Source organism: Megalops cyprinoides, chromosome 15 (assembly GCF_013368585.1).
Source record: "Megalops cyprinoides isolate fMegCyp1 chromosome 15, fMegCyp1.pri, whole genome shotgun sequence".
Classification (NCBI taxonomy): domain Eukaryota; kingdom Metazoa; phylum Chordata; class Actinopteri; order Elopiformes; family Megalopidae; genus Megalops; species Megalops cyprinoides.
The window spans coordinates 19655001-19870000 of NC_050597.1; the positions used below are offsets into that span (position 1 = coordinate 19655001).

A 215000-nucleotide genomic window follows, 5' to 3' on the forward strand; every position below is an offset into this window, starting at 1 on the left:
CAGACGCAGACACACAGGCATATGCAGGGATCAGCAGCACTGCGCAGACGCAGACACACAGGCATACGCAGGGATCAGCAGCACTGCGCAGACGCACTCACACAGACACACAGGCATACACAGGGATCAGCAGCACTGCGCAGACGCAGACACACAGGCATACACAGGGATCAGCAGCACTGCGCAGACGCAGACACACAGGCATATGCAGGGATCAGCAGCACTGCGCAGACGCACTCACACAGACACACAGGCATACGCAGGGATCAGCAGCACTGCGCAGACGCAGACACACAGGCATATGCAGGGATCAGCAGCACTGCGCAGACGCACTCACACAGACACACAGGCATACGCAGGGATCAGCAGCACTGCGCAGACGCACTCACACAGACACACAGGCATATGCAGGGATCAGCAGCACTGCGCAGACGCACTCTGGCACATGCCCAGAGGCGGACAGCGGGGCAGTAAGGATGTACACATGAGCCCAGTGATGCTCACGCAGCCACACGCGCACACACGTGTGTAGCGATGTGTGGGCGCTAGCACGCACAGGCACAGAGACGCAGGGTCATTGCTAAAACTGTCACTTACTCTCACAAGGCCTCTTACAGCGAGGCAGCCTCACGCACACAAACTCATCCTCACACACGCACACACTTCCCGGGCTAATGAATAAGGCATTTGCAAAGGAGGCTTAGAGAGCTCTTCACATCAGTGTGTTCACGCACAAGATTGCAGTGTTTTCAGTTCTGCACTAATCCACACACACACACACACATACTGTATATACACACACACATTACCCCATTGCTCGCCCACTAGCTGCAGTAGGAAGTCATTTCTCACCGACCTGAGGTGACAGGGATGTGGGAGGCTGGGCGAAGACGGATGGTCTGGGTGTCGGCCGCAGCCCATGTGCTCTCCTAAAGGTCTGATGGGCGAGGGGGACAGACAGCACCTCCTGCAGGCAGAGAGAAGGAAACACTTAAGGACAGTCACGGATATGGACGGCCACACAAACACAGATGTTCACACCACTCACGGGTGTGGACTGATCGTTAGGCCTGCAACTTGTGTCTTGCTTTGGAATCACTCTGAGGATTTTGCCTCCGTTCAGATCTCCACGTTACAAATGCATGTGCCAACGTTCGAGAAAACCAGAGAGGGTTACGCCAAAGTCTATCCCGTTTCACACACAACGACCCACAACGGGTCACATGACAGAGCAGTTGTTCTAACATCTGGCCTGTGAATCACCTTCACAGATGTTAGCACTGGAATGAATACAGAGAGAGCTAGCGTTGTGTCAGCAAAGGACAGTACCAAAATGAAACCCTAGAGTGAAACATGCCTATCCAAGAGAAAAAATACAGGCTATATACTGATAATGTCAAGTCAGGAGATTCTTTTAAAGCTTTCATAATAATTCTGCACTGCGGGACTAAAGACACACTGGAGCAGGTCTTAGCGTTCCACTCACTTTAAGAGCCTGATGGTGCAGCGCAATAAAAAAGTGAGAGAGAGGCCAATAACATTTCTGAATGAGGGGTCTATGTGCCAAAACTCCCAGAGTAACTGAGCTACAACCACGCTGGTTTGTGCAGGGAAGAACATCAAGCTGACAATCCCCGACACAGGGTTTGTCAGAACCTGACATCTCAACTGGAATCAAACAGGAGACAAAGGGAGCTGCCTTGTCACAACACTCTCCATGTAGAGTCCTGAACACTTACTAAAATGTTCATACTCGATTCAACAACGAGTCTGCCTGAGACCTTAATGCAAACACATCTCAACTCCAGCTAAAATGGTTCTCCGCAAGACAAGGGGAATTTTTGCTGCCATGATGTGAGAACTTCCATCCTTGGTTCTGTGTTCTCTCACGTCCCACACAACACTTTCATCCTCAATCTCAACGTCAGGAACACTGGAAACTGTGCCACACTCATCATGAATCCACCAGCAGAACTGCACTCTGTTACTGCCACCGTCAGAATTCCACTCGGTTACAGTATCCACCAATAAAATCGTCTGCCAAAGCTGCAGTCACCAATAGAAAGAGACCATGTAATCACCAAAGGCACCAGGCTTTCACTCCAGACACCAAGACACTGTCTGTCCTGGGTGTCCCAGTGTGTGGCCTGCTAAGAGGAGGTACGACCTGTGTGGCGAAGCAGACTTTGGAATTAGGCTGAAACAGCAAAAGAGGAGGGTAAATTCTCCTGTTCTTGTCCCGCTGTCAAGTAAGAACCTGCAGCTGTTTCATATCCAAGAACCAATTAAGTCCTCTCATCCTCACAGTCTCTTAATTACCCTTCAACTTCACAAACATCAAAGTTTCTGAGCCCCTTCAGACGGATTGTGCGTGTGTCTGTGTGTGAGCACATGAGTGTCCGCATGCCTGGGGAAGGAGCTATCTTCAAAGTCCATTTAAGGAGCAGGCAGTGAGAGCAGAGATACAATTTGCGCATAGATCTGGGGATACACTGCCTCGGCAGGAAGAGAAAGAGGGAAAAGAGACAGAGCGAGAGAGAGATGGTAGAGAGATACAAGGCATGCCAACAATCAGCTGCTGGCGTGAGAGAGCATGTGGAAATATAGGCCATAAGTGTGGTGACAGGGAGAGAGGTTGGAGATTAGATAACCTGCTAGTGCGGTCCAGCAACAGACCGGAGCGTTCAGCTTGTCAACAGAGCTGGAGTCACCATGTCGACAGTCACCATGTCGACAGGCCACTTTTGGTCACCGCACTTAAGGCACTCAACCTTGAAATGGCAATTAAGCGGCGCTTTGTTGAGTGGCCCCTGGACGCCCTCCCTCCACACCGACACGCTCCAGACCCCCCCTGCAAACCCGCTCCGTGTCTCCCTCCATCGTCGATGACGTTGCTACCATCTCCCTGGCACAGTGACCTCGCAAAAAAATACAACACCAACAGCTGAACGACATTCAAACAGCCCTACAGTGACACCTCACTGATGAGCTCTGTACTGTATTCTCACACAGACAACTCCACTACCATGCAAACAACACTGAAATGATGTTCAGTTCAGTTGATGTTCAGTTCTATCCCTTGTCCCCCCCCCCCCCCCCCCCCCCACACCATAGGTCATCTCTCTGAAACACCCTGGCCCATAAATCTCCCACCAGTGTTCGCCCAGTACTACAACCTCCACATGCATTATTTGCAACCAGCAGCATGTGTCAGTCTGCTTTCCAAAAAGGAACCACATCCTTTCATTTGAAAGCCTGCATTACTTAGACCAGTCCTTGCTTTGTTAGATTACGCCTTTGACTGCGCAATTAAACTCTTATGCTGAGCTTCTTATTTCTTAAACCCTACTGCTGATCTTATATCGCCCTTCCTTGTCCACTACGGCAACATGATCCTCTGGTGGTGAAAGTGGTTCTCTAACCTCTACCTCACACGGCAGCTCAAAAACGCTACTTCCTCTGAGTATACTGTAAAGGGAGGAGTTAGTTACCCAATTCCTCTTCACAACATGAGAATTGTGTAGGTCAGTCACAGCCAACACGGAAACACACAGGCAGGAAGACAGTGTCCCGCAGAGTCAGGGCGAAGAGCTTCTGACAATGAAATCAAGCCGGCCTCAGCCTGTGTTCTGTATAAACGTCCTTGTTGACACACTCAGACACTGACTGAATTCCACTATCTGTACATCTGATGAAGATGGCAAGACTGCATGACCCAGGATTACATAAACATGTTCACTTCCTAAATTACTGGTATTTATTACTCCATATATACTAATGTTAAAAGTTTTGTCTTGGCCATCTGCTTTCCTCACAAGCCTCACAACGGACACACACAGTTCTAATGCAATGACTTCTGTCCACAGTTCTGTGCAACCTGTTTTGACATGACTGATGGCAAACTTTGGCACTGCGGGTCCACCTAAAACCTTGATTACACTCTTCATTTAATCTGACAGTAACGGTGTTACAATGGGTTTCATGTTACTTCATGTCGTCCTCCTTTAGCAAGGAAGTGTAAACTCACACGGTGTGTTGCCTATTGGACACGATTTTCTTCTAATGCTAAGCTTCTGGTGACAAGAATTCGTGACCGGGCGACAGCCGTGTATTCGTCCTTAACCTCTGCAATGTGTATCAGTGATCGCTGGGAGAGGAAAAAAATGAGCAGGAGGTAAATTTATGATTGAGATAAAGGCAGTTTTCGCAGTTTACGGCATCTCTGTGCTGGTATTTCATTTCTGTGTTTGATTATTTTCGCTCATAACTCTGCCCCACTGAGTGAACCCCACTGGACTAAACATAGCCTAGAGCAAAGAGATTTCCTTCTGTCCTCTTGCGAGTTCAGAGAAAGTGGATTCAATCAGAAGCGGCGACCGCAAGGTACAGTGGTGTAGTTTTGGTTTACTTATACTTGCGTGTAACGTTTCTCTTTCTCTGTCTCTCTTCTTCTCAAAAAAAAAAAAAAGTCCTGCGTCCACATTGAAGCCTACACAAGGATGTGCATTCTCTCCTCTTCTGGAGTAAATGCTAAAATCACAAGGCGATACGAACCGATTTCAAAATTCCAAAATTTCAGGAGGACACACTGCCTCTCAAAGTAAGCCGTCTTCTTTTTCCGAAAAGTACAATAACTGATCCCCTTTGAATTAAACACTCGTTTGAAGAATTTTACGTCATTGCAGCTTTGTTGGATATTGCCCGCTCCCTGCTGTTTCATGTCGGTCTACAAAGTGATCTTTTGGCCGTATCGATTCAATGCGTGGGCGCGTATTTCACACATTTTTAACTCACGTTTTGAGGCAACAAATATTATGCTGTGAGGTCAGCTACGGGTGAGTCATAGTGAGAAAGAATATCTAAAAGACATAAATGAATACAATCTCGCACATTTATCTATTAAAATTCCGTTAAAAAGCTTAGCATAAGTAGCAATTTCAGAATACGTTGCTAAACCGTAAGGCAATGAGCTAATACAACTCCGCTCAGAATTAAATACTCATTTGGAAATGCAATGCGCAATGCATTTTGTTAAGGGTAGTGATTGTGGAAAAATACACAGGTGTCTTGGGACGGTTTAGTAATACTAAAAAGTTGTCACTTCTGGCAGAAGTTTTCAAGTTACTTCATCTACTCATTTCCTCAATAATGCTTTTATGCGAAGTGACAAGCTGTTTGGAGGAACAATAGGCTACACATAAAGGGAAAGCAAATCTTAATTTACAGACAAGCTAACTACATCCAGAAATACTAGAGATTCGTGACATTTAGCTGATAGAGAATAGCCTACCAAAGTGCAGTTAGTTCACTTTTTCACATTCCAAAATTATGCAACATACCAACATCTCACACCGCCTTCAGTTATCGAAGTCTAAATTGTGACTGGCGGTAGCCACATTCACTCTTAAAGGGACAATTATGTAACGTTTTCCCTCCATTTGCTATCAGGCCTTCCTCAGAGCCGGCCCAGAAGGGGACACCCAGTCTATTTGCGCTGATCAGCTGTCACGCTGAAAAGACAGCGACTCTCCGGCGATTATAGCAGTGGCACTGTCACAGTCTCCTCGGCAACACGTCAATACGGCTGTGCTGGAAGGGTTCTGGTTCTGCGCAGTGCATGGGCGGCCTGTCTGAATTCTGGTTATCATCAGGCACGATAGATGGACCACCTGGTACTTTCATTCACACAAACGTATGAGAAATTAATTTGTGACACTTAACTGCGCTCTGCAAAAAAAACTGTGCCTCAAAAACTTGCATAGGCCTGTAAGTGGTTTTTCTCAGCAAATTTTTTCTTGAAACAAAAGGAAACATTAGTGGGGAGTGCTGCACACCAGTTTTTTTGTTTTTGTTGCTTTTGGCAGGGCATACTAGTGCTGGCACGAATACGAGGTAATGCAGGGAACTCTTCACCAGAGCGATGCTCCAGCTCCATCAATCGCACGCACATGCGCTCATATTCTCAGCTCGCTTTTACAAAATCACCTGCTTCGGTGCAACCAGTGGGACTCATGACACAGATGTGCTTCACGCCCCACGTCAATACAATGCATGACGAATTAGCCATAGGGACAAAGATATATTGATCTATTGACCGAGTTGATGAAAGCCTGGCAGTTCGGACTCCCTGGACCTTGCAACGCGCAGTGATGTAAGTCTGATCCGTCCAGCCTCCTCATGTTCACGCTCGCCCTCACCTTAAAAGCCGCTAAACTGTACTGTTTGACACGGCAGCTGTATTTGATCCGGCAGGTCGCATTACCACGACAGTTTAAGGCATCTGTGACCTGACACCAGTGCCGACTGCCTTGAATGCCTCTTGCCGCTCTCCAGGTGCGCTCACCCAAGGGCGGAACACGCTTTGGTAAAATTCCAATGTGAACATTCGTCCGTTTTACGTCAGTTTAATGTTACACCAGGGCAGGTCTGTTTTACACAAGACTCAGAGCCAATGGACAGAAGAGGGCTGAGTCCAGCTGTATCAATGGATAAAACTGTCACCTATGTAAGTCGCTCTGGATACAACCATCTGCTAAATTACAATAATGTAATGTAATGCAATGAGTAAGCGTTTTACGACAAAAAACTTCAAACGATTCGCCCTAAAATGAATTTAATATTTATGCATTTATTATATATATTTATTTATAAACCAAGGTGGGAAATGTACATTTTGTACTATTGTACTACTTAAGATTTCTGTTATGAACAACATACAGTACTTTCACCTGGGAGTCATACCAGGTATTCCTTCAATACCAACACAGTGGATTTGGTCTGATTAAAGTGTGTGTTTGTGTATCACCAGCACATACAGCCCAATAGTGAAAGTATCATTCTATATATGAACCTGAATCGGAAGATCACAAGTGAGGTCCTGTTACACTTGTGAAAATACACATTCCAGACAACACAATGGCACTTAGAGTAGCACAGGGCTGTTTTTTTTCCTTCTCAACGGCACACAGGGAACACAGTGATCAGCAGACCTCATGCAAACGCAGAGCAGGCTGAAGAGACTGTAGATCTCCCGCAGAGACACATTCAGGGGATGACACTGACCGATGAGGGCGACAGCACTGGGAGCGCCTCAGGGTGGAGCGAATGACGCCGCCGTGTTTAAAAAAAGGGGGTGTGAGGTCGTGGGAGGTCAGATAGCAGCTGGGTCCCTTGACCCCCTGATCCCTGAGCCTCCCAGAGAGCTGGTGGCTCGTTTGCCGGGAGTGGGGCAGCGGACACTTGTTCGCCTGAGTAAATGTGCTACACCTGCATTGCTTCATCTGGGGTTCTGATCAGCTATGTACAGGAGAGCATAGTATGTGCAGGGGGAATGCAAGTTTACCTATGGGACGTTTGCTCACACATTCAGCAGTACTATTTAACTGTGTTAAAAAGGTGTACACTGAGGGTGTAACAGTCTACCCCCAACAGAAAAGGTGCACTACAGTGTGACTGTGGGGGAACATTGCGGCAATGAGGGTGAACTCTGACACGGGACACCCAGCAGCTCACACAGGACTGTGACTGTGGGGGAACAAACGCCCTTCACAAGGCCCAGAGTCCCCACCGAATTATTCTGCACGGCCTTCTGCGTGACAGAAGAGGGGAAAGAAGCCAGAGGCCCGGAGAAAAGGAAATCTATTAGCAGCAGTCATTAGTACCCGTCACACCTTGCACATTTGAATAAATGATGGCTAAAAGCAAAGTCTGCTGATAGAATGAGGCCCGTGGCCATCTGCCGCTCCTGCAGATGCAGCCATTGTTCCCACGCTTCCCGGGGGTCTCTGCTCCGCCTCGCCTCCTGTTCTGGACACCGCGTCACTGTGGAACTGTGACCTTTAGCGGCAGGCGAAGGAGAGGGGGACCAACGGGCACCGCTTGGATGTGCCCGCTGACCCGGCGGCCAGAGAACGTCCAGCCAGTGTCCATGGGTGAGGAGCCCGGTCACTACACCTGTCAGCTGTCCTACAGTGCACCAGGTTGCGCACACCTGCAGTTCTGCTGGTCCAAGACGGACAGCCCGTGCCCGTATCTGCCAAGGAGACGCTTTCTGGCAAACACACCTGTCCCTGTGCTGTGCTACAGCGCTGCTCTTTTCCCCGTTTCTCTAGTCCCCCCTCCCGACTGTAACATTCTTCCTTATTCCAATCTGGCCAACAAATCTCCCATGGTGCACCTCTTCCGCAGCACAAAGGAAAAAAGGCCTGCCTTCACCGGGAGACAGGATCCATTACGCGCTCGCTGTCGGCACTCAGGAAACACTCGCTGTGCAAGGTTAGGGAGTGGGTACACCCTCCCTGCAACAAGAAAGCAGTCCTGCGGACCAGCAGACAACTGACCCCCCCTCACCGATCATTCTCTCTCTCTCTCTCTCTCTCTATTCCTCTGATCTCTATCTCTCTCTAGTATGATTACTCACTCGCTTAGCAGGCACTCTCGGCTATGGTGACACGCTGTACATATAAGTACATACTCGACATTTTTTAACAGCCTGTAGGGACAGTAAGATATACAATTGCTGTCAACATGGAACATGGTTTGAAGATTCAGGCGTAAACATTTGCATTCAATCCTGTACTCTCCCCTTCTCTATGTAGAGGCCCTTATTTATATTACAACACCTTTATCTCTGTCACATCATGTAGAAGGTACGATAAAGAAACAACACACTGAACACAGTGACTGCATAGCCATCGGAATATAGATTCCTCCATTCAAAGGTCCATGTCAAACAGTCAGTGGCTATCCCACATTCATAATGCCTACATAGAAATTGTTTAAAACAAAATACTTCATGAACATGATCACATATGATAACAACAAACATTAAAAATTTAATAAGATAAATACACAAAGCTTAATCTTATAAGTATGTAAAAGCAATGTCCAGACAGCCTACCTTGTGTGTCACTGTAACCCACAATTTTGGCCAAACATGTTGATAGCTTGTATTAAGCTAACATGTGCTCCAGAGAACTGTTACTCTAAATGTGCAGGTGAATCAGCCATTGCAGCATAATCGTCGCCTAAATGTCATCATGAGACTCCTCGTGGTTACCCTCCCATATAAATACAAGGAAACCTTGGTCACCCAGTCAGCAGACTTCTATTGGCATCTCCTTTTTCCTGTCACCAGGGTCTCATTAAGATGGTATTTCTGAGGTAAATCTCAGATTTTTTTTTGTTGTTAACATCTTTATTAGGGTTTTTAAATACTTGGCAAACACCTCCAAAAGCTGTATGATGCTTGATTACATTTCTGGTTAGAGAACTGTCTAACTTACAATTTGTTTTAAAGTTGAATATCTTTAACATTAAAGTTGATCTCAACAGGGGAGTTAAATTAGGAAATTATCACTGTAACTGCCATCTTTAACGATAATTGTAAACTATTTAATATTGTTTATGATGTCCAAGGCCAAAAAGGCTTATTTTGACTTTTGTATGGTTTGTAACCAGAGTACCAATAATTGTAAGGGTTAAAGCCAAATCTCACTGAATTCAGCTGCAAGATGTTGTTATCCTCAAAAGCTTTTCATGACTTAATTCTATTTGCCTGACAAGCTGGATGTTTACTGAGGCAATTCAGGTTACATATCTTTCTCAAGCATAAAATATTGCCTTGCTGGGGTTTTGAATCTGCAACCATCTGGTCCCAAGACTAGTTCTCTTTCTGCTGTGGTGCACTGCTACCAAGCTTCTCTCCCCCCGGTTTCTGAGTGCTCTCATCACACTCTAACAGAACAGTTGTCTGCCCTTAAGGAGCAGGAGGCTGGGGGGGGGTTTCGTGATCTACTCCACCTCTTAGCACAGAGAGAAAAGGGGGAAAGGGAGAGAGTGCAAAATGAAATTTCCACCACATTAAGCAGGTCGTGTTACACAATGGCACCGTTGTGGATCCTCATGTCCGCCCACCCCGCGGCCATAGCTACTGTCTGCCGGGCACTTCCACCTGCTTGGGGGGGCAACACCCTCAAAAGTATCACTTCAGCTGCATTAAATACACTGAAAGGGACACGCACACGCAAACGGTGATCCAGGCGTGCGCTGTCACACACACTCACACAGGCTCTCCACAGCGGGAGCAGGCCTGGGAATGCCTCATGCAGTCGCTGCATGTAGCAGTGGAGATGAATGAACCTGCTGTAAAGTGACTCCATTCATTATGAAAGAACTAGGAGATGCAGCACCATCCCCAGACTGTACCGAACACTACACGCATACACAAACACCCACGCATAATCACTACTACACACACACACATATGCACACAGACACACACCCACACAGAACCACTTCACACACAACAAATATGTACCTAAATAAAGCTGAGTGGGGGGGGGGGGGGACAGAGAAACAGCACATAAATAACAGGGACAAGAAGCGAGTGGATCGAGCGCGGGCCTAACTGTGTCAGGAGACAAACACGCACACTTTAGCCTGCCTGAAACCAGACACATCCCTTTTCTTTTTTCACTTGTTTGTTCTCTCTGTCTCCCTCCCAGTGAGGGAGTTGGGGATGCAGGGAAGGGAGAGAGAGGGAGGGAAGGTGCCGGGGTGGGAGGGTAAAGAAGAGCTGTGAGCGACAGAAGCCGAGGAGGAGAGGAAATGGAGGGAGAGAGAATGAGGAAGGAGAGGAGCGTGCAGCCCAGTGATATGTTAGCGGTGCCTGGGAGATGAAAACACAGAGAATATAGCCTTACACACATACACATTTTTGGAGGCATGTGAACATGCACACAATTGTATACACACACGCACACACACACACAAATGCTAAGAGGTATGTGGAGACAAAAGCAATAAATTAGGAGTGCTGAGCTGTGGACCTGAGGGGGAGACAGAGACAAAAGTAGAACACGAACACACACACACACACACACACATACACAGACAATCACACACAGACACACACACACATATAGACAGACACACACACACACACACAGCACAGCACCTGTAACAGAAACAAGCAGTGCTTTTAGTCTCTGTCTCTCACACCTGTGCAGTGATGTACGAGAGAACAAAGCCACTGCACTGACCCCCAGATCCACAATCAGTGCTCAACGGTCCATTCAGCCTCAAACAGAACCAAACAAAGAGACATTTAAATGTGTACATACGCAAAGCTATGTGAGAACACCGAGACAAGAGATTATCAGGCAAATGAATGTGGTTCTTTGGCACCTGCAGGGACACCAGACTGCGGTCCGAGAGACAAACCTGCACTGTCAGTGGGTCTGCACATCCTCAAGGTCCAGACAAACGGTGTCAGTTTACCGAGGGACCTGATTACATTAAAGCTCCTCAGAGCGTTACACTTTTCTGTCCTCAAGCACTGCGCTTGTGCAACCCAGCCTAATGCCAGAGTCTGTGTAAGGCAATGAACTGAACCGGACGTGCTTGGGACAGCTCTTCCCTGCGCAGCCTTCAAGGCAGGCTCCAAGTCCACTTCTGTCCTCCTTACATTAAACATGTATAGTGAAGTGTTTTCAAGTCCCCACAAAAACCAATCAGAGCTGTCTATCACAGCTTGTAAAGAGACAGACTGGGGCGGAGAAAGAGAGAGAGAGAGAGAGAGAGAGAGACAGGAACTCTCCTAACCTCAGTGGTGGGGGTGGGGTTGGGGAGGAGCTGAAGGAATGTTGCTGAGAGAACAGGGAGGCGTCCTCTGTTTAAATAACTTTATTGGGACATCAAAGAACAAGACAGGCCAGCACATGTGTCCTCAGTCTCAAACATGAGTAATCATCTCTCTCTCTCTCTCTCCCTCTCTTTCACACACACACACGCGCACCCAATCCTGTTCAAAACCACAGAGAGTCTATATCTGTGCGTGTATGTGTGTGTCTTTGAATGTAAGCATGTGTGTCAGTAGGTTTGTGCGTATGTGTGCGGGCGTGTGCGAACATGCTTGTAAGTAGGTTTGTGTGACCGTGCTCTCTTGCTCGGTGACCGCATGCCTTAACTATGTGCTTCTGAGCGAGCGGCAATCTGTCTGACAGCTCCGTGCACATACGCAACGACGCAGGAGAGAGGTGGCCTCTCTGAGCGGAGAGAGGGATGACGGACAGAGAGCGAGAATGTACGTCCTACAGCAGAAACACGCCGACCCGTGGAAAAACCTTTCGCTCGCAATCCGACTGTTACCACAGCAACCCCACCAACTCACTCATTCTGTATCATCACAAAAAGGTCAAAATAATTATTAATACCTCCGTAAAGCACCATTATGTCTGCACTCTAAGGCAGAGATGAGAGGAGCACACAGAGGGACAGAGACTCTGTTGTGAGAAGATGCCCTTAAATGGAATTTGGGGAATGTTAGCCTTACCAAAAATATGCGTCTAAACGTGAAAAACAGCTGCAGGCCCGAAAAACCAGAATGCAGAGGAAGGGCAAACCCGTTATGTTTCTCTTCTGTCAAAAAACTACTCTCAGTCACCCCTCTCTATACATCTCCCTCACTCACTGTCTCCTGCCAGAGGGGGAAATCCCCTGGGTCTTCCCTTGTGTGACTCAGAGACGGAGCCCTGTCAGACACGGTGATGTTTTCTAAACATTATTTCTCGCCTCTCTCCATTTCTTTTCCCTCTCTTCCTCCCCTATCTCTCTGTGAGCTCAGTGCCACATACACAGACACACACACACACAAACACAGGTTTCCTCAGCCAGGGCTGGGATCAGGTTACCACCAGCTGATAAATAGCAGACTAATCCTGGAGCAGTGGAGCCGGTCTGCCCATGTCAGAGCGGGGGTGAGGCCCTGCCCAGCTGTCCCTGCTCAGCTCGAGGTTAAGGTCCTGCCAAGCCAACAAGTTTTCATGAATAAAAAAAAAAAAAATGTAATGGAATTCTCGACCTTCAAGTCGTCACAGTCAAATTCTGTGCATTTTTATATAAAAAAAGAAAAACTTCTGAAATTTTTCTCTGACACGTTATCCAAGCATAAATCAAAACATGTAAACATCCAACGCATAGTTCTGTTGTTACTTTGAGCAGAGCCGTGAATGGGTGAGTGAGTGAGCAAGTGGCTGAGTGAATGAGCGAATGAGCGAATGACCACCTTGTCCAACACTGCCAGAGAGACTCCAAAGAATGACAGTCCTGAGTATGTGGCAATGAATCAGAACATCTGTCCCTGGGACTGAATGTGTGTGAGTTTGTGAGAGTGTGAGGGACTGAGTGTGTGTGTGTGTGTGTTTGTGTTTGCGTGTGAATAAAATGGATTAATAGAGCTGGCGAGTGCGAGAGTGTGTGCGAGCTCTTCCAAGGGAGCCGTATTTCGTGGCTGATTGGCAGCTGGAGGGAGAGCCAGGCTGCATATCCTCCCGCTCCTTTGATGGGTCTGACAGCACCATTCGCCTGCTCCTCGTCCTGCTCCTCCCTCAGAGACCGGAGAAACAAACAATGTAAAACAGCGCTCATTACCTCCCCAAAATGAGAGCGGCAGACATCTGGCCCCCACGCCTCTCAAACGGGACTAACACCCTGCCATCTACCTGCCTGCTCCTGCCACCGGCCTCGTCACCATGGAAATGGCTTAAGGCCGCGGCAATTTCTTGCATCTTAAACTTCCTATTTTTAGTGTACGCATTAGGTAACATAAAGGCACCACATGACCACAAACCTGCACTGTTTTTTAATTCATCCTCCATCACATCTGCGTACCTGAGATGTGCTCTCGTGTATGTGACACGAAGTGGGCACGACAGCTCACTGATATCACACACGCACCCACACGCAGGCACACAGGGAGTGACATGCACACCAAGGCGCACACACACACATGAACTCGCCTAGGGATACACAGAGACAAACAGACATGTAAGCAGAGAAATGCACGCAAACACAGACTCATGAAAAGATGCGTATACACACACACAATCACATACACACCCCCACACACACACCCACACACACACACATACACACACACACAGACTCTCCTGAAGATTAAAGTAATGGAATATTAGCTATCTAAACTCATCTATATAACTCTCTGCCCTTGAAGCCTAGAACTCAGCAGCATATTCAGACCGTGTGCTGAATCAGTACGAGAAGCCTGCATGCTTTCTCAGAATCGGTGGCTTCTTTCTCTCTCAGACAGTTTCTCTCCCTCTCACTATCTCTCCCGTCATGAACTCAGATCCACCATTCTCACACATCAGCTTCCTCCCTGCAGTCACCTTTCTCCCTCCTCCTCCGCCCTCTTTGTCACTATGTAAATGGGAGGCCCTCTTATCCACTTCCTTCCTCTTTCCATCACAAATCTCCCACAGGCTGCCACTCTCTTTCTCCCTCACTTCCTACAGCACAGTGCCTGTAAGCTAAACACGGCTTTGAAACAGGGTTTCCGCTGGGCCAGTTCTACTGGAGCACCTCGCTCACATGGACAGCAGCAGCCTGGCCACCCCTACGATGCTTAAACCCAAAGCCCTCGGCGTAGCCAGTCCCCTGCCGGCATGCCATTGGTTGGCAGCCCGGCTGTGACGTAAAGCCCAGCAAGTGTGACGGGCACACTCAAGGCCAGGCTGTGGGTGGAGCTGGTCCTCGGTCAGACACTTAAACATCAGAGACTGGGGCAACACCCAGTGATCGAGGCAATGCTGGCACGTGTCCTGGAGGCGTCCACCCCCTTCCCAGCATATGGAGGGAGCACACTCAACGAAGATTGTTACGCCTCCATATAGCCCCACTGAAAGTGGAGCTCAGCCTTAGGATTAATTGTTCAAATTAGGCTCCCTGGTCGAGCATTAAAGTAATTACACTGGGGCTGGCTCATCTGTGATTGACAGCTATAATTATTGCACTCAAGCCGCATTTACAGATCTGTTTTACCGCTTATAAAATGTCGTCCGCCAACACATCCTTGTCACCACCATCAAGCCAAACGTCAGCGAAACCGTCCTCCCCGGTGTCCACTTATTGAAGCCGTTGATTTGAACTGGCTCCTGCGTGTGTTCGTTGGCGGTGCACTGGCTTTCGTGATGGGAGCGGAGGTTACAAGACACCAAAATGAAGAGACTTACAGCATGTTATCAAATTAAACTATAGGCTCAGTGAACAGACTTCAATGAAGCTCACTTTCTGTGCGAGTCACATTCAAAATGAACTACATTCTGCAACGGACACTCACCACTGGCATTGTTGCTGGAGGGATTTGAACCTATGACCTTCAGATACAGACTTGAGTGCCCTCAATGCTGTGCTGCTGAGCCAGCAAGGCACCCCCCTCCAGCCCCCCCCCCCATTTCAGCACAGCTCTATGAACCGATTAGTTCATGTGTGAATTATCTATTGATTTCCTGCTCCGATATGGGAGCTAATTAAATCAGACTGGGTTCTCAGCGTAGCGTCCCCCCCTCCCCATTTCCTTTTAAAAAGTCTTAACTGTTCGTCAGAGGAAGGCATGCGTTTCCGTTAAAGCAGTGCAGCAGCAGAGGGGCTCCCATCAGAACCTGGACATGCCGGCCAACGGGCCAGCAGGGGGCCAACAGGAGCCGACAGGAGGCCAGCAAGAAGCCAACGGGAAGTCAACAAGCCCGCAACGGACGTCTGAGTGCGTGGGGAACGGCGGGCGGAAGAACGGAGCTACTTGTCTGAACATGCAGTCAAATGAGACGAGCCCATTTGTTTCAGGTAACAAAGGGAAACAAAAGCCGAGGGCTGGGCAGGTTGTGTTGCGCTACAGCTGCAAGAGGGGGAGGGCAGGGGCGATCGAAACGTGGACGCCGGCGCATGTTTGTTGACACAGAGCTTCTCCAGGGTGAGTCCACTGCAGTTAATGACAGTGCAAACACAGAGGGGGCTCTTGTCAGTGCCTTTGACAGGGAAACACTTTCCCCCGAAACATGCTCTGATCATATGTAGTGAAAAAGCAGAAAAATACAGTCCTGTGTTTGACTGGTTCCTCTCCCTCTCTATAAGAAAAGGCGAGATCTCCGACACTGTCTAAAAAGAGCTGAAGTCATGCCATTGACAAAATGATCTCTGGCTCTAGCATGCTGCAGACGGCCTCACGAAAAACATAACTTACCCTAATTATCAATAAGCTCCCTCCAATGGTACAATCTCCAGGGCTACTGTAGCTCCTCTAGGCTAGCATCAAAAAGGATCGCGTTCCATATTGATACATTTGTCATTAAACATGACAGATTTCCATTTACGAGGAAATAAAACTACAGTGTGATTGACGGCTGCTTTGGGTGATAAAGGTTAATGAAAAACTCTTCTTGCTTTGTGAATAATGGTTATAAATCAAGATTTTCTTTCTAGAAGACAGAACCCGCTGGATCATAAAACAAAGCTAGAACTATTTGACGCTATTCCCTGGAACAGCTGCTGCGGCCCCAGTGGAGACAACCGTGTCACATGACAGTGGCCGTGGGGGAGGGCTGTGGTACACCTGCCCCATGCTAGGCCACCCGCCCTCCTGCTATCTGACTGCGGGATACACACATTTCACATCATTACCTGGATGTGTAATCACATTCACAGAAACCACACAAACACAAACACAAACACAAACACACACAGAGTTTGACACACACCCAGCCCAGCTACGGTGCACGGCAACAGTCACCAAGCCCTGTCACCTACAATGCCGCAGAAGACTGAGCTGCTTTTGATAGGGAAGCCAAACCTGAGGATTATTCACACACCTGTCCTCTGCAAACTGTACACGTCGACTATTAGCTGCCTGCATGTTTAGCTGGCTAAGTCTTCTGCTGTTCAGCTCCCATGCTGGCCCAGTGATTAGCAGAAACTGTTCAAAGGATACACAGTAGAACAATCTAACTTTAGAAGATTTCTTTACCATCAGCTGACATTTGGAATGCAAGTCTGCTGCACCACCTCCCCTAGGTAGGCAGTGGGAGTAGACTTGCCTGTGGAGGGTAAATTATGCTAGCTAGCAACACTTAGCTATTGTGGCTAGCAAGCCGTTGATGAAGTATTCAACCACTACATTTCAACCGCTTTCAAAATGTTCAAAGAAAATTTTTACTACCCCCAATCTGTAAGATTAAAGTTCAGTTGGCCTAGTGGTGTAAAATGTTTAAGTCCCTGTTAAGTTTATGGAAATGACCTCTTTACAAATTCTTCTTTCTGGCACCTGAAATGTATCCCACAATGCTGCAGAGCTCCCACCCAGAGGCTCTCCAGCTGGACACCAGAACACACAGCTGTGTGGTTCATTGCTCTCGCGCCTCATTCCCATATCTCCCTTGTTTGGCTGGGGGTGTCTGCTTTTTTGCTTACTGCCGCGGGATTGGCTGAAGCCTTTATGGATTTTCAGTGGCTCTTAAAATGATGAACTGCCCAGAATCGAACCTGTCAGATTTCATTTATTGTTTTCAATTAAATAAACCTGAGAAATGAGGATCAATATGACAGGGGTAGTATGGAGATAGGGACAGGAACAACTAATGTGTGTGGGGGGGTTGTGGGGGGGGGGTGTGGGTGAGGTGAGGGGTTGAGTGGAGGCAATACTCTCAAAGCTCCATTGACACATTTATTTGAGTTCCCCAGTTTGGAAAACCCAACACAAACATCACGCAGAAGGACACACTGAAATTCAGATGTTTTTCAAAGTCAACATTCTGGCTCCTCTGTACTCCATTGTACAGCACAAATTTGAAAAGGTAATTCGTTTGGACACAAAATTAAAAGTCATTTCATTCTCTATCGAGAACATTAATTCAGATGAATCATTAGGATCTGAGGTGGAGAGGGAAAGCAGAACGTTCGCAGCCTGGAGGGATCAGGATCGGGTGCCCATTCTATGTTCTCTGCAGATGACGGACACAGCCAAGAGGTACTCCGCGAATCTGAACATTACACCCATTCACAGATGCCTCTGTCCGGGGTGACTTACAGCATTTAGCATTCCTATTCCTTACCCACTACCAAAGCTATACAGCTGGGAATTTCACTGAAGTGAGGCATGCTGTTTAATGCATGACAGGCCTAACTCTAACCTTCAGGATTCAAACCCATTACCTTCAGGTACAGGCATTGCAAGGCACCATTTTACACTGCTGCCCTGCAGAACTGTGATTGCTTTGATCGGAAAGCCTCAGCTGATATCCCTTCCTGCCTGGCTTTGTGCAATCCATGCAACCTCTCTTTTCAGGCTGCGGGCTCATCCATCTCCCCGTTTATCAGGCTCCTCTGGGTGCCTTTCTGAGGGGAAGCAGTTCAGCGTCGCACAGACTCGAGTGCCAGTCTGCAGCGGGCACGCCTGGCTCAGTCCCTAGCGCAACCCCATCAACAGCCCTCTTCCTGTCCAACAGCTGTCAAAGCGTGAGGGGGAGAGCAAGAGCCAAGCAGGCGGCGGGAGGAGGAGAGACTGAGTGACGCTAAGGAGAGAGGACGGGTAGCGATGGCGGCATGAGGGTATGGAGTCCTGAGAAGAAGGGCGCAGGCCAGAGAGAGCAGCGCACCGCCAGACACCAGGCCCGCAACCTGAGAGCCGTCGCCATCCAGGAGTCGGACCCACGGACGGGGGGCGGCGCGAGGAACGACCCCTCTCGCCCCCAGGGATCTTGGGCGACTATTATGCAAACGTTTGCAAAAGAACTCCTGGCATCGGCAGAGCACGATTTTAAAGTCAAATCATCTGAATTGCACAATCAATGGAGTTCTGGATCACCGGCCAGCCTGTGATAAGACAGTCGGTAAAGGTCAAACAAGCTCCCTCACACATCTATCCGCATATTCACTCTGCCACCTGTCCATTTGATATTAAAATACACAGAAAAACGCTATTCAATATAAAGTCAGCTATTACACATTACCATAACAACTCAGCAGAACCACGTGGCCTGAATTTCCACCAGCAAAGAGCCATAATAGTGAATGGGTCCGTCGTTCTCACTAGCTGTTACTGTCACATTACATTACTTTACTTTAAATTTATCAGAGCCTAAACAGCAACGCATGCCCTAATTTAGATGAACCACTGCGAGATTCAGAAGAGTAAATAAGAGGTTGTGTATAAATAATTAAGAGTCTGAAATTTTCCATTACTTATCAGGCTATCAGAAGAAAACAGCCATTTGATGTGTACATCATTTAGATTTCTGCACAGATTTCTGCTTTTCGTTTGCGGGGCGATGAGTCACAGACAGTTGATTTACTTCCTCTACAGTAGTAAATTCACAGCAGCAGCCACTCAGATTGTCATTAAGGGAAACTTGGATTCCCCGATAAATGACTACACCCCCCCCCTCCCCCCCCCCCCCCCCCCTCAAAAAAGCAGGCAGGCAGGCATGGGGAAGATGAATGAGCTGACACTGGGCATTCAGCTGAGGCCACACACCACTCCCCCATCCCCCCACCCCATCTCGGCGCGAATGCCCCACCCCCACTGCACACCTTCATCTCTCATCATCGTCAAAGCACGGGACATTACGCCCTACACACACACAGCGGCCCTGCGTCTCTGCTCAGTCAGCCACTCCGGCGTTCATCCTCCAGGCGCGTGGAACCCTGTGTTCTGCACGCCAAAAACCGCTGCTCCTTCCACACTAACCCCCACCCCCCATTCCACTGTGTGTCACACCGCATGCAGAGTGTACAAGGTTGGTGGCCAATCAGACCCACCACCTGGTGTTCTGGGCACACAGAGTTCAGAATGTGCCCACAGTGTGCCTCGCTTCATAATCATTTTTAAGTGATCCTTTTGAATTTCAAATCTGGTGTCACAACAAATCAATTCTAAATTGCAAAATAAATGTATCTATTTTCTTGACCCTTGAGCTTGAAGCTAACACCACTACACACATATTTTTATGCACAGGCTCAATTCCAACCACGCAATTCTAAACCATGCCAAAAGAACAAAGATGCCAGTCTGATGAGCATTGCATAAATACAATTGCACCTTTGTCAAAAATCCAAAAGCAGCTGGTGTCATGACTATTCTTGATTCTCATACAGCTTTTGGCATCTATCCAAGGAATGGTTGGTAAAAAAGTAAACAGGGGTGCTGGAAGCAAAAAGTCAGCATCTGTAACACTGGTCCCTAACGTATTTTTAGCAGTACTTTCATCTAAGCATTCAACGCCCCCCCCCCCACGAGCTAAAGGGTGGGGCTGAAGTGGAATAAAACATGTCCGCTGACCCATTATCTGACAACCCTCCTAAATGTGAGCCAGGAACCACAGATGCTTATTTTGGGAAAGCGCTAGTCATTATGAGCTGAATGAGGTGCTAGACATGAAGGTAGAGTTGAGCCTAGGGTGATTTTACTACAAGGTTAATATCTCACCTCGTTAATTTTTTTGCTAGGTCATAACTTGAAGGGTTTTATTCTAAATAGCTACAAATTCTAAGCACAGCATGTCAAAAAATATTCTGATTAATTTGTTTTAGGAGAACCTGAGACAGATGGGCTATCTATTAGTGTTATACCATTGGCATGGAATGGCCCAAACAAATTAATTTGTCTACACTGCTGGGGAAAATATGACCAGTCCACTGCCAGAGCACATTCTGTATATAATATGTATGAAGAGGACAGAAAATAATAAAGGGATATATACAATATTAACATAAAAAACAAAAAAATGAGGGAATTCTGTCTTTCCTGGAATTTAGAGAACCTGACCCATAGGGATCTATGTGCATCACAAAAATCCTGTAAATCCTATTTGACTACTTCATCATCTTATTCTCCAGGACCCAGACAACAGAAAATACACTCATCCGGTACGTCTCAAATCAGCCACTAATTGCACTGCAATTACTTACATCGCTAATTACGCTCAGAACATGCAGCCAAAAATTGCTTTCACTATGGTATCCACAAGACCAGTTATTCATTGACCAAATCAAACACTAGAACTAAATTGCAATGTGAAGAGACTCATCAAATATGCCTTGTCTGAAAACTGCACTGAATGTGAATGCCCCATTGATCAGAAATTTTAAACATCAATCAATCTCACAGAACAACCATCTGACTTAATGTTTTAAATGCTCCTTTGACTAGAAATAACATATCGATCATTAAAAATCACAAATCACATTCAGGTTCATTTTTTACCATATTACATCATCAGCTGCCTTTGTAGGGAGTTCCTTAATCACACAAAGGGTGCAAACTGACATCTTAAACATTCAGTGGGATTTATGAGTAACTTAAATATCTGTCCCTAACACTGTAATTATATTAACAGGGGCCAGTACACGGGCCTATATAGGCCGCAATCAGTTGACACCATTCTTATCATAAACCACCTGCTTAAATAAATGTAAATGTAAATGTAAATCAATCAGACAGCTCTCAGGGTCGGTAGTACGAGGCAGTCAGTCATTCAGTCAGCTCAAACGAAACTGACAGCCCCTTATCCAGCTACTCCGGATTACTGAAGCGATCCTCGGCTCCCGCATCAATTAAGACGGCAGGGGTTAATTAAGTAATAACAATCCTGATTGGATTAAAGCGCTGAGTGACCCCCGCGCGTTGGCCCGGATTTCCAGAGCACACATCGTTGGGTGGGGACAGGGAGGGGGGAGCGGCCCCAACCCGCTGGACTGTGTGGAAACGCTGCGACGGACGAACACGAGGAACAGAGGCGGAAATTCTGCATTCATGTGGACCAAAGCAAGCAGTGCTCTCACAGCGCGATTCTTTGCCTTCTTTATGCATTCTGTTTATATGCTCAGCAGATCCTGTTAATAAAATGAGTCTGCACTTTCCCTCACTTATCTGCATTGGACACTTTTATTTGACAGGCAGGTCAATACTGAAGTTATTGCATGTGAGCACCCCCCCCCCCCATCCCCCCCTTCCCCCCCGAGGAAAAAACATCAGTCTTGCACTGGAGACTTGACTCCATGATCCTCTAGTCATGACTCTAGAGATCACTTGGTCATACTCACTGCACACATCTGAGCAATGCCCCCTAGTCAATAACCCCCCTCAGAGAGAAAACTGGTGCACAGCAGTGGACAGTTCACTTGTGCTGCAGCCACAGGTGTAGATCTAGGTAGGGATGGTAGGGATGTGTCTCTACCAGAGGTGGAAAACCCTGGCTTTAAAAAGTAAAAGTCCTACCATGTATTTGTTCTAGCCATTCACTAAACAAGGTGATTTCACTAATTAGCTCCTGTACCTGGCGCTGAGTTGCGCTAATTAAATTCAGCTGGTGTAGTGCATGGGTGGAACAAATACGTGGGAGGACTTTTACTTTCTGAAGCCGGGGTTTTCCACCTCTGGCAGGGACACGTCCCTACCAACCCTACCTAAATCTACGCCTATGGCTGCAGCAATGGGCTTCCTGGGCTAAAGGCCATGACAGCGTTGCAGCCAGGTGTTTTTGGACAGAGTCCACGTCATCTACAGTGTCAGATTTGCATACAGCTGTGACGGCCTCACTGTCACTGTAATACCACACACTCAATGGGCTGTGCAACTGCACAATGACAGCAGTGCACTGCTGGCCCGGGAGAGGGACAAATATAACTTCAGTTAAGCCGGAATGACAGATTTTCGAAACTCAACTGACTTTATGTACAGAGCTGCCCGCATGCTCAGCTAGAGGCTTAAGTGTATTTGTCCTGCCACTAACATCAGGGTTACATACTGTCCCACTGCAGAGAGGAAACACAGTTACACAGCAAGGACCCCCTCAGACCTCCATTCACAGCATTTCTCCCCATTATGCTTATGACTGCAGACATACTGCTTTGCCCAGTGGACCAGGGACAGAGGAGATCCTATAGCTTTGAGATGGCCCTTCGCAGTAGGGTCCAAAAGCCTCAGGGTTGCTGCATTGGAGAACCAGTTGGCGAGAGTGAGGGTAACACCAGCAGCGATAAGAGAACCCATCTAATCCGCTGAACCAGCAGGCACAAGTTTGCCATTATTCTCTGAATCATCTGGGCCTATGGACCACTGCTCACTACTCCCCTCACCCATCCTTAAGGCCCAGTCCAACAGTTATGGGTGGCCCTGTCTTATTCTGGAGTCATCAAACAAACATCAGGTTTCCCCTGGCAAGCTTCTTTCTCCACAGGAAAGGGAGAATTTCTATTACAGCAGGGAAAGCTGCTGGCTGGTCCAGGCGGCCAGGGAATGCACTGCAATAATTTTTCTTCCTCATTCCTTCCTTTCTATTTTTTTCCCTCCTCCTTCCATTTTTTTCCTATGGCTAGCTGGCAGATATTGAAGGGGCTCGGCGTTACGCTAGCGGCCGTTGTCGCTGGCGAGGCTGGGGGATGTAATTATTGCTCTGTTGAGAGATATCGACAGAAGCATGCAAACACAATTACGATTCTGCGAGTGTTTGGAGCGGTAGGCTAGAACAGAACAGGCGGGCAGAGCGCACTCGCGGAGTTTCTCCCAGGCCCTGCGAAGGTGCGGGAAATCCTGGAGCTCCCCGCTTATAGGGGAAACACGTTCCGAGAGGGAGGGGGCGAGGGGTTGGGTAAAACGTCTGACATAATCATAAATGTGGAACAGAAGTGTTTCCTGCGCTGGCTGGCTTTTCCTGCCTGTAGTACCCTATATGCCTATTTGGAGGCGCGCGGCTCAGACTGTACGTACACACGCTGTGGAGTTAGCTACTGCCGCACTGACACACACACACACATTGCAGAGGCAGAGCACGGCTCGGCAATGCACTTTGGGTGGGTGGGGGGCACACAGTCTTAATAGATTAGCAAGTATATTGGGGGGGTCAACACGCGACAGAGATGGTGCGAGGCATACCGTGCACCGCTTTCTCGGCCACGGAGCAAGTTAATTTCCCGCAAGCGCCGCTCCTGCGTCTGAAGTACTAGATGAAGTACAGATCTATTTATATTAGCTAGTAAGCTGGCTAGCCACTGTACCGCGCATGCAATCGCAACATTAAACTTGGTACACCAGGGTTACATCCAAGGTGATTCTGTGACAAGATCCCAAACACTGCAATCACAAATGCATAACATTAGCTATCTGACTGAGTAACTTAAGCGATCGAACGAAATGGAAAAGATAAAACAATCATACAAACATTGAGCAATAGCTACCAGTGCAGTGGTGCGCTACAGCAAGGGTTCCTTGAATCTGCACTGTACCGTCAGTCTGCTTTCAGGGAGCGGGTACGCGCCTATGGACGTGGTGACTGTACAGCACACGATTATAGCAGCTAGTTAGCTTACCTACAAACTACAAATAGTAGCCATACGTTAAATTAGCTAGATCTAGTGCACAGCTATATCACATCGCCAAACCGCAGCAGGCAAGCGCCAGCAGCTATCTCAAGAAGATCGAAAATCTACTTCCGTAGCAATCTAGCCCATCTTACACGAATACCCTTCTCCGGTAGTAACCCACCACCCCCTCATATCCTTCGCCGCCCCTTCCCACTCTACTTCTCCAGCGACACCAGCTCTTATTCGCGTTACGGTCCGAGGACTCACCGGTTTTATGTGCTGGTGGTGTCGATGTGAGGAGACAACCAGTGCGGGGAAGCCGGCTGCCACCGCTCCGCTGCTCCGGGACAAGAGAAGTATCGACCTGCACACTTTCGCAGCCATCTCTGAAGTGAAACCTGTCCAACAAGGCGAGTGCTGCAGGCGAGTCGAGTGAGCGAGCTGGAAAAGGAGGGGAGGGAGGCGGGTTGTTGGGTTGGGCTATCGTTTCGTACACAAGCGCACCCCGGCCAATAGTTTCGGGACTGAGTCGAGGTTGCACCACTTCTGTTCGCCCAGCCAGTACTTTTGCTTATAGCTGGAGAACTGCTTAGTGAATTTTTTACACATCAGCTTTTAACTTTCACAACTCAGTGTGACACTGCAGGGAGGCTTCTACCGCGTATTTGCCCAACAAAGCGGCCACAATTTCAGAAATTCCTGGAGAAATAACATTTAGAGTAAATCGGAAAGTTGCTCTCTGATTGGAAGCGCGGATACCTTGGTGGGCGTATCTCCTCACTTGTCACCCAATGAGGATGGCAAAAGTGGCCTGCATGCTTCAGCATAAACGGTCCAGATGACGCCAATTACAGTGGGTTGGCCAATCATAACAGACGGGACGAGCTCCTCGAGCAACGGCGACTCCTCGCAGATCTGGGGAGGGTGAAAAGACTAGTCGCTTTGACCGGCCACACCTTCCACCTCGCTGTACCTGGGAGGGGACCGGCTGCAACGCTAACTGCTGCGGAAATGGTTGTACTCTAGTCGAGAGGGAAATAGCCCCATATCACCGACTTATACTTTTACACTTTAGTTATATTACTTACGTTTAGTTCATTGCAGAAATTTACTTAGTGTGAGGTTTACCTATGGCACTGGTTTTTGTTGCAAGACGCATTGACAGTTTCACATCAGTTGTGGTCTGTGGTCTTCTTTATGCGCTCTTGTTCTGTAGATTTACAGTATCCACTCATGTATAATTCTTTGTAACTATGGCAAATTAATAAGTGTAAATGAAACATACATACACATCAAACAAATGCTATAGAGAAAATGATTTAAAACACAAGCAACGCAGTGGGGACAATACTCAAATCTTCAGTAATTTTGTGACAATGGCCTGTCTGTCTGCTATTCTTTCTCCCTCTTGCACATACCCTCTTAATCTCTCAGATGGCAATCAGTGTCTTACTGATACTGAGAGCTGTTGCTTACAGTCCATCAGTCATTTGGCTAATCATTTCTCTTATCCAAAGCATTATTTACTGCTCATACAGACCATGTTGAAAGTACAAAAGGGTTGCCACACCCAGGATTACATGCCATATACACTCACAGTGCCGTAAGCACAACTCTACACTGTTGACTGTAGCAGAATGACACACTGCATCCTGTATGGAAAAGAAAAACACTTCCCCAAGTGGAACGGACTCAGGTCAGCTTGTGGAGTCCCTCACAGGCTTGTTGCCCCGGAGGAACAGTACCATTCCATCCACACAAAAATTGCTGGCTTGGAGGGAAATTACAACACAGGACACAAAAAAGGACATCCATGTTCATTGCACATGTATATAGCCCCCAATGCTACAATTTACTTCTGATTAACTGGAAGTGACAGAGCAGAGAATCATTGGCTCAGTGTTCAGAGGTGTTTGATCAGGTAGAAAAAAATGTGTCTTTTATAATCAAATTACCTCGCAGCTAGTGGCAACAGCTAACACAGCCATGCCTCTGGACACTTCAGACCACAACATGTGCCTGAAAGCACCGTTACCAAATCAACATCTTTCTCAGTAGGATGTGATTTAGATGTAATTTGAAGTGAATGTTGAATAACAGGTTTCAGTCTCGCTTGTTTGATGCTCAAAGGCTCTTTACTGCTGCTTCAGTGGTGAATAAAACCAAACTAATCAGCATGTCAGTTTATAATCAGACTACTCCTCAGTATTGCTTCAGCGGTGACTAAAAAGTATTCCCCATGCTCTCCACATGCTAATATTAGTTATCTGTGGCAAGGATTATGGCTAATCACTGGAATGATGGCTGTTGATTGAAGGCATCTGTACTGCACCCAATTGTTTACTCTTGTAAGAAGTTCCCTGCACCTCTACCTGCACACCTGCAGCACCCCTGTCCCCCACCCCCGCCACCACCACCACCACCACTACTATCCCTCCCCAGGTGCAGCGTGGCACACAGTTTGGGTGATGCAATATAAATGCTAATGTGGTGTCAGGGGACTTAGGTGACGCGTTGCAGCCCTCTTCAGCAAACGCTGCTCCCTAAAGTGAGATATCACACACTGAGCGGCCCCATGCCCAGCTGCACATAGAATCACTGCCAGTCATACAGAATCACTTAAAAGTCAGCACTCAAATGTTTGGAAAATTGCACATTTTCATGCTTATTCAACCTGTCAGCACAAATTAACTTATCTTCACATCTTTAACATGTCCAGGTTGTTGCCACAGAGAAAAAAAATGAACCTGACCACATACATCTAATCAGTAGATGTATGCAAATAGTGTACAATTTTTTAAAATAAATAAAATAAATGCTACTACAGGGTACAGTTAAGACAAATGGAATTAGGTGTAGACTTGAAAGGATTAGTCAAGTAATTAATTGTTTGATTGGACTAGTAACACAAATGAGAACAGGTTAGGAGAAATGATAAGTTTAGCTGTGAAATTTCTGATTCCTCTATTTTTAAGTCAGGAGCAGCCATGCACGCTATGCACAGAAAGGTTCTTATCATATCCTGACTGTACAAGAGACTGTCATAGCACACAGAGTGCAGCAGGAAATGACACATTCAAACATAGAGCGATGCACAGGGTAAGTAAATGACTGCATATACAGTGACTCCCCTTGCACACTCACTGCACGCACAGTAAATCCGTGTGCACTGAATGGAGTTACAATGTTATGGATGGAGCTATAGTCACAGTGACCAGGGGTGACCTCTTGGTTGTGATGCTGTAGTTGCACTTTAAACCAGCACACCTGATGACTAGAATACCTTTCCTCGCCCCAGACAAGTATGTGCAGCACCCGTAGACACATTAGAGCTTCTCAGATGTCACATCTGATAATGAGTGTTGGGAACAGAGGTTGTGTTGCCAGGTATTTAAGTAGGTGTGAGCAACAGTGTTACACTTGTCTCTTAATGTGAGCCACACGGGATGGTGATGCAAGGTGGTTTCAATGGCACCAGTAAAGAATGTCACTGCATAAATCACTGGTCACAGACCCACGCAGGGTGCCAGGATTATAAGTCACCTGTGATAGGGAAATAATGTGGTCATGCAAATGTGATGGGCAGGTGCTTCATCTCAGTCACATTCTACACGTATGTGGTTCAACCGGACAGGCTGGCATGTGACTAAATATCAACGCAGTAAGTGTTATAGGTTTATATTATCAATGAGTCCTTTGTCAAAACGAGCATGTTCTACAAAGACCTCACAGTACAGTTGTTTATAGTATGTATCTGGCAAGTTGCTATGGTAACAGAAATGTTCCTTTCCATGTGTGCCTGTGTGTATATTTTTGGGTGTGTATCTGTGTCTGTATGTGTACGTGAATAAAAGGTATGGAACTATTTGGTTGTTGTCCATCTGGACTCCATTATCTTTTGAAACAAACAGCCAAGGGCTATTTTTTCCACTTTCATAGAACAGAGTTCTTATTGACACCTGTTGCTGAGTCACAGACCCCTCCCCCACACACTCAATGCTGTTAAAATGGAAGGGCAAAATGCAGAGAACAGCCTGGTGCAGCTTTGCACCAATCATAGCAGCAGTGCGGTTGTCAAGGGTGATGAACATCAAATGTGTTTGACTGCTGGAGGTCTATTCATGGTTACAGCGCTAAATATCTCCTTTCTTTAGACAATAGTTAATGCTCTCTTTGAAGACATTCTATCTGTTGGTTATTATGCACAGGTGTCTGTGGTGTCTGAGCTCTGAACTTTTAACTTTGATCTGTGAACCATACTGGCACTGTAATATTACAGGGTCTCAGGCTCTCAGCAAAGTCAGTTGAAGAAGGACAGTCTATCACTCCGTGATAAACACATTTCCCTATCTCTAGTTAGACTGCTGCTCATCTGTGCCTGTGCACCACACCCACACACACTCATGAACACAAAGACGGACAGACAGACACACACACACACACACACACACAGGCTGGCACAGGCATATATGTCAAATGGCTTTAATGAAAGCTGAAAGAGTCAGAAGGAGCGGGGAGAGAGAGGCTTCCCTGGTCAGGAACGCTGCACTCAGTGCCTGGCTCTCAAGGTCAGGCTTGGGTACTGCGGTAAACTCCACAGCGGTGGCACTGTTAACAAAAGCACCGACTGTCATCGTCTGATGAATGAGCACAGAACTCCACCAAACACGCACAAACACACACACACACACACACACACACTCTGCCCATCACCCAGGAATTAGGGCGCTGGTGTTTGTACCTGAAAAGGGAGAAACAGATTCTGCTCCTGCCAAATTCACATGAAATTTTCATGGAAGTTGAACTCACAATGGGGAGCGTTTCTGCACACATTAGACATGGTTGTCGACACAATACACAAATGCACTGAAAGACGAGGGGGTAGGAAAGTCCAAACTGTCTATCACCAGCCTCCCCAACATACACATATGAATGCAACAAGTTCACGGATGGATAGACACAAAAAGGGCAGAGTGGGCTGTAACCTCAGTACACACCTTTTTTTTCATTCACTCACACACACACATACACACACACACACACACACACACACAAACACAGATAGTCATAGCAACAAATGTGTGTAAATGTGAGCTATGAGGTGGGGTTCGGTTGTTCTCTGTGTGACGACCTTTGCACATTAAGACACAATGTTTTTGCCTCTCTAGCAGTAAAAAGTGCTCTAGGCGTGCCTTGGAGAGCACTCCCAACATGCTGACAACAGAGTGGATATGCATACAGATCAAATAATACGTCAACATTACACAGCCTCAGACACTCAATGGCTCAATGGCTTTTACAGGCCTGTCTTATCTCTCGTTACACAAGTTAAACTTCTGCAAATGGACGGATGATATTGAGGAGTCCCCTCTGCCTGGGCTTGGACAGTGTTGGTGGTTGTTGGGCCTGTGGCTGGAAAAAGGTGTGTGTGGGACATGGGACATCATAGGACAGAAGCAGATGGAGGAGAAACAGCAGACCAGTTTAAGCTCGCATGTGTAATGCTGTAAACACACCTTTTCCACCACAACTCAGTGCTGCTGGTATTGGCAGAGGAGCAACAGTGGGTTTTCTATCAGCTTCCTCTGGAGACCTTCATGGGTCAGGATATGCGACCAAATTAAATGCATTCATAAGCTTACCGAGAGTCAGTAACAATCACAGACGAATCATGTGGCATAAATTAGCTATGAAACACTGCCCTGCGATAAACAGTGAACCCTTCCCTGTTTTTGTCTGGGCGTGACCAAGGAGACCTTCCGCTACAGTCTAAATGCTAGCTAGCTGTAATTAATCTCATTAAAAATTCCTCATGCTGGAATCAGCCCTAGTGACCACTCAGGTGAGTGTTACTGCTGAGCTGGTCGGGTGCTGAGAAGTTTCTAATGCGTTTGTACCTAAGCGGACCCTTGAGCCGAACAGTAAAAAAAACCCTTTGCTGCTGATACCATCGGCCAAGTGGCTGAACAGGACTGGCGATCGACCAAGTCCTAAACTGATGTGAAATTAGTGGAGGGCATCTGGTGGCTTCCAGACACCTGTCAGTCTGGCTCGTCACGCTGCTGGGAGGACGCTCAAGGACATGACACAGCGCGTGTCGCCGAAGTGTCACCGATCCTCACGTTCCGCTTATTTACCCACCTGGGGACACAAAAGTGTCTGGGTGTCACAGATTTCTGATCACTGCTGTTTCCTTATGAAGAATTGTGTATTGGTCTGTGTGCACGCATATGTGCATGGGTTAAAAGTATACGGGTGTGTAAGTGCATCAGCGAGAGCATATGCATTTGGCCATGTATGTGTTTGTGTGTGTGTGTGCATGGGAGAGAGTTAGAGAGAGAGAGAGACAGAGAGAACATATGTAGTTGTAGCTGACAGAATAGGGGGGAGGTCCTGATGAAGGACCATAAGGCCAACACATAATTTTGTTGCTGAATTCTATGAGAACACATTTAGACTTTGAGAGCCTATCAAATATGAGGGATCTGGGGAACCATTACATCTTCAGGTGTATCGGGCTATGTTGGCACGGAAAGCAAGCCGCTGTGATGGAGATGATTTGGATAAAAGGAGCATAAAAATAGAGAGCAGGAGGCTTCAGAGTGGCTTGGACAGTAAAGATGCAGGTTGATCTCTACGATCGGGGTTTGAAACCACCCATGTCCTCTGCTGAAAATGAGTGGGGGCACACAGTGATGGAATAAATTGGCTTTGTTTCCCCAGGCAGGGTAATCACGTCTCACCACTGGAATCCCTGGCAACTTGCTTAGGAGCCTGTGAGTTACTCATTGTCGCATCAAGGGGATACATCTATCCTCCATTCAGTGTCTGCCTTGTGGTGCACTGTGGGACTTGCAGTGTGAGAAGTAGTCACATTGGCTTGGACCTTGCCCGGCAATCCTTCTCAGGTGCAATAGTTGTTACAATTGGGCAAGGCTGGTGTTTAATTAGTGTTGGGCAGTTGGAGAGAAAAGGGGGAGAAACATAGAGGGCAGAGACAAATTGTGCGTAATAGTAGTCTCTTTGAGACTGTAGGCAATGTGGAATGAATTCCCATTACTGTATTCAATATTGGGTATGGATTGGGTAAAGTCTAAGCCTCGAAGCATTATGGATAGACAGGAGTGGTGGATGAGAGGGAAGAGTTCAGAGACAGAGAGTAGAGGCTAGAATAGAATGGAGAGAAAGAGGGATGAATGATAACAGGGTGAGCCAGTCTCATATACACAGTGTTACTGAGGAGGCAAACACTGTGAGCTAGAGGCTCTGTAAGTTATTCATTAGCAGCTCTGTGATAGGCTCATTAATGGATGGACTCTGCTCTCACAGTTGACAGGTCACATTATGGCACACACAGGTCACATGACACTGCACATCAATAGACAATCCTTCATGCACACAGTCACTGAGAGACTCCCAAATTAACACACACACACACACACACACACACTCACACATACACACAAACACACAAATGCAGGAATGCACAGGTACACACAGAAGCACGCACATCTGTTATAGGTGGGAGGGTACATGCATCAGTAGATGAATCAGTATGGTTTTAAATGGTGTAACTGGTCCAAGCAAGGACAATGGGTTTGCTTTAGCTTCATGGCACTCCCTGTTACCACAGTGACCAAGCTTGTCTGGGTGTGGACACATTGCCGTTTCACTCACGTGGGGTGTCGGAGCAGAGAGCAAAGATATGGTTGGCATGGTGTCCTCACTGCTCTGAATATGAAACAACCAGGGCTGCGCTCACAGCTACATAGCATATCTGCTCCAGTAAAAGGCTTTCACCTAGTATGCCAAAAGACTCAGGTCTCTGCCACTCTGAGCCTGAAGCCTTTATTGGCAGTGCACTCAAGAGGACATAGTGATATCCCGGTCTAGAAGAGGCTTGTTAATGTGATTACTAAGTGGTACATAGAAACACTATCTGCAGCTTCAGGCACTGATTGTGTGAGGTCCAGCAGGTTTTACAGGTCCTCCCTGACATCTCACACAAACTGCAATATCCTTTGGCAATGGTGACAGTCCTCTCTGGTGAACATGACCATCCTAAAGGACATTTTAATGAGGATTGGAGCATCCCTCTATTCCTACTGCCCTGGTGTTTTTAGTTTGCACACTTCTTGTTTAAGGTGTGGGATGTATTTAGGCATTTCTCATACAGCAACAAACAGTTTCAGATATCAACTATATAGTACATTGGATTAAAAACTATATCCACCCTGTTTTGGTCCTGAGCACAGCTAAATTTGACACTTGAGTCATGGAGCAGCACTTTTTTCTGGGCTTAATCAGATTTCACGTTTACATGAGTGGGCAGTTTTTATGACCCAGAAGGAAATTTGCCAAAGATGTTGTATATTCCTGGTACATGCAGTGACAAAACAAGACAAATTACATTCTAAAGACACAGACACTGAAGCAGAAAGAGAAAGAAGCACACAAGGAGCCAGAGAGACAGACATTTGACTTTAAAAGGTCCTTTATTAACTTAAACAAAAAATGGGCAAAGTACCGTATACATATAAAAGCAAAAACAGAAATCATGAAATTACAAAAATGTGAAACAAAACCTGTTTCTGAAGTTTCACTTAACATGTTATGACAAGGTGGCTTCATCTCCTTATTGCCTACTTGCTGCAGAGGTCAAAAAGACACTCGGTTTATTATGATCAAACTGGAGCTTTACCTGAGAAATTACCGTTTGTCTTATTACTGCTGCATGGCCTTGGAAGTTTTTGGTCAGCTTTGCAGGTTTTATGAATTTAGCTTTACTAAAAATGTCATTGATCAGCACATATCAATGTTCTTTTTCTTTTGTGTACTTTACCCCAAACAGAAATTTTGAGGAAAAATAAACCTGACCTTGATGTCCAATCATTTGAAACACACTTTCTGTGTAAAAAAATAGCTGTTGTCTGCATGCAAGCATATTGATGAATTGCATTCATTTTTGCTTTAGGGACTCTGCAGAACTGCTGTGAGATGAGCCTAACGTTAGCCTGGAATTAAAAAGAAAACAGAGTTGCATAAAGGGGAAGGCCATACAGGAAATCCAGCACTGGGAAATAGCTCTTGTCCCCTTACATTTGTCCACTTTCAAAAAAACTGCCTTTAGAACATACTGGAAAATGACTTTTTAAACCATTCCAAAATGGCCTTATTGTGCAAGCAGAATACCTCCCAACATGTCCAGCCAGTTTGAGCTCACTGCCATGTTTGAATGATTATTAATTTCTATCAATCTGTTTTTTCTGAGAAAGACATCCTTAAAACTGACATTGATAGGTCAGTTGTGTATGTGTGCATGTGCGGTTAATGTATCATGCTGTAGAACACTAGGCTCAATACCTAATGCTCATGTGTTCCTGGTAATACAGGCTTATGGTTATGGCCTTGAAACTGCACATTTCTATCACCCATGAAAAAAGAAGAAACTCAGTTAAGTCCAACACCAAAACAGAAAAAAACAAGGAAGAACTGGAATGAAAAAAAGGCCAAGAAAATCATGCACAGCTGATCATTTCTTCTGGGTTGTGCATTCATATCAAAGTCAATGACTGTTTCTCAGCTTGTGCAGATGAGTATGTAAGACAGGACTTAGAGGGGAGGAGTGCATGTGTGTGTGTATGGACTGAATCTCAAGACTGAGCAAGAGGGTTAAACTAATCCAATTAAACAGGCCATTGATCCTATCAGGTGGCTGTGGACTCGAGTGATGCTTCCGTGAGCCCTCTAGGACTGGAGTCCCCCTCCCCCCCAGGCTGAGGGGGCCCTAACTCTGGCTCTGAACTCACATTTCTCCATCTGCCCTCTAGCCTCATGTGAAAACCCACCTACTATCCATATGGCCCCCTGTCAACAGTGCAGAAATTAGGCTTCTCTGCTGTCTTTAATGCAGTATCATTCATGCAGGAATAATTATATGTGAAACAAGGGCCCTGTGAGGTTGGCATGTCAAAATCAACCATTTAGCTGAAATAAATGCAAACATCCTGCCAGGGCAGGTGATAGCCAGAGCCCATTAGAATATCGTTATATGCATGGATGCACACACACACACACACACACACACACACACACACACACACACACACACAGTAAATTCATCAATTGTCAGCAAAAGAGAGAGAGAGAGAGAGAGAGAGAGAGAGAGAGAGAGGGATAGCCCTGCAGCAATGGTTGCATTAGCTGAATGGGTCTGGATGTCAACAGGCCCTTACATATCACCTGCCACTTTGTTCATGTAGTGGGCAGCTTCCTCACATGTCTGCCAGCCTAGGCACTGTGACTGTGCAGCTTTTGTGCCAAAGGATGTGCTACTGTAATGAATGTCACCAAGGAGGTGCTACGCTATATATAGTTTGGTTAAAAAAGCTAATCTATTTAGGCTATTCTATGTCTGTATTAATATTTACTCAACTAAACAAAATTACAAGTATACAGACAAGTATACAATTAGAAACAATTACAATTACAAAGCTGTTATTCAATGAAACTGGTTGACATGAGCTCAGTTATTGACAAGGTTGAAAATTGAAAGATAAGATCCTTAAACGCATTTCTACAAGTACATGATCAATGATTTAACGAAACATAATCAGATTTTGGGACAGGTGAGGGGACTCCATCACAGCTAATTAAGGAAACGCAAGTCGTTGCAAAGAGAGGCGTGTCTGTACTTTTTACATTGTTTGAACATTACGCGTGATCCACGCCCATCTATCACGCCCAATCCAATATTTACAAACACGGCTGCACCGCAGTGGGTGGAGTCATGGTTTTATTTGAATAGCCCCGCCTCATTTGTGGTGACGTCAGCTAAAGGGTGTGTGTGCGGCCTGTATGGAAGCGGAACTTGCGGAAAGGGTTGGCGAGACACAGGCGAGTGTCAGGCTCAGGGAGAAGTAACAGACGATTTTGGAAAGTTTTAGTGTCTGTAAATACACGAAACGGCAAAAGTCATTTGCTCAGCTTCCCAGGACTGCTGTGGTCGCTCAAGGAACCGGAGTAAGTGAGCGTGTGGTGGTTGCTCGTTGCAGGGTTTGTTGTTGCGTGTATTGGCAGGCTCAATGCTCGCTAGCTGGGTATGTGTATTCTCAAACCGACATAGCGTAAGTGGTGCTGCGTGTGTGTATATTTGCTGACGGTTTTTACGCAGACAGGCGGGAGTGTACTGGGCACGGTAGATACGCAAGTCAAGAAATGGTTACGAACAGCCGACTTTAACAATCTTTGTAACGTTATTGTACAAACGCACCTTGTTAGCGATGTTTTCTAATTCCACGTAGCTGCTAGCTAGGCTAGCTGACTGTAGGACGTTAGCTTTCCTAACCTGCATTCAGGACTGCCAATAAACACAGCTATTAGATAGGTAGCCGCGTTAATTTTCAATACATTAACTGTATTAAAAGCGATTTTGCATAGCTGCAAGACTCGGGGGTAGGTGGCACAATAAGGAGATGCGTGGTACTAGGTAATACAAGAGGACGTGTTTGGAGGTCTCTCAAAGGAAGCGTTGTTGATTTGAATCTTTAGCTACATTACATTCAGCGGACACTGATATCCATACCGAATTGCCCTGCTTACAACTTTTACATGCTTATTGCTGGATATTTACTCAAGCGATGCGGGTTTATTACCTTGTGGAAAGGTACAACGGCAGTGGCCCACCGGCTGTCGCATCAGAATTTGTTCCTCCCCCCAGGGGTTAAGGTTAGGGTTAAGATTAGGGGTTGAGTGACCCCTTTGGAGACAGTACAACACACCTCACGTGGGACGGCGCGTAAAGAAGCATCCCAATATGCCGAAATCTGAAGGTAAAAAAAAAAAAAAATCGGACAGGGGGAACCAAATCTGATGCAACCCCGGGCACCTTTTGGGTACAAGCCTGCTCCTTACCATTAGACTAACCACACTGCAACCTACCGCTGCCCGTCCAGCTGTGAACCTGAATGGGATTCGAGTCCACATTGTTACTGTATTAATGAACCTACCAAAATGACATTACAGCCGTAGGTAATTTTAATATAGTTTTGTCAACCTAATAAATGGAGCTGTCAGGTCGTTATCTTACAAGTACGGATAGGTGGCTACTTGTTATTGAAATTTTGAAAGTGTGAATGCAGCTGTCATAAGTTTACTTGCTGGAGAAGGTGATGCCATCCCGTGGGTCGGTCAGTCAGTCAGTGTCAGTTGCTGCAGAATTCCTGAGCTGGATGATTATTTTTATGACATGCTTAAATAGAAGAACATAGTAAGTTGTGTCACCTACATGCTAAGACCAGCAGTTGGGAAGCATTACATGGGACAGCAAACTGGGACTGCAGGCATATGCCCTCAGTGTGTAGTGCTGTTTTGGTCTGCCCCATGTTTAAGGCCTAGCCACATGCCAAAGGGAGTCTGGACATGTTTAGGAATGAAACTTGTTTCTGTCTGTACCTTGTGAGGATAAAACGTGTTTTCTTCTGTGCTTCGCTCTGCCAACCATGTTTCCCTGTCGGCATGACCCGTTTATTGGTTAAATGATCCTTCAGATCAGCAGCAGTGGTTGCTTGCAGTAGCTTCCCCTCATCTTCCTTGTCTAGTTTTCCCTCGTTCTGTATCTATCAGTCTGATTTTCACCTCTCCTTTCTCTTCTATCCCCTGCTGTCTCCCTCACTCTCTGGTCCTCAACAAACTGTACTCTTTTGCAGTTGGTTTTTTATGATTGCCAAAATGCAAATTCAGATTTTTTCAAGTTGGAAATGATTGTTAAAAGGCCTCACAATCATTCTCGTGCTGTAGTTTGCCTCACACACTCCTCTACCTGCTTAATGGCTACCTGGCTAACACCAGGTGACAGTGTCACATTTCGGATGTGGCAATGCCATGTTGTGACTTTATGAAAGTGAAGTGCCAGTGATTTTGTGATGGCGGTGATGCAACATTGCAACACCTTGGTTTAACAACATTATGTGTTATGGCTAATATGTTGTGGAGCAACATTGCAACAGAACATAGGTACAGAATATTTCAACATTAGTGGCATGTGGAAGTTGACATTGTGGTCACATCTTAGTGGCAAAGATATTTTTGCAGTGGCCACAATAGCATAATTTCAGTCTTGAGGTGATATAGTTAAGACTTTAAAATGAATTTTAGTATACCACATTGCTTTACTTTGGCATTCCAAGTCTAAAAACTTTAATTGCACTAATGAAAATGTTATTTACAGTATGCTAATATTACTATGCGAGTATTAAATGTATACTATTCAAAATATCTTTAGAAGTTTACAAAAATGTATTTAGAAAATGAAACAAAATAATCTAAGACAGAGAAACAAATAATTAAAACTCATAATTTACTCACAGAATAATATTTTTATGAAATGCTACAAGTTGGTTTTTATATTTTTGATTAAATTTTTATATTCTGGCTTTGATCAGGTCTCCATGTTGATGTCTTCTGCAATCGAGGTAAAGTTCCACTGACATAAGTCCATTTAGTCCCCTCTGTTTGATATGGTTCCGTTGAATGGTCCTTACCCTGCAGACAGTGGCATTTACACATGGCATGACTGGCAGCAAGGCCCTTTCAAGCTGGAACTTACTGGCTGAGCATAGAAGCCCCCAGAAGTCGCTGCAAAACCTGACCAAAAGGGTGTTTTATCTTTTGATCTTGATATATACAATCTTCTCTGAAGCTCAGCCATTATGCTGATGTTGTCCTGTTTCAGACTACAAGTTATGAAAACAAAACAATTTTTTTAATGAAGAGTGCTGAAAAATTAATTTGGCTCCTGATTACTCAGTGGCCCATTGAAGTATGGTACACAGAGGAGCTGGTGTGCATGGCAGTCATCTGATTGCAGTTTGTGGAAATGGGGTATTGGGCTGGCAGGCACTCTTGGAATTGAATGAATCAGAAAGAGAATTTAGTGCATTAATAAACCTAGTTTTGGATAAAACGCTAACAACATACTTATTATGCCTCTTTTCCGATGGTATCCACTGCACACTAAAAGGCAGTTTGAACTCGCAGCTGATTGGAAGCAGGTCAACCCAGGTACAGCTGGCTACCCAGTACTGGATATGGCCATGGCACACTGCATTGGGCAGAATTAGATGTTTATTGAGCGATTGAAGGAGGAAATAGCCCTGTAGCATCAAGTAAATTGTACAGTCTCCTACAAATTGGAACTGTTTTTTTTAAGTGAAGAAGGAAAGGAGAAATAGATGTAGTTTCTTGTTAAATCACTCTGGGGCCTTTTGTGCACATGCTAACTCCTGACTACCTAGCTACATGTGGGGTGAAGACAGCAAAACAAGGGAAAAGATAACTAGCTATTGATTTTGAATGGTACGGCCCATTCAAAGGATGGAAAACAATATTAAAACATGTCAAGGTGGATGTTTTTTTCCATTTTGGAAGCTACCTGTGGTAAATGAGTGAGTGGAGAAGGAGTTAACGTGTGACATCCTTTTGTTGCTAAATGCCCTCCAGGTAACAAGAGGAAGTTGTCTTTATGTTTCAGGCTGACCCCTGTCCACCGGGGGCATTGATTTACAGACTAAAGTGGCTAACGTAAATAAACCTTCTGCGTGCACCAACCAAAACCATAACGTTCCTGAAATGTTGTGACTACATAGTGTGTTAGCTGGGTGTTACATTGTTTTTTTTTTTTTTTTTTTTTTTCCCGGTGGATCGCTGCGGTAGCTAGTGGTCATTATGAAAGTGGAAAGGAAAGGAAAAATCCAAAGTCAATGCATTAGTTCTTTCTTAAATTTGAAAGAAAGCCCTCTAAAGTGGAGATGCTGTGGAGGAGTTGCCATATCAGTGCTGTGAGACTAATGGAAATTGGGGTGGTGGTGATGGCGGAACAGTTTATTAGATACTTGTTGCAGAGGGGAAGGTTTTGGGATTACCCAATATGTTCTGCTGTGCTCGCTTTAAAGAAAACCCAGCCCTGGCAGATGGGTAAACGGGAAAAAGGCCCTTGTGTGATGTAGCCATTTTTAAAAAAATCTCCACAATACTGTGCTGAGCTCCCAGCTGGGTTTTGTCCAGATCAAGTTTAAAGCTCACTCTAAAAGATTAATTTCCACTAAGCAGACATGTTTTGAATGCCCAGGTGTGCTTTTCTTACTCAGAAAGCATCGGGTGTAGCTGGAGTTTAGAGCAACATTGCAGCATATTTCTATGTGTGAGTGTCTGTTTATTTGTTTTCTGCCTGCTGGGTCTTCTCTCAGTTTTTGAAGGTAATTAAGCTCCATATATCAGTAAGCCGGCCCAGTGTTTTCTCTCTGGGCCGACAGGGGCATTGTACTCAGCAAATGTGACTCACGTAGGGCGGGGTGGAATTTTTCTGTAGTGTTTTGTAATGATAATAGCCATGTTTTAAACAACAACACAGCAAGATCAAGGGTTGTGCTTAAGAAGCTGACCAGTTTCCTTCATCCCTAAAGCCAGCTCAATTATGTGTAGGCGTCTCAGTACTGTGTCATGGGACAAATTAAGTGATGATAATTTTCCTGTTCAGCTGTGTCCAGGAGGACATGGTTTAGGTTCTGTAGATGAGCCACTCAAAGGTTCATTCAAACACAGAGGTTCATAACGCTTTACAGTGCTTTCACATACGCCGTCCTCATTCCACTGCACCTCTATTTGTGCTCAGAATTTGAGTGCTGGTGCTAGGTTGAATCTGAGCATCCAAGTTGTAACCCTCTCACAGACAGATGGATGGGCAGGCAAACACTGTAGCAAAAGTGTTCTGGACAGGAATTACTGCAGTCCACCTTCCTCATGGAAAGTGGTGAATTATTTTTTTGGTTCTCCAATAAATTGGCTTAAGAACATAAGTACTAAATACGCTTGTCCACGTGCGATTTCCCGAGCACTGATTCGTTACTGTAAAAACGCTTGTGCTGGAAACACAGGGAGGCTAAATTCCAGAATTCGCTAAAATAGCCTAATATGTAGTATTTAGGGATGAAAACTCACGGTACGATAATGCCATGATAAAAAGTCCATGATATGATATTTATCGTGATATTAAAAAACAAAGAAAATGGTGTCTTGAAAAAATGTCCTTTATTAAATAATGAATCAGCTTTTTTTATTCGTATAAAATTTGTTTTTCCTTGTGACTTAAAGTGCTTCTGCTTTCCTTCTTTAGTAAAATAAAATAAAAGTAGCCAGCCATGACCTAAGCATGTGCAAAGCATGAGGAAGGTGGACTGGCATGAATTGTCTTTGGCAATGACTGATTGAACTATGTATGTACAATACAATTGCAATACAAAAGTACAATTTTCAACAAGGAGAGATAGTAGAACGCAGCTATACTAGTGATATTAACCATGTAATATCCTGGCAGATTTCGTCACAGTCCCACGACGGTATCAAGACATTTTTTTATCGCGATATCGCAAAATTCGATATATCTATACCTCCCTAGCTAGTATTTGTATGTTATTGAGTGATTTAAAAAGGGTGCAAGGATATTTGTAACTGCACACTAATAAGCTAAAAGCCCAGATAATAGCACTGGCAGCTTGGGGTTATGACATGACCTAACGATATTGCAGCAGTCAACATGAATGAAAGGGAGCACGCACAGAGCGATTTCTTTTTTTTGTGGTTGTGGTGGTCCGTCTTTTCAACCGGGCAAGCAAGCATACTTATTCTGAGTGGTGTGTTGGCTTGTCAGGAACTGTAGCTCGGAAAGGAAACTATGTGTATCTCGGGGGCAGATGGCATTCAACCAGTGTCAGTTGAGGAGGCAGATTTCTCGTACCTCTTTCCCCCAATCAAAGCGATTCATCAGAAGGCAGTAGGCTGTAGAATCCCATACATGAGAGATCTCGTAGTGAAGGGTCCAGTGCGAATCCCTTTCTGAAAATAATTAAATCAAATGGGCCTCTCACAGGGGACTTCGTCCTCTTCCCTGTCGGACACAGCGTAATGAGTGTGGGCTGACCTGTGACTGGCCTTAGTGTAATGTTTCCTGAATGAGCACTTGTGCTGTTTGGGATCATCACCTTGCGGTTAGCAGTTGGTACTGGTATACTGGTTGGGAGGTGGGGGGTTTGCATTTGGGGGAGTGACAGCTGTCACTTCAGATTATGACTAAATTGTTATATAACCGAGGCCAGAGTAACCTGACAATTTAGAACAATGACTCTCAGCTAGTGCAACTAGGACACTAAGTAATGACAGGTCACTGTTTACTGTATATAGGCTAGTGAAAAATATATTTCGGCTATATATATGTGAGAATATGAAATTAAATATAAATGTTAAATATCCGTTGTGTATGCTGTGAGAGTTCTTTTTTTAAGAACTTGACCAGCTTTGCTTTACACTCAGATAAACACACTTTTACCTGCTGTCCTTTCTCATTAGTGCGCTGCTTCTCCATCCTTTTACGGTAAATGGTAAAGTGTCTGTTTTGTGTCCTTGGATCATTGACAGTGTTTGCTTTTGGGTGTCCAGTGTGTAAGCTGACAGACATTCCATGGTTATGTAGCTCAGATTTGGATTACATAGGCCTGAGGTTTGTGTCCTAGATGTGTGTAGGCCTGTTTAAAGCCAGTTTTTGACTAATGGATGAGTAAGGGAATATTTGTTACTTTTTAACCATATTTAGGTGGGTATGCCTGCTAGCTTTTGGCAGATTTGCCTGGTGTGTTTCCAGTACTGATTCCGTTTACTCAGATCCCTAGATGAGCATTTTAGCCTTCAGTTGTCAGATAGTAAATGTTTTTAGCTAGAAGGTGTCAACTGAATAGTGACAGTGTGATGCCACACACCTCTTTTGGTAAGTTCAAGCGGATATCAACTGTCTCTGTCATTAATTCAAACAACTTCAACATTATTAGCGGAGCTCAATGTGTCTGCTCAGCAGAAACCTTACCTTTGACTTATTATGACACCTAATTTTGCATTCTGTAACCCGTCTGTGGAACTGGGGTATGCACTGCAACAACCGATCTAATGCACCCATGCCAAACTACAGTGTCCCTCCTGGGATTCGAACCCACGGCCCTAAGGTGCTGTGTTCACTCTGCGTGCTCCCACAGCCCCCAGAGAGACAGCCCGCAGTCCCCATCGTCATGAGTTACCACCCCGATAAGGACTTCCTGCTCAATCGGTGTCGTGAACAGGTGATTGTGTGTCGGCAGGTGGCAGATCTAAAGCCCGGTGTACACATTTCACTCTGTCCTGGCCTGCGACGGGGGAGTGTGGTGGCTGGGTACAGAACCACCGTCTTCATTGTTAATTATCGTTCCACAGCGTGCAGTATTTCCTTTTAAATGTTTCAAATTAAACGTGTCACTTTAAAATGGAGTTTGGAGATTAGCGCTGCTGCAGAAGTGGACTCTTACCACTTTGTTCTTTTTTTTCCTCATGTATTCATTAGAACTGTAATCAGTCTGGGGCTGTTTTATTGGGTTTTTGGGTGGTGCGAATATTACGGATGTATCCCAGCAGCAAAACAGTGGATTTTTTAAAGTGTTTCTTTCTTCGTTTTTGTTAATTAGCTATTGGAGGAAATGATCTCAGGCTTCACCCAGGGGTGCTGGGGGGAGAAGTGCCGCAGTGCCAGCGTCTTTGGCAGCTCACCCAACCCTCAGTGCAGTCCTCCTTAAAGACCTCTTAATTTCAGGCAGTATCTCACTGTAATGCCTGATTTCAGACTCTTATGGTCCTTTCAGATGGAGTATGTTTGTGTGTCTGCGTGTGTGTGTGCGCGTGTGTGTGTGCGCGTGTGTGTGTGCGTGTGTGTGCACGCGTGTGCAGTACTGTGTGACAGCATGAGCTGTAAAGCTGCAAACCGATTTAAGCCTGCAGGATCGAAAAGCAGAAGATTTGCGAACTGCTACTGATGGCATTATATTTTTTTTCCCTAAATACTGACAGAGACTACAGAACTGCCATTTCTGTAGTCCAGCTAGTGTGTGAAGTTGTCATGACTTTGCCATAACCTTGCAGCAGTGTAGAAACCATGTTAGAATCTTATTTCCCTGAGTAGTACCAAAATCACGCACTACTGTTTGTGCTGGGTTTATGAGTCATTTGTTTGTCGTCTTCTTAAGGTTTAAATGTTGTCCTTTGAATTGTGACATCTGTTACCTGGATACACATGAGGGATCTAATCGTCTCCCCCCCAACCGCAGCATGTTCCGCTTGCGGCTGTTGTCAGCGGCTACCGTGGGGCTGGCGCAGTTGTCAAGGCGATACCATGGCAATGCCGCGAGGGGAGCCGGCCGAAGGAGACTCATGCTAGCAGCTCTGGTGGGCGTGACCGGAGCTTCGGCCAGTGCGGGGTTGCTGTGGACAAGGTAAGGACTTCCTGGAAGTAGGGAGGAGTGGAGGGCCTGCACTGAACTCTGACCCCTCTCAATCCCATAAACTTCCCCCTTATGCCCCCTTACCTTTTTCTCTTGATACATTTGATATTTACATGTCTGTAGCTCAATGGCTTTTTGGCCCTGACAAAAGGATGTAGACATAGAAACAGTGGTGTCACACACTGACTCAGTGACTGACCTAATGACTGTCTGCCTGAGTGGCTCCCCAAGAAACTAACGGCAGTAACAACCAGTGACCTCCAGGGCAAAAAAAGGCCATCAAATTAGCCAGAGCAATATTTGCTCTGATCTATACGTTTAAGCGCTAGGAGGAAATATTCCGATTTTGGGAGTTGTTTGGAGAGGCGAATAACGTGGCATTTAAAGGCGGTATGGGGAAGACAGGGCCGTGGGATTGAGTTCTGGTTTCGGAGCTTAGTGTCGCGGGGCAGCTGTGCGCTCACACTGGCATCTTTAAACCAGTCGGCTCTGACCTGGACCAGCCTCTCTGTGCCAGCCAATCTGAAATGTGTGCATGATGTCTGAGGCCTGGTGGGGATAGCAGGGCCTCAGTGCAGCTACTTTTGCCCTGACCATTTAACCCTGGTGTGGGCGAGGCAGTGAGCTGTCTGAGGGGATCTGCCAGTAATATGGTGCTGTAATGGATGGGCTTCAGCTTGTGGGGCTGTCAAGGTGAGACTGTTCTGAACCCTTACACTGAGCTCAATCTCTCTGTGTCTTATTAAACTCAATTATTCAGACAACCTTCAGGCACAGAGCCACAATTTATTATTAATGTTATTATTGTTATTATTATTATTTGGACTATTTTCAAGATGCCGTGAAATAGCAGTTTGCCCTCCTTTCTTCCAAGACACACACTCACACACTCATACACACATACACATGAAGGCATTATTTATTTTCCCAACATCAGTTTGAAATAGCCTGTTAACAGTCTTTTATGGTTATAAATGGTTTGGAATGGTAAGTTTGGAATTTTGCAATTATCCTTCACAGCTTTCCCCCATTAATTTACTCATTGGTGTTGAAGACGCGGCTTAGAAGATCACTGTCTTTAGCTGTCACTGAAGCTATTCCTGTATGCTGATTGGCAGGGCGAATGCAGAGGCGGGGTCATCAGTGAGACACGAGGATCGGCCGGACCCTGACCAGGCGGGGCCCGCGAAGGAGGCGGAGTCAGAGGTGGAATCAGAGGGCTCTGTGGAGCCCAGCAGCGGCGAAGAGGAGGAGGAGGCAGGCGCTGAAGGGAAAAAAAAGAAACCGCGATCCGGTTTCCGTGACCGCAAGGTAATCAATACCGTAAACAACAGAAAACTGCCAGTCAATGTGTCTGCCAAATTGCAGGACTGTGTGATCAATAGCTCAGTAATCAATGGACCAAGGCTGGTCTTTCCCCAACATGCATGATTACACATATACACATATTTAAAAAAATCCATTCACAAACATGCATTTACTGCATCTCAGTTTCATGCAAATTGTAATTTGGTATTTGGTGGAGAAAGCTTTATTGTACCAGTCTGTAGCCAGCCAGTCTGAAAAAGGAGACAGCATGCTGCCTTTTACCAAGGTTAAACTCCACTGCAATTTTCTGAGGAATTATTTGGGATAAGCAGGGTAATGTCAATGGGTAACAGTAGACACACAAAACATAATGGAAGGGGTGCAGGGAGAACAAATGGACACATTTATCCAGCAGGAGTGAGGGAGAGCCAGAATGGGAGAGTGAAAGGAGAGAATTATATGTGCAGCGGCAGCAGCGCTCTCTAAACTCAATACAGTGGAGGAGTGGTGCGTGTCCCTGGCGGACAGTAGATGGAGTTTCTCACTGTGATTGTGTTTGCGGCACACTGGCGCAGGTGGGGAAGGGGGGGGGGGGGGGGGGTTCAGGCAATCGCTGTGGAGAGATGAAGGGAATTTAGCACTATGAATTCAGGTGTCTGTCTGACTCAGTGGGAAATGGTGTTTTCAGGGCAAGGCTGGAGGTGTGTGTGTGTGTGTGTGTGTGTGTGAGTGAGTGTGTGAGAGAGAGAGCCACTGCCTTTCTCGTGGGTGATGGTGTGATCAATACTGAGGAGAAGAGGGTTTTGTGGGGATGACAAAGCTTCCCTGCTTGCCCATTGCTCATACCAGCCTGGAGCAGCCACCCCCAGCTGTTTTATTTATTAATATGAAAGATTCATGGAGGGGGGAGACCTGTAACTCCCCCCACTGGTGGGCAGAGACAGCACTGCCATGGTGACAGGAGGGTCCTCTAGGTACACAGAGACACAGACACTCAGACACTCGCACCAAAGCTCCTTAAGGCCCATGCTGGTATGTGATAGAGCAGCAGTGCTGGCCCCACCCAGGAGGCTGAATTAAGAGCACAGGGAGCTGGCTCTGCTGGAATGTGGGAGAGCCGAGACAAATCGAGTCATCCCTAAATAGTACTTAAATGAACAAGCATGCAAAATCGGCTCTGGGAGATTCGCTGGCAGGACCCAGCTGTCATCCTTATAAATGTTCAGCGTGTGTGTGTTGTTAATGTAAATCAGGAAAAAAAAAGCGTAATGCTAATGAATTTGGGGGGAGGAAAAAGCTCTCTAAAGCCAGGGCAAAAGTGGAAAAAGTAGGAAAAAAGTAGAACAGTTCTAGTGTGCTTCCTGATTTGCTCTCTTGCCCTTCAGCAACAGCCAATAGGAACCCTTTCCACCAGCCAATAGGAAGCCTTCCCACCAGCCACAGCCCCCTGGCTTCCTCTATGTGTAGTGGGAGACTGATTTGTTCAAGGTCCAATCACAATTTTGCAAAGTGTCTGTATTAAATGGTCTACATGCAAATGACCTTCAGCGTATTTATGGATCTATTTATGTGAAAGGAATTGCATGTTGACCTGTACTGTACTGCAACTGAAACACCTGAAAGGACACAGTTAAAGTGTACATGTCAGCATGAAAATAATTAAGTTTGACGGAAACAGCTGTTAAAGCAGACATCACCTCTTTATGAGTGGCGGATGCCAAATCAATGGCAGATGCCTTTAGGGTCATTCACGCAGGCTATGGAAGTGTTCAGAGTCTCATAGGGAGGTATGCCGAGGGCTTGACTCAACGGCTGTCGATATTTAAGGTGTAAGCCTAATGTACAGCTTTTTATGTGAATCCCTTTTTGTTAAATCCTTTTAAGCCTGGTCCATTAACCTATTGTAAAACATTTTTGAAACCTCTGGCAGTTTGTCAGGTCTACAGGGTTTTTTAGTAGAGAGTCTGCTGCCTTCTGTCCTCCTCCCCAAAACCTTTTCCATGGACGTGTCATTTCCTGAAGTTATTTTGGGCTTTGGGGAGCGCAGAGCTGTCATCCGGAAGGTGCGTTGTCCTGCCTCCTTTGCCCTGGGCTTCTCACTCGACACTGATGCAAGACCCCGCTGGTGCTGGGGGGGGGGTTGGTGGAACCCCGCCTCTCTTTAATGGTCACGTCACGTCTGTCACCTGTGGACGCCCCGCCGTCCCTCTCTTCTTATCATTGTCTTCCATGCGGCACCTTAAGATACTCTTTATTTCAGTTTTCTTTATCAGCTCATGATGGAATCTGGAGTGAGGAAATTAATATCCTCTTTGGCCATGACTGGAAGGAGTTCATTTCCTCTCACATTCGTTATTTCTCTCTTACTGACTTGACAGGGATGCTCAGATGCTGTGTATGAGGCTATATGAACACTTTCATTCTCCTAGAATGTAATGCTTTTTGTACTAGATAGGGAAAATGTAATAGAGTAAGGTATCTACATGTGCAATTCATTTGTAAAGTTATGGCCTATGACAATTTTAACACGCATCTTCCTAAATGTAGATCACGTATGCTTTGAAATATAAACAAACCCTGGTCGCTGAGGAGCAGAATCCTAGTCCAGTTAAATGAAAAATTGAAGGGTTGTAGTCTGACATAGCTCTTACGGCTTTTATTCAGAAAACGTTAAGTTCCCAGGTGAGGCACTGCCATTGCAGTTTTGCCCAAAGTAGTCAATCTGAAAAACTGTAGTAAATATCCAGCCTGAAAGAGTGAGTGATGTTTTTAAAAAAGTAAAAAGAGCCTTCAGAATCACCCCAGATAAAGTCCCTTGCTTAAAAATGAGTAACATAAGTAAATGGAGTTGAAGGAGACTCTTGTTGCTCCAGAAAGCATTATTGCATTTGTATGTTGCTACACTAACAGAGCCCTGTGGCTGCCAGTGTTACTCCCCCAGATGACAGCTCAACTCATCTGAGTTTTTAGTCATTCATACGATTGGCTCACTTGGAGGTCTATCCCCACTGTCCTCGCCCAGTGGCGTGTCCTTAATGACATGTTTCTGCAGTCACAGAGGATTCTTGAGTATAATGTGGTGCGACTGCTTTGACATTGAAAATGTGTTGTTTTTCTGATGATCTACAGCTGTTATCCCTGTGTCCTCGGGAGAACTGAAGCACCCCCTTGTTAATATTACGTAGCTCATGGCTTCGGTTTCTCTCAGAAGCAGTAATGCGGCAATGGGTGTGATGACTGCAAGGTACACTGTGTCAGATTCCAGCTCTCTCAAACACTGTCGTGTTACATGGAACCTCTATGACCTGGGCTGTGCCTATTAGAAACCCTCATTAGCATTGCATTAATGTGAACATTAACAGCATAATATTCTCTTTCTCTTGTCCTCTGTTTCTCTCTTTCTCTCTCTCTCATTCCACCACTTCCCCTGGGCCAGGTGATGGAGTATGAGAACAGGATCCGAGCGTACTCCACCCCAGACAAGATCTTCCGTTACTTTGCCACTCTGAAGATCATAAATGAGCACGGCGATCCTGAGGTGTACATGACACCGCAGGACTTTGTGCGCTCCATCACCCCCAACGAGAAGCAGCCCGAGAGTGAGTATCTCTCCTGTGCCTGCCTGTCTGTATGCCGCTGCCTTCTGGACAGTAACTGCCTCTCTGCTTAGCCGCGTTACTCCTGCCTCCCTGTACACTGCAGCTGTCTGGAAAGTAACTGCCTCTGTCCTTAGTCATGTTTCTCTCCTGCTTATGTCTGTCTGTACTTTGTAGCTGTCTGGATGGTAACTGCCTCTTTCCTTGACTGAACCCCACAGCCTGCAGCCTAAAAGAGGGTCGGATGTCCTGGAGTAGTTTGGAGTTCCGGTTATAAGTGTAGAAGGCTACATTCGACTTCTGCCTCCGGTCTCTGATCCCATCGTTGCCCCCCCCCCCCTGCCCTTGGCTTTGGGGTTGCGTGTTGTAGGGGGGTGTTTGGTGCACTGTCAGTTGTACAGAGGGGAGGGGTCGTAATTCACTGTTGAGATTCCCGTCGGATTAAACCGTCCCCTGCTGCCCTGATTTCAGAGGAGAGTCATTTCCTGCATGGACTCACCCACATGGGTGAGAGTGGGCAGAACGCCGTCTCTCCGTGACGGCGTCAGACGGGCGACAGGCGATGATTTGAGGCAGATGCTTGTATTTTTACACCTTACATCATGATTGCAGGCATGCTGCGGAGGAGGGGCTGCCAGGATTTAGCTGACTGTCTGGCTGTGCCCTGGAGCTCAGGAATAGGGGCACGTTGCACCTGTGCATTTGGTACATTCATTAGCTGCTCGGGCTGAAAAACCCCGTCAGTCACGCAGCGAGCAGGGTGCTGGAGGAAGAGCTGCGTTGTGACTGGGGGAGGGGAATGGAAGTGAGCCTAGGGCTGCCTGGCCTTTTTATCGCTATTGAGCGCTCCAGAGCTCCAAAATGGCCACTTGGGAATGCCTGTGTGGCCATACCAGAACGGACCCTGCATGACCACAGAGCCCACGTGACCACTGCACAGCGGTGGAAATGACTGCTTCCCACAGAGAGCACTTGCCAGGTGCAGGCTCTGAAGGGATTGTGCGAGCATGCGTGTGAAGGGCACCCCCAGCGCTCCCCATCCTTCAGCACCGTGCTGCTGGGAGCAGAGCTCTCCTGCCCGCCACCCACGCTAACAAGGCCTGATGCCGACGTTGTCACCGCGCATGGACTGCACGACTCAGCAGTTCCCCGGTCTGGGCTGTGTTCAAGGCATGACACAGCATGCATTAGTCTCCTTTTAGATCCATGCTTCCCTCCCTCTCTCTGTCTCCACACTGAGCTTGTTAAAGTAATAATGCCAGCAAGGAATGGGATGACAGGAGAGAGAGAGAGAGAGAGAGAGAGAGAGACTGTGTGAGAGGATGAGAGTCTAACACATGATAATTCACATCTCTTGCACCCTTTATTAAGTCTGGTTATTAAGTGTGGAATGCTGCCCGCACAAGTCTCTGCATGTCCTGTTGGTTATAATAAGAATTTAAGGGCTGACTGCTGACTGATGAAATGATTTCTGTCATTTTCTGGATGGGCAGCCCCAAGTCATGAGAGAATGAATAAATGATGAAGTGTTTTTTAAACCGGCTTCATTTCTGTAGGGTTTTGTGTTTGGATGCTTGCTGCTGGAATGCCCTCCTGCGGTGCCTTCGTGCTGCATGAATATTGCATGGCCTCCTCCTCCACTGTTGTTTAGTCAATAGTGCTTGGTTGGTTAGGTTAAAGGCTGTTGATCTATTGATGAATCATGATAGATTCACTCCCCTGATCGCATCCCTATAGCATGATCCATATAGCCCCTGTGAGCCTGAAATGAGATTCTCCTGGGCCTGTTTGTCAAGGCATGTTATTTTTTGCAAGGGGACTGAGCAGATGGTCTTGTATTGATTGGATTAAGCATGTTATCCATTTCAGGGGTAATTTAGTTGGACATACTGGGTGTCTGCATAAAATTGAGATGTGTTTTTTTTTTTTTCTGGCCGTTTGGACACAGCGCCCTAGTTTAAGGTTTGAGGCCGGATCATATGATGTGATCTAGGAGGCCTTTTTGCCTTTTGGGTGACATGAGGCCTGTATCACAGAGGCTCTGTCGCAGGTGTGACAGGCACAATGTGCCATTACTGATGCTGGCTTAGCAGAACTGACTGTGTTCTTGGAAGTCTGAGCTTTGAACTCTTCTGAATTCTTTGAGATACTGCCCTGAGACTTTTTTTTTGGAAAGTTTTTCAGTTTTAATTTTTTCAAACCTCAGCCTTGCACTCACCCCTCCCCCCGGGAGGCACACATGCAGCTTGGTGTCCTCTCACCATGAATAACTGAATAAATAACCCAGTGAACTGAAGAGGAGAGGGCTGGGGGGGCGCTCTCAGCTTTTTGCGTTTAATTTTGAAAGCACAGTCTTAAGAGCCCTTAATCCGCCGTTTGATGTGAGTGCGAGGAGTGGGTCCGGCACAGCGTGGTGCGGCACGGCACTCCTCCTGCTGGCTGCCCCGAGTGGGAGCGATGTCACAGGGGGCACGCCGTGGGTGTGATGTGAGAGACGTGAGACCAGGCGGCATCAGGATGACCCCAGCACCTCTCTTTCTCTCTCTCTCTCTCTCGCTCCCTCTCTCCGTTCCAGCTGAGAGAGAATGGTATAATGCAGGCATCATTCATTCCCTATCAACCCGTTATTATTCTCTCCAGTCTCTGAAAGTTTAGGATTTCAATTAACGTACATGAGTACACAATGTGGACCTTCACAATATCAAATTCACGGTTTAGTTCGGTGCTGCTGAAGTGCCAGCGTTGACACTGGAGTGAGTGATGGGCGTAACAACTGGGTTTGAACCTTCGCCTTTCTGATGTCACATGTCACAGGGCCTAACCTCCCTATCTCCAGACCTACTCCATTTGGAAAACCGTATGCTTACCCAACGAGGTGGCCTCACAGAATTAATTATATTTAACAAATATTAGAAAATGCCATAGTCAAGGATACAACAGCGGTGCCTCACCCTGGGATTCAAACCCACAGCCCACAGTCGTCTTTGCCTGATGGGGGCAGAATCGCATGCTTGTCAGCATTTGACTGCTTCTGTTTAGGTGGATGTTATGGCCCTGAGGGATACAGCCACAGCACCTTGCATCACTCACAATTGCAAGTTTGATGTGTCTGTGAACAGCGGGACGCTCTGGCAGTCCCCCTCATTCAGAGATCCAAGGGCACAGAGCTCTCGTTATGTTCTCCGTGGAAAAGAAGCCTGTTACCAGACGTCAAGCACACGCTGTGAGGCGTCAAAGAAAGAGGCTGTTCCCCCATTATGTGCTGGCCGCAGCCCTCTGTCGAAGCCAAGGTTACAGACACCTCCTCCATTTCCCTTTGAATGGGGGGAGACCTCAGGGCCAGCACATGTACTGCACAGCTTTTTCGTTCCAGTGATTAATGTACAAAGGAGTCAATGTTGAATGATGTTGAAGTTAATTTGAGAGCATTCAAATATGGAAACCGGTTGTTAATGGATGTTATTAATCACTGGCAAATGTCAGTAATTACCACAGATGCAATAATGACACTCTGTAAATGCCGTGAAAATTCAGGAGGCTGCAAACCTGCTTTGCATCCGATATAAACGTGTGCCTTATGGTCTCAGTCTCTGTCTCCAGCTTGTACCAATTATGTATTGTATTCCTCTCCCTCCCTTTCTCTCCACCTAACTCTTCTTCTCATCCTCCTCTCTCTCTCCCTCTCTCTTTCTCTGATTTCCTCTGTCTCTCTATTCATCTGTCTCTGTCTCCTCTGTCAGATTTGGGTCTGGATCAGTTCCTGGTGAAGCGGTATGATGGAAAGGTAAGCAGTGTGTGTGTGTGTATTTGTGTGTTTATGTGTGTGTTTTGGGGGGATGTAACCCAGACTATTGCACATGCCTATTGAGTAACACCTGTGTATCTTTCAGTCACTTTAATGAACCTGTATGTCTCTTCCTCAGACCATACTTGGCCCAGGCTTTCTGTTTCTGTCTGGTCTTCTGACCATATCTAATTTTTTTTGCAGCCTTACAGAGGTTGTCTGTCTATGCATTGGTAATATAAAAGGAATAGCTAGACCCATAAAAGACCTCAGCTGACTGTAAGGGCCAATTATTGTTTCATGTATTTGATTGATGCCTCATTTCCCAGTTGGGTGGAGTTTCACAGTCTGCTAACCCTGCCCACCATGATGCTGACTCTGTGATGCTAAGTGGGAATGGGAGTGGGTAATGACACAACTTGTTGAAAACCTCTTGATTATTTAATTACCTCAGCCTCCCACCGGCTGTGTGTTCAAAGCGTTTTGTGGCTGTGTGATCTTGAAGAGACCTTTCAGAAAGAGACTCTTGCATAAGCAAGGAGAATCGCAGATAATCCCCTTTAATCCGTCGCATATCACACACTTTCCCTCAGACGTTTCTATCGCGCCCTCCCGGGGCACTGCCGGCTCCTCCTTCTTTGAGCCAGTGCGGCAAAGACATTTACAATCCGGGCGACCAATTAGGATGATCCCAATCAAGCGTTAATAGATGTGGATGTTGCCAGAAGCACGCGTCGCTCCTACCTGTCCTAACGGCAGGGCGGGATCTTAAAGAGAAACGCACTGCCGTACAGTCAGCCAAAATCGCCTTTTTATGTGAACTCTGCTGCTGCAGGTTTTTTTTAATCAAATTATAAAGCCAGGGGTGGCTGTCGTTACATTACATTACAGTCATTTAGCAGATACTCTTTTCCAGAGCGTCTGCTTATCCTATAAAAACAATTTTACTCAGCAAAGTGCTCAGAGCACCTGGTGAAAAATTTTGTTCCAATAAAGTCAGAATGAATGAATCAATCAGTTGTTAGGGGGTGAGAATGAATTGAATTATTGGTTAACTGAGTGAGGGGGTGAGCGTGATTTGAATAATAGGTTAAGTGAGTGAGGGGGTGAGAGTGGATTGAATATTCAGCTCAGCGATTGAAGGAGATGAGGGTGGTTCCAGGACAAGGTGCGGTCTCCCGAGCTGCTGGATATGCTCACATCTGGCTTTTTGTTCACTTCAGCAGTCCCTGTCCCGGTCCTCAAACCCTGAACCGGTTTTTGTTCTAGCTCAGGGCTGCTCCCTTGAGCCCTGTGTTTAGCTCCGTTTAGCTGAACGAGTCTCGTACATCACTGTAGAGTGCAGAGCTTCAGGTCCCCCCGACGCTATCCCTCAGGGTGAGGATCCTTAGGGCATTGATAACAAAGCCAGTTTTTAGTTATTATTACCCTCGTTAGTTCCAAGGTGGAGAACATGAATAATCACCCAGCTTTGCCTGTCTGTTTTCGAAAAGCAAATGCACAACTACAGCTGCTTTTCCAAGCAGAGACCATTCAGTGTGCCTCACTCGTCACCACTGAGTGCTCCTTCCTCTCTCCTCTCTCTTGTCATCTTTCTCTCCGTCTACGTCTTTCTGTATGACACACTTACATTTCAAATTTTAGTGATAAATGTCTGTCCGTGGCAGCTGGCCCATTTTGAGTGCACCTTCTTAATCTGTTAATCTTTGGTGAATATCGGACATGAATGGAAGGTCTCTCTGGAGCGTCTAGCTATCGCTAGGTATCGCCGTATTGCCACTGCAGAACGAGACTGATGAACATGAGCGTGTACAGGAGACAGCAGGGCAGTATGTATTTAACCATTGGTCGAGTGACTTTGTCTGACACCCTATGTGTTTGTGTGCGCACATACTGAAGTGGTTTATCGTATCACGGCCTCTGCACCACATTGGGGGGATGGCCCTACGGATCGCATCACAATTTACAGGATTTACATTGCACATCTTATGTACCGTGGCTTCAGAAAGTCTTCAGACGCCTTCACTTTTTACACTTTGCACGCTAAATCTAAAATTGATTTAATGCATACTTTTGCCTGTCAGTCTACACACAATAACCCATCATGACAAAGCAAAAACATTTTTTCAGTAATTGTTTTGCAAATTTATTAAAAATAGAAATATGTTATTTACATAAGATTTTATTGACTTTCAGAGGCAACTGTAAATCTGTCCCCGACGTCTCTACGGTTTGTTGCGTTATTTCTGAGCATGTTGTCATGCACGCCGGTTTTGTGGATATATTGCTCTCGTGTCCCAGGGGATTGACAGCGGTTGCACATTCGCGAGGGGCCGCTCCATGCCTTATCTTCCCCGGCTCTGATTTGTTTTATGCGGCTCTTCCAGCTCGCCGAGGAAACAAGGCTCAATTTTGTATCAGTTCTTAACCCCAAGGCCATTAATTCCACTCCACATAATAAAATTGTTGTAATGAATTCCAGAAGCAGTTCCTGGATTTCAGAGGAAGTGGGGCGTGCTTTATTGGCCACGCATGCTAATCAAGGTTTTGGCACGACCTGGGGGGGGTGGGGGAGGACATCGGGGGTGTTTGAGAAATACACGCAACCCCACCCCCTCATGTATCTGTGCTGGTGGAAATGAATTACAGTGTCGTGATGCTGCTTTGTGTGTGCGTGTGTGCGTGCGTGCGTGCGTGCAGGCACGGGCGCGTGTATGCGTGTATTTATTTGAATTTGTGTGTCCACGTGTGCAAGTGTACGGTTGCCTCATCCCCTGACCTTTTACTGACCTTTTACTAGGTGTGTCACCCAGGTGTGTTATTGTGTAACCAGTCATAGAAACTTGTCTCTGAATTCCCTGTGTTTTCTCCTCTTTGGTTCCTCTGCTTTTGCTCTCTATAATCTTTTCCCTGCTTTTCTGCATCCCTCCTCTCTCTCCTTCTCCCTCTGTCACAGTGTCACATTCACACACAGTTGTTGACGTCGTAATGTTGTGATGCCCTTGTTTTCATTGATTATTGTTTACTCTCTTGTGCTGTTGCGCGCTCTTTTTTCTCTCCACGTAACCAATGAATCCCTCCATTCTCTCCCCTGCCCCGCCCCTGTACCCACCCCTCTGCAGGACTTCTGGCAGGTATGGGGCGTGTTGCCTAGCAGCATGCGTATGCGTGAGCCTGACTGACAACTGCACTCAAACTGACTATGCTCTCTCTCTCCCTCCCTACCTCCCTACCTCCCTCTCTCCCCCCTCTCCTGGCCCTCCGGGTGTGAAAGCCCTTTCAGAGTTGCTTGAGCAGGCGACCAGTGGCAGAACCATTTTTTTTTCCCTTTGCTCGAGTGATCACATTGAGCAGAAGTCATGGCCCCAATTACGCCCACATCCTCACAGCACCGGACACCGGCCAAACAACACATTAAAAGAGTATACCATTTGATTAAAAATCATTAGATCAGTAATAAAATACACCTCAGAATTTATATTATCCTGCTACTAAAGAGCATAACTTTTTTTTTGCACTCAGCAGAAATGGGGTTTTTGAGTTGCGGTTTTAAAGCCGAGGGGGCGCAAAGTGCTGACGGGGCATATTTCCTTGGCTCTGCGGGGGGCCGAAGGTGCGGTCTGAGGCTTCTCTGCAAATGTGTGTTATGCCACTCTTGGTCTGGGTCAGACAGGGTCAGCAATCAGAGGTTTGCTGCACAGGCCTTCCTTTCACTGAGGTTTCCCATGCCGTGGTGTACACGTTGCTTAATGAATACTGTACAACGTGGAACTGGAGTGAGAAAAGGGAAGTTGCAGAATGCTTTTAGCACCAGTTTCCTTGCATATGAAATAACGTTCAGATGAATAGATTATGGTTCTGTATTTTTGAGCGTACATCAAACAGGGTGAGTGTAACTGTGCGGCATGAGGAACAGAGGAGAATATGACTTGTGCAGTGTAGAAAGGCCCCTCTGGCTCAGATTCAGTCAGGTTTTCCAGGTCATTTAGCGTGGATAGGAGACCCCCTAGCTGTAGGGCGAGGACTGAGAAGGCCAGGGAAGCCCTGACACATACCTAGAGAGGGTGCAGCATGACCAGGCAGGTTAGAGTTGGGGGATGGGGCTTTGTTCCAGCAAGCCACACACCCACACACTCACACTCACACATACACACACAGCCTGTGAATGCAGGGCTTTGTTCCTAATCATGTACAAACTACACGCGAATAAAAAGGCCTGGGGGAAGGAGGCTGAGGTCCTTCAGGGACATGTATTACATCCTGTTCTCTTAGCGCGCCACGAACAGGTACACGTACCCACTCCCGTGTGCATTGGTGCTTCTGCACTCTATTGTGCAGACCGTGTCCAGGAACAATGAGGGACTGTGTGGGCTGTACTGCTACCCCCTGTTAAATAATTGAACCTGGAGAGTTCCCCTTTGTGTTCTTAGGGGAACCACGCAAAACGAGAACAAAGCCCCGGCCTCGGCGCTGAATTATTCAGAGCAGGAGGCAGGAGGAGCTCTGTCCATCGCCACGCTTCACTCCTCTCTGAGAGCTCATGGTTTTGGGGGGCTTGAAGTCCTGTTCTCATTTTAACAACACACTAAGCAACACTAGAAAACCCGTTCCTCTCACTCACTCACTCTCTCACTCTTTAACTGAATGGGTGTCTGCCGCTCCCCCCCCACCCAAGGGGCTAAAGATGGTGATTAATCCAGCTTGCTTTGCTGCTGTAAACCTTCCTCTGGCAACTCTGAAAGACAGCAGCTCTGCCACCCTCCATCCCCTCCTCCTGCTCCTCCTCCTGCCTCAACTATGGCTCCCCCCCCATGCTTTGGCACTGAAGCTCCTTCCTAGCATGCGTTGCTCAATGCCTGTACTTCCAGGAGAGAATGTAGCCGTGGGCATGGTGATAGGTGACATGGCGCCCCCTCTCTGTCCATGTTGGCATGGCACCTCAGGGCAGCCCAGAAACGAGAAGTGCATCAAACAGAAAGGCAACGTCCAATTAGCTTGGTTGTCCTTGCTTCTTGTAAACATAAATGTACGTATAAGACATGGAAAATTTTTAAGAAACCTCTGCCTCTTGAGCTTTAAAAAATAAACTGGTTGGGACTGTCAGCACTTTGGATCATATTCATTGGTTAAATTGGCTATGTAAATAAGAAAAAACCAAAAACTTGTGGACCCTTGGGCCACTAACATTATGTCACTGTTGTGTCATTGTGTACATTGGGGAATGGCTCTTGGTGTCATGTTACACTGCCTGAGAGGGGAGCCCTTCTCTTATCACCAAATGGAATGCAGAAGAAATCGCTGCCATGGAAACCAGCCTGTTGCCTTGTTGCTTGAATTGTTGTATCAATGACCCTTTTGACCCCCTTGAGTTTCAGGAGGAACCTGCCGAGGACAGCAGTGCAGACACAAACGCACACACACACACACACCACACTGGCAGGGGAATGTGTCTGATTTTTTGCCTCCCTTCCCACGAGCAGCTGTCACTCTTTGGAAGCTGGGATTGCTTATTGATCACTGCACACAGTGTGTTGACACACTAGACCAAAATGCGGCTCTGCTTTGAGTCTCACCTTATTGCTCCGATATCTGTCGCTGCTCAGGGCAGTTCACAGTATTTTTGCAGAGGTGTTGGCTCAGAGGACTGGGTGACCAGGTTATCCTGGCCCACCCCCTCGGGCAATTCCAGCTTTTTCTCACACACACACGTTCAGTTATTTGCACACAAGTCATCTGACCTCAACAAGGGACAGCAATGGATATACAGTACCTTTGTGGGTGGGAAATACAAGCCTCTCTCTCTCTCTATCTCTCTCTCACACACACACACACACACACACACACACACACACACACACATACACTCATGCACAGTCTTCTTACAAAGCAGTGGACTACTGCTCTTAACACACATCATATTCAATCTCTTTGACCTTGACTACAGCAACATCATAAGTCAATTCAAGCTCACTTCCTGGTGGGCCAGTGTGTCTACTGGTTTGTGTTCCAACTAACAAGTCATTGACCCCTAGTTTTTCCAAAATTATTTTATTACCTGTATTCACACTGTAACACATGCTGTTTTATACAGCACAGATCTTCAGTGTTATTTGTGTCCTTGTAAGAAAATGTATTGATCCAAGCATTGTAACTCCTGAATGCACAACAGTGTGTGCATTTGAAACACCAGACCAGGTTAATGTTGGGGTTAATGAATCATTTCTAGCTGTGGTTGGGTTAGTGATGTTACTGCTAACATGATTGGGTTTATTAAGTCATTAATAGCTATGGTTGGCATTAGTAGCTGTCGCTCTAACAAAAACCAGCAAAAGAACCTTGCCTCCAGGGAGTGAGTTTGACCCCCTTTGTATGTGTTAACACTGGTCTGTATTGTGATTACACTCAGAATACATCTTCGTTCAGCACTTGTAAATGAGTGAAGAACCATTCTTTAGCTTTCTTTAGTATGTATGTATTTATATATGTGATTTTGTATGTATAAACTCTGATATACATTATGTATGATGAAATGTGAAAAGATGTATTTATTTTATAGAGCGAGTGAGAGTCGTAGGGAAGGGGGAGTGTGAGAGTGTGTGGGTAGCTGCTTTTTTTAATTCATTAGAAGGGTCTTATTGTGTTGACGCTCATGAATCTGCTCCAGACTGCCGGCTGCCTGTTGGCTGTCCGTCAGCGAGCCACAGGCTCTCACCACAGCAGCGCTGTTTCTCTAGCATCACATGGAAGTGTCAAACGTCCATCCTTTCAAACAGAATTGGCTTCCGTTCCGGTCGCATCCTGCTGCCAGTACTGGCAGACCTGGGCCTTGGCGTCAGTGGTGCCGCTGCAGGATCCCATGGGCTCCGTTTCCAGTGACACCGGATGGTTTTCACTCAGTGGCTGTGGATAGGATCAGTTGCGTGGGGAGATCATGTGTGCTTCGTTCTCATTAGCCCCCTCAGCTGTATGTGTGCCATTGTAACACACACGCCAGTAAGGTTTGCATTTCAGGTCTCGCCTGCTACTCAGGTTCTGCTAACCCCAGAACATACGCAGAGTTTAACTGTGTTGGCGCTGCTTACGCCCTCCAGTGTTATGCTGGTTTGTTATGACATGAGGGAAACAAATGTGTGCATTTGCTTGCTGGGTTAAAATGGAGGTGTGGTATTTTTGGTATTTCAAACTGAGTAAACATGCCTGCTCCTGTCTGCCTCACCTGAGCTCCAGGCCCGTCTGTTTTTATATCGGTAAGCAGGAGCAAAGAGCAGTCGGTATGGATCACGATGCTCTGGGGAATTTTTAGGTATAGCAGACCTAGAGTCAAAAGGGGGTCAGTGGGAATGCCCCTGGCTTGCCTCAGGTATAGCTGGCCTACAGTTAAGGTGGGTTACTGGCAGCATAGTGAATAAACCAAGCAAAGAGCTCAGAGTGTGACTTTGAGTGAGACCTGCTCCTCAGCGGAGTGGAGAGCAGTCAGGAATACACAGTGGGCAGGTCCTCTCTCAGCACAGCCATAGGCAGGCTCCTTTAGCATCTGTGAAAAAAGGCAACCACATAGATCAAAGATATTTCTCTGTGTCAGAGATGGGCAAGGGAACTCTAGAAAAAGGTACATACTGACCTTTAAAATAAGTTAAGGGGGTTAAAATGGTTGCAGGCAGAAGCGCATCTCTCGCGCTGCACTTCTCTGTCTCAGTGGAGGAATCTGGTGCAGGGCCGTGATTATCTCCTTACATCTTCTCAGAGCGGCAGCTATTTATCCTCTCTTTTTATTGCTCCTCCAAAAAGGGGCCAGTTTCAGAGCTCAGTCTCAGCTGGGCAGAGCTGCGGGCTGCAGAAACGCAGGCTGTTTGCCTGTGATGTTTGCTTGTGACTGCTGCCAACGCGGCTGTCCTGGGTGGTAAAGACTCTTGGGCGGGGTGGGTGGGTTGGCCATCCTGGGCCCAAGAGAATGAAGAAAGGCAGGGTATGTGTCTGTAGGGATGGGAGAGAGAGATGAAGGGGTCCAGCTGCCACCATGCCATTCTTGGCTCTGTTCCTCCACTCTCCACAGTGACTGCTGAATTTAACACGAGCACTGAATCTCTCTCTCACTCAATCATCACCACTTCATTACGGCTCAGTTTTCAATTTCGAGGTGCAATGGGCATAACACACTGCCCCCAGAGCAGAAGTCAGCAACTACAGACAAATAATAAAGATGAAGGTTGATCAATACAGATGAAAGTCTGATGCAACAAAGTGAGAAAGCCAGAACTGGGAAAATGATTTTTAATCACTGTTTGCTGGGGAACTTCATTCATTGCATTCATAATACGTGACAGCAGTAATTAATTAGAGTGATATGGATAAGAATGATCTCGCACATACACACACATTGATCTATGCTCTCAACCAGTCTAATCCCCTTCTGTTGTCTCCGTTCAGACAGCTGATAATCATTTGAGAAGTCATTATATCACATTAGTCCATAGCAGTGTATTAGGGGACACACTGTTAAACCATGAAGCAGACATGAGGAGTGACGTTTGAGGAGCTCTGCGACATGGGTACAATCTACAATGAGTATTGAAAAGGCAAAAATAACTCTCCTCTAATAAAGTAAAAAAGCTGCTGCCCTCTTTGTTTTTCTTATGACTTACAGCACTAATTACTTTTGGGGAAAGTGGTGTTGGTGAGCCGGTGGTTGGTGGCTTTGCCTGCTGGACGTAGTAAATCTAATGTCCCAGTGCACTGTGCTGTGTGAGATGTCTTTTGGATGAGATGTTGAAGCGAGCTCTGGACACACTGTGATCATTAAAAATCCCATGTCAAAGAAAAGACATGCTAACCCTGCTGTTTTGGTCAAATTCCCAGACTGGCTCTTGCAACCTAATTATCTCCCCTACAGTTACCAGATTCCCCCCTGTGCTATTCCACTACCCATCTTGTTTCCTCAGATCGTCACTGTGGAAGAATAACATTAGTTCTCAGACAACCCTGATTAAATAAAGGTTAAATTAATAAAGGGAATGGGCATTAGTTGTGAAATGGCTCCCCCTGGAGTCCCTGACTGTGTGTGTGTGTGTGTGGGGGGGTGTGGGTGTGGGTGTGTGTGTGTGTGTGTGTGTGGGGGCATTTTATCAGAATGCACAGAGGGTTCTCTCTCCTCTTTAATTCAAGAATGCTTGTACAGCATTGCCAGTCTATTTTAAATTGATGTGAATTGACCATGAATGTGATTTGGCGGTTTCACCATAATATAATCTCAAGATGACTGTGCTGATGTGTTCAAAGACCCAAACTGTACAATCTGGTTACATTGTATTCAAACGTGGGCCAAATGTATGGTGGCATTAGTTGTCATCTTCACTGGAAACTGGATACTGGTTTCTAGGCAGTGAGTGTTTACCCTGCCTAAATCTAAAGGAGTGCACAGCAAGGCCCTGATGGTCTTTCTCTGTGCATGTGGCTTTGCGCGTCTGATACCCTCGAGGTCTACAGCGTCTCTGGTTCTTCTTTTGGCCTGAGATCCCAGCGGGCTGAAGGGAGTGTACAGCTGGCCGTGCCCCTCGGGCCTGTGTGGAGCATGAGTCAGATCACAATGCTCCCAGCATGCAGCTGTCTAAACATAGCCACGGTGGTAGGAAAATGGCTACTTCATCAAAGCACCAAGGGTTTCCCCTTTGGAAAAACACTAAGGCCATGTACTCTTGGGTGCATTGGCTTTGTATGCGCAAGCCAACTTTCCCAGGTCTGTGTTTCTAACATAGAAGAGCTCCAAATGGAACATCAGTATAAAACACTTTAAGTTGGGAGTGCCAGCACTCATTTGTCGGCAGAAAGCCCTGGAAGCACTGCAATTGAAGTGGAACTAAAATGGGTAATGCTGCAGTACTGACTACTTCAGTGTGGAGCAGGTGTGTAATGTGGAGCAATTGTGTAATTTTGTGTAATAGAGATTTGAATGGTCCCCCCGCAGTGACAGGTTTGCCAGTGTGCCACAGTCTCCACAGTGTTGGCTGTGACTGCTTCCTGAAGGGCATCCAGAGCACGGGAGTCAGTGAGACTGCGTGTGCTGTGTGTGCTCTGATAGATAAACCTCTGGGAATAGCTCTTTTGCTGAGATTTTCTTGTAAAACAGGCTGAGCTTTGCATGTTTACTCTCCAAATAAAATATTACCCTCGGTTATTAAATTGAGCTTAGCGGCTTGCTATAATATTTCTTGTGCCTTTTTCATTATTGTGCAACCGCAGCTACTAGTCAAGTGCGATTCAGCTGTGATTCTTGATTCACATACATATTCTAGCATACTAGCGGGACTGACAACTGCTGTCTCTGCCTTCTTCCAGCAGGACTGACAACTCCATGCTTTTACATGGGCTTTGCGTGACCTTGACTGCATTAGGAGGGGGGCTGTTAAAAGGAGGAATGGCAGCTGTTGTTAGGTGTGGGAATGAGCCCTGGGAGAGGCGGGTGTGATGTGTTCAGCAGCGTGTTGGGTACTCTGTGGGGAGAGGCGGGTGTGATGTGTTCAGCAGCGTGTTGGGTACTCTGTGGGGAGAGGCGGGTGTGATGTGTTCAGCAGTGTGTTGGGTACTCTGTGGGGAGAGTCGGGTGCAGGTCCTCTGACCGAGGCAGAGCAGCCGCCGCAGTCTCTGCAGCACACGCTCTCCGGGCGATAAAGCCGCGGCTCCTGGCCGACCTCCCACGGATGCTTCAGAGAGACCCACGTCAACCTGTTCCTCTGTCACTGAGCAGATTGGGCCCTGCCCTGTGAGCATTTGTGTGTGTGTGTGTGTGTCTGTAAGTAGAATTAAAATTTTGTCAGTATTGAAAGTGCTTTTCCACTCATGCTTGGTCAGCATTGCTTGGAGTTCTTTTCAGTAGTTATTAGTTTTATGTTGACCGTTTGATTTTCTCTGGTTCATGGTCTTGTTATGGATTTTCATTTTTTAAATGCAGGACAAATGGCTTATGCTGTTTATCAGCTAATGTGTTTAATTATGTACTTGGATGTCCTGAACAGGGATATGTGCAGGCTACAAGAGTGACAGGTTCTGCTTAAAGCTAACTAGGCTGTTCCTCAACCACCCCCTCCCCACACCCCCCACCACGGGCCAATCTGGCTCTTAACCTCTACAGTCTCCTACTTCCCACATCCCACCCCCAGATGGCTGTGCTCACACCCCCACCTCCCCCTGCATTACCAGCTGGCTGTCCTGTCACCCACCAACACTTATTTCTTTCCAGCATCAGTTCTAAAAATAAACCTGCCTCTCTCCACCCAGACAGAACACTAGATACCACGGAGGCGATCATCAATAATGAATGTTAAGGGAAATCTCATTTTCTATATTTATCCCAGTGACACACAAACCAGGACAAATGTTTATTGGTTGTCCATCAGCAGTGCAGTGTGTGCTGCAGTCTGGTCAGTCTGTGTGTGTGTGTATGTATGTATGTGCGCACATTTGTGTGTGTGTGGGCTTGTAAGTGTCCAGTAGTGGCATTAAAATGAGTGTTTTAACTCCCCCTCTCTCCTTCTCCTCCTCTCTGATTGGACTCACTGCAGACCGAGGTAACCCTGTTGGGTAGTGCCCAAATCTGGGCCCAGGCATGCTCTGTGTCTGTGTCTGTGTATTTGTTCATTGTTTTTCAGACACTGAGGTCACGTGTGGGCATGTGATGAAACACGGTGCTCACCTGTTGAGTCACAGTACTTTTGCAAGTGTAATGTGTGTATGTGTTTGTGTTGAGACAGTGTATATGTGTGTATGTATTTAGTCACTTAGAGTGTAAAGACACCTCTAATTCACTTTTTGTGTGTTTGTGATTAGAGACACCGCGTAGCCACGTGTTTGTGTTTGTAGTTAGAGACACTACATATTCACGTGTGTGTGTTTGTGCTGAGACGCTGTTTCTCGGTAATATGTATGACCTGTTTACTGCGTGCTCCCCTGCCTGTTCAGCCTGCTGTGTGTGTATGCAGCACCTGCATGCCTGTAGTTTGTTGTGCTTCCATTAACGGTCTTGTGTGTGGACATGCGAGTGGTAGGGGGGTAGTCCCTCAGACTGTGTATCCCCCCCCCCCCCCCCCCCCCCCCAGGGGCCTCTGCAGCCTGGGTCTGACACAGTGCTGGGAGCCTCCTTACCCATTCCATGACACTCTCTCTCTCTCTCTCTCTCTCTCTTTCTCTCTCTGTCTCTCTCTGTGTCTCTCTTTCTCTCTTTCTCTGTGTGTCTTTCTCTCTCTCTGTCCTTTTGTAATGGACAACCTGTGGTAACAGAAAATTGCACAGGAACGGGAAAAGTTTGCAGACGAAGATAGCATCTTCTACAAGCTGGGCGAGTGTGGACTCATCTCCTTCTCCGACTACATCTTCCTCACCACCGTCCTCTCCAGTGAGTCTGTGTCTGTGTCTGTCTTCCTGTATGTAAAATACACCGGGCCCCCATATTATTGATAGCCCTGATTAGATGGTAACAAAAACATGGTTTTGCATAATTGTTTCTGTTAATTTTTTTCCCAAATGTTATACTTCAATCTTAATACCATTGCTCAGAACAAATTCTTATAGTACGCAAATAAAAAAGGGTCATATTTATTCACCTTCATGTAATCTTTTAAATAAAATCCAAAAAAAATCTATACAAATATTCTGCTTTTTGTAAGTTCAGTAGAAACGTCTGTAATTTAAGCCTTTGCACTTACTTACTAAGTAAATTAAAATGGCAAGGCTGGGGAAAAGAGAACTCTGTCCACTGTGTAATGGTACAGAATGATATAGAAGGATATTAAATCTGTAAAGTTTGACCAGTGTTCCCCCAAGCTGGCTGTCTTGCTGTGTGTAAGTGGACAGCAGATAGATTTGTAGCTTGCTGTGGATGATGGCTGTGTTAGTGAAAGACGCTGGTGGGAGGGAGTGCACATCAGATGTCCCTCTGTAGCATACTGCACATCCAGGTAATAAAAGAAAAGGCTCTTTATTTTTTAGACAGGCCCGTGTCTGCAGGGGCCATTGACCCACAGGCCAGCATGGCTGGTGGTATAAAATCAATAGCTGAGTGCAGAGGTTCTCCCTAAACCCCAGTATGAGTGGAGCTGTTTTGTATTATTAGTGGCTCACTTATCTGAACCATTCATTGTATTTTGCTATGAAGAGCCTTTTTATTGGTTCATACTAGTCAGTGATTGACAGCATATTGACAGCTTCATTCATTATGGGCTTTGTAAAATCTCACTCTCACATCGCTGCATAGTCACAAAGGCACAGCCAGATAGGCCCAGTCCGACCCAGTCCAGCCCAGGCCAGTTCCCCTGGGCGCCATACCTTACAGCAGGCAGTTAGGTTTTATTCTCCTCCTTAACTGAGTGTTTGGTGCAGTAAAAGTTTTATTCTCTCTCAGGCTGAATCGCTGGGGGGCTTTTTCAGTTTTAATGCACGCAGTGGGTGGGTGGAGCTCTTCATGGTTGGTTACAACCCATTAGGCACCGCCTTCCTCCTCGTTCGGGAGGATTAGCACTGAGTAGGCGTTGCTGGGATGTGTCTGCACGCTGACAGGCCGGAAGGCAGAAGCGGCAGCGATACTGAGGGGAACGGACTGGCTCAGTCCCTGCACCTTACTCTGTTGCTGTATTTTTGGTGTCAGTCACACTTCTGCACTGCTGATGTTTTATAGCTCCCCAAAGGAACTTTGAAATTGCCTTCAAGATGTTTGATCTGAACGGAGATGGAGAAGTGGACATGGAAGAGTTTGAGCAGGTCAGTACGCAAGCAAGGATGTGTTATCACAGTTTAGTGATCAATCCATCACATTGACCCTTAAAAATAAGCGTCAGGTCTTTGTTTTATTCTCTTAATTACACTTAATGAGATAAGTTATTAGGCGTCATTAGTCCAAATGGCCATTGTACTAGGTGTTCTTGAAATGTGATGAACTTCTGTTCGTTCTCAATTCAAGACTGTTCCAGCCACAGTAAATGAACAATAACCACACAGAAAGCACTCATATTTTCCACAGCATATACCCAGCAAACAGCACAACTCTCCATGTCCTCCTTGTGTCTCCTCTGGCGCCCCCTGCAGGTGCAGAGTATAATCCGCTCTCAGACCAGCATGGGCATGCGGCATCGAGACCGCTCCACCACAGGGAACACGCTGAAGACGGGCGGCTGCAGCTCCGCCCTCACTACCTACTTCTTCGGTGCCGACCTGCGGGGGAAGCTGACCATCGGCAGCTTCCTGGAGTTCCAGAGGAAACTACAGCACGACGTGCTCAAACTGGAGGTGCCTCGTCCTTCTTCAGCTTGTGACTGGGTCACATTTCATCAGAGGGTGCTATCGCACTTAGAGCAGCCCACCCCAAAACATTTTTTTCAGAATGTTTTGTGCTCCCCCCCCCCCCCCGTTTCCCTTCCTCTGCAGTTTGAGCGGAATGACCCTGCGGATGGGCGGATCACGGAGAGGCAGTTCGGGGGAATGCTGCTGGCATACAGCGGGGTTCAGTCCCGCAAACTCAAAGTCATGCAGAAAGGGCTGAAGAAGATGTTTAAGGATGGCCAGGTACGCACATAAAAAGGCAGATTCACCCACAGACACAAATGTGCTGTGTAAGCACGACCTGGACTGGTACCAGTGCCCATAAAACCATACACACACAGACGCACACACACATATACACACGCACACACACACACACAGATACACTTGGCAACTGTTTTCCACCTTCCATCACATCCACCAGTGTACGTCAGTGTGCCTGCATGTATGCGTGTGCAAATTTGCACACGGGTGCATTTGTGAGTGTATTTGCATTCGTGGGAGTGTGTCAGTGTGTATGACAGGCAACAGGGTGCCTTCCTCTCTCTCTCTCTCTCTCTCTCTCTCCCCCTCTCTCACCGCCCCCCCCCTCTCTCTCTCTCTCTCTCTCTCTCTCTCTCTCTCTCTCTCTCTCTCCCCCTCTCTCGCTCTCTGTCTCTCTGTCAGCCTCACCACACTCAGCCACATACAGTTCTCTGTCTGTGTATAAGGTATGCCTTTCCTCTGGGAGACAGAGCAGCGAGAGGAGGACTGGTATGAGGTGCACTCCCCCGCACTGCAAAGAAAATCCCCACACTAAGCACTTATTATTTGGAAAGGAAGAGCACCTTTCCTCCTCATTTGATACAGATGAATGAATATCAGTCTGACTGAGGAAGACATGTGCTGTACCACTGCAGTGCACTGCCCACTCCTCTCATCCTGTGGACATTCAGTCAAAGCGCAACATGCAGCAGTGTTGGACCAGCTGGTCTTCATGCAGTATTCAAATCAAACAAGAAAATCAGTGTTCTAGGCCATGACACACCCACTACCCTCCTTCCCTCTCTCTCTCTCTCTCTCTCTCTCTCTCTCTCTCTCTCTCTCTGTTTCTCTTGTTCTATTGGCAGTTATCTGAGGGAATGTTAGTAGAAGGTATACTGATACTGTGTTTCATGTGTTTCAGATTTGACCTTATAAAAGGAGCTTAAATATGGCTCTATGTCTCCCCCACTCTTTCTCTAGGGTATTACCTTTGAAGAGGTGGAGAATTTCTTCACCTTCCTGAAGAACGTGAATGACGTGGACACAGCTCTTAGTTTTTACCACATGGCAGGTGCATCAATTGACAAAGGTATCCAGCACTCTGCTTTTTTTTTGCTGTATTTCTTCCTATTACCCTTCCTTACATCCGTCTCTCTATCTTTCTTTCTAAATGGTACCTCTCTTCTACTCCCTGTTTAAAACGTCTCTTCATCACTCTCTCCATCTGCTCCCTCTTTTCACAGTTTGGACATCGTTCCTGCTCTGTGTCCCTCTCTCCATCATTCACCCAGCCACATTTTCTCTTTGTGTTTCTCGGTCTTCCTGTCGCTCCCCTGCCCTTCTCTCCTCCCCCTCCTCTCTGCTGACGGCCTGTTTAACACGCAGCCTGCCGGAGCTTGCACGTCTCGCTGCACCTGGAACAGTTCCCAGCTCCACTCTACACTTTCTCATTTATTTATTCTTTTCCCTTTTACGCCATCTCCCTCACCAGGATGGAGCGGAGTGTCAGTAACACACTGCCCCCTGCTGGTCAGTGTAGACAGCTGCATCAGCGTGATCAGAACCCTCAAAGACTTCCATCTAAATCTGGAAGGAAATCACAACTTTGATAGAAACCCCCCCATCAAAAACTATGCGTGATAATAATAGTGTGTAAGCTGAGAGGTAATGATAGCAGTATAACAAATATCAGGTGCCTGTGCAGTCTGAGCTCTGGCTGCACGCTCCATTCTCTTCTTGCATTGTCAGCGCTGTGTGTCTCCGCAGTTGGAACGTCTCCAGGTAATGGCTGTTCCTTACAGTCTGACAGCAGGAGGGATGTGCATTCAGTCTCATTAGAGTCAGGATCAAAACCCACAGTGGAGCTTTGCTCCTGAGCCTCTCTCCCTCACTCCCTCCCTCAGCTTCAAAACGCTTAACTGGCATCATTTCCACGTGTCGATTTCTGCCGTAGTATTCCGTGCCAGATTTCCGCTGACCCTGCCTTTCAAATGTGAGCCAATATGGCAGTTTGCATTTCAATTCATCGGGTCTCACCCGTCGCTCAAGTGCTGCCGACCCCCGCCGTCATTAGAGTTTAACTTCTCTTTTTCCTCCTACACACGCCCACGTTGCATGCGTTTTTGAAATAAATGAGTGCAGCCGCAAGTGAAATGTGCATTAGCTTGCGAGGTTACGATGAAAAAACTGGTGCATTTGTTAGTGTAATTCTGCCATGAAGAAAGTATGAAAAATGTGTTTTCAGTTACATGTGTGTGCAGTATATAGTACCTCAGATTTTTCAAATATAACAGCTGTTACATAAGAATAAGTGTTTGTTTTGGCATTTGCTCTTGATTATGTTTGAAAACCACGCTACCTTGCTTGGAATAAACTGTCCATTAAATGGAGAATTGTACAGGTTTTGCCTTTATTTGTGCTTGTTGCGTTTGAGAAGCTCTTTGTTACCCCTTTTCAGTAGTTTAAAAATTTTCTCACAGCAATCATCCCCATTCACGGTCTGATGCTTTGGCATAAATCTTTGAAAGTCTGAGCGCTTTCCCAGCCATTGTAAGCTGGGTTGCTCAGCCTAAATGTTTCTAAGTGCTGTCACTTTGGGCTCCTCTCAAGGAAGTGTGCCCTTGTTTGCTTTGCAGGTAGCTCATTGCTATAGTAACAAGTAAGAGTTCCTTTATTCACTGGTTTGTGAAATGAGTTGTGTTTTATATAGCGTTGGCAGGTGGATGCTAATGCCATAATGACAGTGTAAGATGAGCATGTCGACTTCTGCCTTCATCACCTGAGCAGTGGGCCAACCCGCTGTGGTATCTGGGGGTTTGCCCGCCTACCGTTTGCTCAGAATTGATTGCTATAGAAATGCATGCACCCTAAGGTGGGTCACCAGCAGCCATATCATTTTGCAACAGTCTTTTGTCTGTTGGCTGAAGCTACATACGAGGGACATGCTTTTTACTTGGATGGGGGATGTCTTAGGAGAAGCCAGGTTGCTGCAGGAAGTGATGTTTTTAGGCCTGTAGGGGGCAGGCATCCCTATGGACATAAAAGCAGCGCTGTGACTGAGACGCTGTGCTGTAGGAGACATCTGTCAGATGAGATATTAAATCCGAGGTCTTGACTCACTGTGGTCATTCGTGATTCCATGACACTTACTGAAAGTGTAGGGATGTTAACTCTGATGTCCTGGTCAGTTTCTCTCTAAAAAAAAATAGCCCTATACATTTGGCCACCTAACCCCTCTGCTGCTGAACCCCTCACTGCCCAATCGCTTGCATTCCCTTCCCAGCTTGCATCCCAGTGTCATCACTGTAAATAAGAAATGCGTTCTCAGTTGACCTCAGGGGATAAATAATGGCTAAATTAATAAATAGAATTGTCTCCGACCTAACTGTGGGAACCAGCCGTGTGTGTACGTCACTCTTGTATGCCTGGTAATTGAGGTTAACGGACTGGTCACGGGTGTCAGTGGAAACATGCCTCAGCTTATTAATCCACCATTGCACAATTTCCAAATAAAGTTGTTGTTTGTAGTAGTTTTTAAATGTTGTCTGTACTACTGTTGGGATGATAAGTAAAAGATCTGATTGTGTATGAATCCATTCTCTCTCCCCCTGTAAATTCTTGAGTTCATTGGATTGAGTCTCCTTATCAGTGCCTGAAAGCTGTTTCATCACCCCTGTCATCTTTTTATGAACATTTTATGTGCAGCCCATCTCAGGAGCTCCTTAGTTCACCTCTCCTGTCTCTCACCTGATGTGTTTTAATGGGCTGAGGGGTGGGGGGGGGGGGGGGGGGGGGGCGTTCATCTCGTTATCTCTACACCTCAGTGATGTATCTCTTCCTTTCACCAGGGAAATCATACGCTATTGATCTGCACAGACTGTGCTGTTCTTCTCTGTTTTGTAGCCTCTCCTGTAAGTCTGTGAAAAAAAAATGTGCCCAAGACACATTTACTACTGTTGAGAATCAACATCCATTTCACCGCTTTATCTCTGTTTATGCACCTTTCCTTCTCCTTTCTCCCTTTCCTTGTCACTCTCTTCCCTCTTTTTCCCCTTTTGTAACGAAATTGACTGGTTGGCTGTGTGTCAGATTCCAGATTTGACGGTTATGCACTGTTACGCCCTGCATTGATAAGAGTTTTTAAAAGTCACATTATCTCTCTCTCTGTCAGCAACCATGAAGCAGGTGGCTCGCACGGTGGCCAAGGTGGAGCTGTCGGACCACGTGTGCGACGTCGTGTTCGCGCTCTTTGACTGTGATGGTAAGTGTGTGTGTTATGTGTGTGTTAGTATCCCTAATCTGTAATGGTTCTGTGTTCATACTTCAGCTCTGATGTGACCTTGTGACTGTGCTTCTGTTCCTGTGTGTGGATGACCACATGTGTGAGCTCTAGATGCTGTTGTCTCTGTTTTAGATCTGTCTCTGGTTGGTTGTTTGCTTCACACGTGTGTGCCTTTACCCCTTCCCTCTCTCCCTCCCTCCCTCCCTCTCTCCCTCCCTCCCTCTCTCCCTCCCTCTCTCCCTCCCTCTCTCCCTCCCTCCCTCTCAGGTAATGGGGAGCTCAGTAATAAGGAGTTCATTGCCATCATGAAGCAGCGCTTGATGAGGGGGCTGGAGAAGCCCAAGGACATGGGCTTCACCCGGCTGGTGCGCGCTATGTGGAAGTGCGCCCAGGACACCGCCTGGGACTTTGCCATGCCCAAGCAGCAGTAGGGTGTGGCGGGGGGAGCGAGAGAGGGGTGGGGTGAGAGGACTGTAGGTCGACAACCAAAGGATAACTAATCTCCACCACGCAGCATCTTTGACAAAAAAAAAAAACATTAATGAAATGAAACCATTAATACGGTCATTTTGGTAAGAACATTGGATCATGCAAGCGTAGCGTTGTGGCCATCAATCTCCCACACTAACTGGAGCACAATGCTGTGGTACAGGCTGTCCCACAGTGCTTTCTGGAGCTCCTTCTGTACTAAAGGCAATATGGGAAATGGGAAATTGTAATCATATATATTTTTGGGCTGAAGGGTGGGAGGGCTGGATTGGTGGTGGTTGCTGAATATCCCATGTGGTAACTTGTCCCGTGGAGGTAGCAATCTGTATGTGTCAGGATCATTGTCAATATCAATATGCACTCTGAAATTTACCCAGAATTCTTCACATTGTTATTTTACAGGAATGTGTGTCATTGAAACTGAATGCGTTTGTAAAAAGGCTCTATTAAATTGCTTTTTTCAAGACTGTGCAGCAGGGATTGTGCATGTGTACTCAGTCCGCCCACTTGTATGTTGCACCTTTTGGTGCCGAATTGTCTTCTCTTGTTTGAGTTGAGCCTTGTTTGTGAATTCACTTATTAAATTCCATACGTCTTGCCGAAAGCTTGTGGTTGATCAGAGATTCTGCTTGTACTGCAAACAGGTTGCAACAGGATTAGGCTGGCTCATCTCGCTCGCATTTATTTAAGAACTCAGTTTGAGGGGACACAGCAGGTGTGCGACTGCATGGAATGGGAAAGTGTATAACAGAAAAGCAGAGGCCAGAGTGTCTGTGCGTGAGAGAAAATGAGAGAAAGATGTACTACACTGATAGCATAAGAGTGGGAGAGTGGGTGGAGAGGAGGAAAATGTATTAGAGGTGGGGGGGGGGGTTGTGTGTGTGTGTGTGTGCGTGCGTGCGTGCGTGTGTTTAGAGAGAGTGGAGCAGGGGTGAGGAGAGAGTGGGGGCAGCAGTAGTCAGCACTTCTCTCTAATTGAAATGGACAGGAGAGGCATGCCTCGGCCTCTATCTCTCTGCATTAAACGTGCAGTTCTGTCTCACACACTTTCTCTACCTCCTCTCTCTCAGACACACACACACACACACAAAGCAACCCAGTTCTCATATATACACACATTTCCCCATAGCCTCTCTAATATACTGCACACGCACACACACAGGTGAAGTGGTGCTCGGTGTGTTGCTGGAGATGAAATTCACGTTCATCAGTATTCCCTGCCTGGTGCAGCTACAGCGTCATTGCGTGGCCCAGCCCTAGGTCACAAACAGGACAGACATTCAATGTCTCTTTAGCACTAACCTGAAAAGGACGTTCTAAAGAGGTTCGGCCAGAAAATGTCAAAAAAGAACAAAGGCAATCACATGACTGAGCCAAATCCTGTTACCAAGTTTTCACATCTGCTGGTCCCTTTTTATCTGTCCTGTTCTGGCATTTTCACATCACATATGGAACAGAGTAGTCACTGGTTGACCCAATGATAACCACAACTGTTACTGTTGTAGAGACAGTCCTTGCACTTGTTTCAGTTCCACAGCGTGATCTGCTCCATTATGAAAGACCTGTGGGGAAGGCTCACTTTCACCATGTGGGATAGTACCACTCATTTCCTTAGTCAAATGTCACAAGACTGTCACAAGGTCTGATGTATTTTCTGTTCTGCTCACCTTTTCATTCAGTTCTACAAAATATGCCGCCCAAAATATGTGTGTGTACAGTTTCACAGCTCCCTCATATCATTTGCTCCTATTCACCAATATGAGGTATTTGCTAGATTTTTTTAGGCTGGTCCACATGTCCCCAGCACACACCTGCATGTCCCCAAAATGGGTCACAGCCCTTGCACGACGGCTGGCCGGGAGGCGCACAGGCGCGGGATGGAGACGACAATCTCAGCTGAGAGCCCTGCAGTGAAGCCTTGCTTTGAGACAACAGTGCTTTCGTGCTAGGCTGGGGAGAGAGTGTACAGAGTGATGGATTGAGGGCATAAGGGAAACCTCTCTATTGGTTTCAGAATGGGAGGGCACCACGCCAAAAAGCTGCTGATAGCTGTACTACTGCCACTCAGTGGTTATTTTAGTGCACTGCACACAGGGCCCTGCTCAAGTTTATTTGTACCATTTACATTTTAACAGCAATTTCAAAGCCTATTCTTTAGTACCATGATCCCAGTCCTAATCCTGATCTCCCATTCCAGTATTTTAATGCACTCCATCAAGATACAAAGAGCGTTTTCACCTCAAGCAATGAGTGCATCAGATTTCTCAGAAAGGCACAGCAGGTAGAAGAGGGAATTGGGCTTTAAACTGCCATACGGAGTGGACTTACATGATAATGAACGGGAATTACCAGGGGTGTTTCCATGTTCTCAGTATCTGAGTAGCACTAATTAAAAGATGTTTTTGTTCACAACTGGAGGAAGCTGCCCTCAAAAAACTTCCTTCCTCCCTCCCTCTCTCCCACCAAGCTGTCGGTAGTAACCATGTTTTTACCAGCAGAAAACAAGGCGGTCAGCAAAAGCACGCGTGGCTGTCTGCTCCCTTCTTGCGCATAAACAAGACAAGAGTGTGAAGCACTGCGGCACAGAGAGATACAGGCCTCAGGAGCCCACCTGAGCCTAATTATCGCACCACACTAGCCTGCCAGGGGTGCGACAGCAGTGCCTTCAGCACCTGCACAGCCGCGGGTGGAGGGGACGCCTCCCCGGAGGACAACCGGAGGTGTCAAGTGAGGTCGGCAGGAAGATTCGGCAGAGAATCCTAATGGTCAGTCTGGAGGAGTCAAACAAGGACATTCTCCCACACGCAAGCACAACCACCCGCACGCGGAGACTTCAGCTGTCAGGTCTTTAATCACAGTAATAACGTTTCCATCTTACTAGACAGAGAAAAATACCCAAAAGGACAAGAAACACAAATTTTTATAATGAATATAATTTTGAACAGAATTTAAAAAAAGGGGGGGGGCTGGTGAGTGGTGCATGAATGTGGTGTCACATACCCCTGGAGACAGCAGGTGAATCACAACACCGGCTGTCATCTTGGTGCAGAGAAACGGATACCAAGCAGTCTAACCACCAGGGGGTCCCCACTGTTGCCTATTCCAGTATAGAACAGCCTCACCATCCATCACAGTTACATTTACAGACAATATGGCTTCTGAGCAAAGTGAAACGGTAAGGTCCTCCTCTCAAGATGGTCTAAATTTATAAACCTTTGTAAAACATGAAAGCGTTTGTAAAATTATGACTAGGAGGGGGGTGGTTGAATGAACCATGACAAATAGCTAAATAATGCCTCTAATGGGCCAGGTTACTGTCTGCAAATGACAATCCCCAACTTCTCCAAGAAACTAAAGGGAAAAAGTCAGACCTTGAGCACGCTACATATAGCTTATTAGCATTAGCTGCTGTCAACTCAGACATAAAATCAACATGGATATACAACTGAAGCCAATTTCAAATCGACCACGAAAAAAATTGATGAGGACAATTTAAGTTGATCCTAAAATTTTTAGAAGGGCTAGAGCAAAGGGGGAAAAAAACTTTTTCATATCAGTAAATAAACAGAACTCTGAACGGAATTCTCTCAACAGCACCACCTGCTGACTCCAGGCTGTAAGTGCAGCCTTGCAACAGGCAATGTGGGACATTTGGGGCATTTGATTGGGAACAGGGGGTTGGGGGGTGTGCAGTGAAGTGGAGAGGAAATTTCAGTCTTTTCTGCTTCGGTTACATCTCCAGGCCATTTCACACAACCAAAAACAGCCCCTTGATTCATTAACAAAATGAACTGCCAGGTTTGACTAAAGTTCAAGTATGTCCTGCAAGATTGTTTTTTTGGGGGTGTTGAGGGTACACATTAGACAGGTCCAGGTAGGGAGGGTGAGCAAGTCTGGGGTTTCAGTCACTGTCGAATTTGATGGAATTGACACCGGTGGAGATGGCGCCGCCGCGGTAACTGCCCCTCTTCTTCTTGGTCTTTTCGTGACGGAAGGACTTGCCCTTGGTGAAACGGAGCACGTCGTTGGCCTTCTGGCCCCAGTCTCCGTTGGACCCCAGCTGGGAGAGAGGAAAAAGCAGAGGTGGGGAGTGAGGCGGGATTCACTACAGGGACCAACTTCGGCATGCTGTGCCAGCACATTACGAGTGTTTATGAGCCTGCACCATCGCTGTATTACTGAATCGGGTAATGAGGCGGCATTGCGCTCTCAGTTGGGGCGCTACTGAAGCAAAGCTTCCCAATGTTCTTTATAAAAAGAGCGGAAATATGCAGTCAGAGAGAAATGCTGGGGCCACTAAATGTCCATCATCACTGTTACAGAATGACGATAAAACGAGTGCTTCGCACTGCAACAATGCAATGTGCTAGCACAAAATAAACGCATCGTAAATATGCCTAACCATGCCCATATCTGAGCCCACAGAGTGCTAGATCACAGTAGCATCTGCTGTGCAGTGGTGTGGCAGGTGTCAAGAACGGGGGGGGGGGGGGGGGTGAGAGAATACACAGACCACGTCTTCAACTGGCATCTGGCGGACTCACCTTGGCGTTGAAGGAGTTGTCAGCGAGCCGAGGATCCACCTCGACCTCCTCCTCTCTTATTCTACGGAAAGGAGCATTGGATTGCTTGACAGAAAAGAGGCAGGAGACATTGTTTTACTGGTCCGTGCTCCCAACACTGTGCCCAGAATGCACCTGTGCTCCGTGGTATGCGGCTACTCCCCAAGCCCAAATTCCCCGTGAAAACTTTCACTTGTCAACATCAGAGGTGTTCAGGATGCGCATTATAAATACATTAACCACAATGCTTATGTATGCATTACGCTCTATGTATGCTGGGATAAAAACAAAAAACATCAATATTCTTAGTTAGAATATTTCACCAGTTTCAACACCTTAAACAGTTTCTAAAAGACAAGCGCATCAGACCTGACCCTGGGCCAAAGCCTCCTTGCAGGAGAATTACAGCACCGAGCCAGAAGCCCTCAGCGCGTGAGAGTGCTCTACCTTCTGCTTGGCCTTGGGGAAGGAGTGTGGGGTGACCGCTGTCGCTTTCTGGCCTTTGGGCGTTTTCTTCTCCGCTTCAGCCTCCTCCTCACTTTCTGATGAAGACTCTGCGTCCCTTTTCCTCTTGCCGTTTGTGCCTGTCGTCCAGGAGAGAGCATGCTGGGGTGAGAACACATCTGAAGGATAAGGTCAGACTAATATGGAGGTCTGATAAAGTACCATCTCATAAAGGACTGTAATAATCGGTGTACAAGTTCACCGAATGCACCCCATACACAGAAGAAACTTATGCATGCACGCGCGCACACGCACGCATGCACACACGCACACACGCACACACACACACACAACAGATTACAGGTAAGCCTAAGACGCCCATATGCATAATACTCCACACATTAATGTTGACACGTGACTTAATATTCAATGTCTGAACAAAGTAAGATACCATCAACATGGGAAAAGCAAGAAAGCCAGCGTTAGAGTTATATCTACAGCTATATTCATTGAGAACATCAGAAAAAAGTCCAAGGCTGGGTGAGAGTAAAATTAATGACTTTCAAGCTGGAGCATAAAACAAATGTGACCTTCTAAGTAAGTCTCTCTCTAAAGAGGTCGTAAGCATTTGAAGGCCAGACAACTGATATAAATAGTCTTTCAGTGAGACACTAAAGCAGAACAATATGATGGATGAAGGCTGTGGAACTTGTTTCACATCAAAAATTACTGCCTACTATCCCAAATAAAACGAGTGTTGCATTGATGCGGAAATCGAGTGAGAATGCAATTTGGATGGTAAGAAAAACAAAGATATCTGAATATGAAACTGTCACTAAAATGGCTCATATGCCTTTATCTTAAGCCTTACCGTTGACTGTGGGTGTGGTGACCGCCGTTGCTGGCTCTGCCTCCTCCTCCTCCTCTTCTGACGAACTGTCAGAGGAGCTGCTGTCCCCCTTGGTCGTGGCAGAAGGGGCTGGAGTGGACGTTTTTGTGACTGCGGGTGCAGGGGTGGACGTCTTCACTGCCTTCGGACTCTCCTTCTCATCCTCAGAGCTGCTGTCGCTGGAGGATGAAGACTCCGCTGCCTTCTTTGCAGGTGCCTTAGTTGCAGAGGCGGGCGTCTTGGGCGTGGCTGCCTTCCCGTTGGCCACCGCGGGTTTGGCGGGCGTTGTCTTTGATTCCGTCTCTGACTCAGAGTCTGAGCTGCCGGAGGAGTCCGAGCTGCTGCTGTCTTCCTGTTTCTGAGCTGGTGTGGTTTTAGCAGGTGTGGATTTAGCAGGTGTGGCTTTTGCGGGCGTGGTTTTAGCAGGGGTAGCTGCTGTACCGTTGGCCACTTTGGGCTTGGCGGGTGTTTTCTTTGACTCTGTCTCTGACTCCGAGTCTGAGCTGTCAGAGGAATCTGAGCTGCTACTGTCATCCTGTTTCTGAGCAGGTGTGGCTTTAGCAGGCGTGGCTTTAGCGGGCGTGGCTTTAGCGGGCGTGGCTTTAGCGGGCGTGGCTTTAGCGGGCGTGGCTTTTGAGGGAGTGGGTTTAGCAGGGGTAGCTGCCGTACTGTTGGCCACTGCGGGCTTGGCCGGTGTTTTCTTTGACTCTGTCTCTGACTCTGAGTCTGAGCTGTCAGAGGAATCTGAGCTGCTGCTGTCTTCCTCTTTCTGAGCGGGTGTGGCCTTAGCGGGCGTGGCTTTAGCAGGCGTGGCTGCCTTCGCTGCAGTCTGTTTGGGGGTTGCTACTGCCTTTTTACCCTTCTCCTCTTCCTCTTCCTCGCTGGAGCTGTCTGACTCGCTGCTACTGGACTCAGCTGCTGGAGGTGCGGCCTTGGCAGGGGGCGTGGCCTTGGCAGGGGTGCTCTTAGCCACAGGTTTTGCTGCCTTGGCGCTGGCGGCCTCATCCTCAGAGTCGGAGCTGTCACTGTCTGAGTCGGAGCTGCTCTCAGCCGCCGCGGCCGGCTTGATCACCGGGGTGGCGGGTTTGGCCGCTGCCTTGGCTGGGGTGACTGCAGGCTTGGCTGGAGTCGGCTTTTTTTGGGGTGGTCCCTCATCTTCGTCTGATGAAGAGCTGTCTGAGTCAGAGCTGCTGGAGGATGCCTTGGCTGTAGAGGTTTTGGGAGCAGCGGGAGTGGAGGCAGGGGTGGGGGCGGGTTTAGCAGGAGTTTCGTCCTCTGAGCTGTCAGAATCTGGGGTGAGAAAAGCATAGAATCCATTTATGCACGGTAGAGACACTGAGTCACACGGACAAGACAAACCACTGTAGTCCACAGCCTTCAACTCTTCAACTGACACTGTGAACTGTTCCCAGATGGACTAATCACAGGATGGATGGTAACCCTAATCTAAGCCTGGGCACAATAAACATGAACCAATGACAAATTCCTTGCAAACTTCTGGGAAAAAGGGGCTACAGATTTTGATCACCATGAACCTTCAAAGTGGCCTGCCAAGCAGACAGATATGCAGTATTGGACAGTGCCCTGTCCAAGTGAACCAGTCCAAGGACTTGGTTTATTCTCTGTCCAGCTTCAGCCCTGGCTATGTAGCCCAGTACACAGAACATTGCTATAATCACATTGTGTTCAGATGAAAGGACTTGAGGGCCAACTCACTGTAGAAGAACAGATATTATGCAAGAATTGAGGAAAGACTGGACAGCATTCGTTTGTAGCGGTACGACTCTAGTGTGTGGGGTAGTGTGGGTAAAGTGGCTAGTTGAGATGGTTTCATACTAATACCAAAACTTTGCGGAGCCACTTTTGCAAATGTGTACTGACTGATGATTTGAACTCACTTGGAATTTTCTGTCCCCTGAAAGCATTTCTATCATATGAACTTTTCATTCACTATGTCAGCTTGCGCACACACAACAATATTGCGCAGGACAACCAGACAGAGGTGAGTTTGGCTTGGGGCTGCAAACACCACGCCATTCCAGCCACACTCCAGTGCTGACTCTCACCTGAGCTGGATGAAGAGTCGCCACCTTTCTTGACAGGTGCGGCCTTGGCGGGGGGTGTCTTCTTTGCGGCCGCAGTTGCCTTTGCTGCCGCAGTTGCCTTTGCTGCTGGCTCCTCCTCCTCCTCTTCCTCTGAGCTGGAGTCTGGCAAAAGAAAAGGAGCACATTACAGGTGCCTTCAGCATGAGCCTCTGTTACAGTGCACAAGACGAATGAAACTACACGTGCAGGCCAAATGACAATGACAATAAGTTTCATTTACACAGAGCTTTTTAAGACTCTAAAAGTACTTACAGTTTGCAGTACAAGAGTTATCAGAAAGCAAGATTTAGATTTAGCGGTTATATTGGGAACTTAACCAGGACAAGTGCAGTGGAAAGTTGTAGAAGTTTTGTGTTCATACCAGAGCTGTCAGAACTGGACTCGGCCTTTTTGGCTACAGGTTTGAGGGTGGCAGGTTTGGCTGGGGCAGCTTTGACTGGGGCAGGCTTAGCTGTGAAAGGGAGGGGGTACAGACAGCATACGATTTAAGAAAGAGCCAGACAGATCAAAAGGAAAATAAAAGGGAAGGGCAAGGGCAGACACAACACTCACCAGCCACCTTCTTTTCATCCTCATCTTCATCTTCACTGCTGTCCGAGGAATCACTGCTCTCTGCTTTGCTGACCTTTGCTGGAACGGAAGCCTTCTGCACTGCGGGTGGGGGTGGAACCGCACTGTATGGCCCTGAAACGGCGCCAAGTCATCAGCCAATCGGCAAACTCACAGGCAATGCTGCAGCCTACAGTTATAGGATGATATTTCTAATCTGCAACTGCTCAGCCATCTCTAACTTAATTGCGCTGCAACATAAGCAGAATTGCAAACCATTTCAGCCTAGAGCGCACACAGAATACTTTATCCTTGAAATACCCACGAAGATAGCAGTTATACAAGATTGCATGTCTTAAATTTTAACAATAATTGCAGCAAGCAGAAGTCTTACACCAGTGTAAATATTTCAGTTTGGTATGTGCTTAAGAGCTACAGAAATTGTTTCAGTGCATATATCAGTTGAGAGCAGGTAAAACCATCTGTGCAGGTATTGCTTGTCAGGTTTGTGAGGGGAGCTGAAAAGATGGACTACCACCAACCACTGAGATTTTATCATGCAACAATGTTAGGTTCAGCAGCTATTAGTTACACCATTCGTGACTTGTTTTCTGCATATGCATGCACCAAGACAAACATACTTGGGCGACAGAACTACAACATGAACTTGTTGAGCTAAGGGTGGTGTTAATTGTGTCATGTGGGTAAAGGGAGGAGTTACCCGGTTTGGGCTTCTTGGTGGGAGGGGCCTCCTCTTCTTCCTCTGACGAAGAGTCATCATCACTGCTGGATTCTGCTGCTGCTGCCGCCTTGGCAGGGGGGGTCTTGACTGGGGCGGACGGTTTAACTGGTTTCTGCAAAGGGGAGACATTGTGTGCATGCCATGTTAACACCACGGCACACGCAAACACTCCCAGACCACTCCAACTGCAGTATGTCCCTGACTGTGATATAGCTGTGTCTGGCCACCGTGACAGGCATCTCCAGAGCATTAAGCACAGCATCTAGAGCTTAGTACAGGAAGTGACATCACCTTGGCTGGCTCCTCGTCCTCTGAGTCACTTGAGCTGTCGCTGCTGCTGCTGCTTTCCTGCTTCTTCTGGGGGGCGGCGGCTTTCGGGGCAGCGGCTTTCGGGGCAGCCTTCACAGCTGCAGACACAGGGGCAAAGGGAAACGCTCTGTGAGTCAGTGTTACCATGACAACAGCTAAAACACAACTCAGGTGGTGGGGTGTGGGAGTGGAGTGAGGGCGGCATCTGAATGCCAAGGTGAAACCCATTACAGAAACCCCAAACTGCCAGCCCAGACACAAATGCAACTCAGATTACCTAGAATCTGACTGTATTACAAACAAAGATGGTAAGCAAAAACAGGCATTAGAGTCTGGGGAGGATGGGCTATGGTAGGTCAGGGGTCTGACTGACCTGCAGCAGGGGTCTTCGCTGCCCCCTCATCTTCGGAATCAGACTCTTCGCTGCTGGAGCTGGTGTCGTCCTTCCTGGCCGCTGCAGCGGGCTTTGCTGGAGCCTTAGCAGGGAGACAAAACGAAAAGGGTCAGTGGGGGGGAAAGAGTCAGGAAACCTGGAGTGTCAATGAATCACAACAAAGATGTTGTACCCAAGGAGACAGAGCGAGTTACGTGTTTATAGTGAGGAAACAAAAGACTTTGGGCACTGAGAGGTCCATAAACAAGGCCTGCAAACTGAGTGAGAACGTCATACACCCACTTATGAGACCATATCTGTGTTTCCTCTCTTCCATTGCTCCCTTGGAGTCATAATTTACCATCATCTTCAGCCTCACCTTTGCTGGGGTCTTGCTTGCAGCCTCATCTTCAGAGTCACTCGAGTCCTCACTGCTGCTGCTGGACTCCTGCTTGGCAGCAGGTTTCTTAGCTGGAGCTGGAGCTTTGGGAACTGGCAAAGCAGAGAGACACAGACATTCAATGGTCACTGCTGGGGCTGCCTACTCCTCTCCAAAAGGGCTATTCAGAAGGGGGCCTTTTCACTGTCCATCACCAATATCGCACGTTTGGGCTGTCCTTAAATATCTGGATTACATCTTCAATGGTCAAAGCTCTCATAGCTGGAGCAAACACGGAGTGCAATCCTTCAAAACAACTTATCAGCATCAGTCAGGAAATGGCACAGCTGGAGCAAACTGACGGTATGACTACTAGTCATACCTAGAGATATTGATCCAAGCACCGATGAACAAATGAGCCCCTATAATGCAGCCCTTCAGGAGCGCTGCAGCAGTGTGTCCTGCCCCCTACTGGTAGCTGTCGTACCTGCAGGTGCGGTTTTAACAGCCGGCTCTGCCTCCTCCTCACTGCTGGAACTCTCTTCTTCCTTCCTGGCCTTTTTGGCAGAGGGGCCATTGGCTGCTGGTGTTTTAGTCTGCGCCTTGCGCTTCTTTGCTTCGGGAGACCTGAGGAAGGAAAAAACAAACAAAACAAACCAATACAGAATAATTGGAATGGACCTGTGCTGCAGCTGACATGATAGCTGGTCCTTCTAACCCAATTTTTTGTGTGGTTACATCTATTACACCAGCTTTCATGGTAAAACAGACTGACCCTACCAATACGTACACTGCAAAGTTAACCTCCAATGGGAATATACTGATTCCTCACTAGCCTGGCGGCCAAGAACAAAACTGTTGAATACCAAGACACTGTGAAAAAATATATTCCCATACCCAGCATTGTCACATGATGGGCATGTATGCTTGTAGCACTGTACCCTATTGTTAAATTTCCACAGGAGGTTATGCATCAAGGGAAATTCAAGTGCATAACAGAAAAAAATGATGTATCCATATGCAGCACAGGGACAAAATACAACTCTGAATGGTTTCTATGACTTCTTCTCGACTTATCTGGGTTCTCTAATGCTAAAACTAAAAGCGGGAATGACAAGCAAGTGTCAATGACATTTGATTCAAAGTACTGAAATTCAATCACAGGAACTGAACTTACTTCACCCAGAAATTGAAGATATCCAAGAGACTCTGCTCATTCTGGTCCACGGCCGTCTGTAAACCAGGACGAGAAGGATAACACACAATATAGAACAGCTGGTGGTACAGACTACATTAATCTGAAGCAACTTTACCGGACATTTGGAGGGTTGTGTCGCTAAAATCTTGACTTTTTTGATCGATATGACGCACTTGAAGTTCTGTTAAAGCTCTAGATGGTAGCGCTATACAGTGGCAGCCGCCAGAACAAGTGCATAACAATGATTCATCGCCATACCCCTGATGAACCGGTGGAAATGTAACTGCTCGGGATTTCATACTCTCTGAAACACAGTTGCAATATCCACAAACACCGTCACTGGAGATGTCAAATACTGGGTACAGTAGCGAGATCTAATTCAATAGCTTCAGCATGGCGTTGGACTTCAACCACACGGTTTGAGATCGAGTCACAGGTGGTACACATGCATTTACCTAGCCAGTATCCATGGGTACTCAGCAAACTTGAAGCATTTGCTAAACAGCTAGGTAATTAACTAGTCAATATGATAAATCATCATGAAAAAATTGTCAAATAACATTAATATTTATGCTAGCTCGCTAAAACCACCGTAATGCTTTTATTCCACATAACTAGCAAGCAAACTTAACGTCTGGCATACTTTCTTATTCACATTAAGTAAAAATTTCTGAAGGGTGTTAGGTACATAATTCTAAAACAGAACGGCCACGTCTGAAAAGCATTTAATCTATTCGGCGATTTCTTGAGGCACACGTGTTCTCAATGCTGCGTCTCACGGCGTCACGTTTCCCTGAACTTTCGAGCCGGTAAAGAGAAAGACTTCTTTAATAACACATAACCATTCGCAGCGTCCCCCCACGTATTGTCGCTGCGTGCTTACCACTTTGGCCTTCTTTGAAAACTGCTCCGCGGCCTTCGTAAAATTGTTCTCCAAGAGAAACGAGTAAACATGTTGGTACAGATCGCTTGGAACCGTGCTTTGCTCCGCCATCTTCGCTGGCTATAGTAGAAGGAAGTGAGGTTGATGGAGCAGTCACATTGGCCACTATAGCAGCGACGCACAATAAATACGTCATCCTACAATTAAAACGAAAGATAAACGTCTGCAATTGCTTTTCATGTTCTATTGGTAGTGCTAAAATGGGATAATCAAGCGATGATCTCATTTAAGATCACAAAGGCATTGTGGGAAACCGGTATTTAGGGCTTTTTAGATAGGCTTGAAAGAACAAACAACTTCTGTGAAGCATTTAAGTTGACGCACAAATTCTGCGTCAATTGACCTATTCCTGCAATTCACCCATCGACTGCGTGGGGGCAGTAATGCGCATTTGACGAGCGTCTTCTTCTGTTGATTTCAGCAGAAGAAGAATTCTTGTTACGTCATTAATATGGCTACCTGACATGGTGCTTGATGGTGGTACGGCAGTGTTTTCGTGACATAATTTAACACGTTCTTTGAAATTAAAATTTGAAGAAACAGCTCAGCTTTACCCAACCACCTGCCCAGTCATGCCTAGATACGAGCTATCCCTGATCCTGAAGGTGATGCAGAGACCGGAGACCGCGGCAGTCCTGCGCCGTACAGTCGAGACCTTGATGGAGCGAGGAGCTGTGGTACGTGGGTTGGAGAACTTGGGCGAGAGAACGCTTCCCTATAAGATCTCCAAGCATAACTTACGCCATACGCGAGGCGGATACTTCCTAGTCGATTTTCACGCTGCACCGAGCATCCTCCCTGGATTGCTGGATCACCTGGAACGGGACGTGGACGTGGTGCGGCCCACAGTGTTGAAGAAAGAGACTCAAGCCATACGAGCGAATTGCTGCGGCCCACCCCCTGCAGAAGTCAAGGGCACCACAGCACATCCCAAATAAGAGTGAGAATAACCATGGTACTGTTTAGGTCTCTGTTGTATACATGTTTTATATGTAAACCTGGACTGTATCAACTGTCGCAAAGTTGGCGAAGGTGATGATTAATCTGCGAAATGAGATACAAGTCCATCTTTGGCTGGTATGTTTTATTTGTAACTTGTAAATTGTAGACATGGAAAACTCCAGTCCTCAAAAGCAGAAATACTTGTATGTGTTTATTCTACCCATACACTGCACAAACTGATTTCACAAATTAGTGCTTTTCCCCTTCTGTCCGAAGAGTTGTTAGAAAATCTAAGTCATTTAAACAAATGTTAGGAGTACTTCTATTTTATACACTCTCATATTTCTAACTGTGTTAGATTGTATCATGTCAAAATTACACATTAGCCAGCGACTTATTTTAACGACGGCGTTGTCTGCCTTCCTGTCTAAATGTGTGTCACGTCTTTCTTTTCCAGATCCGTCACAAACCGACTGGAGGGGTGTCCTCTTTGATGACCTCAGTTTTTCATGTTCTTTTTGTAAATATGCAAAAATATAAATAAACTGTCATTTTTGTAAATAATGACTTGAGTAATTGTCTGAGTAGCTATCGCATCCAAATGAGGACTACAACAACTTCAGACTGGAGGCTTCTGGAAATGGGATATGTATTTGAAGTAAGATGTCATTCGGTAGCATAGTTTGCCATATATATTTGGGACCATGCCTAAGGATTTTTACTGTTGCAGTTTACATGAGAGATTCCACACCCAGTATGCGGTGTACTATAATTAATGCATGTTTTGGTTGCAAGCAACTGGGACAATTATTCCAAACAAAGAATACAAGAAAAAATTGAGTGTCACCTCTGTCATTCAAGATTAAATATTCTTAATTAGAAGATTTATATGTACATGAAGATTTATATGTACACGAATCAGCTGTGCTGGAGCAGGGAGAGATCTAAAACATGCAGGACAAGTGGCCCTCCAGGAGAGGTTTGGACACCCCTGGTCTAAGGGAAAACAGGTGCTTTGGCTGCATGGCCACTGATCATCAGAAGAAAGACTGCACAAAAGCCAAACCACATCCAGTGCAATCAGACATTTGCATACACAACCCGGGAAACTCAGCCACTCACATGTAGGGGGGGAGCATGTGAGTGCAGTGAGTCAGCCCCTCAAACTGGAAGCTGATGCGGCTGCTGTTTATGAAGGTTGCAGATCCACTGAAGCTGCAAGTGTAATCATTTATCAGATGGTACATCTATCAGATGGTACAAGTTAGCAGAAGCTGAGTTTATTTTATACAGATGTGTTGGTGAATGATCATGTTACGCAGCAAGCCTTACTCTAAAGTGGATCAATGGCATACACCATGAAAGAAGCTGCAGAAGAGGAACTTTGTTGGGCAGGGTTATTGCCAGGGAGCACTCAGACATCCTCTGACATCATGCTTATGGGTTGTGGTGGTGTGCAAGTACGGCCCAAGCGTATCTATCAGTTGCAAATAACTGTTCATGGTCAAAAGATGGATGTCCCCACATAAGTTGTGCTGGGCCAATCTGACCAACTGATTTTTGGCGCTAATGTAATACAACACCTTCTGCGAGAAATCAAGGAAAACCCCAGTGTGATGAGTAAGTCTGATCCCTCTGGCAAGAGGGGCACTGAGCCATTTCTCCATTTCTAGGCATTCTTTCTGGTATAACGGTGACAGAATTCCAGGCACAATAGGAACTGCAAAATTGACCAGTGCAGTGACACTGTTACCCATGTGTGAGCACATTGTTTGGGCTAGGCTTCCTGCCAATGTACCTGTCTCTGGGAAAAAGTGTTATTATAATAGAACCTTCCAAATCTCAGTTTCACATGAATGCCATCATGGTTGGAAGAGTCATGACATCCATGAATAGTGACAGGTGGGTGCCTGTGAAGGTTGTGAACAGGACTGACAAGACTGTCAAACCTCGGAAGCGCTCAAAACTGGCTGATGTGTCACCCTACATGGCATTATAAGACTTTGACATTAACACAGACTATGCTGTTAGCTGACAGGTTAAGTCCCACGATCAGGTCATGTCACATAATGCAACTGAGAGCTGTAGCACCTCTTCACCTGTTACTCTGCAATAAAAGTTGAATCGATGGATTGGGTGATATTGATATCAACTCATGTGAAATGTCACCCTACTGGAAGGGCCAACTAGTTGGACTCATACAAAAGTTATGAACATGTGTTTTCCAGGAATAAACTAGATTGCGGCAAGGCCAAGGACTTTGCCCATTTTATTCATCTGACGTTTTTCAGATGTTTTGTATTTTATATTTTAAAACACAAATAACACAAATAGATATTAGATATTTATTATCGTTGATTATGAGTTTATTTTTCTTGAAAGACATCAAAAATACCCCGTCAGGTAAGCCATCCAATTAAAACAACGTAAAACAAAGTCACATGAGTGAGATGTGTCAAAGTTTTCGAAATTGGGTAAAAGTCATTTCCGTCACCACAAAGATGTGTGACTTACAATCGTCACTCAGTAGGATAAAGGACACTGTACTTTGTTGTGTTGAAAGCTTACATACACCTTGCATTCCCTCGCAAAGTAACAAAGAAGGAGTATACAGATAAGCACCTGCGTCCTCTTCGGAGTTACATAAACCTCTACTGATGATTCTAAGCCCACAACCACAATGCAGCTATAGAGAGGAAGCTTCATATTGTACCTCATTTTAAAACGGGTGGAGTAAATTTAATCGCGGTTTACAGATACAGTCAAAAGAACACTTCCTCCCTCCAGCTTATTGGTTTGAAAAATCAAATCGAAAACGGGAAATTGGATATACTTAAATTTCCGTTTTACTGTACAAAATGGGAGCAAAGGTGGGTAAGGTTAACATTTTTTTCTACCCTTGTGAGTGAACAGCTGAGCTGTCAGTCACGCGAAACAGTAAGCATTTTACTCTTCCGGTCGTTTGGGGGCGCCAGTGAGCACACTGTTGAGAATACACACGCCCATTTCAAGTCTCCTCACTCTACGCTCTCGAGTCACCTGACAGCAGTCGTGATATAAGAGTCAGCTGACCAGCCGCTCCGCATTGCAGCAACAGCGTTAACAGGGACATCGCGTACTCCCGAAACAGAGAAAACCAAGCGGCACCAAATTGTGGCGACATCATGTTTCTCACGCTTCTTTTAGTTTCCACAGGTAATCTATGAAATATTCTAACCCCTTTATGGCTGGAGGTAGGCTTCTGTGTTATCAATTTTAATTACGAGGAGGCTCGTTTAAAAATCACGCCTCGAGCTACGCCGTTCAATTGCAAGGCGGAAGAACGGCTTGGTAAACAAGTCAAGCGCAGCCATTGTTGTTAGACAGTAGGCTAACATTAACATTACTCAGCGCTTTCTGAAGCGAGCGCTGTTTCTCTCGTATCTTTCTTGATACCTCCATCGAGGCTAACTATGCAACACCATATGGTGATGATATTCTTGTGTACATGTACACTGCTTTCGTACATTAAATTAGAAACTCCGTCGATAGTTCCATCTTTGATAGTCAGCAAGCGTAGTCGTCCTACCTGGATGTCACTCGTTGAAGTCATCGAAATATAACTATTTACAAGGAGACCGTGAGCTAACGAAAATAACCCACGTCGTCGGAACCAGCACTGAACACGGTTGTTGATTTCACATAACTATGGCGGTTATAGATCGTTACGTTATCCTTTATAATAGCTGGACGAAACAGCTACACAGGTAACTGTTGATAGTTATCCGCCTTGCAACGGTTAAGTGTTTTGTTCTGCAATTGACAACTCATCTAAGACCTAAGCTTGTTAGCCTGTGAAGATAATTTTGCTCCATTTTGAAACACGATCATTTTGTTTTTTTAAACGGAGCGCCTACACCTTGTTGGCCCACTGTGTGGTAGTCCTTTGTAAACTTTTGGTCGACACCCTTTGCCGGGATGCATGCATAGCCAGCATATTGTATACTTGGTAGCTAGATGGTTTTGCATGCAAAGTAGTCAGGCCACATGTGTATCGAAGTTTTTGATTGTACAGACCCGGTATATACGGTGTATACAGTCAGCTGTACATTGTTTATGTTTAAGTGACTTTGATCGTTCTAACTTTATAACTTCTTGGTCTTAAGGTTCCGAGGTTGACACTTACGCCTATTTCTCAGTTAAATTAGTTAGGATTTGTTTCTAAGTGGTAGATGGGAAGTTGAAATGCTGTTCAAATTCAGAATTTACTTCCCTACACTAACCTAGTTTTGTATTAACCGTACTCTCCACAGTGGAAGTGGTGTGTGTTTCTCAGGGTCTGTTTGCTGACACTACCTGCAGATTATCGCTGTGAATCCCGCCCGGCCTGCTGTCTCATGACTCTGCGCGTGATGAGGCAGTTGCACCTGTGCATGCAATCTTTAACTGCACGCTTGAATTCACCCCCTCCCCGTTTGGGTAGATGTGCAATACAGCAGACTCCGTACAGCGTTTCTGGCGTTTCTTGAAATTATGGTTGCTTTATCTGCTGTCACACAAAAATGGATTTTTTAAAAACAAATTGGCTGCAGTTACATGTAGTGTGCCCCTGGACACTCATGAGCTGTAGCTGATCTGTCAGTTTAATTTGCTGTTCAGTTTGTTCTGGGACAGGGATTTGCTCTTTGAAGGTGTGACACTTGCTAGACTGTTTTTGTTATAAGTGGGTGATAAACTCCAGATACATTAACATCAAAGTTCATGGTTGCTTAGCAGTACCCTGTATCAGGGTGTTGACATCCCATGTGAACTTCCCCTTTAATGTTCTGTTTCTGTTTTTAAAGGTTAAGCTGTGGTGCTTCAATTGGCCCAACTAGTTTCAGTTCATCTTTTGAGGCCCCATAGCTCTGCTCCCACCCATAGCCAAGACTATCCACTGTCCACTTGTGTCCCTTTATCACAAAGGCCTTATCTTCATAAGGCTGTGTTTGATGAGTCTGGGACTTTTTTACCCTCATGACTTTTTTTCCCCCAAACAAGTCTCATCTATGTTATAGACTGCAGTAAAGTACAGCAAGTCCTGTGCAATAAAACCACTTATTGGCAATAACAAATTGCTGTCACGGTGTCCTCTCTGATCGTTGTGAAATGTGCGGAGGTGTTAGCAAGGTGGTAGGGTTGTGAAACTGGCCATCCTGTCTGAGATGCCTTTGTTTGCTGATGTCTGTGGTCAGCTGTGATTGGGGATGATGGGGAAGATTTATCTGGGCTTGTGCTGACATGGTGGTTTTGAATCCTCTTTTAATCAGTGTTCTTTCAGTTCCTTGTGGCTGGATATTTATTCAGCAGTTAAGTTCGTTTGCTAAAGAAGAGATTCCATTAGAAGGACAATATTGTCCTCCCTGTTGTTGGACTTTGTAAGGTGTTGCAAAGCTCCCTCTTGATTGGGGGGGTGGAGTGTACGCTTTTTAAAGAAAATGTAGTAGCCTGCCTCTAATACAGGGCTTGATATGAGAATTGTTTGCCCTGTCATTAGGGAATTGGTGGCATGCTGTATAGGCTACATTACTAACAGACTATTAATAGCTTTGTTGTCCTGGTTTTGTATTTAGGAATTTTGGATCCGTGTCACAAGCCAGCTGGGCATTCTGGAAGAGGGAATCTGAGAGGTTCAGGTGCATGGTTTAGGGTAGCAAACAATGGCTTGGCTCTCTGATCGTATGCCAGGTCCTAACCTTTTAGATTTTTTTTTTTTTTTTTAAGCTTTCAGTAAAGGTACTATTAAACTTTTGCACAAAGGCCATTGCTCATGACTCAAATTGGGAGCATGGCATTTCCCCAATGTTTGTCTTCTATCATCACATTCATGCTGGAATACAAATGAAAGAAATGACAAAACAAGTATTTATTATACTGCAGAAGGTATTGTTAAATAAGGGTCTGTACCCCTCTGGCCCCCACTTATATAACCTCCTTTGAGTTTAATCCCAAACACTAATATTACACAGGTGTCATTTTGAGGTTCAGCTTCTCAGGTTAATAGATGATTGCAGATGGAGTCTGTACAGTTGTGTGGTGTTGGTCAGCATCCCACAGTGTTGAACTCCAGGTACTTTCTGTGTAATGTAGCAGTTGGTGAAAATGGCCCAGTGCCAATAACACTGCTGAGAATAACATGCCCTTTAAAGTTTGGAGGTCTTTGTGGGGAAGCTTCTGTAGTGAAACCTTGTCACAGCACAGTTTTAACAACCAGTTTTATATCTTGAATACATCAGATTTACATCCAAACTACCATAATATTACAGGTTAAACATTCTCATTTTATCTACAGAAGTGGGTCACTGACAAGTCAATCTTTGACCCTATGTCTGATTCTTTGTTTCAGAGGCTATACTCATTCAGAAGAGCTTATGCACCAGTTTCCTGCTTGAGTTCAGCTGCATTCAGCCAGCTGTAGCCGTTTGGCATCTCTGTCTTTAAGTCCAGCAGTTAATCTCTGCTGGAAAGTCATTTAGTTTGTTTGAACTGCAGTTATAAAATGACTACAAATGCAAGGATTGGACTGATGCAGTCTAGGTAGCATCCGGGCTTCCAGTATATCCCCAGACAGCCCACCAAGCCTATTGTGGTCAGGGCTGAAATGCCTCAGTGGTATGTTTGGTTTCTGCATTGGTTTGTTGTTGTATTGTGGTAAAGGACCCATACAGACACCGTACATTGAAAGATGGCAGAAATGTGCAGCATTGGTTTTTGACCTAAGCCATTGCGCTATGTTTGTACTTCTCCATCGAAAATGGTCTCAGCAGCCGCCTTTCTCACTGTTCCTGTTAGCCTGCGGGCTCCAAGCTGAGCTTCCTGTGTAATGCGGTCACACCCTCATGTAGTTTTGGTTTTTGGCTTTGAGGATTTTTGTGTCGGTGAATGTGTGATTCGCTCTTGAGGAAATGAGAGAAGCTGTTTCTCTTTTGTGTTCCAGTTTCCATACGCTGACACATGGTCGCCGCGTGATGTTGACTCACACACTGCACAGAAGCTCCCACCCACGACACTCTGTATAACAGCCGTGACTGAAGGCCCAGCCTTGTCTTAAACCCAAAACCACGGTCGTAGAGGAATTGTTTGAACAGTGTCGTTTTTGTACCTTGTTCAGAAACCAATTTTCCCAGCTTGGAATTCAGTCCTGGGACTTCCTTCTCATAACTGTTTGCTTAGAATTGCCCCCAGTACGAACTCGGTCTCAAGAGGAAAAAGGAGCAATTTGATTGGCAGTGAGACAAGTGATAAGCTGAATTACACAATTACCCATTTCTTTTGTTTCTGTAGCTGGTCATGTGGTGAGCACTGTTCAGACAGGTTCAGACCTGAGGAAGTACTAATAAAAGGGTGTGATATGGTGAGGGGGGGCCTTCGAGACTGCCTCCAGCAGCATTTTTTGGAGCTTACATCAGCGGATGACTCGAATGTTGCTTTCACTGCGACTTTTGGCAGCATGTGAGGTTGACTGCATGACAGCAGATGAGCGAATGTGTCTTGCAGCGTCATGGTCTCATGTCTGCGGCACTGTCCTTTGCTTTAATTGTTTGCCATTACATCAGAAGTCAGAACTGATGGAGATCTGATGCCCTTGTCACATAGTGGCATAGTTTCTTCACAACAAATCTGCTCACATATCTTTTGATGTGGGTGTTGCTCCAGAAATTTCCACTGTTGCATGCTGCCTAGCTGGCCCACGTATCCATCCCACGCATCACCTTTACCCGTCTTTGTTTTAAAGAGAGCTATATACATCAGAATGATGTTATTGAGGAGGTCCTGCTTTGAACTGGGCTCAGATGAGGTATGTCTCAGTGTTAATGTCAGCTTAATGCCTAAAGGGGACTGTAGTTACATTTTAAATGCATTTAAAAAGCCCAAAAGCAGATGTTGATGGGAGAATCCCATTCAGAAAAAGCGGGCAGTGAAGTCGCTGGATATGAAATTACTTGCATTTTATCAGTCTGCTTCCCTTCTCCGTGCTTTTTGTTGTGCATTGGTATTTGCAAGTCATGCTTTCATCATTGCCTTTCACCTGTATAGTCTGGAATGAGGAAGGGGAATTCTTTTAAATGTGACTTGCACAGGTCATAACCATATGAAAGGAGTCTGCACCACTGCATTCTTGACAGGCAGTCCAGCGTATCAGACAGAGCTACCAGCAAGGTCTCACTTCCATTGCTGTCCCAGCCACAAGTGTCTGATTCTGACCACAACTTCTCCCTGCAGGCAGGTCCCTGTGCTACCCTCAGTGGAAGTGAGAAAGCACAGTCCCTGTGGAATGCTCCCCCTCTGGTAACTTTTGGAAATCCCCTTTCGCTGCTGACTGATGGCTCTGACGCTCTCGGCTGTGTTATTTTGTTTCCTGGTGACTTCTAACAACACCAATTACATTCAGTGATCAACGTACAGTAATTATTTGGAGATCATGTGGGTCTAAATGATCAGTCCTCTGAATCTTTCTGACTCGCAGTTGTGTTTATCTTTGAGATCTGATCTGCACTGGTGCAAGACCTCTTCACCTCAGCATGGGTCAGGCTTGCCAGATTTCATAGCCAATCCCAGTCAAGAGCTGAAGAGCCTGCAGAGTTTCATACTAACTAATAAGCCACTGATTTACCCCAGACACACAAGACTCATTTTCTCAATATTCCAACCAAAAGCTTGAGCTGGGATGAGATCCAGCTGATCCTGTAGTCCTTTGAAGCACAGTTGACAAGCCCTGGAATTGGTTGTTGCCCTCTTAGGTAGGTAGCATGTTTGGGGATTTGCACATGTGCAAAAGTTGTTGGCATATTTGTGGATTTCTGAGCTCTGTGCTGTGGAGATCAAGGAATTAGAACTCACCAGGATGGGTGTGGCTTCCAGTGTGTTCTTGGTAGATAAACAAATGAACACCCCTCTGTATTGAATGAAGTTGTGGGGCTGTCTATCCTGTGGTGGTGCTAGGCATGCATGTGTGTGCAGTGTCCACAGATCTGGGAAAAGGCATTCAAAGCCCAACACTCATGCCCATAACTGGGACTTTTCCCCTACAGTTCTGGATTGTGTGGTTTAGTTTGTTAGCTAATCCGATTGGGAGGGTCGGTGAAAGTGACCTATAGGGATTTATGGGGCTTTAGGGGGCTCCTGAGGATGGGCGAAAGGGTCTCAGTTCACAATTGTTTGCTCAGCCCTGCCCACCCCTTCCAGCTCTTTCTAATCTGTTTTATTTGTGGTAAACATGGGTACAGACATGTACTGCGGCGTGCTTTCCAGGGTTCTGCATGTCAGAGGTCCTGCCTACCTCTGCTGTATTGTGGCTTATAATGGGGGGAAGTTTGGCTGTGCTCATTGCGGCTTCCTGTGGGTTTTTAATATTTTTTTTTTTTTTTTTGCTAATGTTGATGAGTAAATTCAGTTTAGCTAGGAAGTGTAATGGGCCTAATGTGACTGACTGGAGTCATTTCAGTCTGGGATAAACCCTGTTTTAGACCCTCAGCAAAGTGTGTGTGTGTGTGTGTGTATGTGTTCTGCATGTTGTGAAATGAGTAGCGGAGAGGCAATCACATGATTCCCAGTGTTGGCAGCTCAGACACTGACTGTGCATTAGGTTCTGCTTTTGCCTTTGGTCTGTGGGGGAAGTGAGAGAAACAAGTTTCCCCCTATTCTGTGGGCACTGCTTGTGACCTTGTCTGACTCATCATGGTGGTATTTCATTCACCACCCCCTGGCCTTCTCCATACTAATTCTGTGTTAGGTTTAAGCTACTTGTCTCCAGGCACATACTGGTCCTTAAACCATCTCATTTGCTTACATTTCATTTACTTGTAAGATGTCTTGCCGTGTTCTCCAACACCATTAATAGTGGATTTTTGCAGATGCAATTTCAGTACCTTGCTCAAGGGTGCAATTGAGGTAGCCCATGTGGGACTCAAACCCATCAGCTGTAGGTCTGTAAGGTTTGTGCAATGAAACAGCTCTCCTCTATGTGAACTTTAGCTCCCATAGTTGAGGAATGTACCACCCAACCACAGCTTGAGAGCAGTGTCTTGATTCACTTCTCTCCAGCTCCGCTTTATTAAATCAGGACCTTCATTAGTGGTTACTTGGCTAATGTGTCACTCGGTGTGGCCCGACATTTCATTGAGGGAAGGACTTCAGCTGGGCCTATTGGGTGCAGTCTGCAGCGGTGTGACTGTAATGCGTTCTGTCTCCCTCGTCTAGCTGTGGCAACTCCCCTGCTGGGCACAGAGCAGTGTGCTCGCGGCCCCCCCTACTGGTGCAAGAATGTGAAGACGGCCTCTCAGTGCGGCGCCGTGGCTCACTGCCAGCAGAACGTCTGGAACAAGCCTCAGATGGTGAGTGTGGTGCTCTCTGCACGTGATGCCGATTGTGCTCTTCGGAGGTGGAAGGTGTGGCTAGAGGCCACTGCTCTGCATAGGCCCAGATTGAAGCGACACCCTACCTGACCATCCATCTGTTGGTGGCTCTCTAGTGTCTAGATGCAGCATGATGTGCTGCGCTCACTTTCACAGCAGAGTCCTGTACAGTCTGTAAAAGGCATGGCAGCACCATCTCTTGAGTTTGATAGTCAAAGTACAGAATAAGGAGTGTTCAAACCCCTCTCCCTAGTCCATTTTCAACTGTAATTAACTAAGTAACTAAGTTTCATTGTAATCTCTTTCCTGTTTGATGCAGAAATCTGTGCCATGTGACCTGTGCAAGGAGGTGCTGACTGTGGTGGACCAGCTGCTGAAGGACAATTCAACTGAGGTAAGATGAGGGACAACACCTTTCAGCTCTACTGGAGGATGTCACAGAATGGGGGGTGGGGTGCCTGTTCAGTCAGACCTACTGGCCCTGTGGTTTAATTAGTAAATAGTGTGATTGTAAAATCTCCTTTGGGCTTTGGTGATGAAGACTGAGGTGGCCGTGAGCTGTATCAAGTAATAATGAAAACCCCCTTGCTACAGTCTTCCTGTTTTCGTTTCCGCTAAACAGCCCGGGTTATTGGACCTTTGTTTTGTGCAGATGCTTCCTTTTCTCAGGTTCCTTTTTAGAAGTTATTTTTCATGTGAATTCATCCACATCAATGTAATAAATGTTGTAAATGGGGGGGGGGGGTCATTCTCTTGTGTTATGAACTGTTTCACATTCTGTGCGTTTCTTCAGTCTGAGATCCTGGGCTACCTGGAGAAGGCCTGCCAGCTGATCCCGGATGAGGGCCTGTCCTCGGAGTGCAAGGAGATGGTGGACAGCTATTACCCCATCCTGATGGGCATCATCACTGGGGAGCTGGTGAGTGCGTGGAGCAGGGCAGGGGAAGCTTGTAATGCACTTCCCGTTTCACCTCTGCGCCCACAAATAAATGTGTACCCACTTCTTTGCACACCATTAGAGGCACATTTTGAGTTTTTCACCTGTTACAAGCTTGAGTTTGCCTCCAGCTTTCTTGTCAGCGATTAGATTTCACACGTGATGAATGTATTTGATCTCTGCAAACCCCCATCCCAATAAGTAGCTTTATGTATTAATCCTGTACCAGTATAACAATTATACTGTACAACAAAATGCGGAAAACCTACGGCTATGTCACATTAGCATAATGTTGCTGAACATTTTCCTGATGTGGATGTGTTTGCTGCAGTGTTTTGCTGCTCAGCCTTGTTTAGTCCACCAGTCTCTTATCAGGAGCCAAAATAAAGGTCCATCCATTCCCTCTTATCCTGCAAACTGGCTGTAATGGGAGAGTTAGTGCGGTGAATGGACTGCATTGAGGAGAACGGGCGTGGTGCCAGGGGGGTGGGGCTGAGTGCCGGGAGAGACGGCCCTTTGTGTGGCTCTCTTGGATGGGGCTCCTGTTTGCTGTGCAGATGCAGCTGACAGACTTCACAGCCTTTAGCCTTATTGTCTTAGCAGAAAATGATCTGTTTACTCACACACTAAAGAGCTGGCAGTGGAACCGCTAACAAAGTTTAAAAACCAAGCGGTAACATTCCCCCTGCTTTACAAGGGAGGACAAAGGGCGCGCTTACTTCCCTGTCTGATTTTCAGCTGTGGCCTGACGCTTGGATTCGGTTCTTCTGTGTGGTGGTCAGGTTTCTTGTGCAAGATTTAAGTTTCATAATTGAAGTTTAAGATTGGACTGCATCCCAGATAAGAATTGAGAAACTGGAGCCAGTTTTGGCAACAAGTTTCTGCTTGGTTGCATGGCTGTCAACTGTAATGAGAAGCCAGGGGTAAGTGGTGAGGATGACCATGTTAATGTGACAAGGTGATAACCCTCCCAATCCCAAATTTGCAGGATGATCCCAGCATCGTGTGTGGAGCCATGGGGCTGTGCGAGTCCCAGCAGAAAGTGTTGGCAGAAGGGCAGCTCCTCTCCAATGAGATTCCACAAGTGGACCTGGCCCAGAGTGTCTCCCCTTTCCTCCTCAACGTCCCACAGCTGCTCTACCCACAGGAGACCCCCAAGGTGGAGTCCCCCAAGAAGGAGACCCCCAAACAGGTAAGAGTAATGGGACAATAAGCAGGTGTGATTTGTGCAGTTCCTGTAGGTGAAGATTTCCTTCACATTTTTGGAGCATGTGGATCATCTCTTAAGGGTCTCAGTGAATAGGATCTGGATTATATAAAGGCTGGCCTTTCTGCAACACGTAGCCCCTAAAACTCATGAGCTCCTCAGAATAGATACCTTTATCACACTTATGCTTTTGGGGACCTGATTTTTAGCATCTTTGGTATCCATAGAAATACCCCTCTTTGTCCCTGATGTTGAATTAATAGAATGATTTAAAAACCTATTTGAAACTCTGGTTCATTGGCATAGCCATCATTCTTTTGCATTTTCAAGTATGATATTTGGTATACAATATGTTCATATGTGAGTGAGAGGAGCTTAGTGCTGGGGTTTTCCCTGGATATCCCCAAGCTCACGGGGATCTATTAAACCCTCTCTTGAAAGCTGGCCTTTGGCTCTTTTACCAGCCATGTGCTGCATGTGTATTGGACTTGCTGCACCAGATTAGAGGCTGAAAGATGCCCTGCGTAAATTTGAAACTGGTGTCCAAACGCACACTAGCAGCATTTGGGTGCAAGAAACCCTGCTATCACTTTTCACATCTCATCACTTGACTCAGATCTGGTTTGTAACATTTGGCAGTTTTTTTTCAAATCTTTGAGCATCTGCAAACTTAGGATAACATGGCTATGGTATTTCTTGTATCCTGAAGGATAGCCTTTTGCCATTGCATGGTCCCTCATAGGGCTTCACATGAGTGTGTTATTGGTCTAGTGTCTCTTGAAATTCAAGTGCAGTAGTGGAAACACCAGGGCCTTCAATTTGTTTCACAGAGCTGTAGTAGAATTGGAAAAGGCTAGTGTTCTGTTGCTTAAAAAAATGACAGTAACGGTGAGTGTTGTAATATGCATTCATAACCTTTTCTTCCCCCTCAGGAGAATGGTGATGTGTGCAAGGACTGTGTGCAGTTTCTCACCGATGCCCAGGAGGAGGCCAAGTCCAACGCCTCCTTCATCAACGCCCTCATCAGCCAGATCGAGAATCAGTGTGACCTGCTGGGGCCTGGCCTTTCTGACATGGTGAGAGAAGGGTGTGGCCTCTGACGCTGGGTTAGGGAGGGGCGTGGGTCTGCGCAAGAACTGTTTAGCCTTTGACAGCTGCTCCTGGATCGGAATCGGCTTTGAATTGAATGGATGGGGTTTGCAGGTCTTAGATCAGTTGTAAATGGTAGAACGTACCTGGGAAGTGTTGTGTGAAGAGAGCTGTTTGGTCACATCTCCCCGCCTCTGTCTCCATCTGTTTCAGTGCAAGCAGTACGTCAGCCAGTATGCCCCTGTGGTCATCCAGCAGCTGATGTCCATGGTGAGTCTCCCGGGGGAGTGATATCCTGCATGTGGCTGTTATCAGTTCTCTCCTCAATGAAGAAACTGCAGACATACAACATCCTTCTCTCTCTCTCCCTTGTGACAAAGACCTCAATACTGCCAGGGCGAAGTATAGCTAAAATGGGCATTTCCATCTTTTTTCCATACTAAATGTATTCACTACACGGGTTGTGAGAGCGTACGCTATGTAGAGGGATGGCTCGGTATGTGGATAGCTAAAGTGTGACCCCTTTTATAGTTTAATTTCTGATTAATTTGTATTTAATTCAAATGACATGCTCTGTCATGCCTTTGCCAGGTTTCTCATTGGTCCTTTGACTGTCTGCTGGTCTCACCCACATTTCTAATCACTTGTTTTTTTATCCTTTCTTTCCTCTCATTTGCCCTCATGCTCTGTCCTTCCTCTCTGGGTTGCTCTCGTTATCTTTGGCCCACAGGATCAGGTAGGTGCTGTGAGCTCCGCCTCTGTAGTTTCACCCCTAGTTTCCTCTCTGGCCCTTGCATGTGTAGCTGCTTACCTGTGCTGTACTGTCCACGTAGCTACTCACCTGTAGTAATGTGTTGATACTCACCTTGTGCACCTAATACCAGACTGTGGAAGAGTGATGGGTACTTCGTCAATTCAACATTTTGCAGAAGTGGTTAGGTTTTTTTAAATTGGTTGGACTTTGTATTCATTCACATGGCTGGGAGGGGAAGAAGGGTGTAACTGCAGACTGTTGGGTTTAGCATGGGGTTCCATGCCTGTAGGCATGGATCACTGGGGTATCAGAAGTGGCATGGACAGTGTGTAGGCTTTGTAAGAATGATTAGGGAGAGGGGACTGCATGACCTTGGAGTAACCCTGCATGGCTCCATTCCTCAGAATGCAATCTCCCATGAGTACATGTTTGTGTGTGGGTGTCCATGTCGGCCCTCCTTTGCAGTGCATGCTGGAAGAAAGGGGTTTGTGGTGGGTTCCCCCCCCCCCCCCCTTGTACAGCTGCTCACTCCCTGTGTTCTGTGCCTCTCCAGAAAGCTGAGGACATCTGTGCTCGCGCTGGGTTCTGCCAGAGTCTCCCCCACTCTGTGCCCATGGAGAAGCTGGTGGCAGCCAAGGTCTTCCCCGCAGCCAAGCTCTTTCCCGCAGAGATGAAGGAGAAGCCAGTGGAGATGAAGCCTGTCGCACTGAAACCTGCGAAGGTAACCAGTACAACCAGCTTTCTGAAGCATTCACCAGGTTACACTGAAACAATGTGCACTACGCTTCCCAACACCTTACAAATGCCTTTCTGTAAAATCCAGTAAGGGATTTTATACTGTTAGAAAAGCCCCCCATAAGGGATCAGGTCACTGCCCTGTCACTGCAAAATGCACCATGTGTTTGTGACCATTTGGGTTCATTTTTTTGTCTCCCCACTGCACAGAAAATGGTGCGTGCCCGCGAGTCTCCCCAGTGCGCCATCTGTGAGTTTGTGATGAAGGAGGTGGAGAGCATGCTGCAAGAGGAGAAGACTGAGGTACGACACCCCGCTGCCCCTGGATTAATGCCTCCTCAGGGTCGACATGGCCTTTGAGTATCGCCTTATGGCTTAAGTCCACCTTCGTTCCCTATTCCAAAAAGAGGAAGGATGTTGCAATGTTAGCCAAATGCTACAGTTTAACTGTGAGTTGCCTAAGGCAGAACTGCAGTGTCTCACGGCCCTGTTTTAACCCCTGGCTCTCTCTCCCAGGAGAACGTGGTACACGCTGTGGAGAAGGTGTGCAAAGTGCTGCCCTCCACCCTCTCTGCTCAGTGCAAGGACCTGATTGAGGCCTACGGCCAGGCCATCATCGAGCTCCTGGTGCAGGAGGCTGACCCCGCCACCATTTGCACCTTGCTGGGGCTGTGCAAGGATGCCAGCCGCACCTATATCCGTACGTCTGCCATGTCTGTGTGTGTGACATCAGAGGGTTGTAGGTTTTAAATCCTCTGTGTGGGGCAGTTGCTGTACCTACCAGTGTAGTCCTGAAATACAGCAGGTTTTCCCCCCAGGATAATTTACTACATATTTTGACCACCATCTCCCTGGTCCCCTTCTACCTGTAATTTGTGCAGTTGAGTGCTGATGATAGAATGTGTGGAGGTTATTTTTTTACTTATGAAGTTGCAGCCTTGGGCATCAGTTTGTATTGGGTTTGTGGTGCAGCCTCTGCAGTTAATGGTGTCAGGAAAGGGTACGAGGATCAGTTCTGCATAAGCTGTGGCTCTGTACTCACAGCCGCCTCTCCCACAGCTGTGATGGACAAGGCCAGGTTTGAGGAGGGTGGCTTCTGTGACGTGTGCAAGATGGCGGTGCGCTACATTGATGGCATCCTGGAGCAGAATGCCACCGAGGAAGAGATTGAGGACGCCGTGAGGAAGGTCTGCAACTTCTTGCCAGAGGCCGTCAGAACAGAGGTAAGTACAGGCTGGTGGACGAAAGTCACTGGCTCTGTGTAGTGACGTGTTGACTTAATCGCCAGTCTCTGTCTTGTTAGACTCATGCCAGCTTGCACTGGCAGGAAAACTCTGCCTCTAGCAACCAAATAGTATTGTCAAATTAAGTTAATCTGGACTTAAAGCCAAAAATGGCTGAAACTGAGGGGGCACTTTCACCCGTAACTAAGTTCAGGCTAATGTTGCTGTCACGGTGGGGTGTCGGTGAGAACACAGGAATCAGGTTCTGGGTTTAGAATTTTATTGAGGATTTCGTGGGTTCTGTGTGGAATGTGCGTTTGTGTGTGTGGTTTCTTTGGCACAGACGCACACAACAACACAATACTCTGTGTCCAGGGCTCGGTCTCCTCAGTGATTCCCCCCACAGGTATTGGTGCATTGCTGAGGTGGGGGAAGTCACCACTACTTTATATTGTCCCGTATCCTTGGCCCTATTGAGGTTCTTATTGGTGGACAAAGGATGGGGACAAGTCAGAGGGCAAGTGGTGACCTGGGGGCCGTCCTTGGGTGTGCGTCTGTGCCTCGGGTTACCTGCGGGGGTCCTGCTGATAAGAGGAGCAGCAGGACCGGTTTGGGCAGGTTTCAACTGGGTTGTAAATGAAGTGCCTGTGAGAGGTGGGGGTGGTGCGCAAACAAAGACAAAGACATGTGGCCCTTTTCTACAATGGCACTGGTTATTTCCATGCTTTGCGGCCCTCTAGATGGCCAATTTTGACATCTCAATTCATCAGAATGGATGATGGGTCCTTACCCTGAAGATGTCCACCCTCAGTTGAACTAGTGGCTGATTGGTTTGCCTGCCCTCTCTTTGCAGTGTGATCAGCTGATCCAGCAATACGAGCCCCTCCTTGTCCAGCTGCTGCTGCAGATGCTGGATCCTGACTTCGTCTGCATGGTTAGTACTGCCCGCATTATACATGTGCCTGCGAATCAGTCTTCCCTTTCTACTATAGAAGCAGTTAACCACGCAGCTGAAGAAACCTTTGCTGCTGCCATATTTTATGTGGAGAAATGTGGATTGGTCATTGTATACTTGCATATATGTTTATAATGGAAGGGTAGAAGCAACTTGTAAGGGATTCCACATTTACAGCATTACCATTTGGTATATCTAGCTAGCGCACAAATGACATCTGTTGACACATATGCTGGCTTAAATGGCAGTGGTGCACACCTACCATGTAATCTTCATCCTGGCAGTTGCAGTGTTGCTTGGGTGGGCAGGATGACTCTGACAGTGTCTGGTTTCCCCACCTCCCCTGTAGAAAGTGGGGGCCTGCCCAGGGGGTTTGGTGAAACTCTTGGGAACCGAACAGTGCAGCTGGGGGCCTGGCTTCTGGTGCAAGAACATGGAGACGGCCACACGTTGCAATGTGAGTTCCCATGCCCCCTTGTGGGCTGTTGCAAGTTCAAATTCAACATGGCGAACAGGTTGTATACCCATGAATGTGAATTTTGTACAGTACCACCCTCTTGTGGAGGGTAGGACTAAATGAATGATGCCCTCCTCACTGTTTCTCTTCTGTTCATTTTTTTGAAGGCTGTGGATCACTGCAGACGTCATGTGTGGAACTAGGAGGAGGAGGACCACAGTCTGACCTGAAAACTAGGGAGAAATGTAGCGCTGCTTTCCTGTTTTAAATTTGGTCCTTTTCTTTTAAAAAAAACAGTAGATTTAAGAACTGCAATTTGATTTTTGGTGTTGATTTAACAAGCAGGTCTGTTAAGTGGAAAGACCAGTGGCAAGTGTTTTTTGGGAGGTGGGGAGGGGGTGTTGGACAATGGGGGATGGATGGCATTGGAGGTGTTGGGGGGGGTTATTAACTGAATTTTTTTCTGCTTTTGAGGGCAGAATAGGAGGAACTTTCCACTATATAGTGATTAATATTCTATGTCACTCACTGGTGTACAGTAGGAGTGGTTGGTCTAATGTGTGTTTCAGTCAGCTGTAAGCTTGAGGAGTAGCTGGACAGCTGACACCTTAAATGAAAGGAAGAGCTCAAAGGTCTCTGCATTCAATAAACAAACTTCAAACGGGTGGCCTGGCTGGTTGCCTAAAGTAACCTTTCTCCCCCCGCCATAACGTCAGCAAAATATCTGTTCGGCCTGTGTCTGGGTGGATATAGGTGTTTAGTTTTAACTTGAAGCCTGGTCATAATATGCGGTGATCTTTTTGTTGTAACAGCGTAATTTTGTGTGATTGTTTTTAATGAGCTGAAGCCCTGAAGCGTGAAATGCTGAGCAGCATGTCTGCCCGTCACTTTCCCCACTCACCTAATGTGCTCAATTCTTCATTAATTGATTTCTAGTTTCGAGACCTTGTTTTTGTGCTCAATCAGCTTCACTGTTGTCGGCTTGAGCAACTGTCAGGTGAAATTTTTTTTTTTTTTGTGGAGGTTTGGAGGGACGGGGGGGGGGGGGAAGAGTCTGATTTTTAACAAAATTGAAATAAAGACAAAACTTCTAAATCCACATGGTGTTCAGTGTGTTTGGGTGGGAAGCTGGGTTTGACTTGGGTGGTAGGTGGGTCTAAGGCTACATTCAGACAGCAGGGCTTAATGCTCAATTCTGAATTCAGTTTTTTTTTCCTTTCATTTTTGAAACTGAATGGTCCTGAAATGTCCCCCATGCACATGTTTTTTGTGTGGTCATGCAGAATTATAACAAGGGTAACAGAGCAGAGTGACACAATCACTTGGGCCATGTTAAACATGCTCAATACTGATTTTAATGGCAACACAGGTCGCATGAAAGTTGCATGGCTAGATATCCGATTTATGTCCACATTCATGAGACCCAAATCAGCACTGAAAAAGTGACACACTCTCTTCACGCTGTTGTAAAAACCGGGCCACACTTATGGGGAAACGTGGAAACTTGACCATCTTTTAGCCGCATAGCGTGAGTGCAAATGGCAACGTTGCATGTCATATTGCACATACTTTGGCAAGAAGGTTTTCATTCCAGTCACTGCCTTTTCATAATAAGACGGCTGGATTGAAAAGCTTATTCAAGTGTCCACTATAAAGACGGCATCTGATCTGGAGGTACATGTGAACAGGTGAGGTGATGTCCTTGCTCTAATGAATGTCAGAGGAAGATCATTCAGGTTGTTCCTGGTACTGGGTTTATGGAACTATGCATTTAATTCCCACTACAATAAATGCTAATTGAAATTTTGTAAAATGGATTAGATGTCCAGGTCAACTGGCAATGTTGTTGTAGGCCAGGTTGATTGGATGAGATGTATCTGGAAACTGACAAATACTGCCATGCTTTACTGAAAAGTCAAAATGGCCTACCAACTGTATCATTCAGTGGAGTAAAGAATTAAACCACTGAATTCAATGTTATGATGGACTTTGACATATACACATTTGACATATTTCCCATTTTCCTTCCTGGGGAAGAAGTGCATTAACAGCTGATAGTGCACTGATTCAGCCATAGGTGTGAAAGATATTGTTTGCGACTCATGTCTGTGTGCCAAAATGGTCCCTTGATCTTATTAGAATACAGTTGATGAACAGTAGCATAACAACCAGGAGTAAGGTCAGCCACTACTCAAGACATGCTAATTCAATCACCACTGGACAGCCAATACAATACTGGTGACCTGATGAATTCATAGGTGATCACGTCACCACATCCTGGGTCTTTGCCTTATTCTAAAAGTCAATGTAAAGGCTCATGCCTTTGAGGTTCACAGTGACTCTGCTGAATCTGCTCCCCAGAGTACTTGTCAGATCCTTGTTCTTGCAGCTGACAGAACAATGATGTTGCTGCATGTTTCTTCCAGCACAGAAACCAACACAATGTTGCTTCAGCTAAAGGTATATTTTATTTTTCTCTTACTGGTCTCTACCTGTGTGAATTGCTACACAGGGCTGAGGTGAACATGAGTTTAAGTCTTAAATCTTGTTAACATTAAATAAAGATTATAGAGAGACTGTTAATGAGATAGGAATCTGATTTCTACAACTGAAACCACTGGAAAATTGGTTGCCAAGACAATTTCATTGGAAGTGCACAAAAATAACAGTACCACATTGGCTCCAATCAAAACCACTATTTATAGAGGGATTAACTGTTCCAGAGAAAAGCAGTTTCATGCTGATTATTAAAAATGTTCCCTGGCTTCTCCATGTCACATTATTTATACATTTGATCAACACAAATCACTGTACAAATCACAATGACAAACAAAAATACAAGTTTTGCAGTTTTTTTCCCCCCCAATTCATTTAGAACGATGACTCCATAAACACAGCACCTTGCTGAATGTCAGGTCTGCCTTCTGGGACTGGAATGACCATCCTGAATTTCCCCCAACCTGACCTCAACAGGGCAGCCCTGAAAGTGTATAGCGTTCATGACCAGACCCCCACCCCTTCCAGCGTGGGCATCTGAATTAACCAGCCACCTGCCTGTAAGTGCTGGTGGACACTCACAGCATGTGACCACAGGACCAGGAATCTTTGAAGGCCTTCTGAGGGTTACACTATCTCTGTCACATCCAGGTGACTTAGTAACAGGAAAGCCCTGACTTTTGCAGATCACCCTGAAGGGTCAGAGTGACCCAAATCCAGGCTGAACTGGAGCAGAGTCGGAGCAGGCATCCCCCCCCCACCCCCGGCTTCAGATAGAGTCCTTCCAGGCAAAGCTCCACCTACCACAGTCAGGGTGCTACCTTAAATAGGCCAGTGTTTTGGAGGTTTTGTCTGAAACCTCCTTATCAAGCTTATTTAAAAAAAAAAAAACACACATCCAAAAAACTCAGATTTAACAAAGGACTGAGCCACATTCTCTTTCACTCACACACACACACACACACAGACTAGGAGATTGGGGCCCACTCTACAGGAGGCCCGCAGTGTCCATCAGCACACCCCCCCCCCCTCACTTCCACCGGTTGATCCTGCGCAGCTGGATGTAGGTGAGGAGCAGACACACGCACATGATGCAGCCCAGAGCCACCTGGTTCTGCCAGAAACCCCACGTGCTGTAGTCAATCTCCTGCTCCTCCATGTACATCTCACCTGTCAGTCTGAGAGCCAGAGAGGGATTCACTCTTAGGACAAAGCAGTATAGGAAGCTCAACAGCCAGATGTCACAGGTGAACACACAACACACATAAGCTGTTACAGGGCACATAGCTATTCTTCAGCCTCTGCCAGAATTAAGTAGCATGCTTGAATAGGGTTTGCCCATCTGGGATTAATGTTTACATCAGTACATACCTGTATTTAATTCTATTACTCTTAAACAATTAATGGGAAGGAATATAGTACAAAGTGTGTGTCCTATTATATGTACATATGATTTCTCCCACTAGAGGCAGAGCAAGGATTAACACTCACACGGTGTAGTTGCTGGTGAAGACCTGTCCCTTCATTTCATTGATTGTCAGGGCCTAGAATGTGGAGAGAAAAGGGGGTTCAGCAAAAAAGCTCTGGAACACCACAAACTTATGAGGACAGAATAAAAGAATACACAATTTAGAGAAGAAGGTAGCAATTATATCTGTCATACCAGATATGCCGTTTTGACCTCCAAAATAATGCATGTCTATAACTGAAATCTACACATACAAAGGTTGCATGCTTTGGGTGCTGTGATTCAAGGGAATGTTCCCCCCTACAGCACCCTCCAGCAGAACTGACCTCCAGTCCATAGCGGAAAATGCTGACCCATTTTAGCCAGGACATCCAGCTCAGCATGGAGTTCAGATTTACCAGAAAGCCACCAAAAACCTGGGGACAGAGAGCCAGGACATTTGAACACAAACACAACATCACAAAACCACATGTAAAATTTAGTTCTTCCATCAGAGAGAGAAAACTCTCACTCAAAACACTACTCAACCTGACCCTGAATGAAGTTCTCTCTGGCTGTTTTTGAGGGTCCTGTGTTAGACACACTATGCACATACTAAGTGAATTTTAACTAATCTGGATGAATATTCCACTGACTATGCCAGCTAGTTCTCATTCCAAAAACAACAGTCAACCTTCATAACATGGCTTCACCAAACAAGACCTGCAGACAACTCACTGGACTATGACTGGACCAAAGGTCCCATGAAGGTATGAGCCAACTGAATTGAGTAAATAAATCAGAGTTGAGGGTGTTGAGTAAAGGGACCAAAAGGCAAACCGTACACTGTCACTCCCACAAAGCCTAAATGCAGGGCTCCAGAGCTACCTCATCATCGTTATCTTCCTCACAGCTGATTCACTCACCATCATGAAGACGAAAGGCAAAGCAATGAGAGCATTGGCCATGGCAAAGGAGCCCACGCTGGCACTGACCAGGAAGGCCAGGCTGACTGCTGACAGGCTCACCAGACTCATGGTCAGACAGTAGAGGAAGAACGTGTCCACCTCTGGTTTCAGGCCTGTGGGGTAGGGAGGGAGAGAGAGATAGAGGTAGAAAGAAGGCTGGACATTCAGACAAGCTGCACTGTTGTAATGCTGACCCAATGGCTATGAATTTCTTCTCATTACTTTCTAAACAGTTCAAAGCTAAATAAATGTTACTAATATGATTTCATTTTTTTCTGTGAAATCTCATGATCTGCAATATCTACTAAATATATAAACCCACTTGTACTTCATCTGTAACAGTAGGATTTAGGGATAGAGTAAAAAGTATAAAAAGTAGTAGTGATAGAGGCAGTTCTGAAGCAGGGGCAAGGGTGATCAGACTCACCCATCATGAAGTAAGGGATGCCAGAGAAGACAAGGACAGGGAGGATACGGTTGGGGACGAGGTCAGCAAACACCTTGGACAGGAAGAAGACCGACGTTCGGTAATAACCACTGGAGTTCTCATGGCTGGAGGCAAAGGGAAACATGAGATCAGCTACAAAACACAACACCTTAGAGTGCGTCTACATCTTCACCACGACTCTTCAGAGCATCAGTACACAGAGACACAGACGGAGTCTCACATGAAGAGAGCTCTCTCGCTGATGAAGAGCTCGACAGCAGACAGGTTTCCGAACACCATGTTGATAACGAGGAAGAAGAACGCTCCCGTCCTGCAGGAAAAAGGGGCACGTGTCATGCACTTATTGCCATGGAAACATAGTGCTGATTAAAAGGTGAAAGGAGTGCTCTAATGTCAACAAATATAGTAGTTTGTGCTCCAACTGATAGAGCCTCACCTACAGTGTATGATGTTGATTATTTGCTGATACAGCACACAGCTGCAGGTAAAAAATTTGTTTTCTGGGATCAGCCATCAATGACATGTGAACATGCCAAGTACTGAAAAAGACATTATGGCCATGATCCCTTGCAGAGGATAAGCATGGCTACTTCTGCTGAATTTGTCTTGGCTCCAGACCATGCTGTTGTCATAACTGCATAGAGGGCCAATTTCTCTGGGTTTAAATCCAACTTCTGCTCTTAGCTGCTTAACTATGCAGGCCATTTGTTTGATCTAGAATGTTGGACAAAAATTTAAGATAAGCTTGTATCTTTAGTGGAAAAGACAACATTTTACTGTGGTCTTATACAAAGAAATGCAGTATAGGTATATACAGCCAATTAGCAAAGAAAGCTAGACACCAGACTAGCATACACATACACTGGCCCTCCAAGAACCAAGTTGGGCACCTCTGTACCATCATATCTGGGGCTAGCCACCTTCCAGTCAGCCCAGGTCAGTTTGCTGTGAAAGCATCTCAGGTTCACAGCTGAGCAAGAGGTAAGGTGAACAGCACTTCACTCATGGTCTGTGATAAGCCAGAGATCTTGGCACTGACTAACCTTTATCAGACTAACATTCTCCAAAGGTTCTTAATGCATTTGCATGAGCATGCAGTAATGAGGTTGTCTGACAGCTCACCTGTTTTGAAGGGCCTCGGGCAGGGTGTGTGGGATCTGGTAGTAGATGAGCCCCACCAGAATGCCGAAGAAGATGTTGAGGGCCAGCTGGGCATAGGAGGTCTGAGGGTTTCGCACAATGTTTCTCACTGTGCGTCCACACACCACCATAAGCTGAGGAGGAAAACCACGTGCACACACAAATATTCAGTAAAAACACATGCGTGGTAGCACAGCCGCACACTGATAACACCCATACACACAATATAATAATCAACTGTGCACACATCACAATGTTAAACTGTATGCCCAAACGGTTAGCCAACTACAGGAGTCATGAACTCCAGCAGCACTGTGCAAGTGTCTTTATACCTGGTAGTAGAAGGGTGTGGCATAGGAGGGCTTCTCTCCACCCCCTTTTTCACAGGTCTCCGCTGACTCTGTCATCTTCTTCAGCTGCTCCGTCACCTGGCTGTGGAGGTGCGACCGCCGGTACTGCAGGGCCAGTGGGTTGTCGTGTCCCGCAGGGGCTGCGGAGCTGCGCTGCGTCTGCGCATCTGGACACAGAGAGGGAGAGAGGTGTGTGAAACAGCAAAGAGCAGAGGGGAGTCCATCATCTGTACAGTGTTCAAACTGTGTGTAGTATACTATAGCACCCACACAAAACCAAGATAGAAGAGATCTCATCAATGCATGAACTTGGACACAGATACTCCAGAAACCTAAGGCATCTTTAACTCTTCATTTCTATATCTGACTGTCTGCAGTCACCACAGATATGCATTTGCCTACATCAGGAGTAGGCCTTTGACAAAAATAAGACTGAGAAAATGGCATCTGAAGTGCAGACCTGCACCAGGAGAGTCCGGTTTGGGGCTGATGTCTCCATTTATAATGTCCAGGAAGAAATCAGCAGGGTTATTAAACGTCTCACACTTGTACCCTGCGTGTCAAAAAAAAAAAAAATAAAAAAAACAAAAAAACATCAGCTTGAAAACAGTGTGATCCATTCCTTACAATAAAGTTGCCTATGAAAACAGCATGAATTGAAGGATTATTAATAGGAATGCAACAGTTCGCAGTTTGGATTGATACGCAATACTGGGATCATGGTTTGACACCATCATGATATTCTAAACAGAACCTGAAGGGAAACAAATTATGACTCAACAACATTCCCTTTTTATTCCCGAGATATAAAATGTGCAAAGCAGTGTTTAACAATTTCTTGTTAAATCTGTAAACATAATGTATTATTTAAGTGCAAATTATGAAGTCTCTTCCCATAAGGATTTCTAAAATAAATGACAAGTCAGCTTTCTGAATTTTAAACTGTGCTTTCCACTGCAAGCCATAAAGTATGGCTACACAAGATTGAATACCTTGTTTATTGCACCCTCTGCTGTTCATACAATGTAATTAAAACCAAGACTGCATTTCAAATGTATTCTGTAAAGATCAGCAACATAAATATAAGACACAGAGTGCAGCTGGTATTGTGCATCATTCTTCAGCTCCATGATGCGTACCGTCATGTTTCTGTGCCCCAATATATGGTTGCACAATATCTGCACGATACAGTTGCATGTTATTTTATTTCATCCGCTGGTCTCTTTAAATATTCACAGCAGAGTTGACAGACAAAGCAGATTGATAGAACAGAAATTCAGCCCCTGGTGGCTGTGAGCATATACATACAGTACTCCCCATTGAGCTGACAGGGGAGGGACACTCTTCAGTATGCGATAGGAGAGAGCTGGGCTCCTAAAATGCTTTGTAATACAGTCATAGGCACAGAGAGATTCCTCAAGTGTAACTTAGCACTTGAACCCATGCCCAAATGGAAACCCATCCTAAAATGCTATAGTGGCCAAGTGCTGGAGAAGGATTTGTCATGGCTGTGTCAAGCCTTAAGGGTACACACTGTGAGCGGATTCAGCTCCTTTGTTGTGTCCAGACTCAATGCATTTTTTTCAACATTTTTCATGCGTTTCACCATCTCTGTCTCACCCAGTTCCTGGAAGTAGTCCACAGCCCTGTTGGCAGCCCCGGCGTAGGTGATCTCTCCCTTGTTCATGAGGGTGAGGTGGTCAAACTGGCGGAAGATGGAGAACCGGGGCTGGTGGATGGAGAAGATGATGGTCTTCTCTTTCCTGGACAGCCTGTAGGGAGAAAGCAGGAAGACAAGCTTTGTAAGAGAACAGCGTGACCTGATGCTGTGTGCTAGGCAGAGTGGTGGTTACAAGTGCCTACTGGCGTGTAGGAGAGCACAGTAAACACAGTCACCCAGCCATCCCAGTCACCTGGAAAAGAGAAGCCAAGACTAGATCTTTACCCAGGTGGGTCTGAAACTGTCACGTGGGTCAGGTTCATCTCATGCACAGTGCTCAAACTTCACTGACAGGCAGCCAGACTCATACAAAAGCATGCAGGCAGGTACTGTACACAGTACACAAGCAAACATTTGAGTAGAAATATACACAGGTATCTGCCTTCAGAAAAGGGTAATAATGAAGTTTAGTATAGGAAATACACTGAACATTAAAGTGTGTTTGGGTCCAGTAAGCAAAGACAGGTGACTGCAGACAGGTATGTATAGGGAATGGTATGTAATGAGAGATACAAAGAGACAGGTGTGTCACCTCATGAAAACAGACAGATAAATGCGGTTACCTCTTCAGCAGTTTGATGATGGAGTTGGCGGTGTTGGCATCCAGCCCTGTGGTGGGCTCGTCCAGGAAGAGGAGGGAGGGGGAGGTTATGAGCTCCATGCCGATGCTACACCTCTTCTTCTCTCCCCCTGACACACCCCGCAGAAACTCTGTCCCAATCTGCTCAGAAGAAAACAGGATATAACAGATCAGTGTGTGGTAAAGTGTATGAGAGTGAGAGTGAGAGTGTGTGTCTGTGTGGCACCTTGGTATCTGCACAGTCCTTGAGCCCAAGCTCTCGGATGACCTCGTTGACCCTCATTGTCTTGTCCGAGGAGGAGTAGACCTGGCGAGACAGACGCAGGTTGGCAGAGAAGGCCAGGTTCTCCCTCACTGTCAGAGTGCCCATCAGAACATCATCCTGTCAGGTGCGGAGAGAAAGACCGTCAAAGAGGGAGGGAGAGAGTTGGCAGCCATTTGCACACTTTCAGTGAGTTATACACTGAAAATGCTTAGAGAGATAATCATGTAAAACTGTACTCAAAGTCTGCTTGAAAAACAGAAAGCTGGCACACATCCTGTATAAATACTATATACAAATACACATTTTTCTGAATATTACAGAGTTGTAAACTTCAGAGCCTCTATGGTCCCACAGAGAAAAGCCGATGTGGAATCCTGGCATCCCTACATCACAACACCCCTCTCACCTGGACCACATAGGCAGAGCTGAGTTTGAGGTCAGAGGTCACCACCACGTTGTCCACCATCACCTGACCCGAGCGCAAACCATTAGGATTCTTCCGACCGGCAATGACATCCAGCAGCCTGCAGGGGGAGACAGAAGAGGCATGGTTTCTGTAGAGCAGGCATGGAAACAGACAAGTGCTGTAGGACAGAGGAAACTATGTTTTGGCAACACCAATTGGCTCTTGTGTCAATGTGGACACTTCCATGGACAGGCCAGAATATTTCGCAAGAACAAATAACCACCATCAACCACTCATATTAAAGTTTGCACACTGATTTGAGGTGACTGAGGGAAGCTGAGAGAGAGAGAGAGAGAGAGAGAGAGAAACAGTGAAAGAGCATGAGAGCAGTGATAAAGTGAAGTCTTTAATGATCTTCTGTGTTCTGCAGCACAAAAAAATCATTCAATCTGGGATAAAATGACTGCAGCTGATCTGAATGTGTATGGATGTGAAGGGGGGTGGGGGTGGAAAAGAAGTGACTATACTGAAGAGGAGGGCGGGGGAGGAGCAGGTCCATTCTGTTTTAAGGATTTGGGGGAGGGGGAGGGAAGTGGTTAAGATCTGTAGGGGTGAGCCTGATAACACTGTCAAAATGTGCATGCATATTTACTAATCAATATGATCCCGGGGGTCACGCCGACCTAACGCTGGTCAATGACCATGAGCTGGAGTGGAGGGTAGGGGTTGGGGTTACATCTTGTTTGCCGAGAATAAGTGCAATTCAGGACAAAGGTCGAGGTCAAAATGATTGTGCGACACCGTGTGTACCGTTCTTATCTGACAGCAGGCCTCCTGCAAGGCCACGGCTACAGTGCTGCACAGCAACAGCAGCATCTGTATGACCACATCACCACGACAACGATGACCCCAAGGGTCGGCACCGGTTTAAACTCACGAGGTCTTCCCGCTTCCCGTGGGGCCCATGATGGCGTTCATTCCGGGCCTCATGATCCCGCTGGAAAAGGAGAGCAGCCACACTTACAACCAATCACAGGGCTGAAACTCAACCTCCCATATATATATTTGAGGGAGACTGTGGGTCCACGATTCCTGCACTAACCAGGAATCTGAGGTTATTCGGAACCAATTACCATTGTGTACAGTTCAAGATATGGCAGGGGACAGGGTCCAGGGGAAGTCTAAGTTTCAGTCGTACTTCAATGACTTAAAATATTGGTGAGCTTATGAAATAATGGAATTTAGCTCACATTTGCTCCCCCTCATTTTTGGACAGTGCTCAGTCAAAATGCTGCCACTATAGCATTTACTTCATGCAGAATGATCAAATGATCCTCAAGCTGTGCTCTCTGGTTGCCTAAGCAGTATAAAGATGGTTTCCAACAGTATCCTTAACGCTAACGTTTTAACGACCCCCAATCTACACCCAGCCCCATTCAACTTTAGCGAAGTAAACCTAATCACACCAAGTACCCCTTCAACATATAAATTTTGAGAGCAAATTTAATGACAGCACCCCCAGGGGGTTTCCAGTCCCTTTCATAGCCCTTTCACAACTATGCAAGCCCCTGTCGAAGCACATGCATTAACAGAAGTAACAACTGTGACAACTGGACAATTACACAACAGAAAAATGCGTATAGCTGGATAACACATAAAATTTGTAAGCTATGCATGTTGCTCTGGAAAAGAAATCCGGCTAAGCAATGTAATCATAATCATATACTGATTTTTTTTAAAAAGGCAAGCTGAAAAAGGTCAAAGGTCTCACCTGACACCCTTAAGGATCTCCTTCTCGCCCACCTTCCTGTGGAGTGGGCCCTTGGTCTCAGGGACGCAGTACGTCAGCTTCTGGAAGGTGAGGGTGGGGCCCGGCATGTTGAAGCACGAAATGGCATCATCGGAGTCAGAGAGGGGCTGGTCCACCCCGACGCCCTCATCAAACGTAACCTCTTCTTCCGGCAGCATCATGGAGGTGACAGGAAGCTAGGGATGACACTAGGAGGGAAGGACAGGCTCCAGATGTCAGGAAGAGCGTGTGTGTGTGGGAGTAGGGATCTTGTGAAGGCAGGTCATTGCTGAACTGGGGGGGGGGACAACCTCTTTTTGAAACATGGAGAAAACACTGGTTCTTCCAAAAAACATTTGTAGACAACCACCAGCAGATACTGATGTGGAAAATCAGACTGTGTGTGAGCAAAAGTTCTGTTTGTGCGTGCTATTATGAAGCAGGGGAGAAAGAGGAGACATCTGCACAAAAAATAACACTCTACAATGCATAGCCTAACAAATACCCTGCAGTTCATATCAACATAAGCAACAACTCATTCGACACCCATTAGAATGGGATGTGGGCTGAGGGCATACACCTAGCCCCTGAACTGAAAGAATACAAAAGACCTCCATTAGGAAAACCAGCGTTTCCAGAAGGAATTCCTCCCATAAAACCAGCAACTGCCTAATCCCCCACTTTCTCGCGGGCGCGCGCGCGCACACACACAACTTTTTGAGAACTCTTAAAGTTTACAGTATCTTCTGCCAAACACTGGCTTCACTTATATGGTTTCCCTGCCCAGTTTAAGAAATAGTTTCACAATTTGTTTACTTTCTGTCACGATTACGGTCGTATACAAGATTGAGTTTAGCCAACAATGTTGATGCAACGGTCATGCGTGATGACCTAACTTCTAACATCACTTCATTTCACTGTTCAGCTCCTTTTAAACGCCGTTTGTTTTGGTGGCCTAAAGGCAGTCTGCACAAAGTAAAAACAACGAAAGAGAAAAATACCGCTTGAGCATTAACAGCATTTGTTTTATTCTCTTTCACTGTTAAGGCTGAACATTATTAATCATTTCAGCCTATGGTACGGACTTTTTTCTTCTGAAGAACTACCATTTCTATACTAGTGCATCGAGAAAAAACGGCAAAACATGAACAGCTAAATAGTAAACACTGGCCAATTCAACACAAATGGGCAACCACACGCTCACCGTTAACAAGCCCGACGCTCAGACGAACAAAAAAAAAGAAGAAAGTCTGAAATAAAAGGAGTAGCTCCAAACAGTTACTGTCCGCTTATTTCGTACACATTATAGCCTACAGCGCAATAATATTATTATTAGACTACAATTTCATGTTCAGAACATTAGATGTACTTTCACCGCCTTTTTTCTAAGTAAGATACGTGGCTGCGTGTAATGCACTTACAATTAGACGTCACTTCATTGACACAATAACCTACATCGTTGCATTAAAGGCACGGCAACATCTGCTAACATGCAAAATTATTCTCGGTGATAAGAACTTCCGTATCCACCTGATGCTGGAGCAGCATCTATGTCCGAACCGTTTGGATCTGTTTCATTTGATCATACGTCGTATGTTAATATACTGACCTGGACGCCTATGCCTGAGGACGAAGCAATGACTGCTTAAGAGCGAACCCGCAACACAAGTGTTTGTTATTTCCAACGCCACACTTTTAAATTGAGCTCGGAGCTGGGCAGACATAAATAGTTGAGTTGGGGGAGGAGGAAAATTGGCTAAGGCAAACAGGCGTGGTGCTCCAAAAAAAAAAAAAAAAGGGGGGGGGGGGGGGGGGGGGCATGAAGAGGTAATTCCGTACCAATCAAAAGCGTGCAGACTTTTTAAAATACCGGTTCCGTCCGTTGTTTGTTATAAATATAAAAAAAATTGTACGTTCCATGACAAATTTATTGCACAGATTAAATAGCATTCTATATTTAAACTAATCTATTTTAAATTCGTTATTAGAAACTGTTTCCTTCTATTTATATTGGGAGGAGGGGGGCGAACACTTTATGTTCTAAAGGTTTCTGGGTTTTTATCATTAGGATGGTCTCATGGTAGACAAACATCAAATCGTAGAATCTAAAAGAAAAAGAACGGCGAATACGCTCACCGACTGATGTAGTGATGTCCGTAAACAAGCAGTCTAGTTTAAGAGCGGAATACAGAGGCAATCTGTTGAATTCAAATAAATGGGGGTCGGATTGCTTTCATCCGATCTCTAAAAATCACCTGAGAAAGAGAGTTCCAATAATCATTGGGCCCCGTTTTACCCGCACAAATAAAAGACACGACAACAACTTAAAAGAAACGTGGTTTTATTGTAAACAATGTGAAAGAAATCTATTGCAGTAAAGGAATGGGTAGAATTAACAAAAACATAGAAAAACTGACCAGACAAGCGGGAACACTACCCGGGGGAGTCGAGTGGTGATGTTAGATAGAAGGAGAGAAGGGAAAACGGGACAAAAAGTGGTGAAATTATAAAGCCAAGGTGAAAGGTTTAGAGGGCAATCCAACAGAGGTTTCTACAGGGTATCATTTTGCGTGTATCCAACCTGGATATAGATATAGATTTTGTAGGTGAGTGCCTTTGCAGACAATACAAAACAAAAATATGCAGAGTGTCGTGTGATTTCAAGAAACCTGCATGATCAGCCTCTTGTAGTGATTTGAATAGTTGGTTCCAAACAGGACGCCACATACATTGTCTGGCATTTCAATAAAAAGGTGGTGTTAATGGCAAGTGATGCCAGGACTAGACTCGTCCTTCTTGATGAACTTATCTGTGTGCTGTTGTACCCACAAATTAGCACAGCAAAACTAGTAACCATTAAGAAACGAAGAAGACAACAACAATGACAGAAAATGTATTTATCTTAAAACTGAGTTGCATCCTAACAATGTAACGGTCTGTTCTTTTTATAGCTACTCAAACACCTACTTATCTGGAAAAGAGACAAAAGTAAAAGTAATCTTTTTCATTCCTATTCAATTTTTATTCTGGAAACCTGAAAGACTGCAGTACAATACTGGTAAAGAAATACTGATTGTCAGACAATTCATTTATCAGCTTCACTACCTGATAAAAAAGTTAAAAGGGTGGACTTTATTCCCATAGCATAGCTAAACCTGGCCCACTGGCACAACCATCACAAAATGACCAAATCTTATTAAAATCAATAAAACATCTATTAAAGACACTATAAAATAGTTGGTGGTAAGTCCTACTGTGAGTGGCAGTCAAGCAGTCAGGTAAAGTGCATGATGGGAATGAATACCTGCCCACTGACTGCCCATGCTGTAAATACTGGGCTGTGCAAGTGCACTGACCTCTATAGCTACCTCTCCACTTTTATAGAGGATCACTGCACCATCAACAAACAGATCAGTGGTTCTGGCTGCACACTGCATGATGGAGAACTGGCACTCCACTCCACTCCAAGTTGCAGTCTGGAGAGCCCTGCACATGCAGACACAGTCATATCAACACAGGGACTGTCCCTTCTTGGGTGCTCTGTGTACAGAGTGCATTCGCTGGGCCTGGTGTCCAGGGCTGGAGAGTCCGGCGGTCCCCCCTCTTCCTCTGGTCAGATACAGTGGACGATGAGCACCGAAAAGGCCGACCCTGCGGCCAGGCCCAGTGTGAGGAAGAAGGACATGATGACGCCGGTGGGCTCGGCCAGTTCCCGCGGCACCACCTTCGGCCCGTATATCATGGGCAGGGTGCCCAGGTAGCCGTTGGTGAGGCCCAGCAGGGACACGAACACCACCGGGAAGAGGTCGTGGTGGAAGAGGACAGTGTGCAGGTGGTCCCGGGGCTGGTAGTTGCAGAACATGAAGAGCGGGACCAGGACGGTGCGTGAGAGTACCAGCGCAGGCAGGGCCCGGCTGGTGGGGCCGGGGATGTGGAGCCAGGCCGTGGCCTGCCGCCCGCAGAAGTCTGCAGCGTTGTACAGAAAGAAGCTGGTGAGCGGAACAAAATAGGTGGTTGTCCAGGGGCTGCCCGAGTCCTTCTGCACAGACTCGATCCCTGAGGACACGGCTGGGAAGATGATGATGGAGATGAAGAACACATAGAAGACGCACAGCCCCAGCACCCACGTCTTCCTCAGAATGGGCTTGAGGGGCGGGATGGTGACCGCGCCCGATGCCCCGCCCGATCTCCCGTGCCCCTCCGCTTCTCTGCATGGGGACGGCCCCTCAGACAGAACGCCACTGCTGCTACAGGTCGCTGCCAGCATGTAGTGCCTGAGAAAGAGAGAGAAAGAGACAGAGACAGGGAGAGAAGGAGGGAGAGGGATGCAGAGTGAGGGATAAACAGAAAGAGGGAGGGAGGGAAGGAAAGCTATGAAAAATGGGTTACGGACAATGAATGTGTTTCCAGTTCGTGAAGATGACAGGGATAACGGGTTCGCAGTCCATCTCAGAAGCACAGACCTTACTTGACTGCTGGCCACAGGGCCTGGTTTCTCTTGGTATGAACACAAGGTATGTGAAGAATTTGCCAAAAAAGCCTGCAAGGTTTTAGCCACTGTGTCAGAGAGCACTAAACCTAGAGATGGTAAATGGCAGGAAGCAGCCTCTGTGTGACTGTAATTACCAAAATGAACTGAAATATGACCCAGAAGGAACTCGGTCCATGAACAACATATAAAACGTGAACATGCTTTGGTGTATTTAGCACGTCACACCCAGCTGTCTAAGTGGAGAATCACCCTGTTGGTTATCATCTTCATAATACGGCAAAGGGCAGAATAACACTTTAGTCTTTAGGATTATGCAAAATAGGTTGTGTGAGTGATAAAAGGCTTTACTCTTGAAACAGCACTGTGGTGCTAGACCGAAACAAAACAAATGACCATGAATAAATACTGTACCTAAATAACAGAATAAAATAAAGCTTTATTGTTTCTCTGAAAAGAAGTCAATAAAAAACACGATTGAAACCTAAAAGCCTATTATACCTACCACCACATGTGTAATTCATATGTAATTATGTTTTGCCCAACTGCAGAGGCTTGGCCTGTAAATCCAAACAACAGGATTACTTTTTTGTGGTGCATTTCTTACGATAATTTCATTGTGGCTAAATGTGGTTACTCTTGAAACCCCACTGTGAACAAATACTTTGACTGACTGAGTGCAGTGCAAGGAAAGACAATTGATTGCATCTGATAAAGGAGGGGTCTTACTGGCTAGACACTGAGGGACAAGCACTATCAAGTTGTTTTCCTGCTGCACTGACTGGACTGATGTCAGCTGACATCATTATATCAACGTGTCAATACCTTGTTTGGCAGACTGTCTCCACTGTATGACTGCTCTGATTTGTTTCCCAAAGAGGAGAAACAAAATTAGGAAATAAAAGCTCTACATGAGAAAACAGCCTTGCCAAGTACAAAAGCAATCACAGCTGCTCCTCTGCTGCCTCCATGTGGTGATTAGGAGAACTGCAACCTGCTCTTTTTCTCGCTTAGCTATGAAAATCCTTGAACCCATTAAAACATCTCCTTATGGAGACAGGCGCACGCACACACACCCTTGGATACAAACAAACACAAAGAGGGAGACGAACAAGCTCCACAAGCAATTTATGTGCACACCTGTCAATAATTCCTGTATGCTGCTGGTACAGCTGAGAACCCCACTCACTTCTAACCCTTGGCACACTTCCCTATTGGTAGGTGTAGGGTTTTTCTTGACAACAGTACATTTCATTCCTTAAAAAAAAAAAAACTACCAGTGGTATGGAACAGAAAATGCATTAATCAAACTGAAGGAGGTGACTGGCTTCGATAGCCAGTGAGTTTCACTTAACTGTGGTTTTCCTGACCACTGTGGATGAGACTCTGCTGGTCTCTCAACCTTCTGCTCTCATTTCTCTTTTTCACACTCTCTGCCAGCTGACTGTGCTCAGCCAATAACACACGGGAACAAACGGACAGAGACAGACAGTGTTTGTAGCTGGAGTAGAAGGTAATAAAAGTACCCCCGTTATTACAGCACTGTTTGACTGAGAGTTTGGCAGTCAGTAGTTCTAACAACATTAGTACAGCACTGACTGAGAGTATGAGAGACTCTGGGCAGCAGTGACCGAGAGAAATAGGAAGTCTGGGCAGCACTGACCAAGAGTATGAGGCAGTCTGGGCAGCACTGATTCAGAGTATGAGGGAGTCTGGGCAGCACTGACCTTGAATATGCCAGTTTAGGCAGCAGCAAATACATGATGATGCAAAGCAGGATGAAGAAGTCAGCAGTCAGGAAGTAGGTCAGAGCGCTGTTTGTTACATCGCTGGCGGCCGCAAGATCAACCACTGCGGCCACTGCACTGAGAGTGCCCCCCATCGCCTGACCTGGGTCAGAGAGGAGAGGGAGAGAGAGAGAGAGACAGATGGAGGAATATGGAGAGAGGGGAAAAGAGAAAGAGATAAAGGGGACACACAGAGTGAACGGGAGAAATGGGGAGGGAGGAAGAGACAGGAGAATAGACAGAATGGAAAGGAGAGAAAAAGAAATATTTCTAGCCTGACAAACAGTGCATTTGGACAGTTCTACAACAACTGCATGCTGCTCTGGCTGGTCTGTGTACCTGATATGAGTGCCTGAGAGATCCTCATGGGGAAGTGTCCGCTGATGCCAAAGATGCTGCCAGAAAAGAGGTTAGAGGCCCCACTGACCAGAGCCACACTGGCCAGTGTCCCTGCAAAGAACTGGGTCCTGCACCCGGAAACGTCCACCTTGACTAGCACCGTGGTGACGGCGAACACGGCCAGGATCATGAAGAGCGAGGTGAGGATCCGGACCGAGGGCGACAGCCTGCGAACAAAAATGCCATCATGCATTTCTCTGCAATGCTGCCCCCTGCAGGCAAATGGAGGAACATCCAAAAGAGACTTCCAATGTGTATTTGCCATTGCTCACTTATTGATACTAATGATATACTAACGAATACTTGGCTTTGTAAGCAGTTCTGGATAGGAGAGTGAGCCAAATGGCTGACTGTAAGTGCACTTTAATGGCACTGTTGCTTGGGAACATGGCTTGTATGACTGCAGGTTCCATTCTCTGGAAGGCTGTGGTACTTAACCCGAACTAGCTTCAGAAACTACCCAGGCGAATAATGTAAAATTTAACTTCAGTAATTTTCCCTTGATAAAGGCAACTGCCAAGCAATTGAATAAATAATAAGCACATTATTATTTATTATAACAAACAACAACACAACAACACAGGATACATACATTATAATTATATATGCAGCCCATAAAATGTGTGTGGGAAAGGACTGAATTTCTCAGTGACAGTACAACAAATTAAATAGACTGGTCTCCAGATACAGCATCATTTCAAATGTTAGGGAGGATTCCGTGCTATATTTACACAAAGTTTACTCACCAGAATCTTATTCTGGATATCATTCACGCCACTGTTGTGGCAGAAGCCTAGCCTAAGCACACCCGAAACAAGCTGCCTTTTTCTTGTTTTTATCACAGTGTTAATGTGAAGCGAGTGCTTTCCAGTTAAATCCAATTGAACTCACAGCCATGAAACAGACAGAGATGGGGAAGGGTGACACGATGGTGTTCGGGTCTAACACTTTAACCAGCAGCAGAGTAAAAGAACATTTTGTTTTGACATGGCAGGACAATTAGACCATGACTATTCCATATTAGGCGACGAAGAACTGATTTTGAATTTGTATACCATGCCTACCAATGAAAGAGAGTTTCCTACAAATGGCTGAATTGCACAGCAGAGACACAAGAGCCTTTCAGAACTCGTACCCGATGCATTCACAGCCCATAAACAGTGAGGAGACTGGCCAAGAGCCTGATTCACAGTGTATGTAAATATTCTCCTTAATTCTTGCATTAGTATATATAATTTTCTCTCAGTATTTCAAAAAAAAAATCTCTGACCTTGTTGCTACATGCATTATCTTGTCAAGACTTAACTAGTATTTAAAACTTTAACTCAAACTCATTTTCACAGATCTGAATCAGCTGGTAATCCATGGCTAAAAGACCTACTGTACTCATGATCTTTCTGAGAGAAATCTCTTTACAGTTGGAATTCACTAAAACCACCTCCACAGAGTACCATGCACAGACCAGTAACCTTGATTAGTAAGCTGATGATCTCATTATTGTACAATATCAGGATATCAGCAAAGGTTGGCATAGTATCTCATGTCTGTGTATTTGGGGATATAGCACTGATAATGACTCCATAAAGGTAGATAGCTCATTTCATCATGTGACTCTAAACTTTCGAGAGGCAAAAATGTGAAAAGGCCAGAAATCTTAAGGTTCATCAGCTAATTCTGTCCTAGGTTCCAAAATTAGGTCTACTGACCCACTGTATCTATTTATTGTAGAGTTCTTGTTCTTTGTGAGAGGAATGTTTGGGTCAGGGTGGTCATGTAAGGCCAGGTAATGGTGACTGGGTGGGGATAGGCGACATACCTGTTGACGAGGAGGTAGTTGAGTACCAGACAGAGAACTGAGGGCACAGTGGAGGCGATGGCCAGGTAACTCTCAAAATAGTCCTGAAACACAAGCAAAACAGAAAAAGACAGTTAGGAACCCAATGCATGGCTCTCTCACAGTTATCCTGAAACACTGCAGACAGACTGAAGTCCTGTCCGGACTGAAAGAGGCATATATGTGGGCATCTTGCATTTTGCAAGGGTTCTGACTAACACAGCAGGCCACGATCATTTAATTTTTTTAACGCAAAAAGCACCTCCTGCCAGAGTGGCTAGTGTACCAGGAACTTTAACCCACCAAAGACAAAATTCACCTGAATTTGCAGCTGGCCGGTGTTACTTTCGGACCCTGAATTGGTATGTACTTTTTTGCCTGGCATAAAACAATGACAGCTGCAGGCATCTTTGAGCTCAGAGTTGTAACTGGGTTTGTTTTTTGTCATCAAAGAATATAAAACGATTAGTTTAAAAACCGGTATCTTGGGCTCCTGAGTGGCTCACATGGCAAGGCACTCTGGGAGTGCATGCTGAGCCCTATGGCCCTGGTTCTGCACCGGCCGTGTCATGCGCTGACAGCGGCAGGGAGTTCACAGCGGCGGAACAGACTGGCTCGGTTCCGCCAGGCACAGGGGTGGGCGGGTCAGCCAGGGTCTCCTTGTGTCACCACTCTCCGTCACAGTGCGATTTATGATATCCTCCAATGAGCACCCAGTTCACTCTGGTGCACTGTGTTACTTGTGGTTCGAAAAACAGCAATCGGCTGTGAGCGAGTACATGTGAGCAACGTGTTTGCTTTAGCACTCCTACACAAGTGTAGAAGTTGTTGTGGTGAGAAAGAAAAAGGGCATCAGTGGCCACTCCAAGCAGAGTTATATAAAGGGGAAAAACCTTGCCCTAATATTTTGTTTCTAACTTTTCTGTCAGTCCTGTACAATGGAGGGACACAGTCACAGATGTCTATGAACAAAGACTTCTTAACTTCCTGATATAGGAGGCTTCTGTAGAGGAAACCTTTGGAAGAGGAGGTGGGCTGGGGGACTTCCATGGGGGTTACTGCACTAATAAGCTTTAAAGGTCTGTGTAGGTATCACAACTATCATCTGTGTTTTTTAAGCATATGTGCGTCATGCACGATCTATGAACAACAGACTTCTTTGTGGTAAAGCCGTAATTCAACGTGAAATCAGAAATCTTTCAACTTCTTGACCTTTTTTCTTACCCTACTATTGAGAGTCCCCCATTCTGCGTTTAAAAGCAATTTTTCACAAAGCTCTGAAGGGAACAATGCAGAATGCAGGTGATAAAATGAATAAGGAGTAAGAGAAAGAAATGAACGATGACCTATTAGTGAAACGCAAGGCTGGAGAAAACTATAATAAACATGATGTGAGCACACACACATCCTTCTCAAGCCTCTCTTCTTCCTCTTTTCCCCTTACGAGAGGGGGAGAAAAAAAGGAAGTTCGCTCTTGAATCTAGTAGTGTGACGGAAACAGAAGGATGACAGCCAGAGCTAAAAAAATACGCAGTAGTGACAGATTTCAGAGTTCGTTTCAACTCTGCGTGGCACCTGCGCAGTCACGGGTCTGTCACCCTTGGCCTGCTCTGTTTTAGGACTGCCGTGCTGACCAGTGGCAACAAGAGAGTGTGGGGGTGTGGGGATCCTCCCAAAACATCGAGACAAACTGGAGCAAAACAGGCCACTGAGAATACTAACAAAGGAGTTGAAAATCACTGTTGTAACTCTGGGACTCCACATGCTGCAGTCTTTGAGTTTCAGGGCTTCAGTTACTTCCAGGAGAAAGACTACAGAGATGTTGAACTTATTGGAGAGAAAGGCTCTCCATGTTAAAGTCCCCCTGCTCCAATGGTGTGTGACTCGAAATGGTGACCTGAATTCACTTGCATGCTTTTTGATGCCCTTTGCGACAGCTGAAACATTTCCCAAGACCAGGGCACTGAGAGGCAGATGATCTGATTAGTGAGCAGGGAAACCAAAACAACATCTCTCCGTATCTTTCTAATCAGTACACAGTTTACTGGCAACAGAGAATCAGACAAACTTCGCAAAAGCTTCTATTCCTGCTTCATTTACCTGTTGTTATGTTAAAGGCCGACAAAAACATTTCCCCCCAACTCTGCCTTGCTATTTGTTCCTCTGGCTCCTTCCCTCTCTCTCTCTCTCTCTCTCGCAGTGGAACTGGAATGACAGGGACCTGTCTTAAGGGGCTTGTGTCTGTGATCTGAAAGGAGCCTCAGTGCTGTGCTCGTGTCATGGGACTGTCCTGGCTCAAGCCTGACTCACGTACGTGTATCACATCTCCCTGCACTGTGACCCTGGAGTCCCCCCCCCCCCCCTCCTTCCGTGCCCATCTGAAAATGACTGCCCTGAGCTCTTTCATTAAACTGACACTTCAGCTTTGTCTGGGAGCTTTGAAAATGTGTTTATCTGAGCAGAGTTTGACAAGTGTTTTTAAGTCCTGGAGGTAAGGGCCCAATTACAGGGGGGGGTGGTGGGGAGTGTGTGTGTGTGTGTGTGTGCGCGCGTGGTGAATAAGGATAAGTGCAGCAGGAAATCAAACAGGTGAGAAAGACAGCTCATTCCAGAAATAGAGCTGAGGACAACAGTTGATAGGTCAGAGGTGAGAGGTCAGCCCCAACCCTCCATACTTACACTGAGGTCAGAACGAGGAACCTCCTTCCCCCTGGGGTCAGAGCTGTTGCTCAGCTTGAACAACCAGTAGTGTTTAGCGGTGATGAAGAAATTCCAGGGCAGCAGGGAGCCAATGCCCAGGATGAAGAAGATAAAATAAACCATGCAGTAGGTGTCTTCCGGGTGGTGTCGGGTGGCTAGCGGCCCGGCTGGGTGCTCTCCTGGCAGCAGAGGGGTCCCATCGCCCACCTCACCCCCACTCTCCACCTCGTCTTCCTCATGCATGGAGGACTGAGTGGTGGCCACGTAGGAGGAATTTACACTGGCCTGCAAGGACTCCTTACCATCCATCCTCCCTGAGAAAGACAGAGAGAGGGAGGGAGGGAGGGAGGGACAGAGACTGGGGGACAGAGGGGGCAATGGAGGAGAGGGAGAGGAAAGGAGAGGGTGAGAGGGAAAGAAGTAAAAAGAGGCAGGGGAACTTCAAGCAGCCAATCCACACGGTCCTGCAAAAAGACACAAAGCATTATCCATACACTGTATAACCCATGAGCACAGCACAAGCCATAAACACATGGCACAATATCAACTCATGACTTGTTATAAATGGACCGTGCACTAAAACATGGCTGCACTGCTACTAAAATAAAATACAACATGCATCATATGCAAGTCATATGATGATTACATGCAATACACTGCAGGGCATTCAGGACGCACTCCACACTCCGTAACTACTCTGGAAAACTACTTTTGCTCCCTTAATCCATGATATATTTGCACAAATGACCTGATCCAGGGGCAATCTACCCAGATTACATCTTTATATATTATTCATTTGCAGACCTAGACATTCACTGAAGCTGTTTTGGTTAGGTACCTTGCTAAAGGATACAACAACAGCGCCACACCTGAACTTGCAAAATTCAGATTTCAAATCCAGTCTCCCAATCACCATGACACACTGCCAGTAAGTATCATGTGATCCCCCACACTTTCACTTACCTGAAAATGGAATCTGCTGCTCCTGTGCTGCTCAGGGGGCCAGCGAGTAACACCCTCCCCCTCAGTGAGACATTTTGGGAGACGATTCTTCGAAGCCTCTGTCAGGAGCAGGCCCTGAGGAGCAGGGACTGAACACCAGAGACAGAAAGCGTACAAGTGAGCGAAATGGCCCGAAACGAGTATTATCACCAGCTCATTTCCCTCTCCAATGCTGTCGGGCAACGCAAGCAAAGAATATAACGTACTAGAAAGGAATGCATGGAAAATCATGCCAGATACGTTCACTGTGGAGACCGCAAATGGCATTGCCACTGACGTGACACATCTTGCACAGCAGTTACGAAATGTACATGTGATCAGCGGATGGCCTCCGTATTACAATGAGGGGGATTCGAAAAAGAGGTACATGAGGAGAGCCAAGTGCACAAACAGCTGACATGTCTGCTCTTCAGCACCACAGAAGAAAAAAAAAAGAACTGCTGAGGAGAAGTTAGAGGAGCAGTAAACAATTTAACAGTAGGACTCTGTGCAGCATGATGGGTCTGGAATGTGGACACAACCCCCTCTCTACTTCTAACATAGGGCCCATGTGCTTTGTCCGGTGTCTGAGAACAATAGGACAGGACATGGACATGAAAAGACTCATCTCAGGCAAATCCTCACACACACACAATGGGGGTGGGGGTGGGGGGGGGGGGGTGAGAGAGAGAGAGAGAGAGAGAGAGAGAGAGAGAGATGGGGGGACAAGACCAGAGAAGGCTGAATGTGGAAAGTTTTACATTGGGTGTCAGTGTTGCCAGCAGTGCCGTGAATGCCTGACCAATCGGGTCACATCAGGAGCCACAAGTAGTGACAAACAAATCTGTAGGCCTGCCACAGGGCTAGTCACAGTGGGTCTTGACCTTAGCAGTAGCGATGGGACGCTTCATGAACCCGTGTACTCGTGGCACCGTGGCACTGTGTACTATTACGGTAACTTGCTGACTTGAACTAATCAGAGTTTTGCTACGGAGAGTCAAGTCTACTGTCTTCATCGATTTTGCAGCAGTCAGTCACTGGCAGCACTCGGTAGATCCACCTATTATAGCGTTCATGAAGCCTCTCTCCCATCACTACTTAACAGGGGTACAGTTTAGACTAGAGCCATTTCAGTTATAATACTGGTGAATGGTCTAAAGGATTAAACCCATTCTAAGCTTATTTATGGTGCAATGAAATAGCCGTTGCTTCAAGCACTCTCAAACAAGACACACAAGCATAGTTTACCCAGAAACACCATGAAAAGCTATGCTTAATTTTGACAATTGTCCCTTGAGTCATTCACACAGTTGTGTGGCTACAACTCTAGGCTTGTGGTTAGCAAGGGTGTCTCGAAGAGAGATACAAATTAACCCTGAAGCTACCAATGAGGCAGCCCGGAACGCGTCTTGGCGTCCAACTACAGCGAGGTGTTATTCTGAAATTTGGTCGAGCTCCGTTTTGATCAGTTTGTCATCCGCCTGGTTGTGTTTGTGGCAGAATGTCAATGTCCCCTGCAATAAGGATTAGGAGCTGCCGTCACATGATCAGACTCGCCTCGATGATTCAACCGAAGGCAAAATTGTATAGGACTGGCACAGACGCCAAGCAACAGCAATAAAAGAAAATTATTAGATACATATTGTTTGTCTTATAAATTACATTCGCTGTCACTAGTGCACGTAGGCTACTTAATCTGTGACTACAAGATCAAGGGAGACTGTAAGGGAAAACGAATAGCTAAACGAAGTTTCCCATTGCAGCCGTGGTAAGCTATTTGCTGGCTTGATCACCAGACCTGAAGTTTTGCGGCAAAGAGTGAGACGCCCTCGACAAACCATATGGCTTATAAAACATGTCAATAACCCATCAGTGCACGAACCAAAATAAACACAGTGCAGCTAGCCCAAGGCTAAATGCGGTTACAGATAACCAATGTATCAAAATGTATGAAAATGAAAACACTCACCTGGCGAACTTAAGTCTGTATCGTGCCCTTCCAGTTACTCCATATCTCTACCGATGAACGGCGTTTGATATAAATGACTAAATCTGACTTATTCTGAAACTACTTTAAAATGCAAGTGCAGGACCTGCTGTGCATTGGACTTCTTCTCACTGCCATACACTCGTCACTTTTCCATCTTCCTGACTGCCCCTAGGCCAGACCAAAGCTGTCAAGCACAGATCCAATCGTTCTCGCAGACTGAGGCGAGGAATCTGCGTATAGATGAGCACAGTTCGTATCGCTGACGCTATGGTTAAATCCCAAGTGATTTACACCGTCTGAAGGCACACGCGTAATCTGTGTCCGTTTAGCTGGTGAAGTGGATAACGTTACATTCATGCCCATCATCTTATTGGTGAGGTAACGGTGACTATAAGCTATATCGTACTCATTTATTTAAATTAAATTGAACGTTTCCATTTATTATAAAAGTCTCAAAGTCTCCATTGTTACCAAAAAGGTTAAATGATATTTCTGAAAAATTCTCCATTTTAAGTGGCAAATGTCACGGTGTATTGGCGATGCCACTTTGTTGATGCGCTAGCTATGTGAACTGTAACGCTATCTAATGTTATTACAATGTTGCCGTTATGTTGTAAATGGAATCTTCAGTAAAATTGAATGAGATTGCGTATTCATTTCGAACGGTGATAAGGCCACTTTCACTTGAACTACTTCATAGCCGTGCATTATTACCGTGCATTTACAGGGAAATAATGCACACCCCTCCAGCCAATCAGAAACGGGTATCTAACCAAGCCGTGGTATACCTGTTTAAATAAAGCCATTTGAACCTGTAATTGTTTGTCCCGTCTCTAACAGACAAGTTCGCAAAATCTAACGTTCGAGGGCTTTTATCATCATCTTTTATGCATGGAAAAATACAGCTATCAAAAGGAAGCCTCTACCTGGCCCCATCTCAGTGCTCACAAGGCCCCTGTCCCACAGAATGGCAAGGAGCAGGAAGATGTGTGTGCAACAAAGGACAGGGAGGACAGTGTGGCATAATGGATAAGATGCAACAAGATGCACTGTAATATTTAATGCTTTAGCATAGGTTGGGGTGTGTATAAATGAATACACATCTGGACAGGGATAAATGAGAATGTGTGATATTTAAAATAAGAAGCATGGCCACCATGCATACAAATCTCTTTTCTCCGTTATACTTTTAAAGACTCCAACTAGAGTTGTACATATGCATTTATAACTGAGTATCTGAGCCCCAGTTATGCAGTTCCTCGGAAGGATGTTGCAGATGGATTTAAGGGGAAACGTGCTCTGAGTCTGTTGGTATGATGGCCTCTAGTGTGCAGCAGCTGTCAAAACTAGTGCATTCAAGCGTTCTGCAGCAGCGTATCTTCTGAGAGTGAGTCAAATTAATATATTCAGCTATCTGCCAAAATAAAGGAAATGCTTGCGTAAACAAGGGATACAAAGTGTATTGAAAGCAGATGCTTCCACGCAGGTGTGGTATGCGTGTGTATGTTAATTAAGCAAATAACATCCCATCATGCTTAGGGTAATAAATAGAAATGCTGGGGAGGCCCAGCTGCCCATTACTTTGACTACCCTTGCTACAGGGAGAGATCCCAGTGATTTTGAAAGAGGGGTCATTGTTTGGGTCTGTTTGGCAGGAGCTTCAGTGACAAATTTTATTATGCTGTTACTATCTGCACTTGGTCACGTTACCACATTTTAGAATTTAGAAATTACGTTACAATTTATGTTTAGAGTTTAAAATGAATGTTAAGAGTGTTACTGCAGGAGTGAGTGGGGAGTAAGAATTCCATTGTACTTGTTACACATGAAAGAATCACATAAAGAATCTTGAATCTTGAATCTTGAAAGACATGCTCAACTTTTTTGATGTTTCACAAGGAGCTGTGGCTAAGGTGATGCTGGCAAGGAAGTCTGAGGGAAAGACATCACCAACTAGGGGCAACGGTTGTTGAAAGCACATACTCTTTGACCATGATGTTTGTGCTCTGGTTCGAGATGCAGGGCAAAACGACGAGCAACTCTGAATCAGCTGGGTGGAAATATCAATCTGGGGCATGAGCAGGCAGTTGCATTAAGGGGCCATGGTAAACTTCACAGAGAAGGATGCAATGGTTGGGCTGCAGTGCATAAACCCCTTATTACACCTAAAATTTCATGATTGCAACTAAAGTGGTGCAAAGAACACAGGCAAGCGGTCTACTGAATAGTGGATTTTAAAAAATCATATGGTCAGATGAGTCACCCTATTCTCAACAAACTAACAAGTGTATGTGTGGTGCACAGATAGAGTGATAACCTATCTATGGTGAGGCATTTTTATCCTGATGGGAGTGGTCCAATGCCCCCATCCACACAGCATGAGTGGTCACTGCATAGTTTGATGAGCATGAAAACAATGTATTCTATATGCCATGGCCATCTCAGTCACCAGATCTCAACTCAATTGAACACTTGGAAGGGATTCTGGAATGGCGCCTGAAACAGAGTTTTCCACCACCATCAATAAAATGCCAAATGATGGATTTTTTTTTTTTGTGGAAGAATGGTATTGCATCAATCTAAACACTTGCAGAATCTGTGCCAAGGTGCAACAAAGCTGTTCTGCTGGCTTGTTGTGGCCCAATACCGTGTTAATACACTTTATGTTTGCATTCCTTCATTTTGGCATTTTACTGCATACGCTTTCTTCTTCATCTGTTGATGGGTTCAAAGAGAGTGTTGGCTTGAATTTCAGGGACCATATTGGCTGACTGTAAGATATGTAGGGCAGATTTATCTGCACATTTGTCTGATTTATTTCTTAGCTGACACCCTTACCCAGCAGAGCTTACATTTTTACACCTAATTCATTTATACTGCTGGATATTTTCTGGAGCATTACAAAATCCATGTCAGTACCTGACTGAAGGGTACAACAACAGCTGGCCCATTTGAGAATCGCACTTGTAGCTTTTAGGTTATAATCCTATCTTTTTATCCAAAGCACAGCATTACCACATAGGAAGGTGTAAAATGCATAGTTAGCGCTAGTTAGAATTTTGGTGAAAAGTCCTTATCGTGTTCCATTTGTGTATGCAGGCTATGTAGGCAAGTAGCTGCCCAAAGTTATTTGTCTGTTGTAGGAAGAGGTTCACTGGGGGCAAAAGTGAGAAAACATTTGTGGTAAACTTCATGATCTTCATTTCATGTAGAAACAGACTTTGGACATTTTCCTGATCTATGTTTCCAATGCAACATGACAAAATCGCCTTCCTGGCATATTGCTGTTGATGCACTTTAACAGACGGTATTTACTGTTCGTAAATAAGTAATAACTTTTTTAGCAGTTAATCGCACACTAATAATGGACATCACACAGATCAAAAACTTATAGTAGGGAAATGTAATGAATTATATACTCGATAATGGAGATATATTGACTGACTGCATAAATAGACAGTATTTGATAAATGTGACATGGTAGCTAATATAAAGATGGCATATTTCGCTGTCATTGCCCTGGGTTTATAGATTTTGAGCAGAAATGATAAAAAGTATGCCTTGATTAAAACTGAGATGAATTCCAGTAGATTATGTGCTTTCTTCTTGACCTGAGTACCTCATTTTGTTCCCTGTCATGTACAACATGTTCTGGAATGACAATAAAAAACATCCTTATCCTATCCTTATTGTTGAGGCTGTTATTAAAGGAGTGCACCAGCTCTCTTTCCCCAGCAGAGGGCGATATGGTATACCACTCTGAACAGATACACCTGGAGAGAAGTACAGAATTAAAGTCCATCTTGAACAACAACAACAACCAAAAGCTTGGGAAAAATGTGAAAAAAATATGTTACATCAGTTTTATTCGAGTGTTTCTAAGAGCTTCTCCGAGCACATAAGCAGCGAAAAGAAATACAAGAAGCCATGGAAGAGGGCTGTATTAGATTACATGCCTTTTAAACCGTTATTAAAACAGCGTTTTGTACTGAGCCATTGTGTTCACAGCACTCAGCAGAGAGAGGCTCCTGCTTGGAGTCTGTCCCTGGGCGCCATTTGAGTGGAAGATCACATTTCACCAGTTATGACCCCAGATGCACAAATACACCTCCTCGCCTCTCTCTAGAACATAATTGAGTCTTTCGAAGAGGAAATAAATATTAAAAAAACATCCTTCTTTCCTTTCTGCTTTAAAGGCAATAAAGAGGAGGGCTGAGAGTCTTATTGTCTGCATGGAGTCCAGTAAATCACTGAAAGTGCTCTTCTGAAACCTTATTACTTTTGTGAGCGGGACAGTTTTTTGGAGCTATAAAGAAAGATGCTTCCTTTGCAAATGCTACCTGCGTCTGGAGCAGAGGGCAGGATATGAGAAATGCATTTCCTCTGTTATTTTACCATCTACTCAATGGTAACATTATTTGCATGTTACCACCGTGCCTAACGAATGGCTTTGGTTTCCAGCATTTAAAGTATGAGAAAGTCAAAATGCAAATCAGTATTAATACACTGTAATTCAACACAGTAAACAGTCAACTTGGTGCAAAAGCCTCCCGGGATCCTGGATAAGTTGTTTTTTTATGACAATAGGTTTGACTGCCTATTTGTCCATAAAAATTTACTTCCCCACAACCTGAGAAAATGAATGCACACAGCAGCTCTTATTAAACTAGGAAATATAATTTATTGCATAAAAATTATTTTTAGTTACAAGTAAGAAGACTAAACATTTATTTACAATTGGTAGTTTACAGAGTTAAAGGAAAAAAATTCTCTCTGAATCAGTTTTTCGTTCATTTAAAAAAAAGAGGCATTGACATATCTAAGCAGGAGTCTTTTTTTCTGACCATGGTCCAGAGCCGTTTGGGACTGTGCTCACCTCCTAGGCATCTCCAACAGGCCCAGGGGAGCCAGCCTGCAGATGCACTTCTGATCTGAATCACCTTCATCTGTACCACTCACATAATGCAGTATTACACACACAGAGATCAAAGGTTCCCTGTTGGGAAGAGAGGGCACGGCAGGATAGATAGTCCCCGGTGTAAGGTGTTCGGGACTGTAGTCTCTGTGGGATGGAAACTCCACCTCCTCCCTCTCTTCCTCTTCCTCCTCTTCCTCATCATCATCATCATCATCACCCCTCCATTTACCTTCTCTGGGTACACATTTCGACGTCTGAAACGCCACATCGCCGGCTGTGATTGGTCGTCTTTGCGTGATGTCTGTATAAACCAGTGCAGCTGTGAACGTCCGCATCAGTTTGATGCATGGCTTTCCCAGAGAGAAGTACGACCTGAACGGCCACCTGTGTAGCCCTTGTGGTTTGCTGTAGGTTCTGTTGCCGAGGGGCGAGAAAATGTCCACGAGTACAGCCAACCCGCTTTCAGTGCACGGTCGCGACTCAACTCTGACATCCATCTGCTCTCTACTGTAAAAATATACATTTTCCACTCTGTACAGGGAACGAATCAAGTCCTAAAATGAGTTTTTTTTGTACTTGCATAGTACTTACACAGAGAAATGATATAAAACAAAGCATGAAGCAAACATTCATGCACTCACACACTCACCATCCACACAGAACCAGTTATTTTGTTCACTGCTTGAAAGAAAATGGAAAGATACTGCTTGCGTTTTGGTTTTTCTGTTTCCAAGTTTTGAACACTTTTTTTTTGTTTTCAGCAGTAACAGTAGCATCCGTACATGACCTATAATGACACAAATTATGATGACAGTATGTAATAATCGCATTAACAATGCTGTTCTATAATAATGATAATACATTGACAATAACAAAACAATAACAATTTGTAATGTGAGAGGCCCCTGACTATAGCAGCTGATTGAGCAAAGGTAATTCATAATCAATAATCAAGATGAGAGAGGAAGACAGAGAGGTCAAGAGAGAATTAGAGAGTGACAACTAGGACCATGTCCAAGACATGTTACAAAAAAATACCCAAAACTGAGGATGACACTGCAACCAATCAGAGTCCCAAAGTCAGCTTTGCTGCAGTCACCACAGCCAATCAGAATCAAGGCCTGGTTGTTCTATATGTTTGAAATCCAGAAGAATTTATCCAGCAAGTTGGAAATCAATTTCACAATGCATTAATTTTCCATAAAGTCATGTATGTTCGAAGTAGATATATTTAAAACAATTAAACTTTTAAACATTTGCACTATTACAATTGAAGGATAGCCTTGAGGTTGATTTTATCTCAGTGACAGTGTGTCTCATTGCATTTTTTCCTCCCACCCCAAAACACACTCCTACCACCCTATGTGAAATTTCTCCCTCCTCACAATACATTCTTCAACTTTGCCTAAGAGATATCACTCAAGAGGCCTGTTCTGAAGAAAACAAAATATCTGACTTAAGAAAAGATATTTCTACCTAATATAAGGGCAACAATAATGTCAAATAGAACAGCGGGGGGAAAACACGCACAAAACAATCCAAAAATATGGACAATACCTTAAAAATGGCGTTCCCTATAGGAAACTCATAATGGTTTACCAAGAGCTCTTCTGTAGCTTAACCTGCAGTCAGAGAGAATGATTTAAAGAGGCAGATAGACGAAAGGGGCTCCACATCACCAGCACAAACATATCACTGTGCTCCCTCTGCTGGCCATAAATGCACATTGCAGCCCGCGCCAAAGAGGATGTGAGGACCCAACTGATCCTGATAAGCTTGGCATTCAGTCAGTCAGTAATGATGAGACACCTATGGGCAAGTCATTGTGAGTCATTGTGACCCTCTGGGCATGTCTATTGGCTTGTTACTATAAACGGATTGTGATCCATCAGCGATTTACCACACCAAGCTGTCCATCACCAGGAAACCCACACCTGCCATCAGGTGGATGAATCTCTTGCGGTGTCTGGTTAATGCTGTGTGTGTGTGTGTGTGTGTGTGTGTGTGTGTATGTGTGTGAGAGAGAGACAGAGAAAAAGAGAGAGGGAGAGAGAGCCAGAGAGTATGTGTGTGTGTGTGAGAGAGAGAGAGAGAGAGAGAGAGAGAGAGAGGCAGCCCTCGACTGATTGTCTCGGACCGTTTTGTTTTGTGTGACTATGTAAATATATATGTGCTAAAAGTCTCAATAAGATTTGAGTAAAGAAACAAATAAAAAAACATAATAATATGCATTTCACATCCCTAATCTGAGATCACATTGTATATGAGCAAATGACTCAGAAATCACAATGCGGCATTGTCTTATCAGAAGGCTCGGACGTGGGATCCAAAAGATCAGCCTGGGGAACAGGCTACCAACCGTGAGGTGGTTCTGAGCGGGAGTGAAAGCCGTTGGGGGGCCTGTGTGGAGGCTGAGGTAAAGCAGGTGTGATGGAGAACAGCATGGGCTTCGTGTGGTGCTTGGGGTTAAGGTGTGACAGCTGTGCTCATGTCCACAGGTATGTATCGGTGGGATTTTTTTTTTTTTTGTCGGTTGCCTCTCTGCCTGGACCAATCAGCAATCCCCGTCGGTCGTCATGACAACAAGCACTTCGCTCTTGCCCATCTCTTCGAGTGCAGTCGCCAGGGACACCAGGTCTGCGTCACCTTGGTGACAGGCTTCCCATAGGTCCAGCAGCACACCTGTGGGGCTGGGTTTTGTTGCAAAGTAATTCAGATACCTATGAGAGAAGGAGACATGACACATACACAGAGAAAGAGCAATGTTTATAGGCATGCTGTTTATTTCAATTTTCATTGTATCAATAAGACTGTTCATTGTATTTTGATTATATCAATAGTGTACAAGCTTTGGCAATATATAGAAACATACAGTACCAGTCAAAAGGTTGGACATCTGGTTGGACTTTTCTTTCTTTATTTTCACTATTTTACAGATTTTAGAATAATAGTAAAGACATCAAAACTATGAAATAACACAATTTGAATTATGCAGTGACCAAAAATTGTTATGATCAAAAAACTATTTTATATTTTAGATTCTTCAAAATAGCAAAATATTCTTCAAAATATTTAATTTAAAAATTAAATTTTTTGGGAAAGAAATTCATGCATAGGCATCCAATTCACTATTTACATTTGTCAAAGAAAAAAAATTCAAGCATTTAAGCATAAGTCTTTAGAGCAAAAGGTCTTTGGATGCATGTTTCCCATTATCTTAATCAGGTGTGTCTAAACATTTTGACTGGTACTGTTATTGAGTTAAAACTTTTCAGTGAGAATTTTGGGGAGCACACCTGCGCACACACAGATACACGCAGACACACACGTGTCCTCACGAAGGGACACGGACACAGATGCTCACACGGTACCTGACCCTGTAACAGTGACCCTGCCCACCTGTCGAAGCCCAGGCTGTGTGCGAGAAGTCTCCAGTCACAGCCGCGCGCGCTAGGGGCATCCAGGCTGGCACAGATCTTCATGCGGATGGAGGCAGGCAGCCGGAAGGCGTAGGGCCCCACCTGGGAGGAGGGCACGCAGGTACCTCCGGACGGGAGGGGGGAGTGAGGCGCCTGTGTCTGTGGGGAGGGAAAGCGGGGGGGGGGTCACACCGAATTTAGAGTTTATAGCGTGTTTATCACACTACCTGAGCAAATCTGCGCCTGCAACTATGTTCCTCTGCCTTTGATGTTCATCCTCGGCCGTCTATGATTGCGCGTATCAGAAATATGCGGCCCCTGGCCCCCGCTGGCCCCACTGTCCCCGCACGCCGTCAGTACCTCCTGGATGTCGGTGTGGAGCTGGAATATCTGCCCTTCCCCCTCCACCTGGCGGACGCAGATCTTGCAGGTGAGCTGGGAGACGGCCATGCTGCCGCGCTCTAAGCTGAAGGTGCAGTGTAGCGGCCGCTGGCTGCCGCTCCAGATGTGATAGAATGGGATCTCCTGCAGGGAGATACCTTACATTACTTAGATATAATTTCATTACATTATTGGCGTTTAGCAGACACTCTTATCCAGAGCAACTTACATCAGTTTACAGTTTTTTTTTATAATGTTATCCATTTATACAGCTGGATATTTACTGAGGCAATTGTGGGTTAAGTACCTTGCCCAAAGGTACAGCAGCAGTGCCCCAGTGGGGAATCGAACCAATGAGTATGAGTCCTGCTCTTTAACCACTATGCCATACTGCCACCCCACGCGTGGCATTCCGAGGTTAGCACCTCACCATGCTTAGCAGTGATTTTAAAGAGACAAGACACTAACAGCAGCTGTGTCGTCCACCTTCTCTCTGGGCCAACACAGCGATGCTGCCCAATAGTGCGGACAATAAGAGACCCGAGGGACTTATATCAACATTTTACTACAAGTAAGCAATGAAACATTGCATTAAGGAAAGAAAGCTCCACAGTAATAAAGTTACCATCTTGTTGACAATCTTTGGCCCAAAGGAAAATATTTACATTAATGACTTACATTAGTATACCAAAGTCACTGTCTATACGCATTAAACATTAATAAGCATTCTATATTTAGTGGGGGGAGGGGACAACACTACTCAATGCTGCCTCTGACCTGGTACTTGGCCAGAAGTTTGCTCCTCCAATGGGAATGCGGGATGTCGTGGATTGACAGGCGCAGGTTGTGGTAGCTGTCCTTGAAGAGGAGGGGCTTGGGGTCCTCCAGCAGCACCCCGCCCAGACTGCGCTCCAGCTCCAAAACCTCCTGTAGAGAGGGGGGGGGGCAGCGAAGACGGACGAGAAAACGAGAGAAGATGACACAGGGTGGTTAGAGGCTGCCAAAATATTTCAGACAGAGCAGTACAGTATATTAATATTTTATTCTGTGCTTATTTGGCAGACGCTCTTATCCAGACTGACTTGCAAAGCCATCATGGCAAAATACATGAGTAAGCGTAAGTGCGGAGAGCAAGAGCAACACAAACAAGAAAACAGGCACGGATCGCCTGTGTACTTACTTACACATAGAGCTTAAATTGATCATAAAAGCAAGATTACTTTAAATAATAACATAGCACCAAAGTACCAACCAATAATTCAAAAGAGCATCATCACCTAGTATTATACTAATGTGCATGTAGTTATTCATATTATAAAATATTAAGAGTAATGGGAAAAAACTTTCACGACAAAGTACATTTAGTGCCTTTAGTTGGGTGCAATTTCCCCTGCCCCTCTCTTTGAATGTGATTGGATGACAGAGGAAGCCTGAAGCGGACCTTAAGGGCATGGGGCGTGTCCTGGATGCAGTATACGCGCAGGCTGTAGTCCAGGGAGAGGCAGGGGGCCCGCGGGGCGAAGAGCGCCAACTGCAGGCGCTTGCAGGCAGGCTGCGGGGGGATGGACTGCCCCACCAGGCTGTAGGTGCCCAGCTGCTCCATCAGGACGTGGCAGTTCTGTTCCTCCAGCTGCAGGTAGCAGGGTGACGACAGGGTCTCCTCCCCGACCGTCAGCACCTCCTGCAGGCAGGGCATGGTATTGCAAGCATGTATAGATTAATTCAAAGTACGTATGCACACACATTTTTTGTTATTGTATATGCAATTGGACATGTAGAGCGACACCCTCACATGTGCTGACTGACATTTTCTTTTCTTTTATCCATGTGTCCTTCTACATTTGCTTTTATCTCTTTATCTGTGTATTCCCTCTTTCTCTCCGTTTTTCTACATCTGTTTCTCCTTACTATTTCCAACCTGTGATTTCTTCCCATCTGGTCTCACAATCACTTCCCTTCATCCCTCTCTCCCCCCTTCTTCCGCCCATCTTTCTTTCTCCCTGCCCCAATCCCCCCCCCCCCCCACCTCTCTCTCTCTCTTGCTATCTCACCTCCCAGCCTCCTTGGTGAGTCTGTGTTTTGAGGGTGAGGGTCCAGTCGGGCGGGTCCAGCTGGGCACAGTGGGGGAGGGTGAGCACGACGGGGCGGCTGAGGAGCATGCCCGAGGGTCCGCAGCACACCACCGGGCTTAGCGCCGTCTGACTGCCCTCCGACGGCAACCTGCCAGCCACAGGACCAGGGACAGGGTTCACACTCAGCCCAGAATTCAGCTCCCACCTCAAAGCGTTAGATGTGGCGGCACTGATATGTTTTGGTTGGAGACCTGATCTCCTCTCACAGGCATGGTTAACCAGAGAGGGTGGGATAACACTTGTCACTCACGTGGTTTTCTCCCACTTGTTGATGATAAGGTACATCTCATAGAACTTCCCCTGTGGAATCGCACCCGGGGGCACCAGCAGACTCACACCTGAGGGAGAGCAAGAGAGGGTTAGGGTTAGGGGGAGGCAACGTATGTGATGTGATGTTTCTGTGCCTGGGTCAGAGAGAATGGTATTTGTGTGAATGGCACAGTGTGTAACTGTAGTTAAGTACGTGTGTGTTTACGGGTGTGTGGTACAGACTGTGTGAGGGTGTGAGAAGCACAGTGTGTATCTGTGGTCAAGTATGTGTGTGTTTATGGGTGTGTGTGAATGGATTGGTTTATGTGGTGTGTGTGAATGGATTGGTAGGTGCATGGTACGATGCATATGTGTGTGAGTGAGCAGTAAAGTGTGCTGTGTTGTGTGGTTCAGCATGTGCGGTACCTGTGTTGGGGATGGTGAGTCTTCCTCCCAGGCAGCCCAGGGTGGCGCTGGCGCTGTGCCCTGGCTCCCGGGGAAGGGTGTGGCCGTGGGGGTCGCGAGGGCCGGAGCCCACGGTCTTCAGGCTGAGGATCTCTCCGTCCACAGAGCTCCCCCCGGTGGGCAGCTCCAGCGACGACAGCGTGGACGAGTTGTACACCTTGATCTTCAGGCTGGGCAGCGGGTCCAGCAGGGGCGAGGTCGTCATGGGGATCTTGTGGTGGGCGTCGGCCGCGCCCTGCTGCAGGGAGAAGAGGGGCCCCCGGAGTGAGCCGGCCGTGGCCGTCAGGTCGGGAGGGGCGGATGCGTGCAGCAGGTGGGGGTTATCTGGAGACAGGAGAGAGAAGACTCGTGGTAAAAATGATTACAATCGATTTTTGGGTACTTCAGTGTTACTGACCATTATAGGGCCTAATGAAGAGAGAGAGAAGTGGGGATTGAGGATCTGTGATAGACAGGGGCGGGAGGGAGAGGGAAAGGAAAGGAAGGACGAGGAGTAGGGGGAGGGAGGAGAGCCAATGGAAACACATATTCATGGTGTTCCAGGCAGTGGCTCACCCTGTCTTGGGGGCTTGTAGTTGCCGGGGTGGAAGGCAGCGGTGAGGGCGGACGAGGAGTCTGTGATGTCGCCGTGGAGATGTCGACAGCTGCGTCGGTACGCCAACACGCCCACACACAGCACCAGCACCACACAGAGCAGCAGCGCCCCCACCAGGCCTGCGTACACCGCTACGCCTGCCCCTGGGTCCAGAGCTGGCGGGCAGACAGGAGGGAGGGTTAGACACTCGCACAGATCCCACACAAACTAGACTACCGGCACATGCTCAGACAGGACAGAGACACACAAGGGGCTAGAACCAGACCTCACGGATCCATGGAACACAGAACATTCTTTGCACCAAAGGCATTATTATAAATTTAGAGCATGGATGTCGCAGTGATCTATCTTAATATTTTATACTTAAATTCAGCCACACCCATTGACATCCCATATTTCTTCCTATGCTCTGGGTTGAGTTTCCAACATGGACTGAAACTGAGACTGTTTCAAATCAAACTGAGCCCAAAGCATGCTGTGAGAGCTAGTGCACCACATTTCTATTGTTCAATATTGCTCTTAGCTCTTTGTAATTAACGTATAAATAATGTAAAAGAAACATTAGTTTTAAAAGCTTAATCCTTCATAAATAACGGCCACTGACTGGGCCTCTCAGCAATGAAAACCATGATAATGAAGATTACTCTCAGACAGTATGCTGTTTCACAGTGCATTTTCAGACAGGCGGATTAAATATCCAGTAAAGTAAACAATGAATTAATCTACTAAATACAGGAAACCATCTAATTTTTAAACAGCTATGTATGTATTATTTCATTAACTGAATGTATACTTACATTATACATAGATTAAGCTAAATATTTATTGAAAATGCTTTATATGGTTAATGTACTTTATTCATTGATTTGCGTTTATATAACATCACTGTACTTTCTTTAAAAATCAATCATTTATTTACTAGCTTCATTTATTACCTATATGCTATAGAACTTTATTATCGGTAATTGTATTATTTTGTCAACACCTGCAATACCCAGTTAATCCAACAAAGCCTGTCTGGAGTTTAAAGACTATCACAGAGGAGCAGAAATTTATAAATAAAGCTCTGCTGCTTGCCTCTTGAGGTTAGCCAGCCTCTCTGGTCCCACTTGTCCTCATCCTCTGCACGTCAGTGTCAAACACTACCTCCTCACCACTAGGGGGAGCCATTCTCTACTGCTACTGCCCTTTGCTGAGGCAACCACCGAGCTGTAACCTCACCTGCTCCTGGCACCTAATTCCTGCTCTGTGATCATTTTTCACCCTCTTGATTATGTGTCTGCCTGCACGCGACACCAGCAAAGGTGCTGTGCTTCCACGTGAGCACCGGGAGGGGGGCAGGCTGGGGGGGCGCGGGGTGGGGGAGGTGCGGACAGGAAGAAAGGAGGTGAGGTGAAGAGGAAAAGCAGAAGGGTGGAAAATCAGGGGAGAGGAGGAGGATCGGGAGTGGAGGGCGCGAGCAAAGCTCGGGAGGCTGGCAAGCCGGAACGTTCCAGCAAGGAGACACAACAGAGGCTGACAGCCGTCCCTGCTGATCTCAAATCAGGTGACTCCCTTTCCCAGCATGCAACGGCGGAAGCCTGCGGATGTCACACCGATCTGGGGGTGGTGCCATTTCTCATCTGTCGACTACTTTACTGACCTTTTAATGTCAGACCCAACCATGCTAATTCTCATCATCTTTAGCGTGTTTAAAAGAGAACCCACTGCGTGATAGAATAGATTCCTAATATTTGTAACTTCTTAATATTTATGACTATAAATAATCCTGCTGGTAATAGGTAGGGTTTATTATTTAGTCCAAGGAAATATTTGTAATGCTTTTTCAGAGTGCATAGCACCCTTTTTATCTTACATTTATAAATGAGCTAGGACACAGACTGGTATAGAGGAATGGTGGAAAACTTATGTGGTGATGTATCATGGTCACGGAATGCCCTTATCCAGAAAGGTTTTGCATGATCAGCTGTTTGCAGCTCATATCAGAGGAAACGGCCAAACACAGACGCAGACTGCCAGAGATGATCACATCTATAACAAGACTGGACAAGAGGGCAAGGTATGCCTTTAAAAATGACCTTGATTTAGACCAGCGTACTGACAAACACACACACACACACACACACGCACGCACGCACGCACACACACAGGGTGGGCTGTAAGTACAAGGAACACAAAAAGGTCATGAAAAGGTGAACTTACGATGACTTGCATGTTCAATAGAAACCTTTTTATCTGTTAGAAATGAAAAGCAAAACAAAAAAAGAGGAAAAAAGGAAGAAAAAAGAATGTAAAACGGATGGATCAGTCATGCAAATGGGAGAAATATTAAAATGGGAGTAAATAAATGGGAGTTTAGCAAATATACAGCAAATCACCTTTAATAAACAAGAAATTAAATTTTTATCGCATAACTGTACAACTGATTAAACAAATAATGAAAGCAAAACACAGCAATAACCCACAGTGCTGTGAGAGAATGGTGTGTATATCCATGTGTCAATTCATGTCTGTGTGTTACTCTTGCAGTCAAACAGCTCCCTGCCCTACTACTTGCCTCACTGCAAGCTTATTTTAAACAGGTCTGGGTGTGTGTGTGTGTAAATGTATGTATTTGCAGGGATGTGTGTGTGTGTGTGTGTGTGTGTGTGTGTTCTAATGAATGTATCAGCTGGGGTGAGTGTGTTTTAATGTATGTGTCTGCAGGGATGTGTGTGTACGTGTGAGTGCCTGTGTGTTGGGCCACACGTGTCAGTGTGGGTGTGTGTCTGAGACTAATGTGCTGTCAGCCATGCTCAGGTCGCTCATCTCAAGTTGCACACTATGTGTCAGTGAGAATATGACTCACTCTCATATGCTGCTCTTTGTTAATTTCTCCACTTTGTCGTGACATGAACTCTTGACTAAACCCTGGTCTTCTTAGACCCTTGTCTCCCCACCCTGCAGCTCTCACAGTGAACTGTTCCCTGAGACTACAGCCATCTCTGTCAAATATCCCTCATGACTGTCTAATGCCCTAAACCCCTGACTGTTCCCCCTTGTGGCAATGAGTTGCCACTATACCTTCCTTTTTAACCATTTTCTGAACACCCTGATAACCCAGCCCCTCCTTTCCCTGCCATTATCTGTTTCAGTGGCCACATTCTCATGAAGATTAATGCACGCAAAGGCCATACTTATGCCTCCTTGTTTGAATGAAATTCTAATAGTGAGCTTGGTATCCACGACTTCATCTCCATTGACTAGCCATGTCCCCTTCCATATCCTACAGCCAAAGTAAGCACTGCTTAGCCCCATCAAACCCCTGGTGTGAGCATGTGATTCACCGTATGCACACAGTCCCCTCCCCCTGGTTTGATCATGTGACTCACTGCATACATAAAGCCCCTCCCTTTCGGTTTGATCACGTGACTCGCTGCATGCGCACAACCCCTCCCCCTCGGTGTGGTCATGTGACTCACTGCGCGTGCACAGCCCCTCGGTGCAGTTCTTGCTCTCCATCATGCTCCCGCTGCAGTGCCTCCCGCCGTTCCTGGGCGGGGGCGCCTGGCACTCTCGGCTGCGCCAGTGAGTGCACTCCGTCCCGCAGGCAGACCACTTAGCCCACTCCGTCCAGCCGCCGTCCACTGCGAGGGGTCAGAGGCAGCGCATTACGCTTACATTTACAGTCAGTCATTTGGCAGACGCTTTTAACCTGAGCAACTTACAGAAGTGCATTAAATGGGGTTATCACTTTTATCACCACACATATCTCTCCTTGTTCGCTTATGCTTGTTATCTGACAGGACATGTCACGTCCAATAGAAACCCAGAAACTAGAGCCTTTGAGCATGACACATCAGATCTGTGTAAAACACAGCCCGCTCCAGAAATATCTCTATGTGACTATGCTAAACACGTACATCAATATTTAAAAATGTGTGAGGAACATCTGAACTGTACAGGTGTGCTGACCTGGGCACAGAGTAGTGCAAGTGACCCTCTGGAAAGGTGGTCCTTCACAGAAAGCCCCTCCATTGAGCGGTGCGGGATTGGTGCAGCTGCGTGTTCGTCGCTGCCAGCCCCGCCCACAGCGTGCGTTGCACTCAGACCACTCTGTCCAGGATGACCAACCGCCGCTCACTGGGAGGGGTCATAGAGACACACACAGCGTTAGCACAGCATTGTGGCATCCTCCTCATCCCTCAAGCAAACATTTACTTTAAAGTCTATAAATTTCACTTTCTTTTTAGTCTCAAAGTGTGTGGACATACACTCAGGCACAACTGACCGCATTTGTGTCTCTCAGGCCGAAACTGCAGTTCCTACTCTGGCCTCTAGGGGCTCTCTGATCCAGTCTGCTCTAATGGGCCTTTCAGACTCACCATAGACGATGAGAGTGGCGGTGCTGCTCCGCCTCTTAGCCACCACATTGCGAGCCACACAGGTGTAGTTGGCCGTGTCAGACAGGCGCGCCTGCTTAATGATGAGGTCGTGGTCGATCGTTATCAGGAAGTTGGAGTCCTGGCCCGGGTCGATGGTGTCCTCATTCTTCAGCCAGTCCACCTTTAAAGTGTGCAAAAACGTGGTGAGACAGACAGGTACTCACACAGATGCAGAAAGAGGGACAGTCAGACAGACAGACAGACTTTTCCCTATGACAGCATGCAGGCAGCTTTGTATTGACGAATGCATGAATGGTGAATGAAATGAAAGTACCTCTGCCGGGGGTATTCCCTCCGGGGGACGACACTGCAGTAGAACTTCCTGATCCAGACGCACCTCTCTGCCCAGCGGCTCCTGCTCGAAGTTCTTTCGTAAGTCTGCAGGGGGCGACAGAGGGCGGAGGGGAGTCAGTGCATTCAGTACATTACATTCAACAGTAACAACAGACTTCAAGAGACCGACACGCTTTCTTATACCATTAGCTTTGAGTTAGAGGTTTCAAGCACATGGAGTTGTAAACACTTCCATGGTTCCACACAAAAACATGCACGCGCGCGCGGCGTGACTCACATGCGATGCGGACGTATGCGCGGCGACTCTTGGTGGTTCCGGCGGAGCTCCAGGCGACACACTGACACCAGTAATCCTCCAGGCCAAAGAGCTCTTCTACCTGCGTTCTAGAGACGGAGATATCCACCTCCCTCACCACCAGCCCTGAGAGAGAGGGAGCAAGAGAGGGTACAAACAGTGAAGCCAAGTGTGTCAGTTTATTTGTGCACTTGCAGAAAGTGTACAAACAATGAGAACGAGGACAGGAAGTTCAGTTTTGTGTTAATACAGTCCTATATTGCTTTGTAGGTCTGCTTGTGTGTGCATGTGCGTGTATGTGTGTGTAAATGTAAATGAATGTATGAATGTAGAGGGATGTGTAAGCACCTGTGATTTGGTCCAGGCTCTCTCGGGTCACATGGTCATTCTGGTTGACCCATTCCCCATTGCACTTGAAGTAGATCTGCGTGGCGGGTGCAGCTCGGCACCGAAGCTGAACCGGCCGGTTCTTCACAATGAAGGCGTCCTCGGGCTCCAGCTGGAACTCTGGGAGTGGTTCTGCTGCCGCTGACGGGAAGGAGTCCGGCAGAACCTCGCTGTAGTCACTGCTGTCTGCGGATAGACAGGAGAGACAGAGAGGAGCAAAGACACTCTGGTCAATTACCTTGCTGAAACCCCATTTGGAATTCAAATCCATCACCTGCTGGCCATCTGTTCAGTGCCTTAAACACTCAGAGGTGTGCCACACGGTAGAAAACAACAGAGAGGGAGAAAGGGCCACAGTGTTTGTATGTTTGTGTGTGTGTGTGTGTGTGTGTGTGTGTGTGTGTGAAAGGGAGATAGAATGAGTGAGGGGGGGAGATAGAGAGAGAAAGAGAGCGTGTGTGTGTGTGTGTGTGTGTGTGTGTGAGTGCTTGTGTGAACATCTGTGAGATATTGTGTGAGTGTGCCTGGGGAGAGAGAGACGGTGAGAAAGGGAGGGAGAGAGTGTGTGCGCATCTGTGACAGAATATGTGTATGTGTTTTTGTGTGTATGAGAGACAGAAAAGTGGAGGAAGAGATTGTGTGTATGTGTGTGAAAGTGTGTGTGGGTGCATATGTATGTGTGAGCGAGACAGAGAGACAGTGAGAGAGAGAGAGAGTCATGTGGGACTCCCTTTAAATTGTCAGCAGCACAGATTTCTCTTCTGCTGTCACTCTGGGGTGGTTCTGTTTTGCATGGCTTGGGACAGCGTGTTCTGGTGTTTCTGGACCCAGATCCATCCGGCCACGCAGCCCAAAGAGCGCCTGGGTCCCCAGGTCAGAGCGAGAGAGGTGACCTTGCTGGGACAGGCTCTTCACACATCATCCACTGACATTTTCCCATGATGGATCTCTCCTCAGATTTGAATAGAAAGGCCCTTCAGGGAGCCTGCGACTTTCTCCTGTCTCCTCACAAAAAAAACAACCCCACAAATGCCGTCACAGCTTTGTTAGCTGGCCCCGCCTTCAACGTCACCGCCGGAGACACGCACGACAGCTGACGATTACTGCGGTGAAACAGGCTTTTGATGTACTAACACGGTGAAGCAGAACAACCAGATCAGTGCTCTCTGGACAGCGCTGATACCCGGTTCTCTCTCAGACACAAACTGATGACAGACCAGTACACAGATGCAACCCACGCTAACCTCCCTCTAACTCACAGTGAACACAGATTATTAGAGGCATCTAAATAATATCACAAGAAGCAGCAAAAATGAAATGACCCCACCCCACCACCCAAAGACGCATGCAGACAAAGCAAAACAGCAGTGTCACCATGCTCATAAAACCGTTTCCCCAAAGACACCCTGTATACAAGTACACAGTGGGTGATAATCAAGTCAAATGCGCTGCAAAATAAAAACTCAGTGAACAGGCTGTGGAAAACAAGCGCAAGGAAATAGAGGGCACATACTTCAATGGAGTTCTCCACATTGTTTAGAAAAATAACCCGACACCCTGGGGGGGTATGCAGCACTGGCAACCCAGACTGAAACTTCTGCCACGAAGTGACAAGCGCCTCTGTTTTGTTATGGTAATCGTGCGCCGCACACGTTCTGGCAAAGCCCACGTAGCTGTTCCTGTCACGCTGATAACGTGTCGTGGAGTCATTCAGACTGAACAGTGCATAAAGGAGCAGGGGAAAAAAAGGGGATAGAGAGAGAGCTTGTGTAAACATCCACGGCTGTCGTATGGAATCTGAGGCGGCGGTGAAGGCCTCTTTGCAAGGGAAGTGGGCCGGCAGTAAAAATCTGTGCTGTTTTCGGCTGAGCTCATCCTGTGCGGCTGCTCTTTCGCAGACAGCGGGGTAGCGGTGTGGACCGGGGGACCTGATGTGACTGGGACGCAGTGCCACTCCTCCCCCTCTGCGGCTTCGTGGTGGGAGTGGACCTGCGTGACAGCACATTCCATCTGTATCTCCAGGAACCAGGCTCCCTGCTCTGTGTGCTTCACCTCCATCAGGGGCAAAGCTCCCCAGATTATTCCCCTCTCCTGGAGCCGGAGCGCAGAGGCCATGAGACTCAGCTCGATCCCGGACCTGCTACAGCCAGCCGGCGCTGCGGGCGTCCACCCCTCGCTGACCTCATCTCTCACAGACCGGAGGCTTAGCCCTTTGGACATTGCGCCTCACTGCTGAGGTGCTAAGAGACTCGAATGGCTGGAGCCTCATAAGGCTATGCAGGGAGGCGCCCTGAATGTGTCCAGACCTGAGCTTTGACCGTGGCCAAAGAGAGCCCCAGCCCTCACTCTGCAGAACCGGGAAACACATCTTTACGTGCTGATCATACGGTACAACTCCATGAATCCCAGAACAGGTGGAGTTACGATTTGCATCAATGGCTCAATGCTTTAAACCAATCATGGTGTTTTGCTGCGGAGAATCAAGTCCTTTGACTAGAGGCAGTGACTGACAGCACAGGACAGGCCCACCAATTATAAGGGCTAATGATGTCTCACTTTTCTAACACTACCTACAGCTAATGAGCAATCAGGAGTGGAGGTGGAGGTACAGGTGGTTGCTTGTTAGAGGGGTTATAAATGGCTCTCACTTATACAGGATCTGATGCTCTGTTCTGTTCTTGTTAATATGCTTAAAATTAAAACTGCAGTCAGAAACTTTATATTTCCAGTATTTTTTGGTGGCACCAAGAGTTTTTCAGGATTTTTGTTAGCATAATATTAAAAATGCATGAAACATTGGTGACCACCTCCGCCCTCGTTCTCTCTCCTTCGAAACACAGCACACACTCTCCTGCTGATTACAACCTCAACACGCCTAACTGTTCCACAGTCTGCAATAGATCGGAAATGTGTTTGATGTATGTGTGGTGTATTTGCTACTTTAATGCTGTTTCCTTTTGTTATTGTCTATATTATTAACTGTTCGTTATTATGCACACACAAACTCACCATTAATTCCCCGCTCTTATTTTCAGTAGAAACACAAAAAAGCAATCCAGCCAACCTGGACGGGCGCCTACTGCAACGGAGGGAGCTGTGTCACCCCACTAATGACGCTCGGGGACACTTGAATGAGCAGAGGGGTTCAGACCGACGCCCCTGACAGCTCAGAGTTCAGCGTTAATGTTCGCCCAGGCAGGGAGGGACGAGGAGGCAGCAGCTGTGCTTCCGAGGCCCCCGTTCACAGGTAGGGTGGAGCTGCCAGCCTACATCTCTCTCACGCCGGGGAATCTGACAGACAGATGAACACGCTCTTTCTCTGTTCCGTCGAGCAACGACAGCAGACAGACAGAGGGAAGGAGCTAGGGGTGCAACAAGCGCCCCCACGCACACACGGTAATCGCAACACAATGGCGTCTGCCTGACACAGACGGACATCAGGGTAAATCCACTCCAATACTCCCTCCTTCTCTCTCCTAAATGCTTCGCTCCCTCTCTCTCTCACCCCTGCCCCTAACCCCCTCTCCCTTTCTTTCTCTACCCCCCCCCCCCACACACACACATCTTCACTGCTTTCTTTTACTCAGCTGTCTTCATGCCTCTTTCTGACTTTGTCTTTTCTGTCAATAAGCAATCGCGTTTCTCTTTTTCTCTGGGAAAAGCGATCGATGGCTTCCTCACGAACGCACCCTGAGACCACGGTCTGCAGCTCGGGAAGACGGGGGAGGACGGGCGGAGATAGAGAGAGCTGGAGAGAGACGGAGGGAAGGGATGAGCTGGGAGAGACATACAGCGCCGGTCACCCCGGGCTGAGTCAGAGTCAACATAACGGCACGTCACTTGAGTCCAGGCAGAATGCGAGGTCAGACGCGTTTAATGAGAGAGAGAAAAAAAAACTGGGTTAAAAAAGGAAAAAAAACCAAGTCTGAGCTGCGCACCGACGGGCCCAGATCTCAGACTTGTATTGGAACCTGTGTTTTCTACAGAGACACAAACATCCATCAGAGCTAAACAGCCAGCAATTTCTCTGGAATGCTCAACCCTTAAAAGAAGAGTGCTCTTAAGAGCCCTTTACTGCAACTCTTTTATTACAGTAATGACAGACAGCAGTCAGCCAGGGAACACAGGGGCCTCTGAGTATAAACTCCTCTGAAATACACACAAACACACACACACACACACACACACACACACACATACAGACCTGCACATGCACACACAGACAGGCACATACAGTCACAGTCAGACAGTATAATTTAATCATTTAATCAGTTCCAGGCCTGTCATTGCTGTCCCTTAAATTGCATATACCCATACATACATACTCATGTACATGCATATACACACACACACACAAACACCCACACACACAAACACACACACACACACACACACACACACACACGCACACACACACACACACACACATGCACACACACACACACACACACACACACACACACACAGGGCCTTTTTCTATCTTGATTAATCAGATCTGGGGGAAAAAAAACACAAAGCATAAGAAAAGTTCCTGTTTTCTCAGCTCTTGCTCCAACACGCTTCTGTTCCCTGCCTGACAGATCTGCTTGCTGAACCCAGAACACAAACAGAAACTCCAGGTCAACTTCAAATTACATTACACAGCATGCACACAGAGATATCGAGCACAGATGCTGGCGCCTTGAGCTAGCTACCCTGTATGCAGAACCATATGACCCAAATAGGTAACAGCCAGAATCACCATAATAATGATCGCAAATATGAAGGCCACCTACGGTCACTGCTGCCATCCTGGCACCTATTGCTATTTTAATCATCCTCCTCCTCCTCAGAGCTGCTAGCACTGCACAACTGGAAACAGAGATATAGAGAGAGGGAGAGGGAGAATGGAAAGAGATGGAAGCAGTGTCTGTTGAGAGAGAGACATATGCCAATCTTGTGCTTCGGGAGGACAATTATCTGCGAGTGACTGCTGTTGACAGTGATCCCACCTTCAATACCAAGTCACCAGCTCACCGGACATTGCCACACGGTGAAAGGGGGAGAGGAGAAGGAGGACAGAAGGACTCCAGGGGAGAAAAACGGTAGAGACAGAGAAGGAGAGGGGCGACCCTGAGGAAGGGGTGGAAGGAGGGGAGAGTGACAGAGCGGGGGGGGGGGGGGGGGGGGGCAGGGGTAAAGAGAGAGGAGACGGTTGGATGTGCATTGTGCTCTTGTTGTGACTCAGTGCGCGCTGGCTTGTTGTGTCGCATTTGCCGAAAACACGGCAAAACGAGTCGGGCGTCTCACGCTCTGCTTCGCCCGTCGATAGACGCAGGCTGAGCAGACATGACCGCAGCGTTTGGCCGCCTGACCGCTCTGACAGAGGTCACTACACCCTCACAGAGGCACACACACACACACACACACACAAACACTCAGTATTCACTGAATAAGAGAGCAGAGAAATCTCAGTGAATTCGAGAGACAGAGAAGCTTTTTTTTCCTTACTTTTAATACCCTGCGTTATTAATAAATCAGTCCAGGGCAGATGTCATTGATCATCATGTCTGAAAGCTGTCACATGCTGCTATCTCATGGAGATGTTACATAAGGGGGGGAACAAAAAAAAGCTGAATAAAAAAAATAAAACAATGCTCCACTCCGACAGATTCAGCAGCAGCTCTCTTTCAAACGCAGAACAGAGCTCATCACTCATCCCGCAGCCAATTTCAGAGATTAGTGGGTTATTTATTATGCAAACTTCATTTTCATCTTGGAAATGATAAGAATTGTTTGCTTCGTTGTTGCATCTGTCAGACAAGTGTTGTTAATTCTATGCTTTCTTGTATTCCATATGGCCCCTTTAGCCAGGGACATACTTCACATTCTGTATAAACATGACTATCTCAAACAACAGCGGGGGTGCCAATAAATCACACAGAAATGGAAAGAGAGGCTCCAGCCTGTGGCACAGAGGCATCACTAAAGTCTAATGCTGAACAGAGAGGAGCAGATTGAGGAGTAGTAGAAGCAAACACAGGCAAATAGGGGAAAAGAACATATTCTTGTTTAATTCTACAGGCTACATATGGCTATAATTTGTAATACCCGTACTATGCTCTCATTTAACTCCGATTACTATGAGAAAAAACGGCAGGAATAAAATTTGCAGATGACCGCACAGAAGTGTGGCCCTCTCTGTCTCCGGGTTTAATTAAATGAGATTTTCTGCCATGACCTCCCCCCCATGTCTTTCTCCCCTCTGTCAATTCAGTATTACCATGGTATGACTAATTCTAAAAGCTGACAGCAACACATCCTTAATTAATGTTGTTCTCACCTCCCAACTCTCTCTGTCTCTGTCACAGACGCACACGCGCACACACACACACACACACACACACACACACACGCTCACACACACCGTGAGGTGAGGACGTGCGAACGCGGTCTGGAGAATCGTCTCCGTGGTGGAAATGTCACGCCTTTGATTGGCTCCGGAATGCCAATGAGAGCGCGTGTCATGGAGATATTTTGGCAGTGCGAGGTGCTGCGTCTGCACCCCTTTTCCATAAGGTGGGTAGGTAGGTGGGTGGGGGCAGGGGCACAGGGTGACGGGGGTAGGGGAAAAGGCTCGGAAGGGTGACAAAGATTAAGAGTGACAGAAATGCTTCACTCATCTGTCTGGAGTGACCCAGCAGCAGAGAGAGCCTCAGGTCAAACACACACAAGCAAATGTACAAGCATACATAAACATATGCACACACACACGTACACACACGTACACACATACACACACACACACACACACACACATAGTGTGCAGACACATACACCCACAGTTGTCGAATATATGAGGATTTTGAATTAAGATGGCCCCTTTCTTCAAGTTTGTTATTTTGTGCTGGAAGATTTGATGATTGTCCCAAAATTAGCCTTAATCTGTCCCCCTCCTTTCCTTCCTCGCTGACACACCCACACTCTACAGCTCTGTAATCACCCCCTCCCTCCTCTAAGAGGCCTACAGGCCATGAAGTTACACCCACAAACACAAAAGCTCTCATTAAGACAAAGTCCTCTAATCCAGTCAGACAGCATCCCAGACTGCCCTTTCCATTCAACTCACTCTTTAAAGAGTGTGTTTGTGGGTGTGTGAGCAACTGTAACTGCGTGTATGTGTGGATGAGGGAGTGACGGTGAGTGTAACAGTGTATGTGTGCATTGGTGTGAGTGATGGTGTACTTATGTGATCATGCACGAGATGTCAGTAGTAAGTGTGACTGTGTGCCTGCATGCGTGCGTGGCGGTATGTGATGCGATTGCCAAGGCGTGTGTGTGTGTGTGTGTGTGTGTGTGTGAGTATTTATGTCTGTGCGTTTATGTGAATGTGACTGAGCTGCATGTGGGTAAATAAGTATGCTTCTTTGCTGTCCAGTCTTTAGCTGATTCTGCCCTCCTCCACAGCTAGGGGGCACCACCCCCCACTGAGGCCATTAATCACACACCATCAATAACCACCCTGCTGCTGCCAGCCGCAGGGGTGCGAGTGCCGCCCCTCTGCCCCCTGACCGCCAACTGCATGGGAACAGAGTGTCAGACCTGCACTGTGATCAATCACCTCCATGGAGCAGATGTCATAGAATGGGTGAGACAGGAGAGAGAGGGAGAAACAGAAAGAGAGAGAGAGAGAGAGAGAGAGAGGAGAGGGAGAGGGAATGGTACTCCCATAAAATCTCTGCAACAATGAATTGGTTTCCACATCAACCAGATTCAGAAAAAAACCATGAAACACATTTGGGTGAAGAGGCTAACACGACTGAGCTGGCAGTCCAGTATGTCTTTGCCTGCCCTAATTTGACAGAGCGGACAGAATAAATACAGTAGACCCATAACGTCTGAGTTAACTGGTAATTCTGTGACTGAGATTTGTTATTGCTATGCGAAGTCTTTTTTGGGGAGAGGTGGGGGGTAGTCATTGCATACCTCTTTATTGTTTATTTTCTACTCTTATTCTCTTGTCTTTCGTCATTTACGTAGATGCTATGTACAGGCTTTTGCAACACCAGTTCTTTTGTCATGAAAATAGCACTAGTTTAAATTTGAGGGTGATAATAACAGAGGGGCAGATAGAGACAGGCAGTGAGAGAGTGTGAGGGAATGTTTTTTAGCCCAGGCACTAGGAGTCTGACATTAGCGCTGATGTACAACACAAAACCACAAAAGACCTTGAGTCAACCAGCAGCAGGCAGAGCAAACCCTCAACTCAGCCTCAACTCAACCGCAACGCTGTGAGCAGAGCTACGCGAGGAAAGAGGTATAAATAGCACACAGTTCCGCTAAGTAGAGAGAAGCCAGAGGGATTGTGTTTGAGTTTGAGTTTCTTGCGTCTGGTGTCGCACCAGCAGCCAGCCGGGCGCTCACAGCGCGGCTCTGAGAGTCGCTGCGGAGCTCTGCGCAGTACCGCCAGTTGCTATGACGCTCGCTAAGTCTCGGCCTCTGCGGAGCCGCAAGCCCCCTGTGTGCTGCCCACTCCTCCTCCTCAGCCTTTCACCGCCACTGTCTCTCTCTCTCTCTCTCTCTCTCTCTCTCTCTCTCTCACTCTCTGTCTCTTCCTCTTCCTCTTCTCAAGTCCCACCCTCCCTTCCTCCCTCCTTCCTTTTCTGTCTGTCTCTGATTATTCCCTCCCTCCCTCCTCCACCTCCTCCTCCTCCTCTCCTTCTGCTCCGAGCCGAGCCTCACAATGCAGCGAGTGTTTGGAGCCGGAGCCTTTTAAACGGCTGTAATTATATCACGAGATGAGCAGCATTCCTTCCTGAGGGCTGAGTAATTACAGGCTTCTGTCGGCCCTCCCTGTAATTACCCTGCGTCTCCTGCCTGCGCTGCCCCCACCCGGGCACCAGGGCCGCGCTCTCTCCCCCTCCACCACATCATCTCATTACGGGGACAGGAGATGGGAGCTTCACACGGCATGGAAGAAACACACACACACACACACACAGTCTGTGCTCTGGCAGAGAACAAACAGGGGACAGCTCACACAGACACAAAACACACACCACTGACAGAGAAGTGCAAGACATCCTGCCCCTTACTAGACTCCCCTCAACACACACACACACACACACACAAATAACATCAGCAGTGTCCAGAAGATCCCCAGTGTGTCACACAGGACAGTTGTGGTTCACTTCACCCCTCTGACCTCTAACCCACACAACAACCCCCCCTTCACACAAAGCAAAGTGACACCGCCCCCCCACCCCACACACACAAACATACACACTGTGTGCAAGGTGACCCTGTGGCCCCGTCCCATCGGCGCCTAACCCGCCCGGGACACCCCGCCCAGAGAGGAGCCGATCTGACAGCTCCTGCCCTCCAGGTGATTTTTGGACGGCCCCCCCGCAAACTCCCAATTCATCCAAACCGGTTAATCCACAATGGTAAGAAAGACTGGAGAGAGGAGAGACACGGGCAGGTTAACATACCCTCTATGGCATGTCTCTCCCTACCTGGGCACCCCACACTGATAGCCTTTAGCATTACATACACCAGCTAAATACACACTATCGCTGACAAACCTGAGGCATGGCATTTTGTAAATTACTGCCACAGTTCTGCTTCCCAAACACATTCCTGTTATCCTCCCGTTGTCGTAACCAAATGCATATATATTTAATTTCATATGCAAAGACCCAGAAACAGTCTCATTTAATTTGCACTGTAGGGCTAACGAAATGTATGCTTTCAGAACCAATATAATCACACATGACAACAAGTACTAATCAGATTAACAGCTGTGTTAACACCACCGAGGTCAAACGTGGTGTAAAATGCGTGCCCGCTTACTGAAAAATGGGTATTTTTAACTAAAACCGTTCCCATGACATGTGACACGTGCCCACCAGGGGATGGTTGTTATTGTGCTCGTTACAAATGAACAGTGAGTTAACAACGGAAGGGCTTAGGTGACAGAGTCTGTGTGCATGTGCCATTGCATCATGATATCTGTGTTTGTGTGTGTGTCAGGGAGAGAGAGTGAGAGAAAGAGAGAGAGAGAGAGTGAGTGAGAGAGAGAAAGAGAGAGAGAGAGATGGAAACTGTGCCCATATGCGAGTGCTGTCTGCATGCCTATTTGGGCAATATTTACAGAATGTATTTCATGCCAATAAAGCATATTGAATTAAGCTGAAAGGAAATGATTTGAGAAAATGGAAAAATGAGAGAGGGACAGAAGTGTGTGTATGACATAACTGTGTTTCTGTGTGAGAGGTATGCGGGTGAGTGTGTTTGTGAGAGGGAAGGGGTGTGGGTTTGTGAGAAGGAAGGGACATTACAAAAAATGTAATGTAAAATGTACGTGGGTGTGAGTGCATGCATGTCTGTGTGCCTGTATCTGTGTGTGCATGTGCATGTTTGTGTAAGGGTGTGTGTGTGCATGTGTGTGCGTGCCAGTGATTGTGTTTACAGTAAACTGCAGCTCTTTAATCCAGGGAGAGAGAGGGAGAGAGAGAGAGAGGAAGAGGGAGAGGTAGAGAGAGAGAGAGAGAGAGAGATAGAGAGAGAGAGAGAGAGAGAGAGAAAGACAGAGAGCAAGTCGACTCAAGCTTCCTGCAAAAATTACATCAGAAACAATGTCCAGGTAACCGACAGAGTGAGAGGGAGGGAGGGAGGGAAGGAGGGGAAGAACAGGGGATGGAGAGATAAGAGGAGCACAGTGTCCAGGTAACCATGGGAGGGAGAGGCGGAGGAATCCCACACGGCTCTCTAAAACAGCTCCTTGTGACTTGTGCCGTTGTTGCCATCGGTGTTAGCACCCTCTTTAATTTCATTCAGGTAATCAGATTTGACAGGGACTGACTCTTGTGACTAATGGCTTTGGCAGGAGTGCTCATCTGTCATTAAAATGAAGCGGTTGAAACAAAACAAATTGATGGATCAGACACACATACACAAACACATGCTGGCACACACACATGCACACACAGAAACACATATACATAGACACACACACACACACACACACGCACGCACAGATACAGGGATTGCCCTAACTCTGCACTCTCATTGCGTCTCCTTGCATCAGAGGTGCTCCCCAGGTAAGAAAAAAAAATAGATAGCAGTTACACAGCTACAAAACCAGTGACAGACAGAGACATAGATTACAGAGTGAAATAATGAGAGGGCATGAAGAGGATAGAGGGAGGTGTAGATGGAGATTTGAGCCCCAGACACAGAAAGAGGAAGGGGTTCTGAGAGAGGGATACAGATTGTGAAAGACAGAGAGAGGGAGAGAGAGTGAGGAGGGAAGTAGATTGATTCCCGAAGGCCACTGAGTCTCAGGGTCTTGCGAGGGAATGAGCTCCATGTTCTAATTAATTAGAGCTAATGCTGGCTTTATCCTTCCTGCACCCCCCTCCCACTACATGACCTGCTCCACTGCCCCACACTCAGCTCGTGCAACACTTCACCCTTCACCTTTCACCTTTCACCTTTCACCTTTTCGACTTCATCTGAGGTCACTGAATGGTGTGGCACAGCCAACGCCACCCTCTCAAGCTCCAGAGCACCAGCATGCAGCTACTACCTTAGTCACAAAAAAAACCAAACCAAACCTTAACAGTAAACATTGTTTTTTAAAAGCTTCTGGCAAGGTTTGTGGCTGTTTTTATAAGATACTGAGTACGTTGTCAAAATGCAGTTTTCAGTAAATAATGAAACGCTGGAGTACCAGGCCTAAGTAAGCCAGAGTAAAAGGTGTGACTATAGTGGCTCTACCGCATGCTTTCCTGAACTGGTGCTGGGTTAGCTGTTACTGACCAGCATGAGGGATATCCATTAAATAGCCCTGTCAGAAGCCTTATGAGTCAACACGCAGCATAAGTCACCTTTCTCTCTGTGTACAGGCTGCGTGGTTGGTGTGTAGTCTCACTGTGAACAGTGTTTGGGGTGTGTGGATGGTGTTCAGGTTCTATGGATTGTGTTCAGTCTCAGAGTGGACGGTGTTCGGTCTCAGAGTGAACGGTGTTCAGGCTCAGAGTGGACGGTGTTCGGTCTCAGAGTGAATGGTGTTCAGGCTGAGTGTGGATGGTGTTCAGGCTGGGTGTGGACGGTGTTCAGGCTGAGTGTGGACGGTGTTCGGTCTCAGAGTGAACGATGCTCAGGCTCAGAGTGGACGGTGTTCGGTCTCAGACTGAACAATGTTCAGGCTCAGAGTGGACGGTGTTCGGTCTCAGAGTGAATGGTGTTCAGGCTGAGTGTGGATGGTGTTCAGGCTCAGAGTAGACGGTGTTTGGTCTCAGAGCGGACGGTGTTCAGGCTGAGTGTGGACGGTGTTCAGGCTGAGTGTGGACGGTGTTCAGGCTGAGTGTAGATGGTGTTCAGGCTGAGTGTGGACGTCGTTCGGTCTCAGAGTAGACGGTGTTCAGGCTGATGTGGACGGTGTTCAGGCTCAGAGTGGACGGTGTTCGGTCTCAGAGCGGATGATGTTCAGTCTCAGAGTGAATGGTGTTCAGGCTGAGTGTGGACAGTGTTCAGGCTGAGTGTGGACCGTGTTCAGGCTCAGAGTGGACGGTGTTCAGGCTGAGTGTGGACGTCGTTCGGTCTCAGAGTGAACGGTGTTCAGGCTCAGAGTGGACAGTGTTCGGTCTCAGAGCGGACGGTGTTCAGGCTGAGTGTGGACGGTGTTCAGGCTCAGGGACCCCCCGTGCTGCAGCACTGGCCGAGCCGGGGTGAGCCCGCGCTCCTTGTTTAAGAGGTTTGCGCTTCCCATTAGGATGATAAAGAGGCCTTTCATCACTCCTCTGCCTCCGGCCAAACGCTGACACAAGATTTACTGCGACAAGAGCTTCTCATACATGCTCAACATGAGGTGACAAACAGCTCCACACACACTGGGACGGACCGAAAGAGGGAGGACGGGAGAGGCGGAGAGAGGTAGGGAGGGACCAGACATCGGAGCAGGGAGAGAAAGAAGGAAAGAGAGAGATAAAGAGGGAGAAGGAGAAGAAGAAATAGTGAGAGGCAGAGGGAGGGAGAGAGAGACAGAGAAAGACACTCCCTATGCTGACCTGGATACAGGGGTATTGATTGAAAAACAAAGCCTTGCAGCAATCTTCAAATCAAACAATTTACTCTCTAAAAAGCAGGGTAAATGGGTCAGACAATCTGGGGAGGTTTTCTGAACAATAGGGTAAAGGCTGAATCTTCACCTGAGTAACTCAAGACAAAGTATGTTTGGCCGCAAGGGTGTCTTTGATCGACAAATCTGCATTTATTGAAATCTGTGTCCTCTGTTGTGACAGCAGGCACAACCAATGCACCAAACCTTTCGGTACACTTAAATATCATCTGTGGGAGCAGCAAGCATATGGAGGAGATATGATTATGGTACATGCTATTTGCATTGGTTCTATGGGATGGGCTGGACCTTCATAGTCACTTCTCCCCATAGACCCCTTCGATTGGTAACCTAGATTACTCCAGTTGGAACAGCTTAACCTCGGACGCTCGACCATAATCGGTTTGTGAGACCAGAGCTAATGCAACGTCAATAAGGAGAAGATGACAAATGGTGCTTGATGACACCACTTCGAACTCCTTTAAAACATGCACACACGCATGCTCATGCACTCACACACACACACAAGCGTGTGCACATACCCTCAGACACACAAATATACATACGAGCACACACACACACACACACAAAAACTGAAAACCGGTCTGTTGTCCAGGGACTACTTCTCTCGTTTGAAGCTCTGTGATTCGTGCTTCATCGAAAGCGGGGCCTTTTTTTGTCTAACAGACGGTAAAGAGAAATCCGGCAGTATGCTTTGTGGAGTATCTCTAGAGCCCTGTGTGAGCCGGCTTCAGCTGCCCCAGTTCCCTCTCTGATGTTCTGCTGATCAGACTCTTCCCAGAATGCCTTGCAACATCCTACTCAACCGTGTGAGCGGGACCTCATCTAGACAGGGCACAACGACGTCGAGACTACATTGTCGGAACAAAACGACCACATCAGCACTCAAAAGCTTGGCGAGAGAGGCCAAGTGTAAAGGCTAACAGCGAGGATGACTCCATACCCTTTTTCTTCTGGTCTACACATATGCTATTGAACGTGTACATAGTGCTGTCTGTCTGGTGATTTGCTCACAGACCTGTTAACACACCTCTGCAGAATAGTTACATCACACAATCATATGGTAATATTTGTCAACAGTAAACGGAAAAACCGCCACTTCTTTTAAACTCCATTACTGATTACCAGCATTCCATTAATAACGGCTCCCTACTGGAATCCTTACGCAGTGCTCCAAATTGACTCTGATACACTGATCCATTTAGATGTCCACACCAGAAGTACTTAGAGTGAGATTTCATCCATAAATAATGCGATGCCATCCGAGAGCACGTGTGCAAAGAGAAATGCATATGCACACATGTGCAAACGCAACACGTACGTGTGCACACATGCACATATGCACACGTGTGTGCAAACACGCATGTGCTTAAGCCCAAATGCACATGTTCACATACATACACGGTATACGTGTAGACATATATGGGAGTAGGACGTGTGGGCTCAGAGCTTGCCCTCTTAGCTGTGGGGTGACAGAGAGAGCCTGAGACAATATCAGCTCAGCCGCGGTGCTGACACCTCCACAATGCTGCGAAGGATGCTGTTCACAGCTGATTAGAAATGAATGCAATTTATGATGTTTCCTCTCCAACAGAGGACTGGGGCCTCAGAAACAGTTCCTGAAATATTTTCAAACGTCTCTTATTTCAAACACCTCCCTTCAACTACTACTGCTGTAAACACATCTGAAAGCCCGGCATTTCTCAGACTGCCGTTCGTGAGCGGTAGTCAGTTGGTCCACAGAGGGACATAGAATTATAAAAATAAATTAATAAAAAAAAACACAATAATACTTCATGCTCCGCTTTTGATGAACTTAGTGGAATTAGAATAAATATTTATGAAGTGATATATCTCCCGCCATCTCCTGCTAGCGAAAAATATAACAAGAATAAAAAAAAAACATCCGCAGAGATATTGAGTTGTGCCCTAATGTTAGTTTTTGTTTGTTTTCTTACTGTAGGTTCTGTAGTCTGTCGAGGACTGATGTCTCTCTATATTAAAAGGCGCGCTGCATGAAAACAGGAATACACCCTTCCCGCCCCAGGCGCTTCCATAATACACACGCAGTCCTCATCTCAACCTCCATAATTTAACTTAATTGAAAAAAATAACCAAGTGGGAACAACAGGGGAATGGGAGCTCGCTAAGCGTACTCTCACACAGTGCTGAGAGAATCGTACAGTGAGCAGGGGTTGGGGGGGGGGTGAGGGGTGCTATGAGGGGGTGATGAGATTAGGGCGGTGGGAGGGGGGGGGGTTGGGGGGTGGTGAAGAGGACATGAAGGGTCTGAGATCCTTGTTCCTCCTGACTTCACTGGCAATGCCTCAGAGCACCACCACCACCTGCACCACCCAGCATACGCACTAATGCACACCCTCACCAGGGAGGAAGGCACTGCTCATCCACTCATTCTCAAAGCCCAGCTCGTACTGAAACGCGGCCTCTATTAAAAACGTAGCAGGGGTCTCCAGACAGCAGCATCACATAGATTACACGGAATTGGCAGAACGGCACTGATAGTGTGGGACATACATGACATCATGGGACATGTGACACGCCACAACCAACCATTCCATTTGCTCCCCTCTCTCTCTCTCTCTCCAATACAATAATACATATATTAAAAAAACGATGTATTCATTCTCCTCGAACTCCCCCATGCTTAGAATCTGGGGCAGCAGTTGGGATTTTAATCAATTTTACAGAGAGAGCAGTGCAGCAGGGACCCAAGTAGTCAGGCGAACAGGGAACAGGCACAATAAAAAAAAATAATCTGAATTACATTCTAAAGAGATTAGAGATATAATCCAAAGAATAAACATTAAAAAAAGGAAAAATCCTGGCCGTGTCAGAGCTGAGGTAGGGTCAGTGCGTGTGTGTATATTATGCATGTTTGGTGGGTAGCATATGGGCACTCCTGTCTGTATTACAAACATATGAATCATTCCCCCCAAATTTAAATAATTAAAACTACATCAAATCCTCCAGCGAAAATAAGGTTTCTGGCTGAGGGGCGTGTTGCTGTTTCACAGCGGCCATCACTGAGAGCAGTTATTCCAGACAGGGAGTGGGAGAGAAGGACGGACAGAGGGACAAGGAGAGAGGAAGAGAGAGGGGGGAAAACACAGGAGAGAAAAAGACAGAGCACGAGAGAGATCCTCCTCCTCAATTTTCCTTCAAAGCCCTCCTTCGGCCTTGCCCTGGCCAATGCGAGAGGTCATAGTGCGTGTGTGGACGAGCCCGGTCGGGAGCCACGGTTCACTCGCTGCCTTTGTGCTGTGAGAGCAGCATTGTCCAGAGGCAACACAGGGCCAAGGGCTCAGGGCCCTTCAGTGTACAGCTTGCAGCTTCGCCCAGCCCCTAATTGTCCTCTGTCTGCATGAGTTGGAAACTAATCTGGGTTTCTCACTATGTTTTCCAGCATCAAGATCAAATATTGTTTTCCCTGCATTACTGAATATACCAAATATATTCAACCAGTAACAGTCCTTCCCTAAAATAAAAAACATTTTTCCATTGTTCATTGGGGGTTGGTATAAAAACACCAAATGGTGGACACACACACACGCGCGCACACACACACACACACACACACGTGCACAGGTATGGTATGTACCAAGTGCACCCTGTAACCACAAGAGTATGTGGGGTGAACTATGGCCCCTTGAGTATCTCTGGTCCTTGTCAGCCCCTCCCACTCAATTATGCATTCATTCACATCCACACACTCACAAACAAACAGAAAGACAGAAAGACCACATACACACATACACACACACACACACACACAGAGCGAGCAGCCACTCCTTCCAGATCCTTGAGTGACATCAGCACTTCTGGGAAGTGAGACACTGCATCATGATGCAACATTTCTCCACAACGAGGCAAGATTACCACCTCTTAATCCATTCAGAGTCATCAGATATCAGATATCTGATGATCACTATCTCCCACAATGCACTAGGCCTTCATCTATGGCCCCTGGATCAGAGAACAAGGAATGAGGGATGGAGGTGGGAATCCAGTTGCAAGGGGATAGGGGCCATCCCTTAGACCTCCCAGCCAGGAGGGTGTTGTGGTACTCATAGGGCAGTATCTCGGGACAGGGGACTGTCTCATGCTCATAACCACCACATTTTGCAACAGTTCAGCATGCCAAAACTAAATAAGATCCTCAGTGAGTAATACTAGTTATTTATCTGGGAAGACCCTCTTATCCGGAGTGACATGGTAATATTTAATGATATTCAGGGACAATGAAATGAGCCATTATCTCATGCATGCCCTTTACCATGTGTCATTTACCGCGGGCCCAGACGCAGTGTACAAACGAACGCAGCCGGAATGGCAAACTGGCTGAATACCTCACAGTTATTACTGTGTCAACTAGCCTTTAGTGCAAGCACAGTTAGAAGCTTTTTCTAGATTTATTGCACAATATCCCTGGAATGTTGCCACGCATTCGTTGATCTGTCGCTGCGATTGAGATGAGCATGAATAACAGTTATTAGAGCAATAATGACAGGCAGAAACACGGGCACATGGATGCATCAAACAAGTAAAACTGGGCCTTTTATCTCGTCCCATCTGAGGCATTTAGGTAGAGACAGACAGCCGTGTGCAGGATGACTGTGTGTAATTATATGCCAGAAGACATTCATTTTGGTGTCGCTCAGAAAATCAGATGAAAGACCTACAAGACAGGAGTGTGTAATTGACCTGCTCATTGTGAGGGAGAAAAAGAGGGCCCGTCGTAAACTTCCTGCATATCCTGTTTACCAAGGCGGCACCCCTCCCCCGCCCCACCCCCCCGTGTGTCTCCAGTCGATTGTCGGTTCATTATCCCTGAGTTGTCGGGGCCCTGTGCCTCCAGGACAGATGCGGAAATTGTTGTGCTAATGCACAGGCTCACTGTGGAGTCCTTTAGAGGGAGATTTACACACTCCAGACCTCTATATTACTGTCACTCACACACACACACACACACACTCACTCACAAGCACACACACATTCACACACTCACAGGCACGTGCACACACACACACACACACACTCACAAGCACATGCACACACACATTCACACACTCACAGGCACGCACACACACACACACAGGCACGCGCACACACACACACATGCACACACTCGCAAATGCTCACACAGACTTTATGTAGCCCACAGAACACAGGTGTGTCTTATCAGTGACTAATGTATTACACACCACATTACCAACCCAATGATTCAACCCACTTTGGCCATTTCATATTTAATCCTAGTTTGTCTGTCCGTCATCCAGCCTCTCTTTTTCAAACACCACTGCCTTTATGTCTGTCTAACCCACATAAATGAGCATGCTGTCTGTCTTAACATCCATATGTCTGTCTGCTTCACCCATCTGTTTTGTCACAGCACTAAAAATCATGCTTTCCAAAAACCTGTCTGTCAGACTGTCCTTTCCAGCTTAAGTCCCATGTCCCATACTTCTCTGCTCTGACCTCTCCGCACTCACCCATGAGTCTCCCAGGGTGTCCACCTGTCCACCATGCAGCCAGAGCACTGACCCCAACTCCCTGCTGACAGTGGGGTGAGCTCCGACAGCCTCAGGAGTGCTTGTTCCTGGGTAGTTCATCTGCTGTCTGTCTGTGGGTCCGTCTGTCTGTCTGACCTCTGTGCCTACCTGGATCTCAGTCAAGACATGGCTCTCTTTTACTTGTTTGTGGCCCTCTGACTCACTATGTTTGAACTCCTTGTCATTGTCATTTTAACCCAACCTAGAGCAGTTCTATTCCAGGCCAGACCAGCTCCATCCAATTCATACCCATTGTGTTCAAGGCTACAATACCTGCGCAAGTCTGATCACTTCTATATCTGAAATTCAATTCAAATCACATATGCCACAATCCAGTCTGTGAAAAAGACAAGACAAACCGTGCTTGATGATTACACCAATCAATCAGGACCCTGCCACAGGTCAACAGCATTAAAATGTTTTTCCTCTCCTTGCAGCAGGACAGAGGGAGTTCCAGTGGCTCAGCCTGTGCAGCAGAGCAGAGGAAAGCCGAGGCGCTGAGTTTGAGTGAAGACGCTGGGAGTTAATGAACCCTCACCAGCCAGCATGTCCACCCATCTGCTTTCATAATCCATACGAACACCAGCCGCAGGGTGCTGCTGTGCTCGCCGCGGCACATCCACACTGGGGTGCGGACACATTTAAGAAAAAAAAAGGGGTGGTGACCCGTTTATTCTCCATCTGAGGGAGAAACACGAGAGGACCTGTGTGTTGCTGTTCCTGCACGGCCGGCTGGGTGTTTGTCTGTACCTGCCTGCCGCTTTCCCGGAGTCGGCCCTGAGCCCGGCTCACCTGCTAATCCACGCAGAGCGGCGGTGTGGAGGGGGTGAGACCGAGGTCGGCCGCGTCGCCCATCTGTCTGTCAGCAGGTAAGAGGCTTGGAGAAGCGGGCGCACGCTCACACACACATGCGGGCGCACACAACTAAACACACACTGGCAAACGTGCGCATGTGCATGCACACACACACACACACACACACACACACACACACACACACACACACATTCAAGCATGCACTCTCATACATACATACACAAACACTCACACACTATTGCATATATACAATAACATACGCATGACACATCATGTGCCAACACCCCCCCCCCCACTGAGTGAATCTGAATCTCATCCAACTGCATGAACATACTCACTAATACATAAGGGTACAAAATGTAACTTCTTTATACAGTGAACTGTGAACAAAATTGAGGGGAAAAAAAACTGGGAAGAAAGTGGCCGTTTTAAAAGCAAACAGTGGCAGTGGCCGTTTTAAAAGCAGTGCAGGCCCACACTCGACCTTTAGACTGGACTCCGCTACGTTTCCTCCAGCCCAGCTCTGAGCACATCACACACGTTGCCTGCGGCCGGATCGCGCTCCGCCATCCCCAGATTAAGAGCGGGGAACGGGTGAGAGAAGAATCTAAACTCTCCTGCGAGACGGCGACTGAAAAGCTGGAGGAATAAAAGCAAGACTAAAATCCTCAGAGCAGGAGAGACTGGGACTGCATCACATCCTCTGAGTCTTTATGTTACATTATTTATCTGCTTAGCGAGACACCCTTATCCGCCATGACATGCAGGGTCCATTTTTTCCACAGATTACCGCTTTATAGAGCCGGATTTGTTACAGGAGCAGTTCAGGTTAATCACTCCACTTTAAGAGCGTGATAACAGTCTCCCACCTGAGACAGACACCTGCGACTTCCTCTTTATGTGGCGGAGTGGTTAAAGAGCAAGGCTCAGAACCATTAAGTTGTAAGTTTAATTCCCAGGTAGGCAAGTGAGCTTTGTGATGCATAGCACGGATAGAGTAAGTATGTAAAACAACTGGAATAATGGCAGATGAAAATACGATGTGAATTCGTCCCCCAACCTGTTTGTGGGACTGGTGCTTTGACCACTTTTTAACCAACCGTGACACACACACACATACACACACAGACGCGCGCACACGCACACACACACTCATACGCACACACACATTCTGACATACTGTCACAACCTGACACATACTGCCAAATTCTCTCACTGAAATGCAGCGAGTGCAACTTTCCCCCAGATCTGAAACGACAGAAATGGCAACACTGCTGTTTGAAAGTGTGTTATATCTTGTATAGCTCCCCCGTGATGGTGCAAATCAAACTGCTATTGTGATGTGTCACATTTTCATCACGATGAAGTTCTTTACTCAACACACAAATAAATGCACGCACACACACACACACACACACACACTCCCAGGAGGTCTCCCTCCCATTCCCCTACACTGGCAGCAGCTGCTCTGTGGTGTTAAGAAGAAACCCCCTCTGTGGCACTGATGCCCCTGCAGGACAACAATAAACCCTCTCTCACCCCCCCCCTGCACAAACCCCACACCCCCAAACACCTCCACTCGCCCCCCTGCCCTGGGCAGATGGGATCCTAATAAGCGTTTAACTGAGAGAAATGTGATTTTCCCCACCGCCTTCTAAAGAGCAGCTCTCAAACTCTGCTGGAGGCCTGTGCAAGGAAAGAAAGACAGAGAAAGAGAGAGGATGTGGGGGCAGCAGGAAGACTCAAATAAAGCAGGTAAAGTAAAACTCAAAAGTGAAGAAGAGTATGAGTATGTAAAAGAGAGGTAGAATGGGAAGGGGGGGGGTGAGGGGATTGGAACTGGAAAGAGGTCAGAAACTAATAGTATCAGAAAACGCACACAAACAAGCTTTAGTTACCCTCTCAAGTACACACCCAAAACAACAATCCTCTGAAACACACACACACACACACACACACACACACACACGCATTAGCTGGCTTCCATGAGCCACACAAACACAAATGCACGCAGATTGGCCGTGCCCTAATCTCTCTGCATGGACCCAGCTGAACTACCCTTTGAAGACAAAAAGCCTGCCTAAGAAGATGAGGAGAATCTCCCTGCCCTCAAAACTCCTTCTTTTCAGCCTGGGAATGACCCACAGGACAGCCAATCACGTGTCCCAGTTCTGCAACTCTCTTCCCACACAGAGAGAACAGTGCAGCCGTCACACTCTGAAGTGGCCATAAGTTTGGGCCCATTATGCTGCCAGCTCCGTTAAACAGCCAAACCGCCAGGACTGCGAGATATCATAATCCATCCCACAATGCACCAGGGCTCACATCTTCATGTCCAACTCATCCACTCTTGCTGCCACATAGAAAACATCTTGAGGATATGCCCTTACTACGGGATTTGATCCACAGGGATTTGTGTATTTAGAAACCCATTCATACTTGTCTGTTTAGCTTTTCGATTCTTCCTTGAAGGGGCAGCAGCCAAGCAATTTCTCCTCCAACAGATTAAAGGCCTTGTTTTCATTTGTGAGACAGCAGTGTGTGAGTGTGTGTGTGTGTTTGTGTGAGTGTGAGAGAGAGAGAGAGTGAGAGAGAGAGAGAGAGAGAGAGAGAGAGAGAGAGAGAGAGAGAGAGAGAGAGAAAGAATGTGTGTGAGTGGCTGCTAACAGGTTGCACACAGACTGTAAAATCAGTGCAGACAGGTGAACTCCCAATGTTCTCAGTAGACTGTTCTGAAGTGGAAAGGAACTCTCCAGACCTTAACAATATCCTGTACTTGAAAAAGTAAAAAAAAAGTGTAAAAGAAAGTAAAAAAAAAAGTAAAAGAAAGTGTGTCTGTGTATGTCTTTTCATGGTACACTTTACACACACAGACACACACACACAGACAAAAATCCAAACACTGGCAGACCCGTGCTTGTGGAAATGTTTATCTTTTAGTTATAAACAGCAGTCTGTTTCCCTTTGTAATCATCACAGAACAAAAATGAGGACGGCATGAAGAACAGACAAAACAAACACAGGGACACACACACCAGCTCGTACCCCGAGTCCATCTCGGGCGGGCGACCTCCCCCCAACACCCCACACGCAGTCACAGGAAACGCCCCCTTTTCTTTCGGCGGCTCAGCCCTCCCTTTCAGGCAGGGCACAAAGGAACCCCACGGAGTCATTCTCCCCCTCTCTGTCCACCCCACCCCATCTGGCCCCACAGGGAGGACCAGAGGGGCAGCCCTCCGACTCCCATCTGCTGGGGGGGGGGGCGGCGTGGAGGGTCTCTTCCTGCCTCTGTCTCCTCTCCTCCCTCCTCATCTATCCATCTCTCTCTCTCAGCCTCTCATTCAGGTCGTGGCTGATTTATGACCCTGACCAATGCACGCAGTATTGGCAAAGCATTAAACATGTCTGTTGTTAATACCCCAAGCTCGCTCCATCGATAAGTACGTTAATAAAAACATCTCTCCTTCGGAATTCCTCCATCCCCCCCCAGTCGCTCTCTGTATCTCTCTTCCTTCTCTCTCTGTCTCTGTCTCCCTCTCTCAGTGCCTGAGGCTTAATGGTGCTTGAATGCCACGACTCCGGGCTTTTCCTTCTTTTTTTAATAAAGGATATTTAAAAGTCAATCTCGAGTCCATTTATCTCAATATGTCTTCCTTTTCGAGGGTTGATTCCTTTCTTCCCCATCTCTTACCCTTACATGACCCTCTCTGGCCTGCTCCTGACTCAGCTCTTATCAGAAAGATAAGAGAAAGATTCACCACATTCAGTCCTCAAAGCAGATTATCACCCTCAGCTCTGATGATAAGGTGTGGGTGATCTGGACCCCCGCTAAGAACGATGTTAAGACTTTGGAGCCCGATGCTCTGCCCGGATTTGGCGCCCTGGTTCCCTGAGCCCGGCGGACTCCATCAGACAAGTGTTCTGCCGCTCTAAAGGCACGGGCCCTCCTCCACGAATCCCTGCGCCACGTCAGGGATCTGGGCATCATAAACGCGCTTAAAATATTAACGAGGGCCACTTTGCAGTGATGAATAATACAGAGCCAGCGATCTGCTCCCTGCTGACGCCACTCTCTGTCCGCAGCTGTAAAACTAATGCACTGCTGGGCTCGGGCCTGGATGGCGGAGCCAGAACTCAGCACAGCATGGCCTGGCCGTTAGTCTATAGACACCTCTGTCTGTCTGTTAGTCTATAGACAGCTCTGTCTGTCTGTTAATCTATACACTGCACTGCCTGTCTGCTAGTTAATACACAGCTCTGTCTGTCTGTTAGTCTATAGACAGCTCTTTCTGTCTGTTAAACTATACACTGCACTGCTCCTCGAACTGACTGACAACAGCCTCTTTTTCCTAGCCTCTCAGAGGTCTGTCTCTTTTGGTTTCACCGTGTGAAATCACACAGACCCTTACATGACCCAGTCTGGATCAGTCAAGTGCGTGACATAGACTCAGCCACGGAATGGAGTTTTACCAACTCACAGTTCCAACTTCCTTTAAAGTTGCCACATGTTTCTCCTACCGAAAGTTACAAAGAGCCACTGAAGTATAATTTCACATGGACATGTTCAGTCATGACATGCAACGTTCCCTTAATAACCTCACACTACCCAAATGTCCAAATTCAAGGACACCCGAGAGGGCGACGCAAAAATCCAGTTGTTTCACGCAGAGCTCAGTCCCTAATATCCATGAACAGACTACAATCTGTGTCCTGACGCTTATCCTGCAGTTTGCAAAACTATCTATTCCCACATTTCAATGCTGCAGACTTCACCAACTGCTGAGTCCTGAGAAACATGTTCTTGACTTATTTCATATCTTTTTAAAGGGCAAACTACTGCTGAATTCTTGACTGCTGCTCTGGGGAACCAGTGTCTCAACACATCGCCAATGTACCCTCTGAATAGGAATTCTGACAAGAGGTGACGACCCCCACAGACCCTAATTGTGCCTGTAGTCCTGGGCCCATCACTGGGCTTTTTCTGTGCCCTGTGACCTGCCCTTATCTACAGTAGAATCAAAACAGTCACGCATACGCTTGCCCTCTCTCTCTCTCTGACACAGCCCTAAGGTGATTACACAGAAAAAAGCCTTTCATCTGAGCTTTCAGCATCCAATCCTAAGCCCCCAAACACTGTGTTTAAACCTGGGACCCCCCTGAGGACCCCCAGCCCCCACCCAGAGGTGGAGATGGAGGCAAACGTAGGTGGAGGTGGTCGTGGAGAGGCCGATAGGGAGGCAGGATGCGGTGACTCTCTGTGGTATTCAGCGGTAATTAATATGTACATCAACACAGGGCAGAGGGCTACAATACAGGAAACCTGAGCTCAGCTGGGAGACAGCCAGAGAGAGGGAGATGAGGGTGGAGAGCTGGGGGAGAGAGGGGCAAACAGAGACAGATAGACACAGAGGGAGAGGAGGGTGGAGAAATGGAGAGTAAAAAGGAAAGAGAGGGGCAGAGAGGACAAATATAAATAGAGAGAGGGAAAACAATTTTCTGGATATTGTTGTTTGTCTGTTGAACTAAATGCTTTTGCAAGACAATTTGTATATTGTCATGCCAATAGAGCTAAATCTGAACTGAATTCAAGACAGACGGACAGGCACAGTGGGATGGAGAGTGGGAGGCAGGGAAGGAAAGAGGAGAACTGAGATGAAGGGAGGAGTGGAGAGATAGTACAAACATATATATTGGCGCATTTCCATTATACTTCTCCCAAATCAAAGAAATGACTGATGAAGAAAAACTTCAGCCTTCAGTCTCAGCCTTCCTGGGGCAGGGACATGCAACAGTATTTTCTGCCTCGTAAGTGTGGGCTGTAGTCTGAGAGACGGTGTATCACATCACCCTAGAATAAATGTTACCTTTACCGTTATTATTAGTCTTGTACTACTGTTGTAACTCAATCATTATTATCACCATTATTATTTTTAATCTTGATTTTTCTACTCCTGTGATTAATTGTGTGGCTTCCAGAGACAGAGAGAGGGTACAGCTATATATGAAAATATGTTGCTTTTTAGCAAAACTGTACTTTTTATGCTGCTTATAAAAGTGCAACTAACTCCATGCTGGAGGAAAAGCAAGACAAACGCAATCACGAAGAAGCACAGAAGCACAATATTTTACCAAAAGTGTGACCACGTGATAGCTGCACTTTAGGTAGTACGTTAGTAAGGTACGCTTAGAGTAAGTATACCCCTTCTCCCCTTGGAGAGAGGTTTCCTAAGGAGTACCAGGAATTCTGAATTCTTTTTATGATGTACTATTCACTATTTTCTATTTTTCCTGCAAGGATTTCAGATGCGCCCCTTTTTAATAACCATAAGCAGCTTTACTAGGATGTCTGTCCGGGGACTAAAGACCGACTGAGGAAAGAAATGAGCGGGGAAGGGAGAGGAGCAGTCCACAACTTCGGGAAACTACAGAGAGAAGCAGTCAGTCCGCTGGCTGAACAGTTAGAACGGGAACTCGTGTGACTGGAAATGCGGTTTGGTTTCTGCCGTCGCGTTTGGGACACCTCTGATCGTATCGTTTGGAGCGGTGCGTTTTCCATCCCCCACTAGTCTCCCCTGGCAATTCTGCACCGTCTTTGTTCTTTCTGAACAGAAAACGTAATCCATTAAACCTTCAGAATGCTCTCTTCTATGTCAATCTGATTACGAGACGCGGGGCGCTCACACACTCTCTAGCGCAATGCCCCTCCTCTCTCCGCTTCATACTCGGGTCAAGCAATCCGGCACCCTGGACCAAAGTTGCGTTTGAAAGTTTTAAATAATTTCACCTAAAACATTGCGCCCACATGTCACAAAAGAAAGACCGATTGCCCCCCCCCCCCCCCCCCTCCAAATAATAATGCGTTGTATATATGATTAGACAGATGCGACGGCTGTTAGTTTTAATGTTGACTTGAGAGAAAACGTCTATTAGTAGGTGTAATGTCGTCACGCCTTTCAGTATACATCTGTAATTTTGCTGAAGTTTCAGTAGTAACCAGAAACTCAGCACAAATGAGAAAATAACATTGTGACATCTCCCGCTATTTCCAGACATATAGCGTCTGAGATTTACCTGCCCTGTTGAACGAAACGGGAACTGAAACACGTGTAAAAAGAAGAGGCGATATATCCATCATTTACCTGACACTTTAACGAGCTCATATTATGTTAATATTGGAGCTTGACCGGTGGATATCCGTGGCGAACAAGGAAGCGCAGAGGTGATTTTTTTCTCCTTTTTGGACTAACACCACATTGACTGCCCACTGGCCGTGATCGAAACCCTACCAAAATAAGTCAATGGCAACTCGGATGAGCACTCGCGTCTGCCTACATCTCCGGGTTACCAACCGACTGTATTGACAAGCATTGAGCACAGCACTTCTTGTTTGGAGATTAAACCGTGAAAACCACTACTTTGCATATTTTCATTAGCAATAAATTCGTTGAGGTTCCAACACTTGTTGACAGTGCTGAAATCCGAAGTGGATGAATAAAATCTCGTGTAATCACAATTATTGTCAAAATTGTACAGAAATTGATCCTTCCTAACGGCTACGTACGTGTGTTATGATAATAAAACAATCTGTGGTTTATATAATAATATAATGTTGCATATAATAAAAGTTTATATAATATTGTATTGCAACTTGTAATTATTAAACAAACAAAACGACGACAAGGACAAACGCCACCAAAGAAGAACTACCTAAATGTGGAATTAACTCTCGAGCGCATCGGACATCATTCTCCCTGCGGCTTTGAGCCTTTCAGAGTTTTTCCCCCCTCTTCTTTTTACGATGCTGTTCTTTTTTTCTTCCTCTTCTCAGAGGCCAGGAAGGCACCAAGCGAAACCTTAATTACTCCCCGCTCATCGGGGGGCTCTTTTTCTGCTTCTTTCAAAAAAAGGCCGACAGAGGAGCTCTCAGGTTCTCATAGTTTGTTCTCTGTGTGAAGCTTCGACGCCGAGTCAGTCAGCCCGCCGTTCCCTACGGCCAAAGCCCCTCTGACCCGCGCAAGCCACCGTCTTTCCCGCACGGTCTGGCCTGGCCAGTCTCCCTTCCCAATTTAACAAATTTTACCCTCTGGAAAGAGGAATGGAAATAAAACCAAATTCTCTGACCTGCAAATTGTAGGCCCAAGGCTTGGTTCATAAATCGAACGTGAATACAGCGTTTTACTCATAACTTGTATCATGATGCGTTTATCGTGTGTTCTTAGACATTTAAATTATTTTAATTTATATACTATTAAATTATGAAGGCTTAACGATAAACAAGTTTGTTTAGACTCGGATGTTGCAAAATCAAATGAGTTAGCTGTACTATGATAGGCTAAAATATTTTTCTATTTAGCCTACAATACGCTGCTTTGTGACATGAAAGTGAATATTTACTGGCGGGAAAAAATGTTAAACTTCTGGAAAAAAAAAATGAAATATTTAACCTGCTTAATTTACTTCAGTAACTAGAACATTGCCAAAGTGTCAAGCAAAACGTCTTATCATCAGTTAGATTCTTGCATGGATATACAGTGTTTATTAGTGACCTTGTTTTGTGCAACTAGTTGAATAACCATTATCAAGGAATTTGTTTTTGCAAAGCCGCATAGGTTGTGGTGAAATATTAACCTCATTGGAGGTTACAAACCGTTTGCCGGTTGAGAGGATAACTTGAACCTTAGTCTACCCTTCGCCCTTCGATTCAAACAGAACTTCTTCCCTTTAACTTTGAAGACTCCGTTAAAATACCCTAAACTAAATACACTAAAGGCTTCATAAAGGACAGGCGTCTCTTACCAACACTCTCTTCGTCAAATGATTGGAATTACTACGACTGAGATTACGATTTGGGAAAAGAAGCGTGAAGGACATCAATCACATAAACAGAAACCCCATTTCATCACGCGCTGTGCGAGGGCCAGCTCCGGGTTAGTGGCATCTGACATCGCAGGTAGTTCATGTCCAACACAAACAAATCAACCTGGTTATATAAGCTCTCTTTTCCTTGGTTCGTATCAAAGACTCATGTGCTGCGTGTGAATGCATTTTTAGATCAAGGCAATCTGCAGGTAATGGCGTGGGAAAGATAAATGTGAGTGCGCGCGCTGTGTATCTAGTTCACACACCTTGACTTCTTGCAGGCGACAGTTAATGAACTGACAAGAATATAGGACACACATCGTCTCGCCACTGAAACACCAAAAATGCATTAACTCTTGAGACTGACCTTTACACTTTCCGTCATTTTGGGTCGTTATTCATCAGTTTCTTCTTGTTCTCTCCCCAACACTCATCGATACTGTACACTTTCTAGTGAGTTGTCTTTACAGCGATCTTACCTGCTTCGGCGACGGAAGAACCGCAGAGCAGGAGCAGCACCACCAGAGGACCGAGACCCTCGCCGCGACGTATCCATAGAGAGAGCATCTTTCCCCGGTCACGCCAATGAGAAATGACACCAGGTGCTCTCGGAAAGCCGACGTAGCCCTTGGACTCTCCGATGCTTCTAATTTTAGTCCGCGGTTCTTTATTACAAGCAATCTCGTTCAACATAAACTTGTCAAACAATGTGCCTGATAAAGCAAGAGTTGATATTTGTAACTAAATTTCTTACGATAAAAGCGCAAATACAACAAATCACATAAAATCAAAATGATGATTAGGACGAATAGCTACTCTTCATGTTTAAAAATACTAACAAATGTTCAGATTTATAAATTCCACGATAAGGTCAGCAATCTGAAAGACAAACGCTCAGCAATGGCAAATACAATAAACGAGACCAACTTTCTGAGGCGAGCTGCGATATGATCTTTTCTGCCAACTCCACCCGCGCCTGGGTCAACAGCAAACCGAGGAAGCAACAAAATCGAAAGTTTTGGTTTGTCAGAGCACCATATCCACGAATAGTCCTTTACGAGAAAGAAAATAACAAAGACTACAACTTGCATGTGTAGAAAACAAAACTAAATTCGGTACACAGAGCAGTCCCCCTTTTCGACAGACAGGAAACAAGGAAGCGTCCTCTACTCTCCAGTGTCGAGGTGCTTATCTCTCCGCTCTCGCCAGCTGCTATCTCCGAGCCCTCCTCATCCTCTCGCTCGCCCCTCCACACGGTAATGCTTGAGGTGTAAACACGGACACGGGGATGAGCACCGCACAGAAACGCCAGCCTCCGGACTCCCATGCCCTGACCAGCCAATCATCAACCATCACCCTCCGAGCAGGAAGGATAAAGGACTGAACGAAAGGAGAGAGAGGACAGGGCGAGAGAGAGAGAGAGGGGGGGGGGGGGGGGGGGGGGGGGGGGGGGTAGTTGGGAATCGGAAAGCCAGGAGCCGGAGTTTTAGCAAGTCAAGGAGGTGGAGTTAGTCGCACTTTAACAAGTTAATCGTCTGACATGTAACACATTGGAGACCGAGATGACCTTGTTTCAATAATCACCGAATATTTTTTGCCATCTAGATATCTGATTTTGGAATATATCTTTAATCTCCGTCTACCTTTTTTTTTTTTTTAACCCGGAATCATGCGTATAGCAACACGTTTGTTTAGCAATAATAGACACAAGGGTGCATTAGAAGAAAGTGTAGAAAAGCAGTAAAAAAGCAAGTTACCTAACAGAATTCATACTGGTAATGACGCAATGTAACCTTTCAGGAGAAATCGTAAAACAAATAATGTAATGTTGTATGTAATGGTTGCTGGTGGTCGATGGCGTAGGTGTAATGGCTTTAGTGTTAATTAACCGGCTTATCATTAACGCCGTTGGTCAAGTCCGTCGTTATTGAAGATTCCCTCCGATGCAGTGACCCACGGCGTCTGTGGAAGTTCAGCCAGAGCGGTCAAGGGAAGGTTCATCGTATTTTTACTGCTGCACTATGTCTTTGTTTTATAGTGTATATTTTTCTAATGGCATAGCCTAATAATGTATACAACGATATTGTATTGTGATTGTTCCCCCCCCCGATTTTAGAAATGTGTCGGTTATGTATGTATGTATGTCATCTGCTATAACTCGCCAGGGATAATAACAACAAAAACAATAAATCACATGTGGGGGGTTGATGGAATTGATACGATTTCCGTAATCCGTGAATTCATCGCAATTTATTTTCTTTAGTCTGGTCACATTTACTTATCCTCTTTATTTTTTCACGTGACCATTCAGCTAAACCTGTTCGCAAACAGTATCAAGCGTGTTAAAGAAAACCAAACGTATCCCCATGGGTTCACGTCCACGCGTCTCCAAAGTCAACTATTTCTTTCTGAAGGCTTCGTCAACGTAAAACTGCGTTAACGATAAAATGATGAAATGTATGAATGGGTAGAGGAGCACGTGCGACCGCAGACATTCTTTTGAAGGGGTGTGTGTGAGACTTGCATCTGTCCTTTTACAAACGTGACACTCCGACACACACATCATTAGTTTTCTCTTTCTCTCTTCTTTATTTCACTTACGGCCTCTTCATCAAAAGTCATTGTTTACATTGGCTACAGCAGAAGATTTTGTTAATATCTTGAGAAATAAACCCAATACTGACACAATACTCATACCCGAACTCACAATGTGCTTGTCGTCCTCACCACAGGGGGGCGACATGTCATCTGCTTTCTTTTTCACCGAAGGGCCAGGCAAATTGAACTATAAAGATAACTACCTTTAGTGGGGTCCTTGCATGTAATCATAACATTTTAATGCACAGCTTCTGTAAACAATTGAGTCATACCAAATACTGAAATTCTGCAAGCACTTTGATTTTATAACACTGATTGGCAATAGGACCCCTCTCCCAACTTGACTGACAGCTTGTTCAGGGGGCACACAAATATGTCAAAGTGCTTCATAACCCATAAGTATGGATAATCTTCGTCAGACACATTTGTTTGAACCGATGGTTTAAATGACTAGGGCACTTTTGTTTTCAGGTGTTTTTAAAATGCAGGTTAGCAGGTGCAAAGCTGACAGAGCAGGGAATCATATGAATGACTGTAAGTATGTGTAAGTCAGTGAGTGTCATGTGATGAGTGTATGAGCATACAGCCCTGCATGTGTGTGTGTGTGTGTGTGTGTTTCTGCATACCTGCAGTGTAGCCCACGGTGTGACTCTAAGCCAGACTTGAGTTCGAGTCATTACTGTGTCTGACACAAAGGTTTTAAATCCTGCTTCAAAGACCAAATCCTTTAGGACAAGTGATATAACATTGACAATTATCCCACTTCCTGGGGCACATGAACTGCACGTAAACAGCAAACTGTTTTTATTTATTTATTTCTTCATTTTATATTGTCATGCAGAGAGAGAGAAAGAGAATGGTTTGTGTTACCGCTTTGAAAGAGGGGGGTAAGAATGGTCTGTGTAACCACTGGGAGAAAGAGGAGCATTTCCTTCTTTCCAGCCCCAAAAACCTCTCCATTCAGAATTTTTTTCCTCTACATCCTCTTACTGCTTCAACCAGTTTTTACTTCGGTCCAACACTGAGAGGATAAAAAGACTACGAGGCACTAAAACTGTGCCGATTGCAGCTCAGTTTGCTGATTCCCCACATAGCATGAAAGAGGAGAATAACAAATAGTTAACTACTCCGGTGTCTTTGGGATGGAGTGAGGGATGCATCTCAGTTTCAGTTTCACTTCAGATGTTATGTCATGCTGTGGCTGTGGCATCATTGGTCATAGGCTCTCACAGGACTGTAGAGAATTTGTGCAGAGGAGATGGTGGTGTGACTCCACCCTTGCTCTGCCTCTGAAAGCCTCACTCTGGGCTCTATTACACACAGCGTTCGCTCAGACATAAAAAATTAAGAAAGTGCACCAGGGCACTTGACTTGTCACTAGACTAGAGGATTGTGGCTTGGAATCCCAAGCTGGACTTTGTTGTTTTAACCTTGAGCAAAGTTCTGAATCACTCTAGTTCTGAATCTGATTGCAGAAAACGGTTTTGCAGAAAATGCCAGATCGAAAAAGAAGATATCTTTTGGTATCACAGCAGCGTGGAATGGAGTCTATAAATAGAGCTAGTGCTCTGAAAGTTGTGAAGAAGATAATTGAATATTATTTCCAGGAATAATTAAATTGACCCACCCAGCAATCTGATTATTCCTGGCAGACCAGAGGGAATGGTGTATAATAGATTTTAATAGCAATGAATGACGAATATGTGGAATCTTCTGGACTGGCCAGGGATAAACTTTGGAAAAAATTTCTGTCTTCCAAAATGAAATATATGTGCGTGTCCAAGAGAGCATTGTATTAATGTCTGGGCCAGTGTGTCATAAAGCCTGTTTTGTAATATTTTTGTGCAATTAAATTTGAGCGTGTGCGTGTGTATGTGTGTGCGTGTGTCCCCCCAGGGGGTTTTGACCTTTCCTAGTGGAAATGTCAGGGTGCTGTGCAGGGCAAGAGCTGACCAATCAACACTTATTTACGTCTTCAGTGTGTGTGTGTGTGACAGAGTGTGTGTGTGAGGTTTAGCCATGTGCCGTGTGTCTCTCTGTCCCTATGTGTCACTCTTTGTTCACCTGTCCTCCATACCCATAATCCCCTGATACCTGGGCCACGGGCTTTTAGCTGATTGAATTGCTGACAATTACAGCAATTGTTGTTACAGAAACGCTGCTCTCTGTGCTTCCTGGAAAAAACATGAAAGAAAAGGAAAGGCGAGACACCAATGGTGCAAAAAAAAAACTTGTCCAGACTCATAAAACGATCATCAGACTGAATATATTTACAGCATTACTTTTGCTACATTTTTTGAAAAAGGATCATAAGATGAGAATATGGCTGCTTGCTGAGCCAGGTGGGTCTGAGCAGTGCTCCTGCTCCTCTACTGGTGCGGGGAGCCCCGAGAGCCCTGCTTTATTTAGGCTTCAATGTGTGTGAGATGCAGAACAGAGCTGCCAAAGGTGTGACGAAACCTATAAATATTGGCTGTTGATGTCTTACAGTGTGTGTGTGAAAGTTTGTGTATGTGTTTGTGTATATGTGTGTATGTGGATGTGTATGTGGAAGATAGAGTGTGTGTATGTGTGTGTGTATGGGAGAGAGAAAATGTGTGTGTGTTTGTGTGGGACAGAGAGAGAAAGAGAACGAGAGAGAGAGAGAGTGTATGTGTGTGGGTGTGTGGTTGCACATGTGATTGTATGTGTCTGTGCATGTTGGTGTGTAAGTCAGTTTCTTTGTCTCTCTTACATGTTAATCAATATCTTTTGCCTGCCCTTCTTTTCCTCTGAAACATAATGAGTGAGTGGAACGGGTTGCCATTCAAAGGAAATTATTTGCTGTGTTGTGTTGAAGGGCAGTTTTTAAGCAGTATTGGAGCCATGTGAGAGCAGAATCTCTGGACAGCCCCCTTCAAAAGGATCAACAGGATCCAACATGCCCCTGTCGAATTCAGTCAGAGGGGAGAGATGAGCGAGGGAAGAAGAGCAGGGCAAAGGAGATGGAGCTGAGATGAAGGTTAGGGCCACATGCAGCACAAGCACACACATTCACACACACACACACACATACACACACACGGTTGCGGTTGCAGCTGTGGACGCAGCGGGCGCGGCTACATTGCCAGTGAACCCCGGGAACCGTGCGTGTGTGAGAGGGGTACGTGGAAGCGAAGCGTCTAATGACAGGGTGCCGTGGCAGTAAAGAGATGAATCAGGAAAAAGGGGGGGGGGGGGCGACGCTAATTAAACACAACATCTGTTTGTGGAAGGGCTGCGATGCAGGGGACCTGTCTCCGTACAAAGCCACCTCTCACTTTAAAAGTTCAGATGGGACCAATTTGCCGTGAACATCACTGATGTTGTATATCAGATCATTCTCAGCCGTCTAGGCATAAAGATAATCGTTGTCATAATCTTAAATTGAATCACCATAATACATGCAATCCCGAGAGTTTTTTTTTTATTAAGATGGAATTCTCAAACTCATGAATAATGATATTTATCACTAATATTTGAACTCTGCTTAAAGTGGAGCTGGAAAAAGCTTGGGGGAATGAATTGGCGGGAACATCCAGAACAGGGACAACATGCTGACATTATGGATGTGTGCATGCATGCATGTGTGTGCATGAATGCATGAATGCATGTGTGTGTACATGCATGCATGCATGTGCACTTGAAGTTTGCGCCCCATTCATTGCCTCACCATGTCTCCTGTTTCCGCCTCTCTGTCCTTCCCTTCCTTCACTCACGTATATTTATTGATACATGCAGTTATAACGTAGTGATTGCACTGTCACATTAAAAGAGTAAGCTTGTTACCTGAATTGTTTCACCTTAGTTTTGTTATGGCACTGTGGCAATATACTCCACCTAATTACCTCAGTGTGAGCATCACCACAATGACCTATGCCCATAAAAAGTGCATCCATCAACAGCGCCTCCTCATCTATGCATGTGTGCTTATGTACATGTATGTTTGTGCCCTGATGTCGTCAACAGAGCGATCATTAGCCTGGTGAAAAAGAAAGGGAAACGCCTCCAGGAGGACCCACTTCTGTCCTCTTTTCCTCCCCCAATCCCTCCCTCCTGCTCACCTGTGCCACCGCACTAATGATCGCTCAGTGACTGTGTGTCTGCCATGCGTCATTTACCGTGGGCTCCACAGGGAGTGGGAGAGAGAGAGAGAGAGAGAGAGAGAGAGAGAGAGAGAGAGAGAGACAGAGAGAGAGAGAGAGCAAGAGAGAGGAAGGGAGGAAGAAGAGTAGGAAAGAGAGAGTTGGATAGAAAGGGAGAGGGAGTTACAGAGAGGGAGGTAGACAGAATGAGAGAGAGCAAGAAGTAGTAAAGTGACAAAATGAGTGGGAGACAGGAAAGAGCTCAGAAAAGGAGGGAAGGAATGACAGACTGTCATTCATGCAAATCAGCAAGACTCCTCAGGATGGTTTACTTGCAGCATGTGACACAGGGAGATGGGAGATGGGAGAGAGGGGGAAAGAGACGGGTAGGAAGAAGGGGTGGGTGTGGAGAGAACTGAGAGAGAGGTTAGTGAGCGCAGTTTTGGTGACTGAGAGTCACCCGACTGTTATTCTCGCATGGATAACACTCACATTTATTGGGTGAAGGAGGGACGGACTGAGAACTGACAGGAGGAGGTCGATGGAATGGTTCCATTAAAAACAACAACAAAACAAACGAATAAAAAAACAACGACAAAACACAAAAACAGAACAGCCCAAGCCGTTAACAAAAGAGGAGACGATTATCCCCTAGACATCTGTTCCGTGTTCTGTCCTGCTTTGTTCTGCGCTTGGCCCAGAACATAAGAAGCAAAACAAAGCTCTCAAATTGAAAAAGCCACATCATCTTGTTTCGGTGTTGTAAAGAGGCCCTAACATGGTCGTGCATGGTTTGCTCAAACATGCTCCCACATCACACCAATTTCCCTCGTTTGTGGGAGGTGGGAGTTATCCAGCAGATAGAGGGGAGGGAAAATAGGACATGGTCAACCAGAGGGAAGAACTGTGATATTCTCTACTTACTTTTCAGAAAGATCACTTACCTGTAAAAAAAAAATCACCCATTTGTTCCTCTGAACCGCAGCGTCATTGGCCAGATTAATAGTGACTTAAAACCCTTTAAATGATCGAGGTGTCTATTGTTTGCTGCAGATTGAAGAAGGGAGCTTCGCCGGACACGTCTTTTTTTTAAATGCAAATTTTATTTGCGGCATTTTTCCTTTTCACCTCCCAGTCACGGTCTGAATGGCTGGGGTGGTTATTAGTCACGGGATGCAGATTCTTGTTATTCAAATAAAAACCAAATCACATTTCAGGTCGCATTATTCTCACACACGAAGTCAAGGGCAACCTCGTTTATTGCCCTCCCTGTCGAAAAGGTCACATATATGTGATTAAATTAAATTTACATTAAAGCAGCACATTTGTAAATAAGAAAAGAAAATCTTTGCTTCGAGACACTGACTAATGCATCGTCTTTCATTACCCTCATCACCATTTCCTTCCATTTCTCTCTTTTGTACTGTCGGAAATAAATTTCAGTTCTATGTGTTTGAACGACGACACTGATTTGAGACCTGATAATTCTGTCTTAAAGGTGAGAGAGGAGAACTGAGAGAGCAAGAGAGTGAGGGAAATAGGGAGACGGTGTGGAGAAAGAGATTTCTGCCAGGGTGTTGCTACTTTGCCCGCTGTCATGAAAAGAGACACACTTAGATGCTCACAGACAGGGTGGCGGGAAGGTGCTAAATTAAACCTAAAGTTGCACCTGATTCCATCTCTTGTCCTGTCTCCTGTAGTGTAGACAGGTGCTCTCCACACCCACACACACACACAAATAGACAATGGCACATGCATGCACGTAGAAGCATGCACACCCAGGCAGTTCATATGCACATACATTTATGCAGACACACAGATACTCACGCATAGACACAAATTTTCCCCACTGAAAATCCAGAGTCCATGTCATTTTTCAGATTGATTTACAAATATATATCATTTACAAATGATATGTCATTGTGAAACTTTGTAATTTGAAATAAATCCAATTTTACCTGTTTGTAAATATCTTCAACATATTACATTATTGCTTTCATACACATTCACTGTTACCTCTTGATATGGTAGCAGCAATGTGAAGTAATGTGTCTGGGGCTGGACATGCTGGTGAGATCTGAACTCAGAATATCGGTTCTATTTCTGTCAAGTTGCAGAGATCCTTTCTTTAAAGGAAGGCACTTCAGTGGGAATAGAGAAACCAAAGGAACACTTCCAAAGACAACACTCTGGGCGAAAACACCCAGAGTTCCCAGAGGAGTGCCAGAACCTTTATTCCGTCTGCTTTGGGTCTTGCATCTTTGTTTTATGTCCCTTTTCTCCAAGTCAGAGTTCAGTGTGGAGGAACTTCAAAGTGCTGGATGCTGCTGTCTCCATGGTTTCGATTAAAGCCAGGATGTTAAACCACCTTTCGCAGCGCTACTGCTGTTTGTTATCCACTCAGCTCAGTCGGTCCCTGGTCTTTCCTTCTCTTTTCCCCTCCAAATCATCTGTGTTTAGAAACAGACTGACATGAAAGCAATTTATTGTTATGCAATACTACATCGATAGCTTCCATGCAGACAGGAATTATAGGATAGGTTTTGCAATATATATTATTTAGCAATATGTTATATATTTGCTAATATTTGTTGTGGATTTTAACATATTCTTTACTTTGTGTGGTTATTTTTATATGTGTACACACTAACAAAAATATTTTTGCTAGTGTATACAGACTTACACAAAATTATTACAAAACAGATGTAATGTACAGTACAATATAGTAAGGTCACACTGCAGTTGTGAAGGTTCTACAATAGTGCATGGATGGAATACCTAATATACAGGTATCCTGTATAAATCTGCCTCTGTCTCTACTGCGTCATATGGCATGCGCAATATACAGCAGGAACAAAAAATCAATTGGAAAAAAAAACCATGAAAAATAAATACATGAAAAGAAGGAAGCAACATCTGGATCAATAGGCTCCCAGGTGGAAGAACAGAAGTGTGTGTGTGTGTGTGTGTGTGTTGTGGTGTGTGTGTGTGTGTTGTGGTGTGTGTGTGTGTGTGTGTGTGTGTGTGTGTGTGCGCGCGTGTGTGTGTGTGTGTGTGTGTGTGTGTGTGTGAGTTTGTGTGTGTGTGTTGTGGTGTGTGTGTCTGTGTGTGTGTGTGTGTGTGTGTGTGTGTGTGTGTGTGTGAGTGTGTGTGTGTGTGTGTTTGCGAAGACTGCAGACTGGCTTTCACGTGGCATTTCCTGTGGCTGCTGCTCTTGGTATCATATCGACTCCTTCTGTGAGCATGTTACAGGAAATCCCTGCAGCAGTTGCTAGGGCCCAACACTCAGCCTTCTAACTGGAGCACTTAACATGAGCCAGAGCAGGGCATTTTTATCTGTTTCAGTTACAACACATGACAGAGAGTGGGAAAGAAAAGAAGGGAATGCAAAGAACATCAGACAGAAAGCAGACCGCAGGAAAGAGAGTATGGACAGAAAAAATAGCTGGTCACGGAAAAGAAAGCAAGAACCAACTACAATAATTATGAAAAGAAAAAAGAGAGAGCAGGAGTATGACACTGCAGCAAAGGAGCGAAATGCGGAGAAAAGAAGTCAAGCCTGAAAAATTAGCTTAAAGTTTTAGCCTGGCACAAATATCTGTGTTGATGTCTTACACATGACTAATATCCATAATTATTTGATCAATAGTTCATTAATTTTACACTTCCACCTCAATCGCATGCTTGTACAAATACAATTATATGGATTGGATAAGGAAGCGTAATCTATTCCCTCATCCTCATTGCTATGGCGATTAATCCTCTCTGATTGCCTGATTTTAATTAACGGAATGAGAAATGAGTACAATAAAGGGTACTATCCCCCCTTTCCAGGGTTCCACCCTCTCCCCCGAGGTGGGTGGGTTTGCTGGGGGGGTGAGGAGAATGGGTGTAGGAGCATTTGGGGTGTTGTGTGTGTGTGGGGGGGAAGTAACTGTGGACCTTGACAGCTGGCGATGGAGCAGAGGTGGAAGAAATTAGATTACATAATCACAAATGTCCCAATCGCAGCTCATGAATATTTCATCACAAAGAATCGCACCTCGCTCACTTCCTCGCTCAGCGATAATTGGTTAATTAATGTCCCGCCATCTTCTCGCTTTTTCGGGATGGGTTACCGCTAATCCCCCGAGCCCCCTCCGGCTTGAGGATACGAGCCGGACACCGCAGGTATCCTGTGGCTGTAATCGATGTTGGACAAATAAAAAGACACTTTAATAATGAGGTGACGTGTTCCTGTCGTCAAAGCGACTGTTACCATGGATGTAATCCTTCTGTTTGTGGTGTTTTTTTCCCTCTGTTCCTTTCCTTGGTAATCTGCACCATCCAATAAAGTTCTCAGCTGGGGCTTTCGGACAAAGGAAGGCTTCAATCCTGATATGAGCATTTTACTCAACATGTCTTGGGTGTAGACTCAATGTTTACAAAGCTTCCAACACATTTCTAAGACTGATGAAAAAGCTGGTTTGCAACTACTTGAAACGCATAGGATGAACATGGCAGATGTGTAGAACTAGCAGAAGATGCATATGTGTTGTCCCCTATAGAGCACAGCCATATCATCACAGAGCAATCTAACATGGTCTAATGTGAAAGAATAATGACACTACCACTGTGTGGCTGGCTGTAATAGGGTGAGCTGTGCATGCAACTGAGTTCGAGTGACCCCTTTGTTGGAGCGGCCACTTAATTGTTGATTAATGATTACGCACAAATCTAGCAAGACTCAGGCCCTGCCCTCATAAGAGTGCTGCCCTTGTGCCATCAGCAAATTACACATTTGTATTAAATGGGCACTCATATTCGACAGAGGCTCTTATACTCATTGCAGAAAAAAAAGAAACACCACTGAGCATTGGATGGTAATTAACAATTCACTGTTGAGTAAAAGTGTTTGATTTTTGCACTCAAGTATGAATTATGCATCCACGGAGTATTGAAGTTACAAAACATACCACCAAGTATCATAGCACTTAATTGCGGGCCACCTGCCTGCACTGTGTGCTGTAAATACCCACTCGGGCAACCTCCAGTGACTGCGAACCATGAGCACAGCGACGACACATTCTTGCACGGCATAATCAATCAATTAGCCCGCTTTCGGCGGAATTCACGTTACTAATTACCCAATCGGCAGCAAGCGGCCCTCCTGGCCGGCCGCACGAGGCCCTCCAGACCCTATGGGGCCCCGAACTGTCTCTTCCCCTCATTAACTTCTCTCCCCATCTCTCCTTGTCCGAGCACTCCCAGGAGGAGCAGGGGGTTCTGGGTAATTCAGTTCCCCCTCTCCTAGGTGACCCCCTGCCTCAGGGCTGACGAAGCAAAGGACGACTCTCTCCAACCTCCACACCCCCCCCCCCCAATCCCGCAAGCGGACAAAACGAAGACAGGGCTGAGCTGTTGGGCTCTCTCTCTCTTTCTCTCTGACTCTCTCCACACTTCTGTGCCGAGGACGGTGGGAAAGGACAATGACTCCTCTTGTTCATATTCCAGGTCTTTATGACCCTGGACATCACTTATCAGAGCTGGAGTGGTGCGGTGAACTTACAATCGTCCCTTTGAGATTACATGGCAGGGTTCACGGCCCAGTTTATAGGCTAACCCATATAAAAATTACCGCAAATAATTTCAAGACACAGTCGAACAAACAACCGAAAAGCCATTTTGTATGTGTTGGCATCGCACCTGAATTTATGTTTTTGGAGACCGGGTTGGGGCAGGGGAGAGGGATGGGCATTGCTTCCTTAAGTCTTTCCAGTTGCTTCATGACGTCATGTTGGTTTCCGGCTCACATTCATTCGCTCTTGGGAATACCAGCCCCGCATTCAAATGCATTGTGGTTACATTCAAACGACAGGATTTGGAACAGAGAATTTCCCCCCTATAAACCACTTCCCTCAGTTCCCTCAGTTCCGCTCTGCTTCTGTGGGAGCTCAGACCCTGACGCTTGACTCATCTATGGCACACGGCGTTTGTTGTGTGTGAAGAGAGGTGCAGGGAGTCACTCCAGATGAGGAAACTAAAAGCCAACAGACTAGTACGGGACAGAGAATGACATCACACGTTCCCTTTTAATCTATTGGGTTGAGTAATGGGGTATTTATCACCGGTAACAAATGAAGGACCTATTTCAGGCAGCAGACAGCTGCTGGGCTATTGATGAGAGGTGTATGATGAGTTCAGGAATAAGCAGCTTTTATTCTCAGAGATTTATTCTCTCTCTTACTCTCTCTCCTCTCTGCCTCTCTCTGTCCTGTTGTGTGTGTGTGATGGAAATACATTAATATGGACGTGAGATAATCCCCTGTTTTGAGCCTGGAGTTTACAGGCCAGAATGAAAATAGGAGCAACAGCCGCGCTAGCGTCAAAAACAACAGGCCCGGCTTTCATAAGTGCAAACCGCACCAGTCTTCCTCTTCAGTGGCAACAGATTATGCGATTACATGATTATCACATTTATATAATTGCTGCAAAGCTATGCGGTGCTATCTGGTGATTCTGGTTTGCTGAGAGACGCATTTTGATTGGCATAATCATATGAGCGAGTCGCTAGATCTTTTCAGGCCCCTGTCACGTTCAGCACTGACGTCCGCACTTCTTTGGTTTCTGAATTTATTTTGTTGTCTCGCTGTGAGCACGCCACACACACGCGCACGACAGGTGTGCCACGACTCAGTGAGCTGCTCAGGAGACTAATGCCTTGTGACAGGTGAACCCTTCTAAGATGACGGCTGTCACTCTCCATCCCTTGGGGACACCCCCCGAGCCCCCCCCCCCTCCCGAAACCCCCGCCACAGACACATACACTCCTGATTGTTATCCAGCTGCTTTGGGGGAACAGTTCCACTCGCATCCCAAGAGAAAGGAGCCGCCAGTTTGCCAAGTGAGATCCAAAAGAGAGGGAGCCAGTCCTCAAAGTCCCGCTCCCAGATTCGGCCTGCAGCCCCTCAGGGTGCGGTTAATGACTTCTCTTTCAATGCTGTTTTTTTTTGGGAGGGGGGTTCAGAGCTGAAAAGGACAGGAAGGATTAACATATCTGAACTGGAGATTAACGCTGATGGTGTGTGCGTGTGTTAGGGACAAGGGTGGAGATGGGGAGTGGATCACAGAATGAGGGTGAATAATGAAATACCCCCCCCCCCACACACACACACCCTTACCCCACCCTGCTGGCTGAAGGAATAAAAATTGTTTTGTCATTCTGATAGAAGGGAATTGTAACCTGCTTTTCGGTAATGGTTGCAATTGCTTTTGCTGGAGAGTTCTTGCATACTTTGAACAAAAGAACAGGATGCTGAAAATGAGGGCGGGGGCTCCGAATTAGAGGGCAGTGGTTTGCAGAGGAGGGTCAAAAGTCAAGGGTTAGATTGATAAGCTCTATTCAACACAGCTCCCTGCTTCAGAGAGGGTGTAGGGTAGAAAAAGAGAGTATGTTTGTGTAAGCTGGGCATTGTATTTTTTGTGTCGATTGCTGCTCTGTTGTCCCTACTGTGTGTGTGTGTGTGTGTGTGTGTGTGTGTGTGTGTGTGTGTGTGTGTGTGTGTGTGTGTGTGTGTGTGTGTGTTTGTGTGGTCGTGTGGTCGTGTGTGTGTGTGTGGTCATGAGTTTAAATGTGCATTTGTTGTGGTCCTGTTGAAGTTGAAGGACAATGCAGCCACAGAACACAGGACTCCACTGGCATAACGCCCAACTGTACAATGTCCAAGTGGCCTGGTTTTATGTTCATATTGACCCCTGACCTTTGGCCCCTCTGGCCTGTGCCCACAAATGCTCAGATGCCAGTCACTGTGTTCCCAACGCTAGCTCTGCCCTGTTCTCTGCTGCAGGGCCAAAGAGCTCCTCACCCCCATAGATTTTTAATTTGTGGCTCTCTTGAAATCAATGCGCTGTTTTTTCTGCCTAGACAGGAACGTGTATCAGCAGTTTTTTTTGTCTCTTGTTGAGTTTTTTCCCTTTCTGTGTTTTCACTAACCTTTCCGACGCTGTCTGCCCTGAGAAAACCACACGCCCACGTCCAGCATCTCTTCATCAATCCCCTTCTCTTTCGCTCTTTCGCCTCGCTCCTTCTCTCACTGTCCCTGAGACTCTCCCTCTTTTCCCTCCGATACCAATGATTATGAACCGCTAAGTTAGATCAGAATGCCCAGGAATAAATTAAAGCAGTCCAATGTATCCCAAACCATCCTGCCTCTGACCTTGGCTGACCCCCACACAGCATATATTCCATCCATGCATGTATATATAGTGTATGTGTACATCCCAGAGTGAGTCACAGCTCCGGCCCTCTCTGACTCTTGGCCCATTTCAGAGGCTCGGCAGACCCGAGCTGAGGGAATAACAGAGAATTAAAAAAGACCTGCTGATTCCAGACACAAAAAAAGGCCAAAGAAACTGGGGCACAGTGCCCAGTTTTCTGTCGACAGAGGGCTAGAGAACTTGATCTGTTCTTCAATCCTCCAAAACAGACATTCCCATTCCCCCAGTCCCGTTCATGATTTGGGGTCAACAGGGACTGGTTGTGTGTTATTACAACAATCCAAGTCTTAAGCAATTTTTTTAGGGTAGATATTGGAAGCCAAGCTTTCACTGTTTAAAACTGCTTTATGAAAAGTACAGGCCACTTCAACATTCTTCTCTCACAGTAAAATCCTCCCTAGAATTTAAGGCAGTAACTGGACAATGTTTTCCCCAGACATTTGGCCAGTTGCTCCTCTTAAAAGTCAGACTGGCCTGAGAAGCTGGTTGGAGGAAAGAGGCAAACACAGTTGACAAGCTGAGCCACAAGTTGAGCTGGATCCAAAGCCAACAAGCGACAGGCCACGGGCATGGGAGAGTTTAGATCCCTCCTCTCTGCATTCTGTGGATAATGCTGATTGGAACTGATGCAGCACGGGAGTTTTCAGGATCTCCCATGGGAATCTGTGCCACGCTTTATCTCTGCACTGTGATGAATACCATGGAAATTAAAATCCTCCACTTACAGTAATTACAGACCGATTGGGAGGAAGGATGGCAATATATACAGAGAGAGTGAGAGAGAGAGAGAGAGAGAGAGAGAGAGGGAGAGAGAGAGAGAGAGAGGAAGAGACTGTATTTATTTTATTTTTTTCCTGTCTTCCTGCTGTCTCCACATAGGGGGAGGGGAGTATTGTTCTCATGTGTGCACATCCTTAAATGCTTTGGAAACACTGGATAATTTCTTGTCATGCTAATGCTGCCAGATTGGATCCCTGAATCCTTAGCGGGAAGGGGGTGAAAGGCACTCGGGAGAGCAGGAATAAATCTAAAACTAAAGCAGACATCTCAGTGGGATGTCCATTTCATTAAACGTTTCATCCTGCACGTCTCTCTTGATGTCCACGGTCAGCACATTCCCTCGTTCTGTTAATTTGCCTCTGGAAGCGGGGGGCAGTGGGGGGGGCGTACCAGGCTGACAGTGATGTGAAATAGTTGCTGATGACACTGCTGATACAAGCTGATGACAAGCAATGCTTTAAAATGGCTTTTGATGCAGTTAACAGCTTTTATTTTCGAGTGTCAGAAATGTCTGGGTTACAGAGAAAGCCAGTCTCACCGCTCTTTCAATGCTCTCTTTCACAGCTGCTCAGTTTTTTCAGTACTGTGGCTTAGAGACAGATGGAAGGTAGGGTCGGGGAGGAGGGGGTATCGCCTGGACACAGGTAGTGCGAACTTCTACCACCGCAATACCGCACCCCTCCGACAGTTAGCTGGCAGTATATCATCATTTCCCTTGTGGTTTGATAGGGACTGAGTGCATCTACCCAAGGGGATAAACCCGGGTGCCTCACATCACTGGCAAGCTTGCTACCATCACATTTTCATAAAGGCCAGATGCCTTGCCGAAACAGTGGAGGCTGCAGAACAGCTCGGACACGACAGATTGCCGCTCAGCTTCATGAATGAGCACATCGCAAGAAAAGAAGTTTGGAATTTCAGCAACATCTGTTCCCAATTACGATTTATCATTCCCGACATACAGTTTGCCCACTTACAGATTCCAAAAAAGGCGACCGCTCCCTCTGTGTTGTTGTATTTTTTCGGACATCGCTGTGGTTACAGCGACACAAGTATTTATGCCTTCGTTTATTTCTATGGCCTATCCCAGGCGACTTACAGAGCAATAGATGCTACAGTGCAGAATGCAAATGGCAAAAAAGAGGTGAGTAAAATATAACCTGTTTTGTACAAGTGTGTGCATAAATGTGACAGGGAGCTGTGATGGAAAAGATCCCTTTCGCTGCAGAGAGTGAGCCAGGCTGCGGGAGCCGAGGGGGGCGCTGAGTGCTGGCAGAGGTTCCCTGGGCCCGCTGCTCTGCCCATTAATAAAACTCTCCCTCACAAAACCAGGGTGCAATAAAAACACAGCCCCTGAGAGCAGAGGGGAAGAGAGGAGGAATCATTACGCACAATTTATAAACCATTAAGCGCCATAAACCCGCAATCTAATTCACAGAGGTGCACAATTGGCAGTGAAGTTGAGGGGGAGACTGAGTTAATTTTGGGAATAAGTTTGGCTCGCAACTGTAGGTGTAGTTAAAGGGGCTCAGGGTCACCTCTATATTACCGGGGCCCGTGGAACTGCAGGCTAGCCCAGAGGGAGGGGTGGGGTGGGGGTTATGGGATGAGAGGCCACCGTCGAGGGAGGAGAGAAGCACACTGACACTCAGATGGAGTGGGACTTTCCTAGCTCGTTCTGCTATCTTTCTACTACATGAAATGCAGATGTGGGAGTGAGCCTGTCCCCTCTCTGCAGGTCGGACGCAGGCAGGCCATCATCACCTGACAGGAAGCCTCTGTCACCATCCCCTGTGTTCACTACAGTCTCACATCACAAAAGACGTGCTCGAGTCAGGAACTGAACCATTTCAACGTTGCGTCAAATGTTAATCAAATGTTGCATCAAACATATGCAGGGACATATAATATGCAACATACTCTGACCTGAAATCAGACTTAAATTGATGTCAGTTTACATATGTCAGACTTTTAACAGTTACTTTTGCATCTCATGTTATTTCCTGTTCATTATTAATGCCTTTATTTCTCACATGGATACATAGGTAGATACAGTAGATAGATGGATAGACAGATAGATAGAAATTTTAGGAACTATTAAGATCACGCTGTGAAGTGGCAAGGGAGGCCAGGTATCGAGTTCTCTGGGCGGATACAGTTCTAGCCCTCCCAGACGGAAGGTCACCAGGGTCAATGATTGCGGTGCAGAGACCGTCAGATTGGAGCCCTGGGCCGAACCCTGCAATATCACAACAATACCATAGTCAATACGCTCAAAACTGAGCCCTCATCGAGAAGGCCGGACCGGGAAAAGAAATCAATAATCTTAAAAAGGTTACATGTCAAACTATTAAACACAATATCGATCAGCGCAGCAATCTCTAATACCATAGCGAATTTACGGAAGATTTTCCGGAGTAAAACCAAGATAGGAGTTGGGGCGGGAGGGAGTGGGGGAAGGCATGAGGGGGGTAGTGGGGTTCTGGGCAAACAAAAACAAAACAAAACAAGCAAAGAAGTGAAAAAAAAAACACCTACAGGAAAAAATCTCAGTTTTCATTCTTACTGAATGTCAGTGAAAAAATGGGTTCTCAAAATACGCTCTTCAGATTTTAGATCAGTAATGCCAAAATACCTCAATATTTAAGAGGTGCATTTCTCAAGGTCTGGCACCCGGGGGTATTTTTAGAGCTTTTCAGAAAATAACCTGAATATTCTCTCTCTGCCCTATTCATCTTGTTTTTGCATTGCTGTCACTGTTTGGACCTCAATGAAACTTTTGCCTGGAGGAAAAGCCAGCAGCCATAACCACAGGATTGAGTACCACAGAGTACCACAGTACCATACCAACATCCAAACAATATTCTTACAACATCATTCAGCACGTCAGTTTCCTGTTCATCAAACATTCATTCATCCATTACTACTCAAGCTATACATACAGAGCCAAAATATTTCATTATGATTCTGAAATGGGTGCACGACTTGTCTACAATGTCCCTAAACGTGGTCAAGTTACTCTTCTCCTCACCTTGCTTCACTGGCTTTCTGTCATCACTTGCATCAAGTTCAAAACCTTGGTGCTGACACACAGGACAGTGAATAGGACAGCCCCCTCATACCTACAGCCGCTCTTCAAACCCTATGTTCCCTCAAGATTGCTGCGCTCTGCATCTACAGAGCAACTGACTGTCCCAACCTGACGGGGTTGCTTTTCTAAAACACGATCCCTGTCTGTTACTGGTCCTTTAGTGGTGGAATGAACTCCCCACAGAGGTTAGGACAGCTGAATCACTGGCCATACCCCAATGCAGACCAAAGACCCACCTCTTCAGACTCCATCTTGGTCCTGCTTCAATCCCCATCCTTTAACACCTGCTACCGTCACTATTTCATTTTATATTTAATATTGTGATGTATTTTCATGATGTGTTCTAGTGACTGTTGTGTCATAGTATACTTGGCTTCACAAGTTAACTTGTGGAGGGCTTGAATAGTGTTATGATCACACTCACTGGTCTGGGGGTGTCGGTTAGCCTGGTCTGACACTTGAATAAATTGAATGGATACACTTATGTTCTATTGTGATGGAAGTCGCTCCGGATAAGAGCGTCTGCTAAAGTCATGTAATGTAATGTAATGTAAAACTACAGCTGAATCATTGGGTTTAAGGCCCAACATGTCATGATGCAGCATTACACTGGACATACTGTAGGTACAGTTTATTGTGGCTGCACGCTTTCCGAGTCAGATCCTATCAATGAGAAGGTGGAAGAAAAGAGAAAGGAAAAGGGAAGGAGGGAGACTGAGAGAGAAAGAAAATGGAGATTAAAGGAGAGAGAGCGAGAGACAGAGAGGTGAGGAGCAGTGATAGACAAAGTGTGAGAGAGACAGTGACGCTAAAAGAGGAGGCTGAGTGAGAGACAGAAAACCCAAACGGGGACAGTTGAGGGTGTCTGGTGAGTCTGGTGAGCCTAGTGTTATTTGTGGGAGCAGAGGAGAGGAGAGAGGGAGAAGCGGGGGGGGGGGGGGGGGGGGCAGCTAGAAGGTGAAAGAGAGGGATAGAGCAATGAAGGAAAGAGGGAAACGAAACAGTGAGCAAGGAAGGGGATTTGTGACAGTTATGGATGGATGGACATTACAGAGAGCAGGAGGGGAAAGGGAGCGTGGAAAAGAGAGAGAGAGAGAGATAGAAAGAAGGAGGACAGGAGAGAAAGAGAGAATTTAAAAGGTAGAGGGGAGCCGGGCCCTTGGCAGTTATGGATGTGCGGTCAATAAGCCTCTATTACAGGGAGCAGAAGGGGGGAGAGAACGATGGAAGAGAAAAAGAGGGGGAGGAGAGCTAAAGGAGAAAAAAAGGAAGAGACAGACTGAGAGAAAGAGAAAGAGAGAATGAAGGATGTTGGCAGTTATGGATGTCTGGAGCATGAGCTGTTATTGCAGGAAGCAGGAGACAAACAGCTCCTTTTACAGGGGAATAAAGATGCCCATCAATTTAAATCTGTGAGGGTCCCAGCTTCGTTTCCTCCTGTGGGCTGCAGGTGGGGAGGTGGGGGTGTACCCAGAGCTAGCGCTCTTCTATATAGACCAACCATTCATCACTGGTGAAGTAGCCTTTGGCCACCCCCCTGCCTCCTCCTTCCCCACCCTTTCCCCACCCTTTCCCGGGGCACCATGGGTAATCTTGCGTGGACGGAAATGCAGCGGCGGGGACCGGATGGCCGCGCACTCCTTTCTTATTTACTGCTCACTTAGCCCCTCCGCACCCCGACACACACACAATTTATGATGACAATCCCCAGGCCTATTCTGCTCCAGTGGAGCATTCCATCTGATGGATGGAACAGGGGAACGAGGGAGAAAGAAAACATGTGTGTGCGAGCTTCTGTGTGTGTGTGTGTGTGTGTGTGTGTGTGTGTGTGTGTGTGTGTGTGGTGGTAACGGGGGATTGAATGGGGGTACAGCTGAGAATGGAAGTAGGGGAATTTTTCTTCATGACTCACTCAAAAACGTCCTGATCATAAACTGGTTCCATGCTTTTATTTTGCAGGGGACAAAGCAGATGCCATAGCAGCATTTACCTGAATTCAGAGCTGAAGGTGATAAAGAGAGATCGGGCTGCACTAAGTTGTTATGAGGGATGTGTGTTAGCTGGTGTGACCTCTGCAAGTATCGTGTCTGTCTGTATGCATATGTGTGCACTTATGTGACATTGAGATAGTGTGTGTATGTGTGTGCGTGTGCTTGTGTGTGTGTATGTGTGTGTGCGTGCGTGTGTGCGTGCATGCGTGCGTGCATGCGTGTGTGTGTGTGTGTATGTGTGTGCATGTGGTGTGGGGGGTGGTGGTAGTGTGAGCGCTGGTGTGACACTCTGATGACACTCATGTGAACTGTAGCTCTATCCCATATGTCTTGCAAAATGCCAGTGTCACACCAAATGTCACTGGAATGTGACTTGTTCCACTGTCTTTATTTTTGTTTCTCATTCCAGAATGGGTGACACTGCAACACCACACCCCTTGTCCCTGACCCCCTCCCTCGTCATTTCTGTGTCTCCCTTTGTCTGTCGTCTTCAGCTAGCACCCTGTTCTGGAGTCTATTTATGCTTAAACAGAAGCAGGAACAACATGATCATCTGGTCATGACAATCAATTATAATAATCACCATTAATGCCTCCCATCATTATCATAAGGACGCAGAGAGAATGGGCTTTAGCTTGATAAGCTTAACCCCATTTATATGCCTTTATTCTGCTCTGTAAATCAGCGCTGCAGTAATCATGGTTCAAGAGCGCTGTGGAGGTTTTTTTTTTTGGTCTTTTTTGTTGAATAGGCATTCTATCAACATAGTACTCTATCAGGAACCACCGATGCCGCTGTCATATACATTTTCACAACGTTTCTATACTGTCATAGCAATGTCATTGCAATGTAATAGCATTATGGCAGCACGTTGCATCGGCTGAGTGATCTGATGGGCTTTAGTCCTCCGGTGTAGGTCTTAGGGGAGGATCTCCCTCCCTGAGCAGTGCTGAAGCCAGAGAGAATCACGCACACCAGGCATGTGAAGGCCAAACACGGGAGACCGAACTCCTGGGAGGGAGGGGAAAAAAGCGGAGAGAGGAGAAAACAGTAAGATGGGGCCGTGTCTGTGTCTATGTGGAGAGAGAGACGGAGTTTCACTCCATTTAGTCTGACATGAAAAAAGAGAACAAAACGTGTTGCCAAAGCACTTCAACAGACACACACTGAGTCAGCTATTATTATAAACAGTGGACCCTTCCCCACCACCACCAATACATTTTCAGTAGACTATGAACAACACAAACACCTCTAATTCAGGAAAAAAGTGCTGACATATATCAGTTTAAACACTCTCTCTGATAATGTGAGGGGTCGCAGCATACTGGGCTTCCATCTCTCCTTTTTTCTTTCTCTCCCTAGGATTCAAACTGGCTTTATTAATTTTATGATGGGAGTTGTCCTGTGTTGCCATAGCATTTTATAAAATGAAAATGTAAGACCGAGCCCTCCCATCCCTCCTGCTTTCAGAATAAAAGCAAGACAGCATAAACAGGCAAAACAAGAAAGCGACCTCTCTGCGTCCCTCCTCCTGTTTCTCCTCGCGGTGTGAAAGGATATTTCCTAATGAAGCGTTCCGCCCCGAGCCGTTCCTGCCTGGCTCTGTCGGGGCGCGGCCCTCGCCGAGCCGGCGTGCAGCGGGGTCAATCTGAAACGTGTCGTGGGCGTCGGAGCGCAAAGCCTCCCTCGAAGCCCCACCATCCGTTACGCTCTGCACGGACGGCCACACCGGCTGCCCGCGGGGTACAGAGGCAGGGGAGCTGGGACACGCCGTCCCCGCGGCCAGCACACACTGACGCGGGGACACAGCCGCATCACCCTGCTGCTCTCCACAGCATTCACTGCAAGGTGCCGTACAGGTGTAAACATATCATATCTTTACAGAAGATAGACCAACCATTCTATTTACATACAGATGATTAGAGATGGATTTGTTCTCTGTATTTTTTCTTCCTTTGCCTATGGCACACATGTGGAGAAAAAAGGAGAATGCTCCATTCACACACTGTGTGTGCGTGTGTGTGTGCATATGTGTGTTGAGGGAAGAGTGAAGGGCACTGAAAAACACACACACAACACCATCACTCTCACAATCAAACAACACAAAAATCACCCTCCTGCACATTAATACAAGTACTCACATGCAGACCACATATATGTATACCACACACAGAAACATACACTACAGGCACACACACACACACGCACACACACACACGCACGCACACACACACACACACACACACACTCACTTGCTCACACATGCAAGGGAGTATCACATCAATTCGTGCTTAGAGGACATATGGACGACAACTGGTTGCTTAATCATTTCCCAGTCTGGCTTAATTAATTAATTAGCACTCTGAGCTGATGATCAGCACATCTTTAACACATCGCCAGATGCACCTGCCATTGATGAAGTGGTGGGGCCCGGTACAGGGTGATGATCAATCCCAGGACAGGCTGGTGGGTGTGGCTCTCAGAGAACATGGAAGAACAATGGAGAGGCTGATCCTCTTAAAGAGGTAACGCTGACAGAGCCAACTTGAGTGGCAGTGGCACGGCACCCCCATTCATCAGCGAGCACCGCGGGGTAATTAAAGACGTGGAGGCCGCAATTAAGACGTCTGCAGCCACCAAAACAGACGCGTGTTGTTTACTGTCTTAATTACTGTTTTGCATGTGCCTGTAGTGTCACAGAGGGAGTGCTTCTCTCTACAAAAAAAGAGGACAAAACTGTGTACCCTGTCTGCCTTTATCAAAAGACATGCGTGTCTGCTTATCGCAAGGGTATCTGTGCTTGAACACTGTCAGACAGCTGTATTGGTAAATGCTGCAAGTGGTGATGTTTTAGCTCTTTGTTGGGGCACTGTTACTGTGTGCTTTTGGCAAGGTTCTTCATCTGAATTTCTCTGGTAGAACTTGTGTTGTGCCTAATGAAGTTTAATGGAATTACTGGAAATGGTTAAAGCAACCCTTTGTGCGAACAGAAAATTGCCCTCAACAAGGGGCTTGCAAAGCGAGTGATTAATATAGTGCTGACGATTCTCTCCATTTTGCGTAACAAAGCATATGTTGAGAGTGATGTAATCCATTCTTCCTACCCAGATGTCATAAATTCCTAATATCCATTTCTATGAAAACATCCTTACGCCATGAAAAAGTATGATACTCATTGTGTCAAAAATTTATTTTTGGTCCTCTTGGGTAACACCTGACACTGAAGCATTAACACTTACATGTAATTCTGAAAGACACCCAGGTTTTTTCAACCAAACAGAGTGGGAGTTTATGACTTTGTCATCCTGTGTATTAGAGGTTACCCACTGAGCATGGATCATGATGAGCAAATTCTAGGCTTAAGCATATGGTTACTCTACCCAATGTTACTCTAATGTCACAGGGTCTTTGCCTTTTCTGAGGCATTGTACCGCTTTGCTCTTGTTCTGGACAGAGAGCGTAAAGGTAAAGAGCCAAAGTGCACACATTTTATGACTGAACAAAGCAGGGGTTTTACAGCTGGCCTTATTGATTTAGATATAAATAAAGGCTGACAATACTTATTTATAGGTATGTCTGTTAATTAATTACGCTGATTGATTACACCCGGGCTGCTTCCACTGCTAAAAGCTTCTCTGGATACGGTGTAGGTAAATGTGATTAACTTGGAGAAGAAGCCAGCGCTCTCCCGTTAGTGCAGTTATGACATGTGTGATCCCTGTGTGGTGCAGTCTGGTTCTGGGCTTCCTGAGAGTGAGTCTCATTTTAGCCAGGTACCTCACCTGAAGACCCTCCAGTAAAAGTCAAAGTGTATACTGTAACAGGTGGGAGAAATACCTGTTATGCCTTGTACTCGCTGGCATACTGAGCTTTGAAACCAATGGTAACTGCTGTGTGTTTAATGTCTTTCCGTGCTCTTTTACACACACACACGCACACACAGACAAACACACACACACACACACACACACACACACACACACACCTGGGGGCTGCAGGTTTTCAAGGCACTTCCCTGAACAGACTTAAATCTGAAAAAGCACAACGTGTCAAACTGTGTTCTGGTAAACGCTTCCAACGGGTGTGGATTAAATCGAATTTGAACTGCGTGTAAGAAGAGACAGAACAATTTTAAAGAATAAAAAGGTGTGGAAAAGTGTTTCAGATCAGCATGAAATGCAAATGCGCGCAAAGACTCATTCACCCCGGCTTATGAGCTCAGCTGACAGTAGGTAATAATATAGTGTAAAACATGTAAAAATTGAGAGGAAAAATCAGTCCAAGTCCTTTAGTGGGGCATTTCTTTGTGCTATGATGAGCTGGAGTCAGATGTGCTGAGTGTGCAGACTCCCTCTCTCGCTCTGGGTCTCTCTCTCTCACTCCCTTCATCTCTCTTTCCTCCAGTCCCCTCCCTTGCTTTCTTGGCTGCAAATGGGACAGCGACCAAGGGGTCTGTATTACATGCAGCAGATTAAAGGATTACCATTAATTAGATGCCAGGGACAGAAAAGGGCTTTGCCTGTCTTGGCTATGATACAATATCTTTTAATCTGCTGTGCTCCTGGATAAAAGAAAATCAGTCAATCGACAGAAAAAAAAAAAAATAGCGAATGAATAAGAATGAGTTAAGGGAGGGAGGGGAGCTGAGGATGTATGGAATGGGTAGAGAGAGGAAGAGAGATAGAATAATAGAGGGAGAGGGGGATAAAGAGAGAAGGGGGTATGGAGAAAAAAGCATCGTGCCAGGAACATAAAAAATACAATACAGGGTATCCTAAAGATTTTCATGTCATCTTAAATTTGAATTGAGCAACTTCCATGGATACAGAGGGGCCAGAGAGCAAATGGAACAGTGGATGACAGAGGGAAAGAGGGAACAAGGGAAAAAGAGTTGAGAAGATGTAAGATAATAGAGATAAGAAAGAAGAGAGAAAAGGGGTGAAGTGGTAGTGTGGGGGGAGAAACAATAGCCAACAAAGACTGTAATGGAACCCAATTGAGATACATGTATATAAAGCTGATGGGCTCTAGTGCAGTCTCTGAGATGTGAAATGTATTGCTCTCCCTTTTTCTCTCTAAAATGTCAGCCCATTCTCTTTATTTATGCCCAGGAGATCTTTGTTTAGTTCTGAAAACTACAATATTGTAGGATTTCTACTGCTTTCAATTTGTTTGAATGTTGCGCCCTTGAAACCTTGTTCCATCGCATGTCCATGTTCACGTGTTTGGTGTGAACATTATGAACAATCAAACCTTTCTTTTTAAAAGCATTCTGGAACTTTCCAAGAGCCCAAATTGGCACCCTTGTGGGAAATCAACAAAAACTCATACTTGGAGCTATATGCTTCACACAAAAAGCAAACGTGAGAAGCTAGTAGAAAGTCTCTTTACCCCCTCTTTCTTTTGAGCAAATAAGCACCTTTGTGTGTTCTTACAAGCATCAGGGACAGGAATGTGAACCAATGTCAACATGACTCATAAAACCATTTGCTTTAGGCAGTCTTCTTGTTCTACAACAGACCCTCGAGAAACCTCAACGACCCCCAGTGCTGAGAGGTTTGGTCATTTTACCTCTGAACAGGAGGAGATTTGAATGAATAATGAGTTTAACGAGTTAACCTTACAAATTTTCCTTATTTTGTGGCTTTTGCCAACATTGAACTGAAACGTAAAAAATAAGTTTTTGTTAATAACTTTTTAATCAAGTAAAATTATCTTTAAAAAGTAAAATTATTGTTTTCAAAAGCCTATAAACCAGAGACTCAGACTAATTTTGTTTTCCTTACAATAATATCAAGCAGACTTTGCAATAATTTTACTGTATATTCTCAGCCGTATATGCACATGCTAAAGTCACTCATGAAGCTGTTCCCTGAACAGCAAAATAAAAAAAAACTGCATCACTTAAAAGAGTCAATGACTGGCCTCACTGTTGAAGGTAATAAAAAATAGCCCACCTTGCCTTTTCTGTGCATGTGAGGAGAGTCCAGTGTCATAAATTCAGCACTCAAAGGAGTTGAGCCTCGTTTTTTTGACTTGTGATCTGGAGCCAGGGAAATTAATCTTCTCTCTGGCAGGTACATTGAGCTCTCCCTGCTGTTTGATCTCTCTGATTATTTTTCTTATTGGTTTCTTAGTTTCTGACCTCTTCTGTCCAATACAATAAGCTAAAAACTCCCTATTACCCCAGCTTCCTAGTTATGAATATGTCTCTGTATTGATATTGACCATTCACGATTTTCTATAAAATTTTGAAATGAACTCCCTTTAACAATGCACTATTAATGTCATGAGATGAGATCATTATTATCATTAATAATACAATAAATTCTGATTATTTTCATATACTATTAACTATATTTATATTTTCATATGTAACCTATTTAACACACTTTCATAGTATATCCAAGCCTTTTACACACCTCACATGCAAAATGCCTGCATTCATTTGCAACGTGAATCTGTCCTGATTGACAGGCATGTCATGAAATTGGCAGATGGGTCATATGATTGACTGGAGACTGGTCAGACTGATAAGATATGACTCTGAGGCCTAATTGATGTCCTGACCCCACCTCCAGAAACAAGGAGGGGGAGTTAGAACTATAGGGGTGATGGATGTGGTGATGGTGGCTGGGGAGTCAGGGCCAATGAGGGGAAACTTTCTTTCCTCATTTCTGCATTTAAAGGGCACTGCAGTGTGCTGGGGCATGGGGGACCTACCTCACGGCAACCTCTCTCTCACTGCCAAAGCTTTGCCTTGCCACATGATAACCTTTTTGACCCGCACAGACAACCGCACAGCAGGACAGATCTTACCAGTATAGAGCACTGCGGAGTGACATATGCTATCTGTGCTGACAGTCTCAGAGTGACACGTCTCAGCAGTGCAGCATGCGACGGAATGACAGACAGCTGTGTAAAGTTCAACTGCACACTGTTCAACCGTGCAGAGCGCTGCAGAGTTGCTTTCCAGAGCCGCGTTCTGCGCAGAGAGGCGTATCTTAACCGCACAGAGTCAGGTTGGTGAAACCTGAGACATTCAAAACAAATGAACACACAACGAGGTCAGCAAAGAAATAACAAATATCATATTGCATGCCTATGTAGAATATATGCAGAATGTCCAAGGGAATATGAAAAGCATCACAAACAATCATTCATGAATGATAACAAATGCATTAGCACAGAATATAAACTGTTTTATTACAGTACACTCTGCTTATAAGGATAACATCCAACCAGCATGATTTGATTTTTAAGAATCAGTGGCTGATTCTTGAAAGCAGAGTTCTAAGTAAATGGATAAAATTGGTGTTTGATGTAACTTGAGAACTTGATGTAACTTGTGCTTAGCTAAATTCTTCAAAAACAGAGCAAAGACTTGAATGTACAGTGTTTTATACAGTCCTTGTTAAAAATTACAACATGGCTCACATTAATTATTTGAAATGCTGGCACTGTGTGCTACAGGCCTGTGGTATGCTCAATGCCCCTAGACTAACTCCAACATCAAATAATAATTTGACTCAGGCTTATTATTAATGAGTGTCTCAGGGATAACTGGCACCATGTTTGCAACAAACGTGCCTCACTTGATCACATTTGCTTTCATGATGGCACATCTCCTTTGTTTTTCAAGATGCTTGTGATGGTCTTTCAGGATCTTAGAGAGCACAGATGGCGGAAGGCCAAATTTCAATGCTGCACCTCTTTGGAAAGACTTATCTCTGACAAAAGGCTCTAGAAGACAGTGCTGTTCATCTGTCGATCTGTCTCCCTTATATCAAGGCACTGAGCAAAACACAGGCGCTTAGCTGTGCAGCTGTTTGCTCAAAATATTGTTGCTTATGGAATTATTGCAAGATTCAAAATACAAACATATTCAAATTCTTTTTTTTTTTTTAAATAATGGGTCATTCTACTGGATTGTATATCTTATTACGTGATGTGGGTGAGCTCAAAATGATGCTTATAAGAGAATTGCCTCATTCTTATAAGTGGAGTATTTAAATGCCATTAGTGCAAGAAAGAATCTGTCCTATTGTTTTCATTTCTATTTGCAGCTGATTCTTGTATTAGAACTTCTTTTAAGCAGGGTGCACCATTGCACAGCCATGTATGAGATGAAGTAGGGAAGGTTTTGATTGGTGTTCTCATTAAAGACTAGTATTAAATTCCCAAGTTCAGATTTTAATTTGTCCAACTCCTTGATCTGTCACAGTATCTCCATTACACTAAGAGATTTCATGAAAGCAAGTATGCAGAGAAAGAGATCATGAGAGAAATAGAAAGAAAAAAGAAAAGAAAAGAAAGAGAGAGAAAGAAAGTGTGTGTGTGTATGTGTGTGTGTGTGTGTGTGTGTGTGTGTTTTTGGGGTAATTTGTGAAGAATGGATGGGACACTGTTTTTATGCGGTCAGGTGTCGGGCACTCTATTTCAGCTGGAGTCGGGACAGGGGCGTGGGGGCACCTCTCTGAGACTCTGCTCGCGAGAGACTCTAATTACTTTGGGGACCTGGAGAATTCCAGGGATTTAAAGTAGGAAAAAAAAACTGTTTCCAATTTACTGCTTCTTGATGTTTGTCTCAGTTCGCAAACCCAGACGCCCAAGCCAGCGTTTACAAGGCAAACACACACAATCTGTGTACATTTGCGTTTTCTTGATAAAAGTGAAATGTCATTAGAACGCTGTCTGCTTTCAGGTTCTCCTCGGGGATTATGTGTGGTTAATAATCTACTGGACAAACAACCTCTCCCCTCCCTCTCTTTCTTCAGCCTCGAGACGTCCCAACCCCATTGGACAGAACAAGTGCAGCCCGAACTCTCCTCTGTGTTTGCCATTGGGTCTTCAATGCAAGTTTGCAGCTACCCCTGCCTTTTTGAAAGAGATGAACCGCTCGTGAAAGTTGAAAGGCGGTGTGGGTCACAACGGACTGCAGTTTAATTCGAAGCTGAAGTTGTTTTTCAATCACTTTAACGCGGGCGAGATGAAGACGTTTACTGGGTTAGATGAAAAAAAAAAACACTGAACGGTTGACTGATCGGAGTTCTTCAAACAGAGGAGGCTCTTTCTCAGTCTGCTCGCAGAGCAGTTGGATGATTAAAGCCAAAGTGTCATAAAAGATGAGCCAAAGGAGCAAAACAATGATGACACAAAAGGACATTGATTCAGTAAAACTTTGAAAGTCTTCAGCTGAGTAACTACATGGTTTTGTGTCAATGTTTTATCAATAGTTATGAAAGACATGGAGATAATTGATAAATAGTTTTAGTAATATGACAAATGGCATCTACTAACCTATCAATCAAAAACACAAAATATTTGCAGGCCAAACAGAAGAAGTTCTTCATGAACAATTGTTTTTGGCAGTTGTAGTGTTGCAGTCTTATTTAGCATTGATCAGCATTTAGGATAAACTGTTGTTTCTTTCAGGATGTTGTCTTCCTTCCCAAAGAGTGTTGCATTTGTTGAGGTCAAATGTCATTGGCATATGAAGATCACCAAGACACAATGGGGGAGAAAGGAAACCATAAGTAAGGAAATAAATACATAAATAAATACAGCTCTCACTCCAGTAGTACAGACCTCCACCCATGTGGCACACCCTTATAATACAATAATGATGAATTTATAGTGTATTTAGTGAGGTGGAGTGACTCACCTCAGCCACCATTAATGTGTAGCACCTACCCAGGTGATCGGCTTCAGCCATTTTGTGCCAAAATGCTGACCATACATCAAAATGTAGAGATAGTCAGTAATACCGCAGTTCTCTACAGCCCCTCCCCCAGCAGAGGAGGGAAAGTTCTCCAGCTATAGCTCACTAATTGAAGTTAGATCAGCTCTCCCTGTATGACTCCACACCTGAGTCATGATTGTCTGACGGGAAGGCGGAGACTTCCATTTCTTCTGGAGTATCTGCAATCATGCTTTGATTAATGATTATCAGTCTGTGTTAGCAGTTAGCTGAACATCCTCAGACCCCTGATTTAGTGATGAGAGGGGAAAAAAAGCAACAAAAAGACATGGTGGCATTTATTTTCTCATTTTATGTATTTTCTCATTTCTCACACTCTCACTAAATATACTGAGAAAATAAATGCTGCCATGTCTTTTTGTTGCTTAAATACTGAGCCTGGCAACCCAGCCACACTTTAATTTACAAGTTCCTTAAACAACACTGAATAATTGATTTATGAGATAATTAATTAGCACCTGAACATATTTGTGTGGATGTGTTTTCCTCACACATTTGTTTGATTGTACTGGCATGATCAAAGTCATAGCATTGAACCATTAGGTTTTCATTTGCATATGCTGTGCTTAAATAGGCTAAGCAACATACTAGTCAATTCAGCTAAATATCTGTCAGCATGACATCAGTTTTTCTCTCCCTACAGTGTGTTGACTACTTAGATTGACAAATTATCTACATTTCTTAAATCTTCATCTCACGGGCCTTGAGAGGGTATGAAGGTATATTAGTGCCACACTTCTCTGTAGTGATGATCTAATCCTTAGCCCTAGCCATCCAGTACTTTTTTGGGAAAGTATGTTTCCCACCAAAGGCATCATGGACAAGACTGAATACCTGTACACCTCGCCTCCCCACACACACAAGGGGCGAAAAAACTGAAATCTAGAATATCTTTGATCTCACAAGACTTTTGTCTCTCTCTCCATTCACAGTGAGATATTATCTGTGAATAAGGATGTTTCCAGTTGAATGAAAATGACTCGTAAATCTAGTGTTTTATGTGTAACTGTCCAGTATTGACCGAGATACAGCTATACAGTAAGAGTACAACAACAGGAAAGGTTTGAAAATCATAGTAGCAATGGTGACAGATGTGCGAGTGTGCCCCTAAGTGTGTGTGTGTGTGTGTCTGTGGCAAGGTGAGCAATCACTCAATGACAATCCTTAAAAAAATATAAGGAACCAGCATGGTGGATTCTCATTTAATTGACTGCCTGGTGGTTGAAATGTCACATTTTGGGCCAGTCAATAGCTGCAGGTGTAATTTCAGTGTGTGTGTAGTATGTGTGAGTGTGACTGCTACAATAAGGCCTTTAAAAGGGGGGGGGGGCTTGTGAAAATCAATACCTTTCACTAAGGTGTACGAGAGAGGCAGAGAGTAATGAGGGATCAGGAAGATACTGAAAAAGAAAGAGAGAGAGTAGGAGAGATGAAGAGAGAGAGAGATTAATTGGAAGTGTAAGGCCATGTCAGATTCACGTTCTGACCCAATCAAAACTTTGACCCACCTTCTTGACACATATTTCAACCTAATTTCCCCCAAAACTCAGCTCTCGTCACCCCCAGGGATTGTCTGCCCAGTTCCTTGAAAGAGGGGAGGGGGTGAAACAGTGGGTCAACCTTAAGCCTTGGGTCCTTCAAGAATTCATTTGAGTATTTTCTTCTCGTGTGTACATTTTTTGTGAGGGGATATATTTTGTATTCCTGATCTATTTAATATAAACAGCACAATTGCTTTGTTTGACTGACTACACTACATTTTCTCTCAAAAAATGCAGGAGAAAAGATGTTTTGAATTTGTGATTAACTGAACTCATTTAATTTCTTGCTTCAGTTCAAGTGAAGTTTGATATATTCTGTGCATACTGTCAACTCAAACAATTTGTCCTCAGAATTAACTTGCCGTATCTCTTGCTGGTTCTGCAGTGCTAACAAGGTTCTGTTCATAGTGACAAGCCAGGGATCCTCTGAAAAGAACACCAGTTTTGGTGACAAAGCAACTGCAACTGTGAAACCAATATATTTTACAGTAAGAGAATGTGTCATGGAAAACAATACCCCTAATGAAACTATTCCTTCCATTGTGAAAATACAGCTATTTATATCCTCAGTACTTCAGAGAGAATATAACAAAAAGAACACAGACATTTCTAATTTGAAAATGTAACTTGATCTTTATTACCATGTTGGCCCGCTGGTGGATAATCTGCTCATATACACCGGTGTCCGGAATGTTCTTCCATGCCGGTAAATTCAGCTTATCAGTGGACATCACTCATGAGCAAAGGCACCGATCGGAGAAGTCTCCGGAAAATCCACTCCCCTGTACAGAACAGCCTGAAAGAAAATCAAATGCACACAGCCACTTTACAAAATGTGACATTGTTTACAACTGTTACTTGCGCACTTCTGCCTGTCACTTTGCACACTTTGTCTATTTATTGTCTTGTTATTTATTGACTTTTACAGTCTTTCTTCTGTCTTATTGTCTTTTTGCACTGTTCCCATTGCACTTTATGTTGTCTTTGCCTTGCACTGTCTAAATGTAGCACCATGGAAATGTTATTTCCTACTGTATACTTGTACATGGATGGGCTGACAATAAAGCTCTCTTGACTTGACTTGAAAACCACTGCTGATTCAGAAAAACAGGCAGAAGAGTAAGTTGAGAAAGAGAAGCCAAGGTAAACCAAACCAGTATTTAAACAGGCAAACAGGATCTGCGAACTTGGAAAACATGTTTGTGGTCCACGTAGACAATGTGGTCAGTGGGAAGAATATAGGGTAACACTTTATATTTAGGGTATATATAGGGTAACACTTTATATTTATATTTATATTTGTTTGACCTCATAACATGGTAACAATGTTGTAATTACTTTTGGAATTAGTGTGTAATAACATACTGGTACAAAACCAGAGAGTAACTAATGAGGAACAAAGGTTCATATAGCTACACAAACACATGCAGCGTAATTACCGACAATCTAATTCACAATGATCAATGATTCATATTTCCATGTATAAGAAGTCAGCATTAACTGTTCCTTAATTTATAAGGAGGAAGCTGGGGATTATCAGAGCCAGCAAACGTGAAAAACATAATTATTTTGTGTTTTTTTTGTTCCATATTTTTATACTGTTCATCATGTATATTTAAATATATAAATATTTCTACAGTACAATGATCCTATGAACATTTATCTGAACATTTATAGGTTCTTACACATATTAGGTACAGTGTATGTGTGTATTTGTGTGAACGAGTGTGTGTGTGTGTGTGTGTGTGTGTCTGTGTGTGTGCATGTGGGTGTTTGTAGGCAAGAGAGTGTGTGTGTGTTCATGTGCACACAACAACATGAGGGAAGAGGAGCCATGTCATTTTCAAGGATATTAAAAATGTGTTAAAAATGGAAATTCATGATACACAGCAATCTCAGACCATGCATCCTGTTTGATATGAACATTGCATGTCACCTGATATAAAACACATGCGACAAGAAGACAAGCATTCAAAGGATTCCATATCAGAATACGTGGAACAGATGAACACAATCTTCAACACAGAGCATCCACAACATAACTAGCATATATCCAACCCCCAGGATATAGCCCGTAGAGGAACCAGGAGTAACCCCAGCAGAGAGATGAAGTCAGAAAGGGTCACATCCCATTACCTACATCCCGAGGCAAATCTCTCTATCTCCCTTTTTCTCTCCCCATCGCTCTTTCTCCCTCTGTCTCACACTCACACGCGCACACACACACACACACACACACACACTCGCACTCGCACATACAGAAATGCAGTGAATTCACACTTCCACGTCTTAAAGGCACACTTTCCCCTAAAACAGGGCCCTGCCTCGGAAAGCTCAGGGGAGCTGCTGGTGCGGTTGAGGACATATCAGTGCCAGACAGGGCGCCAGGATTACACACACAATAGATTAAATTGGTGTCGTCACCTGCTGGGAATTCAACCAATTATCACCTCCCCGCTCCTGGGGGGCATTCGGAGAGGGGCGTGCCTGGGGCGGGGAACGGGGCCCCGTCCCGCATCCCCCGCTCTGCAGATCGCAGATACACACAAACGTGCGGAGAAACGGCCGCCACGGAAACTCTGATGTCACCAATTAGCGTTTGGAGGGCCTGCTACTCGAGTGCATCCCGTGTTCCGTTTTGTAGTGTTAAGTGTTCCGCTGCTTATCTCTCCCTCTCCCTCCTTTGTTTTCCTCCTCGTCCTCCTTTTTTTTCTGGCATCCTCTGCCGCAGAGCGTTGAGAGTGTTAGCGCTTCCCTCGCCGGGCACACAAAAGGGAGATGGTTTGTTATTGTGAGGGGCTTGTTGTAATTGAGGGTGAGGGACAGAGAGAGACCCGGTAATGAGCACACTCACACACCATATGCTGCTGTGCACCGCGCTCCCTCCAGCTCAAGGTTGTGTTTTATTTCTTTCCTTCTCTCTCTGTCTCTCCCTCTCTTTCTCTCTCTCTCCCTCTCTCTCTCTCTCCCTGTTTAGTATGTTAGGGAAAGTCTTTGACAAAGACAGGACAAAGTGACCCTAAAGTGTGGCGTCCCGTGACAGCATAGCGTAGCGCTGTTAGCCCACTGACCACTAAGCGAACGGCAGGTTTGTGCCGCGGCCCCGGGGGCCATGCCACACTCGGCCAAACCCAAGAGACGAGACCAGGGTCTGTATCACCATCCCCCCCCCCCCCCACATCTCCTTTATTCCTCAGTCTCTGTGCACAGGCTTCAACCTCCCAAACCCCAGCCCCACCTCCGCTCTGCCCGAGCAATGAAAAGAATAAGTCAAAGTGGGGCACGGATGAGGAGGGCTGTGGTAATGTTGGCGGACTTGTGCCCTAAGAAAGGAAATGTACCTGAATTAAAAAAAAAACAAACTCTAGCTGCAAGGCAAGGTGTGCAAGGCACAAATGGATTGTGCGACGCACCAGGGTGGAGTCTGTTCAGCACATAAATATAAATAGTCACAACGGAAAAAAAGCTGATTATAACATGGTGTCTGGGAAGTGCGGCATGAAGAAGAGATCTTTAAAGTCCCGTCTCTCCTCCTCGCTCTTCACACAATGTGACTGCTCCGGAGAGGTAGCACTGTTCCAAAGATATCGATGGCTGCCGGATCAATACAGCTCATCCAGGACTACAAAGTGCTGAAGCAGAGAGACTTGGAAAGAGAGCAGGGGAGAGAATTGAATTTAGTGAAAACATCAAACAGTACAATCACAAAAAAGACAAAATCACTCAAACAGCATGAGATGAGCCCAACAGTTCACTACAATTGAGATTGCAAGATTGCTGTCCCTTTGCTAATACTTTTAGTTTTTTTGCTTACACAGACAGAGAGAAAGAGAAAGAAAGAGAGAGAGAGAGAGAGCAGAGTAGATCATTGCATAAATCACAAATTGGCTAACTTAGAGCAATACTGCCAGTCCTGGGCCCTGGCAGTAGCTTGCTACAAATTATAGTCACCTTGGTCTGGCAATCATAGAAACAGGAAGCTTTAAAATGACAGTGAATAAATTAAAGGAAAAAGCTCACAGACCACAATTCACAATAAAAAGAAGACTTCAAAAGTTTGTGTCTGGAACCAAGCTTTATGGTCCAGTCCTTCGGTTCCAATACACAAAATGGGACATGCATCCAATCAAAATCCTTCATGCAAAATTTTGCATGAATAATGTAAAGCACAAACTCCAAATAATGCATTTAGGGCAGAATTAGGCCACTTCATAGCGCTCTCTGTCTGCTAGTCTTAAAATTTATTAGTTCTATATCTCATACTAATTTGCACCATGTTCAGACCAGCTCTGCTAACAAAGCACTTCAACGAAACTGTATCAGAATAAATCAAAGAATAAAGCAAATCAAAAAAATACTCAAACAACCAAACCAAAGCAAAAGAAAACTTCAGCACTGCTAGCCGCTAAAAGGCAACAATACAGTATCCAGGTTTTGCTTCAGTGTCAAGGCAGATCCTGACCAGGTACAGGGTTACAGTTACCACTACTCGACATACTGAATATATGTAACAGCAGGTCCCCTGAGATTATATGCATAAAAATGGTATATACATGTAACATATACTGTATAATTGTTTGTTATATATACCATAGGAGGCAAGACTATTACTTCACTGAGAGACAGATACTGCGCTTTCTTTCCTCCAATGTAAAAATACTGCAAATTAAAACAAAAATATTTCATAACATTATGTAATTCAATAATAAGAGACAAGATAACATTTTATCGGTTATTGAATTTCTCTCTCAGTTACCCTCTCTTTCTCTCTCTCCCTCTCTCTGTCTCTCTCCCTCTGTCACACACACACACACACACACACACACACACACACACACACACACCTCTATGCAAATACCCCTTTTAATGTGTTTATTCAAATAAAACAAAGCTGAATGCCTCTTACGACCATGCAAATATTATGCAAAAATATCACTAATTTATTTTTTCCCATTGACCACATTGTTAGTGGTGTACTCTACTTTCTACTTCTATACTGTATGCTTTTGCTCAGCTCATCATTCACAATTTATTAACACCAGAGTTTCCATCATCCTGTCTTCCTTAGGAAGGTACTGAATATCTCACAGTGCATGTGTGAGATTGTATGAATCATTTGGCACTATGTGGATGTCATTTATTGATGACCTGTCTCCTCTCCGTCCAAGAGGTGTCTTTGGAAACCTCTCATGTCTCAATTAAAAGTCTTTTTTTCTTTCTTCATTTGCCATTATAACTGCAGCTCTCATCAGCCTAATTAAACATGGTTCTCGTCGACAGAGTCAGACCGCCTGGCCCCCCCCCCCCCCCCCCCCCTTTCCCTCGACACCCCTATCTGGACATGCAGGCTCGCTCCGACCCCTCCTTGGCCAATCAGAGCGCGGGATAACATTATCATTAGAGCCTATAATGAATCCGTCCAATCTGGGAGTAATAAAGCAATCAGAGAGATGGATTCCCTTAGGGGGCTCGGTGTAGCCGGGAGCTTTTTAACCCTGAGCTAGCTGTCAGGGATGATTTGCCTGAACATGAGCTGCACCCCAATACCCTGCGACCTGGCAGCCGCCCACCAGCGGAGACCCACGCCAATGCGGTTGGCTTCCCAATGTGGGGAAGGCGTCAGCGAGCATGTAAGGTCATAACAACATTTCCCTCAAGTTATAGTAACAGACCCACATGTTAGTGAAGCATAATGTAATTATAATTGTGACTGGGGGTTATGATCCAGACATTAGTCTGTATATATCTGGCAAACCTTTGATTTGGGAGCTGTTACATTAGAGACTGTAAGGTATAGGTCTGTGTACCAGAGGAATCACAGAAAGAGAGGAGAGATGCATGCATGCATGCATTCACACACACATGAATCCACAAGCATGTGCACATATGTGCATGCACATATACACATTCCCTACCTTTAATAATTTTCTCAGCAAATGCCATCCCTATCCAGGGGGCCTTTTTCATATATTGAGCAAATAAGTGGGTAAATTATAAGGAAGGTAAGTGTAGCCCAAGAGCAGTACTGTGGACCAAGAGGGTGATTTATTAGACTATTTATTATTTATGTTTGCCCTTTTAACTTGTGAGAATGGTAATGGGTGAATGTTTTTTGGACGGTCCTCGGTTTCCATGGACCTATGTTATCATTAGCATATCCCTATTACCTTTGAAACAAACAATTGTAATTGTGTGCATGTGGAACATGAGAATGAAGGCAGCCAGCCCTTGGCATATTATTTACAATTAACATCACTTAATCAGTCAAGTGAACTGTTTAATCAGATGAACTGTTTACAGACAGCTGCTAGAGGTGAGAAGCTGATTTCTTTTTATATCATTTTTATTTGTGATTGTGTATTTTATTATATTACTTATACTTTTGTAATGATAATAAAATACACCATTTTTGTGGCCAGCACATATGGGCTTGCACCATCACAGTGACTTCTCACATGCACCATTTTCATACAATTCAAGATGTGAAGATATTGTATTTTGAAAGAGGTTACACTTTGACACCGTGACATCATAGTCACTAACATGCAGTAAGCATAAGTTTTAAATCCAGCGCATGACATGTAGCCACGTTGAGTGGACCTTAATCCACTAGCAAAAAATGTGTGTTTTTGTTATAGTTATCAGATTCTGGTCAGAATTGTCTTTGTTTTCAAAAAAATAAATTTCAAGTCAAGCATGGGTTTCATTCAATTTGGTTTTTCAGTTTTCTCATTACGCTCAGTCCTGTGTGAGATGACAATGGACCCTTCATTTGGGGGGGGGGGGGGGGTTGTGGGGGTGGTCCTGACATAATTAAAACACAATCCAGCTGACAAAATGATTTTTACAGCTGGGCCTAAATGAATCACAGCAGAGAAAACGAGAGAGAGAGAGAGAGAGAGAGAGAGAGAGAGAGAGAGAGAGGTTTGTGCTGGTACACATCCCTGTTACACCGCTCCGCAGGGATTACAAAGAGACCGTCTGTCTTTCAAGGGGCATTGTTACGCTGATCATGCCACTTAATCAAATGACGGCTTCAGCTATTCACTGCTAAGGACTGCATTGTTGTATTATTGTGTGTCGCATTGTAGTGCAGGACACACACTTATCTGTAAATTGACAACACTAAAAGCGTACACTAATTAGCGACATTATGGTACGAGACGTGCATTCTTCAGAATGTTGTTTGTGTTAATAAACAATAAGGAGCATACATCAGTTAATGAGGAAGAGAAATAGAAAGAAAAGGACTGGCACTTCCTTCTTTATCAACTTTTGAAGAACTAAAACTTGCAACCCGCTGGGTACAAGCCTAGTTTCCAAACCACCACTCCACGCTGCAACATTTCAAAATCTCCCATGGAAGTCACTTCAGTACGTTTATTTGTTCTGTCTTATTGGTAGCACATTGTACAGCTCCTTAATGTCAAAAACAGCTTACTTCCTTTCAGCTGCATTTCAGACAGTATATCAGCTTTGACACAATAACTTTGGTGTGAAAGTGATCATATTTTAAAAAAGGGAGCACAGTTAATAGATAATCAGCTACAGACACCTGAACGGATAAAGGTGTCTGGAATCAGGTCTTCTTTCAAAAACCCCCTCTTTCTTTCCCACTTTTCTCTGTGTCTCTCTCACTAAAATATTCATCATCCCTTGCTTCATTTATGCTCCCCCCCCGCCTCCCCCCTTCCATGTACTGATGGGAAAGATCTCTCTCGCTCGCTCCGTACTCTTTTTTAAAAGCAGTCATCCCGAGGCTGTTCTCTCTCAAACGGCGGTGTCTCTCTGACAGGAGTCACTGGCGGCCGGCGGCCATGGAGCAGAGAGATCACCGCTCCTCCGCCGCTCGCGCGGTGCCCTCCCACTTGCCCGCTGCGCCCGCTGCAACGTCACCGAACACCACCCAGCCGCATCCTCTCCCCCTGCTCATCACACAGGCTGGCCTCCCCGGTGTTCTCTCTCTATTTAAGCGTTCTCTCTCTTTTTTTTTCATCGCCTCTCGCATTTCACCTCTACCCACAGATGTCTTTGAGTGGGGGTGATGCGAGGAAGACGAACTCAAATATGAGAGAGGAGGACACGCCACGAAGGTGAGGGCAGAGAGCACAAGTTCATGTGACGTCACCGCGACCTTCGCGCGACTGCATTTGCTACAGCTATATGCTAATGTTTTGGGAATGCACAGTGTTCTCAGAATGGGGCTGGTGCCACAGTGATCATACGTGTGCGGAGGACAGAAATGTACTGTTACTTTATTAACAGCGACAATGTACTGATCACAGGACAGTGTAGCGTTGATGCACAAAAAGTAGAAAACCGCAGAGCCATTTAGATCATGTCTTTTTGTACATTCAGTGTTAGCTCCATTTGTAAAGACCTTAATGCTTCTCACACGTTTAATTTACTCTCTGCTTTATTCACCACCCCCCCCCCCCCCCCCCCCCTTCTCCCTCTCTCTCTAACCGTGCATGCCGTTTGTGAAGTAAGCAGG

General features: G+C 45.9%; 8 protein-coding genes and 1 long non-coding RNA gene across 15 annotated transcripts in view; 3 read left to right on the forward strand and 6 right to left on the reverse strand.

The window, feature by feature from the left end:
- Window positions 1-24583, reverse strand: part of mcu (mitochondrial calcium uniporter) — a 54556-nt gene extending 29973 nt beyond the window's left edge. Inside the window, exons 1-2 of the mRNA XM_036547501.1 lie at window positions 24418-24583; window positions 857-967 (exon numbers count right to left, since the gene is read on the reverse strand). Of these exons, the coding sequence (XP_036403394.1) occupies window positions 857-967; window positions 24418-24534 (228 nt within the window). The 5' untranslated portion in view covers window positions 24535-24583. The remainder of the gene's footprint in view (window positions 1-856; window positions 968-24417) is intronic.
- A 10415-nt stretch (window positions 24584-34998) lies between these two features.
- micu1 (mitochondrial calcium uptake 1) lies at window positions 34999-72102 on the forward strand. Of its 4 annotated transcripts, XM_036546452.1 has the most exons (14): window positions 34999-35172; window positions 43326-43490; window positions 44618-44810; window positions 48244-48406; window positions 52144-52187; window positions 55310-55321; window positions 63743-63748; window positions 64458-64572; window positions 65851-65933; window positions 66258-66458; window positions 66597-66734; window positions 67716-67824; window positions 70906-70995; window positions 71284-72102. In XM_036546452.1, the coding sequence occupies exons 2-14, from the start codon at window positions 43327-43329 to the stop codon at window positions 71445-71447; spliced, it is 1482 nt and encodes a 493-aa protein (XP_036402345.1). In that variant the 5' UTR covers window positions 34999-35172; window position 43326; the 3' UTR covers window positions 71448-72102. The 4 variants fall into 4 exon arrangements, with proteins under 4 accessions (XP_036402345.1, XP_036402346.1, XP_036402347.1 ...); XM_036546453.1 differs by lacking the exon at window positions 63743-63748; XM_036546454.1 differs by lacking the exon at window positions 55310-55321.
- Window positions 72103-74350: 2248 nt separating this feature from the next.
- nolc1 (nucleolar and coiled-body phosphoprotein 1) lies at window positions 74351-84053 on the reverse strand. Its single transcript, XM_036547457.1, has 14 exons — window positions 83939-84053; window positions 83035-83090; window positions 82345-82484; window positions 81840-81970; window positions 81479-81581; window positions 81088-81203; window positions 80776-80908; window positions 80058-80189; window positions 79867-79956; window positions 79467-79607; window positions 77383-78690; window positions 76515-76651; window positions 76050-76133; window positions 74351-75565 (listed from the first exon to the last, which is right to left on the reverse strand). The coding sequence occupies exons 1-14, from the start codon at window positions 84047-84049 to the stop codon at window positions 75407-75409; spliced, it is 2841 nt and encodes a 946-aa protein (XP_036403350.1). The 5' UTR covers window positions 84050-84053; the 3' UTR covers window positions 74351-75406.
- Window positions 84054-84434: 381 nt separating this feature from the next.
- Window positions 84435-85439, forward strand: mrps6 (mitochondrial ribosomal protein S6). Of its 2 annotated transcripts, none has more exons than XM_036547429.1 (2): window positions 84435-84953; window positions 85398-85439. In XM_036547429.1, exon 1 carries the CDS (start codon window positions 84571-84573, stop codon window positions 84934-84936), a length of 366 nt encoding a protein of 121 aa, XP_036403322.1. In that variant the 5' UTR covers window positions 84435-84570; the 3' UTR covers window positions 84937-84953; window positions 85398-85439. The 2 variants fall into 2 exon arrangements, with proteins under 2 accessions (XP_036403322.1, XP_036403324.1); XM_036547431.1 differs by having other exon boundaries at window positions 84435-84938; window positions 85398-85438.
- A 2556-nt stretch (window positions 85440-87995) lies between these two features.
- On the forward strand, window positions 87996-103707 carry LOC118790107 (prosaposin). 2 transcript variants are annotated; one of them, XM_036546931.1, is made up of 15 exons: window positions 87996-88135; window positions 95159-95292; window positions 95633-95707; window positions 96107-96232; window positions 97239-97442; window positions 98390-98533; window positions 98760-98816; window positions 99277-99282; window positions 99854-100021; window positions 100246-100338; window positions 100552-100735; window positions 101095-101258; window positions 102112-102192; window positions 102563-102670; window positions 102838-103707. In XM_036546931.1, exons 1-15 carry the CDS (start codon window positions 88105-88107, stop codon window positions 102871-102873), a joined length of 1611 nt encoding a protein of 536 aa, XP_036402824.1. In that variant the 5' UTR covers window positions 87996-88104; the 3' UTR covers window positions 102874-103707. The 2 variants fall into 2 exon arrangements, with proteins under 2 accessions (XP_036402824.1, XP_036402825.1); XM_036546932.1 differs by lacking the exon at window positions 99277-99282.
- A 2489-nt stretch (window positions 103708-106196) lies between these two features.
- abcg2c (ATP-binding cassette, sub-family G (WHITE), member 2c) lies at window positions 106197-114461 on the reverse strand. The gene is made up of 15 exons (XM_036547262.1): window positions 114262-114461; window positions 113428-113487; window positions 112491-112608; window positions 112046-112201; window positions 111803-111960; window positions 111140-111291; window positions 109986-110072; window positions 109502-109686; window positions 109152-109303; window positions 108250-108339; window positions 108009-108133; window positions 107540-107694; window positions 106961-107050; window positions 106658-106710; window positions 106197-106344 (listed from the first exon to the last, which is right to left on the reverse strand). The coding sequence occupies exons 1-15, from the start codon at window positions 114459-114461 to the stop codon at window positions 106197-106199; spliced, it is 1929 nt and encodes a 642-aa protein (XP_036403155.1).
- A 2949-nt stretch (window positions 114462-117410) lies between these two features.
- slc29a3 (solute carrier family 29 member 3) lies at window positions 117411-125859 on the reverse strand. Its single transcript, XM_036546956.1, has 5 exons — window positions 125468-125859; window positions 122771-122853; window positions 120895-121121; window positions 120496-120658; window positions 117411-118553 (listed from the first exon to the last, which is right to left on the reverse strand). Exons 1-5 carry the CDS (start codon window positions 125795-125797, stop codon window positions 117893-117895), a joined length of 1464 nt encoding a protein of 487 aa, XP_036402849.1. The 5' UTR covers window positions 125798-125859; the 3' UTR covers window positions 117411-117892.
- A 5-nt stretch (window positions 125860-125864) lies between these two features.
- Window positions 125865-128612, reverse strand: LOC118790126. The gene is made up of 3 exons (XR_005005487.1): window positions 128439-128612; window positions 126452-126579; window positions 125865-125952 (listed from the first exon to the last, which is right to left on the reverse strand). It is a non-coding gene; the product is annotated as an uncharacterized LOC118790126 (long non-coding RNA).
- A 6823-nt stretch (window positions 128613-135435) lies between these two features.
- unc5b (unc-5 netrin receptor B) lies at window positions 135436-175742 on the reverse strand. 2 transcript variants are annotated; one of them, XM_036547001.1, is made up of 18 exons: window positions 175314-175742; window positions 174866-175099; window positions 145980-146204; window positions 145614-145757; window positions 145317-145420; window positions 144983-145163; window positions 144573-144740; window positions 144080-144244; window positions 142821-142853; window positions 140579-140773; window positions 139985-140347; window positions 139560-139647; window positions 139229-139397; window positions 138619-138858; window positions 137955-138104; window positions 137157-137321; window positions 136777-136955; window positions 135436-136097 (listed from the first exon to the last, which is right to left on the reverse strand). In XM_036547001.1, the coding sequence occupies exons 2-18, from the start codon at window positions 175077-175079 to the stop codon at window positions 135932-135934; spliced, it is 2949 nt and encodes a 982-aa protein (XP_036402894.1). In that variant the 5' UTR covers window positions 175080-175099; window positions 175314-175742; the 3' UTR covers window positions 135436-135931. The 2 variants fall into 2 exon arrangements, with proteins under 2 accessions (XP_036402894.1, XP_036402895.1); XM_036547002.1 differs by lacking the exon at window positions 175314-175742 and having other exon boundaries at window positions 174866-175154.
- Between the last annotated feature and the right edge of the window lie 39258 nt (window positions 175743-215000).

Bases quoted from the DNA above. Each gene is read 5' to 3' on its own strand.
- unc5b (XM_036547001.1), bottom strand. From the start codon at position 175,079: ATGTTGAACGAGATTGCTTGTAATAAAGAACCGCGGACTAAAATTAGA. The intron at 145,758-145,979 runs GTGCTTACACAT...CCTCTCTCTCAG, and splicing joins GAGCCTGGACCAAATCACAG to GGCTGGTGGTGAGGGAGGTG. The intron at 145,421-145,613 runs GTGAGTCACGCC...CGCCCCCTGCAG, and splicing joins CGCATACGTCCGCATCGCAT to ACTTACGAAAGAACTTCGAG.
- slc29a3 (XM_036546956.1), bottom strand. From the start codon at position 125,797: ATGGATGGTAAGGAGTCCTTGCAGGCCAGTGTAAATTCCTCCTACGTG. The intron at 121,122-122,770 runs GTATGTCGCCTA...TTTTGTTCGCAG, and splicing joins AACTACCTCCTCGTCAACAG to GCTGTCGCCCTCGGTCCGGA. The intron at 118,554-120,495 runs GTCAGTGCTGCC...TCTCTTTCTCAG, and splicing joins CCTAAACTGGCATATTCAAG to GCACTACATGCTGGCAGCGA.
- mrps6 (XM_036547429.1), top strand. From the start codon at position 84,571: ATGCCTAGATACGAGCTATCCCTGATCCTGAAGGTGATGCAGAGACCG.
- micu1 (XM_036546452.1), top strand. From the start codon at position 43,327: ATGTTCCGCTTGCGGCTGTTGTCAGCGGCTACCGTGGGGCTGGCGCAG. The intron at 43,491-44,617 runs GTAAGGACTTCC...GCTGATTGGCAG, and splicing joins GCGGGGTTGCTGTGGACAAG to GGCGAATGCAGAGGCGGGGT. The intron at 65,934-66,257 runs GTCAGTACGCAA...CGCCCCCTGCAG, and splicing joins ACATGGAAGAGTTTGAGCAG to GTGCAGAGTATAATCCGCTC.
- LOC118790107 (XM_036546931.1), top strand. From the start codon at position 88,105: ATGTTTCTCACGCTTCTTTTAGTTTCCACAG. The intron at 95,293-95,632 runs GTGAGTGTGGTG...TGTTTGATGCAG, and splicing joins TCTGGAACAAGCCTCAGATG to AAATCTGTGCCATGTGACCT. The intron at 97,443-98,389 runs GTAAGAGTAATG...CTTCCCCCTCAG, and splicing joins AGAAGGAGACCCCCAAACAG to GAGAATGGTGATGTGTGCAA.
- nolc1 (XM_036547457.1), bottom strand. From the start codon at position 84,049: ATGGCGGAGCAAAGCACGGTTCCAAGCGATCTGTACCAACATGTTTAC. The intron at 80,909-81,087 runs GTGATGTCACTT...TCCCCTTTGCAG, and splicing joins AGGACGAGGAGCCAGCCAAG to AAACCAGTTAAACCGTCCGC. The intron at 79,608-79,866 runs GTATGAACACAA...TTCTTTTGCCAG, and splicing joins GTCCAGTTCTGACAGCTCTG to ACTCCAGCTCAGAGGAAGAG.
- abcg2c (XM_036547262.1), bottom strand. From the start codon at position 114,461: ATGATGCTGCCGGAAGAAGAGGTTACGTTTGATGAGGGCGTCGGGGTG. The intron at 110,073-111,139 runs GTGAGACAGAGA...TTTGACACGCAG, and splicing joins GGACTACTTCCAGGAACTGG to GGTACAAGTGTGAGACGTTT. The intron at 106,711-106,960 runs GTCAGTTCTGCT...TCCACATTCTAG, and splicing joins TTTTCCGCTATGGACTGGAG to GCCCTGACAATCAATGAAAT.